The following is a 286,146-nucleotide window of genomic DNA, read 5'->3' as shown; positions in this document are numbered from 1 at the left end:
AGGGTACTCGATTTTCTTGACGAGATCGTCCACCGCTACGGATTCCCAAACCGGATCCTCACAGATTTAGGCTCCAATTTCAACAACCATAAATTTTGGGAGTACTGTGAAAATAGCGGAATCGACGTTCGTTATGTCTCCGTCGCCCACCCAAGAGCCAACAGCCAAGTTGAGCGCGCCAACGGGATGCTATTGGAAGCTCTGAAGAAAAGGCTGCATGACATTGGCAACACCAAAGGAGGCAAGTGGCTCAAAGAACTACCCAATGTACTCTGGGAGCTACGTACTCAACCGTGCAAGCCTATGGGGCAGTCACCCTACTTTCTGATCTATGGATCAAAAGCCATACTCTCTGCCGACATCATGTGGAAATCTCCCACAGTCGAACAATACGATGAAGGCGTGGCAGAGGAAACAAGGTGTCTATACATAGGTAGTCTAGAAGAAGCCCGTTGTGCGGCACTCATCCAGTCAGCAAGGTACCCTGAAGGACTCCGCCGTTACCATGATTGCAACGTCAAAGAACGTTCCTTCAACGTCAGTGACATGGTCCTCAAGTACATCCAGGACACCACAGGGCTGCACAAACTCAATTCACCATGGGAAGGGCCTTACATCGTATCCAAGGTCACAGGCTCAGGATCCTACAGGCTACAACTTCTCTCCAGCGAAGACGTCGAGAACTCGTGGAACATTGGGCATCTCTGTCATTTCTACCCCTAGTCAGTAGACTACGGGACATTGTACACAGGCCACTGACCTCAACCTTTGTTATGCAATTATTTTTTGGCGGCAGCCAACTATACGTCCTCGCCTCAAATAGCGGTCCGCAAAGCGGGTCAGCTGCAACCATGAGCTATTCAGCTCTTTGGGGCTTAGCGCCCCAGTATGACTTGTAGTCACAAGTCTACTTGAGTTATTCAACTCACCAAGCGACTCGCAAAGGCGGGTCAGCTGCAACCATGAGCTATTCAATTCTTTGGGCATTAGTGCCCTAGTACGACTTGTAGTCACAAGTCTACTTGAGTTATTCAACTCACCAAGCAGCTCACAAAGGTGGGTCAGCTGCAACCATGAGCTAGTAAGCTCTTTGGGCCAGAATGCCCCAACTTGGCTTGTATTCACAAGTCTAAGCGAGTTATTCAACTCATCCAAACGGTCTGTAAATACGGACTAGCAGGACAACAAGCCATCAAGTTGACAAAAATAGTACACAAAACTACACATTTCGACTACTTATCTCATATATGCATTCTTTGTATTAACGAATCTTGCAGGATACATCAAATGCTTCCGCCTAAAGCAATCGAAAGGACAAGAATACAACAAAAGTGCACCACAATGACTGCAAGCAACTGCCTACTGGCAGTTACATCAGAAGTCCCAAGCTTTCACTATATCACACCAAGCATGCGCGGATGAGCCTGGAAACTACTCCAACACCAGGAGCAAGAAGCGTCAAGAAGTAGGAAGTGCACGCAAGAAAGCGGTGCTCTAAGCAGCTGTGCCCTACTCCTCCCCTCCCCTCCATAGGCCTTTCTCCGCCTGCGAGCTGTAGCGTCGATTCATCCAAAGAGTAGGGGAAAAGCCGGGGCGCATAGTGATTCCTCGTACGAGGATTCTTATAGCATCGTAGCCACTGAACTCAGCTCAAGCATCTGTGGAGGGAATGTGGAACCTCAATACGAGGAATCTTCTAGCACCAAGGCACTCATTGGAAGCTCACCACCAACAAAGAGAAGAAGCCTAAGGGCAACCACTGCTATAACCCGAGCCATGCTTTTCACAGAGGTAGATGGAGTTCTATTTATAGCCAGGAAGCCAAGCTACCATCCAAGAATCACCACCAGTCACTTGTGACTACACAGTGCAAAGATTGCCCCACCACCTGGCACAAGTACAGTACCCACATGTAGAGCCAACCGACCAGAGTAAACGCTCGCATGTGATCCGCCCGGATTGCAAAACGACAAGGTACGCACAGTACTCTGGTGCATCCTCCCGGATATGATCGCAATAATACAGACACAAAGGACAAAGGCACAATATTCTTGTGCGTCCTTTCGGGTACACTCGCAATAATGCAGAGAAAAAGGGATGACTACTTCACTGCAAGACTACGAGTAGTAAACTGCTACAGACTACTCATCAGCCGAGATCACAACTCAAGTCAACAATAAATAAATGCTCAACAAAGTACTAAGGATCATCACGACTGCACTAGTCGGAAACTGCAATACAATATTTCAGTTCCTCCAAAAGATCATTGTTCAAAGATACAAAGTTCAGGAATAGTTACAACCAAATATGAACCCAGAAGACTACTGCAGATTGATGAATTTGGCTACTTCCTCAGCTATAGGGTCCAATTCTTCCAAGTATTGCTAATAAGTTTCATCCGAGCAATCCGCAGCAACACCCTCCGCTACTAGAGACAGGTCAGCCTTGGGATAGAATGACTTGACAAATCCCAGCAACTGCTTGGACATCAACTTGGCCATGCCTTGGACTAGGCTATTAATCTTTGTCGGCGCATCCTTGACCCTCTCGAGCAAGGGATGAGGCTCTACTCCTTCTTCAGGGTGCTCTACCATGTTAGCCAGAGGTCGCGCTGCATCAGACCACCCCTGGAGAAGCTCTTGTTGCACCTTGAGAGTAGTCATAGCCCCAACCAGGCCAACATCACCGTCTTGGCGCATCTTATACTCCTTCTCCAGAGCGTGCTCTGTTTTCTCCAATCGGCTTTTGAGCTCTTCATGCTCATCCGTCAACCTACTAAAGGCATTCTTCTAGTCAGTGATTGTGTTCTTCAACAATATCTCCTAGCTTCCCAACTCTACAAAATAGCAACGGGTAGTCAGAAGACAAACTACATACAACAGACAACTCAAAGACTGCATGCATGAGTACTCACCCTCAATTTTATGGTGCAAGGGCTTGTTGCGCGCAACAATGCAGCTCTTTTCACCTTCAAATTCCCGCCGTTCCACCTGGAATGACGCAACAGCGCTATCATATTGCTCTAGAAACTGGGCAGTCCGCCGACGCTCCATGCTAATTTCCTTCTCCAAGAGCTCAACACGACGCGCAACCTCACTTTGCTCCCGCAGAAGTTGGACATTTTGGAGAGACTTCTCAAACAGATCTTGATTATAGAAACATCAGCACTCCCAATGAAAAACTAGTCACTCAAATCGAGCAAGAAGATTACAAGAGCTAAACTCACCTTAGTATACGCCACGACATGCTGGTTCATCTCCAAGATGGAGGATATGGCATGCGGCTCCAACAGGAGGCTCTCAAAAGCCTCGATTTACCTCCGCGGCAACAAATGCTCAGCCGTTGAACTAGTCTTTGCGCCGGCCACCAAGTCTAGTTCCTGACTAAATGATGGCCCTGCCACTGAGGACATCCGTGCAGCCGCCGCAACAGATCCAAGGGCACGCCCGGCCTCGAGCTTGGGGGTTTCGGTATCCACAGAGTTGAGAGGAACGGCGCCCAAGACATCCGTCGCAGATGGATCTTCAACTAATACAGCCTCAGGTAGCGGTCCGGGGGCAGTTGTCTGGGAGCTGCTGGTGCTACATCCTGGAGAGAACCAATCACGTCTTGCAGCAACGCCGCCGCCAATGATGTAGCATCTTCCCCCACCACCAGAGCTAAGTTCTCCTCTAATTTGATGATAGGCACGGGGGCTGGGTTCGCAGTTGAGTAGAGCAACTACTTGATACTGTTGGTGCTGAAAATCGACCGATGACCCTCAGCGTCGGACACACGAGCCGGGAGAATCTGCTTAGCTCCTATTTGGGTTATCACCCTGGAGCGGTTCGCGCGGTGAGCCAGTCAATCTGACCTGTTGATTAATAAGAAAAGAAGAATATTAAATTTTAGGGGTTTTGATCGGCTAAAGTTCCGATCTATCTTGAAAAGCGTATCAGCGAATCGGCCCATTTACTGTAGAGATGACCGGCTATAAAACAACCGACTCTCACGTAGCAATTGTAAGGAAAACTACTAGAGCAACCTAAACAACACTACAAAAGCAACACTTGGTGTAGATCTAATTGGCTATGTGATAATGAAGGATAAAAATAATAAGAGCCGACAGTTCGTACTTCAAGCTAGATACCTGGTGATAAGAACTAAAATAACAGGTAAAACCTATGATTCTAGTTGATATCGATATCTGGTGAATAACTCTAAATGAAACAACAGCGATGCGCCTGAAGTTAAAGCTTAGATATTACTCGATAGGCGGAACTTATAGAATCGGCCGGAGATCATGTCGATGCAGCCCTACCAATCCGTACAAACTCGTGAAAGAAAAAGGTTTTGACGAAGTCGTCAACTTGAAAGTAAAGTACGAGAAAAAAGTAGATTTGTTGTATTGATTGATGTTGTTGTTTACAAGCCTCACGAGGCAGCTATTTATACCCTGCCAAACCTGATTTCCTAACCGACTAGGATCTATCTTAAATTTAAAACGATAATAAATATTTACAAACACAACTCGTATCCGAGTTGGTTATTATTTTCCCATGGACCAATCTCCATCTTCAGCTAATCTTCATCTTGGCCCACCTTAGGCCCATACCGGCCAAACCATCCCGACTCCCAATCGGCCAGCCTTTATCAACTCCCTCTGCCAGTCGGCCGAAACACTGTAGCTTAATCGGCCGATTCCCAACTGTAGCTTCTAGCCGCCGCACTGGCCACCTTTCTCCTTCTTTGACGCTGATTTTATACACGTGTCAAAATCTGACGTCAACAGATACACTTTCAGTACTCAATCATAGTGCAGGGTACTCACCTGGTCGACCAACGAGGCACTAGAGGAGTTTTCCTCACCAAGCGCATTGGCAAGGTACTCGGAATTGGCATACTTGATGGGGCAGGCCGTGGAGCTCCAGGGTTGTCGCCAATACCCGTAGCAAGTACTTGGGCAGCGGCAGCCACGCGATTGCCACTGGTGTCCATGCATTCTCTGTCGCTGGAAATTTCGGATAGAGTAGCATCAAACACAGCCTCCGGCGTCTTGACCGCTTCACTCTTGTCCGTCTCCGTTGATCCGGCTACACCGCCAGCAGTCACTGCCGCCTCCAAGGTCACGTGTGGAGTAGTTACCTCCGGAGCCATGGTCATATCACTGGCGGCCGTATCCACCGCATCAGTCCTAATGTCGGCAGCTGTCTCTGCAACTTCGCCGGCATTATTGGTAGCCGTCTCCGCGGCATCAACAACCTCATCAGGAGCTACCTCTACGGTTTCTTCTACTTCGCTAGTAGTTTGCAGAAGAAAGAACTTAAAGATAAGTAGTCAAAACTACATACAACAAGTACAAGAGTACTCGCACCTCAAGGCCTTGCCCTTCCGCAAAAGTTATTACTGGCGGGGGTGCATCATGAATGCAAAGATCGCACCTAGTACCCCTCTTGAGCACAGCAGTTCGCTGCTTCTTTGGAGGCAGCGCCAAATCAACATCCACGTCGTCATCGGCATGATGTCTCGACATGATAGATGTCGACTTATTTTGTTTCGAGACGCGTGGCTGCAATAAAAAGAAACCCTCACCGTCAGAATCAGAGCTGTCAATGGGATCGGTCTCTTCATCCTCCCCCTCCTCCTCTTCCTCTTCTGAGTAAACCCCAGGCAATTGCAGTGAATACACTTGCATTGTGTTCTTTGCGACATCCGCACCAGGGGGGGAGGAGGTGAATAATACATGAGTACATCTGCCTGCACAAGAAGAAACAAGTCGGAAAACAACAGATCAAAACAATACAAGAACTCGAAGCACAACAACGATAAATCCTTACTTCATTCGGCTTGTTCCGGCTGTCGAACTCTTCAACCGCTCCAGGTTCACCCTCAAGTTCCTTGGACATCCGACGCAGTTGGGATTCAACCTCTTCATCGGAGATATCATCAGGCGACATCCACAAGGGACCGTCAAGCCCAGAGTACTTGTATGCAGGAGTTTGCCGAAACTGCAATGGTTGCAGCCGTCTTTTTAGAAAGCTAGCAGCTACAACTACTCTTGTCAAACCCTGCTTCTTTAATGCAGCAATCTTGGTCAACAGATTGGGTACTTGAATACTTTCATCAGTTGTTGGTTCATCAAGCCATCGGCTGCTGTACTTTGGACGATGTCCCATAATCTTGGGCAGAGACGGCCTGTGATCTTCAATATAAAACCACTTCTCCTTTCAACTGCCATGAGATTCCACCAGCTCATACTCCAAATACAGATCCGAGTACTGCTTACGGATCTAGAAGTTGGCACCTCCAATAACCTGCATATTCTCCCGACAAGGCTACGGCTTTAGAGGGAAAATCTTATGGAAAAGACTGAAATGAGGCAAAATCCCCAAAAATGATTCGCACAAGTGAACAAAGATGGAGATATGCAAGATGCTATTGGGATTGAGATGGACGAGTTGCAATGAATAGTACTCCAAGATGCCCGGGAAGAAGTCAGAAGTCGGAAGAGCAAGCCCACGCTCCACAAACCGAGCAAATATTACCGTCTCATTGGGGCGCACTTCAAACATCCAAGCATTGCCATCAGAGGATCTCCAGCCCACGACCGCCCGCTCCTGTAGCAGCTCGGTGTCCACCAGCTCTTGGATCTCTGCATCCTTCATGGTGGATCGCTTCCAGGCCATCGCCTGATTGGGCGGCGCAGTCTAGTTGGTCTCCCTACACTTCGGCGCCGGTAGTTCGGGCTCCTTCCCCTTCCTGGAAGTTCCCCTCTGGGAACCCTCCTTGGGCGCCTTCTTAGCATCTTCCTTAGACCCCTTCTTCGGACCTTCAACCTTCCTCCCCATCCTGATTGTTGCCTTGGTCTTCACTCGCATGCACTCGAGCGCTTCGAGGAGGCATCGCAGGTGACGGAATGTGCGGCGGCACTAGCGGTTTAAGAAGAGATCACGGCGACGCTAACAGCTAGGGTTTTTTCAGCCAAATGACAGATGCAAAATGGTAGCGTAAAGGGTAGGGGTAACTCCCTCGTAACTTTTATAACCGCGGTAGAATCTCCAGGATAACAGCCTGATTTTTTCACTAATCAGCGGCAATTACGGCGTTATCCACGCAAGACAAGTTTTTTCCAAACTAGCAAAATTTGAAAGGTCACAGTAACAAATTAAAAGACCCTTATACCTCCCGAAACTAGTCGGATAACGGCTCAGGGGCTGCGTATACCATGCCCGTTGGATAAAAATTTCTTTTTCTCTAAAGATCAAGATGAAGATGGAACAAATGATGATTGACCCTCAGCCTGATTCTTTGATTCAACCTAAGGCTCGGGAGCTACTCCATATGGAGTGCGATTTTTATCGCACTCCCATATAAAGGTTTGAAGACAGAAACAATGTCAAATGAGGCTAGAGTACCTTCCAGCCGCATGATAGCACTCAAGTACTCGAAGACTTGGCCACAACCAAAGTACTCAAAGAGCAGTAGAAACTAAGTCGAGCGACGTCTGCAGAAGTACCCGAGGCTGTTACATTTGACTACAAAGTACTCGGGAGCTTGTCGGGCATACATGCATGAACCCACCAGAAGGTTTGTACAGATTCGTACGAGGAGAAGTACACCGAGATATATCAGGATATGGAGACTACGGTATCGGGTGACCTGGTCCACATGAACTACCAGGAGACTAGTCATAGACAAGAAAACTACTCTTCCGAATTAGAGTAGAACTCTGTACTCGTATCCGACTAGTACTCTTATAAAACAACTACCCTGTAACCCTACTCCCCCAAAATATAAGGGTCGACAGGGACCCCCTCCAAATAAGTTCAATCCAATACAAGCAAACAACATATAGGACGTAGGGTATTACGCAATCTAGCGGCCCGAACCTATCTAAATCGCGTGCCTACATACGCCATCGAGCTCCTGATTTCGGCGACACGCACCAACCAAAACTCTACCTTGGGTACTCCCTTGGTAGGTTGCCGGGTATAAAACACCGACAGTAACTCTGCTCCCCCAGCATATAAGGGTGGGCAGGGACCCCCTCAAAACAAGTTCAATCCAATACAAGCAAACACACACAGGCTGTAGGCTATTACGCGATCTAGCGGCCCGAACCTTTCTAAATCGCGTGCCTACGTACACCATCGAGCTCCTGATTTCGGCAACACCCACTAACCAAAACTCTACCTCGGGTACTGCCTTCGTATGTTACCGGGTTAAAACACCGACAGGTGGCTTCATGTTGGGCCCGTAGACGAATCTGTCTTGGAGGGTTGATGTGATTACCAGGCCCTGCTGTGGACCTGATAAAGGAGTTTCCTCGTCTGGGTCCGAGTAGTAGTCGAGGTCCTCGATTGCATCTGTATCGATTGTGATCTAGATAGTGGTTGCATTGCAGAGTTCGAACAGGAATCAACTCTGGTGGCAATCCGATTTGCACGATGGCTTATGTGCCAGCTCGTGCAGGTTAATCCATTTGGTGGAAAAAGTCGAGTTGTACTCGGACTCATCCCCCTAGCCTCTAACTAGGTCAGAAATAGAAAATTCGCCAAAATTATCGACGAGATCGTTGAGAGCTTGGCGCTGGAGCTTCATGATTTGTTGCTTCTTCTCCGTGTTTGACGCAATGTGGCGATGGAAGTTTCCAATGCCGTCTGTGATGCAAACCTAGGAGCCGAAGATGAACATTGCGCTTCCTTTGAACGTGATGATTGGCTTGATGATGACTTGTTCCATCGATTTCGCTAGCAGATTCTCGACGAGTCCCCCTACCTGGCGCGCCAGTTGTCGGTGTTTAGACCCGGCAACCTACCGAGGGGGGTGCTCGAGGTAGTGTTTTGGTTAGTGTGGCTTGTCAAGATCAGAAACTCAAAGGTAAACGCAGACACACGATTTAAATAGGTTTGGGCCGCTGAATAGCGTAATACCCTACGTCCTATGTGTTGGTTGGATTGAATTGCTTTGGAGGGGCTCCATGCCTCTCTTTATATTGCCAGGAGTAGGGTTACAGGTCGGTTGGTTACAAGAATCCTAGTCGGATTCGACTAGATGAGTTCTACTCTTATTTTTATAAGTACTTTTCCTAATCCTCGACTAGTTCCTATCTTGCCATATAGACTATGCTGTCCAGCACCATGGTCTCCATATCACATACGTCTCGATGTCCAGCCCCATATTTAGGATTGTCCAAACCTTTTGGTGGGCTCATAGATGTATGTACGACACTTGCGGAGCTACTTATGTTGCTTTTTCGACAAGAAGGACACAATCATGGATATCACAAAGCGCGACGTCATTGACTGCTTCTAGAACGACCTCCGCAACTGCCGGATGTTTGAAGACTTCAGCAGAAGATGCCTCACTGATGTCAAATCTCTCAAGATTATGGCACAAGCATGGGTAGATGAACAAGATAAGGAGATTGAAAGGTTTGAGTCCAATCGCAAAAAGGGCCAGAACAACAGCAATTAGAACAATGGCCAACGCAATGACAAGAATCGCAACGATCGCTCCAACAATGACAACCGAAATAACTACTCAAGAAGTCAGCACTGCAAGCGCAAGCCAGACAACACTGTCGCGGCAATCTCGCAGTCGTACAAGAAAGGTGGCGGCGAGAACCAAGACAGGCCCTCGATCAATGAGCTCCTGAAGAAACAGTGCCCATGGCACTCATACCACAAGCACTTTGCGATAGATAGTTTCAATCTACGCAGAGTCATGAAGGACCTATTTCTTGCTGTTCAGGTTCTATTTCTGCTGGAGGAGATGGAATTCTAGGAGTTTTGCTCACAGGAGGTTTTAATGGCTTGTGCTTCACATCCCTAGGAAATTTTGCCTTTGTCACTTTCTCAATCATATACATAATGTAGGGACTATAGCTGCAAATCTTCTGAGGATTTTCTGATAAAGTCTTGATTTCTTGCCAAATAAACTCACGCACACTAAATTGAGGCTCACCCGATTTCAAAGCTGCCATCAAGTTCCTTTGGAAGACAATCACATCGGAGGGATTTCCATCTCTAAGAGTGAGGGTCTTTCTAAACAGTCAGTTTAGGATAGCATAATAGGTGTAGATGCTCTTTGTCTTCCCCCAATGTCCTCTTTTGTTCTTGGGATACATAAAGTGCATCTTTGATGTCTCAAGAACACCTTCATCATGGATCTTAGGATGAGCATCATCATCTCCAACTCTGAACAATGATGCAAAAGTGGGATAAGTGATATGGTGCTTCTCATCCTCTGTCATCCAAAACATAGCCCTCTCATTTGCAACATATCCAAAGTAAACAGTGGCATAAAACAGTGCAATGATCTCCTTGTTCCAACTATGCTTAAAACCCATGAGATGTTTGATTCTTTTGTTTGCACAAGCTTCTAAGATTTCATTGAAGATTGGATCATTTTTCTTGCTCATATAATCCCAATCCACCTATTGTGCCTCATGTGTGATTTTGGACTTTTTTAGAATGATAGTGGTATAGAAATCCTGCTGAAAAGTAGTTCAAAATCTGTATTCTTGAGCGCTCTTAGGACCACTGTATGGATCCTCACTCCTCAACTTCTTCACTGTCTCAGTCATCCCATCCCCAAAGTAATTCATAGGTCCTCTATGAATGGGATATGTTGGTCTACGAATAGTGGGCATAGCTATGTCACCCACATCCTTATCATCGCTTCCCTCATCATCATCATCCTCTCCATCATCATCATCATCATTCCCATTATCACCATCATCACCATCACCATCTCCCTCATCACCGCTAGCTAGCTCCCTGCCATTGCGGTGCTTGACAATATATTCATCTTCCTCACTATCATCACTGCTGGTTTCTCTCTCACTTTCCTCAACTTCCTCAATCTCATCATCAAAAGGAGCCCTTTTCTATCCTCTCGTTCTTAAGGATCTGCTATAAACCTTGGTAGGTTTGCTAGAACTGCTTCCTTGGATGACCGACTCCTCTTCTCTTCTCTTTTTGACCCTTTCGGCATGAGGTCCCTTAGGCATAGCTGCTGATCCTAGGTCACTAATATATGACAAAGAGTGCATAAGACACCTATATAAAAATTGGATGGATAAAGAGATGAAAGAAACATGAATTAGAACAATTAGGGCATTTTTGGGCCAAACCGGTCAGACCGGCTTGAGCAACCGGTCTGACTGGTTGCACCCAGAAATGGACCAATAGTTCTAGACACCAATCCTAGCAGCCAGATCAAATAGGATATATAAATTTAGATTCTAGAGGTATTCCTATGTAGATAAGTTGTACGTACACAAGAAAAACACAGTTTAGGGTTTGACCGTGCAAACCGGTCAAACCGGTCCAGGCAGTCCAACCCTAAATAGTGAATCCCAATAATGTAGCCAATGGAATTGAGTGATACTCTAGGAATAGCTTCTAAGGGTTGCCAGGGAATGATTCACCAAAGGAATTTCAAATCTACTCATGGATTTGATAGATCAGAAAAGAACAAGATTTGAATACCTTTGGAGAGAAGAAATCAAGAGAAATCCAAATAACCAGTTGGGGAACCGGTTAGGCCACCATAGGAGGCTTGAATCTTTCAAAGGGGCAAGCAATTCCTTGGTTGAATCTTCAAACCACCAAGGGGAGAGTGAGGCCGATGTAGGGGCGCACGGGACAGATGGCACGGGTGAAAGGAGAAGGTGTCGGTGGTGAAAGGGTATGGGAGGATAAGGTTATGTAGTTAAAACTCTGGAGAGATAAAAGTGGTAACTCCTGGGGTCAACCGGTCAGGGGAACCGGTCAGATCGATTTCCAGCAGGAAACTAGAGAAAGGTTGAATTTGAGAGATTTGGTCCCACACTTTCTCACAAGACTGGATATAAGATTTTAGATAGATATTGATCCAAAGTAAACATGTCTTAGAAGAATTTTAAATAATCCAAATAAACCATTACTTCTTGATTCTTCCAAGAGAGATGTGAGAGATAGACAAGGATTTATGGACTTGATAAAATTTCACCTCTTATGACTAGCCATCAATCAATCAATCAAAGTGAACAATAGTCACAAGTGGGTCAATTAGGTCACAAAGAACAAAAGCCAAATATTTTCAAATAAGCACACTTATTTTCAAATAAGCACACTTCCTATACATGCTAGTTAAGTTTTTCAAAATTCTCTCCTATGCTAGAAAGAGCATGCAATCAATTCAAGTCAACGATCAATTTAGTATATTTAGCTCATACCATATACAAGATGAGAACACATGACACAGGGTCCATTTTAAGGAAGGTATCAACTAAATATCTAAAAGAGGTACGTCAACGATAACTTGAAGTGATTACATGCAAGTGCACACAATAGCATGAGAATAACGCCTACATACGTAAAGGTAGAAATAAGAGTACATGAGAGCATACCTTTTGCTTGAGCCATCCATTCTTGTGCATATTTTATTTTAACCATGATACTAGCTCTTATTGGATTTTTCATAGCCATAGCATGAAAATGTGAGATAGCATAAAGTGCACAAGTATACGAGACTACAAGATCACTAGAAGAAATTGTTAGTCTCACAAGTGACACAAGAATTGGAATAAGCTCCCCCTCAATTAGTGCAAGAGATATTTGAATTTATTAATTATTGCACATTATCTATTGACGGACATAGAGGAGATTATTCACAATCTTGGTCAAGGCACATAGGTAATTTTGTCAATTGAAAGTGTGCCAAAGATCTTATTACCATCGATGCAAGGTCATCATAACCAAAGATGGGGTTTGAGCAGTCTGTTGGAAGATCCTATAGCGAGTCGAAAGTTCCTATGAAAATAAATCCAACCTCCTGAGCACCCTCTGTCGGAAGTTTGCTGAAACTTCCGGTGGTCATCTAACATTCTGATGGAGTGTCGGAAGTTTCGTCGAAAATAAATCCAATCTCCTGAGCGTCCTCTGTCGGAAGTTTGTTGAAACTTCTAGTGGTTATCGAAAGTTCCGGCCTTGTGTCAGAAATTCCAGTAGCTTAGTTTTCTCTGCTCAAGGCTGACCAGTCAGACCAGTTAGGCAAACCAGTCAGGCCAGCCTAGCCAGGGGCTGGCCAGTCTGATGACCTTGATTATGTCTTGCTCCAAGAATTAATGAACCTGTCATTGTATAGATTTCTACATGAGAACAAGATATATGCTCTCCCAAAGAGCCATTAAAAGCATCATATGGTATGAGAGAATAAATTTTAAAAATGTTTCAAAGTCACTTTCATGAATTTCACAAGCTCAATGCTTGTAAGTTGTAACACACAAATGTTCACAAGAAGTTGAGAGTGATTAAGACATGACATTAAGTACTAGTTACCAAGATGACATTGGTTATGTGAATTTAACATCATAGCTTTTCACTTGGCTATTAGATCCATTTTTATTTCTTTTATTTTAGCCAAGTGTCTAATGTATCCTGACGATCCTGCAAGCTTAGCAAGCATTCTTTGGTATCCAAACTTTATTAGGTCCATGAAGGTTAGCCACAAGATGCTTAGGAACCCAAATGGCCCTTATGCTAGTTCAAGGTGAACCAATCACTCTTATAGCACAAGTACCAACTTTGTCATTCCTAAGTTTACTGAAATCATAATGGACAAGCTTTGACTTGAGAGTGTTACCATTTGGACAATCCTTACCCATGTGACCCTTTTGTCAGCAAGTGTAGCAAATACGGTTTTTGTTTTTGCTTGACACTTTATCTTCTTGCTTTTCTTGCCTATGCTTGCTTCTGGGCATGTTGGTTGAAGAGGTGACTTCATTCTTCTTGCTGCAGTGAGGAGAGACTGTCTTGGCCAGAACCAGTCTGACCGGTCTAGGTTAGAGCCACCCTCACCTATAGCCCTAGGACATATAGCACCAATATGTCCCCTCTCATTGCACCCATAGCATACCCTCTTCGTGGCAAGACTTCTTTGCCTCTTGAGTGATATTGGACCAATTAATATGGTCAAAGTCAAAATTCGGAGGAAGAATGCTAGCAACTAAAATTTGCTCAACAGATGGACCCATGGTCCCAAATGCATCGTAAGCGAGTGGTTCACATGATATCTCACATGTTGTCGACATATTTTCTCACGGCAGTTAAACTTGAATGTGAGTCCAAGATCTGATACCAATTGAAAGGACTGAGATGTCGCCTAGAGGGTGGGTGAATAGGCAAGGTGATCAATTTATAAAACTTCAACCCACTCAGCAACACTGCCTAGGTCAAACCGGTCAGACCAACTCACCAGACCAGTCAAACCAGTCCAGGTAGAGTGACACACAAGTGCTGCTCGAGTTCCTCCTTAACTTCTAGCACCAACTAAACTTGGAGATTGGCTTCCGTAGATTATTTCCAATAGGAAAAAATAGTCCCTGGACACAAGATAAGCACACTCAAATAGATTGAAGCGGAAGCACAAATAAGTTGCTAGAATTCAATCAAATGAGGCAAACTAAAATGAAGACTTGAGGAATTGTTTATCTGAAGTTCAGGTTCACCACAATGAATCATATGTCTTCGTTGAGGAGCCTATTGGAATATGAGTCTATTTCAACTTCCTTCCAACAAGCTGGATCTCTTTCAACCACTTTTTTCATCTCCACTAGTTGATCTTTTTCCTTGCGGAGGCAAGATCGCAGCTCTCACAAACTTGACGCTGCTCACCACACCTTGGGAGCTAACTGGCGACACCTAGCTGTCTAGGAGACACACCACCAAGAGTAACAAATGCTTCAAAGGCTTTCTCAACGTGAACCACAAGTGCTCAAGCGATGGATTGCTCTTTTCAACTCACTAATGCTCACAAACAAGAAACTAGCCGTTGGAGCTGCTCAAACCGGTCAGACCGGTTGCTAGACCGGTCTAGTTTGAAAAACTAGTCGTTGCCCTCAGATCGGTCAGACCGGTCTGCCAAACAGGTCAGTCTGACCGGTTTGGCTGAGTTAGTTGTTTGCTCACTGAACCTCAGACCGATCTACCAAACCAATTAGACCGGTTTGGCTGAGTTAGCCCCAAAACTCTCAAACACTCACTTACGGTTCACCTACTGGTTGAAACAGCCATTGTTAGTTGAGCTGGGACAATTAGCTCACTCAAGAGTTTTTCAAGGTCAATCTCACATCGGTCAACTAGGAGCATTTTTGGTGTTGTCAATTAGCTAAGGTTGCATCCCTCTCGATAGTACGGCATACTAATACTTAAGAATAAATATAAACATTATATCATCCACTTGAGCTTGTAAGTCTTCATCCATGCCATATTTTGATCAATGGTCATTTGAGGGCTCTCAACATAGCTATCATCTTGAGCTAGTGACTGAAGATTCTCTCTTGTTCATGATAAGATATACTTAAATCCTTAAGTCACTCATTTTATCAATCACACTAGATTGAATGCATTGCATTGCTTCCCTCGGTAAGGCTTAGATATGATACTTCGAAACCCCCGGATACTAGCCACTTCACCTTAGCAAAACGCACATGGTCCAAGCCATCACTTGTCCAAAGTTTGCTTAGTCCCTCACTCTAGTATCTCGCTTGATTTCTTCACCTATTCTTGCCACTTTGAGTTTAGCTTTGCTTTGACATCAACAATGAAATCCCATTTGAAATCCTCTTCGAATGCTTGTTCCTGATTGATAAAGAATATCTCATGAATTTCAAGCTTCCACTAACAAGACCAATATGTAGCACATAAGCTCATGTCTTTTTATCATATACACATGAAGTCTTGCAACATCCATTTGTGAATATCGCTATTCTTTTCTTAATGATCCCTTTACTTGTTAATCAAGCTATCATATGATTTGGAGACTTATAGATCAACCATCAAGTATATCCCCAAGTTTTACTTCACCCTTGCTTGTCATTGATCATACAATTTTATCACGAGATCATACACTTGCTTGCTATTCTTTATTGTGAGCCATATAATACACATTTAACTTAAGAGACAATATCATATCATAAATATGAGAATAAAACCCTGCTTACAATCTTAAGCAAACAAGTTAGTCGTTTAATCGTTTTGTCATCAATTCACCAAAACCCACTTAGGGACCTAGATGCACTATCAGGGAGGAGGAGGAGCAGAGAAATACAAATCAATATATTCCTGCAAAGAAAGACAAGTTAGCAAACCCAACAGTTTCAAATAAGTACTCGGGGACTACGGCCATGGGTACTTACAGGCTTTGGCAGATTGGCGACACTGAATTCCCGCACAATAGTGGGGATCTTGCTCACATTCTTGAACATTTGTTTGGACCTCGCCATGACTTCATCAGTGCTAATCTCTTCCGGAGGGAATCTGGAGGGATCGTCCAGACCAGTACATTGGTAGTCACAGTGGCACCTCTGCTGCAGGGGCTTGATGCATCGCTTCATAAAGCTGAACACTACTCCGATTCGCCCTCTTGTTTCAACTGGGCTATTCTACCCATCAGCTCAGGTAGTTGGAGGCAATCTCCATGTTTTGGTTCATCTAGCCAACGGTTGTTCCATGAGGGGCGATGTCCTAACAGCTTGAGTAGTTTCGGATCGTGTTTGCCAATGTAGCACCACTTTTCCTTCCATCTGGCATTAGAGCTATTAAATCCTAATCCAAGTACTAGGTGTCGGCTCTCTTCCGCATCTGAATCCCAGCGCCTCCAACCAGGAGTGTGTGATCTTTCGACGGCTACGGCTTGACATGGAAGAACTTCCGAAACAATTGGAAATGCAGCCTGATCCCTAGAAATACTTCACAAAAATGAATAGAGATTGCAGTATGGAGGATCCCATTGGGGTTTAGATGCACCAACTCCATTTTATAGTAATCCAATAAACTTGGAAGAAATCTGATGCCGGCAATGCAAGACCTCGCTCAATGAAGTGGGCAAAAATTACCGTTTCATTGGGATAAGTGTCCAACAGGCAGGCGTTGCCGTAAGCAGATCTCCAGTTGAGGAAGCTCTGATCTTGGAGTAACTTGGCAGCTACGAGCGCCTTGATTTCCTCCTCTTTCAAAGTTGGTCGTTTCTAGGCACAAACGGGATTTAGCGGCGCGGTCTGACTAGTTGTCCCATATTTGGGCACCGGCAACTGTGGCTCTTTCATCTTGTCATACCTCTTCTTCTTCTCGCCTTCGCCCGCTTTAGACGCAGCACCTCTATTTTAGGAGGAGATAAGATCTCTTCCTAGAGATGGCCACGTTAACCAAATATTGACCCATATAATCACCAAACTAGTCGGCTAAAGGCTCGCGGGCTGTGTGCCACGTGTCCATTGATAAAAAAGTTTTTTCTCTAGGTCTTAAGGGGAAAGTGATGCAAATTACAGATTGACCCTCAGCTCGATTCTTCGATTCAACCTAAGGCTTAGAAGGTAGTCCATATTGAGTGCGACTTTCGTCACACTTCCATATAAAATTCAAGGACGAAGGATGCGAGACTAAGTTAAATGAGACTTGAGTACATTCTAACCGCATGGCAGTTTTCAGGTACCTTTGAAGATTCAACCAGATCAAGTACTTGAAGAGCACCAAAACTAGTCGGTGAAGTCTACAAAAGTACTCGGAACTGCTGCATTTGATTAAAAAGTACTTGAGAGCTTGTCGTACATACATCTATGGACCCACCAGAAGGTTTGGACAGTCCTAAATATCAGGCTGGACACCGAGACATATCTGACATGAAGACCATGACGCAGGACGGCGTAGTCTACATGAAAAGACAAGAACTAGTCGAGAATTAGTCGAGAATTAAGAAAGTACACGTTATATAGTAAGAGTAGAACTCCTCTAGTCGTATCTGACTAGTATTGTTGTGACCTACCGACCTGTAACCTTGCCCCCAGCAATATAAGGTGAGGCAGGACCCCTCCAAAGCAATTCAATCCAACCAACACACGGGACGTAGGGTATTATGCAATCTAGCAGCCCGAACCTGTTTAAATCGTGTGTCTGCGTTTACCTTCAAGTTCTTGCTCTTGATGAACCCCACTAACTAAAACACTACCTTGAGCACCCCCTTAATAGGCTGCCGGGTTTAAACACCAATAAAGAAAGGGAGGGAGGGAGAGATGAAGTGGTGTTGCCGTGCTTGTTGCTGCACACACGCTAAAGAGCCAACGTGGGAAATGGTAGTGAGCGAGCGAGCGCGCCGGCAAGCAAGAACAAATCAGAGAGAGTTTCACATCTTCAGGTAAGCAACTAGGCGGCGACCAGATTAGTGGTATAAAATCGCGGCGGAGATAGGATGCGGCCGGCCCGTCGTCGACGCACATGCGACCTTCCAAGTTTGGAGCGGCGTATACTACCGCCGAGGGAAGGAAATCTCCCCCGCCGCCGTACGAGATTTGCTCTGCGGCCGCTCGTGGCGCAGGCGCGCGGCAGGGTCCGTCCGGGCAAGTGGGCACGGCAGATTCCCTCGGATTCGGGGTCCCTCCCCGGCTCCCCGCCCGACCCGAACGAGGAAGGAAACGAAGCCGCCTGCGTGCTCGCTGGCGCCGGGTTGGCCTGGAACCGGACTCTGGTGGGCTGGTGGCTGGAGCCCGGACGCAGCAGACAGCCAAGCCAGCTGCTACTGCTAGTAGTCGGCACGGCAGTCGACGGGCCTTTTTGTAGTCAGCCTGCCTGCCGAAGCGCTGATGCACGCGGGGCACGCCCCGCCGGAGCTGTCAGGGTCAGCCGGCCAGGGCTTACGACGGAACCGAACCGGTGACGCATGCGCCAGTGTCGGGTCCGTATGCCGTACGGATAAGATATGGCTCGGGAGTACTACCGTACCGTCTGGGGCCCAAGTTGGCAAGTTGCGCTTGCGCCGGTGGGGTTGTCACTTGTCAGTTGTGGGGGATTGAGATTCTCTCTTTCGAAAGGAGGGGGGGGGGGGGGGGGGGGGGGGGGGGGGGGGGGGGGGAGGACAGTGGACAGCTTGATTTGCGTACGGCGGCGGGTCATGGCGTGAGTCCAAAGTCTACACTCTACAGTGAGTTCGTAAACGAGCGTACCCGTTTCAATCAAGGGGACAACTCGACCATGATCGGAGAAGACACGCTCGAGTGAGCCGCTGTCGAAGTGTTCGGAAACGCCGATGGAATAGACCAACTGACCAAAGCACAGTGGGGCGTGGGCAGCAGCCAGCAGCTATAGCAGTGAAGTGCCGAGCCGGAGCGGTCGCAAATGGGAAATGGCCCGAGCCCAATCAACTCTCGCCAACTCGGAGCCTTGGCAGATCGCACCCGAATTGAAGCAGGCTTGACCGCTTGAGGCTTCTCACCACGGTGCAAGATAAGCACACCGCCCTGCCCCAAGCCCCCAACCAACTTGCGCGCCGAGTTGCACACGCGATGGCGCAATGCAACCAACCTGCTTTGAAATGATAAGGAAAAAGAAACGAATCGAATCGGGGTCGGGGGAAAAGGGCCGCAGCTGCAGCAGCTCTCCTTGACCGTGCTGGATGGGCGCGGCAGGCAAATGATGGCTCTGGTTGCGCCAACTTGGCCAAGTAGCCGCTTACATGTATTCGTTCGCGCCATGTCGCGGAGCTTTCGGTTTGTTTATTTATGCCAAGTGTGCTTCAGCTCGCTCCTTTGTTTGTGTAAAAAAAAACCGAACTTGGCAGACCAGACCGCCCTGCAAGCTGCGGGTTTTAGTAGGTCATACATAGTACCAGCATGGCATTATACAATCATTGCCCTTGCCCCATTGCTCCAGAAGAGCCCAGAATATCTACTCTCTCAATTCTAAAGGAGAATATGGGGTTGTTTGGTTTTTAGGATCTCCTAAAATTACTGTTGCATCGAATGTTTGGATACTGATTAGAAGTATTAAACATAGACTAATTATAAAATCAATTGCACAGATGGAGACTAATTTGCGAGACGAATTTATTAAGTCTAATTAGTCCATGATTTGATAATATGGTGCTACAGTAAACATGTGCTAATGATGGATTAATTAGGCTTAATAGATTCATCTCGTGAATTAGCCTCCATCTATGTAATTAGTTTTATAATTAGAGCATGTTTAATCCTCCTAATTAACGTCCGAATATTCGATGTGACATAAATTTTAATCCGGACTAAAAAAGCAAACACCCCTTGTATCATCTTTTGAAACGCTCAATTCCAGCTGCAAATCTGCAATAGTACTTATGTCAATTACCAACAGCAGACCGTAGAGAGAAGCATTTACACGATGCATGTAGCTAACACATCAAAATGCCATTTGTGCAGTAAAAAATAGGCAAGAGAAACCGGTTGACCGTCTGTAGCAGCGCAGCCTAGCAGGAGCTACGCACGGGAGACAGTAGACCGGGGAAGCAAGGACCAAGAATATCAATGCAACGTGATCGAGTAGCTAGGTTTGTGAATGTGCAGTTTCTCCTACAGCAACACCACCATGAATGCCTCCAGAACAACTCTAGCTTGTGGGCTTGTGGCCAACTAGCTGCTGCAGGAAACACAGGCGAGCGGGGGCGTTGTACGCCCGCACGTACGTGCGCGTGTAGATTCCCATATCGGCCAGGGTGTTCGCCTAAATTTTTAATGGCGGGCTCAGATCCACGGCTGGCACCAGGTCAAGCTCCACCTGCACTGTACTCTGCTCGGTTGCTCCTCCAAGCTTTGGGGCGCGCCGGGGTGGTGTCACCGTGTCAGGCTATCGCCAGTGAAATCCTCCTGCAGGGAATCCTAGGGCACGGGCACGCCTCCCGAATTCCTCGTACGGGACTGCAATTACAATCCCATTGACACACTGCGCGGGCCTTTGGCTCCGGCCAACGTTGCTGTCTGCGTACGTGAATCGATGAAGGAACGAGGAAGCCTCCGTTTACTGTTAGTATATGTGTCTGCCATGCAGTTCGCTTCGACCGTTGAGAGTCAGGCCAGTTCTCTTGAATTAGCAGCTCATCAGGGGTCGGGGGCATGTTGAAAATGATGCTGGAGAAGGAGCTGAGCCAATGGTAGGGCTAGGGCATCGATAGATCTGCAAACACATGCTAGTACCGTGGAGTCAGCGAATAGAGAGCAGCAGCACTGCGCATCTGCACACAGAGATGTGCATCTTTAAAGATTGTTTGACGTGCACGCACACGGCTGGCATGGCACCTGAGATCTCTCAGAAGTCAGAACAATGGACAAAAAATTATGTCTTGTGGGGAAGAAATGCAAAGTCAGAGGATTAGAGAACAGCAGTGGCAAGGCCAACATTTTGAGCTGATAGATATTTTTCTTGAGAGGTGGGCCTGGAATTCAAGTTGTGCCGGGAGTGTGAGGCTCTGGCAACACACTTCTAAACTTTACTATCTGTCACATCGGATGTTTAGATACTAATTAGAAGTATTAAATATAGTCTAATTACAAAACTAATTGCACAGATAGAGTCTAATTCGCGAGACGAATCTATTAAGCCTAATTAGTCCATGATTTGACAATGTGGTGCTACAGTAACCATTTGCTAATGATGGATTAATTAGGCTTAATAGATTCGTCTCGTGAATTAGTATAGGGGTTCTGCAATTAGTTTTATAATTAGCTCATGTTTAGTCCTCCTAATTAGCGTTCGAACATCCGATGTGACCCTCCTAATACCTCGTATCCAAACACCCCCTGAGTCGTAGAATGTATATAATGGGACACCATTGATGGGTTTTAACCATTCATGATTCGTTCAGTGTGTGGTGTAACTTTGTACACAACATGGAGTAGATATGTTAACAAGCAGTTCATGATGAATTCTAGCTAGTACTTCCCCAACACATAAACCGAGATTAGGATGCTTGATCAAGCCCCATGAGGTACTCCATCACGGCTCTAGTCCATGTGCCGCTGTGTGTTGTGCAACTGCATCTAATTCATCCCATGAATGAACACTTATGAACCACCTACCGGATTTCCCCCTCAGATTTCAATAGCTTTCTCTGCAGAAATTTGGCATTCAACTGCAGGAACTAGTAATAGCTAACAGCTACACATATGCAACTAAGGACAATGCTCACCAAGCAGTGATTTTACTTTATAGAACGGGGTAAATTAAGAGTACGATGATTTGATTTACCTAGGTCAAGAAGTTTTTTTGAACATTAAGGTCAAGAAGTAGCTAGACAACTAAAAGTTGTACATGTATGTGGGTAGGTGTCAAATATCAGGCAACAGCCACACAAATGATTTTTTTACTATGTGTCGCCCAAAAAGAAAAAAAAATCAAATCACGAGCTAAATCAATCTAACTGGTGAACAACGAATCCATGGATCCATCTCCCCCAACCCAATAGGGCAAAAGAGCAGGAAGAAGTCAAGAAACAACGTCCCGCAAAAAGGCCGGACCCCGGCCGGCGGCCGTTGACACGGGCATCGCTACGCCAGGGCGGCAGCGAGCTGCTCGGCGGTGCGCGCCAGCGACTGGAGGTTGCAGCGCACGATGGTGTCCACGAACGTGCGCGTCTCGTCCGCGGTGTTCCCGGGCGGCACGTCGACGACGTACGACTCGACCACCACGGTGTGGCCGGCGGCGGCCTCGTGCACGGTGGTGACCGACCGGTAGTTGGCGAGTCGGTGCTCCCCGCCGACGACCCGGAAGCTGAGCACGCGGCGCTCGTCGTCGAGGATCTCGAGCCGCTCGCGGCTGCTGGTGGCGGGGAGGCCTGACACGACGCGCACCTCCCGCACGGAGCCCACGGCGCCGCCGTCGCCGTCCACGAGACGGCAGCTCCGGATGAAGTGCTTGTACGCCTGCGGCCGGTCGAAGCGCCGCACCACCGACCAGACCGCCCCCACGGGCGCCGCGATCGCCTGCACCACCGCCGAGCAGCACTGCCCGGCGCGCGCCGCGTGCTCGTGGTGCCGCGCCACCTCCCCCGGAACCGCCGCGCACGACGGCCCGTGCGACGCCGCCTTCCCCACTCCTCCTCCGCCGCAGCCAGTGATCCGGCTGTGCTGCTGCGGCGACGGCCTCGGAGCCGTGTACGGCATTGCTGCTGCTTGCTTGCCTGCTCCTCTATGTACCCCTACTCCACCTCAAGGTTCTTGATTTTTCCTCACGGGAGATTCGCAAGAGGGGAGCCGAGACCGGGAGAGAGAGAGAGCTGGTAGAGCCGGAGGAGAGAGGCGGGCGGTTATATACCTGGGACGAACAAGTGGGTGGTGGCGGTCATGGTCACTCCTCCTCGCAACTTGCCACGGCACACGCACAAGCAGGCGGCACTAGTTGCCATTCCTTACTGTGGCCTCAGCAAGTTGCGGGGACTAGTTTTAGGGTCAGTTGGGGGGAGTTGTTGCCTCGCCGATAGTTTTCTCGGGAGAAAGATGGCGGTTTGGCTTCCCGGGCTCGAGCCTTCCAATGGGTGGTGGGCGTGGAGGGAAAGCTGGCCGGGTTGGGGTGGTTGGTTGGGGCAAGGCCGCAAGGGGGGCAGCGCGGGGGGGCCAATTGGGAGGGTCAAATTAGAATTGGGGGAGAGGAAAGCGACGCGCATGCCCATTGGCGAGCGAATAAAGAAGATCGCGGGGGGATCGATTTATTCGTTGTTAAGGTTGGTTGATCTTGTTTATGAGCCAACTTGTGGGAGTAGATGTAACAATCAATCGATCTAATTGCCATTCGCCAAGGAATTCGAGTATATACTTACATATTATATTTATATATAACGTGCCAAAAGGCTCTGTGAAATTGTGAAAAGAACTATGACAAGAGGGGGATAAAAGTTAGTTGGCGCCTTGGCGGGTTATCTAGAATGACGGACCGGGTCGAGCTCGGCGTGTCGATCGATCAGTCAGTCCGGCTCCGGCCACTTGTTGCGCGGCGGGAGGAGGCGACGGTAATGCTCGTCGTTTTTTTGCGCTGGTGGTGATGGCTTCTTCGTTGGTTGGTGTGGCATGGAGTATGGTGCGGCCGGCACCGAGAGCGAGTGATCCATGATACCCATCCGTGCGGTTGTACTCGTCGCGTCCCGTGTCCCGCACCGGCACTCACTACTGGCGCCTCGCTGGGCAAATACCTCGCCCTGTCTCCGCGATCGACCTGTCTCGACGAACTCGCACGATCGAAGTGGTCGAATGGGAGAGCGGGTAGCGAGGAAGAACGTCGAAGCCCTGTCCTGGCTGGACAGCAACCGACCACCGCCTGTTCCATCGTGTTGTCGCCGTAGCTTCTTCTTCGGTTTCGGTGGTGGTGATTGGTGAGAAGAAGGCTTCGGCCACGGGCCCCCCGAGAACGCCAGGACGTTCCATCTGACTGAACGGGGCCGGGCGTGTATCTGATCCGATCTGGTCTGGTGAAACCGAGCCAGATACTGCTACGATTTGTCCGTTTCACAGACGTCAGAATGCACTCGGGGCCCCGGGGGTTTTGCTTCGCCTACCGTCTGCCCGTGCGGTCGTGCCTCTGGCCCACTGGCCTATGGGACTCTGGGCCTCGATGTGCTTCAGCTCATGACTCGGCACGTGAGGATCCCAACTCTGCTATCGTGCGTTCATGGCTTCGTGCCATCGTTCGGATATCTGAACTAGTGGTTGGGGCGCGCACTTGCGCGCCGCTGTCATTTGATGAATACATCTTATCTTTATGTGTGTCGTGGTATAATATCCTAAATGATTAAAGCTTTTCAGTGTCGTTGTTGTTAGTACACTCTTTAGTTCCTTTACGCCATCGTCTCCCCTTTCCCTCTATCGTCGTACGCCTCACTTGATAGAAAGTGTTCGCCTATCCTACTACCTAGATGTTCGGGGCAATTTCATGTTCCGTCTGAAAGATTAGTGGTAGGTTGGTAAACGTGGCTGCCTTACCCGGCTTGCCATCGGTTCCGTGTTTATATAAAGGGAATCCCTCATCAAGAGTACATGTTGGTTACATCGTGTATAGCAAAGACACTCGGTTTCTAATACATGTTTATCTCTATCTCTAAGCCGAGTCCAAGTCTATCATGAACACCTATTCCAGGTGCACATATGCACGTTATATAATCCGTGCACATTACATTACATGATCCGAAACTATCTGCTATTCTAACAGCCTCCCGCAATCTCATCTGATCTTGCTTCTAAGGTTGAGATTGTTTCGAAACTCTTATGAACTTCTGAGTTGCCAATGGTTTTGTAAACCCATCTGCCAATTGATCCCTAGAGGGAATAAACCAAATTTGCAATTGTTTCCTGGTAACCCTTTCTCTCACAAAATGAAAGTCAATCTTAATGTGCTTTGTCCTTGCATGAAACACTGGATTAGCTGAGAGATAAGTAGCACCAAGATTATCACACCATAAGCACGGAATTTGATCTTTTTGCACACCAAGTTCTTGTAATAACGCTTCAACCCATATCATTTCGGCAATAGCATTTGCCAATGATTTATATTCAGCTTATGTACTCGACCTTGAAACAGTAGATTGCTTTCTAGCACTCCACGATATCAAGTTAGGCCCAACAAATATTGCAAAACCACCTGTAGATCTCCTGTCATCAATCGAGCCCGCCCAATCTGCATATGAAAATGCACTAAGCAAGGTTGAACTGGACGACCTGATAATTAAACCAATATCTATGGTTCCTATGATATACCACAAGATCCTTTTTACTGCACTCCAATGAGCTGTTGTTGGAGCATGTAGATACTGATAGACTTTATTCACTGAATATGCAAGATCAGGCTAGGTAAGAGTTAGATACTGCAAAGCTCCTACTATGCTCCTGTATCTCTTCCTATCCTCTGGTGACAATAACACGCCATCTTCTCCTTATAATCTCTCTGTTGCCAATAATGGAGTAGGCGAACTTTTGCACTTCAGCATGCCAATCCTTGTTAAGATATCAGACGCATACTTTCCCTGCGAAAGCTCCAAGCCGCCATTCACCTTCTTCACTTCTATGCCAAGGAAATAGTTCAGATCTCCTAGATCTTTTAAGGCAAACTCTTCTTGAAGTTTGTTAAGCAAAATAGTCACGGCTTGAGTGGAGGAACTTGTAACAATTATATCATCTACATAAATGATCATGAATATAGTGATATCTCCATTGGAATATATGAAGAGATACGTATCTAACTTTGACGGTTGAAAACTGAGAGCACACAATTTTGTGCTCAGCCATGAGTACCAAGCTCTTGGAGCTTGTTTCAATCCATACAATGCCTTGTCCAGTTTACAAATATAATTTGGATTTGATTGATCCACAAATCCTAGTGTTGCTTCATATAAACATCTTCTTCCAGAACACCGTGTAGAAATGTGTTCTGCACATCTAATTGCCGCAAGCACCAACCCTTGGATACTGCAATAGACAATACCAATCTTATTGTAGCAATCTTAACCACAGGGATAAAGGTGTTTTCATAGTCAATCCTATATCGTTGCTTAAAGCCTTTTGTGACCAATCGAGCCTTGTATCGATCAATGCTTCCGTCAGACTTCCTCTTTAATTTGTACACCCATTTGCAATCAATTAAATTTATTCCTTGCCTTGGAGGAACAAGATGCCAGGTGCTGTTTTTGTGTAACGCCATTATTTCTTCTTCCATTGCACGAGTCCACTTTGGATTAGATAGAGTTTCAGTTAGATCATCAGGCTCTCCTGTAGAGCAGTAGCTAGAGTACCGAATTGTTCCATCAGTGAACACCTTTGGTTTGAAGACCCCAGATTGTGACCTTCTGTTTGGGCGAGCAGCTTCTGGGGGTGCAGACTCAGTCACAGAATTTCCGCTCGCATTCGATCCAGATTCTACCGCAGGCGATCGTACGGAGTTGGAGCCTCCCACGCTTGGACCAGCCAGTTCCGACCCGGCACGTGTACATCACGACGGAGGGGAGTCCCGCGCAGTCTCGCCTAGCGCTGGCGCTGGCACGCTACTCCCTGTCGCCACTGAATCCTCATGGGAGTCAGCGCCAGATACGACTAGGCGATCCACCTCACTTTCAGCAGCCGTGTCGTTAGCCAAAAATGGCATATTTTGCTGCTGCCGGCCGCTATGAGCTGTTAATTCATCTAGGAGTTCTCCATCTAACTCCTGCACACCGAACACATGACTGGGAGAAACAACAAGGTTATGGTCATTAGTAATAATCGGTACATCACTATTCCCCCCCCCCTTGATTGGTGTTGTGAAGATGGTCAGGAAGGAGTAAGATTTCGTGACAAAGACGAGCTCCCGCATTTTCATGTAACATCTCAAAGGGAAAGATGGCCTCATCAAACACAACATCGCGTGAGATATACACACGCCCTGATGGGATATCTAAGCACTTAAAGCCTTTATGAAGAGAGCTGTAACCAAGGAAAGCATAATGCTTGGATCGGAAAGCGAGCTTCTTATTGTTGAAGGGCTGCAGATTAGGCCAATAGGCGCAACCAAAAACGCGAAGGGACATATAGTCGGGTTTTTCTTGAAAGAGAAGCTCGGTTGGGGTATGGAAATTAAGAACCTTGCTTGGTATAAGATTGATAAGGCGTGTGGCTGTGAGGAAAGCCTCATCCCAAAATTTTAAAGGCATAGAGGCTTTAGCAAGGAGAGCAAGGCCAACCTCTACTATGTGTCAATGTTTTCTTTCCGCGAAGCCGTTTTGTTGATGAGCATAAGGACAGGAAAATCAGTGGGTAATTCCTATCTGCTTGAAAAAGAAATTTAGTTTCTCATACTCTCCCCCCAGTCAATTTGCACAGATAGAATTTTTCGATTAAATTTCCTTTCTACAAGTTTCTAGAATTCATGAAAGACAGCAAAGACATTAGACTTCTGGCGAAGAAGATATATCCAGGTATACTTGCTGTAGTCATCAATAAAGCTGACATAGTAATTATATCTTCCTACTGATGTTGGTGCTGGGCCCCAGACATCCGAATGTATGAGAGCAAGTGGATTAGTGGAGATATTGTGCGACTTGGAGTAGGGGAGCTGATGGCTTTTAGCACATTGACAAGGATCACAAATAGATTCAACAAAATCATCATTAATAAAGGGGAGATCATTATTTTTGAGAACATGAGACACAATGGAAAAAGTAGGATGTCCTAGACGGCTATGCCATCGCTCAGTGGATGGCTTAGTGATTACAAAAGATTGTTTATGCCAACTATGATCTAGGGAGCTCGGCACCAAGGGATAAAAGCCACCTTCACATCTTCCTCGATGTAGAATTCTCTTCGTTGCCCGATCCTTAATACGGAAAAAAGTAGGATGAAATTCAAAATAAGCATCATTATCACGGGCTAAGCGGTGAACAGAGGCAAGATGTTTGTTTGCTGAAGGAACATGCAGGACATCCTTTAAATAAAGATCTCAGATGGGAGAGGGGAAAATAGAATGACCAATATTATTAATGCTCATACCTGTGCCGCTAGCAGTATAGACTTGATCGCGCCCCCCATACTTCTCTCGAACTGTCATCTTGTCAAGATCAGAGGTAATATGATCAGACGATCCACTATCAACATACCAATTTGTATCAACTCCATAGTATGCGGTTGTGGCATTGGCTACTGTTTTATTGTTGATGTTTGGCTGAAAATCCTCCTCAAACCTATACCAAGACTCAAGGGTTGAGTGATTTGGTTTATCGCAGATCTGACATCTTGTTTTGGAGGTGCCTTGTCCGCCAGTCCTCATGCTAGCAGATTGATTTTGCTGCCGGCTGCCAGTACCTCAGCCTCCACGACCTCCTCGACTGCGGAAACCTCCTGATCGCCCACGGTTAAAACTGCTATTGCCGCCACGACCGCGAGATGAAGAAAAATTTGCCGACGATTGGTACTGTTCTCCTTGACCATGTAGCATCTCAAGTCTTGTTTCATATGACATAACTTGTGCATACAGTTCAGACAGAGGGATCAAATCCAATCTGCCCATAACCGAGGTCACTATTGGGTTGTAATCTGCATCTAGACAAGTGAGTATGAAGGACACCATCTCATCATCTTCTATTTTCTTCCCGACCGCTGCTAACTCATCACCCAAAGCCTTCATATTGTTGAACTACTCTGACGTGGTCATGCTCCCCTTCTTTGAAGTCGAGAGCTGCATGCGTAGGTTTGTTACCCTTGCACCCGACTGCGCTGAAAACATTACTTCTAGCGTGGTCCATACTTCGACTGCAAATTCCAAGGTTGCAACTTGTCCCAACACATCTTTAGAGATAGAGTTAAAAAGGAACGCAAGAACTTGTTGATCTTGTGCGAGCCATGCAGAATAAGCCGGGTTGACGTGGACCTCCTTTGTCTTGTCGTCCTTCACGACTTCTATGGTCATTGACGGCGACTTGGATGATCCATCAATAATCCCCATGAGCTGAGCGCCTCTAATGGGGGGAAGAACCTGCGCCTTCCAAAGGACGTAATTATCCTGAGTAAGCTTCTCGGTGACCTGGGGTCCTAGAGGCGCAACAGAGTCGGTGCTAGAAGATGATGCCATGACCGAAGCAGGCAATCAAATGTACTGGAAGAAGATAGCTCTGATTACCATGAAAGATTTGTGGTAGGTTGGTAAACGTGGCTGCCTTACCCGGCTCGCCATCGGTTCCGTGTTTATATAGAGGGAATCCCTCATCAAGAGTACATGTTGGTTACATCGTGTATAGCAAGGACACATGGTTTCTAATACATGTTTATCTCTATCTCTAAGCCGAGTCCAAGTCTATCACGAACACCTATTCCAGGCGCACATATGCATGTTATACAATTCGTGCACATTACATTACATGATCCGAAACTATCTGCTATTCTAACACCGTCGTTACAAGATACATCGATAGAGAGTGGATGTTACCCATGGAGGGCAACCCGAACGTGAGCCTTACACGTACCCCCGACGATCGGGTGGCTATAATGAGCCAAACAATTAACTTATGGAGATTATATGAAGGGTTTTGGAAACTGTCATGGTGCTTTGGTGATGAAGATTATCGGCGTAACTATGGAAGGATTACGTGGTAATCTCTGACTCCTTCCAACTCAATCAATATCAAGAACATGTCGTTAGCATGGGGTTTGGTTTTGGCTTGGTTGAGTTTGTACACCATTTCAGAAACCTTTGTTTGTTTTCTATCTGCTTGCATATATATTTTTTTATCTATAGCTGGAGTTAAAGAAGCTATCGGGCCTTAATTTTGTTGTGCTCTCCTAGATGCGGTCTAAATAGACTTGCCAATTTGGGCCCACGTGCTACATTGTTCGGATATAACCATTGCTCTGGGACGTGCATATATAGAGGATACCTTTATATATCCTAAATAGTTATGTGCGCATTCGAATAGGAAGATGGAATTTTTGAGTTTTTTCTGGAATTCTTTACTGGTGGGGAGTGGTCATTTCAAAGTCGAAATGTTTCCTAGTAATCTGTTGTTGACATTTTTATTTTAAGGTACGAAATTAGATTCAGTCCTAAAAATGAATAAATTGAGTTTGCTGGGCGTTTAACTCATCACATCGGGCCTCTCATTGCTGGCCCAGTTGCCACTGTTGCTTAGCTGTCTGATATTATATTTAGGCCAGCACTTTGTTTTGTAGTTGTGTATGGGTCACCATGTAATGTAATCTTTCATCTTTTCTTATTAGTAACTTACTGCTTCTTCCTCGCCATGTAGTTCTTTTTATACAGAACAGACCGGGGCACTGTTATCTTATGAAATTCACAATGGACCAGGCATCCTAATATGTTACGAAATACATTTTGTGGAAAAAAGATGCAATAGGTTCAGTATTTGAGTTTGCTAAGATTATCTAAGAAACCTAAATGTCACAAACTGCATAAGAAATAAATAGAATTCAGTCAGGATTTCTTGAGTACACTTTCCCCTATAAGTAGAGCTTCTTCTCAGCTTTATTTCTCATTCCCATAGCTACCTTTTGAGTCATCATTACTACTGAAAATTGTAATGCTTGGCATTCTGATCCACATGCATTCTTTAGCCTTCTGTTCCACCTTTTCTTCTGTAGATCAGCTTCGGTCTGTGGTCTCGAAATGAGATTATCCAAGGGCCATCTTATATGGGGATAAAAGCCAATACTGCATAACATCAGTACACATATAGTTGTTGGGAAAGGAAAAGAAAAATGCGTATATCATAAGCACATCCAATCCAAGCACTGGATCATGCATCGATTTTGCTGGGCAGCTAGTGTAAAAAATAAATGAAGCAACTGCTTTGAAAATTACAGACTAAATTTTTTATAACAATTCTCCTCTAGTGCACTACAGCTAGGAATAAACATATCAACATTGACTGCAAGGTGGTTTATATACTGGACTATAAGAGTCCTTATGGTTAATCAAAACATCATACATAAGAATCACAAAATTATAAAAGATAAACAGCCCATTTACATACACATTGTACAACTGATGTATCTCTTCACACAGCTTCAGTTCAGATAGTGGTAGGAACCATCTGACAAACCTTGTGGTCACTGTTAGAAAGAAGTAATACATGGGTAAGTTTGTCAGCAGAAATCCAATGGTATAGGAGGTGAATGTATGGAAATTGCAAACCATACAAAGAAATGTGGAAAGAAATATCGTCTGAAGCAATATAAAGGAGCATTCACTCAATTTAGCAAACATATGAGGGAAAAAGAGAGACTGACTTGTGTCAAAAATTTTCATCTCTCCAGCACTATTCCTTGAAACAATTATTCTCTTAAATGATTTCAGGGAAAGCACACTTGCTGAGCAATGATATTTTCATCAAACATAGGAAGAAATTTTTAATAGTACTACAATATTTCTCCATTATGAACAGAAACATACATATTTCAGTCAGATATAGTATTTCTGTGTTATGAGCTTCTTGGAAGAAAAAGCTATGCCTACAATGGAAGAATAGAACATTAAATTTTTAGCATGGTGATTTCAATTTGGTAAAGAAACATTAACTCTTGTTATCTCGACCACCTTCTATAACAATGTTTTGGCTTTCCTTGCATCAAAGCATATTTTCCATCTTCAAATCGTAACTGTACCCTTAGGATAGCAAAAGTGTTTAGTTTTGAGTAACACTATTATTAATGTTTGTGTATGTTTAGGGCCTAGCTTTATTGAATCGCTTTAAGTGAATTTTAAAAGATCGCTTCCAGGCCTTGGTTGATTTGCTAGGTGTGATGACCATCGAGCAATGCCAGCAGATTGGTAGATCCATTTATTTGCTTGAAGTTACCTACACTTGCATGGCACCTTTATACCAATTATTTTTATATAAGCCTTTGTATTTTCTTCAAGCTAAGAAAAAGCAAGAATAGTAGCCATGTTCAGTAAAAAAGGTCAGCCATGATTAAACCACCCATTGCTTTCTAAACTGAATATGGTGCATTTGACTCTCCCACAACCTTTCCAGTGTTTCAAGATACATGAAAAGAGCAGTTGTACGATAGATATATAGTAAATAGATACTATGTTTGTCCACGTTAGAATTTATTGTTGGACACCCTAAAAATTGATGTCATATGTTCAGAGGCAGCTCAAAATCCAACTAAAATAAATTATCAAGCTCTACAAACTCTTTTTCAGGGGAGCAATGTAAATATTATTCTAGACATATTATGTTAAAAGTAAATCAAAACATACTCTACTAAAAAGGTGATGATAAAAGATGCCGCAGACACAAACTAACAAACAATATGGATCAAATATTATTAATATTTAGAACCAAGGTATCATGGCTTCATACGATTTCATTCCATACCAAACAGAAAGTCTTTTGTTTAATCATCATAGCTCTTTGCTAAAGGCAAAATCAATGAACATCTTAGATGCAAGAGATAAATAAACCAATAGTGGAACAAATATCAAATTACTTCACGTTAGTCACTACCCTGAATTTAACATGCTCACTTGTGTTTTTAATTTGTAAATAAGCAGCAAGAGCAATTTTCTTCTGAATGTGCACTCTAAGTTTATGCACATCATATCTAGCATCCCTAACACTGGGAATTGAAAACCTAATATAGTTACACATTTTATCAAATTAGCAGAGAAGATGCTATGACTTAAAAGTCTTGAGCTATTGGCTACTCATGGGGGCAGCGTGTAAACAGAACGGTTATTGATGTGGGAACTAATTTCATCGCAAGTGTGGTCCCCTTCTCCATAAACTCCATAGTAGTACGGTACTGTAAAGCTTAATGAAAGATAGGGTTGTCCTTGTTAGAATAGGCTACAAATCAACCGAGCATTTGACCTACTACTGCAAGTCACATATTGATAGGTATGCATATCTACAACTATAGTTCATATCTTTGCAAGAATACTAAGGACCATAAAAGTTTAGTATAGAACATTTTCTTAAAGATTCTAGATCATTTTGCGCCATCCAAATTTCAATACCACAACGAAAAACAAAAAGGTAAGCACCCTTTTCTTTATTACTGCAGAAGCCAAACCATACAGAAATTGTGCTCGTCTGTTGGGTAATGCCTCAAGATATAAATTAGCAGAAAGACTTGAATTGGGAAACAAATCATACGCACGCCATTTTGCATGTGAATCAATGGTTTGAAGGCCCAGGGAACCCAAATCAAAAGGGAAAAATAAAATTAGTGGAAACCTTAGTATCAAAAGGATTTGATTCCACTTACCGGAGATGTTCTAACCTAAATCCATGGCACCTTGCACCACCAAGAAGGGAGAATCCATGAGTAGCCTTCGGGAGCAGCAGAAAGTGAATGAAAGGAATGTTGTACCTGCTACTGCAGCAATAGCACAAACAAATGGTCTTTGTAGCCATGGCACAACACATCCTCGCCTGGTGTTGCTCCTTGGTGAGTCACAAATCCATGGCAACTTGTAACCCCAAGAATAGGGCATGAATAATCTTTGGTGTGAATAGAAAATGGATAGAGCTGACTGATACGAGATGTCCCTACACAGTTGGTACTTGCTAAAACTGAAAATACAAACTATTCAGTGACCAGCTTACCTTGGAGGCATTTCCTCAAGCACCTTCTAGGCGTCATCCATAAATGTCACAAACTGCATAAGAAATAAATAGAATTCAGTCAGGATTTCTTGAGTACACTTTCCCCTATAAGTAGAGCTTCTTCTCAGCTTTATTTCTCATTCCCATAGCTACCTTTTGAGTCATCATTACTACTGAAAATTGTAATGCTTGGCATTCTGATCCACATGCATTCTTTAGCCTTCTGTTCCACCTTTTCTTCTGTAGATCAGCTTCGGTCTGTGGTCTCGAAATGAGATTATCCAAGGGCCATCTTATATGGGGATAAAAGCCAATACTGCATAACATCAGTACACATATAGTTGTTGGGAAAGGAAAAGAAAAATGCGTATATCATAAGCACATCCAATCCAAGCACTGGATCATGCATCGATTTTGCTGGGCAGCTAGTGTAAAAAATAAATGAAGCAACTGCTTTGAAAATTACAGACTAAATTTTTTATAACAATTCTCCTCTAGTGCACTACAGCTAGGAATAAACATATCAACATTGACTGCAAGGTGGTTTATATACTGGACTATAAGAGTCCTTATGGTTAATCAAAACATCATACATAAGAATCACAAAATTATAAAAGATAAACAGCCCATTTACATACACATTGTACAACTGATGTATCTCTTCACACAGCTTCAGTTCAGATAGTGGTAGGAACCATCTGACAAACCTTGTGGTCACTGTTAGAAAGAAGTAATACATGGGTAAGTTTGTCAGCAGAAATCCAATGGTATAGGAGGTGAATGTATGGAAATTGCAAACCATACAAAGAAATGTGGAAAGAAATATCGTCTGAAGCAATATAAAGGAGCATTCACTCAATTTAGCAAACATATGAGGGAAAAAGAGAGACTGACTTGTGTCAAAAATTTTCATCTCTCCAGCACTATTCCTTGAAACAATTATTCTCTTAAATGATTTCAGGGAAAGCACACTTGCTGAGCAATGATATTTTCATCAAACATAGGAAGAAATTTTTAATAGTACTACAATATTTCTCCATTATGAACAGAAACATACATATTTCAGTCAGATATAGTATTTCTGTGTTATGAGCTTCTTGGAAGAAAAAGCTATGCCTACAATGGAAGAATAGAACATTAAATTTTTAGCATGGTGATTTCAATTTGGTAAAGAAACATTAACTCTTGTTATCTCGACCACCTTCTATAACAATGTTTTGGCTTTCCTTGCATCAAAGCATATTTTCCATCTTCAAATCGTAACTGTACCCTTAGGATAGCAAAAGTGTTTAGTTTTGAGTAACACTATTATTAATGTTTGTGTATGTTTAGGGCCTAGCTTTATTGAATCGCTTTAAGTGAATTTTAAAAGATCGCTTCCAGGCCTTGGTTGATTTGCTAGGTGTGATGACCATCGAGCAATGCCAGCAGATTGGTAGATCCATTTATTTGCTTGAAGTTACCTACACTTGCATGGCACCTTTATACCAATTATTTTTATATAAGCCTTTGTATTTTCTTCAAGCTAAGAAAAAGCAAGAATAGCAGCCATGTTCAGTAAAAAAGGTCAGCCATGATTAAACCACCCATTGCTTTCTAAACTGAATATGGTGCATTTGACTCTCCCACAACCTTTCCAGTGTTTCAAGATACATGAAAAGAGCAGTTGTACGATAGATATATAGTAAATAGATACTATGTTTGTCCACGTTAGAATTTATTGTTGGACACCCTAAAAATTGATGTCATATGTTCAGAGGCAGCTCAAAATCCAACTAAAATAAATTATCAAGCTCTACAAACTCTTTTTCAGGGGAGCAATGTAAATATTATTCTAGACATATTATGTTAAAAGTAAATCAAAACATACTCTACTAAAAAGGTGATGATAAAAGATGCCGCAGACACAAACTAACAAACAATATGGATCAAATATTATTAATATTTAGAACCAAGGTATCATGGCTTCATACGATTTCATTCCATACCAAACAGAAAGTCTTTTGTTTAATCATCATAGCTCTTTGCTAAAGGCAAAATCAATGAACATCTTAGATGCAAGAGATAAATAAACCAATAGTGGAACAAATATCAAATTACTTCACGTTAGTCACTACCCTGAATTTAACATGCTCACTTGTGTTTTTAATTTGTAAATAAGCAGCAAGAGCAATTTTCTTCTGAATGTGCACTCTAAGTTTATGCACATCATATCTAGCATCCCTAACACTGGGAATTGAAAACCTAATATAGTTACACATTTTATCAAATTAGCAGAGAAGATGCTATGACTTAAAAGTCTTGAGCTATTGGCTACTCATGGGGGCAGCGTGTAAACAGAACGGTTATTGATGTGGGAACTAATTTCATCGCAAGTGTGGTCCCCTTCTCCATAAACTCCATAGTAGTACGGTACTGTAAAGCTTAATGAAAGATAGGGTTGTCCTTGTTAGAATAGGCTACAAATCAACCGAGCATTTGACCTACTACTGCAAGTCACATATTGATAGGTATGCATATCTACAACTATAGTTCATATCTTTGCAAGAATACTAAGGACCATAAAAGTTTAGTATAGAACATTTTCTTAAAGATTCTAGATCATTTTGCGCCATCCAAATTTCAATACCACAACGAAAAACAAAAAGGTAAGCACCCTTTTCTTTATTACTGCAGAAGCCAAACCATACAGAAATTGTGCTCGTCTGTTGGGTAATGCCTCAAGATATAAATTAGCAGAAAGACTTGAATTGGGAAACAAATCATACGCACGCCATTTTGCATGTGAATCAATGGTTTGAAGGCCCAGGGAACCCAAATCAAAAGGGAAAAATAAAATTAGTGGAAACCTTAGTATCAAAAGGATTTGATTCCACTTACCGGAGATGTTCTAACCTAAATCCATGGCACCTTGCACCACCAAGAAGGGAGAATCCATGAGTAGCCTTCGGGAGCAGCAGAAAGTGAATGAAAGGAATGTTGTACCTGCTACTGCAGCAATAGCACAAACAAATGGTCTTTGTAGCCATGGCACAACACATCCTCGCCTGGTGTTGCTCCTTGGTGAGTCACAAATCCATGGCAACTTGTAACCCCAAGAATAGGGCATGAATAATCTTTGGTGTGAATAGAAAATGGATAGAGCTGACTGATACGAGATGTCCCTACACAGTTGGTACTTGCTAAAACTGAAAATACAAACTATTCAGTGACCAGCTTACCTTGGAGGCATTTCCTCAAGCACCTTCTAGGCGTCATCCATATTCAGCCACTCTAGCTGCTGGGGTCTGGCCGGCGAGCTCTACGCCATGGGAGGTCGCACGGGGGTGTGAGGGAGTTGACCACGCTTGCACGTCCCATGTCTTCATTGCACCCGCGCACACCTTGCGCAGTGCCTACGGGAACACTGAGTTGGTTCCTCGGGGACCGGTGGACAGCAAGCATCGGGGATGGATGAAGGCTGAAGGGAGGTGTAGAAGGAGGTGCTATGCGCTGTCGGCACCTCGGGATGACTGTGTGCTGCCGCTGCCGTCGGATCGGAGACCTAGCAAGAGGGAAGAAAAGAGGAGAGACTAAGGTCTCCAATGGATGAAATGAGCAAATGTGAGACAGGCGTCCTCGATGGACTGCAAGAGCACGTAGCCCTCACCTAAAAGTGAGGCGCCCATGCCGCGGAATGCTGGCGACACAAGCAACTAGGCCGTCGCCGTCTGCCCGGACTGCAGGAGAAGGCGAGAGGGCGAGTCGGAGCTCACAGGCCAACCAGTGGAGCCGAGGCGACGTGCACTGCAGAACATCGGCGATGCAAGCAAATGGGAGAGACGTCATCCCGTCGGTAAATCACACACGTACGGTGCAGGGACCAGCTGGGGGAAGCCACACCCTATCTGCAGAGTGCGCCATCGCGGGCCATCCACATGTGATCGAGCGGTGCAGCCATGGGGCGACGTGGCCAGGCCCTGGCGTGCCTCCGCTCCAACCTTGGTGGTTTCTAATTCTAATTATGATAAGATGAAAATTGCTTGTGACAAAAAAAAATCAATCTGTTTGGTCCTAATTATTTTAAATATAAAACATGCAGCTCTCCGCCAGTTTGTTTTTAAAAAATTGCTTGCGATATGACGCCGGCCTCGCACGGAGGTATAGCTGCTTTCCTTCAGAATTAAATTGCAGGTAAGGCATAAAAGAGCCTAACCAATAGAGTGACAAGGTCATGTTAGAATTGGGTCAAAAGAAGTGAGAATGGAGCTACGCGATGAGAAATAACGGAATCATACCGACTCTTTGCTCGGCGAATTAAGAAAAAGGATCAGCTGACCCTTTTGCCTTTCCGCTCTTTTCTTTCTAAAAAGGTTGCGTCAGATAAAAACATCCGAGGCAGATACAGTGCATGCATGCTTGCAACTAAAAGCGCACATCAGCCGGAACACATTTTGCTGCAAAATACAATGCTCGCAGCTAAAACAATGATATCCTGGTCGATGCTACATTATTGCCCGCAGACGCTAATAATGGGTTGCGAAAATTCCTAAACAATTCGGCGATTCCGTTCTTTATCTTCTTTTCAGGTCGCATCCAAATTGAATCGATTTTCTTTCTCCTTGTTTCCTCCCGAAAAGTCAGAAAGCGTTGTGCAAATGGGTTATTATACTGGTGCTGATAGCACAGGCCAGTGTTCTTTTATTTGGGACGGTGATATCACAGGGATTGTATGTATTAATTAATTTGTTGGTCGCGCCTAGTTGAAAGTTTCAGACATGATCTTCGCCACGATATTTCCTAGCTAGAGATCGCCATGATGCAATACAACCCTTTAGCTGCCGGTTGATGGAGTCGTCGCCTTCGTGCGTGATGCAATCAGACATCAGGTCCTGTTCCATTGGAAGAGCTCGGTAAGCAGGATCTCGCAGCCTGTAGAGTGTAGATAAGCACAGGGATATCAACGTGCATGCTGCGAGTTAGATGCCGTCATGTAATCGCAGAAAAGAAAAGTAGCCAGAGCCCAGAGGGATGTGGTTTATTGTTTAGAACGGGCTGATGAGGTGACAATTTTTTTAGATTACATGATGGTCACTATACTGTATCCAAAGAATCACACCGTGACGTAATCCTCCTCCTAATTGCACGACCATTTTTTGCCCAAAAAAAATTGCACGACCATTTTGTATAGGCACTAATCAAAATGGCTGAGATGGGCCGCGTCAATTGGGCTCTGGTTTAGCATAAAGAGGCCGGCCGGAGTGAACATTGCGTGGTCAACTCAACAAACCCACAAGAGGTTAGGCCCAAACAGTTTCGGGGCAGAAAAAGAAAAATAAAACCAGCTTAGGCCCAAACATAGATTTTGTGAATTTTTGCCCCCAAACAGTCAGAGTTCATCCGGAGGGGATGAGATTGAAGAAATTTCCGTGTTCTCCACGGATCGACGATCCACAGGTCAGACAGCTCTCGATGCGAAGAGGATAGTCGAAGGTGTGCACTGCAAATGCGACGAAACTGGAGATGCTCCTTAGAAGGCTCACCCAAGTCCCAACCAACTCTCCATGCCTATGTCTGGAAGGCTGGAACTGGAATGGAACGGAACGGAAACCCTCGCATTCCCGTCACGCCGCACCGCGATCGGCACGCAGCCAAGACCAAAGCGACGGCACGGTCAATCCGGGCCCGGGGCCCCGCGCGCCTGCGCTCCGTCATCCATCACGCGACCGATGATGCTTGGTGCCGAAGAAAGCGATGCCTCGCGGCGCCGGGCCCACCTCTCCTAGCGCGTGGGCCCCACGGACACCCTAGTGCCATGCCACGTCATCCCGCAAGTACGGACACGCCTTTCCATCCGCAACCAGGCGAGCACGCCGCCATCGCCTGCCTCGGCCTCGCTGCCAGCTGCCTTGCGCGCCAAGTTCCAAGCGCCCCCCGCGTCTCATTGATTGGTACCGTGTCCTGCAAAGCGTGCGTGGTACTTTGAATCCACCTGCGGTCCCCCTGGTCGACTCAGATTCTCCATCTTCCAGCGCAAGACACCGAGAGCACACAACAAACAACAAAGGGGAGGCGGAGAGGGACTGAGCCGCCGAGGGAGGGGAGCGGCCGATCGGTCGAGGATCTGAGGGTTGTTCTCTCGCGGGAGGAAGGGGCCATGGGAGTGGGGTTGGGGAGCAAGGAAATGGGGCGGGCGCCGGCGGCGGTACCGACGTCGAGGTAACCCTTGTCGCTTTTCTCTGGTTGCTGCTCTCCGCTGTGCTGCTCGCTTCGCTTGCGCGTCGTTGCTCCGGGGTTTCGGGGTCGGTCGGGCGTGATCTGTGGAGGATGAGGATCGGTGCTTCTTGACTGCTTGCGGTGCGCATTCTGCCGCTCTGTTCTGCTCCGGGGTGTTCATCTCTGATGGGCGGATGGATCGATCTTAGCATAGTCTAATGTGTTTATATTTGCAATGTGATGCGTATCTGTAGAACTGTGAAATGTTGATGTGGGGCTTTTTGGACCGAATTTGATGTGGGAAAATCGCGAGTTTTGGTAGTGTTCTTTTTTAAATCGATATGGAAGGGGTAATATTCAGCCTAATATGCGAAGTTTCCCTGTGAAATTTCTGTAAATCAAGTGGGGGAAATCGTACCTTAACTTACTAGTGCAGATTGGGTGTTATTGGAACAATGTCTGAAGGACTGAAACGAAATTGGAACAATATTTATGTTGCTAGACATGATATCAAAACCATTGAATTTGAATGCTTGATTCGCTAGGCACTATGCACTTGTGTTTCTGGAGGTTGCACTCAGGAAAATATTTCTTCAGAAGTTTAACATGTAACCGCATTGTGTTATATACTCTCAAAGAAAATTGCACCGTGTTATTAACTCTCTAAAAAAATTTGCATTCTGTTATGTCATTATCTGTGCTAGACATTAAACCAAAACCACATCATTTTTCTCCTTAAATTTGAATGCTTGATTCGCTAGGCACTATGCAATTATGTTTCTAGAGGCTACACTCTGTGGAAAATATTTCTGCAGAAGCTGAACATGTAACTGCATTGTGTTATATACTCTGTTATGTCATTGTCTGTTAGCATTATCATCAACCAGGATTGATAATTGCATTGAAATAAGAAGGGTGAACAAATAAATGATAGGACCTTCAAACTAAACTCAAAATTAAGAACTCTGCTTCCCTGCAATCCTTCTGATCCCTGATGGTTACAGAGCAAAACAGAGCAGATGGTAAATTCTTCTCCATCTGCATGCATTTCATATAGTACTAAGAACTAATTTGTAGCTGCAACGACCAAGCACTCCCGGTTCATCTCGATTGCTATTGGTTCTTATTGTTTATATTCCTGCTGATTACTTTGTGCTTCTTCAACCAATCTTGTAACATTGACACTGACAAGTTATCTTGGTTTCGATGGTATTCAGAGATATGCTTTGTGTTGTGCACGTGCAGTGGGACAGGAACGCAGCAAGCCCGCGCCAATGGCGGTGCTAATGGCACGCCCGGCGCTGGAAGGTCTCGGTCCGTGTCCGCCCAGCGAGGGGTGGGTGGCCCTGACAACACGCGCCACAACTACCGCGGCGTGCGGCAGCGCCGGTGGGGCAAGTGGGTCGCCGAGATCCGCGAGCCCAACTGCGGCAGGCGCCACTGGCTGGGCACCTTCGACACCCCTGTCGACGCGGCCCTCGCCTACGACCGGGCGGCCGTGGCCTACCACGGCAACCTCGCGCGCCTCAACTTCCCCGCTGACAATGCCGCCGCCGTCACCATCGCCACCGCCGCACCGGCGCAGCGGCAGCCTTCGTCCTGCGCTCCCGCCACAACCGCCGACGTCTTCGAGGAACATGAGGTGAAGCCGCTGGTTGCTGTTTCGCAGGGTGGGGGCGGAGCGGAGACCGTCAGCCAGCAGCAGCAGCAGCAGGGCGCTTCTTGGCTTTCGCCTGAGCTTCTGTTCGACGACGACCCGAATGACATTGCCATGTACATCGATTTCGATGCTGTTGCCCACATGGTGCCCTGTTATCCTGGCATCAAGATAGAGGATTGCCAGCCCGACGGGTTCGACGGCGACGCCATCCACTCTCCGCTGTGGCCGCTGGGTGACTGAGATGTTATCTGCTGAGACAGGTCGAGATGATCATTTCGCTGACAACTTCTGATGGTTTTCTGGCAGGATTAGGAATGGAACTTGGCTTTGTTGGTAGTCTCGTCAGGTTGTTCTAGTTAGCTGAACTTCGTTGCGTGTAGGACAGTAGTCAGTGGTGTCTTTGTCTGCATATTCTTTTGTCAGGTACTCGACTGTAGTGATCTGCAGATGGTCATCCTGTATAGGATTAGAGACCCATGGTGACTGTTTTGTTCATTAATATCCTGATCCTGGTTATTGTAGAATGCAGAAATGCCCCTGATGTCATGAAATGCTTATTTGATACAGACTTGTCGATTTGCCATGCTCCCAGGTTGTTCTCAGCAGACTGGATTGAACAGCAGCACAATAGAGTCAGCAGGCCTTTGAAACGCTAGTACTGGTCTTCGTACAAAGCACTCCTTTCTAACTTGAAAGAGTCCGTTTACCGTAGGTCTAAAATTTGTACAGTTTGCTCCGAACAATGTCATATTTTCTACGCAAAGAACACAGTACACAATGCACCAATCATACCCTCAACAAATTCACCGGTCCAATTTTAGATTTACTATTCCTGAACAAGTGGTTTCCAGCCACGGAAATTCTACTGAAGAATCAGAGCTCAATAAAATCTCGAGGCTATGAAGTTTTAAAACTTTTTTGGCATGTCACTGATTCCTCTCCTCTTCTCCATCTCTCGCCCCTTCTCCACTCCACCGTGCAAACCTCCATGGAAGACACGGCCTGACAAGAGGTGCGCAGGGCGAAAAGCACGGCGACAGGCGACCGCGGCATTGTCACCGACGCCGGCAGAGACGCAGGGGCAATGGACGACGGCATCAACTGCTACGTGGTCCCACAGACCACGGGCACCGGGCGGAACATCTTCCAGGGCGGCAGCCCGCTGCAGGAGTCGCTGCCGCTGCTCGGCGTGCAGCTCGTCCTCATCGTCGCCGTCACCCGCGTCCTCTACTTTCTCCTCAAGCCGTTCAAGCAGCCCCGCGTCGTGTCCGAGATCATGGCACGTCCACAGATTTAAATTCTTCATACGCATCATTTCGAAGCTTTTTGGAGCAAACCAATCGAAACTTGACGTTGGATCTGATGTTCCAGGGCGGCATCATACTTGGCCCCTCCGTGCTGTCACGCTGTTCAGCGTTCAAGGAGACGGTGTTCCCGGCGAGGGGCGACCCGGTTCTGCACACCGTGGCGACGTTCGGCCTCATGTACGTCATCTTCCTCATCGGCGTGCGGATGGACCCGATGCTCGTCGTCCGGTCCGGCAAGAAGGGCGTCATCATTGGCCTCTCTGGCTTCGTCCTGCCGCTGGCCATGACCGCCGTGGGCTTCTCCGGCGCCGCCATGGCCGCGGAGGCCGACGTGACGAGGCGGTCCACGTTCCTATTCGCGCTGTCGACCTCGATCTCGGTCACGTCCTTCGCCGTGCTCTCGCCGATCATGTCGGAGCTCAGCCTCCTCAACTCCGACCTCGGCCGCACAGCCATGTCGGCGTCGATGACCACCGACGGCATCGCGTGGCTCATCATGGTAGGGTACACCCTGGCCGAGGCGTTCCTCGTGTCGCCCGCGACGTCGCTCTGGGCGTTCCTCTCGGTGGCCGCGCTCGCCGCGGTCATACTGTTCGCGGTGCGGCCCGTCGCGCTCAAGGTGATCGAGCGCACGCCGCCGGGCAAGCCGGTGGACGAAAACTACGTCTTTTTCTTCCTCCTCATCGTGCTCCTCGTTGGGTTCTACAGCGACATCATCGGGACCAACTCGTTCCACGGCGCGCTCATGCTGGGGCTGGCGATCCCCGACGGGCCGCCGCTCGGCACCGCGCTGGGGGAGAAGATCGACGCCATGGTGTCCGGGCTGATCCTGCCGCTGTACTACGCCATGACCGGCCTCAGCACCGACGTGTGGTGCCTGCACTGGGGCAGGCTGCAGCTCGTCATATTCCTCGGGTGGTTTGGCAAGCTGGTCGGCGTCATGGTGCCGTCGCTGTACCTTGAGATCCCCCTCCGGGACGCCGTGTCTCTCAGCCTGTTCATGAACTCCAAGGGGATTGTTGAGGTCATCACCTTCACCTTCTTCCTCACCAACGAGGTGATCGTTGATCCATCAGCTCCGCAAGCATCAAATGCAACCATCAACATCCTATGCGTAGAATCTTAAAATATCTGTTTCGGTTTGGTTTGCAGTTGATCGGCAAGGGCACGTTCAGCGTGTTGATGTGCTCGTCGGTGGCGATCACGGCGGTATCGGTGCCGGTGGCGGCATGGCTATACGACCCGGCGCGGCGCTACGCCGTGTACAAGCGGCGCACGTTGCAACACCTCAAGGCGGACGCCGACCTGCGCATCCTGGCGTGCGTCCACGACCAGTCCCACGTCCCGGGGACGCTGGCGCTGCTGGAGGCGTCGCACGCCACGCCGCAGACGCCCATCGGCCTCTACCTCCTCCAGCTAGTCGAGATCGCCGGCCGGTCCGCGCCAGTGTTCATCCCGCACAACCCGCGCCGCAACGCATCCCGGATCGGCGCGCCCGGCGCGCCGTCCTCCGACTCGGACCGCGTCATCAACGCCTTCTTCCGGCACGAGCTCCGGCACCCGGAGGGCGCCGTCTCGGTGCACCCGTTCACCACCATCTCCCCCTACTCCTCCATGCACGACGAGGTGTGCCGCCTCGCCGTCGACAAGCGCACGTCGCTGATCCTCCTCCACCACCACAAGCGCCACATGCTCGCCGGCGGCGCGCACGCCGCCGCCGGGCTCCGCGTCGTCAACCGCAAGGTGCTGGAGGTCGCGCCGTGCTCGGTCGCAGTGTTCGTCGACCGCAACGCCGGCTGCGTGGGGCTGTCCAGTTTCATCCCGGGGCCGCTGCAAGACTACTCGGGCTCTTCCGCGGGCAGCGGTGGCGGGCGCTCGACGGGCGCGCCCCAGTTCCACGCGGCCGTGGCGGCGCTCTTCTTCGGCGGAGGCGACGACCGCGAGGCCATGTCCTACGTGGCGCGCATGGCGCGGCACCCGGGCGTGACGGTTGCCGTCGTGCGGTTCCTGCCGGCGCGAGGGATCAAGGACGACCCGGCGGACCGGCGGGTGGACAACCGCGCCATCGAGGAGGTGAAGGCGCTCGCGGCGAGGAGCAGGAACATGAAGGTCCGGGAGGAGCTCGTCGGCGACATGGAGAGGATCGTCGAGGTGCTGAGGGGCCTCGACAAGGCCGGCTACGACCTCGTCGTCGTCGGCATGAGGCACAGGTGGTACCCGGTGATGCCGGCCAACGGGCTGTCGGACTGGAGCGAGTGCCCCGAGCTCGGGGTCATCGGCGACCTCCTCGCGTCCTCCGACTTCGACACGCCCTACTCGGTGCTCATCATGAAGCAGCAGGACCAGGCCGGCCTGAATGCCGCTGTGCCGGGAGCCCAGGACCTGTGGCGCAGCGGCAGCGTCAGCGGCCCGCCACCGCGGACGATGTCGACCAGCGGATCTAGCTAGCAAGCATCGGCAGTAGGACCCCGAGTGAAAGCTGCTGCATGTTATCTTGACCTGTGCATCGTAGAATGTATTCAGGGATTGACCTATCTAGGACCTAGTTCGACAGGATTTTCAGGTTGTCCTTTGCAATATAAATTTTGTGTACAGTTCTCAGGATCAGCAATAGCAAGATTGCTGTCATTCCAGCGAAGATTTTTTACTGCACGCTGCGCAGAGACAGAGCCATCAAAGAGCATATGGAGCCAATTCAATAATGCCATATGCTCCCCTGCATCAGGGTAATATACTCTATACTCCCACCGTCCAAAAATAAATGCACTTCCTGAGTTTGGGTGATTTTAAATGTTAGTGAAAAATTACATATATACCATTATAAAAATGTAATCATTGCACTTTGGAATGAGAGAAAGTAGAAAAAGGCAACTAGAGTTAGGTAGTCCAATTCCTAAATGTGCACTTATTTGGGGATAATTTTGAACTCTAGAAATGCACTTATTATGGGACGGAGGGAGTAGTTCATATGGACCCAATTCATATGGACCCAATTCATGCTTCACAAAAAGAACCAACATCAGCAATGCCATGCTACCGTGGCGGACTTGGCTTGGCGACCTTGTAATTTCGATGCCGGAGGATGCGGCAGTCTCAGCGATGCTTCCATTACGGCTGCAGTGTACGTCTTGGTTTGTTGACGCAGCCTTGTGCATAGCCTTCTACACGCTTGGGCGCCTGGAGCAATCCTCCATGGAAGTAACATCGAAGGCTTTGGAGGCGCTGGATAGCGCACATGGCGACGGCGTCATCCTTCTAGGCTGGTTGGGATGCCAATGCCCATCCTCGGCCACGACCAGCAACATAGGAAGTGCTGGCGACACTCACGTCGTGGAGACCGGTGCGCGGACGGCCAGACAGGCTGACTGGCGAGTAGCGGCGAGGACACGGCGGCACTCTGGCGTGACGACTGTCGAGGCACGGAGCAGAGGCGGTGCCCGGGCAGGGGTCAGGGGTGGATGGTATTTCAACTACCCTCCATCCCTTGGATCTATCCAAACCGCCCGATCGGACGCGTGTGGCCTTGATTTCGCAAAGGGTACCACCTTGACCCGATTGTTTTCTGCCTCGATGGCATAATGGATCACGTGACGCTGCCGCGAGCATGGCGCAGCGAGCCACAACGTCGGTGCCGGAGGGCAGCGGCGGCAGAATCGCCGCTTTGTTTTCTAGTACTTTTGTAGCGTGATGGAACGTGTGTTGCTTCAAGCACTCATGCTCTCGCGCGTCATTGCTCAAGAACGCTGCCAATCACGCAGCTACTACACACAAGTTCAGCTCACGGCAGTCGGCGTATACCAAATCGCTAAGACGGCCATGGCAAAGCCATGTGTCGCCAGGAGCGCAGCCCGTGTCGCATTTGCAGCTAGGTGAGGCGCAACACTGTATCGCGTGCATCTGATGACACCGTCGTGCTGCACCTGCATGAGGTCTTGTTCGGTTAATACCATTCTCAAGTGGATTGAGATCATTTTGACTTGTTGGGGATTTAATACATTCCAATGTAACAATCTAGGTAGGGGAAGGTTTGCCGGTAAATGGCGCGCGGCGGTGAGGTCGGCGGCACCACCTCGAGCAGGTAGAAGGAGGAAGGGGATGATTTTTAGGGTTTTTCTTCTTTGTTTCCTCTCCTCTCAGTTCTGAGGTTCATACATAGTGTTTTACGGCCCACCGACCTAATGGCGCTTACACAAGCTCTTGGCCCAAACCACGGCTCGTAGGCCTGCTACCCTATTACATAGGCTCAGCCCAGGTTGTGACATCCCCCCCCCCCAACAAGATGCAACTTGTCCTCAAGTGCTTGAGCCATCAAAACATGATATGCAATCACACTATAGCTTTGTGTGTAGCAGAATGCCAGGTATTGAGCATAAATAAGTTCTCCCATGTCACCCAAGAAGATGGCTAAGAATCTCATACCACCAAATCGTGAGGTATCATCAAGTTACCCTTCTTCTGAAGTCCGAAGTCGATGACTTGCACCGGAGATGATTGTAGGTCCATTGTTAAACACTGGAGTTGTTCATCAGTAGTGCCTTCTTCAACTGAGATACATGCACCACTGGATGTATGTGTGCTGTGGGTGGTAATTGGAGCTTGTAGGCGACTTTGCCTATTCTTTGCATGATGAGATATGGCCCAAAATACTTGAAACTAAATTTGTGATTAGATCTTCTATGTACTGATTGCTAGATATATGGTTGCAGTTTCAGGTATACCCAATCGCCCACATTGAATTCCCTTTCCTGTCTTCCTTTGTCAGCCTGTGTCTTCATTTGCTATTGTGCTCTGAGAAGATTCTGCTGAATTGCCTTAGTCATAGCATCACGTTCATTAAGGCATTCATTCAAGTCAGGGACTGTTGCGGCATCAGAAGGTACAATACCGAAGTGGCGTGGCTGGTGACCATATAGAACCTCAAATGGTGTTTTCCCATGTGCTGAATGGTACGTTGTATTGTACCAGTACTCAGCTAAGGATAACCATTGTGATCATTTGGCTGGGCAAGCTTTCACAAGGCATCTCATATATGTTTCTAAGTATTGGTTGAGTCTCTCAGTTTGTCCATCGGTTTGAGGGTGGTAAGCTGAGCTCATGTTTAGTATGGTTTCCGCTAGCATGAACAACTTTTGCCACAAGGTGCTAGTGAATACTTTGTCTCCATTAGATATGATGACATTATGCATGCCATGTAGTTTGTAAACATTGTTCAAATATAGCTGGGCTACAGATAATGCTGTGTATGGATGATATAGGGGAATGAAGTTTCCATACTTTGAGAATTTGTCAATGGCTACAAGAATCGTGTCAAATGTTTTTGACTTGGGTAAGCCTTCAGTGAAATATAGACTCATAGTATGCCAAGATTGAGGTGGCTAACCCAAGTAGTCTACAGTGCTCAGGTCTGGCTTGGCTACATACCTTGCAAGCAGTAATGTACTTCTAAATGTCCTGCTTCATATTAGGCCATGAGAATAATGACTTGATCTTGTTGTAGGTTGCTATTATACCACTGTGACCACCCAAACCACTAGCATGTAAAGCCTGCTTGATGAGCTTCAACATGTGATCCCAACCATATTATTCCTTTGTTCTTAATAACACCATCTACCAATGAGAAGCCCTTGTCATTTGAGCCTGAGATGCTCAATTCTGTTAATAACTGCTTGGTTGCTAGTAGCCCTCAATCACAGTTTCCAACCATTTAGGTGTACTGGTTGATATGGCATTGAGTTCAGAGTCTTGGTGTTGCTGTCTAGATAATGCATCTGCTGCCTTGTTTTCCATTCTCTTCTTGTAAATGATCTTGTACTATAAACCCAAAAGTTTGATGAAGGCTTTCTGCTGCATTGCTTGATGAATTTTCTGTTCCCCTAAGTGGACTAAGATCTTTTGATCTATCAAGATGGAAAACTCTATGCTGCAAGTATGGTTTCCATTTATTGACAGCCATTATCAATGCAAGGCACTCTTTTTCATAGGTTGACAATGCTTGTGCTCTTGGCCTCAATGCCTTGCTGAGGTAAGCAATTGGGTGTTTGTATTGCATGCCCCTATGCCTATTCCTGAGGCATCAGTTTCCACTGAGAAGCTTTTGGTGAAGTCTGGAAGTGCTAGCACTGGAGCTATCATTAGAGCTTTCTTGAGTGAATCAAAGCATTTTTGATGCTCCGGTGTCCATGCAAATATAGTATCCTTTCTAAGAAGGTCAGTGAGTGGTCTGCTAATCACCCCATAGTGTTGAATGAATTTTCTGTAATATCCAGATAAACCTAGAAATCCCCTTAATTCCTTGATGCCTGTTGGAACCAGCCACTCCGCTACTGCTTGTATCTTTGCAGGATCTGTTTACACCCCTTGTGCACTGATTATGTGGCCCAAATACTCTAATGATTGTTGTGCATATGAACACTTGGATAACTTCAGCAGAAATTGTTGCTGCTTGAGGATGCTAAACACTTCCCTCAGATGCTGCAGGTGATCTTTTGACCTCCAATGATCTGCTGTAGATGAGAATGTTGTCCACGAAGACTACAACATGCTTCCTCAATATGTGTGCAAAGATAGTGTTCATTGTTTCTTGAAATGTTGCTGGTGCATTTGTGAGTCCAAAGGGCATCACCTTGAATTCCCAATGGCCATGATGTGTCTTGAATGCTGTTTTCTGTACATCTTCTGGTAGGACTCGTATTTGATGGTATCCTAACCTCATGTCTAGTTTTGTGAACCAACTTGCTCCCCTTAATTCATCCAACAGCTCATCGACTACTGGCAAGGGATACTTGTTCTTCATAGTTATAAAATTGAGCTTTCTATAATCAATGCAGAATCTCCATGATCCATCCTTTTTCTTCACTAGCAACACAGGAGATGAGAATGGGCTTGTGCTTGGCTGGATTACCCCATTGATCAACATCTCATTAACTTGTCTTTCAATTTCATCCTTCTGTGTGATTGAGTATCTATAAGGCGTCATTTTGACTGGTATGACACCCAGTATTAGTGTGATTTGATGATCCAGTGCTCTGTTGGGTGGTAATTCAGTTGATTCTTTGAAGTGTTCTTGGTGTTCTTGTACTAACTGCTATACCGCTTCAAGGATGTTGGATTCTTCGTATTCAGGTTGAGCAGCTTTTAAGTGCACCAATTGAGCCACACCACCTTTTCTTATGAGTCCTTTTAATTTTCTGACTAGCAATTTATGGCATTTAGTTGTGCAGTCTTTGATTCTAGTCAATCTTATCCTTTTCCCTTTATGTGTGAATCTCATTTTCTTCTTCTTCCAGTGTATCCACATGGGACTATACTGTTCTAACCAGTCCATGCCCAACACAATGTCATAGAATTTGAGGTCTAACACCCTGGTTTGTGGAGAAGGTATGGCCCTATGTCCACCATGTCACTATAGGCACAATCTTGTTGCTAGTTAACTTGTCACCATTAGCCACTGTCACCAGTGCTTCAGGTGCTACTTGTTGCTTGTATTTCAATCTTTACACTATTACTAAGCTAATGAAGGTGCTAGAACTGCCTAAATCAATCAGTATTAGGACCTCTTGATTGTTGATGAGCCCTTGAAGTTTTATTGTTTTCATGCCCTGGACTCCTTCTATGGCAGATAAAGAGAGTGATAATATCTATTCATCACTAGAATCACTGTCCTTGTCTTCCTCAACAACTTGTTCTACTTCCACATTCATGACATCCAAGACTTCTTCCAGTATATGTAATGGAACCTGCTTCGGGCATCTGTGTGCTTGGCTCCACTTGTCACCACACTTCAGGCAGAGACCTTGGGCTCTCCGTTGTTCTCTCAATGTGGTGAGTTTGTCTTCCCATTTGGATCTTGACTCAGGCTACACTTGGGGTTTGGAATCAGTTGGAGTTGAGCCCAACACCCTTGGAATCACTTTGGAAACTCCTTGCTGCTTCTGTTATGATACCTCTTTGTAGAGGCTTCCAATAGCTCCTCCTGCATATGTGCCAAGGATAGCACAACATCAATGGTTCTCGGTTTGTGTAAAGTAATAGCACTACTGATACTATATTTTAACTCATCCAAAAACTTTTGCACAAGGAATACATCATGTAAAATTCTATTGTGGAGCAAGACCCTATGTTTGTCTTGATCAAAATGAGTAGCATACTCTAGCACATCACTAGTTTGCCGTATAGACAAAGATCTCTCATGTAATTTTGATACAGGTCCTTCCCAAACTTTTGGTTTACTGCTACACATAATTCTGGCCAACTATCTATTGTGTGTTGTGCTTCATAAGCTTCAAAGTTAATTGTGGAATATGGTGCCCAAAGGTGTATAGGGACTCTAAACAGGGTGAAAAATTTCTAACACTTCTTCTTCCATATCTTAGGATGCTCACCATCAAATCTAGAGCAATCAAGCTTGGGTAATTTGGGTTCGCTAAACTCATGGTTGTGTGGTGTAACAGCTCATTTACTACTGGTGCGACGGGGTCGGTGGCGAAGTAGCAGATGTTTCCCTCTCTAACGACTTGATGCGCAATGTGAGATCATGTATTTCCTTGCACAGCTCCACGGAGAACTTGTCAGCATTGACGGACCGGGTGTTGAGTCCATCTAGGGAGGTGAAGATCTTGAGCTGGCCTTGTTGTAGTGCCTTCACCTCCATGACCAGGAGCTCCAACTTCTCCTCTGCCATCATCATCCTTGATCTGAGCATCAGTGTTGGTAGCTTCTTCCCTCGTTGTCAAGGTTTGGGTGGTGGTGGCGGCGGCGGTGGTGGTGGTGAGCCTGAGATGGGTGGAATTGGGGTGGTGATGGTAGAATTGGCTGACGATTGTGGTGGCTGGTGGTTGGTGGTGGTGGTGGAAGTCGCCAGATCGACTGCACCGGCAGTACGAGGTCGTCCACGTCTGGGATCTTATGGAATTCGATGGTGAACTTGGAGAAAAAATTTCCCCTTATTCACCCCCAAATTGCCTACCACTCCGGTGGGACTCAGGTCCTACGCGATGGAGAATGGCTCTAGTATCAAATGTAATGATCTAGGTAGCTGGAAGGTTTTGCCCGCCAATGGCACGCGGCGGTGAGGTTGGCGGCGGCGCCTCGAGCAGGTAGAAGGAGGAAAGGGATGATGTTTAGGGTTTTTCTTCTTTCTTGCCTCCAGAATGCATGCGGTTCGCCAGTCACGATGTTGTCAAACATTGCGCCTCTAGGTCACACACACTGACTAGCGACTAGTACCACACACAATTGTCGAATTTAGTAGCCCGGCAGTCCACCAGAGGGTTACCCAAGTGGTTGATTTGTAGGCAGAGAGGATCATGAAACCAAGAACTCGAAGGTGATCGAGAGAACACGGGGGTTTTAGACAGGTTCAGGCCTCCGAAGAGTAATACCCTACATCCTGTATGCTGGTGGCCTGTATTGCTTTCCGCTGGTGCGTGGTTTGCAGATTGGATTGGATTCGATGCCCTCGGGAGGCGCCCTTGGTCGCCTTATATAGGCTGATGACCTAGGGTTACAAGTCGGTTTGAATATAATCTACTCGGTTATTACATGGAAGGTAATCTGAGTCGGATTACAATACGTATCCCGCAATATCCGAGCTGATTTGAATCGCGCAGTCTCCTTGACGTGCAGTCCAAGTATCTTCATGTCCTTAGCCCGCACACCCTAGTCAGGCGGGTCCACTTGTCAAGACCGTGCAGTATCCTGGTTGGTGGGGACCCATAGGGTACCCATATCCCTCAACAACGTCGGTGTTTCATACCCGGCAACCTACCGAGGGGTATCCTGAGGTAATAGATTGGTTGGTGGGGGATCGTTGGACATGGAACTCAAAGGTAAAAGTGAGGACACAAGACATAGATTTATACAGGTTCAGGCCACCAAAGTAGCGTACCCTACGTCCTGTTCAGGGTGTTGAATATTGCGTCCTGTGCTTAGGTGTTGTTTGGTATTGAGGATTTGGTCCTCTGTTGTAGTTTTATGAGGTCTTCGCCTACCAATCTAGGAACCCCTACCCTCCTTTATATACTCTAGGGGACGGGATTACTAGTTGATTACAAGGAGGAGTCCTAGTAGGATTACATGGTATGAGTCCTAGTAGGATTATAGAGGAATCAATGCAGGAGTCTGTCTTCTTCCTTCCTTGCAGGTAGTGGGGATCTATCCCCGACAAGCTCCCAAGCGCTTCATAGTCAAATGTAGCAATCTTCGAGTACTTTTCAGATCCTCGCCGAGTAGTTTTTGTGCTCCTCAAGTACTCTGTCTAGCTGAATCTTCAAAGTTCTTCAAAATGCCATGAGGCTATGGTGTGTTCAAGCCCTTGATCATCTTGATTTTGTAATCTTCATCTTTGTAATGTGATATGGAGGGCGGCGGAAGTCACACTCCATATGGAGTAGCCCCCGAGCCTTAGGTTGAATCGAAGAATCCGGCTGATGGTCGATAAAATGTTGAATCTTCTTTCTTCATCTTGAAAAAAATCAACTATTGGGTGTAGCTTATCAGTCCCCGAGCCTTGGAATGACTAGATAATCAATCCGAGAGTCTTAGTCTTCACGCAAGTCTTCTTTCAAGTAGTCATTTGGCGTCCAGCCCCCGAGCTTATGCGCCAGGTGAGCCGTAGAAGCCACATTGAGTAGTTATTTGGCCCTTAGCCCCCGAGCTTGGAAGCTAGTTGAGTCATTGGAGATGTTCCGAGTAGTAATTGGCGAGTAGCTCCCGAGCCTGGGAGCTAGCGGAGCCATTGAAGGTACGTTGAGCGTCCTGGAGAATCATCGCCAAAGCTTGACTTAAAAAAAATATGCATACATTATGTAGCATATTGTAGAATATTGAAATTACTAAAATTTATTCAGTGATGAATGTAATGTAAATGTTGTGTGTCATGCTCTTATTTCAGCCATATTTCTCCCGAGTAGTTAGCCTATTACATTTAGACTCTCAGTCCCTATTTAGCTATTGCCACTGTGTGTGAGATCTTTATCTCGTGTACGCGTACTGGCACTACTGCTACGCGTCTGAGATCTTTGTCTCGTGTACGCATCCTAGCGTTTAGTCATGATAGAAGATCCGAAGCTTTCACGGATTGAGGTGTGTTCTGCTCGAGGAGATTAGCGACCACTAAGAAGAGACATTGAAAATAAGTAGTCAGCACTACAACAATAAAAAGAGAGCGTGATTGCGCTTAAAGTAGTCATTGAGACTTTTTCTACCTTTTGGTGAGAAGAGCGTGTTTTTTCATGCATAGGATTTGTGCCTCACTAGGGTGTAGCCGTTATGAGCCTCCAGCACTCAGTGCACCAAACTTCATTGTATGGACTCCTAAGTTGGTGTACCAAGCCTGTGGTGAAGCTTCCGGAACTCAGTGCACAAAACTCGTGGCTATAGCCTCCGTAATTCGGTGTACCAAGCCCATGGTTGTCGGTTAACATGCCCTAGGAATAATTAGCAAAGTGTAGCTCTGGAGGGTAATTTCCATCGAGAGGCATACATAAAAATGTACTCAGCGCGTTGCCTTGCATGCAGAAAATAAGCTAGAAAAATTATATAAAATAACTAAAAAAGTGACTTAGCTTGATTCGTGGACGATTGTCGATGAAGCCGTGGCGGTTGTTGTGAAGCCGCGATGGTTGTTGATGAAGCCGATTAGTCAGAGTCGATTCCGACTAGATGTCGACGGTATGAGGCCCGCCCTCGACTAGTTTTCTAGTCAAGACGCATAGTTGAAGTAGACTGTCCTCGACTAGTTTTCTAGTCGAGATGAGTAGTCGAAGTAGTCGTCGGTGACTTGATGCAGCCACAGGTCGGGTAGCAGTGCTCGCATACATCTTCTATGTATGTTAGGCTATGATTTTGAGGTCTGGTGGTAACCTTACATGTGCGTGTAGCACAAATCCCACAAAATTGCTTCTCACAGAGAGTAGTCGGAGCTGATTATTTGCCTCAATCCCCACGCGTCTATAACATATCTTTGTCATCTTGGGAATTATGGCGTGGATCCCTCGGTCTGCCTGATCTCCCAACTTGAATCGGATTTGCCTCTGCCTTGATCGACGAGCCACATCAGCAACCTTGATCGATGAGCTGCATGCAACCTGCGGCGGAAACCAACTTGGTTTTCGACTGGAACACAGAGCGCATCGATTTTATCTCGGCGTAGATTTGTCTGCTCGGAACTTCGACTTAGTGACTTGCTTCTTGTCGAGCAGATTGATCTTGATGATGAGGTTCTTCAAGCTCGCTCAATGATCTCGACGATCATCCCTACCTGGCGCACCAGATGTCGGTGTTTTATACTTGGCAACCTCCCGAGGATATCCCAAGGTAGTGATTGGTTTGTGGGGATCACTGGACTTGGAACTCGAAGGTAAAAGTGAGGACACAAGACACGGATTTAGACAAGTTCGGGCCGCTAGCATAATACCCTACGTCCTGTTTGAGGTGTTGTATATTGTGCCCTGCGCTTGGTTGTTGTTTGGTGTTGAGGATTTGGTCCTCTGTTATCGTTCTCTATCTGCCGATCTAGGTACCCCTGCCCTCCTTTATATACTCTAGGGGGTGGGATTACTAGTCGGTTACAAGGTAGGAGCCCTATTAGAATTACAAGGTATAAGTCCAAGTAGGATTATAGGGGAATCTTGTAGAAGTCTGTCTTCTTCATTCCATACGAGCACTAGCGCCACCTCCGCGATCCCCACAAACCAGTCTGTCATCACAGCACGTCGCCTCCTTGTGGCGGAACCGCCCAACTTAAACTGGTTTAAATGCGCCTAATCGCTGTCGATACAGCAATTATCCGAAACGCACTTAAAACAGTATAAGTCCGGTCGTCCGTCGAGTGTCCCTAGGACTCTTCGAATGATCCACGTCACGTGTCATAGCCATACACCAGGATTGTTTCCGCGATGGGAAAGCATCAATAAATATTACATTTTTACATACATACACGAGGTACGAGTTATTACAAGACATAGTTTGAAATAAACTTAACAGTGCAGGTTAGACAGAGGTTCTAGGAACTAAACATAAATGGGTTCAGGTGGGAGATGAGCATTCAAGATTTCTTCTAAGGGTATTGCAAGACTCGTAACAATACCCTAGTTTTTCGGGGCTTCCTTCTCGGTGGATTCCTGCGGTGCCTCTGAAAACAGCCACAAGGGATAACCCTGAGTACGGGGTACTCAGCAAGGCCTACCCAACTAACCAATATAATAGTTTTTCCTGGAACTATATGATAGCTTTTTCGGTGTACTGGCTGACACACTTTTGCCCAAAGAGCTTACTAAAAGTGAGACCTTAGCTTTATCTTTTATTTCGATTAAGTTATTACCTAACCATTCTAAATGATGATAAAAAGATTATTTGCAAACAACAAGGTATTAAGTCATACATCAAAACATTAGTGGAAAGATATAGCATTCATGAATTCATACTACGATGCTCAACAATGATCAAGTGCATTCATAACCGAGAATTGCGGCGATCCGGATCAAATTACATCCTGCAGGAGAGTACCCTGATCACCAGTTATATACGACTGTCCAGGTCGTACGTAACGACCTTTCGATTAGCAAATCCAATGATTGGGAATAAGACTACCCGGACCCAAGGACGCACCCCCACATGGGACCCCACGTCTGGCTTGATCTCCATGTGAGTTCAGGCTACGCCCCTGCCAATCTCCAGCACGTCAAGCACGGGTACGAAGTATTCCTGATCAGAGGGTTTACTAACCTATCGGGCTTTACTAGTCCCATACCCAGTAAGTAATCAGGTGTCATTCACTTGATCAAAGGTTAAGATAATGATCAGGCCTTAACCAAATTAATCTAGCAGACAAAACTACATCCTTAGCTTCTGTCTGCCTTTTAACCTTCAAGCTACCTTTCCATACTTAGCATGTATGACCCAACATTTCACCTTAAGGTTCGGTAAACCAATTACTTAGGCAACTAAGCATTTCTAGACTTGGGTTACTTACTAAATGTTTGAACAAGTGGCAAAGATGTCCTTAAAACAAGGTATGATAATGCACAAGAATGGGTTTCAATCAACTCCTAGACTTAGTGCATTCATATAGAAAATAATCAATAATTGGACACATGAAATAATACTATCAAAATAAGTAGGAATAATGCACCGGGGCTTGCCTTGTTCTAATAAAAAGTTAGCATTGTCTGAAGGATTGGCCTCGCAGGGGACCAACTCAATGATCTCTTTGAACTCCGGAGATTCTTCTGAAAATTCCAAGAAATCCCCTTCCGGTGCTTCGGTGTCTATGATAAAGCATATGCAGGGGTTAGCGATGCAACTTTTGAATACAAGACTATACAACTTTCCTTCATGATAAAGTTGCAAGCCAACAAGGGACTATACAATTTATCATGATAAAGTTGCAAGCCAACACACAAAAACCCGAAAAGATTAACCCATCATTTTTATTTCCTTTACTAACCTTACCTAAGGCTCTTTCTTTTATTTTTAGAAAACATTCTAATTATTTTCTAGTCTTGAAACCTAATTTCCTATGAGTTAACAATAATTTGTGATTATGAAAATGTTATTCCATATTTTATGAATTTAATAAAGATTAGGTATTTCTTTAAATACCTTAAAGAAAAGGCATTAAACAAATACCTAAATTTTTATTATTTTCCTAGGGTATTAAAATTTTAATGCATAAAGGAAAATAAAACAATCCTAACAAAATTGGTTTCACTAATTTTGGACACCCCTAAAAATTTATGTGATTTAAATGGTGATATTCAGATTTAATCTATTACTCTATAAAGAAAAATCTAAATTTTTCCCGGAAAAAACCCCCGGCCTACTTTTCTCACGCGCCCTCTTCCTACCCCCTCTCTCTTACGCTGGGCCCGCAGCTCGGACCCACCTCTTCTCCTATTCTTTCTACCCGCCGGCCCTTTTCCTCCTCTACTGGGCTCTCTAGGCCCAATTCTCTTTTCTCTTCTTCCTTTCCATCCGGTTCCGGCCCAACAGCCCAGCCACCTTTCTTCTTTTTTTCTTCCACGGCATCGGCCTTTCAAGACGGCCTAACGGCCTCTGTTGGGGGGAAATATTAACGATCTCCTAAATACCGCTTAAAAAAGCAAACGCGAAGGCCCGGGCCCACCTAGCATAATCAAAACTCCGCCTCGCCTGACCGCGGTCCCAGGGTCGGGAGCGCCCGACCTCCCTCCACGAGGCTTCCGTCTCGTCCGACTGCGGCCCCGGGGTCGGGGGCACCCGACCCCTCGCCACAAGGTTCCGCCTCGTCCGACCCCGAGCACAGGGGTCGGGCTCGCTGGGGCCCCCAGGGCGGACATCCCCCTCGGATGCAGACCAGGTGGACAAGGTAAACAATCCTGTGGGTCTCCCCCGTCGGCCTCGCCGTAAATGCGCCGCAGGCCTGGCAGGGGGAAGGATGATCGTGCTCCTCACGCAACCCGCCGCAAGTACCCATGCACGACCATACTGTACAAGCTACAATGCTGGCGGCTCACTTCCATTCGCCGCAGGGTACTCATGGCCTGCGCCGACCGGAGCGGAGGAGAGACTCGCCTGTCCTCGGGCCCCGCGCGCCCTCGGGTCCTGCGCGCCCGGCAGCAAGGATGTGACGCCCTCTCTCAAGAAGCCATCATCAGAACAGTAGCATCCACCGTCCTCCCCAACGGACACCGAGATAACGACGAAACGCCTTCATCATAACCCGACGCCTACGAATGCCGAAGGAGCTATCTGTAGGGCGCGACGACAGTTGGCACACGGCCCCCCCCTCCGGCATGCGCGCCGGCACTCGTTAGGGGCCGACGAAGGCGTCGGGCGTCTAGGAACTTGTTCCTCCCTTCCTGCCGTATTCTTTACCGCACTACGTTTACACTTTTACTGTCCTCTTCGCCCGATCCCAGCTGTAACTCCGACCACCCCCCTTACGATATAAAAGGAGGCACCAAGGGCCAGAGGAGGGGATCAGCTTCTTCTCCCACAAGCCACATCACACTAGTACGCTCCCTGAGAGCACAAGCACAAAGAGACTTGGGACCAGTCCCTCTCTCATCGATCTGTAACCCCTACTACAGAACCCGCGTGGGCTAGACGAGCATCCTCGATACTGGACGTATGGCTTCCCTTGCCCAAACCAGTCTAAACCCGTGCCTCCCACGCCACCACCTGAGGCCTCACGCGCATAAAAGAAATTTACTAGTCTAAGTCTTGATCCGCCAATCTTGACAACGACAGTTGGCGCGCCAGGTAGGGGATCTTTGCGCGTACATTCCCAGCCTCAGATGGCCAATTACGATAGTAACTTTGCTCCGGGCTCCCTGATCTGATTCGGGAGCCTGGACTTCCTCGCCACTGGGGAAGGGATCGAGCTGATCCCTGTCCTCGTCCTGCCCGCTCGCCCGGCTGCCCCCGGCCCCGCCGCCGGGACAGCGGCGAGCGGCCGCTCGCGTACCAGAAGAACCTCACCAGGGGGACGGCCCTTCGGGCTACACAACACCACGGGGGCTTACGGACGCCTCCTAGCGCGGTCCATGACCGCGTCGCCCGCGAGCAACGAGCTCATAGGCGCGACGAGGACGATCTCCGACACCGGCTCCAGCAGCGGGAGCCCCCACCCCTCGCGTGAGTGCCTCGTGGCCGACGCGCACTCCGAGGGATCCAACAGCAATGACGCCGAGGGGAGACAAAGGGCTCCCCCCTCGCGCGCCGCGGCTACGACCGGAGCCTTACCAAGGGCGCCGGAGTGCTCTCAGCAACCGGAGGCGCGTGCAGGCGCCCGCCAAGAAGTCGAGCACCCCCACAACGAGGGTGGAGCACGACAACGGGCGCATGATGTCCAACAACGCATCTGCGTGGACGAAGAGTGTCCGCAGCTCTTCGCCCGCGCCAGCCAAAACGTCGCAGCCGCGGCGGTGTTGCTCCGACAGCTCCCCGAACCAGCGACGCCCGAGGAGCGACGGGCACGCCAAGAGATGTGCAACCTGCTCGAATGCGCCGCCGTCCAGCAGGCGGAAAGTTCCACGTCCCGGCGACGCGGGCAGAACGCCAGCAGGGCGATGCCCGACGTACCCCTGGAAAGGCGGGGGGAATCTGTCCATCAACCCCCTCCTAGGGCAAATCAGGCCACGTCCGCCCGACGGACACCACCACCCACGGGAGGCGAGGCTTGATCCGTCCACCAGCGCGTCGGCCTCGTCCGCGACGCTCGCGACACCCTGAACGCGCGGAGACGCTCCCGCGCGGACAGGGAGGACGAGGTAGATCGAGGCTACCACGTCCACCGTGGCGGGCGCTACGACAGCGGGGAAGACCGCAGCCCGAGCCCCGGTCCGGCTGGGCCCTGGGCCTTCTCTGCGCGCATCCTGAACGCACCTTTTCCGCCACGCTTCAGGCAACCCACAAGTATAGCCAAATACTCAGGGGAGACGAATCCTGGGGTATGGCTCAGCGATTACTGGCTTGCATGTCAAGCCGGCGGGGCGGATGATGACCTGTTTATCATCCGACTCAACGCGAGCTTGGCTAGAACATATCCCTTTGGGACGAGTTCGCAGCTGGAACGACCTGAAGGAGGTTTTCATAGGCAACTTCCAAGGCACGTACACGCGCCCCGGCAACTCCTGGGACCTCCGGAGCTGTCGCCAGGGGGCGGACGAGTCCCTCCGGGATTATATCCGGCGCTTCTCCAGGAAGCGCACCGAGCTCTCCAACGTCACGGACGCCGACGTCATAGGGGCTTTCCTAGCGGGAACCTCCTGCCGGCCCCTCGTCCACGAGCTGGGGCGCCGAGGCCCGCGAACCACGGAGGAGCTCCTCAATATCGCCACTAGCTATGCCTCGGGCGAAGAGGCTGTTGGAGCGATCTTCGACCGCTCCAAAGGCAAGGCGAAACGGGAGGAAGATGCCGACAAAGGCACCTCCAACCGCCAGTAGAAGAAGAAGGGCAAACAGCGGCGCGAGGCCCCCCTCATGGCCGCAGTCGAGCGCAAGCGAGGGCAGCCGCCCCCCGAGGGCACTCCCGGCTTCTTCGACAAATTGCTCGAGGGACCGTGCCCGAACCACGAGTTCCACGTGAAGCATGCCTACAAAGACTGCAACCTCATGAAGAGATACTTCGTGGGCAATCCGGTGAAAGGCGACCGGAAGCGGAAGCCCGATGAGGAAAAGAAGGGCGACGAAGAGAAGGAAGACGGCTTCCCCAAGGTGGACGGCTGCTTCATGATCTTCGGCGGCTCCGCGGCATACGACACCAAGCGCCAGCAGAAGCTGGAGCGCCGGGAGGTCTACGCGGCCGAGCCAGCGACTCCGGCCTTCCTAGACTGGTCGGGGCCGGCCATCACCTTCGACAGGTCCGACCACCCTGGACGCGTCCGGCACCCGGGGCGTTACCCTCTCGTCGTCGACCCCATCATCGGCACGACGCGCCTCACCAAGGTGCTCATGGATGGGGGCAGCGGCCTCAACATCCTCTACGCCGAGACCCTCGACGCTATGGGGATCGACCGTTCCCGCCTCCGTCCCAGCAAGGCGCCCTTCCATGGCGTCGTACCAGGGAAGCAGGCAATGCCCCTCGGGCAAATCGACCTACCCGTTACGTTCAGGACCCCTTCCAACTACAGGAAGGAGGTCCTCACCTTCGAGGTGGTGGGGTTCCGTGGAACCTACCATGCCATCTTGGGACGGCCATGCTACGCAAAGTTCATGGCTATCCCCAACTACACCTACCTCAAGCTCAAGCTGCCGGGGCCCAACGGGGTCATCACCGTCGGCACGACCTTTCAGAAGGCATACGAGTGCGACGTAGAGTGCTGCGAGTACGCCGCGGCCATCATCGTCACGAGCGACCTGGCGGTCCAGCTTACGGAGGCCATCGAGGACCGGCCCGACTCCAAGCAGCCGAACATCTCCTTCGAGCCCGCCGAAGGCATCAAGGAGGTCCCCCTCGATCCCGGCTGTTCCAACGGAGGAGTCGTGCGGATCAGCGCGGCCTTATCCCCCAAATAGGAAAGCGCGCTCGTCGACTTCCTCCGCACGAACAACGACGTCTTCGCATGGAAGCCCTCGGACATGCCCGGCATTCCGAGAGAAGTCGCCGAGCACTCCTTCAACATCAAGGCCGGCTCCAAGCCAGTGAAGCAAGGATTGTGCCATTTCGACGAGGAAAGGTGCAAGGCCATCGGCGAAGAGCTCCAGAAGCTTCTGACGGCTGGGTTCATCAAGAAAGTGCACCACCCCGAGTGGCTGGCTAATCCTGTCCTTGTACCAAAAAAGAATGGGAAATGGAGGATGTGTGTCGATTATACCGGTCTCAGCAAAGCGTGTCCAAAGGACCCGTTTCCTTTGCCACGCATAGATCAAATAGTCGACTCAACCGCCGGGTGCGAGACCCTCAGCTTCCTCGACGCATATTCCGGCTACCATCAGATCGCGATGAAAGAGGCCGACCAGCTCGCTACCTCCTTCATCACCCCCTTTGGCCCCTACTGCTACGTTAAGATGCCATTCGGCCTCGAAATCGTGTCGTGATACGAGGTAGGCTACACTAGCGCAAATCAAAAATTCTACCGCGTATAACCAGGAAGAACTGCTGTATAAGGATCACGGGATTACCACTCGACGCACTACTGGTGCGGAAGATGTAGATATGCGTCGATGCAGTGAAGACGATCACGTAGTCGTACGTAGTCGATCACGTCCAGCAGCTCCTAAGCAGCTCGTCCACGTGCAGCAAGATCGCCTCCGGTGCCGGGGCTCGTCGTTGGCTCGTCGTGGCTCGGCGGCGGCTCGTCGGCGGCTCGTCCAAGTGCTGAAGGCGCAACACCTCCAAGGTATCCACACGTGCAGGGAGGAAGCGTCACAAGCCGGACTGCTAGATCCGCGAGTTGCAACACGCGAGGGCGTGGGAGACGCGGCAGGTGTGTTTCGCCAAAAAGGTGTAAACCCTAGGGCGCCTCCACCCCTCTATTTATAGAGGTTCCTGACGGGCCTCTGGATCCGAGGCCCATTAGTACTTCTAAACCTAATCCAACTCGGATCAGATCCGAATTGGGCTTCCAGCCCCTTAAGTGTGTGACCCTATGGGTTCGGATACGTATAGACATGGCCCGAGTACTCCTACTCGGCCCAATAGTCGGTAGCGGCCTCTAGCAAGACGTGCCAACTCCTATACGCACACGAAGATCATATCAGACGAACCATCACAACATAATATACATGCTATTCCCTTTGCCTCACGATATTTGGTCTAGCTTCAAGCCGACCGCTCTTTCTCGATCCTGTGATTCGGAATCCCTTTGTAGGTTAACTCTTAACCGTACGTAGCATGGCCATGCATTTTCGGATCCGATCACTCGAGGGGCCCAGAGATATCACTCTCAATCAGAGAGGGGCAAATCCCATCTTGATTGACCATGTCTCATAGCATGCTTCTTGACAAACCCGAAAGCTACCATTATAACTACCCTGTTACGGCGTAGCGTTTGATAGCCCCTAAGTAGGTCGATCCACATCTAGAATACATGCGACAATCTTAGGTCTAAGGACAAAGCGTATATGTTGTTTAAAGAGAGAACTACTTCTCGTGTTGGGTCAGTCCTAGCACATGTCTCCACATGTGTCCACATTATTAGTTCAACATCTCCATGTCCATGACTTGTGAAACATAGTCATCAACTAATACATGTGCTAGTCTAATATTCATGTGTGTCCTCACATGAACTCCGACTAGGGACAACTTTAGAATAACCATACAAGTAAAGAGTTTCACATACAATTCACATAATTGCAAATCAATTCAAGTAGCCTTCAATGGATATTCAATGAACACAACATACAAATCATGGATACAAATGGAATATCATCATCTCTATGATTGCCTCTAGGGCATACCTCCAACAGTCTCCCACTTGCACTAGAGTTAATCTAGAAGGTACCTAATACCCATAGCTCTTACATGCGCATCATGCTTAGCCTGCGGGAGTGGTTTTGTCAACGGATCAGAAATGTTCAGATCCGTGTGTATTTTGCATATCTTGATCTCACCCCGGTTAACGAAGTCTTGAATGAGATGAAATCGCCGCATTACGTGTTTGTTCTTCTGGTGGTTCCTTGGCTCCTTTGCTTGCGCAATTGCCCCATTGTTATCACAGTAGAGATTCAATGGGCTGGACGCATTCGGGAACACACCAAGCTCAATGAGGAAATTCCTTATCCAAACACCTTCCTTCGCGGCTTCCGAAGCCGTGATGTACTCGGCTTCTGTCGTAGAATCGGCCACCGTCTCTTGCTTGGAACTCTTCCAACTAACAGCACCACCATTTAGCGTGAACACAAATCCTGATTGTGACTTTGAATCATCTCTGTCGGTTTGGAAACTAGCATCGGTGTAACCTGTTACAACGAGCTCCTCCTCACCTCCATAGACGAGGAACATATCTTTAGTCCTTCTCAAGTACTTAAGAATGTTTTTCACCGCTGTCCAGTGACTCTCACCTGGATCAGATTGGTGTCTGCTTGTCATACTTAGCGCATACGAAACATCTGGGCGAGTACTTATCATTGCATACATGATAGATCCAATAGCCGAGGCATATGGCACTCTACTCATGCGATCCCGCTCATCAGCAGTCGAAGGACACTGAGTCTTGCTGAGATGTATGCCATGTGACATAGGCAAGAACCCTTTCTTTGCCTCTTCCATGCTGAACCGCTTCAACACTTTGTCAATGTAAGTATCTTGGCTTAAACCTATAAGCCTTCTCGATCTATCTCTATAGATCTAAATGCCCAGAATATATGCCGCTTCCCCTAAGTCCTTCATCGAAAAACTATTTTTCAGTGAAGTCTTTACGGACTCAAGCATAGGAATGTTATTTCCAATCAGTAATATGTCATCCACATATAAGATTAGAAATACTACAGAGCTCCCACTAACCTTCTTGTAAACACAAGACTCTTCTTCGTTCTTGGTGAAGTCAAACCCTTTGACCACTTCATCAAAACGAATGTTCCAACTCCTAGATGCTTGCTTCAATCCATAAATGGATCTCTGAAGCTTGCATACCTTTCCAGCATTTTTCGGATCGACAAAACCCTCGGACTGTATCATATACACGTCCTCAGCTAGGTTTCCATTCAGGAAAGCTGTCTTGACATCCATCTGCCATATCTCATAATCGAAATATGCAGCTATAGCTAGAATAATCCGAATGGACTTAAGCATCACTACGGGCGAGAAGGTCTCATCGTAGTCAACTCCTTGAACTTGTCGAAAACCTTTTGCGACAAGTCGTGCTTTATAGATGTGAACATTTCCATCCACGTCCTTTTTCTTCTTATAGATCTACTTGCACTCTATGGCTTTAACACCATCAGGCGGGTCAACCAAGTTTCAAACTTGATTGTCTCCCATGGACTCTATTTCGGATTGCATGGCACTCTACCATTTTTCAGAGTCTGGGTCCATCATTGCTTCTGCATATGTCGCAGGCTCATCATTGTCCAACAATAATATTTCCCGCATTTCGCGGAGCCTTGCTGACCTTCGTGGTTGTGGCGGTGCTTCTCTTGCCATGGGTATCTCAACTTGTTCTGCTACATTAGCATCACTCATTGATTCTTGCCCGATCGGCTCATCTTGAACTTTTTCAAGATGCACTGTCTTTCCACTCTTTTCTCCTTTGAGAAACTCTTTCTCTAGGAAAATCCCGTTCCGAGCGACAAACACTTTGCCTTCTGATCGGTTGTAGAAATAATATCCCAAAGTTTTCTTTGGATATCCCACGAAAATGCACTTATCTGACTTGGGTGTGATCTTGTCCGACTGAAGTCGCTTGACAAACACTTCACATCCCCAAATCTTTAGAAAAGACAAACTAGGAACCTTTCCAGTCCATATCTCATATGGTGTCTTAACTACGGATTTAGATGGTACCCTATTAAGTGTGAAAGCTGCTGTTTCTAGAGCGTATCCCCACAATGACAACGGTAGGTCCGACTGGCTCATCATTGATCGAACCATGTCTAACAAAGTTCGATTACCTCGCTCGGACACACCGTTTCTCTGAGGTGTTCCAAGCGGCGTGAGTTGTGGAACAATTCCGCAACTCTTTAGATGATTGCTAAACTCGTGGCTCAAATACTCGCCTCCACGATCAGATCGTAAGGCCTTAATTTTCTTGCCACGCTGATTTTCAACTTCATTCTGAAATTCCTTGAACTTTTCAAAGGTTTCAGACTTGTGCCTCATCAAGTAGACATAGCCATATCTACTAAAATCATCAGTGAAAGTTATGAAGTATTGGAATCCTCCTCTAGCCGTCGTGCTCATTGGTCCGCATACATCACTATGTACAAGTTCCAACAAGTCTACTGCTCTCTCAGGAAATCCTGTGAAAAGGCGTCTTGGTCATCTTGCCTAGCAAGCAAGCCTCACATGTCTCGTATGATTCAAAATCAAATGAAGTTAGAAGTCCATCAGAATGGAGCTTCTTCATGCGCTTTTCACTTATATGACCCAAACGACAATGCCACAAGTAGGTAGGACTCAAATCATTAGGCCGAGGCCTTTTAGCACTTACATTACAGACAGGTGAACCATCAAGATTTAAAACAAATAATCCATTCACAATGGGTGCAAAAGCCATAAACATATTATTCTTAGAGATCACACAACCATTGTTTTCACTCGCAAATGAATAACCATACTTCATCAAGCATGAAGGAGACAAAATGTTTCGACTTAAACTAGGAACAAAATAACAATTATTCAACTCCATAATAAATCCTGACGGGAGGTGGAGTTGCATCGTCCCGATGGTCAACGCAGCAACTCTTGCATTATTGCCCTCGCGGAAGTCAACTTCTCCTCTTTCCACGCTTCTACTTCTTATCATTCCCTGCATCGAATTGCAAATATGAGCAACCGATCCGGTATCAAATACCCAAGAATTAATAATTGTATCAGCGAGAAATATGTTGTCTATAACATTAACAACAAGCGTACCTGAGGTAGAAGTACTCTTACTTCCGCCATTCTTCAACGAAGCTAGGTACTGCTTGCAGATTCTCTTCCAGTGACCAAGTTCATGACAGTAAAAGCACTCTTTGTCTGAAGCAGGTCCAGGTCCAGCTTTAACCTTGGGCGCTGGGTTTGGCTTGGACGTTCCAGCCTTGCCCTTCTTCTTCCAAGAATTGCCCTTCTTCTTAAAGCTAGGCTTGTTCTGTATAGCCATCACATGGCTGGTACTAACGCTTTTCTTGATGTCTACCTCTGCTGTCTTGAGCATACCACACAGTTCATTCAAACCCTTCTCCGTCCCATGCATATGGTAGTTCGAGATGAAGTTCCCATAGCTAGGCGGAAGAGATGAAAGAATGAAGTCAGTGGCCAACTCTTTGCCCATTGGGAAGCCCAGCTTCTCCAATCGCTGAGTGTAACCAACCATCTTGATTACATGTGGTCCTACTGCTGCGCCTTCTGCTAACTTGCACTCCAGAAAGGCTTTGGACACATTGAACCTTTCGGTCCTAGCCTGTGTCTGGAACATGTCCTTGAGCGCCACGATCATATCGTGTGCCTCATGATTTGTTTCGAATTGCATCTGCAGGTCGGGTTCCATGCAAGCAAGCATAAGGCAGCTTACCTCAAGATTAGCATCAAATGCCTTCTTGTAAGCAGCCTTAACGGCAGCAGATGCATCATCAGCAGGTACTGGTGGTAGTGGGGTGTCTAGAACATCTTCCTTTTTATCGGCCCTGAGAACAATTCTCAGGTTACGGATCCAATCCGAGTAGTTTGTTCCATTCAACTTGTCCTTCTCAAGGACCGAACGCAAAGCAAACGATGTGGTGGTGTTGCTAGGTGCCATTTAATCTACAACAAAAGTAATGCAAAATACACTAAGACAAACGTATCCATGATAGAGCAAATTACATTAAACTATTTTAACAGAATCTACTCCCACTAAAATCAATATCCCTCTATTGAAACTTAGTGATTCAGGATCCACAACTAACAAGTCCACTAGTGAGCTTTAGCATCACCGCTAGCAAACGAAGTAGATCGGTAAGCAACTTTTGCTAATCATATCACATATGACTCCTGTTGTTGGGTGACATCTCTATGTCTCGGCGCCCAACCTTTATGCCCCAAGGTCCTTAACCGTTAAGATAACCTTGTTAAGCAAACCAACCCTTATGCGTGTAAGTGTCCGACACAAACCCGTCTAGTCAAGGAAAACTAGTGGCACCCTAATTTCATAGACCTACCACTAATTGTACAAGACATGGGACGGTGCAAGTTATAGTTGGGAGGGCATACTAACTTAAACTTTGTGAGGGATCGTTCTACTTCTAACATCACAACATGCAGAAAGTAAAACATAAACAGAATAGCATTCACACAGCTGTGACACAGTATGACCCGTTTTTATATGGTGATCTCCATCTCCATAGAACCTGTTCACCATGGTGATCTCCATCTCCATGTTCCATGTGCGCCATCCTCCTGGTGATGAGTCCTCCAAGAACTAGAACATGCTATTACACCTAATAGCTAGTAAAGAATCTAGTAATGAAGATTACATAGTTGCTTGGATCATCACAGATTGGTACGCAGACCATTAAATACAATAAAGTGACAACACATATGGCTCCTGCCGTGTTGCCGTACGCGCGACACGCAGGTCACGAATGAGTTACACACATGCATCACATACACAAGGGGGCCATACTGATCACAAGATACATACATACATCCTGCAAAACAGAGTTAGGCGTCCTAACGTTCCAAACTTCGGAGGCCCGAAACTCCATCTTCCAAGCCAAATTTGGGAAATCTAATTTCGCCGAAAATGGCGAAGCGGTTGAATTTGATGTGTAACTTTTTCTGTAGATCAATTTTCATACAAAATTCGCCCCGATCCGAGATCGTACCGAAGAGTTACAGCTGATTTACCGAAGCATACGCATACGGCAAAAATCCTGACCCCGGCAGTAGATCCCATCTACTATTGCACATCTAATGCGCCTGGCGTATGACCCTGGATTTCGATTCGACCAATCATATTGATCTTCACTCACTGCAACTAGATTTACGTGTATCACTTAACTCCGATGGCGGAAACCGACCGGTAGGAGTATGTCATTACACTACCATTGCAGCAAGGGCACGAAAACAGGACATAGATCAAACGGAAAACTCGCATATCTCCATATGCACACATCCCGAATCCAAAACTAAGCAGCTACGGCTCTTGATACCACTGTCGTGATACGAGGTAGGCTACACTAGCGCAAATCAAAAATTCTACCGCGTATAACCAGGAAGAACTGCCGTATAAGGATCACGGGATTACCACTCGACGCACTACTAGTGCGGAAGATGTAGATATGCGTCGATGCAGTAAAGACGATCACGTAGTCGTACGTAGTCGATCAATGTAGTCGTACGTAGTCGATCACGTCCAGCAGCTCCTAAGCAGCTCATCCACGTGCAGCAAGATCGCCTCCGGTGCCGCGGCTCGTCGTTGGCTCGTCGTGGCTCGTCGGCGGCTCGTCCAAGTGCTGCAGGCGCAACACCTCCAAGGTATCCACACGTGCAGGGAGGAAGCGTCGCAAGCCGGACTGCTAGATCCGCGAGTTGCAACACGCGAGGGCGTGGGAGGCGCGGCAGGTGTGTTTCGCCAAAAAGGTGTAAACCCTAGGGCGCCTCCACCCCTCTATTTATAGAGGTTCCTGATGGGCCTCTGGATCCGAGGCCCATTAGTACTTCTAAACCTAATCCAACTCGGATCAGATCCGAATTGGGCTTCCAGCCCCTTAAGTGTGTGACCCTATGGGTTCGGATACGTATAGACATGGCCCGAGTACTCCTACTCGGCCCAATAGTCGGTAGCGGCCCCTAGCAAGACGTGCCAACTCCTATACGCACACGAAGATCATATTAGACGAACCATCACAACATAATATACATGATATTCCCTTTGCCTCACGATATTTGGTCTAGCTTCAAGCCGACCGCTCTTTCTCGATCCTGTGATTCGGAATCCCTTTGTAGGTTAACTCTTAACCGTACGTAGCATGGCCTACGTTGACGACATCGTAGTTAAATCCAGGAGGGGCGACCAGCTCGTTCCCGACCTTGAACTAGCCTTCGAAAGGCTGAGGGATAAGCGTATTAAGCTCAATCCCAAAAAATGTGTGTTCGGAGTCCCAAGGGGCATGCTATTAGGCTTCATCATCTCCGTACGCGGCATCGAAGCAAACTCAGAAAAGATAGCGGCCATCGGCGACATGGCGCCAATCTGGAACATAAAGGGAGTTCAGCGCGTCATGGGATGCTTGGCGGCTCTAAGTCGATTCATCTCGTGCCTCGGCGAGCGAGGGCTTCCTCTCTATCGGCTCCTGAAGAAGACCGACCGCTTCGAATGGACCAGCGAGGCCCAGGAGGCGCTTGACCGACTCAAGGACCTCCTGACAAAGGCCCCGATCCTAGTCCCGCCTACCGACAGCGAATCCCTCCAGCTCTACATCGCGGCGACCACCCAGGTGGTTAGCGCGGCCCTGGTGGTGGAACGAGAAGAGGAGGGACACGCTCTCAAGGTGCAACGCCCGGTGTATTTCATCAGTGAAGTCTTGTCCGAATCCAAGACACGTTACCCACAGATCTAGAAGCTCGTCTACGCCATCCTTATCACGAAGAGGAAGCTGCGCCACTACTTCACCTCCCACCCGGTAACGGTCGTTTCATCATTCCCGTTAGGCGAAGTAATCCAGAACCCAAACGCTACGGGGAGGATCGCGAAGTGGGTGCTTGAGCTCATGGACCAAGGTATCACCTACGTCCCCCGCACCGCCATCAAGTCCCAGGCACTCGCCGACTTCGTGGCAGAGTGGACGGAGATTCAAATGCCATCGGCGCCAGAGAAGCAGGAGTATTGGACAATGTACTTCGACGGGTCACTGATGAGGGCCCGCACCGGAGCGGGTCTCGTCTTCGTCTCTCCCTTGGGCGTGCGCATCAGGTACATGACCCGCCTCCATTTTCCTGCATCCAATAATGTCGCCGAGTACGAAGCCCTCCTCAACGGACTCTGCATCGCCATCGAGCTGGGTATCCATCGGCTGGACATCCGGGGTGATTCCCAGTTAGTCGTCAAACAAGTCATGAAGGAGTGGAGCTGCCACGACCCCAAAATGGCAGCCTACTGCAAAGAGGTCCGTAAGCTCAAAGACAAGTTCGACGGGCTAGAGCTCAACCACGTCGCAAGGCGCTTCAACGAAGCTGTCGACGAGCTGGCGAAGGCGGCATCCGGCCGAATGCCCGTCCCCGACGGCGTCTTCGTTAGCGACCAATTGAAGCCTTCAATCCGTTACCCAGAACTGGCAGGGGTCGGCGAAGCACCCCCGGCCCTGGGATCGGGACCCGAGTCAGGGGAGGTCGGCAATGCGCCACCTGTCCCAGACCCGAGCACCAGTCCCGAGGGGGTCGACACCGCTTTGCCCGACTCGGCCCCGGGAGCCGATCCGTCCGACCCCGTGGTCATGGAAATCACGGCAGACCCCGCGGTGGGGGCCGACCCCCCAATCGACTGGAGAGCCCCATACCTCGACTACCTCGTCCGCGACACGCTCCCGGCAGACAAAACGGAGGCCCGTAGGATCGCGCGCCGCGCCAAATCCTTCGCCATCATCGACCAAGAGCTCTACAAGAAAAGCCACACCGGGATCCTCCAGCGCTGCATCCCGGTCGAACAGGGAAAGGTGCTGATCCAGGATATCCACGCCGGAGCCTGTGGTCACCACGCCGCGCCAAGGACCCTCGTTGGCAACGCCTTTCGACAAGGTTTTTACTGGCCGACCGCGGTCGCTGACGCTACCCAGGTAGTCCGCACCTGTGAAGGGTGGCAATTCTTTGCCCGCCAGACTCACCTGCCCGCGTAGGCGTTGCAGACCATCCCCATCACGTGGCCGTTCGCGGTCTGGGGGCTGGATCTCGTCGGACCCTTCAAGAAGGCGCCCGGGGGCTTCACCCACCTGCTTGTCGCCATCGACAAGTTCTCCAAATGGATCGAGGCGAGACCGGTGGCGCAAATTAGGTCCGAGCAGGTGGTACAGTTCTTCACCGACATCATCCACCGCTTCGGGATCCCAAATTCCATCATCACCGACAACGGCACGCAGTTCACTGGGAAGAGATTCCTCCAGTTCTGCGACGACCACCACATCCGAGTGGATTGGGCGGCCATAGCACACCCTCGCACGAACGGGCAAGTCGAGCGAGCCAATGGCATGATACTCCAGGGTCTCAAGCCACGGATCTTCGACTGTCTTAAGAAATTCGGCGGACGGTGGGTTGCGGAGCTTCCCGCAGTCCTTTGGAGCCTGAGGACGACCCCCAGCCGGGCGATGGGCTTCACCCCATTCTTCATGATCTACGGGTCAGAGGCCATTTTTCCCACCAATCTAGAGTACGGATCGCCGAGGGTCAAGGCATACGACGAACAGGGAAACTAGGCATCACTCGAGGACGCACAAGATCAACTCGATGAGGCGCGAGACGTAGCCCTACTACACTCGGCTAAGTACCAGCAGGCCCTACGGCGTTACCACAGCCGCAAGGTACAAGGCCGAGCCTTCAACGTCGGCGACTTGGTGCTCTGCCTCGTCCAGGACAATAGGGGTCAGCACAAGTTGACACCCCCATGGGAAGGCCCGTTCATCGTCGTACAAGTACTACGGCCAGGCACCTACAAGCTGGCGAATCCCGACGGGTAGATCTTCAGCAACGCCTGGAACATAGAACAGCTAAGGCGCTTTTACCCATAGCTCTTATTTCCAAGTTCTGCACAACTTGTCTTCAATTCCGATAATCCCGTTAAGCTCAGGGGTATCCGACCCTGGCCTCGTTCCAGGGCCGCATACCCCTCGGGGGCTACCAGTTTTGCTCTTCTGCGAAAAAAGAAACCCCGAGCCGTCTCGGTTCAGGCTTTTTCCTTTAAGCTCAGGGGTATCCGACCCTGGCCTTGTTCCAGGACCGCATACCCCTCGGGGGCTATCAGGGGTTCCGACCCCAGCCGCTTGGCACCATCTAAAAGAAACGTTTTTTTCTTTTCAAACCAAACACTCCCTTTCTAGACTTTTGGACGCAAAAAGAGAAGAATGCGCGAACGGTGCTCAGGCAAGATTGATCGGACTGTGAAAAAACCGACGCCCCAGTGGCTACGGCACCTTCGCTCATCAAAGCTTACTGACGCACCCGACAACATATTCTAAACTTTCAAGCCCAAAGGAACAGTAAAGGGGATCGGAAACTTTCGCACGGCAAAGTTATGAACAAGCCCGTATGGCCATCACGAAACAAGTTCGAAACTGACATAATTACAATTTGGGCGCAAGCCTGGTACAGTTAACTTGACGAGGGGTCGGCAGGAGGGACGGCCTCATCCTCCAGGAGCTTCGCGAGGGCCTCCGTCGGTGCGAACACCGCTGCATCAATCTCGTCCAGCTCGGCTTCGGAGTAATCGGCGGCGTACCCTTCGCTCATCCCGGCAAAGTTGATGCCGGAATAATGGGAGCTGAAGACCCCGAAGGCTCGCCGCACGCCGACGTGAAGCGCGTCCACGGCGATCTCGCTACGCCGACGGCGTACCCCGAGGACACGAGCCGGCAGAGAGCTCGACCCCTCCTCCGGAACCACGCCGAAGTCGTCGCAGACAACGCGGACCGCATCCTGCAGGGCGCTGAGCTCACCGCGCTCCGCGTCGAGCAAACCCTTTAGCTTGGCGATTTCGCCTGCAGGAATCATCCGGAAAAGCCCACCGTGTTAAAGAACAAACCGCAACACCACGAGAACGCGGGAACGGAAAAGAGACTCACCGTCAGCCCAGGCCTTTAGCTCGCACTCCCGGTCGGCTCCTCGAGACATGGCGGTCTGGAGTCCCTGCTCGGCCTCCTCTTTCTTGGCCTTCTCGGCGTCCCGGTCTTGCAAAGCCTGGTGCCGCTCACGCCGGACGCGCTCGACGGTCTTCTGGAGGGTTTCATACTCCCCCCTCAGCCGGGCAAGCTCCTCAGCGTCGCGGCGGGCCCTCTCAGCAGCTGCTCGAAACTCCTCATGGTCAAGACGGGCCTTGTCAATGATGGCTTGGAGCTTGGCCTCCGATCGCCGTGCCTCCTCCAGCGCCACCCCCTCACGCCTTTGCAGGTCGCGGATGACCCCCTGGGCGGCAGTGACCTGCAGGGACAGCTCCCTGGTGCGCTCCCTCTCCGCGTTGAAGCGCTCCCAAAGCCCCCGCTCCAGCCGGAGGAAACCAGATTTCCCCCGACTGCACTCTTGGAGGGCCTGCAAAGCAACGTGCCATCAGGGATAAAGCAAAGGGAGATGCTGATCACCAACAGTAGGGGCAACATACCTGGCTGCTAGGGAGAATGGTGTTGCCCAGAACCCCCAACGCCGAGGACAGAGCCGCCTGGGCGTGGGCAAGGCCACCCTGCACCGGCTGCCACTTGTGCCACTCCGTGGCGTCGTCCAGCATGAAAAGATGCCTCGGCGGGTCCTCGCGGGATGACCAGCGAAGGATGGACCCTCTCCACGCCTTGGGAATGGTGGGAGCCAAGGCCGAGGTAGGAGCTGATCCTAACGCTGCCGTCAAGGTCGGCACCATCGCACTAGAAGCCGCCGGGTTCACCGACGGCCCCGGTACCTGCACACCCGTCGCCGCCGAGGCCGCCGCAGGGTCGCCCCGTGGCGGCGCCACCTCCGGCGCAAGTGGCGGTATCCCCGCGGCTACCTCGCCCCTCGCCGCAACCACCTGGGGAGGCTCCTCCATTCCTGCCGGAGTCCCCCCAGCGGACCTCTCCGCCTCCGCCACCGGGGCCACTTCCGCGGGGGTAATCGGGGTGGAGGTCCCCGCCTCCGTCGCCGTTGCCTCCGCCGCCGCGCTTTCGGGGGCAGGCGCTCCCTCCGCCGCAGATCCCGCCATGGCTGCGGGGGCATCCGCCCCACCTCCCGTCGCCGCCGTCTCCTCCGCCTCGTCGGCATCAAGGTCGATCACCTCCCCGGCCTGAGAACCCAGGGGGATCGTGCCCTGAGCTGTAGGGGCGACCGGGGGAACCGAAGGCGGAGTGGGGTCCGCTCCCCCTCCCGCGACCGACGCCGCCGTCGCTCCGCCAGCCGCCAACACAGGGGCCGCCTCCGCGGAGGGGTCCGCGGCCTCACCAGGGACCCCGCCGCTCGCCGCGGGCGGGACCGCGGTCCGCCCCCCGGAGGAGGACGACAACCGCAACACCTTCTTAGGCGCCAGCTGCAGGGCATGGCCACGAGGAGCGGCGCTGCCCATCGACGAACAAACGTCAGCAGGAACGAACGCGAAAAGGGGAGAGGAACGAAATGCAAGGAAGGCCAACTTACGTTCTTGAAGCACAAGGACGGCACGCGCGCTTCGCCTCGGAGCTTGACGCCGATCCCGGGACATCCGGCAGCGGCTGCTTGTCGCCGCTTCGCTGCCCTCCAGTCGCGGGCGCGGCGGTAGAGGTGGTCTCCGTGGACCCCCGAGGAACGCCCTGGGCGGACTCCTGGGGGGCGCCCCGCGCTGGCTCCAGAGCGGCGACGGGGGCAGGCTCCGAAGACCCCCGAGGGGCGCCCCGCGCCAGCTCCGGGAAGGAGCCCCGTGTCGACCCCTAGGGGGCATCCCTCGCCGACCCCTGAGGAGTGTCCCGCGCCCGCTCCTGGGGGGCGCCCCGCACCGGCTCCAAAGCGGTGGTGGGGGCAGGCTCCGAAGACCCCCGAGGGGCGCTCCGCGCCGACTCCAGGAAGGGGCCCCGCGTCGATCCCTGGGGGGCACCCCTCGCCGACCCCTGGGGAGCGTCTCGCGCTCGCTCCTGGGAGACGCCCCGCACCGGCCCCTGGGGGGCGTCCCGCGTCGACTCCTGGGGGACGCTCTGTACTGGCCCCTGGGGCGCAGCCCCAGGGCCTTGCGGAGCCGAGGCCCAGGTGGACGCCTCCTCCGCTTCACCACCCGCGGCCGTCCGCGGGCGCGCCTCCCGAATTGCGAGTGCGCCCGATCGGAAGGAGGAAATCAGTTCATCCTCTTCATCATCTTCCTCATCTTCATCCTCTTCATCATCATCATCGTCGTCGTCGTCTGACACGACCGGCCCCCTCCGCCGCCGTTGGAACTCCTTGGCGGCCTTCTTCCTCTTCTTCACCATCTCCTTGTCCTTACGGCGCTTCTGCGCCTCGGCAAGGAGACGGTTGTGCGTCCGCCGCTCAGCATCTTCCGGCACCGGCGGGAGCGAGTCCACGACCCGGGTTAGCGGGCCCTACGAACGCAAAACAGCTCCACGTCAGAGTGACAATCGCAAGACACAAAGAAAGGAGGACGACGCCCCAACCCCTTACCAGGTCTATGAAGCCCGCGTCCGGGCGCATCGGCGGGTGCCCGGGAATCGGGTACTCGACGTCCTTGTCCTCCAGCGCCTCCCGAATCCGTTGCCGGATCTCGGAAGCGGCGAACGCACCCGTCGCGAAGACGGTGCCCTCGGTCGGCGCGTCGGGGGTTATGGCGGCAAGCGGCCGGATCCGAAGCATCAGCGGCACCACCCGCCGGGCGTGGTACGCTCCGATGACCCCGGCGCTGGTGAGCCCGCTCCTTTTTCAGCCGCTCGATGGCTTGCAGCAGGTCGAAGAACCGTTTCTTCTCCTTCTCCACCGGCCCGTACGCCCACACCTCTGGCACCACGTAAATGGTGCGGCCGGTGAAAGCCGGCAGGGGGGAGTTCGGGTAGTTCTTCACATAGAACTACTGATTGTGCCACCCCTTGTGGGACGCCGAGGTCTTCATCACCATATACTCCTTGGAGCGGGTATGGCGAAGGTGGATCCCGGCGCACCCGATCGGCACCGGAGGCGACCGCTGCTAACTCCCCTTCTTCTCCGACTTCTGGTACAAACTCACTATGAAAAAGTATTTCCACAGCGAGAAGTTGGGCTCGATGCCCAGGAATCCCTCGCACAGTGCGACGAACGCCGCAATATGCTGGATCCCGTTGGGATTAAGGTGCTGGAGCTCGAGCCCATAGTAGTGGAGGAGCCCCCGGAAGAAGCGGCTCGGGGGAGAAGCGAACCCCCGCTCATGGAATTGAGCGAAGGAGACGACGTAGCCGGAGGGAGGCGTCGGCACTTGCTCCGTCCCCGGCAGTTCCCACTCGCCCGCCGCCGTCCTCTCGCAGAGGAGGCCTTTTCGCACCAGGCCCTCGGCGCACGAGGAGGTGAAATGGGAGATCCCCCAGGAACCCATCGCTGGAGGAGGAGGAAGATCGACGGAGGAAGGAAGAAAGGGCGCGGCTTGGAGCGGAGGAAAGCGAAGCGGGCGCGGATGAACTAAGCGCAAGGCTGAAGGGCGAAAAGGCTCGAATGCAGAAGGCGGGCGGAACCAGCGCGGCGGGCTCCCGTTTTTATAGGAAAGGTGCGGGGGAAGCCAAATCGACGCCCCTACCGCCATAAATGCGGCGCCAGGTACGCCCCTGCCACGCCCACTTCCCTTTTGAAAACCGCGCGCACGATCGGCCGCGAAAACATCCTATCCTCCTTGATTTGCGGGACGGCGCTCCCCATAACTCCGCCTCCCGAATGGCACGCCCACGACGTCCCCCACGTACGGCCCAGACACAAACGACCGCTCCGTTCCGGCCCGAGGCCCACCGAGAGGTAAGAAAGGGATACGGGGCTGAAAATGCCCCTACGGCCCATTACGGTCCAGAGGTTTGAAGGCTGGCCCGCCATGGGTTTGACAGCTGCCTCAGGACACCCCCCGAGCAAGGGGTGAGAAGGGACGGGTCCGCTAGTGGCCAACACCCAGGCGAGCGAAAGCCAAAGGCGTCCCGACCTCATGTTCGAGTCCTGTCCGGCATAAAGTTCATGGTTTTTCCATGGGGAAAGGCAACGAGCCCCCGGATCCGGCCGAACGGACCCGGGAACTATATGAACTGGCCGGTAGGAGATTGGAGTACGCCACCAGCTTGGCCCGAGCCGGACCCCCCCAAACGGGGACCGGGACTCCACTCGAACCTACCCGTTCGCAGCTCAAAACGAGCACCACGGTTCGTCCAACGAGGATAACGTGGCACGGCTCAACCCCTCCGTCCTAGTGAATGGACGCTTGAGGAGCAACGATCAAAAGTCGACCTAGCCTCCCGACCGGTCTCCTGCAACGCGCGGGGGCTCGGGGGCTAGCCTCGCAACCAACGGCCACACGTGTGGTCATGATTCGCAGGTTCCCCGGCCAAGCTGGGATAAAGCAAGTGCACCATAAACAAAATCTGCGGCGAAACGGCGAAAGAAGCCTCCGGAGGAGCACTTTTGCTCCACCACAGGCTCGGGGGCTACTGTTGGGGGGAAATATTAACGATCTCCTAAATACCGCTTAAAAAAGCAAACGCGAAGGCCCAGGCCCACCTAGCATAATCAAAACTCTGCCTCGCCCGACCGCGGTCCCAGGGTCGGGAGCGCCCGACCTCCCTCCACGAGGCTTCCGCCTCGTCCGACTGCGGCCCCGGGGTCGGGGGCACCCGACCCTCGCCACAAGGTTCTGCCTCGTCCGACCCCGAGCACAGGGGTCGGGCTCGCTGGGGCCCCCAAGGCGGACATCCCCCTCGGATGCGGACCAGGTGGACAAGGTAATCAATCCCGTGGGTCTCCCCCGTCGGCCTCACCATAAATGCGCCGCAGGCCTGGCAGGGGGAAGGATGAACGCGCTCCTCACGCAACCCGCCGCAAGTACCTATGCACGACCATACTGTACAAGCTACAGTGCTAGCGGCTCACTTCCATTCGCCGCAGGGTACTCATGGCCTGCGCCGACCGGAGCAGAGGAGAGACTCGCCTGTCCTCGGGCCCTGCGCGCCCTCGGGTCCCGCGCGCCCGGCAGCAATGATGTGATGCCCTCTCTCCAGAAGCCATCATCAGAACGGTAGCATCCACCGTCCTCCCCAACGGACACTGGGATAACGACGAAACGCCTTCATCATAACCCGACGCCTACAAATGCTGAAGGAGCTATCTGTAGGGCGCGACGACAGTTGGCACATGCCCCCCCCTTCGGCATGCGCGCCGGCGCTCGTCAGGGGCTGGCGAAGGCGTCGGGCGTCTAGGAACTTGTTCCTCCCTTCCTGTCGTATTCTTTACCGCACTACGTTTACACTTTTATGGTCCTCTTCGCCCGATCCCAGATGTAACTCCGGCCACCCCCCTTATGATATAAAAGGAGGCACCAAGGGCTGGAGGAGGGGATCAGCTTCTTCTCCCACAAGCCACAGCACACTAGTACGCTCCCTGAGAGCACAAGCACAAAGAGACTTGGGACCTCGTCGATCTGTAACCCCTACTACAGAACCCCGCGTGGGCTATACGAGCATCCTCGATACTGGATGTAGGGCTTCCCTTGCCCGAACCAGTCTAAACCCGTGTCTCCTACGCCACCACCTGAGGCCTCACGCGCATAAAAGAAATTTACTAGTCTAAGTCTTGATCCGCCAATCTTGACAACGACAGCCTCGCACCGGCACCTGGGCCTATTAGATCCCGGCCCACCTAACTCTATCGCCCGGCCGGCCCTCTTCTTTCCCCTGCTTCTTCTGACGCGCGGGCCCGCCGACGCCAGACCCTTCTTCTATCTCGCGCCAAAACCGAGCGCGGCAGGGGGCGGCGCGGCTCGCCGGCCGGCGCCTCACCAGCGACAGGGCTAGGCCGGGGAAGCATCCCCATGCCCTAGCGCACCTATGCGCGGCGGTAGCTCCCCGGGAGGTGGTCGGAGCCATTCTCTCCATGGCGGCGGGCGGCGGCGCTAACGGCCGGCCATGACTAAGCACGACGACGGCGCGGCCTACCTTATTGACTACCCCTACAGCTTCCTAGTACCCCAAGGACTCACCTACGACTGTCCACACGAAAAGAGAACAACGGCAAGGAGGTGCTCACCATGAGCAAGAGATGCGGCGGTGGCGGATGAGAACGGCGACGGTTACGGGTACTCCGGCGGAGAGGCTGGACAACGAGTTAACCGGGATGTAGTTGGGGTATCCGCGGAGGAGTGGGCGAGAGGAATCGACAGGAGATGAGTTGTGGCAGTGGAATTTTGGTCGGCGGTGGTAAAAAGTAACACAGTGAACACGGCGGCGGGAGCGGTAGTTATTCAAGAGACTTACCGCGCGCATGGGCGACACCGTGGCCTAGTCGTAGGCTTGCATGGTGAGGAGGTGGCGTAGCTTCTGTGCTGGCAGAGGGTCGATGACGCCTGCGGTGACACGTTGTGCCCTGCTCTGTCGCCTCCCCCCCTTCTTTGTTTTTCTAACGCCCGAAATTCAGATCCAAATCACGGTCGATTTTGAATCCGACGGCCCCACGGTCCTTTAAGCAATGTTGCAGATCAACTTGAACTCTCCAAGTTTTATTTTTGCTCTGACCCAAGATAAGCATCCCAACATAGTTGAATTTGAATTTTCTTTCTCAGCTTAACTGAAACACCCTGAAACTTTAAGTTCAGTTGGTCAGTCACCCTATATGGCCATGTACCTATCTGTTGATTCACTTTCAGTGCCCCAAACTCATTCTTTTCAGTCCAACTTCCATCCATTCATGTTCTACAACTTTCAAAGATTCCATTTTGCCCATAAACACCTATACCCTTTACACTACATTTTTCTAAAATTTGCTCCAAATTCAGCCATTTCTCACTGTTTTCAGACTTAGGAAAATTGTTGATTCAGTGACTTGGCCGAAAATGGCAGAGTGCCAATTTTAGGCCTCAAATTAAATTTGTTCCCTTTATGGTTCTTGATCAACAACACCCTGGTATTCTTGTTCAAAGTCTATACTTCACTATTGTATAGTTGTCTTGATCCATTTATTTGAAAAATTTGGCAGAAATCAAATTCCAAAATGGACACTTGTGCTGTTTTTCTGAAATCCTATTGTTGGACGGTGAATAGTACATTTCAGTTTTAAATTTTCCTTTGGTTTTCTTGAGATGTTTAAGACCAGGTTTTTGTCTCCAATCTTGATCTCCAAGTTTTAAACATTCTTATCCTTCCATTCCATATTTTTGCCTAATTTTTCTGAATTTCGAATTCAAAATTCAAATTTCGATCAAATTTGACTCGAATTTGAATTTTAGCCAATTTCTTCTTCTTTTCTCCATGATTTTGCCTTTGATTTTTCTTAACTACCTTTGATGATTTAAAACACCAGGTGTTACACTCCTCCTATGCCGAGAAATCCTAAAGCACTGATGACCGTCCCTGCGGTAGGTCCCTGCGCCGACTTCTGCTTGCACGCATTCGTGTCAGGTTCGACGCCTGCAGATGTCCTCCAGCCACCACCATGAGAAGCATGGTGAGGTTGGCCACTACAACGTAAGCTCCACACTTAGCACCACTAGCTAGCACCAGCTTCCCCTACTTCTCTGTGGCATGACACGGTTTATCGCGCTTTCGTGCTGGCATCCCCAGTGGCAGATGCTCGATATTCCTCCTCGCCTGCCGTGCCCCCTCCTCCGACGCCATCCACACAAATCAGTCTATTGTCACAGCACGCCCCCTCCTCCTACGCTGGTAAATCCTTAAGCGTTGACGACCGTCCCTATAGCAAGTTCGTGCGCCGATTTCCGCTCGTACACGTCCGCGTCAGGTTTGACACCAGCATGTGTCCTCCAGCCACCACCATAAGAATCACTAGCACCAGCACTTCACCACTAGCACCAGCCTCCCCTCCTCCTCCATGGCATCACATGATTTATCATGCTTTGCACCACACGTGGCAGATGCTCGATGGATGAAGCTGTTAGGTTAGAATATAGAACTTCTAGATACACATCTAGCCATGATTCATGGGATTGACAAAAGTTCATGACATTCTAGTGTTAACCAAGAGGGAGAGAGAGAGGTAGGGGTACCTTCACCCCTAGGGGTGGTAGCAGCAGAGCTGCTGGCCATCTCACGTTCGCGTGGGGAAGTCTGCGCAAGGCAGCGATGCGCAGTGCCGTGTCGAGTTGCCGGCTAGGTGGCGGTGGTGCTTCCCGCCGCTACTGCGCAAGACCTAGATCGGTAGGTGTGTCGGTGGGACGGCTGGCTGCGGCGAACCTTGTGAGCCAAGCCGTGGCCCCCACCCTGTTTATATAGCGGCAGCGCGACAGGAGCCCACCACCCAATGCTAGGGTGGGCGCCCCCGATTAGGGCGCGGATCAGGGTCCCGATGGGCCTTTGGGTCCATTGGGGAGGAGATCAATCTAACATTCTCCCCCTTGATCTCATCATTTACTTTTAACTTTACACTTTTCGCTTTTATTCATTTCATCATAGATTAATGTGTAGAGCATGCCTCATCGTCACAGCTCAATCGCCGATAGAATCAACAGCTACAACACACCTCTCTATTTTGAAACAATTCTGTTTCTTTTGGGCCTTTTACAATCCAGAAATCATAGGCTTTCCCTTAAACCCATGCCGGCTAAGTGTTCTCTGAACATATTGGGTGGTAAGCCTTTCGTGAGCGGATCCGCAAGCAAATCTTTTGTTCTTATATGCTCGAGACTTATAGTGCGATCCTGGATTTTGTCTTTCACAACATCAAACTTTATCTCAATGGTTTTGGAAGCATTGCTTGATTTGTTCTTGTGAACATAGAATACTGCTGGCTCATTATCACGGTACATCTTTAGTGGTTTGTGAATACAGTCAACCACTCTCAATCCGGGTATAAATTTCTTTAACCACATCGCCTGCCCCGTGGCCTCATGACATGCTATGAATTCTGCATGCATCGTTGATGACGCAGTTACTTTCTGTTTTGAGCTTCTCCACGAGATAGCTCCTCCTGCGAGAGTGAACACGTAACCAGATGTGGATTTTCTATCATATTTGTCTCCCGCAAAATCTGCATCTGAATACCCTTTTATCTCTAGGGAATCAGATCTCTTATATGTAAGCATGAGTTCTTTTGTGCCTTGCGCGTAACGCAATGCTTTCTTTACCATCTTCCAGTGTTCTACACCTGGATTACTTTGATATCTACCAAGAACCCCGGTGACAAAAGCTAAGTCAGGGCGAGTGCATACTTGAGCATAATGTAAGCTTCCGACAGCTGAAGCATATGGAACCGCTTTCATTTGATCGATCTCGTACTAGTTCCTGGGACATTGAAAATTCCCAAAACTGTCACCCTTGACTATGGGAGCAGGTGTGGCCTTACTCGCATGCATATTATACTTCTTTAGAATCTTTTCTAAATATGCCCTTTGCGATAATCCAAGAACCCCATTCTTTCTATCTCGGTGAATTTCTATGCCCAAAACATATGATGCTTCACCGAGATCCTTCATATCGAAGTTTGAGGACAAAAACTTTTTTGTCTCTTGCAGTAGACTGATGTCACTGCTCGCAAGTAAGATATCATCCACATACAGAATTAGGAAAACATATTTCCCATTTTTGAACTTTGCATAGACACAATTGTCCTCTATATTCTCTTGAAACCCAAATTTCTTAATTATATCATTAAACTTTAGATACCACTGTCTAGAGGCTTGCTTTAATCCATAAATAGATTTCTTTAGACGACATCCCATATTCTCTTTGCCTTCCATGATAAAACCCTTGGGTTGTTTCATATAGACATTTTCTTCTAAATCCCCATTTAGAAATGTCGTCTTTACATCCATCTGATGTAACTCTAAGTCAAAATGTGCAACCAATGCCATTATGATTCTGAAGGAGTCTTTACATGAGACAGGAGAAAAAGTCTCATTGTAATATATTCCTTCTCTTTGTGTAAAGCCTTTTACCACAAGTCTCGCCTTATACCTTTCTATATTCCCTTTGGAGTCACGTTTAGTCTTGTAGACCCATTTACAGCCTACTGTTTTGGCTCCTTTAGGAATTTCTTCAAGTTCCCAAACTTTGTTGAAACTCATCGATTTCATCTCATCTTCCATGGCCTCTAGCCACTTTGATGAGTGAACACTTTTTATGGCTTCCTCATATGAAGTGGGATCACATTCTATATGAACTTCTTCTATATTATAAACTTTATAGTCATCAGAAATAGCTGATCTTCTGACTCTTTGAGACCTTCTAGGCCCCTCACTTTCGGGCACATTCTGTGCCTCTGCTTGTGGCACATAATCCAGAGGTGGCTGCTGCAACTCTTCCTCGTGTGTAATGATGGGTTCAATTGGCTCCTGAAGGACAGGTTCCAAAACTTCACTCATCGTTTCCACGGGTGGAATCACAGCAGGTTCCTGCACCACAATATCAGGGACTGTAGCGGGTGCTTGCACCACGACCTTAGTAACTATCGGTGCGGGAACAACAGGTAGTAAGAAGAATGGTTCCTGAATCATCGGATTAGGTGCACACACCCGCTTCTCCTCAAGATCAATCTCTCGAGCCACCATGCTCCCCCTCACCATTTCATCCTCTAAGAAAATGGCGTGTCTCGTTTCTACAAACTTTGTATATCTATCTGGACAGTAGAAACTAAAACCTTTTGATTTTTCCGGGTAGCCAATGAAGTGGCAGCTTACTGTTTTGGGATCTAGCTTCCCAATGTTTGGGTTAAATACTTTGGCCTCAGTTGGGCTCCCCCACACACGCAGGTGGTTTAGTGAGGGTACTCTTCCTGTCCATAGTTCATACGGTGTTTTGGGCACCGACTTACTTGGCACTCTATTTAGAATGTGAATGGCGGTCTTCAACGCCTCCATCCACAGTCCCAATGGTAAGGTGGAATAACTCATCATGTTGCGCACCATATCCATTAGTGTACGGTTACGCCTTTCAGCTACTCCATTTTGCTGAGGCTCGCCCGGCATCGAATACTGGGCTACTATGCCATTTTCCTGCAAAAACCTCGCAAAAGGTCCAAGAACTTGGCCAAATGGGGTATGTCGACCATAGTACTCCCCCCACGGTCAGATCTTACTATTTTAATTCTTTTGTTATGCTGATTTTCAACTTCAGCTTTAAATATCTTAAATTTATCCAGCGCTTCTGATCTTTCTTTAATTGGATAAATATAACCATAACGGGAGTAATCGTCTGTGAATGTTATGAACGAGTCATAGCCATCCACGCTTTTCACAGGAAATGGTCCACAAATATCAGTGTGGATTATCTCTAAAACTCCTGTGCTACGTTTAGCGCCTTTTTTAATTTGCTTTACAAACTTTCCTTTAATGCAATCTACGCATTGTTCTAAGTCTAAGAACTCTAATTGAGGAAGAATTTCATTCTTAACTAGTCTTTCTATTCTCCCCCTCGAAATATGGCCTAAACGACAGTGCCATAATTTCGACGATGTTTCATGAGTTCTCTTTCTTTTATTTGTTTCTTGCTCTAACGAGGATACATTCATATTCACATCACACACAGAATTTACTTTTTCACGCAGTGATAATAAATACAACTCATTGTGCAGGATGGCAACACCAGCACATGCATTATCAAACCAAATGGCACACTTTCCATTTCCAAAATGACATTCATATCCATCATGGTCCATACGTGAAATGCTAATCAAGTTTCTGTGTAACGAAGGAACATAAAGTACATCTCTAAGTACAAGCATGAAACCATCAACTAGCTCTTGAGAGACATTGCCAACAGCTTCAACATCTGTTTGGACTCCATTTGCGTCTTCAACGTATCTTTCGCTTCTTTGCGTAGTCCTCATCAAACGGAATCCCTTTAAAGAATTTGCAACATGAACAGTTGCACCTGAGTCAATCCACCAAGTAGATTTCGAATACTATGTATACAAGGATTCATTTACAAAGGAGATAGTGTTCTCACCTCTTTTTGCCATTATCGACTTTAACCAGTCAGGGCATTCTTTCTTGTAATGCCCCTTTTTCTTGCAGTGTAGACACTGATCTTTGTCTACTGTGAGAGGCTTTTGGTGATGCTACTGCATGGGAGCCTTTCCTCATGCCTTGAAAGAGGAGTTAGCATTCTTTTTCCTGTTGTCCTTCACATAGTGCAATGAACTACCATATGAGGATCTAATTCTATCCTCTTCCTGCACGCACATGGCTATCATTTTTTCCATGTCCCACTGTTCTGGCTGCATGTTATAGTTGACAACAAATGTGTCAAACTCTTTTGGCAGGGATGCGAAAACCAAATGAATAATGTGCCCAGGCTTGAGCTCAAGATCCATTGGCTTCAACTGTGATGCCAAGTTATACATCCTCAAGATGTGATCTCTTATGCCAGTTCCTCCTCCAGTGTACCTCTCTGTGGCCAGCTGCTTGAACAGCTGGGTAGCATATATCTTTGAGGAACCAGTGAACTGATTCCTTATCTTCTCTAGGTACTCTGCGACGGAGTCGCACTCTGTGATCGAGCCCAAAATTGCAGGCTCAATCGTATTCTTTACCAAAGCCATACATTTCTTGTTGGCAGTGGTCCACTGTTTGTTTTCAAGGGTATATGCCAACTCTAGTGGAGCATAATCCCTTTCCTTTTGCTGCCATACAGCATCATCATCACCTTCAGCCCTCACTAGCTTCTCTGGAGCTTTTGGCCGCGGTGTAGTCACCACCCAGTCAACTTCTCCATAAATGAAGGAGAAATCAATCTTCTTCCTCCACTCTACATGGTTGTTTCCTTTCAGAATGGGTATCTCTTTGAGACAAGCCATTAAGTTGAATGATCCTGAAATTTGCAATTCAAGGTGAGATCATAACAACAATTGCATGAATTATTTCCAACGTTAGTCAAAAAATAAAACATACAACTGTTTATGCAATTTAAAACTATATCACCGTTCGGCAGAAATAGAAATAAAAGCATCAAAACTTTTTAAATCATGATACAGTTATGAACGACGTTGGTCAGAAAATAACAGCACCATAATCTAACTTTTGAAGAAGGAATTAACTTTATCCTGCTCTCAAGAAATTTAATTGTCTCGTTGGTTCAAATTAAATTTAAATAGAGCAATAAATTTGACTTTTGCAGCTGAAACTGTGAAATAAATCTATTTTCAGAAGCAAAATCACTGTATAAACTTTATTAATCTCTAATACAAATTATCCCGTTGGTTCAAATTAGATTAGAGACCAAAACTATGCAAAAGACATCAATAAATGCTTCTGGAAATAGAAAAACTAATTTACGAAAATATATTGTGCAAAACTCTCTTTTTGGCCCAGCAGCGAAAACAGCCCACAGTCCGTTCCCGCGCTCGGCCCGCTCGCGCAACACGACCGGCCCGCTAAGGCAGCCCACCAAAACGACTGGCCCGGCGGCTTGGCGCAGGCGCTCACACGCGGCTGCGGTCACAGGCCGCAGCGTGGGCGTGGGCCGTGAATGCGGCCTGCTGTCGCCTCCCACCTGGGCTGTTTCCAGCCCAATCGATCGTGGCCGTCCATCTGATCGGACGGTCCGGCGGCAGTTTCGGCCGAACAAAAATTGCCCGACGGCCGGCTCCCGAAAACCCTAGCTCATTTCTTCTTTCTCTTCCCCGCGAGCTCCCGCCATGGCGGCGGCGGTGGGGCTGTCTCTCCCGCGCCCGACGATGGCCGGCGGCGGCGGTTGAGGGATTGCCCCGCCGGCGCACGGCCGCGGCAGCCCCCCTTCTCTTTTTTGCTTTTCTCCTCCCCCTCTCCCTTCGAGCTTTAGTGAGATCCAGAGGAAGATGGCCACGGTGGTTGTGGATGAGGAGTGGCACCGTGGCGGGTCCCCTCGCCGGCGCGCGCGTTCACCCGAGGGTGGGCGCGCCGCCGTCGAGCGGACCTCGCTATGGTGCCTTGAGCCCCCCGAGCCCCGAGCGGTCGCTCCGGCGGCTCGGGTGGAGCTGTTTTCCCGGCGAGCCCGTGGCTCGGGCACCTTTGTCGCTCGCCGTCGGTGGATGTGCGGCGGTGAGGACGGCGGCAAGTAAGCCGCTCCGCATCCCTCTTTACTTTAGATCTAGGGTTAGGGTTAGGGTTTTACTTTTTCTTTTCTTTTTCAATCTTCATCGATTCTCTTTCTATTCTTCTTCCCGGTCTAGATCTACTCCTAGACGAACATGTGATACCATTGTTAGGTTAGAATCTAGAACTTCTAGATACACATCTAGCCAGGATTCATGGGATTGACAAAAGTTCATGACGTTGAGAGGGAGAGAGAGAGGTAGGGGTACCTTCACCCCTAGGAGTGATAGCAGCAGAGCTGCTGGCCATCTCACGTTCGCGTGGGGAAGTCTGCGCATGGCAACGACGCGCAGTGCCGTGTCGAGTTGCTGGCTAGGTGGCGGTGGTGCTTCCCGCTGCTACTGCGCAAGACCTAGATCGGTAGGTGTGTCGGTGGGGTGGCTGGCTGCGGCGAACCTCGTGAGCCGAGCCGTGGCCCCACCCTGTTTATATAGCGCAGCGCGATAGGGGCCCACCACCCAATGCTAGGGTGAGCGCCCCCGATCAGGGCGCGGATCAGGATCCGATGGGTCTTTGGGCTCATTGGGGAGGAGATCAATCTAACAGAAGAAGCTAGCAGGCGGCGGAGGGAAGTAGAGGCGCCACGGATCCAAGCCAAGCGCACGCGAACAGAGAAATATGAACGAGCGGTGAAAGGATAAGACTGGGCTGATGCGCGATGTATGCAGCGCTACGACAACGGTATTTACTTCTCCTCATGTCGCTGGTGGTGGCCTGCCAGTACTGCTAAGCCCCGCTAGGCTGACCGCATGTGCTGGCCAGCGTAGAGCAGTACATGTATGCGCAGCAACCAGCATAGACTCGTACGAGACTGGCTCGATGTGGGGGTCACGGGCTTTTACATGGCCATTGCGTACTACGTACAACGTACGTGCCCATGTTGCTACGAAACTAGGGATGCAAAAATGTTTTGCTTGTTTTTTCTTGGGACTCCGAAAAAGCTTATGGGCATGCACTAATATAATCCAAGGAAGGTCTTAAATCATCTTGATGAGCTTTTCAACAGAGTATAATTCAATTTGTACTTTGAAAATATATCTAATGTTATCTTATTAAGTTCCTCTTTTATGTCTATTATTACCAAAATTGCATTTGGCAGCCTATTTTAATAAGATATCTAGGGTCGAACAATACATGATAGAAATGTAGAAAGAGATAGATGAAATTTAAGAAACTTAAATGAACACGAACTCTAGAAAGCAAAATAGTGGTACTTATATGTTTCTCAATTAAATGTCACCACTCCAACAGAGTATGGACCTCTTGCCATACCACGTGCTTCACCATTGTGGTTGCTTCGCCGCTCTTGCATCCCGTTACAATGCACGGGCAAATTTGCTAATTTATAATATATCATTAATATGTGGATTGAACAATTTCTTGCCCTGTTAATTTTTTTTTGTTTTTATAAATTGATAAATTTTCCGATCCAAATTAAGACTTGTTAGAATAATAGACTATTCTAATTAGTTCAAATCTAAGCTTACACACACAGTCCACACCACCGCCCTAAATCTACCCTCTCCTCCACACACTCCACACCGCCGCCGCCAGCCTCCTTCTCGATGCCCGAGCCCCTCCACCATGGCACCACCAGCCGAAGAAGCGGCTGCCGTGGCTGCGGCTGTAGAGGCCTCAGCGACAGCTGTCGTAGCGGCTGTTGCGCGCACCTTGTGGCCTCCGCAACAAGGGAAGCAGCTCTTTGATTCATGGCAGGGTTGCCTTATGCGCCTCCACCACATCAGTTGTTCTCTCGGTCGAGGCGCGAAAGGCAGTTCTGGCCTCCACCTTTGCCGCCACCGATGCGGCCGCGCGGCCAGATCCACCACCATTGTTGCCTCCCCTTCAACCATGACCTCCGTCGCCGTGGTAGGGACAGTGGAGGTTCTACCGATATGGTGGCAACGATGTAAGCGTCGCTGCCTAGTTGTGTACTCTAGCGATGTAAGCGTCGGAGAATTCTAAACGAATTGTGTCTCTTTTGCCCAGTTAGGTTTTTTCGTTCTTCTAGTTATGTTAGGGTGTGTTTGGATGGAGGGACAGGATGGGACGGTCCCAGTTTTGCATGTGTTTGGTTGGAGGGATGGTGGGACGAGGACGGCATCAAAGTAGAATATTCCTAAAAAAGTGGGATGGATCCGTCCCTAGAAAATGGCCGGACCGATCTGTCCCAGTTCAACGGCGCAAACGCCGTGACGCGAGTGCTTCGTGCTCGAGCGCACGTAGGGATGGTGGGGAGGGTGGAGCCCGGTGGCGCAGGGAGGCGCAAGCGCACGTTGGGGTGGTGGCGGCGGTGGAGCCCGGCGGTGTAGGGAGGAGACAGGGACGGCGAAGCTCGGTGGCGCAGGGGATGTGGCGGTGGCAGGAGGAGCATGGCCGCGGCGGCGCGCAGGCGAGCAGGTGCGGAGCAACAACGGCGGCGACGCAACGCGGCTGGGCAGTGCACAGGCGTGGGACTTGGCAGTGGCTTAGGCGGCGGCACGCAGCATAGGCGAGCGGGGGCGAGCGTGGCGCAGGGGACGCTGGGCAAGGACGGGCGCAGCACAGGTGGTGGCGGCGCAGCAGAGCACAAGGGCTCGGACGCTCGCCGGCTGTGCAAAGCACTAGGGTGACGCGCACGCCGAGGGAGAGGCCGGCTGCGGCCATGGCCGAGGTCGGCCCAGGGTGGCGTCGGGCCACAGCGGGATGAGGAAGGGGATGAGGCTTTGAGGCTGACAGTGGGTTCCGCGACTAACGGAATACAAACACCGTTTATTTTATCTGTCCTCATCCATCCAATCAAAGAACGAAACTGGGACGTCCCCATCCCTCCAACCAAACACCAAATAGGATCATGTCATCCCTTAAAAAAATACGATGATCTTGTTCCGTCCCACTTGTCCCTCCATCCAAACACACCCTTAGTTATGATGACGAACTTCTCAGTTATGGGGCCTGTTCGCTTCAGCTTATAAGCCGGTTGAAAAGCTGAAATGGCTGATTTGTTGTGAGAGGAAAATACTGTTTGGTGGCTGATAAGCCGGCTGAATAAGCTGAAGCGAACAGGCCGATGATGTGTTAGGTGTTGAATTTCCTAGTTATGTTTATATTCATGTTCTGTTATATTGATGTTCATGTCCTGTTTTGTTGATGTTGATGTTCTCAGCTCCGTTCTGTTGATGTTAATGTATGTGTTGACTATGAACTATGCAGTTATGTTGTTATTTAAATTAAGTCCAGTTCACTTGATATGGAGTTGATTTTGACATATCCAAATGATGATGAGAGTAATATTTTGTTGTTATGAACGTCTAGCATGTAGACTACATATTCCTTTGAATGTGCATCAGTTGTTTGTGCAATTCGTTTATAACAATGCAGTACTACAACTGGCAATCATTTTTTTTAATACCTTGACAATATTCTACACCGGTAGTTATAGGTTAACAAACATGGTGGCCTAATTAAACACCGCTAGAACTAGTATCACATACGCATCAACGCTTAACAAACACCAGTAGAATTAGGTACTCAATCGTACCAAAGCCCAGGGAAAGCCGATTGGAATAATAAACTATTCTAACCGGTGCAGAATTTCACTGGCACGTTTAGCAAATTATTCATGCCGATTTTGACACCGACACGTAAAACATACCCTCATTTGTATCAAGCAGCCCCGTGGTAACAGACCCATTACCGGCACAAATGGGGATTTCACGCTGGCACGTATTAGGATCGCTACAATAGTGATGTCACACGAAGGTGAGTGAACATACGAGTGATCGATCAGCTAGAGAATAGTTGAGGCTGGCCTGTACGTACGCGTCAGCACGTGCACATGTGTAACAAACATGACCTCATTAGCCATGTAATTGTGATTTTGGTGCTTGAATGACACCATAGTCTTGGGAATAATGGTTTGTTAAGCATATATTTTATAGATTTTTAGGTCCCAGGAATGGAACCCAAGTCACGATATTCATGTCCAAATCCCAACTAAAATCCAGAGATTGGCGGTATTCAAGTAAAAGCAAAGAAATCGGCGAATGACTCAAAGGAGTTAATTTGAATTGGATGGATTGCAGCTGGAAGAAGGCGACCGGATCATCCGATCGGGGTAGTTTAACATGGAGCAGATGAATGGAATTCATCCGATCGGGCTTTGGACAGCTAGAGCCTTGGCGATCGGATCATCCGATGGATGCTCTTTTGAGTAGAGCGGATGAATGGATCGTGCTGTTCCAAGGGAGCAAACCCTAGGCGACCGGATCATCCGATCACCTGGATGGCTAGACGATCGTACTATGCGACAGATCATGAAGTTTTATGCAGAGCCTCCAGAGACGCTGCAAGCCGTGATGCGTGGAAGTCTGCTGGACCGGATCATCTGGTGGGCAATCGGACGAACGACCGGAGCATTCTGGCTCAAGTCGAACAAGGCGATCGGATGATCCGCTCATGGCCTGGTTATTACAAGGATCGGATGGATAAACGATGAAGCCAAGTAGCCGTTACAATGAGTTGGGGTTTCGTTCAAATACCTCAGAGAGACCGGATCATCCGATCTCCCTTGGACAAGCGATCGGATGAATTATGTAGCAGCAGATGCCAACGGCTAGTTTGCCTTTTGGCTCAGAGAGACCGGATTATCCGGTGCCCCCCAATACATGCGAGCTGATCATCCGGCCAGGGCAAGTTTCTGTGTGCTTCTTTTCCAGCAGCTCGTGAGCTCTAGCCTATATAAACCTCATGCCGGCCTTACCTATTTGGAGTTGCTGGATGAAGCTGGAGTGTGCAAGAGTTCATTGAAGAGCAAAACACATCAAGAACATATCCAAGCCACCAAATTGCTAAAGAGATCATCCAACAGCTTTTAGCACAAGCTTAGAAGAGTGTTAGTGCTAGGATAGGCCTAGATTGAGAGAGAGCAAAGTGTTGCTGCCTTGTGCTTGGTTCTTGGAGTGAACCACCCTATACAAGAGGTGTGGCCGGCACCTTGGGGTCTTAGTGACTCGCCGGCAAATCTTTGCCCCTCTGACTTGATGTTGAGCGGCGACGACGATCATGTACGGGGGATGTGGAGACCCCCTTCCTTCATGGAGAAGCTCCTTAGTGGAGACGGCATCAAGGTGATTGGAAGAGTTGAGAAAGGTGAGGCTTGCTGGCGAGTGACTCATCCGGCTTGGCGGGAGTCTTAGTGGCGAGCCCAAGACCTTAACAGGGGGATCTCACCTTGGTGACCGGGAGCATATCCTTAGTGGAGCTCTAACATGGACTAAGGGTGGCATTTTCCTACTGATACTATGGGATAAATCGTCGTGCTAAGTTTGCATCTTTTAACCCTCTCCTTTACTTTTCCGTATAACGTGTGTGCCTTTACTTTCTAGAGTAGTATCTTGGGGCCTGTTTTCTTCCACCTTGCTAAACTTTAGATGCTAAAGTTTAGCAACTTTAAGCTGCTAAACTGCAAAACACTTTTGCTAAAACTTGCTAAAGTTGAGTTGCTAAAGTTTAGCACTTTAGCAAGTTTTTGGTTGCTAAAACTTGCTAAAAGGTGAGCTGGACAACATATACCCATCATTTATTGCTTGTCTCCCCCCTCCTGCGCACCTTTAATAAGGGTAGATAGGTCCTTTTACAGCTCATTAAATGCCTTTTAGCAAGAGTATCCAAACAGCTTTGCTAAAGTTTAGCAACTTTTAGCAACTAAAGTTTAGCAAGGTGGAAGAAAACAGGCCCTTGATATGTTTAGCTCTAGATTGCAAAACTGTTTAGGTTAGGGTGTAAACACTAGAAAAATCATAGTTGCACATCTAGATAGAATGATTTAGTTTATGTTTTATGCAAAGTAGATGAAGTCGTAGACCTTAAGTTTTTAAATTTGCCTAATTCACCCCTCCCCCTCCTAAGCTACGAGCACAAGTTCTTTTCAACATGGAGCACACACTACTAGAAAACGGACCTTTAGTCCCGATTGGATGGGCCATAGATCCTGAAAAATCCAACCAGGACTAACTATTCGAGACTAACCGGTGTCCTTTAGTCCCGGGTCATTCATCCGGAACCAAAGACCCCCTTTAGTCCCGGTTGGTGTTACCAACCGGAACTAAAAAGTTTCCCAAAAAAATAAAAAAAGGGCCAGCCGCCCGCCGCTTGCCTACACCACCCGCCCACGCCGGCTCACCCGCGCCGAAGCCGCCCGCCTGGAAGAAAGGGAAAGGAGGAGGAGGGAAAGGAGGAGAAGGAGGGAGAAGAGATAAGGTGGAGAGGCGTCGGAGCTGCCTGTGTGCGAGATAAGAAAGGGAGGGGAGGAGATAAGGTGGAGAGAGTGGGGCGTGAAAAGGCCTAGTTGGGCATTTAGTCCTGGTTGGTAACACCAACCTAAAGGCCTCCCTTTAGTCCTGGTTGGAATTAACAACCGGGACTAAATCTTTTGTACCGGACAAAAGGTGGAATTTTGTCTCGGTTGGTGTTTCCAACCGGGACAAAAGTGAGGGGCGTCGCTGTCAGATTTTTTAGCCGTTACAATCAGGACTAAAGGGGGCTTGTAGTCCCGGTTGGTCTTTCTAACCAGGACAAAAGCTCCTCCGTGGGTAGCTTTCAATAGCTCATTTTTGACCCGAAATTAAAAGCACTTTAGTTCCGAGTCCGGAACAAAAGCTTCTGAATGAGAGGTTAGTTCTCTAGTGACAGGTGGGGGAGCATTGGAGCGAGCATGGATGAGCACCGGAGGAGGGTCGCCGCCGTGCGCCCATCCTCGCCGGGAGTCCACGTCGCCACAGCCTAGCTGATCGAATAGTGCACGCGTACGTACGTGGCGGCGCATGCAAAGCAGGGACGCGCCACGTCCGCGCGAGACGTGGCCCCGGCCGGCCCTGCTGGGCACCCGAGAAACTCTGCTGGGAACACATGCAGCGTACGTATCTAGACGACGTATTATGTTTGCATGCGATGATATGTCTACACGCACCTGCATGTACGTGCTCTGCCGATTGCATGCCGTGGATGGTACTGCAGGTCGTAGGCGAATGTACTAGCTAGTATCTAGACGACGTATTATGTTTGCATGCGATGATACATCTACATGCACCTCACTGGTAGAGAATTGGCCTTTAGTCCCGGTTGGTAGGGTGCATATCTCTCGAAAATCCATCCGGAATAAACCAACTGGGATAAAAGGGGGGTCTTTAGTCCCGGATCTTTTAACCGGGAGTAAAGGTCCCCCTTTAGTCCCGGTTGGTGTCACCAACCGGGACTAAAGGACCTATCCCGCGCCTGGCGTGGCAGGCCCTTTAGTCCCGGTTGGTAGAAGCGATCGGGACTAAAGGGTTCGTCCCGGTTGGATTTCCCAACCGGGACTAAAGGGTAACCCTTTAGTCCCGGCTGGATTCCAACCAGGACTAAATGGCGCCTGATTTTTTCATGCATGCATCACGTACGTAGTACCGCGGCCCTTTTAATTTGTTAACCCTTAGTAGTTGAGATTTTTTTAGAACGAAATCAACTAGTATTTAAACGAATGGGATTTGTAATTATATGATTACTATATATATACACAATTCTTATACACAATTCATATACACAATTCAACTAGCTTAGTACAAATCGATCATAATTAGCGCGTATTATATATACAAATAAATCAAAGTATCTGCCTACAATCTTCCCGTCGTGGTGTTGCTGATCGGAGTGTCTAATTGTCGTCCATCGTAATAAAATTCTCCTTTTGGATCTACCACCTCGTCCATTATGAATCCAATGAGACCTTCACATATTGCCACTACTCTTTCTTCCTTCAAGAGTCCTTGTTGAATATTTAACATCTATAATTTGGAAATTTGTGAATGTTACACGAACAAATACATATAAGGAGCTAGAAAATAATTAACTAGTAACAGTTTTATTTTACGTACTTTAAAGTTGTGCGGTGTCATCTTCGGTCCCTTGGGTCCCATAAAACTGTGCATGTGCTTACAGATGTAGTAGCCACATAGATTATTCCTGGGTTCTTGTCTTAAGCACTTCAGTGCGGAAAAAAATAAGTTATGAAATATTCGTGTTATACAATATAATAAATGTGCAGACTTCATACGTACCGGGAAATCTGTGTTCCATGTAAGTTTTTCTTTGAATGGACCTTTGTGTGTCCTTATGAATTGTTTCCATGCGCTGCGGATTAGAATAATGAATGATATAGTGTAACAGGGATAAAATTTAGCAAATAAACTTTTGCATAGAGATAAAGGTCCAGAATTATTACAAGCCTAGCATGTCTTGCACTTCTTGGTACTCCACCGGATCTTTCCTCAACGAATCGAAGACAGTGACATGGCTTCTTTCAGGCTCAATTATAATAAGGATCCAGTGGAAGCTTCGTGCGTAAAATGTTCATGCATATTAGAGCTAACTAACATGTAGAGATAAGGAAAAAGACATCGAAAGTAGACGGTATACACACACTTACTTGAAGTTGTATGGAAGTAGTATGAAATCCTTGAATGTTTGTTTGTCTAGGAAATTGTATACTTCCGCAAAGGTTTTTTCCGGCGCTAATTGTATCTGTTGTTGGTTAACTACAGATGGATCCATGAAGCCCACATGTAGGTACGCCTCTCGGCGGCATGTCTGAATTAGCATCCTACATGAAATGGAAGACAAAGTTAGTACGGTGACGCACGCCAAAATTTACATGTAGAGATAAACGAACACTTACAGAACCCAAGCGCTGATCAGAGAGACGTCCAGGGCATCATGATGGTACACTTCGTATATATCCTTGAAGTCTAGCCACAGCACTTTCTCCCCTTCACCGTGAAAATCTATCGGTTTTACCTTCAGGCCGATCATCTCCCTCGAGTCGGCGGATGCCATCATGTACCATTGATGGAATGCGTACATCTTTGTTGATAGCTTCCGTACCAATGAAGGCTTTACTAGAGGTTTGCCTAGCTCATAAGGCCATCTCGGCTCAGGGGGCGGTGCAGTTGGCGTCTCAACTTGCCCTATGCATTCATCAAGTCCCAGACCTGTTTCTTCCATGAACTTCAATACATTTGCCTGTTGATCCAAGGGCATTGCTTTTACCCGTTGAGCATCTTTTTTTTGATAAATGGCTGAGGTCGGGGACAAGACCGCTGGAAGATGACTTTCCTTTCCTTTTATCCTTTTCATCAGCCTTTACTAAAGCCTGTTCATAGTTTGATAAGAGTGGTATCCTTTTCTTGGCTCCTTCTTCCATCCTGATAAAAAAGTTTAAATCTCGCCGACTTACTGGCGGTGGCTCCATCTCCCTTGCTTTTTTTTCTTCGGCTTGTTTCTTGAACCACTCACTGGCCTCTCGTTGGATTTCTGCCCACTGTTCCGCATGAGACATTGCCTCCCAGCGTTCCTTATGAGTCACTTCAGGCTCCTTTGTTTTCTTCTTTCTCTGTCTTTGCTTGGGAGGCGGTGCTCATGACTTCTTTAGTGGTGGTGCAGGTTCCTTCAAGGGGGCCGCTCTTGGTGCCGGCGACGGTGATCGGGGAGGGGTGTTGTTATTGTCGTCATCGCTCCCAGCACCAGGATGTGGTGGAGATGGAGACCTTGATATAGATGGAAGGGACGGTCCTAGAGCAGGAGATGACGGTCTCGAGGTATGAGGAGAAGGTCGCTGCTGGGGATCTACGGGGAGCGGTCTTGAGCTCTGAGGAAATTGCCCCGTGCCGGGAATAATGATGTAGCGTTTTCGCCATACAATGATCCCATGAAGCGCATCTGCCAATGACTTTTCCCTGTCGCCTCCCGGGAGGTCGAGCTCTAGACCTTCATACTGGCTATCAACTATTTGCTCTACGCGGACGCTGGCGTAGCCTGGTGGAATTTCCATGCCATGACTGCTCTGCCCCACCAGGGTTGCTAACGCACTCCCGTACGCTACCTGTACATATAGCAGAAGTAAACAAGTTGAACTCCGATCTCGAGGCCTGGATCAATTGACAAGATTGCATAAATATTATGTATAAGTATACCTTAATAGTGAGGTTGCCGACCGGTGCATGCAGCTCACATGAGGTCCGTTGTGTGATGGCATCCACGGGGAACCGTTGCTCCTCCACGGGTAACCTGGGTGTCTGCGCATCGGGGACCCCTGTAGAAGCACAACTGCTCAAGAGGCGTTGAGAAGGGCTGGCGGTGTTAGGAATCGGCAATGCTCCAGATTGGGCCAACTCCGCAACCGCGTGGGCCACCCGCCGATTGATTTCATCCATCATTCTTTGTTCTTGTGCCTGCACTTTAGATTCTAGCATCTGCTGCCAGCTCTCCTCGATCTGTTCCTTTCTTCGCTTCCGGCTTCTGTACGAGGCGTTGTCGCCTCGGAAAGCAAACTTCCACGGAACCACCCCGAACCCTCGGCAACGTCCTGGGTGCTCCGAATTACCGAGGGCTAATGTGAGCTCATCATTTTCTCGGTCCACCTTCAACCTCCCAGCCTTAGAATCTTCAATATTCTTCACAAGATGTTCGGCCTTCTCACGTATTGTGTCATTAAAAATCAACGTCCCATCCTCTTGGCTTAGGGAGCCTCCATGAGCGTAGTACCAATTTTTTGATCGTTCGGGCCATTCAATAGTTGCAAAAACGATTCCCCGTTCGATCAGATCTTGTTCCATCTTCCTCCACTTGGAAATTGCTGAGCCATACCCACCTCGCCCCAGATGATGGTGGTAGCCCTTCTGACTAGCATTTGTTGTGTTGGTCGTGATCTTTTTCACACCGTCTTCACTCCTCTTATATTCAACAAATGCATCCCAGTGGTCCCTCAACTTTGGCCACGCATTGAAGTCTGGAGTTCAGCCCTTCTTAATGTAGTGGGTATCCAGCATCTTCTTGAATGTCTGGAATTGTGTAGCCATCTTCTTAAGCATCCACGCTTTGACATCCTTCTCACTATATCCTTCGGGGAATGTGAAATGTCTCTTCACGTCTTCCCACAGCATATTCTTTTCTGTCTCCGGGAGGGCGTACGGATTAGTGCTTCTGCCCTTCCATTCTCTGATGCTGATAGGCACGTTGTCCCGGACGATTGCCCCGATCTGACTCACGTACTTCTTTGCTACTTTCTCGGGAGAAACCGGCCTGCCCTCTTCTGTCACTTCCGTGATGACAAGCCTCCCTTCCATCACCTTTGTACGACCTCGGGTCTTCTGCCCTTGCGTCGATCCGGAGGGCTAACAGTTCAAGATTTGTTAATTAGTACGTAGTAGTAACGGTGGCGTGAAACAATACAAGAATCATTATATATACCTCGCCGGAACCTTCCGCCACGGCAAGGTGTTGCTGCGGCTGTTGCTCTTCATTCCCATCGGCGGACATGTTGAGGAACATGTCCGCCTGGGTGCCCTCTTCATCCGTGTACGATAGTGGAACGTTGTCGCCACTACCATCACCAGCGATTATCTGCTCCATGATATACCTTGCGGTCTCATCGTCTGCCATTTCAACTATTGATTGAAACATACATGGAATCATACATGACAGTCATAGAAATTGTCTTACTACAAATTTCTACAAAGTCCTACAAAGTCCGGAATCATACATGTATATAATGAAATCATAAAAAAACATGAATCCTACAAAGTCCGGAATATTTATACGAATTTCTACAAATTTCTACGAATTTCTAGCAATAACCACATGCGGTGCCTAGGTTGTGACGGCGGCGGTCAGGGCGGCGGTACGGCGGAGGCGGGGACAGTTCCCCGGAACCACGGGCGGTGCCTAGGTTGTGACGGCGGCGGTCAGGGCGGCGGTACGGCGGAGGCGGGGACGGTTCCCCGGAACCTCGGGCGGTGCCTACTAGGTTGTGACGGCGGCGGTCACAGTGGCGGGACGGCGGAGGGGACACATATACAAAAATCTAACTTAAAAAAAATCTAACTTAAAAAAAAATCTAACTTAAAAATCTAACTTAAAAATATAACTTAAAAATCTAACTTAACAATCTAACTAAAAAATCTAACTTAAAAATATAACTTAATTTTCTAACTTAACAATCATACTTAAAAATCTATCATAAAAATATAACTTAATTTTCTAACTTAAAAAAAAGGCCCTCCCGGCGCCAGTGCCGGCCGGCGCGGTGGACCTCTCGCGCGCGGTCGTCGACGGTGGCCGGGGCAACGAGGTGGCCGGGTCGGCGGGACGGCGGCAGCCGGGGCGGCGGGATGGCGGTGGCCAGGCGGCGGGACGGCGGCGGCCGGTGCGGCGAGGACGGCGGCCGAGGCGACAACGACAGAGCCACCAAGGCGCGCGGGACGGCGAGACAGCATAGGCGGGACGGCGACGAGGGGCGACGAGGGGCGACGAGGCGGCGACGAGGATGGAGGCGGTGACGAGGATGGAGCCGGTGGTCGGAGGCGACGAGGTGGGGGCCGGGCGCGACGGACGAGGAGGATCGAGGCAGGCAGGCCGGGGCGATGGAGGACGACGATGTCTGGGCGCGGTCGGCGGCGGGACGACGACAGCCGACGCAATGGGGGACGACGATGGCGGCGGCCAGCGAGGGAGGCGGACGAGCGGCGACGGCGGAGCAGAACGCGCGGGACTTGGCGAAAATTTTGCTAAGTGTAACTGGCGTGGGGGTAGAAGGGAGTACAGTGCCTTTTAACCCCCTCCCCTTTTATCCCAGTTCATAATGGCACCCGGGATAAAAGGGGGGGGGCTTTTATCCCGGTTGGTGACGGGTCCCGGGACAAAAGGGTGCGTCCGCCAGGTGGGGCTGGGAGCGTACCCTTTTATCCCGGGTGCCACCACCAACTGGGATAAAGGGGGGGCCTTTTATCCCGGTTGCAGTTGGCAACCGGGATAAAAGGGTACGTTCGGGCGGGAGACGAAAAGTACCCTTTTATCCCGGTTGCCGTTTTCAACCGGGATAAAAGGAGGGCCTCTTGTCCCGGTTGCTGTTAGCACCCGAGACAAAAGGCCTTTTTTCCTAGTTTTCTTCTCCCGCCTGTTTTTTGGAAATGGATTTTATTTTATCTTTTCACTGCATTTCAGGATGAAAAATAAAACCTTCACATATTTTGTACATGCAAAAATATATTTAATTAACGATTAAATTGACAATAAGTATGAATTAATCATTAATTGTATACCAGTTCATTTAGCCTCTAAAATATTTATTTTACTGCATCACTGTGATCAAGAAATTATTCAATTAAATAATTTTAATGCGCAGAAAAATCCATGTTTGTATGTGGTTAACATTGTTCATGTTTATCTAAAAATCTTCACCTAACAAATTTAAGAACACATGAAATCATGCATAGGGTAAATTAAAAATTGTAACAATTAATACACAAAGGTCATGTACATTTAACGCATTACAATACAACGTTGTAAAATGTCTTCTTCACGAAAGTTCCTTGATCATGATCGCGGCGTAAGTACGGAGCCTCTTCTTTGGATAGCAGGATGCTTGGATCAACTTCAACGGCGAATGGAGGCATGTCATCAAACTGATCATAATCATCTGATTGGTCTGTTTTATCCTCGACTCCCACGATTTTTCTTTTACCTGGAAGAACTATGTGGCACTTTGGCTCCCATGTCTCTTCTGGATTCCTCTTGGGTTTGCTACACATGTCCTTCACATAGAACACCTGATGCACATCATTGGCAAGTACAAATGGGTCATCACTGTATCCAGTCTTGCTCAGATCTACTATTGTCATTCCGTACTGATCTTTGGTTACGGCAGTTAGCTTCACCCAATTGCAAAGAAATAGAGGGATGTACAGCGGTCCGTATTCGAGTTCCCATATCTCCTGTATGAAACCATAATACAACTCCTTGCTATTATTTCTGTCCATGGCATCTATGCGGACACCACTATTCTGGTTCGTGCTTTTCTGGTCCTGGGCTCTCGTGTAAAATGTGTAACCATTTATCTCATAGCCTTGGAATTTGACTATTGTGCTAGCAGGTCCCCTGGTTAACCAGGCAAGCTGTGGGTGAATCTCAGAGTTACCCATAAGTTGTTGGCGCAACCAGGAGGGAAAAGTTTCCATGTGATGACGGGTAAGCCAAGCATCGGATTTGGTCGGGTTTTTGGAAGCTACCATCTGCCTGTGCTGCTCGATATACGGAGACACAAAGGATGACTGTTGTAGAACAGTGTAGTGTGCCTTGTCGAACAAATCAGTATCATTGCTCAAACTTGATTTCCTTCCAAGGGTGCCCATTCCTCGGAGCCTCCCCTCGTGGCGTGAAGTTGGAACCCCAATCGAGTCCATTGAATCAATAAAATCAACACAAAACTCGATCACCTCCTCTGTTCCATATCCCTTGGCGATGCTTCCTTCTGGACGGGCACGATTAAGAACATAGTTTTTTAGGATTGCCATGAACCTCTCGAAAGGCCACATATTGTGCAGGTATACAGGTCCGAGAATACAAATCTCTTTTACTAGGTGATCCAGTAAGTGCGTCATAATATTGAAGAAAGATGGTGGAAATAACAACTCAAAACTGACAAGACATTGCACCACATCGTTCTGTAGCTTTGATAGCTTGGATGGATCAATTGCCTTCTGCGAAATCGCATTGAGAAACGCGCATAGCTTTACGAGCCGCAACCGGACATTTTCTGGTAGAACACCCCTCAGTGCAACCGAAAGCAACTGGGTCATCAACATGTGGCAGTCATGAGCCTTGAGATTTGTAAACTTCCTTTGTTTCATATTTATTATTCCCTTTATATTCGAGGAGTACCCAGACAGGACCTTCATATTATTCAAGCATTCAAACATGCTATCCTTCTCTTCCTTGCTGAGAGTGTAACTGGCAGGACGTAAGTAGTGTTGTCCATTATCTCTCTTTTCCAGATGTAGGTCATCTCGTTGCCCCATGACTTTCAAGTCCTGTCGTACTTCCAATGTATCTTTTGAGGTTCCATAAACACCCATGAAGCCTAGCACGTTCACGCAAAGATTCTTCGTCAGGTGCATCACGTCTATTGCGTTGCGAACCTCTAGGATTTCCCAATAAGGTAGCTCCCAAAATATTGACTTTTTCTTCCACATAGGTGCATGTCCGTTATCGTCGTTCGGAACAGGTTGGCTACCAAGTCCCTTTCCAAAGACTACATTTACATCCTTCATCATCTCGAACACACGCTTTCCATTACGGTGTGCAGGTTTTTTATGATGGTCGGGCACCCCTTTGAAATGCATCCCGCTCTTTCTCAGCTGGTGGTGAGCAGGGAGAAATCGATGATGACCCATATAGACGACCTTCTTACAGTGCTTCAAGTACATGCTGTCTGTGTCGTCTAAACAGTGGGTGCATGCCCGATATCCCTTATTTGTCTGTCCTGAAAGGTTACTCAATGCAGGCCAATCGTTGATGGTTACGAACAACAATGCTCGTAGATTAAAGATCTCTTGTCTATCCTCATCCCACACACGTACACCTTCTTCCTTCCAGAGCTATAAAAAGTCATCAACCAACAGCCTTAGGTACACGTCAATATCGTTGCCGGGTTGTTTTGGGCCTTGGATAAGCGTCGGCATCATAATGAACTTCCGCTTCATGCACAGCCAAGGAGGAAGGTTGAACATACAAAGGGTCACAGGCCAAGTACTATGGCCACTACTTAACTCACCGAATGGATTGAATCCATCAGTGCTTAAACCAAACCTTATGTTCCTTGCTTCACTTTCAAAGTCTGGGAATGTTCTATCAATTGATCTCCACTGTGCCCCATCTGCAGGGTGTCTCAGCATCTCATCTTCCTTACGGTCTTCTTTGTGCTATTGCATCAACTTAGCATTCGCCTTGTTCCTGAACAAGCGCTTCAAGCGTGGTATTATAGGGAAATACCACATCACCTTCGCGGGAACTCTCTTCTTGGGCAAATCTTATACCGCAGGGCTTCGCAGACGGGACAAACATCCAATTTCTCGTATTCATCACCACGATAGAGGATACAGTCATTAGGGCATGCGTGTATCTTCTGAACATCCAATCCGAGAGGGCAAATAATCTGTTTAGCTTCATATGTTGTGGACGGTAATTCATTATTCTCGGGGAGAATCTTCTTGACAATGTTCAACATCCCCTAAAATGCCTTATCGGACACACCATTTTTTGCCTTCCATTGCACAAATTCTAGTGTCGTACCTAGTTTTTTATGGTCCTGCTGGCAACCTGGGTACAACAATTTTTGGTGATCATCTATCATGCGCTGCAACTTTGCTGCTTCCTTCTCAGTTTTGCAATCTCTGTATGCATCTCGTATCACCTGACCAAGGTCATCAGTAGGGCCATTTTCTGCAAACCCATCTTCATCAGCCTCGCCCATTGTAGTACCTGTAAAAGCTTGGCCTGCAACCCAGTCCGGAATGGTGTCATCTTCCTCCTCCTCGCCATATTTCATTACGACCCCTAGTTCACCGTGCTTGGTCCAAACCAAATAGTTAGGCATGAAACCGTATTTAAACAAGTGGCTGTGAATAGTCCCCCATGAATCCTTTGAATACTCCTTCTTGTTATTGCATTGGAAGCATGGACAACATACGAACCCATTCTCTGGCTTGTTCGCTTTGGCCACTTCGAGAAAATAATGCAAGCCATCAATAAACGTCTTGCTTCGCCTATCTGCATTATACATCCATTGCCGGTCCATCTGCATCGTATTACGCATGAAAATGGATTACACTTGACAATGGATTACGCGTGAAAATCGATTAAAGACATGGTACAATACAACAACATGAAGATCCAAATACACATATTTAAATTAAAGTCCCAAACAACATGATACAATACAACAAGCCATCCACTGGTTATTATCAAGGAGGACTTTAAGCATCCTTGGACGGTGAAGACGAAGGTTCCGCTGACCCAACCTCATCCTTAGGTATGTTTGTGCCGCCTGAAACGGTAGTACTATGTGGACGTGAATCCACTGGTTATAACGACCACCAAAAGGAGGTTCCTGACCCGCGGCAACAGCTTCTTCATGACGTTGCTGCAAATAACGAAGCATTGCTTTTTCCAGCGTGCTCTTTTTCTTCGGCTTATGCTGAGGGCCAACTATGATTTTCCCCTTGCCGAAATAGGAACCACGATCGCCCCCACCATCGCCACTTCCTCCAGTAGCAGAAGCCATCTATGTAAAAAAATTATTACCTTAACACTGCATAAGTTGTTAAACTTGAAGACCGTGATCATCTCGCGAGCATGTCCTCAACTGGGCGGCACCGCACTTCGTCATGAAAGAGGTTAGATGCTACGGAAAAGGGGACACGGTCACGATATCCGTATCCACTCTTTCTCGTAGAATCGACCCTCCTTCTTGACATACGTTGCTGCTCGGCGGAGAACATCCTATGCGAGATGACCACGGTATGCAAGTTCAACAAGTATGGATTTGAAAAACCTTATTGAATTTGATAAGTTCAACAAGTAGCAGAAGTCATCTATGTACAAAAATTCTTTCCTTACCACTACAGAAGTTGTTGAACTTGAAGACCGTAATCATTTCGCGAGCATGTCCTCAACTGGGCGGCACCGCACTTCGTCATGAAAGAGGTTAGATGCTACGGAAAAGAGGACATGGTCACGATGTCCGTTTCCACTCTTTCTCGTAGAATCGAACCTTTTTCTTGACATACGTTGCTGCTCGGCGAAGAACATCCTAGCAGAAATGAACACGGTATGCAAGTTCAACAAGTATGGATTTAAAAAACCATATTGAATTTGATAAGATAAACCGTCTAGACAAGGTAGCATCATTTTTAAACCACTGCAATAATGCATACTGTATATGACACATCAATCTCCCTCACATTCTAGCTCAAAATACCTCTCCATTTTTCTACTTCATCATCACATTCTAGCAAATAATCTTTCCATCTCCAAAGTATAAATCAAAGCATAACACGAGGATGAAGTAGCAAACCTTCACAACACTTGTGTTGGCCGAGTGAAATTCCCACGAAAATGAGGGAAAAAACTTCGGGCAGCACCTCCCTTGCTTCGGCACCACCGGAGAGTAGGTGAAGCTCAGCTCTCTCTGTCAATGTGCTGGACTGGCTCGGGCTAGAGGAGGAAGAAAGTCCTCTATCTTGACCGTATATAATGGGGATGAGTTTTTATCCCGGTTAAAAACTCCAACCGAGACAAAAAGGAACACCTTTTGTCCCGGTTGAGTGGTTAGTCCCGGTTGGAAGCTCCAACCGGGACAAAAGGGACATCCTTTTATCCCGGTTGGAGGCTCCAACCGGGACTACACCTTTTATCCCGGTTGGAGCCTCCAACCGGGATAAAAGGGTGCCGCCACCGACAGCCCTCCACTAGCCGTTGCAACCGGGACTAAAACCAACCGGGACTAACTCTCCCCTCCATTTTTGCCTACCGTGGTGCACCCCCTTTTGTCCCGGGTCAACTTTAAACCGGGACAAAAGGGGACGCATCGAAAGCCAATTCTCTACTAGTGCCTGCATGTACGTGCTCTGCCGATTGCATGCCGTGGACGGTACTGCAGGTCGTAGTCGAATGTACTAGCTAGTAGCAGAATGCACTTAAATACGCGTGCAAGTTCATTTTCTCGATGCTCAAGTGAATGATGCCGATAGCAGGAGGAAGAGAGGGATGCTGAAGTCAGTTCATACTAGCTTGTTTGCTCCTTGGGTTTTCATCCTCCTCCTGTCTCTGCATCATATATATCCTTTCAGTTTGGTAAGCTCGAATTCAACGGTTAGTCCATAAAGATTCAGAGAGGATGCTTCGGAGAGACTGCTATCTCTCCATCTGCACCATTCTGATCAGTGGGTTATCAATTCAGTTGTCTGATTTCTTGTTCCCTTTGGTGATTTGTAGTTTGGGTGCAGTCCGCTGGATGCTGCCAAGTATTGATGGGTTGACCATCGATCCAAGCAAACTGTTTCTTTCAAGAAATAATGATTACTACTGAATCTTGTTGCAAGTCATTTCCTCCTGCTGGAAGCTAGGTTTGTAAGGTAAGTCTTCCTATTAATGTTATTTCTGCATTGCATCCTCATTACCATAAGTTATTGTAATCTTTTATGACTTCGTCTATACTACCGTGTAGAAATCTGTTGCGTTAGTGTCCTGTTCTACAAGATCAAAATGTAACTAATGAGAGTAATAAGCCAAATATTGTCCCAATTTAAAACATCCAATCCAGGCCACGTTAGCTTACATCCATCAATTTAAAAGCACAAAATAAGAGGACAACACACTAACTCAAGAGTTTATACCTCATACCTCACCGTACTACTCATTTTTCGTTAAAGAACATCATGTACCTAGTTTATTAGTTTGTGATCTATATGGAGTGGCATTATTCATGATTTATTGAAGATGCAGAGGAAAAAAACATAACAGGGTGTCCCAGTCGCAGCGTCCTAGATATCGACTAACCTACATGCCATGTGAATCTTACAGTAGAATCAGTACTGTGGTATCTGTTAATCTCTTTCAAAACGCAATTCAATTTTTGAGCACTGTCAAATTTTGAGATCAAGTTAACACATTTGCACATTCATTGCCAGTCCGCAACTCCTTTGGTGGATCTCCCTCAACGTCTTTGCATTGTCTCATGGCAATCATACTAGAATCTTTCGTTGGATTATGTGCTAAGAAGTTGCAAGAGATGGTTACAGAGGAGGCCATACTAATTTTAGGTGTAAAAGATGAGCTCACAGAACTGCAGAGAAGGATGGACAGAATCCATCACTTTCTTAATGACGCAGAGCAAAGGAACTTAAAAGAATCAGGTGTTAACAGTTGGCTTGGTCAGCTAAGAGATGCTATGTATGACGCTGACGATATTATCGACTTGGCTAGATCTAAAGGAAGCAAGCTATTACCGGATCATTCTCTACCATCAACAAGCAAATCTGGCCTTTCCCCCTTCTCTTGCTTTTCTAATATCCAGACACGTCATGAGGTTGCTGTCAAGATTAGAAACTTAAACAAAAGAATAGACAATATTTTAAAGGATAAAATATTTTCATCAGTCCCAAATATACATCCTACTGGAAAAGGTTTAGCACCGAAGTTGAGAAAAAGTTCCAACCTTGTTGAACCCAACCTTGTGGGTAACGAGGTCACGCATGCTTGCAGAAAACTAGTAGATTTGCTACTTGAGCATAAGAGCAAGAGGTCTTACAAGCTTGCTATTGTTGGAACAGGAGGAGTTGGTAAGACAACACTAGCACAAAAAGTATATAATGATAGAAAAATAATAGGGTACTTCAACAAACAAGCATGGGTTTGTATCTCCAAAGATTACTCCGAAATTGCTATTCTAAAGGAGATTCTTCGAAAAATTGATGTGCAGTACACGCAAGATGAATTAATTGATGAGCTCCAAAGCAAACTACAATTAGCCATCAACAAGAAGACCTTCTTTCTTGTGTTGGATGATGTGTGGGAATCTCACACGTGGGCACATCTATTGAAGATCCCAATGCATACTGCGGCTAAAGGGATAATTCTATTGACGTCTCGACTTGACATTGTTGCTGCAGAAATTGGAGTGGACCATATACACCGAGTTGATTTAATGTCAGTCGATGTAGGATGGGAGTTACTTTGGAAGAGTATGGACATCAACGAAGAAAAGGAAGTAGAACATCTACGAGACTTAGGGATAGATATTGTTCGCAGATGTGGTTGTCTTCCTCTTGCAATTAAGGTTGTTGCTAGAGTTTTGGCAAGCAAAGATCAAACTGAGAATGAATGGAAGAATATTTTAAGAAAAGATAGTTGGTCCATGAGCAAACCTCATAGTGAAGTAACAAGTGCTTTATATCTAAGCTATGAAGAGCTACCACAATGTTTAAAGCAGTGTTTCATCTATTGTGCCATGTTTCCTGAAGATGCGATTATTTACCGTAATGATATTGTGAGGATGTGGGTAGCCGAAGGATTCATAGATGAGCAAGATGGCCAACTACTAGAAGATACAGCTGAGGAATATTATTATGAGTTGATATATCGAAATCTCCTCCAACCAGATTATTTGAGGTCTAATCTAAGTAAATGCACAATGCATGATCTACTAAGGCAGCTTGCTTGTCATTTATCTAGAGAAGAATGTTTTGTTGGCGACCCAGAATCAAGAGCAGTTAGTGAATTTAGACGTATTTCAGTTGTCACTGTGAAGGATATGGTGGTGTTACCTAGCATGGATAAGGAGCGGTGTAAAGTGAGAACTTTGAGAACTTCATACGAAAAGTCATTAAGAGTTGATAATACAATATTTAGAAAACTTCCATATATTCGTGTTTTGGATTTGACTCGCTCAGTTATACAAAGTATTCCGTATTGTATCGGAAAATTAATCCATCTACGCTTACTCGATCTTGATGGAACTGACATATCTTGTCTTCCTGAGTCCATTTGTTATCTCATAAACCTTCAGGTATTGAACTTGCAGCGATGTGATGCTTTGTATAGTCTCCCTTTAGGAATAACTCGGTTATGTAACTTGAGACGCCTTGGCCTTGCTGGAACACCAATAAACCAGGTTCCAAAAGGGATAAGTGAGCTGAAGTCTCTCAATGATTTAGAAGGATTTCCAATTGGCTGTGGCAGTGATAATAGTGCTAGAATGCAATATGGATGGAACCTACATGAGCTTGGTCCTCTTTGGCAGCTGAGGAAGCTTGATATGATTAAGTTGGAAAGAGCATGTACTTGTAGTATAGATTCATTGTTAGTAGATAAAAAGTTTCTCAAACAATTATGTTTATGTTGTACTCATGGTACGGATGAACCATATTATCATGAAGAGGATGTAATCAATATTGAGGGGATTTTTAAGAAGCTAATCCCTCCACGGAACTTGGAAGATATAGCTATTGAAGATTTCTTTGGTCGGAGGTTTCCCACCTGGCTAGATACTGGTACCCATTTTCCATCATTGATGTACTTGAAACTCCTAAATTGTAAATCATGTGTGCATCTTCCTCCAATTGGACAGCTCCCCAGCTTGAAGTTTCTGAGGATCAAGGGAGCAACTGCAGTCACTAAGATTGGATCGGAATTTCTTGGCTATGGGGTGTGTTATCTCGGATCTGCAGAGGCAGTTGCTTTCCCCAAGCTTGAAATGCTGGTCATCGAGGAAATGCCCAACTGGGAGGAGTGGACCTTTGTTGTTGAAGGAGACGAAGCAGATGTAGCGGGTAAGGAAGGGGGACAGGATGGAGCTGCTGCAAAGCAAAAGGACGAAGCTCCACCTCCAAGGATGCAGCTGCTGCCACGTTTGACGAAGTTGCACATTGAGCGCTGCCCCAAGCTGAGAGCTCTGCCACGGCAGCTTGGACAGGAGGCCACCAGCTTGAAGGAGCTCCATTTAAGACGTGTGGGCAGTCTTAAGGTGGTGGAAAACTTCCCGTTCCTCTCCGAGGTACTTTTAACTACGACATGTGAAGGCCTAGAGACGGTCTCAAATATTCCCCAAGTCAGACTGCTGCGTGCGCAGCTCTGTCGGAACTTGAGGCGTGTTGAGGGGTTGGACAGCTTGGACCAGCTATTTCTGACAGAGGATATGCAAGGTGTCTCCTCACAGTGGCTGCCTGGACTCCAAGAGCGGCACCGAGAGCTGCACGGAGAAGAACTGGAAGTCTACAGTTGGACATGACGTACCCATACACAGATGCCCAGTTAAACTGCTACCAAGATACAAGGTATGACCGTCGGCTGGGTTTAATTTTCTAATTTTGTTACGTATTTATCTGCCCTGCTTCCACTTATTCGTGCCCTATTTTCATTTCCCTTCATATAGGTTACTGGATCCTGAGGATGGAAGTGACCAGAGCTCGTGGAAGGGATGAGTGCTTCATGATACCAGGGTTGAGTGGAAGGGATGAGTGGCCCATGGCAACTGCAATACTAGTGTTGAGTTAGGAGGTGTTTGGATACCCCTACTAAACTTTAGCACCTGTCACATCGGATGTTTGATACTAATTAGGAGTATTAAACATAGTCTAATTACAAAACTAATTGCACAGATGGAGTCTAATTCACGAGACGAATCTATTAAACCTAATTAGTCCATGATTTGACAATGTGGTGCTACAATAACCATTTACTAATGATGGATTAATTAGCCTTAATATATTCATCTCGCGAATTAGACTCCATCTGTGTGATTAGCTCATGTTTAGTCCTCCTAATTAGCATCCGAACATCCGATGAGACCCAACTAAAGTTTAGCATCTCGTATCCAAATACCCCATGTATGTCTGAATAAAAGGTATGCTACGTGATTCTGTCGATTATGTGATGAGGTGGATGTGGTGAGATCGCCTTGCTTCTACTTTTGTGAAGTTGTAGTGTCAAGAACTACATTTGCTGTTGTTCCGAGTCCATGTATAAATGGTTGATGCTGCTATTTGTGAAGTGAACTTGTGTATTCGTACTTTAAACATGTATGCATAGCAGCAGCTGTGTTAAGCTCAATTTGTCGTGTTTTGTCGCATGCCCCTGTTATCTGGAAGAGAGGTGCATTTCATTTTCGAAATATGCTGCTTTCAATCAGTCTAGTTCTTAAATATGCTGCTTTCAATCAGTCTATTTCTATTTAATGAAACAAAATTATTGCGTTGGCTTTTTCATGAGGCATTTCCAGAGAAATTACTTATTCATGCTAAGACATGATAAAACAGAGTGGCCTAAGCAATGTCCAATGTGTGTGATCTGATGTTCGTCAACGTTATGAGTAAGAATAACTAGGAAGAACGGCCCGTATAGGTAAAGTCCCTGCGGAGACGCGCTGCTCTGTGTTTTGTAGTGTCAGAAATTTTATAAGCAATAGAGATCTAAATAAGTATGGAAACATTTCACTTTTATTAGAAAAAAATAACAAAACAATGGTGGCACATTCCATAAATTCATATAAGTTATAACCCTGTCAGTACAGTGTAAGAAATGAAAAAGGAAAAAAATTCAGTGCTAAAAAGGACCTAGACATTCCAGGCTAGTGTGAAAATAGCCGTTTGTTTTACAATCATACGCGTCAATACTAAATGCTAATGCTAAACACCGCCGTTGCGTAGTAGTTCAAATCATGGTTGACCAATGTAAATTGTACCTTTCCTGCAAGCAATCAAGCATAGCAAATCCAGAGAATGTAGATTTTGGCAACACCATCATCCATTAAACAACTAAAAATAGTGAGATTATCAAGTGATCTGGTTATGACGCTCAGGTCCGAAATGAACTGCTCTTGAGACGAAAAATAGAGAATAGTAAAGCAAAGTGTAACCCATTACACATTTTTTAAAGAGAATATATGCTTCATTTAATAATTATAATTTGCATGAGTACACGCTACAGGATGTAGGTTTTACAAAGAAATGTACCTAATGACCAATAGAACTAATTTGAGTAAGTGATGGCAAGCAAAATGAACCTCTACTAACTTCTTGATTGCTAATGCAAATTTTAATACAACAATAGAAGTGCCAATTTGGCACTTGTACATCACAAAAGGAGGCACATTTTGGCAAATCATACACTAATCACAATTCTTTCATTTCGTTAAGATATATGTTGCAAGTCATAAAATTACTAAATTAGATCCATCAAAAGGTTGAGCAAGGAGTATATAATGTGATAAGACATGCATATCCAAAATTATGTGTAGCTGAATTAGTCCTGACTTTAGAATATACATATCACCTGCATTGACATCGACAATGAGCATACAGAATGCAGTATGAAAAATGATGGAAATAAAAACTAAAGATAGCTGCAGGGGTGACCTCAATGGCAGATGACTAACTTGGAAGGAAAATTTGTAGAGCATTGGAAAACAACCTGCATATTCAAAATTATGTGTAGCTTGGTTTCAAAATAGACATGTCACCTAGATTGACACAGACAATGAGGATATCCAGTATGAAAATAAGGGGAATAAAAACTAAAGGCAGTTGCAGGTTTGACCTCAATTGGCGAATGACTGAACTGGAAGGAAAATTTGCAGAGCATCGAGAAACCTCTATAGCTGCATACATCAACCATCAACTGTTATGCTCGAAGCAAAAGATGGATTTATACCTTATGGACCAGCAATCTCAGGGGGGTTTGCCACAGCACGAGAATCACGGCTGTTCACTAACACGTGAAGTCAATCAAACTGGATTTTGTTTTCTAGTATCTTGACATTTGTAAATATACAGATTCACATTGCTCAGGGCCTATTCTCTGTAATGAAACGAAAATCGGAAGTTAGAAGCAGAACATCAGGTAATAAATCAGGCAAACCAATTAGCATGATGTAACAATCCTAGTTGATGCCAGCCACCTATCCAAATCATATATGCATTGGAGGCGCATGCAAACACATATAGCTGCATTTGAAATTGATGTTAAATCAGAACTCAAACTGCACTAATTTGTAATGGAAGAAGAAACTGTACATACGAATAAACACACATATAGTTTTAGTTCAGTTATATTAGATTGAGAAAAATGGAGCAGCAGAGGTTTATGCACATATACAGTAAACAGCTCGGGTTTAACACAAAGAGCCCTAATCTTTCGCAGCTGCAACCCCAAGCATGTTTGCAGATGATATATATGTTCATCATAATAAAGATCTGGGCACGTATGCATGTCGAAGACATACGGCATAATGGTATGTTCACTATCACTTATAACACTGATCATTCTTAATACATCAGCTTATCCTAGAACTGCAAATTCACATTTGTCTTTCTAGCTGTTACGCACCCTCTCATCTTTATATGAATCAAATTGGGCTTCATATCCACAGCAGTTTACATTCAGTAGCAATAAGTACAACCATATAATACAAACTCTAGTTTCAGTCTATTAGATATGAACCAAAGCCCTCTTGATTAGTATTGCTTCCAGTCTGACAAAATAGCTATTGTAGGTTTGGCATCTGTGACATATAGCAGCATGTGTACCTGCATACCCCTCGAATCCCAAGTTATGAACAGAGCATGGCAAAGGAAGCATGCAGGAGTAGATCCCTTTTACTTAAAATCTATCCTTGCAAAACCTGTCCGCCCTACTGTATTAGAGTACTCAGCACCTTATTGGTGATGTAGACCAAACATAATCAAAGCAGTGGTCTACCTATTAGAGCATGAGAGCAACTAAGGGGTTTACCTATTAGGTCTATTTTGACCCTGTTTAGTTAGAGATCCTGCATCTAAATTCACCTAATTCGGTACAACCTCGGCTAGTTGAATCAGTTAAGCATACAATGCAATTGAGCTCTCAGATCACTTACATCGCATCTCAGACAACCTTAGGACTGTATAAACAAATACAGATAATACAATAGTTAAGACTTAAGAGGAGGGCTAACTTGGGAGTGGCAGAGAGGCCATGTCTCATGGACCTAGAGGAGAAATCACCTGCAAGCTGGGAGACAATGGATGGTGCGGAGGATCCACGTGACGCCACCAAAGCCATAGCAATTAAACGAGGATTTTTCGTTTGATCTGAAATTCAACTCTATGACAGATTAATGGAGGATTTGTTTGCGGCCAAAGTTTTCTATGTTAACGAGCTTAAAGGGGTTGCATAGAATGATCATGGGAGGAGGTAGAAACATACAGTGTGTGCTACCGGGTATAAGTGGTGTAGGAATAGCGTGACAATGCTTGGCAGGAGCAAGTGAAAAAGGCAACTATGGTGGCTAGTGTGACAACATATGGTACGCCTTTTTGAGAGGAGGGTTTGGAAAATGAAACAAGAAAGGATCAAGGAGAAAAGAAGATAACTAACAGATGCACATAGGAGAAATGACGTCTCGTGAGAGGAGGAGGCGGGAAATAGAGCGGGAATCGATTAAAGAGAGAGGAAAATAACGAACATATACACACCAAAGAATCATAGCACGGCAACTATTTAGTTTTCAGGCCGTTAGGCGACATATGCACATAAGAAAATGCTCTTCATGTAATAGAAAATTAAATATTAGAGGTAGCGCATAATTTGTTCATAATGGGTTCTGATGACAGTTTAGTACCTTTGGCATAAGTTGCTCTCATTTGATCATCATGGGAAATAGAATAATATCCAAAGGTCAATTAACGAGCGTATACTTTTGGGGCTTGGCAGTGGAATGCACTAAGACCATTCTTAGCGGGGGTTTAATTTTCATTAAATGATGTGTCACATCAGCTGACATGGCAAGTTATTTATGAGGAGGAAGACTACGAAACATATTGAAGGTTTGAGAGCTTCATTTCATCTGATTTCATCCAATCCGGTGCATTAAAGATATGGTTTCATCCATTGATGTGGTATTATTGGAAACTGTCTATTTTCATTGAGAATAACCTAAAGGCGATGTTTGGATTTTGTGGAAACTAGGTGGGAGTGGCAAATGTGTGTTCGAACAAGCCTCCATTCTAAATCTACATCCAAACGTCGGTATAAGTTTTGTTTGTGTTTGGATTGCAGATAACGTTCGACGTATGTTAACCGTCAGTATAAGTTTTGTTCATTCGAAACACAAACAAAGCAATCTTTATGTATGCGTTTGTGCCAGTAAGAAAGCTACGTTTTATGTGTACAGAATTCTCATCACAAACAGGAACATAGCGTTAACCTTGTACTACTTAACACCAATTTCGCGGTTGACGTCGACAAGTACATTGGCAATGCCAACCATGATCAGTACAAAATTCATGAGACAATACATCTTTCATCTTTGTACTTCAACACAAAGAGAACTGAAACAAAGTTTCCAAAGCACAGCAGCATCGATCTTCGCGCACCGAGCCTTGCATGCCCGGCTTCTTCTTCCACGCTAGCTCCTTCGTCTTTGTTCTGAGTCCAACTGATCCATCTGCCGTGTCGCGCGCGTGGCGCTCAGATGATACCTTCTTGCACCGGACAGCCCCGCCGCCGTGTTCCGCGTCCATGCGTTCGCCTTCCTCGCCACCGGCTGAGTGCTGACCGTTGTTTCGCCCTTCTTGTCTTTGTCAGCTAGCTAGTCACTTGGTCTCCAACAAGCCGTGAAGAGGAGCTCATCGATCTCAACCTGCACGGAGCACCGTGCGCTCGTGCGCCACGCCACGCCTGTCTTCTTCGGCCTTCTCCCACACGGCGGGCGGCAGCCGGTTGCAGCCGCCTACCCACACCCCGGGGCCGTGGTACGCCTGCCGGCAGAGGGTGTGCGCCACCTGATTCCCTTCCCTGTAGATGTGCCGGACGTCGCGCCCGGGGAAGCACCGAAGTAGCCCGACGATCTCTTCTTGCATCGCCACCGGGATGCGCGTCTGCGTCTCCTCGCCGCGCAGCAGCTGCACCAGTACCAGGTCGTCGCCCTCGACCACCACCCGCTGCAGGCCCAGCGCGAGCGCCAGCCGCAGCCCGCGGATCATGGCACGCGCCTCGACGATGCCGACCGTCGAGTGCTCCGTCTGCTCGGCGTACGCCAGGACGACGCGGCCGGCGCCGTCGCGGATCGCGCCGCCGATGCTCGCCCGCCGCGAGCCGTCGTTGTAGACCGAGGCGTCGAAGCTTACCTTGTACCAGCCCGGAGGAGGCGGAGTCCACCGCACCAGCACGACGCGGGAGGGCGGCGGCGACGGCTGGAACGGCCGGGCGCACGGAGAAAGCGGCTGCACGCGGCGGCACGACGGGCTCGGGAAGAATGGCGCCGCCGAGGGGAGGAGCGAGCACGCCATCTCGACGCTGATCGAAGCCTTCGGGTGGAGTTATATTTATAGGGACGAGGAATGGAATTGCAACTCGGGACTTGGAGGGCTGTCGGATTGCGTCCCGATCGGACGTCCGAGGTAGGTTCAACCACCGTTACGCGTCTTTTTTTTCCCCTCTCCCATTCGGATTCGTTTGTTGCCGTGAAACCGCGCCGGCGGCATGGTTCCCTCCGCTTTACTCTCGTTCTGGAAGATGATCGCCGGATCAGTGACCTTGACCATGATCGTCTGAATGTGCGAAGCTATGGGAGCTCCTGCACACGACACTCAACTCGACGCATCATCGGAGAAGCCGGGTTTCGTCACCTGGATGCATATACGCAGCGCCAGTGACTTATCTGGTGCAGTTCGATCGTTCGAAGGAACGACGCGAGATCAGATATGGGGAACTGCATCTGCAGCGCAAAGTACCTCCGAAATGCAAAGTTCTTCATATGGCTAATGCTGCAGGACCGTTTGCGAGCTGCGGCGAGGATGGCCTAACTCAGAAATTCTGCCAGCCGTGTTTCAGGAACATGGAAGCTTTGCCTTGCCTGCGAGGCTGCGACCTTGCAATTGGAATTGCAATGTAAGTTGACCTTGCAATTATTGCAATGTAAGTTGTTTGCTAGCCGTGTTTCAGGATGGTTGCCTTGCCTGCGACCTTGCAATTCGGGGTTGGTAACCATTCTGAACTCTACATACAGACAACTAAATTGCAATTCGGGTTGGTAACTATTCTGAACTCTACATTCAGACAACTTATATTTTTCTTTCCGCACCCCTGGTACGCAAATGCAATCCTCTTCTTGGGGCCGTTGGCTGCTTGTTAGTACATGGGTAGAGGCGTAGAGCAGTGGTGCGTAATAGACGCAATCAAAGAAAAGCGAACTAATCCACAATCACAAACGGGCACATATTCGAAACTCGAAACGGCTTGAAGAAACTTGGGACCAAAAACATTAACCCAAGCGGCTACTGGTACAGCAGACTATTTATCTTACACTCAGATTGGCAGCTAGGACACCAGACTATATTTTACAGTCACAGTTAATGCAAGTATATCACCGTTTCAGCCAAATCCGGGCAGAACCAACCAATTACAATTAGAAGAGGTGAAGGGCCACCCAGTTTAGCCCCTCATGCTGTTAGTTTGCGCTTGAGAAGTGCCATAAAATGGTTGAGCAGCTACATTATGGCCTATCTTCAAGTCCCGTCCCTTGGGTTCCAAAAGAAACTGCTTCCTTCGGCTGAGTATCCACATGCAGTGCACACCGGACGCTACCTTGTGGCTAAGGGGGTGTTTGGATCCTGGAGCTAAAGTTTAGTCCGTGTCACATCGGATATTCGGATGCTAATTAGGAGGACTAAACATAAGCTAATTACAAAACTAATTGCAGAACCCCTAGGCTAAATCGCGAGACGAATCTATTAAGCCTAATTAATCCATCATTAGCGAATGTTTACTGTAGCACCATATTGTCAAATCATGGACTAATTAGGCTTAATAGATTCGTCTCGCGATTTAGCCTAGGGGTTGTGAAATTGGTTTTGTAATTAGTCTATGTTTAATACTCCTAATTAGTGTCCAAACATTCGATGTGACAGGGGCTAAAATTTAGCCCGGGGATCCAAACACCCCCTAAGAGGGTCACACCAGACAAGTCAGTGTGCCCGAAAATTTTTGTGCGTTTCTGGACAAGCAAAATTCGAACAAAAACATGACCAAATCAAGTTCAAAATGAACCAAACTATGTAAAGATCGTCCTTGCCATATTCCCCACCTTCTCCATGGAGAAACCAATTCGAAAAAGATCAAGTAATCATCGCAGAATCGCAGATCTAGCAAAAAGGGGAAGAACGGGAAGAACACCAGGCAAACTTCAAAATCCTTCGTGCTTAAGTGACTGTATCACTAGCAGATCATCCTAGGCATGTTCACAAGATCTTAGCACATCAACTCACCCAAAGAATCACTCCAAAAACGCAGCTACAAGTGACGAACGAAAATCACCCGAAAATAGCTCCGAAAAAGAGAAATTTGAAACAAATGAAACTAGGAGGAGATGAGCACGAATTCAAACAACCATCTCTTGATTTTTTTTTCCGAATCACACAGTACAGATGCAAACGCTCACATACACGCACGCACACTTGTTCCTACGAATACACACACGTAACCCTACCCCTATGAGCACCTCCGAAGACTAAGCCGGCAAATCCTCGAGATTAACGAAGTCACCACTGGCACCTTGCTATCGATTGTCACGTCGCCTACCACTCTCTTATTACTTCACGAGGAACTCATCTATACAAACTATGAATGATTGAGTTCAAGTTCTCATGCAAGCAAGAGGTGGGAGGAAGGAGAAAAACAAAACAGATAACTTGTGGTGGATGGGGACTAGATGGATGCCTGATGCCCCTCCCATCCCACCATGCCTGCTCATTTTCTTCTACCTAAATTACCCTTAAGATATTTCCCTACGATAACTACCCGCAAGGGGCAAGATCGTCCAAGTGTTGGTTTTGTCCATCGGACGGACCCGGCATCTTCACATTTCGCTTCACCTCGACGCAAGCTCCGTGATCTCGCCACACGTCCTTCGAGACACGCACGTCCCCTTTTTGAGGGTGCTCCCGGTTTTCCGGTGCAAACCGGGAAACCCACCTCCGCGCCTGGTGGCTTTGTGGACCAAACCACCGAACCATGTGGGCTGCCACACAACCGCTTGTGGTTTTGAGTCTCAAACCACCGAAACCCAATGGGTCGGTTTTGTGGACCAAACCACCAAACCATGTGGGCTGCCACACAACCGCTTGTGGTTTTGAGTCCCAAACCACCGAAACCCGATGGGCCGCCGCACGACTGCTTGTGGTTTTGAGGCCAAACCATTGAAACCGATGGTGATGTGTGTCCGGCCTCCCGCCAAGTGCCACGGCGCCTTCAAGTCTTTCACGCGCCTGCTCCCGGGGTTACTGGACTTGCCATCACCTTCCTCCCCGACTTGGTCGACGCTATCTCCATCTCATGTACCCTTGCTCTTCCGTGCACTATGAGAACCGCTCATGGCTCTGCATGGTATCTTCGGGTCAATCTTCACCTCGCACCATTGACTACCATGCCACATTCATCACCTGCACATCACAAGCTAAGAGATACATCACATGCCACACGGTTGTCGATCGCTCATCATCAAAGGGTGACCACCATTGGTCTCTCAATCCCCCCCTTGATGAGTGCATTGACAACACTCGCACAAATCATACGAGATTTTAAAGGATAAAAAGAAAAGAAAGAGAAAACGAAAGAAGCTCATTCAAATGACCAAAAACCAAGCAAAGGTGAAACACAAGGTCAATTTGACTGAAAAGTCTTGGTTCCTCGAGACAGAGGCAACTACTCGACACAACCGAGACAAACCAACAGACTCGAAGTCCAAAGAGTCCAAAGCACTGGGCAAATCTAACTGAAATATCCCAGTCCCTCAAAGACAGAGGCAACGGCTTGACAGAACTGAGATAGCAAAGATTCGAAGTCCAAAGAGTCCACAATGCCCATGCAAAAGTGCAACTCCCCCTCACAAAATGCATCTCTCGCAAGAACAAAAGCTCCCCCTTTCTAATGCAATTTGTGCAATCTCTCCCCCTTGTTGACAATGTACACATCAAGATCCAAATGAGAACACACAGAGAATGCATGATATGGGAAAAAATCTACCAAGCTTCTCAAATATATCACAAAATATTTAAATATGCTACAGGTGAGATAGAGCACTAGGGGTAAATCACATAGATCAGGTGCAACCACAGGCTAAAGATGATACCATGATATAACCTCAAGAGCAAGATATTAGATCAAATTTTACACTTTGTTCAGAAAACAAGTCACCACATGAGCAAGCATCAACTATAGATAGCTCGAGCATGAATAAACACTAGTTTGATGAAATGCTCACACAAGGTCACATGTTCTCAACAAAAGATCATTGAAAACGCCCTAAAGGTACCTTAGCCATGTTTTATCACAAATTTTCAGGTTGTTGAAATCACGTGTTCACTTCATTGGCGAACAGCGTGTGACAACATGAGCAACAGCAGTTTCAGCACCAGATATCATAGAAACTTGACAAAAACAAGATATTTCAAATTTCGTTACAATATCAAGTTCATAACTTCACATGTTGTGCCTTTGCGGCACAAATAAGCCATCACAGACCCGATTGAAAAGACCCATGATATCCAAGCAAGAGCTAAGCACAAAACTGGCATTCATAAAAGAGCTAGCCAAAACTTAACATTTGCTCATGGGTGAACATCAAATTACAGGAGTACATCATTAGATTCAGATTTTGAAAGCTAACTTAGGTGAGACAAGTGTTGGGATACGAGGTAGGCTACACTAGCGCAAATCAAAATTTCTACCGCGTAAAACCAGGAAGAACTGCCGTATAAGGATCACGGGATTACCACTCGATGCACTACTGGTGCGGAAGATGTAGATTTGCGTCGATGCAGTGAAGACGATCAACGTAGTCGTACGTAGTCGATCAACGTAGTCGTACGTAGTCGATCACGTCAACGTCCAGCAGCTCGTCCACGTGCAGCAAGATCGCCCCCGTGCCGCGGCTCGTCGGCGGCTCGTCGTGGCTCGTCGGCGGCTCGTCGTGGCTCATCGGCGGCTCGTCGTGGCTCGTCGGCGACTCGTCCGAGTGCTGCAGGCGCAACACCTCCAGGGTATCCACACGTGCAGGGAGGAAGCGTCGCAAGCCGGACTGCTAGATCCGCGAGTTGCAACAGGCGAGGGCGTGGGAGGCGCGGCAGATGTGTTTTGCTAAAAGGTGTAAACCCTAGGGCGCCCCCACCCCTCTATTTATAGAGGTTCCTGACGGGCTTCTGGGTCCGAGGCCCATTAGTACTTCTAAACCTAATCCAACTCGGATCAGATCCGAATTGGGCTTCCAGCCCCTATGGGTTCGGATACGTATAGACATGGCCCGATTACTCCTACTCGGCCCAATAGTCGGTAGCGGCCTCTAGCATGACGTGCCAACTCCTATACGCACACGAAGATCATATCAGACGAACCATCATAACATAATATACATGCTATTCCCTTTGCCTCACGATATTTGGTCTAGCTTCAAGCCGACCGCTCTTTCTCGATCCTGTGATTCGGAATCCCTTTGTAGGTTAACTCTTAACCGTACGTAGCATGACCATGCATTTTCGGATCCGATCACTCGAGGGGCCCAGAGATATCACTCTCAATCAGAGAGGGGCAAATCCCATCTTGATTGACCATGTCTCATAGCATGCTTCTTGACAAACCCGAAAACTACCTTTATAACTACCCTGTTACGGCGTAGCGTTTGATAGCCCCTAAGTAGGTCGATCCACATCTTGAATACATGCAACAATCTCAGGTCTAAGGACAAGGCGTATATGTTGTTTAAAGAGAGAACTACTTCTCGTGTTGGGTCAGTCCTAGCACATGTCTCCACATGTGTCCACATTATTAGTTCAACATCTCCATGTCCATGACTTGTGAAACATAGTCATCAACTAATACATGTGCTAGTCTAATATTCATGTGTGTCCTCACATGAACTCCGACTAGGGACAACTTTAGAATAACCATAAGTTTCACATACAATCCACATAATTGCAAATCAATTCAAGTAGCCTTTAATGGATATTCAATTAACATAATATACAAATCATGGATACAAATGGAATATCATCATCTCTATGATTGCCTCTATGGCATACCTCCAACAACAAGATCATATCACACTATCAGCACAAGCCTAAGTATCACATCTCCAAAAGATCACCAGTTCATGTGCTATCTTACAAGCAGCATATGGAAATGCTAAGCATATATCAACGCCTTCTTCCGGCACGAGCTCCGGCACCCGGAGGGCGCCATCTCAGTGCACCCGTTCACCACCATCTCCCCCTACTCCTCCATGCACGACGAGGTGTGCCGCCTCGCCGTCGAGAAGCACACGTCGCTGATCCTCCTCCACCACCACAAGCGCCACATGCTCGCCGGCGGCGCGCGCGCACGCCGCCGCCGGGATCCGCGTCGTCAACCGCAAGGTGCTGGAGGTCGCGCCGTGCTCGGTCGCAGTGTTCGTCGACCGCAACGCCGGCTGCGTGGGGCTGTCCAGTTTCATCCCGGGGCCGCTGCAAAGACTACTCTTCCGCGGGCAGCGGTGGCGGGCGCTCGACGGGCGCGGCCCAGTTCCACGCGGCCGTGGCGGCGCTCTTCTTCGGCGGAGGCGACGACCGCGAGGCCATGTCCTACGTGGCGCGCATGGCGCGGCACCCGGGCGTGACGGTCGCCGTCGTGCGGTTCCTGCCGGCACGAGGCATCAAGGACGACCCGGCGGACCGGCGGGTGGACAACCGCGCCATCGAGGAGGTGAAGGCGCTCGCGGCGAGGAGCAGGAACATGAAGGTACAGGAGGAGCTCGTCGGCGACATGGAGAGGATCGTCGAGGTGCTGAGGGGCATCGACAAGGCCGGCTACGACCTCATCGTCGTCGGCATGAGGCACAGGTGGTACCCGGTGATGCCGGCCAACGGGCTGTCGGACTGGAGCGAGTGCCCCAAGCTCGGGGTCATCGGCGTTCTCCTCACGTCGTCCTCCGACTTCGACACGCCCTACTCGGTGCTCATCATGAAGCAGCAGGACCAGGCCGGCCTGAATGCCGCTGTGCCGGGAGCCCGGGAGCACAGGACCTGTGCTGCAGCGGCAGTGTCAGCGGCCCGCCACCGCGGACCATGTCCACCAGCGGATCTAGCGAGCATCGGCAGTAGGACCCGAATGAAAGCTGCTGTATGTTATCTTGACCTGTGCATCGTAGAATGTATTCAGGGATTGACCTATCTAGTTTCTAGGATCTAGTTCGAATGGATTTTCAGATTGTCCTTTGCAATCTAAATGTTGTGTACAGTTCTCAGGATTAGCAAAGACTGGTCATTCCAGTGAAGATTTTTACTGTACAGAACGACTGGTTTATCAGCATGAGCTGCACAGAGACAGAGCCATCAAATAGCATTTCCAACAGGGAAAAAATTAGCTTCCCCTGCATCAGTGCAATCTACTCTATAGTCCATATGGACCCAATTCATGGTCCACAAAAAGCCCCAAACATCGGTAATGCATGCTGGAAGGACATACAAGGATAATGTAGCCACGGAGAATCCAAATGCATTCCAGTATAAAGTTTGACAGTCAAAACCACTAAAAATGTTATATCAACAAATTGTTAGCTACACAACCGATGTTCTGACCCTGAAAATGCTATACAACCAATGTTCTGACCCTGAAATGAACTGATGTTCTGAAGATCTTCAGTTCTTCACCCTCCCCTCCCCTGGGCTGAAAGGGAGGCAAAGTTTTGAAATGCCACTGTGGCAGTGTTCCCTAACCTTTAGTGTAGCAAAAGTGCAAAACCATCATCCCTATTACAGTGAGAACCTACTCGCAAAGTTTTTGCTTGATTATCTAGACCTCAAACAGTACATTAAGTCGAGTAGTACTCACCAGTCACCAGTGGACCTTTCGCCGGTACTTCCTTTGCCGTACATTCTCACCAAGTAGCGAGGTGACATCATGCCAGCAAGCATCAATTCTTGACGATGTATCTCCTGCTGCTCATCATCAAAGTACAACACAGTGGAAAATGATAAGCAGTAATGATAATGGATGGGCAGTGTCAAATAGATAAATAACAACAGCGTCTCAAGAATCCAGATTATGCATGCTATGGCAAGTTGATCTTCAATTTGCAGAAGCAGACAGTGTAAATAGAAAAGCAACCAGATTTAGGACTGCAATTCCAAGAAGGCGACATCATTTATCAGGTAATTGCTTCTGCAGCTAGTCCCTGGACAACCTCAACAAGATGGTAATAAAAAATTGGAGATCTAGGATATTGTTTACTTATGCATTAGGGGAATATAACTTGATTTCCACAAATTCAGTGTTCTGATAATTCTAATATAAACTAACAATTGTGTCGCGTATGAGAACATCATTAAACAAAGCAAAGACGTAACACTAAGCTAGTTTTATGTAGCAGCATAAAACTTTAGCTGAATTTCTAGGACTTAATATTCTTGGTTTAGTTCTAAGTTATTTGAAGACATAAAGACTGAAATGACATGATTGAATAATGGACAGCTTTATTAATTCATTGAGCACTTGGTTACTCCTAACTGTAGTAGGGTAGAAAAGTTGCATACCATTGAACACCAAAACATAAATGGCAAGTTTTCTCCTGCTTGTTCTGAGAGAAGGAAATAACAATGTCAACTAACAGTCAGTTGTGCAGGATATTCATTATTTGTAACAGCACCAGATACTTGTCTAAAAAAACCAACTTAGTGCAACCACAGTTGACAAAACCAAACATTTATGCGTAATGTATTCACAGTGAAGATTTTAATTCTCTTTCATACAAGCTAGCAATGATGAATTTGCAATCAAAAGGTATAATAGGCAATGAAGTTCCTCTTAACAGCCTCACCTGGTGACTTCATCACTTCTGCTGTTCGACGTAGCTAACTGTTGAAAATGTCGGAAGTAATAACACCATGCAGTGACCTGAGGGTTCTACTTCCATGGTTTGATGCCAATTTTGAGCTCCAGATACTCTGGGCGTCATAGAGTTGGATCATCCACAAAGTGGACTGGGAAAACTTAGAATTTCAAAACCTTGAGCACAAACTTATTGAATTAAATATTGAATTTCACACATAATACTTAATGGGGTTAAATTAAAATAGAGTTTGAAACAGAAATGGAACCCTAATATTGTTACAAAATAATAGCACTACTGATTGATACAGACACACCTACACACATATACAACATTTGTTGAACTCCACAACTTCCTCATGGAGGACAAAAGACAACGATGCACCGTTGCAAGTTGAGCCAACAGCATCATCATATGTGACTACAAGATATTAACCACGAATCCAAAACCCATGATAGCCTCTTCACAAATTCAAAAAAGCAGAAGCTGCAGCATAACAGGTTACCGACTAATTTATCACTTTGCTGCTCCTTCAAACAAGTGATGGATGCGGTCTACAACAACTTCTGGGGTGTATTTGATGTACAAATCACGCCCGGTTTCAGGAGAAGACTTCAACTTGGCAATTAAAGAGGCGTAAACTGGCATCACTGAATCCTCCACTGCAGCCCTGATGTCCACCCTTAGCTGGTCATCTGCTACCACCCATTCTGATTGTGCCGCAAAGATCTCATCAAAGTATGTGTTAAACATACGCAGTTTCTGTAGCATCGCCTTGGCTGGGAGTCCACCAATGCCTGGACTACCAGTCTGCAGCACAGTTGTAACCTTGCCCCATGTTGTCCGCTGATAATCCATGCTCCAGCGACGAACTCTAGTTGTCATCTGCTTGATCCACTCATCACCGAGTAAAACACCTAACTCACTGTCATTCACCTTCTGTATAATGTACTTGCCATTGTTCAACAAGAAGATAGAAGCAAGTGATGGATCACGGTAAACCTTAGACTTTGTATCCAAATTCTTATGAAGAACATCCATGATCCATGCGATGTGCACAGCAAGTGATGAGGTGGGGCGGTCAGGGTCAACGGCCACAGGTGCACCTCCATTAGCACCTAAGTCACCTTCCATCACCTCTTCCAATGTCTGCCGCGACCCACATGCAGCACGGAGATAGTTCATAACATACCGAGTGATAGGGTGTATGTGGCCACCAGGGGCAGCAACACGGGCAGGGTCACGGCGGATGAGATTTTCCAATTCCATAAATATACCTTTGATGGAGGACCCCAGTGTGTTGCACATCGCCGAGACTTCCGCACGGAGTGCTGCAGAGTAGGGGTCGGAGAACACAGGATCAAGGTCAGGGAGGATGTCACGCACAGCCTCGTACATGTCAACGACGCGGAAGAGGCGCTCCGGCGCGCGGCTTGAGGAACAGATAGCGTCGCCGAACGATATGAGCTGCAGCGCCTGGGTGCGCACGGCGGCGATGAAGGCAAGGTCGCCGAAAGGGGCGAGGCCGTCGAAAACGCGGTCACAGAGGCGGCGCTCGCTGGGAATCAGGATGCGGAACACCATGTTGAAGGCCGGGATCCAGCGGGCGATGTCGAACTCAAGCTCCTCCCATGGTGAGGCATGGACCTCCTCCGCGGTGCGGGGGCGGACGCCGAGGCGCGCGACGCTCTCGTCGACGAAGCTGCGGCGCGCCGCGGCGTATGCCTCGGCGCACTCGCGGCCGAAGCCAGCGTCCACCATCCTCTTGGCGATCTGGTGCACGTTGGCGATGGAGCCCGGCGAGAGAGCGTCGATGACGACGTCGTAGTCCGTGACCGGCTTGGCGATCGGGATCGGCTCGTCGCCGTAGCCGTCGCCGCCGCCGAAGTCGTCCTCGTCGTCGCTGCCGTCCGACCCGAACCCGCCCGGCGCGACGGGTGCCGCGTCGTCGGGGCGCTCTATGAGCGCCCGGAACTCGTCCTCCAGCCGCGCCATGCAGCGGCTGAGCAGCTCGTCCGCGCGGTCGAGCAGGGCGCGGTTGGTCCCCGCGGCATCCAGCTCCTGCACGGTGCCGATGAGGTCGTCGACCGCCTCCAGGAACGCGTCGGCGTCGCCCGAGTCCGCCCAGATCAGTCGGTCCATGGCCACGAACTGCGAGATCTGGCGGTCCAGCGTGCGCACGGTCCGCTCCATCGACGTCGGCCTCGCCCCCGCGGCCGACACCGCGGCGGCCGCCGCCACCGCGGGGGGAGGAGGCAGCGGCGGCGACGCGGGCATCGAGTGCTCCCCTCCGATTCCCCCCGCACCTCCGCCGCTGGACGCCGCGGCCGCCGCCGCGGCGCGCGCGGCGTAGAGCTTGTCGAGTGAGAAGCGGCCGTCGTAGTTGGAGAAGACCTTGAGGATGTCCTCCGTCATGGTGTCGCTGCTCCCCAGCGTCTGCACGATGTGCTGCACCGTGGCGAGCAGCTTCTCCTCGCCTTCCTCCGCCATCGGCTCCTGACTCGGTGGGGGCGCGAAAGAAGACGGCTACTCCCGCGGGAGGGACGGCATCACCCGGCGAGCTGGCTGGCTGGCTCCGATCTGGATGAGGGCTCCACGCGGCTTCGGGGCGGTGGTTGTGGGGGGAGAAGGGGGAGACGGGCGAGGAGGAGAGGTGGGAGGACTTCTCGCTCGGGGACGCGGTGGCGTCCAGCCGAGAGCGACCGCGCGTGGACCAGTGGCCGCTGGCTAGACTGGTCAGGCACGGGCAGCGCCGTAGCGGCCGCGCTCGTCGAGTAGCAAGCAGTGTCGGGCGGGCAGCGTAACTCGCGGCGGGCGTCGGATGCGCGCCGGTCACGGACGGCTCGGATGCACGGGGGCCTCGCCTGATGCTGGTGAAAACGGCGTGGCGTGACCTCGGGGGAAGCGAAAGGCAAAGGTCGTGTCGTGTCACGCGTGACAGCGTGGGGGACGCCGGGACGGGATGGCAGCGCACAGCTGCTCGGCTGACAGGTGGGCTTCCGGACGGAAAAGGCGGAAAGGGGTGAGTGCACGGCGCGGGTCGCGGGAAATGGCGGCGTGTGGCGTGGCCCGGTGGGGGGGGGCCGAGGGCGAGAGGGGCGTGATTGGCGCGGAGCGCGGATAAACCGGACGCCCAGCGCCGTGCTGTGGCCTGCTGGGTTCGTGAAGTTGACCGGGTGCTCTGTGTTGACTGCCTGTGTTGTTGGCGCACTAGGGGTTTCCATGTCAGAGAGCACTGCCACTTGATCGTGAAATTTTAGTCCAGTTAAGAAGGCAGTCGAAACCGTGGCTGTTGGATTATCTTACCGTTTGGAACGTGGAATGGCCAACGCGGTTCCGCTGTCGCTCGACAACCGCAACTGCCCGAAAAGATGATTCGTTGGCTCCCAATTGACAAATCTCCGTCTCCTCTTTCAAAAAAACAAATCTCCATCCGCTTGACGCTTGTTACCAAGTTCACGTCTTTTGGCTGACCTTGTCACCAGGTTCGAGCTTGGAGCGTGTCAAAAAAAAAAATCGAGCTTGCGGATGTGGAGTTTGACCGATGATCCCTGGAGATGGCATAGGACTATAGGAGACATTGGGGCAGTACATGCTGAACACTGCAAGGTTGAATTGAGTTACAACATATACACCGTAATTGGATCTGCATACTGTCTCTTAGATAGTATAAGCAGACTATGAATTGCCTCATTATATTGATGTCGAGATGGAGGAGAGAAAAAGAGAGAAGAGAAGTGGGCTGCAAATTTACAATAAGGAACCTTTTGTTAATGTTGTACATGGTATACATTAGTAGCTAACTATTATATAAGCAAGCTATTAGATCGACTATATTTGACATGGTATCGTAGATGTGACCTTGCTGTCATGCATCCAGTGTTTCATACTATGTGTCCTTTTCGTATAGCTCCTCACCACGTTTCTTTTTGTCTTGCTCGATTTGTCTTTCCAGGGGCAACGCTTCTACTTCTGTCTTCGGCAACGCTACACCATCTCCTTTTGGAGACCACCAGTCCACCAGTGAGCGTGCATTTCACCATCACCATAAGGCGGTAGTGGCGCAAGGTTGTTGTAGTCTCTAATGCTAGTTAGGAACGACCAATCGTGTCCTAAGTCATTATTCAACAAACTGACAACATAGTCAATGCATCAACATGCTTTCACGAGTGGTGTTTTCCAGTATCAGCCTTGCAGTGGCATGTATCGACTATCGAAGCTTGAACCTTCTCTCACCTGGTTCAAGCATCAACTCAGTACACGCTATGGATAGTCTAAAGGAGAGGGGCACTCCACACACACACACAAAAACAATGCTTTCATTTGATTACCATAATATACAGGCTAAGTGCACAAAGTACCTTTACTAACGTGGATGCCACCATAGCTTTCATATATACAAACAAATCTAGTATTCTAGTGCAATGTGATTTTTTTTTTATCGAAATGAACCTTACTCTCCGTGGCAGCCACATGTTTGACGTGACAACTGGCATGTGATGGCGAGGAACAAAAAGAAAAAAAACACCTGTGTATCCATTTTTAAAGATGGGATCTTTCTTCCTGTTCATAAACTCTAACAACTTCTTCAATCCCAACATATAAGTCCTAAAAAATGACTTCGGAGTTCAGACTATGGGGCGGTACATGAAACATGGCAACTACAAGCTTCAGACTATATGGACTGGGCCAACAACTGGGCCGATTCTACAATTAGCCCAGCTGAAACACTATCCAACCCATATAGACCAGGTCCACGCGGCTCACGCACCAGCAGAAAGAGGTCGCGTTGATACCAAGAAACTCGGGTCCAAGGTCCAACTCTTCCACCGACCCAAGACAATAACATACAGCTTCGGAAAAGTATTCTCTCCCTGACATGTGTACCCGTGTTTCATCTTGGCCCACTGTCATTGATAAGGAAGATCATACCAAGCAAGCGTATGGTGTGACAACCCAACCGCGGACGCAGGCAGCCAAACACCTTTTCCCCGAGGCAACAACACCGCAACAACAGCAACGATTCCCCAATTCCCCTCCTGTGGCACGCGCTTACCATCGGAATCCATCGCCATGGCCTCCGCACCGACGCCGCCGCCCCTCCTCCCGGTGACCAACCCCGCCCCCGGATCGTCCCCGGCCACAGCCGGCGGCTCCGACGCGCCGATCGCGCAGCCGGCCTTCCGGCTCTTCCTGAGCCGGCTCTCCGACTCGGCGCGGCGCTCGCTGTCCGACCGCCGGCCGTGGGGGGAGCTCCTCGACCGCTCGGCCTTCTCCAAACCGGACTCCGTCTCCGACGCCACCTCCCGCCTGCGCCGCAACCTCGCCTACTTCCGCGTCAACTACGCCGCCGTGGTCGCCTTCGCGCTGGGGGCCTCCCTCCTGGCGCACCCCTTCTCGCTCCTCATCCTCCTGGGCCTCCTCGCGGCCTGGTGCTTCCTCTACCTCTTCCGCGCCTCCGACCAGCCCGTCGTCCTCTTCGGCCGCACCTTCTCCGACCGCGAGACGCTGCTGGGGCTCGTCGGCGCGTCCTTCGTCCTGCTCTTCTTCACCTCCGTCGCGTCGCTCATCATCTCCGGGCTGCTCGTCGGCGGGGCCCTCGTCGCGGCGCACGGCGCGTTCCGCGTTCCCGAGGACCTCTTCCTCGACGAGCCCAACGCGGCCGCAGGCAACAGCGCGGCCCAAGGGCTGCTGTCCTTCCTCGGTGCACCCGGATCTGGGGTTTGAGGAGGCGGACGCAAGATCTGGTAGGGTTCTTCTGCTCGACAAGTTCGTCTTAAGCTGGAAATTGTGTGGATCTAGTCTTGTAGCTGTAGCTTATTGCTTCCCCTATTCGTCCTTGTGTACCTCCAGATCTACTGGCTTAGTGTTGGTTTCGATCAATACACGGCTTTTGCAAAGACCTGCAAATCTATCCTGAGATTTTACTTTATGGTTCGGTTTAGTGCTAAGTAATCAAGTAATGTGAGTTCATGACGTCGAATTATCAATGCAGATGGTGTCTTCATTCCTATGCAGTGATGAACTGATAATACCTTAATGTGTTTCGCTTGTTCTGTTATTATTATTCATTATGCTATACTCGATTTGCTTGTGGAAATTCATGATGATCCATTTGTGCTGACTGCCGAGTGCCTGAGTAGCATGTGGTGAATCTTGAATTCTTTACCTGATATTTTTTTGTTATATGCTGTATGTCCTCTGTGAAAATCATGCTGGAGTTGTGAAGCTAGTTGTTTGATCATCTACCATTTGCTTGTGTCTGAAATAAGATTAGAATGGGCAATTGGCTCCATAGTATTTTTGTGATAGTGTTTCAAACCAATCCTGGTGAATATCATTTTGAGAAATCCTTCAGGACAAATAAATCCTGGTGAGAATATCATCTTGAGATGCCCTTTTGTTGCTTTATTAGACTTTGATGGAAGTAGAAAATTTTAAATAAAAACGAGATTGGACCAATTACCTGTTTCTGGATAAATATCCAGGAAATTTTTGACAGATGGTTTTTGAAAGGTGGTAGCTGTATCCTTCACTAGGTTTGCCCTGTTTTTCAGGGCTCAGAGATGAGTGGTCATAGTTTGTTACCCTGTTTTTCTTTGATCAGTTGATCTTTTGCCCGTAGCAATTGAACAACAGTTTTTCTGGTTGATATAAACTAAGTTATCTTGGAGTAACAATGTTTCTGCTTAACCATGGCAGAGATTATTTATCATGCGCCAGCTTGAGTGATGCATCGTCATTACTCATTTAGTAGTGTCGTGTTTCTGTGTTTGTACTAAGTTCGCGTGTTGGCTTGAGTAGTGCATCATCATTACTCATTTAGGTGTGTGGTGTTTCTACTGAGTTTGGGTGACAAATCGTTTAATCACACAAATCGTTTAATCACCCATATCAAGGTGTATTTTTCGTATTGAACTATGCGCAATATGTGTCTGACTAGTGACAGCTGACAGCTTGCATATATGATATATGGGCTGGCGAGTGGTGACGCTGTTATGTTGTACTATGCGCAATATATGCTCAAGTTTACTTGCCGAAAAGTGAAAATCCTACCTCTGCTGCAAGAAATCTGGGTCAGATTGTTAGATGGTGATTTTTTTAAAAAATAATGTAATCTGGCACAGGTAACAGGTTGCATCAGCACTGTCTTGCCTGGCATTAGTCAATTCCTTTCCCTTGCGGACTGCAGAATGTGGCCTCTGGATTTTGACTCTTGAAACTATGCTTACTGCCCGTTGCACGAGTCATTCCAATTTGTCATTTCAATTTTCTTGGAGTGTTAAAGCATCTCAAATTTATATAATAAAGAACAAATATCAAATAAGTACCATTAGTTTCTTCATTAAATATATTTTTACAGTGTATCTATTAGGTGCTATGAACTTTTGTGATCCTTTTTATAATTTTAGTTAAATATAAATTATTTTGACTCTCCAAGAAAGTCAAAACGACTTATAATTATAATTAGGAACGAAAGGAACGGAGGGAGTACTTGTGGCCTAGATTGATCAGATTTCTTCGCGTCTAAAGTAGCCTGGCCTTAGCTGGGAAATGCCTATGGATGAATTTTGGAGGTTGTATCTCATTTCTTGCCCTGTCTAATAGCAGCTGGGTTGTGTTGGATTTAGGCTTACATGTGGCTCAATCTGAAAATTCCAAAGCATGCACAATCTTTAGTCCCATATTGCTAATTCAAGAAGAGGTTGCCTTGTTTAAATATGGGAGTCTCCTCTCTATGCAAAATAGGTGCAAATGAGAGAGAAGGAGACTGTTGCTACACGCACGCACAGCTCACGTGCATTTTCGCGTGAAAAATCGCGTGACTTATGGCTATTGTTTGTGCAATAACTATTTTTTTTATGAAACTGCCGTTTCACATAGCAATAAGGTGTGTCAGTTTCAACAATTTGATGGCAGCAATTTCTGTCATTCAAATTGGTAGTTTCTACTGCTTGATGAGGCTGTTTAATGGGAAAACGGATGCACTACGGAGGTCTATAACACCAGGATACGTCCTGGTTGAATGGACGCTATTACACGCTCGCCTCCCCACTCGCTGTACTGAATCTCTTGCTGCTGCACCTCGTCGACCTTCGAATTCGGCGAAAGCGGGATCTTTGAAACCACTATCGCGAGACTCCTGCACGGGGCGGCAATCAGGTTTTTGGGCAGCGTCTTCACGCGCCCGCTTGGTGATTCTGCAACATCTGCTTCAACACGTTCAACTACGTTCTACGTGGGATCATTGAGTAATTTTCTTGCGCAATCTTGTTCTAGACAGTATGTTGCTTGCTTATTTGTATTATTTGCTTGCATCATTTTTTATCAATGTGTTTTTCCTCCAAATAAAATCAGGAATGTTTTTTAGGCACAGGTCTTCCAACAGGTCGGAGCTCGAATCTAATTAGTGCATTGATGTTGACATTTGGACACCTGAGTTCGCCACGAATTTCAAATGTAGTTGGGAATTCAGGGGAAGTTATCAGCACTACTACCTGAATACTTGTGAAAAAGACGTCATATGCTTGCCATAGAGTGTCCAGTTTGGTTGACCTGAATATACTTGTGAAAAAAACGTCAAATTGCTCGAAACCTTTTCTTCTGTTGAACTACCGTTCTGTGATGCTGTATAAGTCGATGAAGTGTGAGTTCTGTGATGAACCGATGAACTGTGAGTTCGGTGATGAATCGATAAACTGTGACTTTTGTGCCTCTGTGGTACTCTGCGGTGGTTTGTGGAATCAGAACCTTTTTGTCTTCATCCTAACTTTCAAAGAAACAAGAAAGGAACTACGTTTCGTAACTCAAATCTGAACCGGAACAACGACTTCACATCCAAACTTGTCAATACCGTATCACACTGCAAACAGAGATAAAGATCGATTTGCTGAACAGTTCGTTAGTACTCGAGGCCCCACCTCTTCAAAACGAGCTGTCCCCCCTGCTTACGCATACCCGCGGCGGGGACACGCGACACCCACCCCGCCTCGGCGCCTCCTCCCTCCTCCGCCCATCGACCGATCGATTCTTCGCGGCCTCTCCCCCCGAGTCAGATCCTACTCAATCCCCGGCCCAAACCCTACTCGGCCCTCGCGAAGCAGCCATGATGGCAGCCGAGCCCTCGCCGTTGTCGGCCGCGGCTGGCGACCTCGAAACCCTCGCCCTCGACTCCTCGTCGTCCGCCGCCTCGGCCTCCACCGACCCCCTCCTCCGCCCGCCTTCCTCCCAGACCGCCGCCGCCGCGAACCACGACGCCTTCGTCATCGACGACTTCCTCGACGAGGAGGACGACTTCTCCCCCGCCCCGGCGCCCAGCATCGCCCGCCATCCCGCGCCGCGCCCCGACGCGGCGCCCCCCGTGTTCGCCAGAATCACCGTGTCCGATCCGAAGAAGCACGCGGAGCCCAGCGGCGGGGGTGCCGCCGCCGGCGTGATCCCGGGCTCCGGGAGCTACTTCACCTACCTCATCACCACCCGCCTCGCGGGCGGCGGCGGCGGCGGGGAGGTCTGCGTACGGCGGCGCTTCCGCGACGTGGTAGCCCTCGCGGACCGCCTCGCCGCGGCCCACCGGGGCCTGTTCGTCCCGGCCCGGCCCGACAAGAGCGTCCTCGAGGGACAGGTCATGCAGCGCCACGACTTCGTGAGCCAGCGGTGCGCCGCGCTCCAGCGCTACCTCTGCCGCCTCGCCGCGCACCCTGCCGTCGGACACAGCCCCGACCTCCGTACGTTCCTCACCGAGCCTGGTGCCATCCCCGCCTTCCAGGGCGAGGCGCCACGGTACTGGACTACCACGGTGAATGCTGCTGCTCCGCTAGTGCAGGCCAAAGCTGGGAGGGACTTATTTGGGATGTTCAAGGGTCTGAAGCAGACTGTGGTGAACGGGCTGGTCGCAACCAAGCCTCCACCTGTGGAGCAGGAGACAGACACAGAATTCCTGGCGCACAAGGCCAGGTTTGAGGATTTACAGCAGCAGCTCACCACAACATCACAGCAGGTATTTAGTTCAATCACATTATTATCATGTGGAACAATTTCAGAGTGTATTGGTGCCTAGGATGCCTTTCCGTTTGTAACACACCCACATGTTATGTGAAGCATACAAAACTGCTCCTGTAATCCACTAATTCTGTATTTTATGCAGGCTGAAACACTTGTCAAAGCCCAAGATGATCTTAGAGAAACTACAGGTCACTTGGGAATGACACTGATTAAGCTGGCAAAATTTGAAAGAGAGCAGGCTACATGTAATTCCCTAAGAAGAAGAGCCGGTGAAATCCATAATTTTGCAAATCATGTTTTGAAGATGAGCAGATCACAGATAAAATTAAACTCTGAAATTGTGAAACACCTGGTATGTTGATATATTGTGGACTCCAAATTGTTTGAGTATCTTTTATTGGAATTTTTGACTTGATATAACTGGATATTGTTTATGGCTTTGCAGGGTAGCATCCATGAATACTTGGAGGCCATGATATCAGTCAATCATGCATTTACAGATCGCTCCAATGCTTTACATCACGTGCAAAGTTTGTCAGCAGATTTATTTTCTTTGCACACAAGGGCAGGAAGACTTGAATCTTCATCAGCAAGAGATATGGGGCATGAGTGGTCGACATATCAGAAGGTGGAGGGATTGAAAGAAACAATAAGATCAGCAGAAGCAGCCAAAAGTGACGCACTTAGAGAATATGAAAGCATTAAGGTAAGTTGCCTGGAAAAAATTGTAAAATAAAAATGTTGCATCGGGGAAAAAAAATAAAGGAGCATGAGCTTATCCAGGAAAATAACCAAAAACCGCACCTAATGGTTTTTGGTTACGGAAAAAGAAGTGTGCACTTCTTAACTTTTAGTGTTGAAAGTTTGAGTTACGCTTTGCTCTTGACATTTTATTTCTCAAATTGTTTATAGGCATATGCTCAGCTAGTATTTTGATCAAATTAGCACATCTAGCAAAATCAGTACAATAAATTATGTTCTTATGATGGTTGCAGATGCATAGTTGTACACTCATCATATGTTTGAAGCCTATAAACTGTAAATAATGGTTGCGTATGGGTTCCCTGCTCGCCTTGTCTTTGATGGCTAACATCACTAGCAGAAATCTTCATTATAGTCATAGGATCTAGCTAGCATTCTGCAGCATACTAGGCATTGGTTTGATATATAAGTACCGACTTGAAATGCTGTTTCTGTACATCAATACTGAATGTGCACGTGGAAATCAGAATTAAACACTTGCTGTTACAATGGCGGAAGATCTAGTTAAAATACTAAGGTCCATTTCATATGTTTTGTCCATTTTTGCTGTCTAGTGCACTCTCTTCATTGAAGAAAGCATAACTGCAGCAAAAAAAAGTATACAAAATAGGAATAAAAAAGTATACAAAATAGGAAATATTTATGTTTGTAGAACTACTTGTGCTAATTCAGCTTAGAATGCTATTGGTTGAGATCTTAGGTATAGATGCAAAACTGTCTTTTCAATGTTTTCTAAAATTAAAATGTCTACATTACATAAGGTTTCCCAGTTTCCTTTTTAATCTGGCTGTTTTAATTTATGAAAGCCCAGAACTAGAAGGGTGCCTCCCATCTTTTTGAGATGCTGATTTCCTGACAATGGAGTGGTACTTGAGCTATTTTTGGAGCTTGAGCATGTATTGAGGGTATTCAACTGATTTTGAGAACAGTAGGATATTTTGTCAAGTCAGATTAGTTGTTATAGCCAACTCTGACATTTCATATCTTGTGGAATTATACCACAAAAAAATTATAGTAAGGGATGCTAGATGCCACTATGGCCGTTACTGAAATTTTAAACCATATTGCCTTTTAACAATGCAGGAAAACAACAAGATTGAAATAAAAAGATTTGACAAGGAAAGACGCCGCGATTTCATTGAGATGCTGAAAGGTTTTGTTGTAAATCAGGTATGAGTATTACATTGCACAAAAAAGACCCTATGAATATTCTCCTGTACATTTGCTCACAAAAGGGAACAAGACATATAGCTACATGGTTTAGCTGCATAATCTTTTTTCTGTTCAATTGTCTGACCTTGTGAATATTCTCTTTGTACATTTGCTTGCAAAAGGGAACGAGACATCTTACATGAGAGTATAGCTACATGGTTTAACTGTTCAATTGTTTTCTGCAGGTATCATATTCAGACAATTTTGCTAACATGTGGACGAAGGTAGCAGAGGAAACAGAAGTATATGCAAACAGGGGCAACTGATGTACAAGCCTGTATAGGGAGTATAGAGTAGTGGATTTTGATATATTTAATTTGCTCCGACGTCCAGCGACACAACCATTCTTGATTCCTCCCCAGTTTTGCCACCTTGGGTTGGTTGTAATGCCACATGAGTTACGTGCAGTCACGAGCTCATGATATTGGGTTGCGGCAGATAGCTTCTCGGCTCGGTGAGAACTGGCATGTATGAGAGCCACACGCACAATTTTTCTTGGTGATAACTGACAGGTCAATAAGCTCCGATTATCCTGTATTGGTACTGCTGTGTTCCTATCTTCCTATGCACTAATACTCGAGTATCTTGAAATTGTGCCATGGATGATACTCACTGTGGATATGACGAAACTCGAAGCCTCTTTTCACTTTTTCAGGTTTTAGTGTCTCACACGTTGCTGGATGCTGACAGGGCAGGCACGCGGAACCTGTGGCTGCCATCTTTTCTTATCCACACACATCCTTCACAATTTGCAATTGCATGGTACCACCAGTCAAGAATTAGCACTGTGTTGGTCCAGTCCAGTGGAAATCGATACCTTACGACGCTTCACGAGTCAAATAAAACCTTTGTGAATTTTGCTTCTTGTACTGCTTTGATTTGCCTGTGATTCGCGGTTCATCCTGCATCCTCTGAGAGACACCCTTGCGATCGGCAGGTCGGCACGCAGAGCTCCAGGCCTGCAGCAACTCCGCCGGCCGCGAGCAATGTTGTCCCGCGTGCCGGCTCAAAGCCCGGCCGCCTCCTTCAAACCGCGCCACTCCTCCCCCCGCTCCCGCCTCGGCCTCGGCGCCAGTTGCAAACCCCTCACGGCCACCACCACCGCCCCCTCCTCAACCCGACGCCGCGTGTCCACCTGCGCCGCCTCTCGCCGTGGTTTCCTCCTCCTCGCCCCCTCGCTCGCCGCGGCCTCCGCCGTCCTCCGCACTCTCCCCTCCGCCGCCGCCGAGTCCGATGACGCAGACACCCCGTCGTCCACGCCGGCGCCGCCCACCGAGGAGCTCCCCTCCCCTTCCCCGGAGACCGAGGCGGAGGTGGAGGCTCAGCCTGAGCCCGAGGAGTTGCCCATGTCGAGGGTGTACGACGCGACGGTCCTCGGGGAACCGGAGGCGTTGGCGGGGGACGCGCGGGGGCGGGTGTGGGAGAAGCTGGCGGCCGCGAGGGTGGTGTACCTCGGCGAGGCCGAGCTCGAGCCCGACCCCGACGACCGCGCGCTCGAGCTCGAGGTCGTCAGGGGCCTCGCGGGCCGCTGCGCCGACGCCGGCAGGGGCCTGGCGCTCGCGCTCGAGGCGTTCCCATGCGATCTACAGCAGCAGCTCGACCAGTTCATGGACGGCAGGTTCGGCGCTGTTCTCCCTCTGTATTTTACTTTGTAGCTTTAGTTGTTCTCATGCTGGTGAAACTGGGGGAAGTTTAGCTCTGCTGTTGTTGCTTTGGTTCGTAAACACCACGCCGCTCGTCTGCAAAAAAAAAAATGTTGTGGTTGGACAGTACATTGGTGTTTTGAAGAAGAATTGTGATATCTATTTCCCAGCGTCATTTGTGGACGCCTCAGATAGTTGAGTTATCGACTCTCAGTTATAATGTGTTAGCTTATCTGCGATTAACAAGGAACGCGAGTATTTCTAAAAGTACTTAGATGATGGTATCGTCAATTAAGAATGCAAGGATCATGACTATCAGCTTAAGCAACAACAGAGTACGCTCTGTGTACTTTATAACCTTGCAGTAATCTGACAGAATCGGTGATACTCCCATGCCGAGTCATAGCAGACAGAGTTTTTCCTGTCTCCTGATCCAATTCATTATGAAGTTATATACGATGATTACCGTTTAGCTGGATTACTCTTTGCGCATAGGTTGTTTTTGCTAACAATATATCTTTTGATGATTAAACTTTGTACTATCCATTTAATAAAGCCAAGAAGTTAGGTATCTTTCTTAGTTGACAGACTAACTATACTGTAACTAGGCTGGGGGTGCCAATTCAGGCCGGTAACCTATATCTTCCCAAAGGGTTTTATTTTCTGGATCACAATGCAAAATCATTTTACCAGTCCCTAATAGCTCCTCCTGGCATTACTGCCCAAGTGCCCATCAATTTGTTATCCAATGCCACTAGGCAAACCAGCTACCACTGCCCATAAGGATTTGAAAGTTGCAACCCTTAGTGTAACAAAAGCATAACTTTTATGTTTGCTGCTCATTAATAGTGTGGCATTTTCATCATAAAAAAGGATGGCATTCTTTGCAGATCAAGTTAGTTGAAGCCTGACATTAATTTGATGTTGGTGAACAGTTATAGTCTATAAGGGAAAATGTATTTTAAGTAAGAACCAGATTCCCTTTCAACAAATGTTGACAAGCTTGTGGTTTATTTAGGATTGATGGCAGAATCTTAAAGCTGTACACATCGCACTGGCCGCAGGAGCTCTGGCAGCAGTACGAACCTCTTCTGAATTACTGTCGTGATACTGGAATTAAGCTTATTGCTTGTGGAACGCCATTGGAGGTGATTGCTAGCTTTATACAATCGATAAGTTAGTATGCGGATAATGTGGACACCCTTTTTTATCACTACCATATAGCACCAGTGATTCAAGTCTTCAAATGCGTGATTCCTGGTAAAGTATTCCATTATATCTTGAAAGATGACGCTAGATATTTTGTTATACACTGTCATTCAACATAACATATTAACATGATACTGTCTCTCTGCAATTTTTTACTCAGTTGCTTATCAGGCATGGCATTAGCATGGTTTAGTGTTATTTTGCAAACTTACGATACAGTTTGCTGCTGTAGTGTTATGACTCATGATGTGTATTCTGCTGAAATTTGCATGTTACTCTTCTGTACTTTGTTTTATGCAATTATGAGCTTCAAGTTCCAACTTCCATCAGTCAACTTGATAGAATATAACGGTTCTGAGCAGGTGAAAAAAACTGTCCAAGCAGATGGGATTAGAGCTCTCACAAAAGCCGAAAGAGAAGCATATGCCCCTCCAGCGGGCTCAGGCTTCATCTCTGGTTTCATGTTTAGCTCGGGCCGGTCATTGATAGACAAGATCTCATCAATGGACGACTCTCTGTTTGGCACTACCTCATATTTATTAGAACAGGCAAGAGCAGTTGATGATTATACCATTTCCCAGATTATTACGAAAGAACTTAATGATGGAGATCTTTCACGGTTGCTAATTGTTGTCACGGGTGCAAGCCATGTTATGTACGGACCACGAGGAAGTGGTGTTCCTGGTAGAATATCCAAAAAGGTGCCAAAGAAAGACCAAGTTGTGGTACTGCTTGATCCTGAAAGTCAGGTTATAAGGAGGGAAGGTGAACTCCCTATTGCTGATTTCTTATGGTATTCAGCAGCTAAACCGTGCACTAGAAATTGCTTTGACCGTGCTGAAATTGCTCGAGTTATGAATGCTGCTGGTAGGAGGACCAAAGCTTTACCTCAGGTCTGCTGCTTGATCTTTACTTTCCATGATTTTGGCAGAAAAGCGATAGGTTGCATAGAGTATTTTTCTGTGATTCTTTTAGGTCTTTTATTGGTCAGTTGTATCCAGGATTAGGTCATTAAACTCATCTGGAGATCCAGTAGGAGGCAGGCCCTGAATATGCTTTGAGTCCATGCCATGAGAAAGAGTAGCTAATAAAATGTAGCTTATTAGTAATACAGTAAAATCTTTGTCCTGTGAGTACAAATATTTATTTATTCAATGTAATAAGATGTTTCTTTGGTTGGTAAATGTTTTTGTACTTGGTAGCAGCATATATTCTTTGATCTTGGCTAATTGAACTCTTGCATTGAACATTACAGGATCTTCAGAAAGGAATAGATCTTGGTGTAGTTTCTCCTGAGATATTGCAGAACTTTTTTGACCTTGAGAAATACCCTCTTATGGCAGAACTGATTCATCGATTTCAAGTAAGACTATTCTTCCATGTTCACTTCGCTCCTCAGTCCTTCCATCTCCTATCAGTTTGATTAGTTGATGTTTCTGAACACACCTCCTTAATGCATGCACTTCTCTTGATCCATAAACAGAATAATTATCGGAAGCTAGTGATGTCTAAATCATGGTTTAGGCTGAATTTTGTTTTTAAAAATCTCTACAGGGTTTCCGAGAAAGATTGCTGGCAGACCCTAAATTCCTTCAAAGATTAGCTATTGAAGAGGCTATATCAATAACAACCACTCTACTAGCGCAGTATGAAAGGCGGAAAGAAAGATTTTTTGAAGAAATTGACTATGTCCTCACAGATACTATTAGAGGGTCTGTTGTTGATTTCTTTACAGTGTGGCTTCCTGCTCCTACTATTTCAGTCCTTCAATTTGCTGATGATGGTTCTGGTCGGAGTTTGGAGTTTGTCAGAGGCCTTTTAGGATCATTGCCAGATAATGCATTCCAAAAGAATATCTTGGGTCAGGATTGGAGTATCAAGCAAAGAATTGCAGCAGTATTGGTTGGTGGTTTGAAACTTGCCAGTGTTGGTTTCATTTCTAGTGTTGGGGCTGGAGTTTCCTCAGATCTCGTTTATGCTGCTCGAGGAATAGTAAAACCTTCAGAAAAAGTGGAAGCAGGAAGGAAGAGATCTCCTATTTGGAAATCAGCAGCTGTTTATAGTTGCTTTCTTGGAACATCAGCAAATTTGCGGTATCAGGTAGTTTATGGAAATAACCTACTTACTTTTGATTTGATGACCTAGGTCCCATTTTTTATTTATACATTTTGGCTAATCTCTTTCTATCTGAATGCCATTAGCATTGTACTGGTTTTTCTTAAGATTTGCAATGATTTTGGGTACATCATACGAGTAATTTTACCACTTAACACCTTCAAAATTATTTCTTAGAAGCATGAAATGTTCTATATTTTCAAACAAGACCCAAGTTCTTGAGATCCCATCCCCTTTTGGTTCAATCATGCAATCTCTGCCCCCTCATTTTCCTTTTAACCAAATGGTACAGCTCAAAATTGTGCTGTTGAGGGCTTGAGGCCATGGTTCAAGGCCTTCTCTTCCATATTCTCAGTTCAACTATCGCATATATCTCGGAACAGATCAAAGGCCATGCCTTGAAAATTTGATCTGTTTCCAGATCATGGAAGTAACTTTTGCAATGCAGTTTGCGAGTGAACAAATTATTTTGGGAAACTATTTACTCTTTTCCTTTACTACATTTAGCTCAAAACTTATGTATTGCAATAGTTTTGTTTTAGCACAGTTTATATGAATTTCATTATTAATTGTGTTGTAGATTATTGCTGGTCTAGTGGAGTATCGGCTAGGAGAGAGCCTGGTGACATACTACAATCAACCACTTATTGCCGGTTTGTTGTCCTTCGTTGCGAGGACATTGAACTCATACTGGGGAACACAGGTTGGAAAAACTTTCCTATCTCTTTTGTTCTCTGAGCATATTTCAGTAGTTCTTTGAAGCTTTTTATAAGAAGCAATCATAATTTTTATAATACGAAAAAGTGGGTAAGATTATTGGATTTTCTGACCCATATTCTGGTTCACGTACTTTCTTCTGTTTGGATTGCTTATCATTTTAGCTTGATGCACTTAGAACATGTAGATGATCCTCTAATTTTATTCTTAATTCCCGTTAACTGTATGCTCATATTTCTAACACTTACCACTAAGAAATTAAGAGCTGCTATTGGTGGAAAATGAAACAAAATGACAAAATATTTGGCTATTTGCAAAAGAAAACCAACTTCCTAAACCCTTGGCTACTTTGGACTTAAGGTAGACCTGTAGCTCAATTCTCATTGGACTCTGTAACATTTTCTGATATTGTACGAGGCAATTGTCATCTGCTCATTATAACCAAGTTTCCACCCTTGAAGGAATTTCCCTCTTTTAGTTTATGCATTATGCCATTATCGTACTTCTTTAATATGCATAATGCTTCTATGCAACCTTAGGAGGAAATCCGCATAATTTTTAAGCAAGCTGAGAGCCTGATACTTTACACGAGATAGTAATTCTACCACATAACAGTGTTTTTTTCCATTCTACTCACTGCATATTCTTTTTGCTGCAGCAATGGGTTGATCTTGCACGGTACACTGGGCTACAGAAGAGTGAGGAAAAGCCTCCTGGTGAGGCCAGCACGCCACCTGAATCGTGGCTACAGAAGAGTGAGGAAAAGCCTCCTTCTGGTGAGGCCAGCACGCCACCTGAATTGGGGCTACAGAAGAGTGAGGAAAAGCCTCCTTCTGGTGAGGCCAGCACGCCACCTGAATTGGCAGACTTGGATGGTTGTACGATTGAAGGACATAATTTGGATGACAGTAGTAATAACACCAATGAATCAAGGGGTCCGAGCTAGTGATTTGGTTACTTTGCGGTGGCTGAAGATCACATAGCCTATACTTTCATAAACAGTGAAAGAGGCGGCCTTCTACGAGATTGAGCCTCACTCCTGGGATCACAAGGAGTGGAAATTTGAGGAAATATTAGCCACAATCATTTGTTCATTTTCCTTTTCAGTGCCCCCACCAGAGTGCAGACACTGTTTCTTGTTTCTATTTATAGAGTAAATATTGTTTGTACTCTGTCCATCTTTAAGAACTCTTGCAGTCCCTGGAGGATTTGCTCATTTGCAGCAACAAGGGCTGTAGCCTGTAGCATAGCATGTTGTTAATTCTGGTTTAGGTTGAATATTAGTGATGCTAGTGACTAGTGAGTCCTCTAAAAGAAGTTTGGCAGGTCCGGCTGTTGCAAACGTTTCTTTAGGCCTTCTGTAGAGCCAGATGTTTCAGAGTGTGCGCAAGTTCTCTTCGTTATCTTTCGGAGAAATATGGTAGGTAAGCTGGTTTCTTTCTCGAAGAACTTTTTTTTCCTTCGTATTTTATTGTGTCACTGGCCAGCTATGGGCTCTGGCATGTTCGTCCAGTGCAACCTGTGCTTTGTGCATGGGGAAGTGGTTGTCTTTAGATTCTGATGGCTAGCCATGTGTCCCTGGATACTTCTGTACGTGGCATCTCTTCCTGGAGCTCTCTCTGTGTGTATATATATACGTGCAGCAATCTCTATTCGCCAAAACAAGAAGACTTGGAGAAGTGAAGTTGGAAAGTTCTATACTGAGGTTTTAGAATGGCGAGTGCACAGGCGATGGGGCAAGGAGAGCAGGATCACTTCGTTCTGAAGAGCGGGCACACCATCCCGGCTGTTGGGCTAGGCACTTGGAGAGCCGCCTCAGATAGCGCTCACTCTGTTAAGACAGCCATCACCGAGGTATAGCCCTGCATGTCAACTTTCTTTATGACTTCCATATTCAGGAAAAGTAAAGCACGTGGATTCTAGTCGGCTGGAAACAGTGTAGCATATTAGCCCGCGGTCAAATTAAACATGATGAGCCGTAGATTTGTGGAATTCCAATTATTAGTTGCACGATTCGTGCTAATTATCGCTAAATCTATCTAAATCTTCTGTATTTGTGCATAGAATTACATCCTTTTTGCTCTGTGGCTGAGAATCAAGTAAACAAGGAAGCCTTTTCTTCCAGTCTTGGTTTGTGCTAGATACCAAGTAGTGATAATTTGATGAGACTTTGTCAGAAGCTCATGGCTGAAATTGAAACCTGAACTTATAAATGATATACCAGTATGAATCTATTTGTTTTAATGAAGGTGTACAGCTTAAAAGCCGTCCCTGTTGTAGGCTTGTAGTGCTAGCTTGTATCTGAAGAATTTTGCCATGCTCTGTTTGATTTATAACCTGAATTCTGCAGAGCCTGCTTCTAATTGAATTGAGTTCTGAATGTCTGGTTACCCTTGCAGGCTGGATATAGGCATGTAGACACAGCTGCTCAGTACGGAGTAGAAAAGGAGGTACACATCAAATTAAAATTGTGTTTCTGTATTAGCCTTGCTATTAGTAGGTGATAAGGATATCGTAAAATATCTTCTGCCAATCAGGTCGGTAAAGGACTTAAAGCTGCAATGGAAGCTGGGATCAGCAGGAAAGATTTGTTTGTAACATCAAAACTATGGTAATCATATGTACAATTTACATATTGTCCTCTGAATAACTAAATGTCAGCAACTGATAGTATATTCTGATATTTTAAATGTGATCAATATTTGACGGCTTCAGGTGCACAGACTTGGCTCCTAACAAGGTTCGGCCAGCGCTACAGAACACGCTCAAGGATTTGCAGTTGGATTATCTTGATCTCTACCTTGTAAGAAACCTAAAGCAGTGACTTTCTATTGTTTCAACTTTCTTACTGTTAGCTGAAATTTGTAGCTAAGGGACAATTAAGTTCTCATGGCTTCCCTGTTCTCTTACGGTTACTTTATATACTGGTTAAACTTAGCACTAGCCTGCTTACCCTGTTATCTATGTAGTGATTTGAAATTAAGCTCGTCTGGGTACCGAAATGTGATAAGTTCCTTCCGATAGAATAATTCTACTTGCACTAACAAATGAACACAGATCCATTGGCCATTCCGACTAAAAGATGGAGCGCATATGCCTCCAGAAGCTGGGGAAGTGCTTGAGTTCGATTTGGAAGGAGTGTGGAGGGAAATGGAAAGCCTTGTGAAAGATGGACTAGTTAAAGACATAGGTGTTTGCAATTACACAGTTACCAAGCTCAACCGTCTGATGCGTTCAGCAACTATTCCGCCAGCAGTATGCCAGGTTGTGAACTAATCAGAATTGATCCACAGCAACATACTGAAGTGACCAAATTGAACTCGAATTGACTCTTTGTTGGCTTTGTTGTATTCAGATGGAAATGCACCCTGGTTGGAAGAACGACAAGATTTTCGAGGCCTGCAAGAAGCATGGGATTCATGTTACTGTAAGATATTTTCTCCTTAAAAATCAGATATGGAAAAGTGATCTCACTATTTCACCAATGCTTTCAATCTTAGCATATTTTGATTTTCAGAACAAAAATACTTACGATTCTGTATATGTTTGCTACCTTGCACTCTGCAGGCTTACTCTCCACTGGGTTCTTCAGAGAAGAACCTAGCACATGACCCTGCTGTCGAAAAGGTTCTTTTGCTAATATGATGAACAACAAGCATATATGATTTCAGTGAAACTCACGCTCTTCAGTTACGTGCAGTTCTCACTCTAAACATTTACGATTTTAACCGCAGGTAGCCAACAAACTGAACAAGACCCCAGGTCAGGTGCTCATCAAGTGGGCCCTCCAAAGGGGAACAAGTGTTATTCCCAAATCAACCAAAGACGAAAGGATCAAGGAGAACATTCAGGTGTTTGGATGGGAGATCCCTGAGGAGGACTTCAAGGTCTTGTGCAGCATCAAAGATGAGGTGAGGGCCGCCATAACTTTTGGATTTAATAAGCATAATAACTTAGTGCTATATCAGTATGTCTCGTATATTACAAGCTAAGAGAAGATGGTCGTTGTCTCATTGAAACTACTGTGGTAAATCTGCTACTTGACTTGGACGATATGGTAGACTCCTCGGCATCAGCTGAGCTTTGGCCTTGTAATGCCACTTGAGCACTGGACGAATAGGTTCCCAAAAAAGTCTGCAGGCTAGCGAGATACTGGGATAATGCCATTTTTCACCCAAAAAATAATCAGAGTTTCAGATGGGAGGCACAGAGAATCATTGGATCTGTTTACTGCAGCAGATTGCAATTGCATAGTACACTAAAATAAAGTGAAAACTGTTTTTGCAGCAATAGTTAATCGTTTTCGCCTGATCTAACGTGTGCGGACCCCTACTGCAGAAGCGAGTCCTGACCGGGGAGGAGCTCTTCGTGAACAAGACCCACGGGCCGTACAAGAGCGCATCCGAGCTCTGGGACCACGAGGACTGAGCTGAGCTGCCGTGCCGCCGGATCCGATTCCGGAACCGAAAATAAAGGACGTTGCATGCTTTGTCAAAACCGGCTTCTGATGAGATGGAAAGAGTGTGTGCAAAAGCAAAACCCGTCATGCACTGTACCTAAACTGAATAAAGATGGCACCAGTGGTTCGCCTTCGCCTTTCGTACGTGCTTCCTCTGCTCGCATTATTTGCCTCACCAGCGACGAACACATCGCAGCATCCTCCTGCTGTTGGTGTGTCACTACGACGTGGGATCCAACACATGATCTCAAGCAGAATTTCGATCTGCAGGATGCGAACCAACTCGATCCAGTTTTCTGTTTTCTCTAGGATCGAAATGTGCGTGCTGTCCCGAGCTCACGCTTACCAACTACCGTATGGACCACCGATAAAACGTTTTGTCTAAGCTATATCTTAAGGTCCAGTTGGTACCAGCACCACCATTATCATCTGGGGAAATGGCAGTGCGTGGCCGGAACGACAGGGAGATTCCGGCGGCACGAACTGTACGGTACGGCGCCCCTGAAGGACGGGACCGTATGCACGGCCGTTTTCTACGCGAGTCCAAGTACGGCGCGAAATTTTGTATGGGCGGCGCTCACATGGGGCCTCCAGTGGGGCCCGGGAGCCAGTGGCACTGCGCTTGACTTGGCAGGGTTTTTTTTTTCAGTCAGAAGGGCCTGACATGCCAGGTAGCCAGCCCGGGCAGTCCGGCACGGCCCAGGTTGGCCGGGCCGTGTGGGCCCAGGAAGGGGTTCAGACGAGCGCGTGGGTACAATAGAATAATGCGAAGCTTGGCCGGCCCAAATGTTGGCGCAGTAGATTGGATCTGGTGAGCGGGCGAGCGGAGCGCATGCCGAGGTGGCCGGTGGCGCCGTGCCGCCGTGGTCGGCAGTGAGATGCTCCGACTCCGAGCCCAGGAAGCTTCGCGGAACATTCCCGTCGCTCGCTCCTTCCTTTCCGTGAGTCCTGAGTTCTGTCGCATGGCCGCACGGGAGAGCCGCTGAATCGATCTCGCGGTTTCACCAGCCGCCTATACGAGAGGAGGAATCGCATACGAGTTAGTCGTCTTATTGCATCCATCAAGTGAGATTGAAGATGGAACGATTCTTTCTTTTTCGTGCAACAATTTTTCTTTCCAACCAGAGCATTTTGCTCTAGTACCTTCTCTTTTTTTTTGCGAAAGCTCTCGTGCCTTCTTTTAAATTGAATCTTCCCTCTTATCCATGGTAGAATAATTTTTTTTGATATTCTAACTGGGAGTAAATGTTCTTTTTTGCTAGGAGTATAAAATGTTCTTGAGATATTCCAACCAAGTGGTCCTTGTCGGGTATTTTCTTCTTTACCTTTGTTTTCTTTTGACAAGGATAGGAAAAACCTCTTTCACAATGTTTTTTTTTTGGCTAAACCTTTTGAAAATATGATGTGAATTTTAATTTGAACTTTGCCTAGAAAGTATTTAGGGTTGAAATCCAAACATAAAACTTTAAAACCGGGACATTGAACAATTAATTGGAGTTTTTGTAATCTTTTAGGAATAACATCCAAAAAATAGATATGGAGCTTCTAATCCTAACAAAATTAAGCCATCCAGTTTTTAAATAAGTGAGCACGGGCACACGTACAACCATTGAGTAAAACTCGGATAATCACTTGCTTCCTCCGTGCTGGAGATGGTTCTGGTTTAAATGCATAGTTGCGCATGAGTTGTACTTAAGTGGGTGCACACAAAACATTTTTCCTAAATAAAAACCTTCAAGCTGAAAGCCTTCAAAATTTTGCATCAAATGGTCATCGCTACATGATCTTCTACAAATACAGTGCCGCTGACACAGGTTCCAACTGCATCTGAACGTGACATTGGCGCCGCCCTGTTTGACTGCAGAGCTGCTGACTCTGTAGATCACGAAGACAACAAAAAGGGAACTAAAAAAATAGCGCGTTTGTAAAGCAGGAACAAAATCCAACCTTGCATTTCGCTGCAAAACGAGATAGAAATCCAACTATATTAATGCAGCTACGAGGGCCATCCAATGGTCAGGCCGTCTTTGGTACGCAGCTTGGCTTTCTCAGTCAAGTATTTGTGACCGTATCATGGTGCACCAGGTCGGAAGGAATGCAATTCATGCTATAGGAGTAGCCTGCCTGAGCGGCGAGCCGGCGACACACCGGACGGATAGGACGGTTCATCCTGCCATCGAGCCGCAACGGCATGGCCCCGTCTGCCGTTTGGCACGCCGTTGCAAGCCTCACCTCTCCCGAGATAGGTGGCCAGCGCGGACGTCAGGACGTGTGATCCGCCCGGGGGCGCAAAGCCACCTTTTCCACCCGGCGACCAAGGCGGCCTGCGCCCAAAAGCGCCGAACGCCACAGCTCCCCACAGATCCCCTTGCCGCGCCACCCCAAAGCCGGTCGGCGTCAGGCGCCACCGCGCCAGCCACCCAGCCTAGCCTTCCCTCCACGTCCACGGTCCGCGACGCGCTACTACTACCTGCAACAGCCGTCAGGGGGCCTGTCAGCCTGTGGCTGTGGGCGGCTGCCGCCGGGCCGCCGGCGGCCGGGGGCCGGAGCCGGACGTGCCCAATTTGGCGGCCGGGGGCCTGGCTCTTGGCAGTGGCAGCCTTCTGGGTGTCGCGGTCGCCCCTCAGGCCGGCACCTTCCTGGCTCAACTTTACTGACGGGTCCCCGGATCGGGGAGCTGCCTTTTCAGTCCGGTCCGCTGCCGTCTGCGCCTCTGCGGGGTGCGGCGTGACACGACGGGTGACACGACATGATGGCGGCAGCTCCAGCACGTTTGTTCCAGGAACAATTCGGGTTTGCTGCCGCCGCCGTTTGCCGTGAGTTCCGAGTTCCTGAACGCGTACGCGTACGCCTTTGCCCTTTGGCTCTAGCGCACGTCCTGAAATACACGCGCGGCGGGAATTCCTGGCCGGTTTTCCAGCACCTGTCATAACGGTGGAATGGAATGTTGATCGAGAAATTCATGTGCTCTTTTTTTTTTCTCTTGGCATCTTGGGTGGTGGTACTACTACTACTACAAACATTACTAAGTTGTTAGGAATGTTCCCGTGATAATCGTAACGTGACCGGATATTGTGCCTGTTTCCTCATGATTGGAGGCGATGACAAGCTTCCCCGCAGCTTCCTGCTTGGAGTCGAGAGAGGGATCGGAGATGAGGGCCATGACCAGCCTATTACCATCGGGAATTCGCATTATTGACCCGCTAATCCAACGCCGTGCGGTCTTGGTTTTTGAATCGTTGGAGAGTTTTTCCCTGGAAAGAGCATCATTAACCGGCAGCCAGTGAAGAGGATGACTAAACGGAGGAGTTAACCGCAACCTGCAAGTCGTGGAGGAACATGCACTCATGGTGCCAGTCTTTTGTCTTATTTGTGCTGGATATGGTTGTGGACAAACTGGTTGGTTCCAGTCCACCAATAATGCTATGCTCACAACCTACGTGCAGGCTAATCTAAACATTTTCAAGTGAGTCCGGTCTTTTGTTCATTTGGTTTGAGTTCGGCTCGTTACACAAAAAAGGCACCATTTTTCTTCAAAACAAAATTAAAGGGAGCCAATCGGAAGATCCTTTCCAGCAACAAAAGCTCAAAGTGGCACAACGTAAGCCTGCCAAAATAGCAAAAGAACAATACGGTGACATCACAAGGCCTGGAAGTAATCTTCTTTCTAAATATCATACTCCCTCCGTTCTAAATTATAGGTCGTTTTGGCTTTTCTAGATTCACAGGTGTTTGTACGTATCTAAATATAGTGTATGTCTATATGCATACAAACACCTCTAAACCTAGAAAAGCTAAAACGACCTATAATTTGAAATGGAGGAAGTATTGAATAGACACAACATAACAAGAAGCATTGTAATACTGTCGGCATCCATCACCTGCATGGAGAAACTAGATATGCTTACACGCCATAAACTGCTAGGGCTAAAACCAAGCTAAAAGATGCAGATACTCTGTTCAAGTGTTACCCATTGCATAAAGATGGGCGTCCATGTACCCATTGCATTATTCAGTTGAGCATCATGCGCCATGATGGACGGGACGCCCGGCAAAACGGGTCTATATAAACACCGTAGCCTTTCCCCGTGCCACCCGCCTTCATCATACTCCCTCACAAAGCAGAAAGCCGGGGAGCGCCAAAGCCAGCCGGCGACCGGCATCTCCACGGCCTATCAACACGCCGCACGCGCTCGCACCAAGCAGTAGGGAGGAGGCGGAGGCATGGGGAACAGCCTGCGGTGCTGCCTGGCGTGCATGCTCCCCTGCGGCGCGCTGGACGTTGTCCGCGTGGTGCACCTCAGCGGGCACGTCGACGAGTTCACCTGCCCGCTCGCCGCGGCCGACGTCCTCGCCGCGCACCCCAACCACGCGCTCACCGACGCCTGGTCGGCCGGCGCGGCCAGGAAGATCGTCATCCTGTCGCCGGACTCCGAGCTCAAGCGCGGGCGCATCTACTTCCTCATCCCCTCCGCGTGCTCCGCGCCCGCCGCCGAGATGAAGAAGAAGCGCAGGAGCCGCGCCGCCGCCAGCAACAAGAAGAGGCATGGGCACCGCAAGGGCGGCGCTGCGGTCGCGGCGAGCAGCACGGCGGAGCAGGACAACTACCTGCGGGAGCTGCTGTCGGAGAAGCGCGTGGCGAGCCACCGGCGGCGGCGGAGCAGCGCCCGCCCCGGCGTGTGGCGGCCGCGGCTGGAGAGCATAGCGGAGGAGGAGCCGTCAGAGTAGCTCTGCTCCACGAGCTTTCTACTAGCTCGCCCATTTTTCTTTCTTTCTCTCCTTTCCGATCTTCCGATGTGAATACCAAGAATCATCGGCCGGCGAGGAAGCGTTTTGGGTCCTCCCTCCCGGCGCGTTCGATCGATGATCTCCCTGTCTGTGTGTAAGCATCTTCAGGGCTGCAGCTTGAGCGCTCTTTGCCTCGGAAGTTGAGTGAAAAACTGGAGAGGAAAAAAAAAGCCAGAGCGATTGTAAGATCCAAGCTAATCTGTACAAACCGAATTTAATTTGAATTCATTTGGTTCTTGTTTACTCCAAGTTGCTTGGCACTGTTGGGTGGTTGTGCAAGCTCTGTTTTCTGGGAGTGCCGGAGTACTGCACCACTCCTCGCCGTGGATGACGATTTCCAGTCAAACTCAAACCTCCTGCCATGCTGTCCTGCAGTTGCCTCTGCTTCTGCCCTGCACCGGACGACGTGTCGATGGCGGCAGCGACGGATCCGAAATTGGCGACCGGTCTGTCTCGCGGCTGCCCGACCGGGCTTATGCCCCGCCAGCTGTCAAGAATCACTTGCCTTCAGTGTTTCTGAGCATGTGCGAACTCAGCTATGGTCGCAAGGAAAATTTGACTCCTTTGTAGAACAACGCAGATACATGAACTGAATTACGGAGTAAAATTTACCTGTTAAGATCTGAGAGATTACAGCAGATTTTACATTGGGAAAAAAATTGCAGTCAAACTGCTGAAAAATCATATGCCATGGCCTTTGCTTCCTACGCCCATGTGTCCTACGTTTCTTGTACGTACATGTTACAGGAGGTTACCCTTTTCTGCAGATGCCTGCAGATTTTTTTTTTGAAACGTTAATGCCTGCAGATTTGGGGCCCTCCAAACAAATCAACAGACCACTACGATAGTGTACATAATTAATCTGCCGAGTCAAAAAGAACCACGATCATGACCATGTCTTGCCGATCGATTTGGCCGTGGTTCATCCGGTCAGAACAGCAATGGCTGCTCGAAAAACGACAGGTCGTCTCGTGGCTCGTCCTTGGCTAATGGCGCGTAGGTGTACATCGCGTCGCTCTGCTGCTGCTGCTGCTGCTGGCTCGCGTAAGAGTACGCCGTGCCCACCTGGTTGCCGAAGCCGGACAAGGCGAAGCCGCCACTGCTCTCCGCGGCCTGCGCCGGCGCGCCGGAGAACGCGCCGTGGCTGCTGCCGGCGCCGAAGCCGAACCGCCCGTCGGCCGGGACTGCGGCGCCGCCCTGCTGTTGGTAGCCCGCGGCGGATTGCTGCGCCGCCAGCGCGGCGCGGTAGAGCGAGGCGGTGCCGCGCGCGGGGGGCACGTCGTGGTTGTGCTTGCCCTCGTAGGTGGTGACCACGGCGCGCGTGTCGTGGCACGCGCGCTCCACGTGCCTCCGCACCGGGCACCCGGCCGTCGTGCACTTGTAGTAGCTCCGGGGGTTCGGGTTGCCCTTCACCACCTTCTGCCCGTACTTGCGCCACCGGTAGCCGTCGTCGAGGACGTCGACGTCGCTCATCGTCTGCACGACCACCCTCGGCTCCCGCACCGTCCGGTTGCCGGCCACCGGGACCCCCTCGCCGTCACCGCCGTCTCTCCTCCTGCAAGAAAACGTAGCACGTTAACACCCGTATACAAGCTCAGCTCTTCTGCTGTCTAAGCACATGACATCAATGGGCCAGGTGTTAATCTGAAAAAGATCAGTGGCGTGACTCACCATTTCTTGGAGTCGGGTTCATCGTCGTCGAGCTCCTCGGCGCCGAAGTTGCCGGCAAACCGCGAGCTCACGCCGTTGATCTCATCGTCCCCGAACGACCCCGACGAGTTCTCGGGCGTCGCCACGGGCGTGCCGGACAGCGCGCCGAAGGAGTGCTCGGCCGCCGCGTCGCTGGCGCTCTGCAGCACGTACGACGACGCGGCCGGCGCCGGGGCGGAGCTGGAGCTCCGGCGCGTGCTCTGCGGCTTGGGGTGGTTGTGCGCGCCCTTGTACACGATCTCCGTGACCTGCCCGTCCGGCGACCGCTCCACCTTCTTCTTGGTGGGGCAGCCGGGGAAGCTGCACTTGTAGTAGCTGCGCGGATTTTCGCTTCCCTTCATATTCTTCTGCCCGTACTTGCGCCAGTTGTAGCCGTCGTCCGACGACGGCCGGTTGCTCTGCTCGCGGAAGCTAGCCGGCGCGGGCACGGCGCTGTAGCCGCCGTTCCCGAGCATGTCAGGCTGCGTCGTGGCCGCCGACGGCGCCTCGTATTGGGTCGTCGGCTCCTGGTAGCTCCATGGCTGCTGCTGTTGCAGCTCGCCGTTGTACGAGTCTCCTAGTCCACCCTGCAACAGTACAACATTAGTATTATTAGACATCAAAACATGCATGATGCACGCGTATGATTGGTGCAGTAGCGATTTTCGAAATAAAATTGACTATGGCTCTTAGAGTATGAACATTGACTATCGTGATTTTTGAACAGTGGAGATCGAATGCGACACTTCAGTCTTTTTTGCCATAAAACCAACACCTGCCGTCATGATAGATCTCCAAATAGAGTAAGAAAACATGTCTGCATCTTGACACTGGCCACACGTTACTAGTACAAGAAACCACATGAGGAATGCGCGGACGTTCTCGATCGGCATTGCCTACCTATATGCAAACCTTTTCCCGGCCTGAAGATTGTGTGGATGCACCCATCTCAAAACAAAACTAAAAATTTGGTCCTTTCTCCTAGTTTTCTAGACCCTACGTAATCTACCTGCCATTAGTTTGTGAAGTAGCTTATGTTCATCGCTTACCAGTGGTGCCATCAGCATGGACGACGATTGCGGAAAGGACGCCGCCGGCAGCGCGGCTGTCACCGTCTCCGGCACGGGCGCCGCCGTCTGGAACGTGAAGTCGGTGTACTGCCGCTGCTCATCCTTCACGCTGGCCTGCAGGTTCTCCGCCGTCCCCATCCAGTTGAAGGGCTCCGACGGGATCGCGCCCGTCGTCGGCGACGGGAATAGCTGAAACAACGGGAACACACAATTACGTCAGCCCCTGTCATCACAGCAATTAACACGCTCCGTTCAAAGGGAGCTTCGTGCCCGCGAGGTCAAGAGTCGGTGCTTACGCTGGGCGTCAGGAGTATCGGCGAGTCGAGGAAGCCGGAGAACGCGTTGAGGAAAGCCGACGGCGACGCCGGCGGGTGCGACAGCGGCAGGGACGGCGGCGGCATGGCCTTGAACTTGGACAGCCCGCTATCCGCTCCGCCGCTAGAAGCCGGACCGCCTAGAAAGTTGGAGAAGGAGCTGGTCGCGAAAGAGAGCGCGACGGGTCCGGAGTTCGCCAGCGTTCGGAAGCTCCCCGGCGTCGAGGTCATCGGAGGGAGGGGCAGCGGATTTGCGAGGAGGCTCTGCGGGGAGAAGAGGCAGGGAAGGGAAGCAAAGAGCAGCCGGTGCAGGATGGCGATCACGAGACCGACCGGCTGCGGCTTATATAGATGGTTTGAAAGTTTGACCGTTGACCGGTCAGCGCCCGGGGGGTGCGTCTCTGACTGGCGGCTGCGGGGCGAGGCCGCGGCCACACTTTCCCAGCTCGCCGATCCAGCACCCACCAATAGGAGCGCGCAGGTCCGCCCACGTGGCGGCGCGGCGGGCCCGGCCGGTGGCCGGTGCCCGGAAAGCGGGTGCGGGTCCGGGTGGGTGCGGCCGCGCAGCGGCGCAGGGAGAGTTGGCGTCCGTGGATGGTTTTCTTTGACCTGTTCCGAGTATCCGACGGACGGGATTGCCCCGGCCTGATCACGTCCTGACGACTGGGATTACTGAATCCGAGCGAGATCAGAGCGTATCAGCACAGCGGGTAAGCGGCGAATTGGAGGACTGCCTTGCGTACAGGTTAGTGAGCTGGGGGATTATTTTTTGGATTAGCGGCATAAATTTCTACTGCTCGATCTCGACGATCTGTTGGAAAATTAAGCGCTCTATTATGGTGTTTGGAGACTTGGACTCGATTGACTAGTTCTGCAGGTGAATATTTTTGCTCCAATTATCTGGTCAGATCATAGCTTATTAAGCTCTCAGCACTTGGAGTCAGCACTCTGGAGCGGCGATTATTCTGCATGGTCGCTGGTAAAATGGAGGTGTCCACGATCGAATTGTCTGACCTCTTCTCCGATGACATTCAGCAGCTGCAAATAAACTTGTAGTGGCTCGTTTTATAGATGGCCAGATGGACCAGGCCCGCTGGCGGCCCGTAGCACGCCCCAAAAAAGCTCACCATGGCTCGTAGTGGATAGTGCCCGGGTCAGCCCGGCACGATGCGTCGGGCCGTGCCTGGGCCGCCTCCTCGGCACGCTGGGATAGCCCGAGTCCGGCACAGTTTTTAGGCTAGCCCGATAGCAGCCCGATACCCCAATGCCCCCTCCCCCAACTGTTGGATCAGCCGATCACCCCCTCCCCGACTATTGGATCTGACCATTGGGGAAGGGTGGTATATAAGCCAGCGTCGGCTGCATCCCTCGGCTAGAAACCCTAGCGGCTCATTCCTCTCCTCCGTTCTGCCGACACCCGACGTTCTGCCTCCCTCGACTCTCTCTCGCCCTCTCCGCCTCTCGTCTCCTCCCTCTCCAGCGACCGGAAGTTGGCGTCGGCTGCCACCCCGACCAGAAACCCTAGCCTCCCAGCTCCCCCGCCCACACCTATCTCCTGTTGCCGCCTCCCTCGACTCATGTTGCTCTCCGCCTCTCTCTCTCTCTCGTCCTCTGACCTCTCACACCTCTCTAGATCTAGATGACTAGATCCACTCTCCGGCGGCGACTCTCGTCATCTCCTTGCTAGATCCGTTGTTCATCAACCTCGTCGGTCACTTTGTTGCTCTGGAACTGTCGGTAAGAGCTCCGACCTCGCCTGTCGCTCTGGTGCTCCGGATCCGGAACCGTCGGTCTCGAAGCCGTTGAGGGACCAGAGCTCCGGTGAATCGATCGTTTGTCAACCTCGCTGGCCATTCTGGGCCTTCAGATTCGCTGGTAAGCTATCAATCTTGATCTTGCCATCTGTTTTCGTCGCTCTGCTTGATCTTGCCTTCTCTGCTTCTCTCTTATCTACTTCTTGTCTAGTTGTCTTCTTCGCTTGCCTTCTTTGCTTCTCTCTTCTCTAGTTCTTTGCTTCTTGTCTTTTATCTAGTTGTCTTCTCCGCTACTTGTCTAGTTGTCTTCTTCCCCACCCACTCCTCTCTCCTGTCGTTACCTCCCTCGACTCCCGTTGCTCTCCGCCTCTCTCTCTCATCCTCTTGCACCTCTTTGGCTCTGGTGCTCCGAATCCGTTGTTTGTCGACCTCGCCGGTTGCTCTGGTGCTTCGGATTCGCTGGTAAACCATCGATCTTGATCTTGCCATCTCTTTTTGCCGCTCTGCTTGATCTTTCCTTCTTTGCTTGAGTGCTTCTTTGATGTCTTGTCGTCTCTGTTTGCAGGGCAGTCCGTTGAGGGACCAGAGCACCGGCAATGGATGACGACGATGAGTTCCAGGGGCACACCTACAACGATGAGCTTTGGATGCTAGGCCAGCGTCCAGATGACGAGAGTGACGTAGGGGCAGAGTGGGAAGAGGTCTTCGGTGGCAGCGCTGCCGAACCAATCGACATCACTGAGGGTGGCAACGGCGGTGCTGGTGAAGTAGCAGCTGCTGCTGATCTAGACATGATGAGAAGTAGCACCAAGAGGAGCCGTTCCACCACCTCTGAATGTTGGAAGGACTTCGAAAATATATTCAAGAACATCAATGGTAAGAGGGTAAGGGTCTCTGCCAAGTGCATTCATTATGGCACTTTATACGCTGCTCGATTTTCTATTGGCACTGGCCATCTAAACTGGCATGTTGAGAAATGCCCAGCGAGAAAGTCAAAGCTTCATGTTTCCCAGTCTTTGACCCAATTCAATTTGGACGGAAGTGTCCGTCACTGGGATTACAGTTCTGAGGCAGCTTGTACTCAGCTATGTCGAATGGTTGCTAGACTTGATCTTCCTCTCAGCTTTGGTGAATCTGCTACATTTGAAGAGTACATTAAGCTTGCTCATAATTCTAGATTCTCTATTGTCTCTAGGCAAACGACCACTAGAGATTTTAGCAAGTACTTTAATGATTGTCGTGCTAAGTTTATTGAATCATCAACTAGTGTTTTATATGTGTCTATCACCTATGATATCTGATCTGGTAATGCTAAGGAAGATTACCTTAGTGTGATTGCTCATTATACTAATGTTAAATGACAATTAGAGAAGAGGATAATTGGTTTTAGGTTCATTGATGAATCTCACATTGGCCAGAACATTGCTGACCGTGTGATTGCTGTGCTTAAGGAGTATGGTTTGATTTCAAAGGTGTTTTTTATTACTTTGGATAATGCCTCTACTAATACCAATGCTATTGAGAAACTGAGTCCTAAATTATCTGCTTATGTTGGTAAAGTGTTCTTGCATCAGCGTTGTGCTTGTCATATCATTAATCTTATAGTTAAATACACTATGCATCATATTAAGCAATATCTTGAAGCATTTAGAACTGCAATTTCTTTCATCAATTCTTCTAACCAGCACATTACTATATTTAAGAGATTTTTCCTTGCTGTGAATGTTCATCCTAGAAAGTTTGGTTTGGACATGGATGTCAGGTGGAACTCCACATACCTCATGCTTAAGCATCTGATTCCTTACAGGCAGATATTTAATGTTTTCATTGAGACTAACTATCCCAGGGGTGAAAAAGATCATTTACTTTTGACTGCGGGTCACTGGATTGTTGCAGAGAGTATGTTATCATTCGTTGAACTGTTTTATGATTCTACTGTTGCACTTTCTGGTGTTTATTATTCTACATCTCCACTTATGTTGCATTAGTTTATTTTGATTGCTAAGCAGCTGAAACATTATGGAAATGTATCTTAAGTATTGGAGGGATATTTCAATGCTTTATTCTGTTGCATTCATCTTGGACCCTAAAGCTAAATTGAGAGGTTTTCAAAATGTGCTCAGGTTGTTTTCTAGTCTTATTAGTACCGATTATTCTGCTTACTTCCCTGATGTAAGAGCTGAACTTTCTACTGCATTTAAGCTATATGATAACAAGTTTGGTGCACTTAAACTGCAAAGGCCTCCACCACCATCTAGTTCTGGTAAGAAAAATAATGCTTGGGATGATATTTTTTCAAGTGGTGGTGATGCTGATGTATCTACTTTTGGACTTGGTGATGTCCCTAGTACTTCTTTCTCCACCCCTCCTCCCGCTTTGCCTCCTGCTTTATCTAGAAGATCACCTGCAAGTGCTTTGCTGCAAGCAGCAACCACTAGTGCAATAGTATGGGTATTGGCTCTGAACTCTCTATCTACTTGGACAGTGACACTGTCACCCAATTTGATGATAGCTTTAGCATCTTGAATTGGTGGCATGAGCATAAAAGAACTTATTCAGTTCTGTCAATCTTAGCTGAAGATGTTCTAACTGTGCCTGTCTCTATAGTATCATCAGAGTGTACATCTGGCAGGATCATCGAGGAGAGGCAGCGTCGATTGAGCCCTATGATGGTGGAGATGCTCTCTTGCGTCAAGGACTGGGAGGCTGCAGAAGTAAGAATTCAGAACCTGGTGGATCAGGAACTTGAAGATAATTTTGCTAATTTGTATCTAGATGTTCCTAGTGATTCAGATGTGTAACTCAAAGTCTCAAACTTGGCCTGTAATAACTTTGAATTACTTTAATGCTTATTTGATTGAGCTGGGATGCACTCATTTTTCCTATCTAGGATTTCTCACGAGGTGTGAGTTTTCCCTAGATAGATTTTTAATGAGGCAGCCATTGCATCAGCTCAAACTTTTCAAAATGTTTCTTCTGTCTCTAGTTGTGAATTCTGTGATTTTGATGAAAAATTTTGTATCTCCTTAACTTGGAGTTTTGGTTGAAGTGGTGCCTAGCCTATAGTGGCTGGCCTAGCACTAACACGGTAGTACCAGCCGTGCTAGCGAGCTAGCCCAGCATGATAAAAAGACCATCGTGCCGTACCTGGACCAGCAGTTTGGCACGCAGTGCCGGCCCGACAAGGCACGAAAAACCATCAGGCGTATTCGTGCCGGGCTAAATCGGACAGTGCCGAGCTAGTGCTGGGCGGTCCATCTGGCCACCTATCTTGTTTGACCTAGTTTAACCGAGCACTACTGTAACCCTGAGTGACTTACATGTTTAATATTGTCAGTTGTGCAGGATTATAAGCTTGATTGCAGACATATTCCACTTGAAACGGCTTTTAAAAGTAGTGCAAAAGATTTTCAGAACTTACAGACTGGCTAGATCGACAAATCGGCAACTTCCTGACAGATCAATCATCAATGGGAGCCGGGAGTACCGAAGGACGAGACCGAAGACCGAAGCAGGGACGACGACGCGAGGCTTCGCAGTCGCTCGAACGAAGCAACGTGAGAGTAGTGATGCAAGCGGGGCGGGTCGCGGGTTGCCCGCCCCACGTCCGCATCGCCGCAAAGCCACATGAGGGGTTCATGCGGCAGCCCGCGTGCCACCGCGAGTCATCTATGGGCTTTGCGGCAGCCCGCATCCCCGTGTGCCGTCGCGACCTGCCTGCCTGTTCTCATCAGCGCTAGCTGCAAAGCTGCACATCAGAACCACTGCTCCGCTCGCGCATTCGACGCGGCGCCCGACGGCAGAGAGCCAGTCAGGGAAGCCATCGAAGGTGTATCGGTACGTTGAGATGCTGGACATGGGCGTGCACGTCGCGGTGAGGTTCTCCACTCGCACTGCCCGCAGGCGTCGCGGATGTACTACAAGCCACCGCAGACCCAGGCGACGACGATGACCTCGGCAGAAGACACCAAGGCCAAGACCTCCAGTCTCCATGCGGCTTCCGTCCTGCGACCCTTCGCGGCAGCCGCGGATTCTGGCGCCGGCAAGGTCGAAGTTCCAGTTCATGTCCCTCCTGACGACCTGGTGACGGTCGTCCTGATGAGGCTCCCCGGCGGCTCCGGCTGCTTGTCCATGGTGGCGCGGCAAGGGCAGGACGAGACCTGCGAGCAAGCTCTACGTCGAGAAAGGCAGGCGCGCGGCGGGGACGAATGAGGCGACAGCTAGCGAAGGACTGAGCACTAGCGCTGGCGGGCGTTGCGGCGCCGCTGGGTCCCGCGGGCTGCCCACATAAACCCGCTGCAGCGATGCGGGTACAGACGCAGCGTTTTGTGGGTTAGCGGCGCGGCTTAGTCCAAGTGGGTTTGCGGCGTGGCCCGCGCCGCTTGCATCCCTACGTGGGAGGCGTGCCCGCAGCGTCTCCGATCAACTGATCGGTCTCTCACCGCGTACGTGTGTTCGTGTAAACTTTTCCGCTGGGCACGCGCGAGACCTGGCATCGTAGCGAGTCGCGCACGGACACACGGCTCCGTTTACACGCGCGAACCAATCGCCTCGGGCTCGAAACCTAGTTGGCCAGATGCATGTGTGATCCTTTGTGACTTGTGAGGTCGACGGCTCGACGCTCTCGTAGTCTCGCTCCCTGGGTTGATGATGATTCCGCGAAGGAAGCCGGTGGTACGGTCAAGGCGGCGGGCGTGGTAAGGGGGAGGGAGGTGCTGGCCGGAGTGTGCGTTCCGTTCGTGGCACCGCAAAACTTTCTGAGAAACTGCCGGGCCAAGTGGAAGCAGAGCCACGTGTGAGCTGTTCTCCATCTCCATTCATGGTTCCTTGCCGAGAAGGGGAAACGCGTGAGAGGAGAGGAGCACGCTGCGTTTTCTTGTCAGCGGCATGGTTGAACAGCGAACCGGTCGTCGGGGGTGCGTTTCCTTGTCTTGTAGCGGCAATGATGCCACTCTCTGCGAACAAAATGTTCTGCACAGACATACCTTTCGTTGACTTGGGAGGGTTGGAGGATGAGTTTTTTTTATACCAGTGTAACTCATCAAATGTTTCCCTCAAAAGAAAAAAAATTCAGAGCATCAGATGACGAAACGGACGCTGAAGTCGTCAAGCATATCCTGGCATCTCGATCCCGAGCACCCAAGATGCGGGGTTTGCTGTTGAACGAGGAATCGAGGCTGCCCATGCTCAGCTTTGTGATTGAAGAAGAAGAAATAGAGATACCACAAGGGGAGAGGTGACATGTCACATACCCCACTTCGTCATGATAAAAAGGTTAAAAGGAGATGGCCGCGACATGAGGGAAGAGGGCAGTGGAGATGAAGCTATCCCAGAATCTTTAAAGTTTCGTAATGGAAATAAGGAATGTGCATGTGGATAAAGGCCGAGACAATGAGAGGATGCTGTTACCAACATGCCATTGCAAGAAATGGGCAGTACAGCAGCAACTCATTATGCGAGCCGTGACTAAAATCAACCGATACTGAAGTAACTGCGACTGGAAAGGAGAGATCTCGACCACCGTTCAAGTTCAACTCAAAAGCACACGTAGTACGCTGATACATAACGTAGCTTGAGAGATGAGAATAACTGGACGCACTATACATTTCGTAAGAAGCAGTAACAGCATAACATTGAAGCCGTGGAAATTTAGGAACACGATATATTTCTTTACAAGACAAAAGAAAAATATACATCTCATCTCATCGGACTGGTAGCTGCTTCATTGGACGTCCCCGTGTCATGATCTGGTCCACCACCTCTGTGAAGAACGGATGGGATTGGCGCCTTCATCGCCCTATCGCCCATCGTCGGTGAACCAACCTGAGGCGTGGAACCAGATGACCTGCGTGGAGCTGACGGGCTCTCCAGAATAAAGATCGACGGGCTAGCATTGCCACTCCTGTATGGCGAACTCGGATTGGACTTGAACAAGGGCAAACCATCTTCACGTCGCAACGGGGACATGGACATTATGCGCTGGCTGTCCTCGGTTACTTGCCCTCTGTGTGACCTATCCTCTGTAATATCGTAGTAATCTGCAGTCCTGACCTCCTGGGCAAGGGAACATGAGCAGCAGAACAACCACTGGAAACAATCAGTCACGTCGGGGTTGCGGCAGCAGGTGGTATTTCCAGGCAGGTTGAATCTCTTCCTCATCTGTATTCTCCAAAAGCCACCATACAGTAAACCAAAGAAGCATAGGAAAAGACCAGTGAGCCCCAGTGCCTCTCTAAGGGATTCATTGTTAATGTTGACAGCTGCCAGGTTGAAGATAAAGAATGGTGCTATGCAAAAGAGCAGAAACGTTGCGATATGGACATACATGTTGCCAAATCCGAGCCTCTGCATGTTCCAGCCAAAGACACAGCAACTGCAGAAAATTGACAAGTACGCAAGAGATATCTGGTCCCAGAAATCCAGTAGTCCGCCAACCCACTCAGGCCTACTCTCCACGAAACGGCGTTCATCACTCTGAATGAAAGAGTACCTTCTCTCAAATGACTTAAACCGTGAAGCTGCCCTACCGCTCTCAGTTGAGGCGACTTCAATTTGTGCTTCTTGATCAATGTCTGCCTGTTCTGTATCATAATCCTTCCCAAGTGGGCTGATGATATTATACAGACCAGCGAATGCTGCAGCACCAATTGCAACAGATATAGTCAGCCCAACACCAATAGGAGGCCGTTCAGATCTGCGGTATCCCAGGTTTAGACCGCAAAGGGCATACTGAGCAAAGCAATTCAAATTAAGTAGGATTACAACAACCATCATGTGCATCCACTCATTAGGCTTATATGTTCCATTTTTGCAATATGTCTTCCTAAGCCTTAAGATGTCCTTCTGCTCCCATCGACACAGAAGCACAAAGTTGTAGATCCGCTGTGGGTGCTGATAAAGGCACATGAGCGTGAACAATGCATTCAGAATTTGGTTGTTCACCTCAAACCAGGTGTCTCTTTGTGATTTGCTTGGCAAAGCACGATTCAACATTCCAGTCATAACAAGGAAGAGAATTGCACCTGATACAGCAACAATAGCAATCCAAACAAAGAGGGCCATGTTCATAGGCTCCTTTATCCAATCCTTGGCCATCATCCAAAGATGGCCCCAATTAATCTTCCTGATGAATTGGAAATGGTCATGACTACCATGGTTGTCGGAATGGATAGAACGTGAGAACTCATCACGTTGAAGTGCAAGCTGTTGAAACTTGAATGAAGGGGAGGGACCTAACTTCTTTAACCTGGGGCCACTAGAAAGGCGATTCAAGAAGTTCCTAAATCCACTCCATCGCTTTCCCTGTTGTGAAACACCCTGAGTGGCCACGCCTGTTGTGCCAGGATTGTCCGAAGCTGTTGATTCGACTCGTTGAGTGTCAGCTTTAAGAATTCCATTACCATTTGAGGCCATTTTTTTTCAGGTGGAGTCTTGGATATATATACAATCCAGCCACTTTCCACTGGGTAAGGCACCCTAATTAACACTCAGACTTGTTGTGCTCTTTACCACAGGATTGACTGCTCCCTTATATGTATACAGAAAAGTTTGCACATACATACTGTTGGCTAACCATCCCTGCAAAAACAAGAACCAGTGCAAAATAAAGGAAACAGTTGTCACTAAATTTAGAGACAAAAAGGCACTGAACTCATATGCAAGAACACTTTAAAGTAAGACTTAATTTTGGTAAAATGACAGGTCTAAGGAACTAATGATGAAGTTTCTGAGGCAACAAAACAGGTATGCCATATCATGTACGAAACCTTGTGAAAAGAAATAAAGAGGCAATGTAAAACCTAAGACAAACTTAGATGAATTAAAGCACACCTCTAAAGTACAATCTAAAACAGTTCTCATTCAGGAGCTGCACCATTTATTTTTGTTGGCTGTTAACTTATTATTATCCTTTGCAAAGGTAGAAGCATGAATTAGTTTCACAGAATGCCCCACCATTCTGCGATTCCAATAGTACAGTTATCCCAGCAATTATGCTTTTGATAACTTTATTAACCCAAGCCTCTTAACCAAACATTATCAGACCACTTGTAAGAGGTTATATGACTAAAAATGCTTTCACAATCATGTAGAGAAAGAAATAGTCAAGTAGAGAATGCCCTACAGCCAACTATGTGTCACCCATTACATGTGGAGCACAATTAGGCAGCGCACAGACCTGCTCCACCGCTCATCGAACCAGGGCCGCCTTCTAACCTGCTGCGAAATGATCACCGCCCGTCTAAAAATCCACGCTGGCTTCCGAACAGATTTGTGTACTAGCCTGACGTAAAATGATGGGTGGAAACAGCAGCAAACGGCTAGACACATCCACTAAATTGACTGGTTGTTAACAACAGAGTGGTAGCCATGGAAATTGCTGCGGAGGAACGAGCAGAGAGGAGAGGCAGCCAAGTAAACAGCGCGCTAAATCATCCAGGGGCCGCAGGGGCGTACAAGAGATCCATCCATTATCCACCAGGAGCTAGCAGCGCGCGAGAGTTAGGAAAGTGGGACGGGGGAGCGCTCACCTGCAGGCCCGGCGGGAAGCGAAAGCAAAGGCCGGGATTCCTTCCTTGCCGCCGCCGCCGCCGCTGCTCCGGATTGCGAAGCCCAAGGGGCGGATTGTGGGAGGGAAAGAGAGGGGATGCAGCCGCCGCGGAGGCATGTGTTTGGGGGGGGGGGGGGGGGGGGGGGGGGGGGGACGGGACCGGTTGCGAGGAGGGTGGGAGCGCCAGTGGAGTCAACGTGGCCGCGGGGAAAGTCAGATTCCGCGTACTCCCCTCTCGGTTAACGGACACGCGGTTACGTTACCCCCGGTCGCCGGGCCAGCGGGGGGTAACGGTAACGGCGAAAGCAGAAAGCGCACGTGACGCCTGGCTGTCTCCGTGCCGTTGCCGTCGCCGTCCCCGAGTGGATGGGTGCCAAGATGGCAACGGGTACCCGCGACCCGATACCCGACGGGTATTTACTCTATTAGAGTCTAAATATGAACTAAAGACACTACCCACAGGAATGTAAATGGACCAAACCCTTCACCCATCGGGTACGCGGGTATGGGTATGTTTCAGCAATCCCCGTACCCGTTTACCCATGGGTGAAAAATACCCGACCCAAAACTAAATAAGCCCACCAGCCCATGTAAAACCCTAGGTTCCCAGTTTCCCACCCGCCTGGCGCCCTAGCCGCTGGAGCGCTCGACGCTTGGCCTCCCGCCGTCGAAAAAAACAGGCGCGTCATTTATCCTCTGCGCTGGCATCGCAATCGCCACTCGCCAACAAAAAAAGAACACCGCCGCCGCAAAAAAAACAACGTCGCCCGCTCGCCCCTCGTGACCTCGTCTCGGCGTCTCGCGTATTCACATCGGATCCAAGCGCCAGGAACTTGCCACGCCATGCCGGCGACGGAGCAACTCGAGTAAGAATGGTGATTGCCCAGTTCCTCTTCCCCTAATCCCGTTCATATCATATTCTTTGCACTTGCAAGCGCAGCACTGCATCAGTGCTCGGTGCTCCGCACCGCGCTCCTTAACGGCTTTGCCTCCTTCCCCCCGCACTAACCAACTCCTTCAGTCCGGCGTCAAGGGATTTCGGGGAGGTCCTGAAGGACAGTGACCGCCTGAAGCCAACGGATCCCGAGCCCGTCGACGCTGTGGACACTCTGAAGGTGCAAGATCCGGAGGTCCAAGTTGAAGTCGCCGGCGGCGCTCCTGTAGCGGATCCGAAGAACGGCGCCGACGTTGCCAGTACTCCTGCATCCAAGCCCAAGAATAGGAATGGTGCCGCTCATACACCCAAGCCCAAGAACACCACCACCAAGGAGAAGAAAAGGACCGGAGTTACTGTGGTCGTGGAAAAGACGAAGCAAAATAATGGCCGACCCCCTCTTTCTCCGACTTCATCTCGAGAAGGTGCTGCTACTACTCCTTCCGGCCGGCACCCCTCTTTTGCAGCCACAGCTTTAGGTGGTGCAGTAACTAATACTAGCCGCAAGTTGGTGCAGCCACTGATGTAAGTAAAGCCTCCACGGCTCCACCTTCTAGTATTTATGATTCATTTGGTATAGTATGTCTTGTTACCCAGGAGCTCGATCCGTAAAAGTTTTGATGTATAGTCCTATCCTGTTTCAGTACTGCAGCAATTTATCTCCATTGGTACTTGAAATCCTTCAGCATGCAATTCGTCTGCTTTGGTAATCAATTTCCATTACAAATTGGTGATGCTTGTTAGTTTGCTTGCAGAACTGAATTAAGGCAGGCATACATCAAAGTATTAAAGTTATCTGAAACTAAGATGATAAATTTATTTTGTTGGTGCTCATTTGCTTATCGAACAATAAAGATTAGCTATGGGATCCAATTCAATTGTTCAGTACTTGAAAGCTCTTTTAGTTCAGTTTAGTTGCCATCTGTCTTTGGTTCCTAAAAGTTCAATTGTTGCATGCCTACCGGTATTATACATGGCACAACAACAACTGGCGCTCAACGACTCAACTCCTTGTTCCCTGTGATGAAATCCAGTGAGAGTACAAGGAAATTAATAAGCTCCTTGTACACAAAATTCAGCTTGTTGCCTTGCAAGGTACTATTGCAGTTCTGATTTCTACATTAGTTTGCTCTTGTTATCAGTGTAGCTTATTCGCTTATTGCACATTAGAGTAGCAGAGTTATTATTTCTTCTATTGAATGTGCCTTATTATGTCATATAGATTGAAAAAAATGAGTACTAGCAGTGAAGGTGAATGCTCACAAACTGTAGATCAGATCTCAGAGCCTATTGAAATAGAAGATGATGAAGATCCTATTGAAGAAAATGAAGATGGTCCTGCTAGTGGTGCAAAGAGGAAGCTCACCTTAGTGGTTTGGAATGAGTTCAAGAGAGTTAAGTACATGGGCACAACAAAGGCAAAGTGCATATATTGTTTCAAGAAGCTATAAGGTGAAACAAACCATGGAACTAAGCACTTACATGATCATTTGAAGTTGTGTACACTTAGAAATATCAAGACAGCAGGGAACAAGACTTTGTCACAATCCTGTTTGAGGTTTAGTTCCACAGATTCAGGAGGTACCATTCAAGTCGAAAACTTTACATTTGACCAAGATGTAGGTAGAAAGGAACTTGCTGCAATGATAATTCTACATGAGTATCCTTTGAGCATGGTTGACCATGCTGGTTTCCGGAGGTTTGCAAGTGCACTTCAGCCACTATTCAAGATGGGTACTAGGAATACAGTAAGGTTTGTTCCTTACTGTTTGGTCTTGCTACCATTGTAATTTTTGTATTCATTTTTTAATATTCCTTCAAACTTTTCAGGAAGGATATTGTGATGCAATATGAGATGGAGAGGAAAAAAGCAATTGAATATATCGCTAGTATTGATTCAAGGGTGGCCATAACTTCTGACTTGTGGACATCTGACAACCAGAAAAGGGGCTATATGGCAGCCACAACCCATTTCATCGATGAATCTTGGACTTTGAGAAACATTATCATGAGGTACATATCCTGAAATCTATTTTTGCACATGTCCTACAATCTGAAATCTGATTACATACGTTGTTACATGTATAGGTTCATCTATGTACCAGCTCCTCACACATCTGAAGTGATTGCTGAAGAACTATATGAGTCCTTGGTTGATTGGAATCTTGATGAGAAAATATCCACAATTACCCTTGACAACTGCACAACTAACGATGCGGCAATCCCTTATCTGGTGAGGAAGATTGGAAAAAGTAAGCTTATAAATGAAGGAAAACTACTACATATGCGTTGTTGTGCTCATATTCTCAATTTGATTGTTAAGGATGGTCTAGAACATATTAAAACTGCTATTGAGAATATCCGTGAAAGTGTGGCTTATTGGACACCAACACCAAAAATGATAGAGAAGTTTGAGGAGATAGCTAAGTTTGTTAAGGTTAGTTTGGATCATAAGATAAACCTTGACTGCAAGACTAGATGGAATTCAACCTTTAAGATGCTTAGTATTGCAGTCCCCTATAAAGCTATTTTGATTAGAGCAAGTCGTGTTGATAAGCAATATACATGTTTGCCTAGTGAGGAGGAATGGAAATTTGCTGCTGATGTTGTAGAACGGCTTCGATTGTTCAATGACATAACTTTGTTATTTTCTAGAACTGAATATGTTACTGCCAACATATACTTCATAAAAATTTGTGAGATTAGGAAGAAAATCAGATAGTGGTCAACTTGTGGCAGTACAAAGATTGAAGAGATGTCGGTTAGCATGATAGCCAAATTTGACAAATATTGGTCAGACATCCAAGGACTGATGGGTATTGCAACCCTTCTAGATCCTCGTCTCAAAAAGTTGAGCTTGCTGATGTGTTTTGAGTGGCTAACTGGTACAACTGGTTACATTTGTGAGGATAAGGTTGCTGAAATCATAGATCTATTAACTGAATTGATGATTGAATACCATGTGAAAGAAGACTGTGACAATAGCGAATCAGTAGCAGTTGCAGCTCCAACTGAAGATATGGAGTTCTTATCTTCATTTAGTGCAAGAGTTGCAAGTACAAGGCCATCTGCTGTGCGATTCAAATCAGAACTAGATCGCTACTTAGAAGATGAACTGGTATCTCTGGAAACTAAGGGTTTCAAGGTGCTGGATTGGTGGAAGGTGGCTGGAGTACGTTATCCAACCTTGAGAAGGATAGCAAAGGATATTTATGCAATTCCTATCACTACAGTGGCATCTGAGTCTGCATTTAGCACCACTGGGAGAGTACTTAGCGAGCATCGCAGTAGGCTGACTTCAAAAACGATAGAGGCTCTTATGTGCTCACAAGATTGGTTGCGGAACAAGTACAAAAGTATATCCATTCTCTTGTTTTGTAGTTTGGTTCTCTTTACTTTGATTCTATCCTAATTGCTGGTTTTCCTTTTTAGTTGACAACAAGGAAAAAGGAGCAGCCACCTTCTGGTCTTGCCTCCAAGATATTCAAGAGGGTCTCCAGGTGTGCACATATTCAAATGAAACCACTATTGCAATCATGCTCTTATTCTGTTATTCTAGAGTCTAGACACATACTAACTCTTATTCTTGTTGTACTGCCTGCCATGCCATATAGGAACTTGAACTTTGAGCAAAGCAAGTTGTCTCCAACTCCAAGTGAAGGAAACCAACACATCAAGTCATCAACAAGATAACAAATGACCAGCATGTTTGTTGAATTGTTGTCCTATATTTATGTACCCCTTTTGGCTATGTAATGTAATGGCTTATGACAATGACTTTGTGTGATGGTATTTTGTGAGTATGTGACTGGTGGTTGCAGTGGATATTATTATATGCTATTATTTGTCTAATTTTATGCGCTCTGGTACTGGTGGTTGCTGTTGAATTGCTGATTTTCATGTGCGTAAATAAAGTATTGGCGGGTATTGGTGACCTGCCGGGTATGATTTACCCGGCCAGGTATGGGTCTGGGGAAAATTCCCCACCCATAGCGGGTATGGGGATTCTGGCGGTCTCAAATTTTTATGGCGGGGATGGGTCTGGGGTGGCCATACCCGATGGGGATTTACCCATTGCCATCTTGGGATGGGTGAAGCCGTGAAGGAGCAGGCGAACGTCACCGCTTCGGGGACAGGGATCCTCTGCATTGGGTCCCTCTGCAGTTGAGTCCCTATCATGTGGACCCAGCCCCACATGTCAGTGACTTAATGCAGAGGCACCAACTACAGGCGAGACTCGTCCCTGCTTCAGGCCCACGGGTCTTCTATCCCATGCAACGTGCATCATCTGGACCATCTTCTTCTTCCTCTCGTCTGACCAACAGCAACATTCCCGTTTGTGTTCTTTCCAGTGACTATTAAGTCGCATATGCATGACATATAGTCGCTATCAGTTGGGACCCACATGTTAGCACCTCCACCCCTTCTTCCTCTCGTGTTGTTGCGTCCCTGCCGTGCTTTGCTGTCGGAGGGTTTGGGTTTGGATTGCCGGTGGCGGGGGTGTTTCTGGTGTGGCTGGGATATAGAGGAGGTTGGTGGCGGCTAGGTAGTGAGTGGTGGTGGTAGGTTGTGGGTGGAGCGAAGAGGCGGCGAGACACCCGGGGCCACGGGCCGTAGAAGACAACCGGTGGCTTGTGGAGGTAGCAGAGGAGTCGTGGCGAGCTCCCTGGCGGAGCCGAGTCAGGGTGGCAGTGGATTCGGCAGTGCGAGCGGCTCGAGATGGTGGAGGACGGCAGCACGGGGGCAAGCAGAGGAGGGGGACGTGACGGTGATCGAGGGTTGCGACCGGTGGCTCCAGCCATCGGAGATGGAAGAGGAAGGCGACGCGGGGGCATAGACGCACGTGCTCCTAGGCCCCACGCGCTCCTAGGCTACCATCACTGAAGGTGACATTAGCGATTTTGTCGCCTTCGGTGACATAGACACGCCCTATGTTCTCGATACAGAAAACCTCCAGAACTCGCCAAGTCGCCACTTTGTCGTCTCCATTGTTTTCTTGCCACAACATAAACCCATATGTGGGTATGGCCAAACTTATGTGGCTGTACAAGCGTATCTGCCTTGCTCTTTGTCGTCTGCCCCCTGACCTGGACGTCCCCCCATACTCTTGACCACGCCCACACTAGGCATCAGCAACCACCCCTATCGTCATGCTGCACCGCGCACAAGAAGGCAGAAACGCTCAGTGCTCGTCAAGTTGTCGATGTCGCCTCATCGATGTAGACTTTGTTTGAGAACCTCGTACTCTAGCTTGATGAGCCGTGAGCCCACGACCGACACTTGTTTCCTAACCAGACTCGCGCTACAAAACTAGCGAGGAAAGGATGGTGTGCGCACTGTCGAAGCACACTTTAGAAATTGGAACTATTTACACGGTACGTGAGTGTTTTGGTTTTGGAACCTCCATACGCTCAAATTTTCCAGCCGTTCGATGAACATCTAGTGGCCACTCATCATCTTCAACTTCCAGCAAACCATCATCTTCAACCTCTAGCAGGTCGGACGGGCATCATCTTCAATTACTCATGCCACAACGTTTTCCATTGAGCTTCTCATCCGCACCTCCACCCCGCTGACCCTAGCCCGCTTGCAGTAGCCGCTCTCCTACCTTACCATTGTCGTTGTCATTGTCATCGTCGCCCCCCACCCCTGCCTAACCCAACCGGCCTCCTCCACCTCCGCCGCCAGCCTCACCACCCCCTGCGCCTACCACCTCCGTCGGGCCGGACTGCCACCCCCGATGTCTTGGAACCCCAAACCCAACACCCGAATTTAGGATTCTTGAACTGCTAACCTCAGTGGAGCTCACCGAAGGTGCCGGAGATGGAGATGATGGGTTGTAGAGGTGGAAGGGAAAATTTGAGTGTCGGTCTAGAAATCAGCAAAATGCTTGAGTATAGTTTAACTTTTCCCTGAAAATTAGCAAAATGCTTTAGTGTAGTTTAACTTTTCCCTAGAAATCAGCCTGGGTTCAACACATGCTTATGAACTTGCACTCAAGAATACCGTACGTGTTATCGTATAAAAAAAAGGGACGCGGTAATTATAGCCGCTCAACATTTTTCTACTCGTGAAGCAAATTTTACCTCATGTTCCAAGTTTGAGAAAAATAATGTTGTAAAAAAATGTCCCTAGGAGGGAAGGGAATCAATTAGGGAACGGAGGAGTAGAGATTGAAATTCATACAAAAAATGGGGAGAACCATGTTCCATTAAAAAAATAATATTCCACGAGTAAAAGAAAATATTTCATAGTATAAAGGATGTTCTGTTAGAATTAAGTGAGGGTCTATTTGGCTTCTAGCCCCTGTTACATCAGATGTTTGATACTAATTAGGAGTATTAAATATAAACTAACTACAAAACTAATTGCACCGATGGAGACTAATTCGCGAGACGAATCTATTAAGCCTAATTAGTCCATGCCAATTGCTAATGATGAATTAATTAGGTTTAATAGATTCGTCTTGTGAATGAGCTTAGGACTTCTGCAATTAGTTTTATAATTATGAATTAGCTCAGGACTTCTGCAATTAGTTTTATAATTAGCTAGTTTTCTAATTAGCATCCCAACGGCTCTCTTTTTCCTCGTAAAGAACAAGGATTCCAAAGGCTGATGATGAGTTTAATCAGTGCGTGACAAGATGGTCCAGCAAGGTCTTGTCCTCGGAGCAGTCCTGGCAAGTACGTTGGGCGGCCGGAGTGAGTGCTGCTGTGCACCAACTGTCGATGCATCCAACTCCAAGCATGTGTCGCAGCGTCATCCGCCCCGTGAGAAGAGGTGGAAAGGGAAAGAACCGCCTGATTGGGCCTCGCAAACACCTGGACCACCCGTGCCAGCTAATGGGCCCGTTATTTGATACTACATGTACTGTACGGCACACCAACTTGCCTTCAGATTCATTCTTTTTCCCGTACGGCCCAAGTTTTGACATCGGAACAGTCTTAGCAATAAGAGAACGTCCTCCTTATTATCGGTGCTACAAAACTTCTTTCTTAATGTGCTCTCGCCCTACTGATCATTCTAGAATGGTGCAAGTGATCATGGAGAAAATACTGACAATAACGTATCATACAGTCAAACTGCCAAACTCAAGTCCTTGAACTTCACAAGGAACACAACAAAGCTGACGGATAGGGAAATGACATGCATGTTTAGACGTGGAATTAATGCGGACATTGAAATAAAATGTAGATGTGAAAAAAAGAGAGGCACCAATTGTTGTTAATTCAGTTAAGAATAGTTGTTAAGTAAAAGTAGCAAGTTTTAAGTAAGTTTAACCGCTCAAGCTCCAAATACAAATACGTAATTTTTTAACCTAATTTAATTTGAACAAGCAAGATCATATCATATAATTTACTCCACTGTTACCCTCTTATACTTAAAAAAATAAACCACTGTCTTGGAAATTAAAGCAGATGGTATATCAAGAGAAATTGCGATATTGTGTTGCTTTCATATTCTTGTACTTTGCTTAACTTAAGACCTAAACAGGCATGATTGATCTTCTGATCTGTGCGTAGTACAACATGCATCATGTACTGTCTTTCTCACAAAACTGAGGACAGGAATCCATGAGAGGGATAAGTGGGGGGAAAACAGAACAATTAAATACAGAGACAAGGACCAAACCAAACCAAATTGTTGGTTGATCCTACGTAACTTGTAGGGTGGAAGCGGAACACGCCAGCTTTAGATAGCCTAGCCTCAGACGTTACTGCCAACATGTATTTCGGACATATATGATGGTGCGTACTGTACAGGTACACCATTCCTAGGTCTAGCTAGTGATGCCATCATTTCTCTGTTCACTCGTCTAGAAGACCATTTCGCTGTCCGACACGTGTGTTCGTTCATTGGGCAACGCTTGCAATCATGGAGGGAGAACACAATCATCAGTTCGCTCGCTAACTGGCCCAGCCAAGAGCCAACCACACGATGATAACTGGAACATACACGAGAGGGGAACAGAGCCTACCTACAGTCAGGATAACTGGATAAGGTGACCTAGCAACTAGCGAGTTGATGCATCTCGCGCTTTATCTTCTTGTTTGTATCTTCTTAGAGACCAGACCTCGCTGGAAAATCACCTCGATCCCAAGTTGATATTTGACGCGACATCACCCAGAGACTTTCTTTCAGGAAAAAACGAGACGCCGTCAAAATCTCGTGTCAATAGAAACAAGACATGTGTAACTATTCACTACATGATATCAAGGGTTTCCACTTCCCCGAGTGTTATTTTCAAATGGCCGATGGCTATTCTTCTTCTCAACAATTTGTATCAAGTGGACGAGTTATTTTTTCTTCTAATTTGGATATTTCCCTAGAGAAAAACAAGAGTCCCTGACCATGTTTTCTAACGAAAAAAGACCGTGTTGGCCACTTAATAAATAACCCCAGGAATTGCTTCAATTAGGCTAAAATGTCTTGGCGCTATTTGAGAAAAGTATAAGAAAATCAATAACCGCTAACCATTCGTAAAAAAAAAAGCACTCAGGGAATCATAGAATAAAGATCGTCGTGCTGATTGGGACATGGGGACATGACCTTAGCTTGACATTGTGTAAATCTACGTGCTAGACAGATAAGTAGGGGCGTCCACTTGCAACTAACGTACCGAATGTCACCACCTCTCTCATGGAGACTGATCTAGCAACGTATAATAATTGTGTACCAGTACGTCACGATAGGGTCATCATGTTGCAAGGCATCCATGTATAGCGTGGGCACATGCATTTCTTTATCAAACATGTACATAAACCACACATGTTGTGGTCAAAAGGATCTGTAGGCTTGTCTAGTTATCTTGACGGATGTTGATGACCGAGGAATAGACAAGAAGAAAATGAACCGATTTCCTATATACTCCCTTCATTCTCTCTTTTGATGTGTATATTTCGCCTCGATACAATGATCAATAAAAACAACTCTGATTATCCAGGTAATGCGTACAAAGCTCTCTTCATTAGTCCTCCACTATTTTGCGATGACTCCTCATGTATCATGGAATTTATTACTGCAGCTCATCATGTTGATAGCAAATTGGACTATCGGTTCGTGAAAATCTGATGTTATAAAATATGCCTATCAAAATATAATCGAGGAAGTACTGATTTAAAAGGATTAGAACCAGAACCACCCTGTCCAAACAAGCTTTGGCTGCTAGAGTGGAGGACTTCTGGTTGTACTCGTCACGGGATCACAACTAAAATCACACCAGATTCGCGTCCCCAGTCTCTTGCAACAGGAAAAAATATACATATCTATTTCCTCATCCTTATCATAAAGGGAGACACACTTGTAATTAATCACCCTCTTGTCTACGAAAAATGGCTAGATCAATTGATGTAACAAATTATGTACACCTACCAAGTACACCCATATCATGACACTGCAAAATAACGTTGCAAATATATCATGAAAAAATTGTCATGTTTGCTTCTACCAAACATATAAATCTTATTATTACTAATTGGAGGCTCCTTGAAGCCTTCAGGTGAAGCCACCTAGTATCCTAGATGGACACTCTAAAAAAGAGAGAAATCCTAGAAAATCTCACAAAAAAGCAAAAACATCTGATCATCGATCGGTAGATTCAAATCATCATAGCCATTGGATCTATTATGTTTTCTAAAATTTACCCACCTATACCATTATGAAAGTAGCCTAAAGTAACCCCCTAAATCTATATCCAAATTACCCACTCTGCCATTATATAAAGTAACTAAAGTAACCCCTAATCTGTTGGGCTACGAGGTAGGCTACGCTAGTGCAAATAAAAAATTTCTACCGCGTAAACTAGGAAAACTGCCGTATATGGATCATGGGATTACCACTCAACGCACTGGTGCGGAAGATGTAGAATCGCGTCGGGGCAGCGAAGACGATCAGCGTAGTCGAACGTAGTCGATCACGTCGACGTCGAGCGGCACCTCAGCAGCTCGTCCACGTGCAGCAAGGTCGTCATCGTGCCGCGGCTCGTCGTCGGCTCGTCGTGGCTCGTCGGCGGCTCGTCGTAGCTCGTCGGCGGCTCGTCCAAGTGCTGCAGGTGCAACACCTCCAAGGTATCCACACGTGCAGGGAGGAAGCACCGCAAGCCGGACTGCTAGATCCGTGAGTTGCAATAGGCGAGGGCGTGGGAGGCGCGGCAGATTTATTTCGCCAAAAGGTGCAAACCTTAGGGCGCTTCCACCCCTCTATTTATAGAGGTTCCTGACGGGCCTCTAGGTCCGAGACCTATTAGTACTTCTAAACCTAATCCAACTCGAATCACATCCGAATTGGGCTTCCAGCCCCTTAAGTGTGTGACCCTATGGGTTCAGATACGTATAGACATGGCCCGAGTACTCCTACTCGGCCCAATAGTCGGTAGCGGCCTCTATCAAGACGTGTCAACTCCTATACGCACACGAAGATCATATCAGACGAACCATCACAACATCATGTACATATTATCCCCTTTGCCTCACGATATTTGGTCTAGCTTCAAGCCGACCACTCTTTCTCGATCCTGTGATTCGGAATCCCTTTGTAGGTTAACTCTTAACCGTACGTAGCATGGCCATGCATTTTTCGGATCCGATCACTCGAGGGGCCCAGAGATATCACTCTCAGTCAGAGAGGGGCAAATCCCATCTTGATTGACCATGTCTCACAGCATGCTTCTTGACAAACCCGAAAGCTACCTTTTTAACTACCCTGTCACGGTGTAGCATTTGATAGCCCCTAAGTAAGTCGATCCACATCATGAGTACATGCGACAATCTTAGGTCTAAGGACAAAGCGTACATATTGTGTAAAGAGAGAACTACTTCTCGTGTTCGGTCAGTCCTAGCACATATCTCCATATGTGCCCACATTATTAGTTTAACATCTCCATGTCCATGACTCGTGAAACATAGTCGTCAACTAATACATGTGCTAGTCTAATATTCATATGTGTCCTCACATGAACTCCGACTAGGGACAACTTTAGAATAACCATACAAGTAAAGAGTTTCACATACAATTCACATAATTGCAAATCAATTCAAGTAGCATTTAATGGATATTCAAGGAACACAATATAAATCATGGATACAAATGGAATATCATCATCTCTATGATTGCCTCTAGAGCATACCGCCGACATAATCTTCATCAAAATGACCCACTTATACCATTATAAAAATAATTTCAAATAACCCCCTAAATTTGTAACTAAATTGCCCACCACTAATACTTAAAAATGCATCTATATTACCCATTTATGTCATTATTAAAAATAACATGAGGTAACACAAATTTGAATCCAAATCACCTTAATTAACAATATACACTAATATGTGATTCTGAATCGTCTATTTCTTACACTATTGGTATATGATATAATAATTAATGTATATACACATGATGTGTGTCACCATTTATAAAGATATAGAGGATGTGATGAGAATATAGATTTCTACGTTAAAATTATAGCTCAAACTTATGGTCTACTAAACAAATTCAAGCATATACCTGCAATGCAAAGTGAAAAGTTAGAGATTATAAATGTGGATGAAAATTTTATAGAGTAGTTATTAATAAATCCTATTACAATCGGATGAAAAATAAGTATATAATGTTGAAGTATCAGATGAAAAATAAGCATATAATCTATATGAGTATTATGTTGAAGTATTGAAAAAGAGAGAGAATAGTAGGTAAACAATTTTGATTATTAGCTAGGAGTTTAATTTCTAAATAATTTTTAATATAATAGTTTTTAAAAATATTAGTCTGTGCAGGAGCACGGGTTGATGGACTAGTAAACCCAAATGTTTGTTCAAAAGGATATAAACATACATATAAGGGATATGTAATCAAAAGGATATGAAGGCTTGTTCACACTTCAAACTTGGAAACCTAAAAAGGATCCCATCCAAACCCTGCCTGTCCAACCAGTCTCAGTCACTGCGGTTGCGACTCGGTCGTTGTTGCAACCGCATCGAATCCATGTCCCCACTCGCACAACTAAGGGGATGTTTGGATCCTTGGGCTAAAATTTAGCCTGGATCACATCGGATGTTTGAATGCTAATTAGAACTATTAAACATATGTTAATGATAAAAATAATTGCATAAATGAGGGCTAATTCGCGAGACGAATCCATTAAACCTAATTAGTCCATGATTAACACATGTGATGCTACATGTGCTAATCATAAACTAATTAGGCTTAATGGAATCGTCTCGCGAATTAGCCCTCATTTATATAATTATTTTTACCATTAGCCTCTATTTAATATTTTTAATTAGCATCCAAAATTCGATGTAGCCCGAGCTAAACTTTAGCCCATGACTTGAAACGAACCCACCCATCCCTTCATCCTTAGCATAGTGAGCTCGCCACCGATCGAGAAAGGGAAGTGGCGAACATGATTTGAAGGCACCAGTCATGGAGGGCCATCTACTCGTAGCTATCATCCTTCCATCCATCCCCGTTCCCACCCTACGATCGCCCGAAGGGGGCCGGCGCACCTCGACGCTGAACTGAACCGCTGCGACGAAAACCTCAGAAGCCTCGGAGAGTTCCGAGTGGTCCTGGCGCCCGTCGCGTCGCGGTCGCTATAAAAATGGAGCGGAAGGAGAGGCGCACATAAATGGTTAGGGGCGTGTCTGTTGCGTCTTTCCGGTGATCCATCAAGCTCTGTAGCGGATCTGAGTTGGCCTCCGCCATGTTCACTTCTCCTGTAGCCCACCGGTCACATGCGTTCACCTACAGTGCTCTTGGAGCCGGCCAGCCAATTGGCTTCTTCTCACCTCTTGTCACTGTACTTTGCTGTGACTTTTAGTTTCAGAATTTGGAGTAGAGGATTGATCAATTCTTGGTTGACAATTCTTACCACGGCCTTTGAAAACTAAACCGCGCATTGCTGTTGTTCCGTCACGCCTTTTTCTATCCTTTACAACTGTGTCGCCACATACGGAGTGCATCTCTGTCCTTGACTAGCAGCAGTACTCCACACCGAAGGAAAAAGCGTGCGCATGGGCGCTCGAAAGTGGCCGTAGCGATCGAACGCCGGGTAAACATGGGGTTGTCCGAACGTGAAAGTTGTGTGCAGCACATCCGGAAGGCTACCCACCACGCACGTCCCCTTGCGGAGAAAGCGGACATGGACGCCCCGTCCGTCCTGCCCCGGCAGACGCCCCGCACCGGCCGCCGGCCGGCCATCTGTCGGTGCGCGACCGGCACGTCCGGCCGCGCCGTACCGGCAGCGCGCCTGTTCCAGCGCTGGACCTGGACAGCCAACGGCAGAGGAGTTAATGGGCGTTTTGTGCCGGCCCGTACGTTACAGCCCGATCGATCGACCCAGTCGCGATAACTCGATAACCACAGGGCTAAAATTTAACCTTATCACATCGGATGTTAAGATACTAATTATGAGTATTAAACATAGTTTAATTACAAAACTAATTACACAGATGGAGTCTAATTCATGAGATGAATCTAGTAAGCCTAATTACTCCAAGATTTGACAATGTGGTGCTACCGTAACCATTTGCTAATGATGGATTAATTAGGCTTAATACATTCGTCTCGCGAATTAGCCTAGAAGTTCTGCAATTAGTTTTATAATTAGTTCATGTTTAGTCCTCCTAATTAAGCATCCGAACATCCGATGTGACCTGACTAAACTTTAGCGCTCGAAACATACTCTAATAACGACTTTTTTTATTTTTAGCCCTTTTTAAAAAGATTCTCACAAGTAGGCCCCTGACGGAACCAATTCTAAAAATGGATCCTTAGCTTGGTGCCATCCACGCTGGCGCCAAGCTACAACGTCTTGGCGCCAACCATCCTGGCGCAAGGTCTATGCGCAGCTGCTGACGCGGGTGCCGATGTAGCAGGGGCTTGGCGCCATGGATCTTGGCGCCATAGATCTTGGCGCCGAGCTATCTACCCCGTACCTCTTCGCGTTTCGAACTAAACAAGTATAATTATTCCGAGGAGTGTGCAACAAACTAAGCTGTGGTTCAACTGGTTAGGAGGTGGGCTTCTTATCCTGAAGACAACATAGGGGTTTGAACTCAGGTCTCCAGGATAAGAAGTCCATCTTCTAACCAGTTGAACCACACCTTAGTTTGTTGTACACTCCTCGAAATAATTGTACTTGTTTAGTTCGAAACGCGAAGAGGTACGGGGTAGATAGCTCGGCGCCAAGATCCATAGAGCCAAGGCTTGGTGCCAAGATCCATGACGCCAAGCCCCCGCCACATCGGCATCCGTGTCAGTAGCTGCGCATGGACCTTGGCGCCAGGGTGGCTGGCGCCGAGACGTTGTAGCTTGGTGCCAGCGGGGATGGCGCCAAGCTAAGGGTCTATTTTTGGAATTGGTTCCGCAATGGACGTATTTGTGAGAATCTTTAGAAAAAAACGCTAAAAACCAAAAAAAAAGTCGGTCTAATAACCTCAGCGAGCTAGGCATGGTGGTGAGATGTGTCCTGGTCTTCCTCCAGGTATGTATCAGCCCGGCCGGGGCGCGGCTGTAGACGCGCCCGTACAGGTCCTGTGCGGCCGGCCCCGCGCCCTGCGTGTTCACGCGCCGGTGTCGCACGTAACGGCGGCCGTGGCACTGCTGCCCCGCGCGCTGATTCGTCGTGTGCGTAGATCCGCGGCGCGTGCTCACCTGCCTGCCAGAGCCCGACACCTCGCACGGCGCGCACAGTGGTCGGGTCGTCGCCCGTGCACTCCCAGCGCCGCGGGCACCGGCGGCGGTAGCTAGCTGCACCCGGATCGTACGCGTTGCCGGGCAACACACGCAGCTCCGGGCTTCCGTTATCGTAGTCTTGTAGACCAGCCAGCAAGGGAGGTTTTGCTCGATCTGGAGACTGTAGCAAATGCTACCACCAGCCGGCACCGCGGCAGCAGTCCTCGTTTGGTTTTGCACGTACGATCGAGTACGAGCCCCGCTGCCTCCGTCCGCGGCATTGAATCGCTCCGTACGAGCCCCTGCCTGTGCCGCCGGCTCGTCAGCTCGCACGTACGGCTACGGTTTTCAATGGCCATCAACACGGCTGTACGTACGCTTTGTACTGTCGCGCCGTAGCCGCACAACATGAGATTGAGGTTTGAGGACATTCATATCGTGAGTTCGTGACACATGCACTGCATACACACACGGTGTAGGCCGAAAGCAGGGTGCAAGAACATGTTCCCCAATCAGTTTTGACCAAACGCGAGCCGCTCGCCGAGCGATGATCTCAACTTTTGCCCAAGTATTTAATGTTTTGACCGGTTCAAGTGGCGATCGCTGTCGAATAATCCCAGCTGCGATATACAGAAATTGTTGGACCTTTCGCTCGCTACATCATCGCACCCACGATTCGTGGTCACCGTCGTCGTCGTCCCGGCGCCGGCCAAAAGCAGTTCTCCTCGCGCCAATGGGAGCCGAAGGGAATGTCGTCGCCTCTCGCCCCGCTTTCGGGCCGGCGCCAAAGCCATATTCCTCCCTTCCTCGCTCGCTTCCTCCCGCGAGGCACGGCGGCCTATGCTCCCGCGACACATGGCCGGCACAGCCCCCGGCATGGCGGCACCCATGCTCTGAGACTGACGCAGCGCGCGACGCCTCGTGAGGTCACGGCGCGCGGGTACCAGGTATCGTGCCATCACCCGCGGCTCGCCCGTCGCCATTCCCCCGGCCGGTCAGTTCGCTCGCCACTTGTACTCCGCCATACCTTTGGGCGGGCTGGGGGCAAAAGCGAGAGACAGGGATCGAAAGGCCCGGGGCACTCCGATTCGATCGTGGTCGTCCCGTGTCACACGTACCACTCGCCTGTCAATTCTCAATCCACGGTCCCCCACGGGCTCAGCCCGTTCCTGCTGTCCTGGACCCTACCCCCGGGCAAGGTTGTTGGAGTATTAATCTGTCCTCCACACATGCATTGGCCCTACTGCTAGTACGTCCGGCTCCGATCGACCTCCGATCGAGCGAGGTCGCTGCACTGTTGGGGCATGCGTATTTTCTGCCGAGTGCGTGTGGTGGCACCAGTAAACTACCTCGCTCTACACCGTACGCGTGGTGGTGGTGGTGGTCTTTATTTAACTATAGTTTGCAAAAGCCTCAGCATATAACGAGGAGGAGGAGCTGAGGAACTGGGGAGGGAGCAGAGAGAGAGAGATACGGTCACCGTCGTCTCCGCCTTGATCTCCGGCTCCCGGCGGCATGGAAAAGCTCCACCGGCCGATGCGGGGGGTGGCGAGGTGCGCGAGGTGGAGAAGCAGGGCACGTGCATGCATTCTTTCCTCTCGCCGGCTTGGCATTCCGGCAGCGCCGCTGCGGGCCGGTTGCCGCTGGCCGGCCGGCTAGCCCAGCTTGCTAGCTAGCTCCTGAAGCGCTGATGCATGTGCCCTTCTCCTCCACCGTGCGCGCCTCGCCTGAGCAGCTTTTGTGTGTTTGTGAGTGCATGGAAGTAATTTGAGCAAGCAAGACAGCTTTTCACTTCCAACGGGGTGCATGCTGGATCCACAGGTTTTTTTTGAAGCGGCTGCAAAGTAAGTACGCGCGCATGTGAGTGCTATATTTAGCTTCATCATCTCATTGGTTTCTCTTTTGCTAAAGGTTGTCAATTTTGATGGTTTCATGGTTATAGATCTCGCGTAGGCTTAAAATTAAAGTATTCACGATTCTCGCTGCTACTTCAACCGTGCGTGCTTGTTTTTTCTGATATTTTAAACCTCTTGTCGGTCTAATTATATGAGTTTGATGCCTTTTTTTGAGACTACTTAAGTTCGATGGAATTCGATTCTTTCTCTGATTTGCTTTTGCTTGCGAGGTTTGGCAAACAACACATACTGTTCTTGACTAGCTAATAAGATAACAAATTGTGCAGTTCTTCTGTTGTCCTTCCGATCGATCCATTTCTGTGCATGCACCCTCTGTATTTTGCCGTCCGCTTCTGTGCTAATATAAATCAGTAATGCATGAGGTACGAGACATATGATTAGTGTAAGTACAGTAGCAGGATTTACTTATTGTAAGCATTGAGTACTATTGGAAACTGAAATTTCCCTACAGGTATATCTTTTGAAAAAAAAAATCCCTGCAGGTAATTTTTTTACAGTTACGACCAAATCGACATGGAAATTCTACATTAGCCTGTCAGTTATTGCAAAATGCACACTATACATCCCTGTAGAAATATATATCCATTTTATCTTTGAATATATATTTGTTGTTAAAAAATTGATATGGACTGCTGAAATTTCAAGATTATTATTGTTTCATCTTTTCTTAACATATTTTTTTGTGAAAAAATTGTCCGAGAAAATATTACACACATGCTAAAAGTGGCTTCCATGCATGTAGCGACTAATGGTAAAAAACGCTGTGTTTCACTGTCGGGGTTCTTTTACCTTCATCGGATTCTTCTATTCTTCTGCACCTAGCAACACATGAGAATTTCGCTAAATTGGTTATCAAGGCAAGCTAGACCTTCTCTGCACGTAAGATGAAAATGAGAAAAGATTTTTACTGGCTCACCAGCATACCCTACCATGCAATAATGCTTGAGCTAGCTTTATTTGCATTAAAAAATGCGTGAGCTATATGCAGCAAAGCCTTCTTTCAAATGCCTCACCCGAGCGAATGATCCAAGTGTTGAACACCGAAAGTGGTTGCACTATTGCCGAAACAAGAGAGTGATGAGCACGGAGCATAGGAAAGGTACCAAAACAGCAGAGAGGTAATCTATAATATAAGCACCGTATACATTATAAGTGTCTATTATTTGGTGTGGGTCAGTGCATCTGCATGCAGCTGGCTCCTACCTAAACTGCAGCATGCATGTGTGAAGCACCAGATCGACCAAAAGTTACCGCTGCACCATTTAATTTTCTGTGTTAACCGCCAATGATCTATCACGAGCAGTGTAAAATATCAGCCAAAGTTAATTTGTCAAATGTCACATTTGCTACAGTGTCCCTTTCGCCAAGTTTCTCTGAGCGTTGAAGTCCGAAAGTCGTTGAAACTTCTGCCCTGACCTGAGTTCGACACTTTTTTATAACAGAACCCAAGGGTAGTCTCCCATGAGGGCTATATGTCTTAATAGTTATATATCGTATAGTGTACGGTGTGGTTTCTATTACTGTATGGCCCAATATAGTTTAGTATATTTACAGCATGTTATTTGTTCAATTAGCAAGGCAACCTATGCAAATAGCGTGGCTAGATCTGTTGATTTGTCCTTTTAAATACCTTATCTCAGTCATTATATATTTATGATTGATTGAGACATAATTTTTAGATTTTCTTCATGAATTTACAGAACACGGTTGCATATGCCTTCGTGATTATGCTTGCACGTCCTCTCTATTGATCATTTCTCATTAGTTTTCTCAATTTGGCTAAACTATAAAAAAGAGCAAAACAAGGAAAATAGAAATTATGTTTTACTTCAATTTGTACTCTTGCAGATCCCTCCATCTGTTGCTAATATCCCTTTCTTTTTTCACACATTGTGCTTCTTGTCTATTTTTTTATCTAAAATTAGTTATCATAAATCATACTCCACTGTCCCAAAATATAGCTATGTGCCTATGTTTAGCCTTTTTGCCTATGTTTAGCCTCTTTCAGACAGTTTAAGAAGAGTGACTAAAGTTCTAGCATGCCCTTCATTAAACATATCCACTGTCTAGTGATATAAATGCGCGCGAGATTTTGCGCATGGCAGCATTTCTAATGCATTAGTAGTTTGACCATTTATTTATAGAGGAGGGGTATTCAGGACCGTTTGTTGATTAACTCAACTGTTGGAATTCAAAATGTAGTTATATTTTGGACAAATTTTGAATACTAAACGTAGCTATATTTTTGGACGGAGTTCATACAAAATATGATTTATGATTCACATTTGCTTTCACTGGTAAATGTGGTAATTTATAGTTCTTATAACTGAATATAGAGATTCATTTAACACAGGTATTAAAATAATTAATACATTTGCTTTTTTTGCCCAAGTCAACGCCGAATGTTGCTTTGTAATAACTTAACGTACTATGACCTATGTAACAATATCATATATTTTCTTTCCTTTTTTCAATTAAATTGTTGATCATATATTAGTATTGATGTTATTAATCTATTATAACTTAGGCCCAAGACAAATCAAACAATGTAGATCTTTCTTGTCTACCAATTAATAGGGGAATTTTTAACCCTTGAGGAAAAACATGATGGCTTATTTTAATTATTAATCTTGGTGGGGTCTGAATTTGCTTCCCAATATCAATAAAAATAAAAAAAAAACTATTTTTCAAATTTTTATTTTGAATTTTCATATTTATTAATTATATTTGCATATTTATTAATTGTATTTGCATGAACTCTTTATTTAGCTATGTTAATTTCCAATTTGATTTGAAATCACATGCTGATTTCCTTATTTTTTAAAAAATTCTTAATTCCTTATTTTTAAAAATTCTTAAAAAAATTAGAAATTAAGGTATTCCGTACACGAGCCCATATTTAGCATTGCTATAGTACACCTGGGTGCATCCTGTGCATAGAATGCACCCAGGCCGGTAGGCGCACCAGATTAAAGCAACCAGCGCACCCAACCAAACATGCGGTGCGTGCTTCCTAAGTTAATTTGTATCTTCCACATACCACGCCATACAAATCCCACAAGACTACATGCATGCATGCATGGAATCTTTTGTTGGTTCAAATCTTTGAAATAAATTTTCTCTTAAACCGTAACTCTGATTGATAAACCGTTTGTGCATCCGACTCAAAAAAATATTCTTAACAAAACTAGATCCACTATGGATATTTTTTTATCGTTTAAGCAAGTTGCATATCTATGTACTACCGATTGTAACTCTGTCTACCACCGAGTTGCAACTAGCTATAACTCTGTGTATTATCTGCATCTGATCACTATAATCACATCAAGTTGCAATTCTGAGTTGCAATCATATCTTGTTGCAACCAGAGTAGCAACTGTATTGCAACTGCGTAGTAACTAGTTGCATCAAGTAGTAACTGGGTTGCAATTGGGTAGTAGTAACTTGTTGCAACAAGTAGTGATTGTGTGGTAATGAGTTGCAACAAGTAGTAACTGGGTTTACAACCAGACAAAAACTTGTTGCAACTAGTAACAACGGGGAAACAATTAGGTTGTAACTGGTTGCAACCCATGATAATCGGTTGCAATTCTATTCAGTAGGAGTTGCAAGCATACCTAGTTACAATCAGAATGGTAACTGGGTTGCAATTGATTATTAACTAGTTGCAACTGGAAGTAGGTTATAACTGGTTACAACCCATGCTAAATAGGCTACAATCAAGTTGCAACTAAGTTGTAGACGTGCTTGCAACTCAAAGTACAACTTAGTTGCAATTACATACTTAAAAAAACCTTCATCAAATATAGCCTTCATAGATCTTGTTTTGTTAAGCACATTTTTTCCAACAACCTACTTCAAAGGGATCTAAAATCTTCCAACAACTTACTTCAAAGGGATCTAAAATCGGATCTGCAATTTAGAAGATATCGTATTTTTTCGAATCGAATCAGGAAAAGATTCCATCCATGTACGCTGACGAGCTAAGGTTAGAAGACAAGCTTCCTGGTGGGTGGGTTGACTTGTGAGGTGGTGTCACGTGGTTGGTTGTTTCCATTTAGTTTTGCATGCATGAGCGCAGGTTTGACAGGAAAATGTGGGGACACGTGCGGAGTTTGATAGGGTTTGTGCACCCGTTGCACAGAACTCCCACTTGTCCTCGGCCGCCCGATTCTTAGCGCACCAACACCGTCGGCGAGGCCGTCCACCGAATTGTGCTTCTAACCTCAGCTCGTCGGTAAGCTGTCCTCCAACCATTCTCCCAATTAGATACAGGTAATTGGATGATGAGGTTTCATATTTTTTTTGTTGAGGATTTGATCTTGCATTAGAAGGCTTATTTCTCATATCTTCTGATTTTTAATCGCAACACCCGCAGCTTGCAGGAGGGTAGCGACCGTAGGCTAGCAAGGATACGGCGTAGCAGCGGCTTGTGGGGGTGCTCAGCACCTGCATCGGCAGGTTTGGGAGGATGAGGTTCCTGATGGAAGAGGAACTGGAGAAGCTCAAAGGTCGTGGACAAGGTTCCTAATGGTGGGTTCGGCAGTGGCTTTGTGTCCTTTGCCTACCTCAAGACTCTCCATGTCCGCTGCAGGACCCTGCCTGCTTGAGCTCTTCAGCTCCATTCTCAGCTTTTCAGATCGTGTGATGGTTCTGACCATGATGGGCCCTCTAATGGATTCAGGTGAGTTTATCCATCCCCATCCATGTGTATTTAGGATTGCTAAATATAGAGTACATTCTCTAATTCTGAATTAGAAATGATAATTAGAATAAGCTGTGTGCTAGAGAAATCACAACAACGCCGAGATGAAGCACTGCAGGTTTTGTTTTTCCGTATCCTGATTTCCTTCTTTTACTCTGCAAGTGATTTTTCTATATATTCATAATTTTCCTAGTTTGTGCTGCTTGTTTCCTGTAGCCATGCAATTAATTATTTTAGGATTATCTCATAAGAATAGAATCGTACTTTTCATTTCCTGAACTAGCTCTAGAAATGTTGGAAATTATTCCTTTTTGACAATGTTATATGGAGTTTTGAGCTCCTTCATAACATTGGAGATTATTCCTGAACTTTGCACTGCTCTTTTATTTTTTAGCAACAACTGAGACGGAGGTGGGCTTAATTGCCTAGTAAAGCTAGCATGTTTTATAACTTTATGTCCATATGAATGCTACTGATTTCCATGAGCTATACGGCATGCTAGTGTATTATCAGCTCATCTTTAGCTAATGTTCCAAATCAATGCCATCACCGTTGTTTCTTAAATGTTGAAAATACTCATTAGTGATTTGCTTAAATAAAACTCATGGTATTCAACATGTTTACTTTTAGAGACGTAAACTATATCTGATAAGGTTTCTTTCTTGAAAAACTACTTTTATTTGAATTCTTCATATGCATAATGATACTATATTTTTAGATCAATTAGAATAATAATGATAACTTGCCAGAACTAGGGGTTGCTTATCTTTTGTTTCCCAGTACTTGAACGAATATTATCTTCATCTTAACATTAGCATGGTATCCTGAAAGAAAGATCAGAGCTAATACTATCACTCCAAAGACATATATAATGATTAGATTTGCCAATCCAAATCTGCTAGCCTGCTAGGTGCAGACCTGGTTGGTTTGATTGACTGATATTAAATAAGTTTGGATCAATATACTTTGCTAATCATTCCAAATGTTCTGAAGCTTTGGACTTCCAAACATTGTGAAATTTTTTTGTGGGAAATAAGCTTTGGACTTATTTTTTGGGGGGCATTGTTGTGGCAACTTCACCTACAACAAATCATGCCAGATTCATGGTGTAGTCTCCGAGGAATGTATTGTAGGATCTGGTCATGCTTACTCTATGAATTTTGTGTTCCTCATATAATTTTGTTTGTTAAATGTTACAATTTTACTGTTCCTCTTTTGAGTTTCTTAATGTGCAACAGCTGTGATTCTGGCCTCCATCGTGGTGGAAGTTGCTTCAGATTGACGGTATTCGGCCCCTCAAATCAACCTGTCATTTGAGTTTTGCTGTCAGTAAATCATGCAATGAATCCATAAAAATTCAAGGGTGGCTAATCCCCTCTTCCATTCATCTATGTTGATTTATATTTTGGTTAAGATTACAACAGCATGGTGGAAGGACTTTGCATTTGCTGGTACCGAAGCTATATTAATAAAGAAATTGTTCTGATGCTAGCTATTAGCCTTGCCAGTAGTTTTGGTGCAATATACTAATCCTATTTCCAATTCTAACTCTTACACCTGCATCAATTAGTCCTAAAATCTTCCCTTATTCAGAAAGTTCAGATAAAATACTTTTATTCAGAAAGTTCAGATGCAATGCAAAATGGTAATGTTAATTATTCTGAGAACTCTTTTTTGTTTTATTTTAGTTTGCACATGGGTGCCATGGTGGCTTCCCTTGCAACGTTACTGCCATCACCTGCGACCACCATGGTAGCCTGCAACTCGTACCTAAGAAGGTAGTAATTTCTGATCCATTCTGTTCAGAAGCCTAGAAAACTGGCAAAGACTTATTAATCTACATGGATTGAACCTACTGTTGTATGATCATATTGGGTGAGTGACCATTATGCCGAGTCATTAGCTATCTATTATATATGAGTGGTTCTGAACTATTTCCATCCTCCTGCAGCTCCAAGGTAATTCGAACAGATTGCTCAAAACAAACAAGCTTGAGTTTTGATTGCATTGTGAAAGACATCCAAAAAAGCTGTTAGATGATGGTGAAGGCTGAAATAGCTCAAGGGAGTGTAGAAAATTCATGTTAGTGTGATGGCTCATGTCCTTCTGAGACATCCATTTGTATGCCTGTAATATATCCCTGCTTCATATGACGCGATTATGGATCCCAAAGAAATCATATGCTCATGTGTCATGTAGGTGAAGGCCAGAGTATGCATGTAGCTTATTTGCTTTACTTGTATGCCAATCACTTGTTAGATTGTAGGTTTAAGATCTGTAAATTATTTCTATACTTAGTTCCATAGAATTTCTGGATCCTAATCTTTTTTATTTTATTCATATAATTAGCTCTATTGATTTTTGGAGGTTTGTAATTTTTTAGTTTTTATACCGTTCATTCATCTTTTCTAGATTTTCTGTGATTTTTATTCTGTATAAATATGTTACTACTTCGTGTTGAATGTATGCATCAGATCTGCACGCATGACAAATTGTGATAATATGCTGAGCAAGTTTAACGTGTATGTTTTTTCTAACATGTACTTACCTAGTAATATGTTGAATAAAGCACTTGCAAATGTCCTACAATTATAAAACCAGAACCTTCAAGACTTGAGTGAGAAAAGCAAAGTCCTGCAAGCATAAAAACTAGTCACCGCTAAAATTTACTAAAATTTATGAGAAAAATAATGAGAACCAAAGAGGTCACCACCGCTCACTTCACTCCAAATGAATCTTCTATCTAATTGATATTGTTGCCATTATAAATAGAAAGATTTCTCGTATATGGTGCATTGAGCACAAACAGTTTTATTAGGATCTGCGGTATCAAATGATGACACCGGTACTTCATTAGGTGTTGATTTTTTTATGGAGAAAAACTGGACATAGGGTGCACAGGTCCGGTGCCTAAAGAAAAGAAAAAAAATAGAGTTGGATGGAGAACGTAGCCACGTGAAGTGCTCAGGTGCACTGAAAAAACGGGTGTTGGTCAACCTATTGCGCGGTGCAAAAAAAATAAATCGGGGGTGGGCTCGCACTGAAAGCCTCGGGCACGTGGGTGGGGACACGGGTGCGAGGAAAACCGGACGTCCAGGTTCGGTGACGGGCAGGCACCCAGGCGCTCAGCACGTCTCGGAGAGGGACTCGGGTACGGAATAAGTTATTCCGTTCCCAGGATATTGAATAGCGGAAGCTATACTCTACGATCATCCATAGATTGGCCACCACCAGCGTCCACCTCCCTGCCGTTACGGCTTGAGCTCACCAGCGCGCGAGCCGAGCGTCAGGAACCGAATTGAAGGTCATTCATTACGGTAATCGATGCCATATTACGAGCGATGGTCATTAATCAACGCTGGAACAAAATTTCGGATCCGGTCGAGATTTCAACCAGATTTCTAACCGGTCTCCATCCAAAATACATGAGTTTAAAAACCAGTAATTTTTTTAATTAAGAAATATAGTCCGGCCTCGAACATCCTTAACTGGATGTCTACATCCCACACACTTAAAAAAGTCAAGAAGCGCATCTCTCAGTCTGCTCATGAAGCTTGAAGCTTCAAAAACTTAGTTCAAATAAAGATAAACATGGTTATTGCAAAACTAGATCAAACTCAACTCCCAAAAATACTGTTGGACGAGCTTGCCACCATCAAAACAGCCTCCCACGGTCAGATCTGGAGGTTGACACCTTATAACATCAATTTTATTCTAAAGTTCCAACTATATTTATTGAAGAATTCTAAAGTAGTAGTTTCAAGTGTATTGCAATTTTTCTTCAAAGCAGCTTTCTTTTCCTCCTTAGATAGCACCGCCCATATCCTTATTTAGTAAGTTCCTCGAAAATTACCAGAAAAAAGAGTTTGTGGCAGTTCCTTTGAACAACACATCATTTCTATTCAGCCAAATAGTCCAATATAAGGCAGAAGCTCCTACTATTATCTAGTTTCTATATTTCCAAGGGTAACCTCTAATCTCGAATCCAGCGTATTAGGAATACTAACGGACGGGCGGTTGAATTCCAGTAATTACGTTGTGATTTCACGAAAGCAAGTGGAGGGGTTACGAGAATACAAAGACGCTTTTTGTCTACACGTGTTTGCATGTGTACGTGTTTTTCTTTTCCGATCAGGCATGTGTACGTATTTTTGGTGTACACGTACTCACGTGCAAGTGTTACGAGAATAGAAGCTACCTAGAGCGAGAGTGCGCGTATACATGATGCATTATACATGTAGCCTAGACCACTAGTGCATGCAAACTATGGTAAATACTGAGAAGACTGACGACACAGGTTGCTGATTTATCGTGTTTGTGTTCCGATAGTTAAAATATACCGGGACGAATTTACCGCTTCAGTTGATAATTAAGGACAGCAACCCTTCGAGTTGTAAAGAAACAAATTTACCAAAAAAAATAGTTTCGATAATTTGAGTGGTTCGTGGTGATAATTGGGAGGCAGAGTTGTCACAACTTGGTGTCAAATGGTTCCAAGAAACCAGTTACTAAAATGACAAAGACCGATTCACTACATTTTGATTGGCTCGCGACAATAGTCATGGCGTACTCGTGTCAGAAAAACAAGGAAACTGGAACTGAATGGGCATGATAGCATGAAACCATGATCAGTGTGGAACTACACAGCAGGTACTTTAAATCACGACCAATGCAACAAAGCACTGATTAATCTCATTGACTAAATTTAGGCATACACGTATACTACACCACGCTATAGTACTGAGTATAATGGTGAAGCACATTTTGGAGGAAATACTTCCACAATCTGCTCAAGTGCTCATAAAATAATATGCTCATGTTGGGATTTGTTGGTATATTTAACGATCACGAATAAATCCGCAAACGCATGGATATACTGTTGTAGCATTTCACCCAAGAGTATTCCCAAGGGTATCGTATTTTCCAAAGGAAGGTGGGTAGGTCAAAAGAGTTTACTATGCATATGAGTATACTATAGATGGATAGAGACAATACTCAAGGCAGGGGTAAGATAGATAGATAGATAGTGTGACACACACATGATTCATCTCAAGATAACTAAGCTAGGGAGAAGGACTAAGAGTTAGCTCTAGGTTCATATGTATTTCCTATATACTGCACAGATCATACAAGCATAATATACATACACATTATATAGAACTCGGGCCTATGCAGCCAGGCACACACGGGGAGACACACGGAGAGACAGTACCCATACTGGTTCCATCTAGCAAAGTTGCTGCTAATTTACGAACTCCTAGAGCGTACCCGAACGTAGAGGATTACAAAAGACCAACAAGGTTGTCACCACTGTAGGGATATGAGGTAGGCTATGCTAACGCAAAATAAAAATTTTCTACCGCGTAAACCAGGAAAACTGCCATATATGGATCACGGGATTACCACTCGACGCACTGGTGCGGAAGATGTAGAATCGCGTCGGGGCAACAAAGTCGATCAGTATAGTTGAATATGTAGTTGATCACGTCGACGTCGAGCAGTTCCTCAGCAGCTCGTCCACGTACAATGAGGTCGTCCTCGTGCCGCGGCTCATCGTGGCTCATCGGCGGCTCGTCCAAGTGCTGCAGGTGCAACACCTCCAAGGTATCCGCACGTGCAGGGAGGAAGCGTCGCAAGCCGGACTGCTAGGTCCGTGAGTTGCAACAGGCGAGGGCGTGGGAGGCGCGGCAGCTGTGGTTCGGCCAAAAAGATTAAACCCTAGGGCGCCCCACCCCTCTATTTATAGAGGTTCCTGACGGGCCTCTGGGTTCGAGGTCCATTAGTACTCCTAAACCTGATCCAATTTAGATCATATCCGAATTGGGCTTCCAGCCCTTTAAGTGTGTGACCCTATAGGTTCGGATACGCATAGACATGGCTCGAGTACTTCTACTCGGCCTAATAGTCGGTAGCGGCGTCTAGCAAGATGTGCCAACTCCTATGCGCACACGAAGATCATATCAGACGAACCGTCACAACATCACGTACATGCTATTCCCTTTGCCTCACAATATTTGGTCTAGCTCCAAGCCGACCGCTCTTTCTCGATCCTATGATTCGGAATCCCTTTGTAGGTTAACTCTTAACTTACGTAGCGTGGCCATGCATTTTCGGATCCGATCACTCGAGGGACATAGAGATATCACTCTCAATCAGGAGGGGCAAATCCCATCTTGATTGATCATGCCTCACAGCATGCTTCTTGACAAACCCGAAAGCTACCTTTTTAACTACCCTGTTACGATGTAGCGTTTGATAGTCCCTAAGTAAGTCGATCCACATCTTGAGTACATGCGACAATCTCAGGTCTAAGGACAAAGCGTACTTGTTGTGTAAACAAAGAACTACTTCTCGCATTGGTTCAGTCCTGGCACATGTCTCTACATGTACCCACATTATTAGTTTGACATCTCCATGTCCATGACTCGTGAAACATAGGCTTCAACTAATACATGTGCTAGTCTAATATTCATATGTATCCTCACATGAACTCTGACTAGGGACAACTTTAGAATAACCATACAAGTAAAGAGTTTCACATACAATTCAAACAATTGCAAATCAATTCAAGTAGCCTTTGATGGATATTCAAGGAACACAATATAAATCATGGACACAATCAGATATCATCATCTCTATGATTGCCACTAGGGCATATCTCCAACAACCACCTGCGGCCTACCTCTGCGGCCCGTGGAGCAAACTCATATCCAATGAAGCTAAGCAATCCAAGCACCATGCTTGCATTGTTAACAACACTCCAGCCCTACCGAGCTATTGTATTAATGGCTGAAGCCACCATAAAATGGCCATTAAACCGATGACGTAGCATAGATCAACTAAGCTATACAAGGTATATATGCACACAGAGTATAACGTGTAGCAAGGTCTCAAGGCATACAAGAGAGTATATACGCCTATACTAGCATACGAGCGTATAAGTCTAGCACATCAACATAGCAAGGGTATATAACCAACTCATGAATATAAGATCAAGCACAACACTATATAAAGAAGATGTATACTTTGAATAGAATAAAGTTAACCTAGGAATAAAAGATACAAGAGTCATACCTTAGACTCCAAGAAGACCTGAAACCTGAAGTAGAGGTACTCTAGCCTAACTCCACTAACTTAGAAACTAAGAGGGAGAGAGTGAATCACTAGTTGTGTGTGTCTCCTAGAATGGAACCCCTCCCCTCATATTTATAGGCTCCAAGAGGCGGTTCTGCGAGGAAATCTTCGGAGAATATTCCTTAACCGACTTAAGGCATCGCCACGTGAAAGCTGGAGACGAGAGGGCTTGTGGGCTCCCTTGCAACTACCTTTCTCCGAGTGACTGCTTGGTGGGTCCCAATGGTGGTTGTGTGTTCTCCAGTGGATTGAGGCAGTTATGGTAGTTTGTGGGCCCTTCAATTTATGGTATGCACACGTGGCAACCTCCCAGTGGTCAGAAGCATGTTTCTTGGATCCATATAGGGTGCTCTCTCCATCATTTTGTGCTTATTCACTTGCAATCAAATATTCTCCAAGGATAAGTGGAACTACATTATTCGAAACCAAATATGCGTGTAAGAAATGTTTATTGATGAGATCATATTTGGTACTTAACGACCGTCAACAGGATTACAAGCTTATTTTCATAATAGAACTGCTGAACAAATCTATTTTCAATCTGCAAGGATGAAAGATCAAAAATGTTACTTTGAAAAAGTGAGGAGTTAGCAACAAAATAAGGCAACCATGCTTCTTTCAAAGTGCATACAGCAGATAAGATAGGGGATTAGTCACAACTTATGTAGTTGCAAGCTCGTTTGCAGACCAGGCTCTCAACGTAGGGCAGGTAGTGGGACAGTTTCAAGCTAATCTCTTATGAAGACAAGTTAATAATTTGTATGCACTATTGTCGCCGGATCCCACGAATGAAACAGGCTGAAATATGAAACTGAGCAGATTACCATAACAAATCTAGCAATTGCGATTTCCAAAAATCTGTTTACGAGAGTTTTTATAAATGAGTTACTAGAATCTAGCCCCTTATATGTGATTATGATAATCTTTTGTAAATGGTTACTAGAACCTTTGACCCTTATATGTGATTACAAAATAGCGGCGTCAAGTTACTACAGTAGCATTTAAAATAATATAATGCTGGCTCCCACGAATGAAACAGGATGAAATTAGGAAACTGAGCAGATTACTAGAAACAATGCCTCTTGTATGATGATGATAACTTTTGTAAACGATTACTAAGAATATGTGCCCCTTATGTGTGATTTTCGGTAATTACTGCAACAGCGTCATCAAGTTACTATAGTGGCATTTCCAATAATAGGGTGCAGCTCCTAGAATTTTCCTTGTGAATTCTAACACATTTTCTAGCACCTGCTGCAAAATTATTCTTGGTGTTGAATGTGTGGGAGATTTGGTGCGATGGTGCAAGGCATATCCCTTTTATTTCCCCAGCACCTGAAATCTGAATGAACTCTACAACAGCTATGTGGATGGTACATAATACTACAGGTTTTCTAAGCCTTTTTTGGATTTTAAGTTTGCTTGCCAACAGATATGCAAAATAAGAAAGCAAAATTCCCATCCTTGAAAAATGCAACTCACTGATATGGATCGGAATAAGAAATTTGACACGGATTAAACTAATGCCCGCATCAAGAAAAAATTGGGTGTAGTCCCAACTTGTTGGACTGTTACATGTTCATCACGTCACTGAGATAAAGACCAATCATATTGGGGCATTGCGGCAAATAAACGGGCGTCAAGATGGAAGAATACCTGTTTGCTGGAGAGGCCATGGAGCACTTCGGCTGATCATACTTTCACAGATCTAGGTAACCGGAGAATAAAAACAAACCTATGGTTAGAACGTGATTGATGCATAATCAAATTAATTGCTCATGGATCGAACTAAAACGGGCACGAACGCTAAAGATTAAGACCTAGAAACATGCAACTCACTGATATGGATCGGAATAAGAAAATTGACATCCCAATTGGAACTTTTATTTGGGAAAGAGCAGGGAAATCGGAGACGTAACCTGGAGGTGCTCCTCTTTGCGCAGATTGCAGTAGCTGTCTCTGACCTTAGTGCCGGCGAATCGACGAGTTTGCGTAGCGCCCGTCGCCGTCTAGGAAGGGAGTTGCTGTTAGTGGATCGGAGATCATGAACAAGTACGCCGCGGCGGCTCGATTTGACGCACAGATGTGATAACATGATAGGGGTCGTCCCCGGTGCAGGATTACAGCTTTTTCCGCGCGTAGGGGGTTAGCTGGGTCACATCGGATAACTAAATATGAGCTAATTATAAAACTAATTGCACAGATGGAGTCTAATTCACGAGACGAATCTATTAAGGCTAATTACTTCATCATTAGCAAATGGTTACTGTGGCACCGCATTGTCAAATCATGGACTAATTAGACTTAATAGATTCGTCTCGCGAATTAGACTCCATCTGTGCAATTAGTTTTGTAATTAGACTATGTTTAATACTTCTAATTAGTATCAAACATCCAATATGACAGGTGCTAAAATTTAGGAGGGGTATCCAAACACCCCCTAAAGCAGCAGGTTCTGCGGAGGGAAAAGAAGAAAAATCGCATAATCTGGACGGCGTTGCGAGTGGAGGCGAGCCGAGCCGAATGGGCCTCCGTGGGGACCGCGGCGGAGGAAGCGTGTGCAACCGGTTGGACCAGCCGAGGCGGAGCGCAGGTCGGGTCCGGCTACACATAAACACCTCCATATACTAATATACACAGGACGAGACTAAAATGCACCTAAAATTAAATGAAGACAACCAACCACGTGACACCACCTCACACCTCAAACCACCCACCAGGATGCATGCATGCATGTATGGAATCTTTTCTTGATTCGAAATGAAAAGTTGCGATATCTTCTAGACTACATATACGATTTTAGATCCGTCCGAAGAAGGTTGTTGGAATTGTTGGAAATAATGTGCTTAACAAAACGAGATCCATGAAGGCTATATTTGATGAAGTTTTTTTCAAGTACATAATTGCAAGATGTTGTACAGTAAGTTGCAAGCACTCGTACAACACAATTGCAACTTGGCTGTAGCCTAATTTAGCACTGGTCGCAACTAGTTATAACATACTGTAATCTTGTTACTCGTAGCTGCAATTAGTTATAATTCAGTTGCATTGCATTTACTACTCTGATTGCAACCAGGTATGCTTGCAACTTCTACTGAATAGAATTGTAACCGGTTATCATGGGTTGCAACCAATTACAACCTAATTGTTTCCCAGTTGTTACTAGTTGCAACAAGTCACTATCCGGTTGCAAGCCCAGTTAATACTGGTTCTAACTCATTACTACACAATCACTACTTGTTACAACTAGTTACTACTACCAAATTGCAACCCAATTACTATTTATTGCAACTAGTTACTACTCAGTTGTAACACAATTACTACTCTGGTTGCAACAAGATATGATTGCAACTCAGAATTGCAACTTGACGTGATTATAGTGACCAGATGCAAATAATACACATAGTTATAACTAGTTGCAATCGATAGTACATAGATATACAACTTGCTTAAACGATAAAAAATATATCTATATTAGATCTAGTTTTGTTAAGAATATTTTTTTTGAGACGGGTGCAACAAACGGTTTGTCAATCAGGGTTACGGTTTAGGAGAAAATTTGATTCAAAGCTACAAAAGATTCCATGCATGCATGCAGTCTGGTGGGATTTGTATGCTAGGTGGCTTTACGTGATGGGTGGAAGGTACAAATTAACTTAGGAAGTACGCACCGCATGTTTGGTTGGGTGCTCTGATTACTCCAACCTGATGCCCCCACTGGCTTGGGTGCATTCTACGTACAGGATGCACTCAGGTGTATTATAGCAAAACAGTATATATATATATATATATATATGTATATATATATATATGTTAGTTGTATTTAGCATGGGCTATTTGGATTAGTCTAGACGGTTAGATGTATATTCTTGGACTGTAAGTTTAGTCTCGATTAGTTTTCTATAGGACAACGGTAATTAATCTAGTGCACGAGGACTAAACTTGTCTTGTGCAAAATAAGCTTTTGTAAAACCCTCCTTCAGTAAAGTGCATATACTAGCATTAAGGCCCAGTTTGATACGGTTCTGGATTCATCTAGAAATACTTCAGATTCAGTTCTACCTTGAAATGTTTCTTCAGTGAATCACTGAAATCATTTGGCTCACTCGATAGATTCTGATAGAGGATGATAGTTGAAATGAGAAGGAAGTGAATCAGAAAAAGGTGAAACACCCTTTTGCCTATTTCTCCCTTGTATTGTAAAAAAGTGAAATGTTTCGCCCATTTCTAATTCGAAACGCTTCATAAAAACACCGTTTGGTAGGAATTCTTGTGTTTCTGGAAGAAACTGAAATGTTGTTGCAGCCAAACGGGCCTAATTATGTAGTTCCATTGGATTGGCACATCTCAGAGCCTATTAATTTCCCTCACTGTCAGCTTCATGATGTGCATAGTACTGATTCCATAGGCGTGTGGTGCCTTGCCTATTGGCAGCGCAAATAACATCCCTGCAGTAGTGCCATTTTGGCTCCCAAATTATAAGTCATTCCAAGAATCTTGGAGAGTCAAAGTATCTCAAGTTTGACCAAATTTATATGATAATATAATAATATTTATGGTGTCAACTAAGTGTCATTAGATTCTTCATCAATTATATTTTCATAGTATACCTATTTGATGTCATAAATCTTTATAATTTTCTCTATAATTTTGGTCAAACTTGAGATGCTTTGACTCTCCAAGATTCTTGGAATGACTTATAATTTGGAATGGAGGGAGTACCTTTTATTCAACCAAACGGTCAATGAAATGTTTCCGACCCTTGGAGATTTTTTTTCTTACGTGGCTCTGATTCTCTTTGCTGCTGCATGCAGAAGACCCTCCACCGATCGCACCACTTAATTCCTTCTACATCATTCTTCCTGCCACCACTTTGAATATTACATTCTCATCCACTGGATAACTGTCGGGTGCATTCACATTATTGGCCGCATCACATATTCACATGGTCCACTTTATTATCTGCACAGACCAAGGGCAACTAGAATGCATAGGGGGCAAGCAAAGAGGCATTAAAAAGCTTCCTCGGTTGCATAATAACATTAATAAAATTTTCAAACTATAGCTTTTGTAAGTTTTTGGAACTATGACTCTAAGATGACTCAAATATGTTTGCCTCATTATAGTGATTGTAAAGAAGAAATATGCACCACATAAAAGTGGGGGACTCAAGGAGTTGTAAGTTTTGCTGACACAAGCATACCACTTTGGATGGTACTATGGTAGAGGTGGTATTATGGTAGAAATCAGGATGGTACTATGGTAGAGCATAAGAGATCACTAGGTTATTGAGGGCTATAAGTCTTGGTGTTAGGATAAAAGGTAGTATATATGCATTATTTTTTTATAAAGAATAGGAAGTGAAAACCATCTAAATATTTAAATTAAATTACAGAAAGGAAAACATTCAAAACTATAAGAGCAAAGCTAAAAATAGAAAACAAAGAAGAGAGATAATGCAAACCAACTATAAGCTATCTCGCCAACTAACAATATCGAGGAATTACCTAGGTTTTGTCCTATGGATAACTATAGCAAACTATGTTTGAATTTTGCTCTGGCAGCATCAAAAGTTTGCATCACTTTATTAAAAAACCATTGTTCTTGGTTGCACAAATAATACTCCAACCAAGCAATATAATGGTCTCCATGAAAAGGACCATTAGTATTCTCTTGGAGTATAGAATATTCATAAGCAATGCACCAAGTAGCCATCATCCAACGATGAATCATAAGGATCACACACCACGGTTTTAAGTGGTGCTATTCGCTCAGGCTGCACAAGCTTCTCTAATGTCAATCGTTTATTCAAGCACTTAACCACGTGGTGCATAAGCAATGAATTTGTGGGTTATTTTTTTAATGGAAATTTGTGGGTTGTTTTCAATCAAGTTCCACTTGGAAGAAACTGAAAGTACCGAAAAGCGATATTCTTATTCGTACATGTATAAGTAAAAATAAGTATAGCCAATGCGTCACCCCTGCAATCTTCTTCAAAGAGGAAGCTGGCAATGGAAAAGAATGCCACTAGGTGAACAGCTAATGCACTGGTAATGGTTAAAAATCCCCAGTATATCTCTCTCCGTCCCTCACGGGTGTTATGCCAAGATTTCGCTGACATTCTCTTTGTTTTAGCTGAAGATGACGAGACGAAGGCACAACCCCGCTGGGAATCGGGGGCTCCTATATATCTTCCGGAAGGTAGATAAACAACTCATCTTTAAAGCTCATAAAATCCATGTATAATATTTCTTTAACATCCATCAACATTTGTTGACATTCATCAACATTTTTAAAAAAATCTGATTTCATTGTTGCCAACATTTCTTGACATTGAGTAACATTTTTTATATATACCAACATTTTTGTTTAACATTTTTACATTCACCAATATTATTGATCAATAATTTTTTATGTGCACCAGCTTTTTTTTCACTCGCCAACATTTTTTTAACATTCACCAACTTTTTTACGTAAAAAATGTTGAGATAGTTCATCTAAAATGTTGAGATAGCTTGTTGGACCGTTGTGGGCAAGTTATTGAGCTACTATTGGGTTGTAGATGTTTAGTTATCTATCTTTCGGAAGATGGATCCTATATGTCTTCCGGAAGGTAGATAAGCAACTCATTTTTAAAGCTCATGTACAACATTTTTTAACATCCACCAACATTTGTTGACATTGATCAATATTTTTTTTAAAAAAGTCTAACTTAATTGTTATCAATATTTTCTTGACATTGACCAACATTTTTTATATCTACCAATATTTTTCTCTAACTTTTTACATTCTGCTCAACAATTTTTACATGCACCAACATTTTTTGCACCCACCAACATTTTTTTTACATTCACCAACATTTTTTATGTAAAAAATATTGTGCATTTTTTGCAACCACCAATATTTTTTTTACATTCACCAATATTAATATAGTTCATATAAAATGTTAAGATAATTTGTTGGGTTGTTGTAGGCTAGTTATTGGGCTACCGCTGGTTATAGATGTTTAGCTATCGATAGGATTTCCCCTGGGAATCCCATCGCTGCTTGACAGCTTGAGCCGTTGAGCCTTGTTCTCTATGGCATTGTTGCGAGAATGTTGATGGGCCTGGGCCAGCACTTGCTGGGCCGGATCAAACCGCTAAAGCAGTTGAGTCATCATCAGTTAGGGGGAAAAAAAGTGTCGGACATATTTCATGCCCGAGTCCCTGTCCGTGACTGACCCACAAAGCAGCAGGAGACTCCCAGGCAAATTCGACGAGACAAGCACCAGCCGCACAAAGTCTTGACACATAATCGTGGCGATTGCGAGCCGCTGATGAGCGCAGGTGTGTGTGGATTCTTCATTTCTTCGGATGGCGCCGTGCGGCCGAAAGCAACCTCCTCCCATTAGTGATCCTCTCGTGTGATTGTGCTATAATGCTCCCGGCCAGCGAGGCCCGAGTCCTTGGCAAGCTGACAAAGTCAACGCTGTCCTCCTCCACCTCCTCGGCTCCTCCTGGCTGCTCCTGGCCTCCTGCCCTCGGAAGCAAGCTCCCGGTTCCTCCGATTAGTCAATCATTCTCTCGTTCAGCTCAGGCGGCTAGATAAGTAAACGACGGATTAAAGAAACGAGATGCGGGTGTAGCCACGCGACGGGGTGCAGCTGCTACCTACCTAACCGGTTTATGTCCGGCGTTATCCGGATTATTAAGCTTTTGCCGCGGGTTAGCGACAGGAGTCGGGGAATCTCATGGCTGGCTGGGCCGTGCTGGATGGAAGCTTGGAAGGGATGGTTGCGTGCCGCGTTGCTAGGATGGACCAGCCTGTGGCGAAGAGCCTAAACGGCTATAAACGCGTTATGCCTTCGGCACCTACAAAATTGACACCCCCGCCTTGGAACACAGGAATCTGATAGTGCGCAGTGTGGGAGTTAGGTGCCCTTGTTAACTTCTACAAAGTTCTTCTCATGGCATTTAGCGAAGTCCAGATTTAAACCATAGCCAATACCTTTTATGTGAAAAACTCAAGTAATAATATTAGTTTGGACTCAGTCACTTCATATAAGGGTATCATAATTTTGGCATTGCCGCACAACCAATAACGTTGCAGCATAATAAACATAGGCATATTACACGTATATCATATGCTTGTAGAAGTATAAGTCCATGTTAACACCCAACTGTTTGTCTATTTTCGACATTGAACTCTAAGACCGTACATATATTACCCGAATACCAATCCATTCCTTCTCATGCCCTAGATGGTAAAAAAAATCGTCAACTTGATGGAAAATTTGCTGCCACGTCACCTAAACACAAAAGGGGAGCTCTGTGATCAAAACCAAACCATACTTAGAGGTGCTAGATTTAGATGGTATTGGAGTTGAGGGGTTACAACTAGACAAATTGAGTTGAATGGATGAAAAATAGATTTGTTCAATACTTCTATATATTTGAGCTATACATTCACCTCGTTCATAGATAGTAGACACATTTGATTTTTCGTGAGTTTGCAGTAAGCAACTTAATACGTTCTCTAGCCCCAAAAAATACAAGGCTTCTGTTTTTTTTTAAAAAAACACTTCAACTTGTAGAAATTAAATGGTGATATACTTTTTTAGAGCGAACCGGTATGAGATTGTACCTATTTCATTGATATAGAAGAGAGGGTTATAACAATAAAGCTGTGACAATGATGATATAATTTATAGAGACATATTCTCAACAGACCTTCAGGTGAGTCCGTTAAAAACAAGTCGATAATATTTTACTCCTGAACGCGTGTTGTGTAACTTTAACCAAGGCCCCGTGTGTGGATGACAATTGACAAGGAAACAAGAGACAAATCTCTAGACCAAATGCCGACGCAAGTACTTACGGCCAGCCGTCAACGGATAAACCCCTGTACCAAAACCGCTTAAACCCAAACAGGAAAGACCCCATCATCCCCGGTCGTTCACCTTTTTTATAAATTCCTTTCCTTTCCGCGACCCAACACGGCCTCGTCACTGCCATGCGGGCCCGGGACCCATGCGTCATCCACGCGCGTCGACGAGCCCGAAGTCGACAAGCACCCGCCCACGGGCCTCCCCCTCGCTTTCTTTTGCTTCCTCCCTCCGGGTTCCCAAGTCCACCTGCCCTCTCCTCCTCTCGCTCCCGTTCCTCTTCGCGTGCGGATTGACGACGACGAATTTCTAGAGCGCCGTACCGGCGCACGACTCCCGAGCCCCCGCCCCGCCGCGCGGAATTGGGAGGCAGCCTCGCCTTGCCTTGCCTTGCCTTGCTCCGGTGCGGCGAGAGGCGGATAAGGAGGGAGGGGGTGATGTACCCGGTGGCCACGGGCCTGCCGCCGGCGCGGCTGCCGGCGGCGTCGCGGGTCGACAAGGCCACGAGCCACCTGCTGCAGGGCCCCGACTGGGCCGTCAACCTCGAAATCTGCGACACGCTCAACGCCGACCGCTGGTGAGCGATCGCCGTCCGCCCTCCCCTCCCTGTTGCTTGCTGTCCCGCTGCTGTGGGGAATTATAATTACGAAGGGGGCTGAGGTTTTTCTTGCGCGGTGGAAAAACTGCGGCGCAGTTTTGCAAATTGGGTTGCTTTGCTCTACTCTGCAGCTTTGGGGTCTTTGTTTGGGGCCGTTGACCCCATCGCTTGAGCAGGTTTTTGGTTGAAAATTTGAAGGAAAATTGGGGAATTGATACTGCCTAGTTAAAGTCTCAGTAAGATTATTTCTAGGAAATCGCCGGTCTGTAGCTTTTGGTTGCGTTTTTCTTTCTTTCTGTTGCATGTGAAGTTGTCAACTTTATCATAGGTAGCATGATACATTGAAAAGCTTTAAGCTGATGGTGAGCTGAGAGCTATAACTTAAGCTCAGGTGGAGTCCTGTCTACATCCACCGTTATGTACCTATCAATCGTCACGGAATTTCTGTAAATGATGATCCGTGTTGCTATGCCGCGAATCACAGAGGGGTCTCGTGATGATGCACAGTAGTTTTAGTGGGTAGTGCAAGTGCTTTCTTTCCTTTACAGCAAACGGGAAAGATGAAGCCTGGTGGTAGTTCTGATTAGCGATCAAGAAATATGATGGCTTTTCCTTAGAAACTCTGCACTGATTTTGGTACCTTGGCAGTTAACAGCAGTGCTCTTTGCAACTTTTGGTTGCAATTTCATGTAGTTGGTGTTCATGATTACAAATGCATTTTTAATTATGTTAAGTTGGATATTGGCTAACCATTATGTATAAGACATTTATTTGCAATGGTATATTGCAAGAGGTTGCATTGTTTCACTGAGCATGATTTACCTTTTATTTTAACAGAAAGGCTACAAATCTGAACTGTAAGCTATACTATTTTATTTATAGGTTACAGTTTGGAGACATACACAGATTAACGCACGTAAATGTATCTATTATGATTTTCCTTGCTTGGCACTAATATATTATCACTCTGAATCAGGCAAACAAAAGATGTGGTAAAAGCAGTGAAGAAGCGGTTGCAGCATAAGGACCCAAGAGTTCAATTCCTAACTTTGACGGTGCGCGCACACTATAATCAATGTCATGATCAAAATTCTTTCTATAATATTTTGCTGCGCTTTAACTACTTTACCGCTTGCTGGTCTTTGCAGTTGTTGGAGACAATGATGAAGAACTGCGGTGAATACGTTCATTTTGAAGTTGTTGATCAACATGTTTTACAAGAGATGGTTAAAATTGTTCAAAAGAGGGTATTTTCCTCATCCCCTCTCCGATTATTACTATTATTATGTCTTTTAAGTTTGCGAAGGGTAGTAAGGATAGTTGGATGATGAAGATAATTTTTCAGTGTTGATAAGTTTCAGAAAAAAAAACTTCTATTTCTAATGGTATGTAATATAGACAAACATTTTCAGGATATATTTAGAACTTTATGAAGGTATGACCATTATAATTATAAAGATCATTAGTTAGGCAAGCTTTAACCGTAATGGGTATAGGTAGCAGTTTTTTTCCTTGGTTTCTACCATCATATTTGTTTTGATAGTTTTGCAAATTTTGTTTGAGCATGGAAGCACACATCTGAATTTTGTTTTGTACTCGAAACAATCATCGATGTTCAAATTGGCCTCAAATGTTACCCATTGCCTGCTTCTGTTTGCTAATAGTATAATAATGAACAGCAGGGCTACTCAAGTTTTGGTTAATCAGTCTTTACAGTCACAAAAATCAGTTTGGATATTTCAAGTCACTGTTTCCTTAATTTCTAATGGGTTTGGTAAGGGTATCTGTTTCCTTTTTCACTAGTGACTCATCCAACTTATTCAATTTGTGTTTCAGTCGAACCATAATTCTTCTTTCAAGTAACCTTTTAACTGATGCTATTCAAGCTGCTAGAAATTGCAGTTTGTGTTTGTTCAGATCATAGTATTGACACTAAGCCCCCTTGTACTTAGTGGATCTGTTGTAGTCTTTGATTTATTATTCATTTACATTTTCTTCTACTAACAATGGGGAAAAATGATGCTAATATTCTGAGGACTTTTTTCCTACAATCATTTCAGCAAGATATGCAAGTGAGGGATAAGGCATTGTTACTTCTGGATTCATGGCAAGAGGCATTTGGTGGACCTGGAGGCAAATATCCACAGTATTATTGGTCATACATTGAACTAAAGGTATGCATCTAACCCCCCTCTGGTCTCTGTGCAGATAGTTTTTGTATTAAACCCTGCATTATACCATGGTGATGGAGTGTTTCTTCTCCTAAATTAATTTCTTTTTAAAACATGCCTTCGAAGAAATATTCATCAAAGCACAAGTGCACCAGTGGTAGACAGTTCTTTAGTTTTTAACATTTTAGGAAACTATAGTATCAGAACATATCGTATTTTCTTGTGGTGAAATACAGAGGTCAGGAGTAATGTTCCCACGACGTCCTGTCGATGCGCCTCCAATATTTACTCCTCCCGCAACACATCAGGCATATGGTTCGCCTAGATATCCTTCTGGAAGTCTAAACGAGAGAACTACATCTGATGTTGAAACATTGAGGTAACAATCTTCTGTAGCATTGGCTTATTTGAAGTGTAGCCCTTTCTTTTATTGCTACTTTTTATGGCTATAACCTTTTTTCTATTTTGTTGTTCAGTTTCGAGGGCTTGAATAATATTAGAAATGCAACAGAACTGCTACGTGATATGGTGAATGCTTTGAATCCTGCTGATCGCATGGCAGTTAAAGATGAGATTATTACAGATCTTGTAAATCAATGTCGTTCAAATCAACAAAAGCTCATGCGATTTGTCAGTTCCACAGGGTACGTCTTTCACTCTCATATTAATACATTGGATAATCTAGATTATGAATAAGCATGATTCTCATTTTTGCAATTGATAATGTCTACTGCTGCATGGTGGTGTAAACATGTAGTGTATCATAAAAATAATATGTGAAATTTTTGTGGTTCCAATTCAGGGATGAGGAGCTGCTAAAGCAAGGGCTGGAAATAAATGATGCCTTACAGAGTGTACTTGCAAAACATGATGCTATTGCTTCTGGTTCGCCATTACCTGTTGAAACACCAAGTAGAGAAGAGTTACACAGAGAGGATCCAAACCCACAGCCATCTACCCCACCAATTCCACATGATAATAAGACTCAAGTTGAAGAGGACGAAGATGATGAGTTTGCTCGGATTGCAAGAAGGTTCTTAGTGGCCTGTAAAGGGCTTCATGCAATCTGTACTTTCCTGATTATTTTTTTTTTGGCAAGGGGACTAGCTATTAATTTCCATTTTTATGTATGTGCAGAAAAAACAAATCTGTGATAAGCAGTGATGAAGCATCATCCATCGCTGGTGATCAGGCCCTTATAGCTGTTGATCCAGCACTTTCTGAAGTCTCTTCAGTCGCAAGCAATGCACTGGTTCCTGTTGATTCAACTTCTGTCAGTGGCACAAGGACGAAAGAGCAGGATATGATTGACCTTCTCAGCCTCACCTTGTACAGCCCTCCTGAATCATCTGCAGATTCTTCAACACAGAGCCAAAATGGGACTCAGCCAAGTGTCACATCAAATGGACCAGAAGTACAGCCTAACTATCAGCCTGCTGCGGCGAATGGGGCAAATTACCCTGTCAATAACCAGGCTTATCCAACAAATCAGGGATATGCTCCATGCAACAACTATGTTGCACCTTGGGCCCAAACTGGACCGGTCGCACAGCCTGCAGCGTATCCGACTCAGCCCCAGCAATATGTGTCCAGCTATCCTGCACCGCCATGGGCTATGACTCCAAGTGTCAACTCAACTAATCCTTTCCAGCCGGCGACATACCAAATGCCAAACCCTCCCGTTGCTTCTGTTGCACCTGCAGCTACCTATCCAGCTCCATCGAAGCCGTATGCTGCTGCACCAATGCAACACGTTCCATCTCCAAACCCCAAGCCGATGCAAAGTTACAACTCTTTTGTTTCTCAAACAAACAATGGTCCAAGCATGGCTTCAGATGCCCGGATGAACGGGAATCAACGGCCAAAAGAGACTCCAGCAACAGCAGCCAGACCGTATTACATGCCAGACAATTTGTTTGGCGATCTGATCGACGTGAAGAGTTTTGGCGCTGGAAGCAAGATCAATAGGTCGACCAGCATGCCAAGTCCAAAGGGTGGTGGCCAGCCTATGATCGGTAGAAACAAATAGCCAATAGGCCTCTCTAGTTCAAATTTGAGATGATCATATTGATTAGTCGCGAGTATGGTTTGGGTTGGTGTAAATTTGATGTATATCTGGTCGGTTCGCGTATCGGTTACTTTGGTTAATTTCGCGGTTGGGGCGTGCGTATTTTTACTAGAGATGGTGGAGCGTCATTGCTGCAGATGATCAATGACATTCTCGTGATGGCTTGTTGATATCCATAACCGTTGCCTGTCTCCCGTATGAGTCTTCTCCATTCCCATGTGGGTACTGCATGTATCAAGCTGTATCTCCGTTTCTAGATAACAGAAATGCAGGGCTTACATAAGTACATAACATCTGAAAAGAACTAAATTATTGGTCTCAAACAAGGGAGTTGCTATTCAGAACTACAAGCTAGATAAAAAGGAACAGCAGGCGGGGCGAAACCCCCACACGAGACAGATTACGAGACAACGAGGTGCTGTCTCACAAATCGTCTCTTATTTATGCAATGGTATATCTTCGCGCTGTCTGCCTCACAGCTTCGAGAGTGCAACGTCCATCACGTCAATGAAGAAGTCTGCAACACGAAATCACGAAATCATTCGTCATTCTGTGGCACAATCACGGACCACAGGTTCATCCATGATGGATTCTTCAGTAGAGATGCAGATCTTACCGGAGTCCTCTTTGGTGAAACACAACGGCGGTGTTATCCTGAACACGTTGCCGTAGAAACCACCCTTCCCGACGAGCACCCCCATATCTGTCCAAGAACAGAGCTCAGATCAGAGACAGCTCTGCATCTAGCTGCAAACCTGGAAAAGTAGTCGAAGCTCAACACACGTACCTTTCATATGGTTCATGACATGTGAGATCTCAGCTTTGGCTGGGGTTTTCTTTTCACGGTCTGTCACCAGCTCAGCTCCAAGTAGGAAGCCTTTCCCCCTAACATCACCAATAACTGCAGAACAGACCGGTAAAATGTAAGCAGCAGGTGATAATGGCCTGATTTATTGGTTCTCGTTATTTGCCTTGCTGACTTACTGTCATGCTTCTCTTTCAGCTTGTTAAGCCGCTCCTTCAGATAGGAGCCTACAACAAACGCGTTCTCCTGGAGCTTCTCCTTCTCCAGCACTTTGAGAACAGCGTGCCCACCCGCAGTGCTGACAGGGTTACCGCCGAAGGTATTGAAGTAGCTTCTACGGGTCAACACCTGAGCAATCTCCGGCGTTGTCACAACAGCTCCTATCGGTATGCCATTTCCGATACCCTGAAGATCAACAGCAGGAAAATTCAGCCAATGGCTCGATACACTGGAGGTGCATTTTGACAACATGATCACATATGCATGGAGCCTCAACATCATGGAGGGTATTCAGGCTTACCTTGGCCATGGTAACTATGTCTGGGATGACACCGTGGCCTTCAAATCCCCAGAAGTGGCTTCCAGTTCGTGCAACACCTGCCTGAACTTCGTCAGCAATGCAGAGACCACCCGCTTTCCTTACGATATTGTATGCCGCTGGCAAGTATCCTGGTGCCAGTTCCACTATTCCACCAACTCCCTTGGGGAAAAACATATTGTGTTCAGGGAACAAAATAACTTTTCATTGGAATGCCTTAGAATAGTGAAGATGCTTAGATGATGTTTTGATATTGGCATACCTGTATGGCTTCTGAAATGAAACCAGCGACTCTCCCTGAAGTCCCAAATTCAATGATTTCCTGAACATCTCTGGCATATTTCTCCCCATCAGAGCCAAAAGCGCCCCTGTAGGGGTCTGGGTTAAGCGCATGGTGTACTCCCGTCTGGACACATTGTGATCTAGCGATCATCATGGTGTTTTGCCACAAAACAAGACACTAAATGGATATTTAAAGTACAGTGGCGCAAATAACAAGGGACCAATGCACATATAGCTACGGAACTTCATTGGTTTGATATGGTGTTCCAATTAAAAATTATGTGGGTTTCACGTTAATGCAGTACTGAAAATGGAAGGGGCACCTACCTGAACAACATTGAATTTCCAATTGGATTGAGCGGTAGCACCCATTGTTCCAGCAGCATTCCCGTGGTATCCATTCCTAAGCGAGATAATGTCATTGGAACCAGTGTAAAGCCGTGCAATCATCAATGCAAGCTCATTAGCCTCTGTTCCTGAATTTGTGAAGAAAACTACCTGAAAAGAACAACAGCAATTTCCGTGAGGCTCGATCATCCAAAAGAACATGTCAGTCCTGAACAAACTTTATATACAGAAATATTTGAAGTTTTTTCTTATGGAATACCTTCAGATCACCGGGCATTTTGGATGCCAGTGCCTCTGCAAAATCTGCAATGGCATGATTGAGATACAGAACTGTGGAGTGTTGGATCCTCTTTGCCTGGTTTACTATGGCTTCAACCACATCAGGATGGCAGTGCCCACAACAAACTGTTGCAATGCCACCAAAAGCATCCAGGTAACGACGGCCATCCTCGTCAAATAGGTACTGCATCTTTCCATCAACTATGTTCAACTGCAACAATTATTGCATAATAAAATGATCATCTGTCAGTATAGGATCTTTAAAAAAAAGCAATAATGATGTGGCACTGACAGACTTTAGCATGCATTGCTTGATTGGAAAAACTAACATACTTGATCGGGTTTTATATAAAATCCTACAAGGGCACTGAGTCTGCCAGCCTCAGGTATTAAGTAATGGCACAATGACAACATGCAGTGGTTAACTTTGCTGTTTCCTTCTTTTTGGAGACGCAAGTGACCTCAAAGTGCATTCTGATTGTTTTCTCTTCCTTTGTGCCAACTTTATCAAATAGATATGTATCCCTTTTAAAATTACTCAATGTGTGACACACGTGCTTCTCTGAATGCTGCACATGAGTTCCAATGGAACCGGAGTCAGCAAGTTAGGTACACAGTTTGGTACTATCTACAAGAATCCAATCTTTACCTTGTCTATGTAATTCGGCATATGTGTGCTCAGCTAAATGTTGTGATGTCAGTAACCATGTTTTTGAGAAACAAGTGGCGCAGCTGCATATGTTTGAGATCTAAGAAATCCAAAACATAGTTACGTAAATTAGTCACTAGAAGCACATAAAACCCTGATTTGCTTCATTACAAGTTTGCAGGCAAAACTGCGCGGCCCTCTATTTTCACAAACCATCGGGACGCCTATCTACGCCATTGCAACAATCCAGGAAAAGCCCATCTCCAAAGGTCATCTATCACTTCTCAACCCATCTGTCATTCTGCACATGGCAAAAGGATCTAGTGGTACGACTGAAAAGAAAAACATTGTCCTCTAGAGACAGTGAGTATCAACTACAAGTTTCCAAGTTTCTTTTCTTGATTCACTTAAGACTCCGATTCGAGTGGTCCTGCCAGCAATGCAGAATTTGTGGCTACTAGCATCTTTGGGAATTCTGAAGGACACCTAGCGACAGAACTCGCTAAGTTATTATCAGATCGCACCTTACTTGAGATAAGATTGGAGCACATGGGATATGGCATTCCTACCAAACCTATCGGAAACCGACAAAGATCACTACTCTGCAAAAGGACTACCAAGAAGACGACATTTCCCCTATAAAAAATAAACAAACAAATAAAAAACAAAAGCCATCAGCAAGAGATAATCATTCAGAAAGGTAGAACACTTAGGAAATTACAGTTCATGCGCCTGGTGCAGAACTTTAATGGTTGTTGCAGAATTGGAACTAAACTGCAGTAGTTCCAGAAAAATGTTGCAGTTGGACAGTTCATTTTAAACTGAGGTACTTCATCTGATCGATGCCGGTTTCCCGGAAAATGATTGGAATCGAGAGGCGGAACGATCTGGTTCCTTCCCACAAAACTGGAGCGGTGATTGAGGGGGGAACGGCGAACGTACAGGGCGGTCGTAGAAGTGGAAGAGGGACGGGCTGAGGAACTGGGCCCGCTTCCGGAAGATCTCCTCGGCCCGCGGCCCGTCGTAGGGCGGCGGTGTGTAGTCGAAGGCCGGCATCCTCGGCAAGGCGGCGCCATTCTCCGGCGCGGGAGCGGCGACGGCGGCCGCGGAGAGGCTGGAGTTGGCCCGGGCGGCGGGGGCGAGCGCGGCCCGGAGGAGCCTCCGGGAGGAGGCGAGGCGCTGCATGTCCGGCGTGCGGCTCTCTCACTCCGCGCGGGTGCGTGGGGACCTCCCGGAGCGGCCGCGGCGCGTGTGTGTGAGCTGCTGGTTAATGCTGGCGGTGGCGGAGGAGGCCATTGGCAATGCCTATAAATAGATGGCCAGATGGGTTTTTTGCAGGTGGGACGTGGGTCAGTGGGTGGGAGGACGACGACGACGGTGGGTGAATGACCAGTCTACCCTTCCCCGCTATCGGCGAGCGGCGGCGGCGGAGGTCTTTGCTTGGTGCGAGAACGAGACGTGCCGGGGTGGTGCGGTGACAGGAACGCCAAGAATTTGTATACATTTTATGCATCGTCCATGTCATGATCTTGTGTTCAGTTTGTTATTTATGTTATGTTTGATTTGGACTGGTTTCTATTAAATTGCAATGAAATCACACCACCGTTTAGCTCACACACACGTTCGGCGCTAAAAGAAAGCAAGAGGAACACGGCACGCAGGGACAACAGATGGCGCAACTCTCGCCCAGCACCAGCTGCACACCAAACCGATCGGAACCAGCAACGTGACGCTATCCTCTAGAGTAAGCTGTTTGGGCATGCATATCCAAATAATGTTGTTGGTTCCGATCCATGTCGAACTTCACTTCATCCACGCATGCAGAATAGAATTCAGAGGCTAGCCGCTGCTCTGCCGGCATACAGGCGACTTGTCATTTGTGAATCCAAGGTTGCCCTGGCTGCTACTAGGTGCGTTTCACCATCGACTAACTGCCAGCTAGCGTCGCTGTCCCAACCGATAGAACAAACCACATGTGTAGGCGCCGTGGCATGGTCGAGGCAAGCTGTTCACGGGTCTGCTGCGTGAACGATCGGCAAAACTGGAGAAGTAGCTGCTGCAACCCCCGTCCGAGCTCCCGGTTCCGGTCTCTCCAGGCCGGCAGGCCCTCACCATCGTCTTCCTCTTCCATGTTTGCTCGGGTTTCAGTTCCAGATTTCTGCAAATACAAAGCTAATGCATGCACACTCAGTTCGCAGTTAGGAAGCAGTGGCCAACCTACATGGTACCTTTTGCTCCTAGTGTGTTTCTCACTTTTAAAAAAAATATAAGTCTGATAAGATGATTGTCCTTTCTAGAATCATCTATTGGTCGCTTATCTTTATTGTCCTATCATGCCCCAGTTGAGGTCCCCGGTGACACCTAGCGTACGTGTGGGACAAATCTGACCTGATTTCGACGGCCCGGGATGGGCGCCACCGCGCCATCTGTTTGCGGTTGTTGCCGCGAGCTTCGCAGGAAAACGATAAACTGAACGCTTCAATCATCACTTGATGTCCACCTAGCTTGAAACTCTGCAGAACAATGACTGCTGACTTGTTCCTCTGATGGTTTTTACCGTGGGTTTCTAGTTTTCTACGGCGTCCAGATGTTGACGTGATCGTCAGCTAGCTGAACTATGCTGTCCTGTCTTGCATCTCTCTCCTCACTTCCTTCTCGGTTCTCTACGGACTCACTGACTCAGCACGAGCACTCTGTGAACAGCATTTTTTTCTTAAGGGACATGGAGTGTAGCAGTGACACCTCGACTCGGACGTGCAAGCCTGCGTTGTGAGACGACCTCGATAAGGTTTCCTGCGTTCGTGTTCTCGATCAGCTGCTGGTACTAATCCTGCTATCATCAATGTCTTCGATCGATCATCATCTCTTTGGCTAGGCTCGGATGCATTGGCCAAGTGGTGCCGAGTCACTCTCCTGATCCAACACAGCTGACGATGCGCTCGGCTTGCTTGTCCCGGCAGGCAGTCAGTGACAGCCGTATGCAAGTTGGGCGTCGTGAAACGTAAGTGATGACTCAGGACTCAGGAGGTTCATTATATTATGCAGCGCATGCAGAATGTGGGCTCACCGCACAATCAGTGGCAGGAAAGTGAACTGCTCGTCAGATAGCATTTCAGCAACCCGCAGCATCCATCATCCTTATAAGATGAGCATGTAATCGCAGAGATCATTTTTAGTTGATAAGTTGATGTAATCAGAATCATCTATGATATTTCTGCCAGAGAATAATTATGTCAAGAGGGAAAGAGGCATGGCAGGAGCCTTGGCATGATCGGCGTCGATTCGGCGATCCATACCCTGGCAGCCTGGCCGCACACGTGCACCATGTTAGCTCTAGAGTCTATGGCACTGATGGATCAGTGCAGTAGGACGAGCGGCGCAAGGGGTTAGATTACCTGATGTCATGCATGACTCATGCAAGGAATCTGCGGGGTCAGGATGGGCACTCCTGAACTGACTATTCTGTACTCCTTCCGTTCGCAAATCATAAATCATTCAAAGAGTCAAATTATTTTATATTTGATTAAAATTATAGAAAGGATCATAAACTACGAATAGGTATACTATAAAAATATATTTAATAAAGAAACTAATGATACTAATTTGGTATAATGAATATTAGTATTTATTGTATAAATTTGATCAAATTTGAGATGCTTTGGTTCTTTTAATGACTTAAAATTTGGAGGAACGGACTCCCTCGATGGCTACGATATTACCTCCACTTGCACGTGCTACTTGGTAGTTGTTGATCCCAGCAGTCTTTTTTTGTTGGTTTCGGATCAATGATTTGACACGTTACGATGTTCATGCTTTTAATAGTTCTAGAGGACTTTGACCTAATTTTATGTAAATCGCTACTTGATTGAGTTTTTTTAGATGATGTAATTTGGCTTAGATGAGGTGACAAACTGGCTAGGTTGGCTAGATGAGGTGACGTACTGGTAGCGGTTGTAAAAGCATTTCCAATAAATATTCCTTAATAATTAGTTAATAGGGATATCCTAATATTACATTCACTGTTATCAGAAGAGTTGCTTGCAGTCTCCCAATAATCTCATCCCAATTCAACTGCCGTATTGGGAGAGTCACAGCTCCTCCTTTATTTAGGGAGAGTTGAGGTGAATTATTGGGTTGTTCCAATAATTATTGAAAAAGTAAAGATATAGGGAGATTGCTGGAGCACTATGTTATTATCAACTGTTTAAAAAAGGAGATTGTTGGAGATGCTCTACCAAATCTGTTAGCTTTGCTACTTCCCGGGAAACTAATCGGGCGTACTGGCCTGCAGCCAGGACCTCCAACGGGGGCCTTTCGGGCTGCATCCCCACCTCGTCTTTTAGCCTTTCCAGGACCTGATCCACCCAGTGGGGGCGCGGCCGCGCGGGCCGTCGTATCATCTCCTCGCCCGTAGCTGGGCCGCCATCGCGCCTCCTCTCAACGACGCCTCTCGTACGTAACTAACACTGCTGGGCCGTTGCGCCTTCCGGATGCGTCTACACAGCAGCCTGGCCCGCCTGCATCCCACGCGGGCTGCTCTGTCCAACCGGCCGCCGCCGTTTACTGGACCGAGGGGAGGGAATCCAATATTTCCAATCCCACCACCACCTGCGCCGTGTACAAGCACAAACGGCACCGCCCGCGTTGTCCCGGCGAGCGGGCCGGCACCGCCGCACCCGACTACCCGAGCCGAGCGCACCAGCGCGTCAGCCAGAAAGCGCGCCTTCCCGGCCGGCCGGCCGCGGCCGGTGCACATATCTTTCGCTCCGGGGGATGATGGGCGCAATGATTTTCTCCCCGCGGTCCCGGGCGCAATGAGTATGCGCCCCGGCCGCGACCACGAACCCGAGCCCCGTAACCGTACGTACACTACATCCCCGTCCTGGCCGGGCACGCACGCTCGATCGCGCACCGGCCGCTGGGCGGCACTAGCGAAGACACGCGCGCGCAGCTACGCCGACGCGGACGACGCGAAAGCGGAGCACTCACCGCCTGCTGCTGGCTGCAGACCTTCTAGAGTTCTAGCTGGCCAGGCTCGCGGACGTGATCCTGGCCGTGGCCGGGCCGACATGGATGTTTGGGAGACGAAGGGGCAGCGAGCGCAGTCTCCGATGCTCCCCACGGCGGAGCTGCAATGCTCTCTTTCGGGGGTTGTTCGGGGTGTTTGTTTTCGTGGTCTAAAGTCTAAATTTGTGTCACATTGAATAAGCTAATTATAAAACTAATTATACAGATAGAAACTAATTCACGAGACGAATCTATTGAGCCTAATTAATCAATCATTAACAAATAGTTACTGTAGCATCACATTGTCAAATTATGAACTAATTAAGCTTAATAAATTCGTCTCGCAAATTAATCTCTATCTGTGCAATTAATTTTGTAATTAATTTATATTTAATACTCCTAATTAGTATCTACATATTCGATATAACAGGAATTTTAGTACCTCCTACGGAACCAAACACTCGCTTCAGGCTCTAGCCTCTGCCCGGCACTGCACGATTCGCTGCATCCCTTGCACCCGGCCGGCAAAAACTGCAGAAACCAGTGATCATGAGGCGACCCGTGCTTGTTGGAGCCAAGTAATTTCACTGCGACTAGCACAGCGTACCGTCTCCTCTCCTCGTCTTGCTCCACGCCGGCATTAGACGTGATGATGCAAGTGTGACGTGGCCTGGCGCGATGGATCGAGCGGATGATGGGCAGAACAGATCAGCAGCGCGCCCTGGACCTTTTTGCCGGCAGAGTCCACTGCTCTCTGTTTCTCGGCATGGGCAGATAAATGTAACCCCACCACAAAGATACGGGCGGCGCTGTGCACTCTCCCTAGGCCTCAAATTTTTCTTCTGAAGAACGCATGGGGGAATGGCGAGTGCAGGACCCGCATGTGTTTATCCAATCCACCTGACGACCTGGTTAATCAGGTACGTGCGCGCAAAGTGACTGGAAGTGGACGGAGTTGGTGATTGGGCCGTGGTGGTGCGTGGCGCATTCGCCCGTGCGTTCCTACTGGTCTTGGAGATCCTGCTGCAAGTCATCCGTGCGCCTGCTGATATCATCGCTACTGCTTGTGATGCTATGTTTTTTCAGTCAGTCTATTGCATGAGGATTCATAAATGCACGCATGCCACGAGACGTGTTTTTTTAGAAAATATAATTTTTAAAACTTCTTATAAAAATCATAAACATCTTACCGTCGATCCGGTAGAGACTAAAAATATAGTCATGGGTATTTCCTAGAAAATTACTTATTTTTGTCATTGTGAAAATAGTCTAAGGTACCCCTAATCTATATCTAAACTACATATCTCTGCCACATAAAAAATAACATTCTAATCTTCATATAAATTAACCACCTATACTATTATAAAAAAATAAATTAAGCAGCCCTAAATTTGCATCTAAATAACCACATATCCCATTCTTAAAAATCAAAACTAACCCTAATGTTGAATCTAAATTACCAATACATGCTATTATTTGCACAACAACGTATTGCTCTATACTACCTATTCTGGTGTTTTAATGCAGAAAATAAACTTTAGGTTTATATGCATGATTTGTGTCACCATATAGACTATGTATATACGGAAGATATTAGGACATCGATTTTCATGTTAAATATGTAGCTCACAACTAAATGTTCAATTACGCAGGTGCGATGAAAAGAAAAAATATAAATATGGATTAAAAGGTATATAGATTTAAAAAGATTAAATGTAAATATTTATTTGTATGAGTATTGTATTAGAATATTTAACAAATAACAAATGAAGTAAAGCTAAGTGAAATGTAAACCATTTTGATCATTAGATATGTGCCTTCATTTTTTTCATAATTTCTAATACGTGGACAAAAATTAGCCGTGCGGGAGCACAGCTAGAGATGGACTAGTTGAGCTAGTCAGCTCGCTGTTTGTGCGTCCAACATCTGATCTGTTGGCATACGAGTAGAAGGTAAGTAGAGTTTTTTTTTCCCTTCAAGAGACTATTCTCGAGTCTAGCTATACATTTCCTACTCTTCATCAGTTCTAGTTGTTAGCTGTGCTTGCAGGCCTGGGGCCTGGGGCATGCACGTCATGTGACGAACAAGAGGGTTCGAGAAGTGAGATGCATCATGCAGGGGTCCGTGAAAAGCAGATACCCTGCTCTAGTGCGTTTGTAAGGTGACCATGCTTTAATGATTTACTCTTCGGTCTTGTTTTTCAGGCTTTCAGATGCAAGATCGTCGCAAATATTCTTTGAAGTCTTAATTCGTGATTCAAGTCTTACGTTTCGGCCTGGTCATCATCATTTGATTTTGTCATGCTGATCAGCATTACGAACTTCTCTCCACGGTAAAATAATGTCAAGCTACTCAGGCTGAAACGACGGGAGGGTTAGCAGATGGGTACATGAACACATAGAGTCTCTGCAATTGATCTAGCTACCTACCTCATTAGTTGTACAGGTTCGAGGTTCGTATATAAAATATGAATGATTGTACAGACACTTGCCTAATCCTCTCTGTCTAGTATCTGTGTGTGTACGGAGGTGACTAGTAACCTGGCAGGCATCGAAACGCTGTGTAACTCATCGGAACGCCATCTTTTGGGTGCAACAATCCAAGTCGGAAGTCTTTCTTGAACCAACTGAATATGACCACCCGACCGCTAGATTACATGAACCATGCATGGACGACGTCCTAAATCAACTAATCCAAGGTACCCGCACACGGAACTGAACCCGTACCCAACCACATCAGATCGACATCTGATTTGGTTTTACGAAACGTGGAGATCGAGGACCGGATGACTACGTTCGATATATGTGCACGTGTAGCGTACACATACTGATACGAAATCTGTACCTGCTGGTACGCCGGCCGGCCTGTGTGCTAGTGTGTGAAACGATTCGCGCCAGAAGCATCAAACCGTACCGCATGTCGTTAGCTGTGGCTGACTGGCTGAGCTCTCCAGCTGCAAAATACAAACGTCAGGAGCTGCGAATTCTGGAACCACACAGGCTTCGCTACCTCAGCCAACCCGGGTAGCTGGCTGGCTCCTGCGCCCTGCAGTTACGAACCTCGCCGTCTCTCGCTACCCTCTTAACCTCTGCTTTGACAGCATGATATGATACCTCCTCGCCTTGCAACCAAACACGTTCCCCAGCACGGATGAACACGTCGTGGAACGCGGGTCGTCTCTGCTGACGAGATCGACCAGGCCGTCCGCGCTGCCGTCGTGGCCGGCGGCTGACCACTCGGCCACCGAACTTCCATTCCGAGGCGTTCCGAGCCGTGAACCGCGCGCCGGCGCGGCTACGCAGCCCACGCTTCACGTTCCGCGCCGCGGCACCAGAAGTTCTTAGCGGCTCCCAATGTTGACGAACGATGGCAGGAGTCCCCAGCTTCCAACTGACGACGGACGGACCGACGGTTTGAACGGTGCACTACTGTGGTCTCGCACCTGCGGACCTGATGGAGCCGTGTCCCATGATCTTCAGTGCTAGCGTTGTTACTGCCATCTCGTGTACGTACGTTGTTGTTGCCAACCTTGGCCCGTTGGCCGGCCATCTCCGTCACGTCAGGTGCGTGCATGTCCACGCCACCACTACCAGTCGTTCCTCCTGGCCCAGGCCCCGGAGCGCTATATAAGCAGCGGCTTGAGCAGCGCACTATGGACAACAGGAAAACACATAGCCACATCGGAGCCACAGCCATCGCCATCGCCGCTGGTGGTTTGCTGATCGCCGTCGACGGCCGGCGCCCCCCACTCGCCGAGATCGCATAAGTACCACACCTCGATCGGTGCGGCGAGCGCGTGCAAATCGGGAAAAATCCTCCCCACTGACCACTATGTCTTCATCGGCCCACTGGCTGAGCCTGGTCGGGAGCGTCTGGCTGCAGACCGTGAACGGCCCCAACGCCGACTTTCCCGTCTACTCGTCGCAGCTCAAGGAGATCAAGGGCATCTCCCAGGTGCGGCTCAACTTCCTCGCCGCCGCCTCCGACGCCGGGAAGCTCTTCGGCTGGTTCGCCGGGGTGGCCGCGCTGCACCTCCCGCTCTGGGCGGTGGCGCTCACCGGCGCCGCGTTCGGCCTCGTCGGCTACGGCGTCCAGTTCCTCTTCCTCGAGAGGCCCGGGCTCGCGTACTGGCACCTCTTCGTGCTCACCTCCCTCGCCGGCAACGGCATCTGCTGGATCAACACCGTGTGCTACCTCCTCTGCATCAAGAACTTCCCCTCCGACAGCCGCGTCGCCGTCAGCCTCGCCACGAGCTACCTCGGGCTCAGCGCCAAGTTCTACACCACCATGGCCAAGACCCTCCCCAGGGCGGCGAGGGCGAGATACTCCACCACCAAGGTGTACCTCCTCCTCAATGCCGTCGTCCCTATGGCGGTCACGCTCGTGGCGGCGCCGTCGCTCCGGGTGGTCGAGCTCCGCAAGGACACCAAGAGGACCCAGGCGCCGTTCCTCGCCATGTTCGCGATCACCCTGGCCACCGGAGCCTGCGCCATCATCGGCAGCGTAGGCGCCAAGTCCATCGGCCTCTCGACCAGAGAACACATGGTCAGCTTCTTCGTGCTGCTCGCCCTGCCTCTGCTGATCCCTGTGGTGCTCAGGGTCAGGGAGAGCATGGCCAAGATACGGGAGACCAAGTGGGAGAACCGGATCCACGACCACGACTCCGACGGGGCCGAGACGGCGGTGTCGGTGTCGGTGGTCGAGCTTGAGGCGGAGGACAAGCAAGAGGAGCAGGGGCAGGAGGCCGAACCACAGAGGAGTAGTCAAGAGGAGGTCGGCGGGCTCCGACTGCTGAGGAAACTTGACTTCTGGCTCTACTTTTTCAGCTACATGTTCAGCGGCACGCTGGGGCTGGTCTTCCTCAACAATCTGGGCCAGATCGCCGAGTCGCGAGGACTCGCCGACGCGTCCACTCTGGTCTCCCTGTCCTCCTCGTTCGGCTTCTTCGGTCGCCTCCTTCCTGCCTTCTTGGACTACTACACCGCCAAGTAAGCGCCGCTACCTCTGTTCATTATGCCATCATCTCCTCACTAGATCATCTTGCACGCAACAACGTCGCATGCATCAGATTGTACTAGTTCTGACAAAAAAAAATGGAAATGTGCATGAGCAGGAGCGGCTACTCCCTCTCAAGGACGGCGTCCATGGCGTCGCTGATGGCGCCCATGTCCGGCGCGTTCTTCCTCCTTCTGCACCCGAAGAACATGTCCCTGTACGCCAGCACGGCCGTGGTCGGAACGTGCACGGGCGCCATCACCTCGGTGGCCGCGTCGGCGACCAACGAGCTGTTCGGCACCAAGAACTTCGGCGTCAACCACAACGTGGTGGTCGCCAACATCCCCCTGGGCTCGCTCTGCTTCGGCTACCTGGCCGCGTACCTGTACCAGAGGGGCGCTCACGGCGGCAACCGCTGCATGGGCGCCGCCTGCTACCGGGACACCTTCCTCCTCTGGGGCGCGACCTGCGCCCTGGGCACGGCGCTGTGCATGGTGCTGTACGCGCGGTCGCGCGGCTCCGCCGGGAGGCGGCTACCACGCTAGGGCGCCAGGCGTGTGCGGCGCTGGTTGGCTAACGTAGATGATGATCATAAAGAAGGGACCAGAAGTTTCTCTGGTGAGTGAGTTTAGCTGTTTAGGTGCCACATAATTAAGAGGGGGAATAAAATATCTAGAGAGTACTGCTAGGTGATGTAGTGCAGCATTTTTTTTTCTTTCTTTGTAAGAATCTTTTGTTTTATTAGTTTGTTGATGACTCAACTTACAAAACAGTCCCTTGGAGACTCTGAAAAGCAATGTGTATGCTTACGGATGAAAAGAAACAGAGAGCATGTAAACGATGCTGGGAATCGCAAGTTTTTTTTGCGATATCAGCACGGTATGTTCCAACACAGTTTCTAACATGTTTGAGGTCATCCAGCGAATTTCTTGTTGGTTCTACTGCATCTCTCAAAAAAGGCAGCAAATTTTTTTATACATGACCATTTCGGACAAAAGTTGCCAAGGGAAAGCAACTCCACTCGGTGCATCAACCAAATACTTTCAACACCATCATGTTTATTACACCGCCCCATTTCATGTATAGGCGCCGCCGCCAGACCAAACCTATATGTCCAGTGCTTCCTCCATCCATAATCGGGGCTATATTTTTGCTGCAATACACCGGCCACAAAGCAAAAAACTTGACATACTGTAATCTGGAGCGCCTTTGGCTACTATTAATGGAAATCCGGTGGGAACACTCTCCCCTCCTGTTCATTATAAAAAAATACAAAGATGTGATAATGTATTGATGAGAGATGCAACTTATTTCATTCAATTGGTTGTGAGCAACATCGTAGTTCAAGCAGTTTGGGGAAAAAAAGACATGTTGTTTGAAAGATAGATGCATTTGAACTTTGTAAAACAAAATAAACATAATTCTACCCTAGCACTTCATACCTCAATAATTAAGAGAATCATGATGTTTTGCTACTTAGTAAAAGGTTTATGTGCTTCCTCTGCTCTCAAATATATATAATAAGTATATTTAGTTCTGTGACTGTCCATGCAAACTAAGGCGGACAATGCGAATAACTTAGGCAACGCTTTAGTCTAATCCTAAGTCAATCTTATTTGGAAACTTTTGACCATATAGAAAAATATGCGATACGAAATAAATGCACCATCAAGACATGTTATGGCGGATTTAATGAAACTAACTTGATGTTGTAGGTGCTGTACATTTTTTATAAAGTTGGTCAAAGTTAGAAGAATTTCACATAGGGCAAAACTGAGACATCTTACATTTCTAGGGAGTATATTGGTTAGGTGCATTTATGTAGGGGTAAATTCGAAAAGTAGAGGTCAAAACGTGCTTCGGAGTCATTGATGGTCCTTTTTCTTTGGTGCATTGTATGAGCATAGTTGGCTTATATTTGGGATTAGAGTAATAGGATACACAAATAACTTTGTACCCTAATCTATTAGAGGAGTGTAACGTAGTACAAAAGCATGGTCAATATATGCACCTCAATTCCCTCTAAATCCTATATCACTGATATTCCAGTATTCTATTAATCATGTGTTTTATAAGTTAAAACATTTTCAAAATTAACCACACTTGCGTTCCATGTATTTTCTAAAAACATTGTTGGCCTATGCAGATGCAAAGTTGGTGGACTATTAGCTCTAATAATAGCTAGGTATGAAGTAAGAATATCTGAAACATTTTTTGCTATATGAAACATAATAACTAAAAAGTATGGTTTATTTTATAACATCTTTTGACTTTTTAATATATAACTAAGAGGAGCTTGTCCCTCCTATTTCTAAAAATAAAGAAAAAAGCACAAAAGGACGGTGTTAAATTTCAAAGCGTGTCTTCTTCTTCGCCTATCAAGACTTTTTCCTTAGGCCTGCTGATCGCGGTCTGAAAATACTCCTTAGTCCTTAGTGTTGCAACAGATCTCTATGCCATGGCATGTACGTCATGTCCTAAGACTCAGAGGTGAACGTCCCTTCAGCACGCGACGACACTGTCACATTGAAGCTGATCAAGCTTACATGAGTCTCTTCTGGTGGTCTCTCCGTCAACATTTTGTTTCTTCCAGGTGCATCACGGTCACGTCAATGTTTTCACAGCGATTACTTCTGGTCTTCCATCGGTTGCTGTGGCGTGGCCTCACTTGCCATCTCTACAGCTAAAAAAACCAAGAATGAGACACAACATCGTACGTCATACGTTTCGGTCCGCCTGTGCACCCCCTCCTCCATTTTTTTCCTCCTCTCCGTCCGATTTCCTTTCTCCCTCTCTTCTTCATCCACTTCCAGCTTCCCCGTCCAACGCCCCCAACCCGCCCTATCCGCTCCTCTCCATCCACCCGCCGTGCCTCCTCTGCTACAAGCCCACCGCCGCCAAATGGAAGGGTAGATTGATCAACTTGAAAATAAATTCATTCACCAATACAAGATCAAATACATAAGTAAATATATGTGTGTATGTGTGCGTCTACCTGACTACACTATATTGCTATTCGAAAAAAAAACTATGAGCTAGCCCAGTTGGACCTAACAATTGAAAGGGTTGGGTGTACTCCTCCGAAAAATGGACTACACATAAAAACTACTAACTCACCCATATCTCGTGAACAATTTTTTTATGATATCCCTTTCATCACGAATATATATTTTGCGCTAAAAAATATGAAGATAAAAGAAGTTGATACCTTGGTATGAACAATGTAGACAAAATAATGAGAATTTTAAAAAAAAATTGAATAAGGGGGTGTTTGGTTCCACCTTGCTAAACTTTAGACTAAAGTTTAGCAACTTTTAGCTGCTAAACTGCCAAACAACCTATACCCCTCATTTATTGCTCGTCTCCCCCCTCCTGCGCACCTTTAATAAGGGTAGATAGGTCTTTTTATAGCTCATTAAATGCCTTTTAGCAAAGGGAACCAAACAGCCTTGGCTACTAAAGTTTAGCAACTTTTAGCACCTAAAGTTTAGCAGGAGGAACCAAACAGGCCCTAAATTCACTTCAAGTAAAGCAAAAGCAAAATTTAGTATGAAAAAAACTAGTTACCTTCGCTATTTGCGCGGGACACCTAGTTGTGATGCAGTGGAATGGCACTGCATGCATGCAAATTCAATGCATATCTGTTACAGGGATGTGCTGACAGATCGCTCCTTTCCATCAGCAAACTCGTTTGTGTGCAGTAGTGTCTTTCAGGTGAGCTGATTTAATTTGCGTGTGGTTGGTTAGTTGGCCAGATCAGTGAACCGGTAGTATGTTGCGTTTGTGGATAATGTTCAGCATATGCATGATCGATAGACACGTCTCGCCTAATCGGCTAAAGCCTAAGCTGATTCCATAACGCTCCGAATGCCATCGCCCGGAATGTGTGACAAAAAATCATCACGCATGTAGTGCATGCCACTTATAGCAAGTGGTACATGGAATGTTTCACGAGACACGTAGTCAGAACGCATGGCAACATCATCCGAGCCAGAGATCGACGCGTGAGAAACGGACGAGACGACGAGATGGGGGCCCGGCCGCGGACGCTGCCCTGCCTGGCCAGGCACGTCTGCCGCCACTAGCTAGCCACACACAACACACACCACCGTTGTTACAGCAAACAACATGGCCGGTGCAAGCGAGCAGAAAGCGAGAGACCGTGACCTACCGTCCCTCCCCTCTACCGATCCTCGCAAGATTCCTTGCCGCCTTCCCCTCGATCGCATGCGATCGCACGCCCCATGTCCATCCGACGCTGTGGTCCATGCATGCATATGCTCCGATTCGGAGCACAGAGAGAGCGAGAGAGACGCGAACAGGTGATCGACGACGTCGGCAGCGACGACGACGAGACCTGCAGTAAATACCGGTCTCACCCCCCAAAAGAAGCCCCCCGGCAGTATGCGGCCGAGAGAGACGGCACTGCGCGAGTTAGTGCCTGGCGACACGGGACGGGACCTCGTCTTCTTTTCTTTTCTCTTCTCCTTTCCCCCATGTTCCACTGCGCAGCGTGCGTTCATGCTGCCAGTAGTAAGAAAGGGTCAAGGAAAGGAGAAAGTAAAGCGCCCGTTACGTTGACAGTCCACTTATTACTATAAACGTGTTCTTTACTGCATGCACGGCGCTTTTAGCCATTTGAATCCGGTGTGGTCTCTCTAACCAGTAGGCCAGTATGTGCGCCGGCCGCTCCACTGATGTTGATTTCATCAGGAACATTGTGGCATCGATCGGTCGACGCGGACGCCGGTCGAGCTAGCTAGCCGGCGTCGCACGCCTCCGCGCGTGGGCCGGAGCGCGTGCCGTGGCTGCTAGCCAGCAGCCGCGGGTGGTGGAGGAGCTAGAGAGACGACGAGCGAGGCCGGAAGCGACCGCGCGACGACCCTTCTGTGGACGCCGTTGAACGGGCGCGGCGTACGACCGGTTATTTTCCACCGTGTACGACGCTCCGAAGGTCTGGGTCTCGTCTCGATCGTCCGGCCGGGCCAACGGATATACTACGCGCGATCCAAATCTAAATCTTTTTACTCGCGCTGCTGACGAAGCGAGCACGAAATAGAAAGGTATCGGATTCTTTTTTCTTTTTATGTTTTGAGATATATAGATTCTACCCCCCAGTTTATTAGAGAGCGCATCAGAAACAAGTAAACAACTACAGGCACTAGCGGAGCACAATCATGTTGGTTACCCCGGAAAGGCGTGACCGTGACGGGCCATTGTGCGGCTAACACCACCGGCAACGAGAGGGGATTATCCGCGAGATGCTGAGCACACTGAGACACCGGTGGACGGCGACGTGCCCGGCCGGGCAGTTCCCCGGAGCGTCACGGTGACGCGGCCGTGATGCCATAAACCACGGGCTCCTTTTTTCTCTCCTGCTGAAAACACCGAATAGAAATAAGCCATGAGATCGACGCTTCGCTAGGTAGCTAGATATGGCTCGACGGTTTGCCGTCTTAATTCTGGCTGTCCATGTGGCCTTGCCGTGGTCCAAGCGTGCGGCCGGCGGCCGCATGCCAATGGCAGGGCCGGAACAAAACGCGCCTGAGCCATCAGAGCATCCCCTGACCGGAACGTCTCTGGATGTATCCGTACGAGCGTGCAAGGATAATCCGATCCGCCGCATTCGATATTTCCGGCCCGGGGTGCCGGTGCTGTGTTGCGCGCGTGCATCACGCTGATGCAGGCCCTGATGCATGCAACGCCCGGAATTCCCAGACGAACAGTGCCTGTCAATTACAGTGTACCTTTTCTTTTCACTTTATCTATATTTATGCATGTGTTCGAGATACCTTTCCTCAGCAACTGCGTCTCGCTGCGTGCTTTTTGTTTGCTTCTGGTGATGCTTGGTGTGCAGTTGTGCACACAGGTACAGGTTTAACGACAGCTTTTCATCATCCTGCTTGTCTTGTCAGCACTGCACATAGTATCGGTTATAGACCCTTCTATTCCATGGCGCAACAGCAAGCGCAGACGGCAGATCTAATGATCGGTACACAGACTATCTAATTGATGCCTGGGCATCAGCTTTAGCTGACAAAAGTGGTTGCTGCGGCGAAGGGGGGCAGGAGGATATATGCAGCAGATGATGTGACGCGACCCGCCTCCAATCAGGCCGAGACGTGTCCGAGATCCTCGGCTAGCTCTCGTTAGGTCAGGGGTGATCGTCAGCTCAGCTGCGGCTTCGCTCTGACGAAAATAGCTGCCGAACATGCGTGCACGATGATGGCCGGCACATGCATGCGTGCCTCCTGGAGGGTGCGCCGTCACTAGATTTTTTTCCCCTCACCCGAAGCATTGCTGCTTTTGCATGAGACAGAGGAGTTTGTGACTTGTGCTATAGTTTGGTTGGTCGGGAACGAGATATTTGGGGTGTGCAATCTTGCAAAGGATGTGGCATCATGCTGCGTGCGTCCGTGGATGGACACGTCAAGGGGAACATGGGAGCCCGGACCGTAGCTTGGGGCCTGCGTGACATGTACCCTTCCATCATGGTGGGTGGCTATGGCTATGCGCCTATGATTTACGCTCGTCCGGGCTATATACTGGGAAAGATTTTTGAAACAATATGCTGAGCAAGATGTGAAAACAGTGTAGTGGCGAATTCAATCAGGAGCTATACTACGCTTCAAATTCTCTGAGAGAGATGTGTCGTAGTGAAAAGGGACTAAAGTGAAGGAACCCATTTTTAATAAAATTTATTTTTTAAAAAAATAAATAAAATGAAGAGTGTCGATGTTTCGGACCGCCAACCAGTGATTGTATGCCGTGCTCTCCTCACTTTCGATGGTTAGCACAAGAAGTTATACTGGTTCGGAAAAATCCCTACGTCCAGTTTCGGCAGGAGTCGTGTTCCTTGGATCAAGTACACCGGGCTTACAATGGGGTGCTTGCAAGCGTTCGTACGATGTGTGGGTGTATACGTTGAATGCGTATCAGAGAGAAAGGAGGCTCGGTTCCCTTATATAGGCCAGGGAGCGTCCAACAATGTTGAGAAATGGAGAGGGTCCCCGACCTCGAAGGTCGAGGGTCGTGGCGTGGTGGGGTAGCCTTGCACCAAGGGGCCTCCTTGTCCTATCCTCTTGGCCGGTCGTGAGCTTCGCACGCCATGTACAGCGGCTCCTGTGTGGCGTGGACCGCTTACACACGGCCTGGCCTGCTTCCGCGGCATGCCCCATCCCGTCCACCAACCCTATGGCTTTGAATGGGATGGAAGCAGCTGCTAAAGTCCGCACCGGAGATGAGTGGGTGAGCCCCGGTCAGCGGCCTAGGCGGGGCGTGCCGCTCCCCTCGGCTTTCCCCCGACCTGCCCACGGCCAATCCGTGTCGTTACGACCGACGCTGGGTCCCACCTCGCCGGTGGGCCCGTACCGGGTCTGGCGTAGTGGCATGACCTTGAGCTTGACGGGTCGTCCTGGCGATGAGGGTGATGATGACATCGGGGCACGTGGGCGCGTACGGCCAAGTGTGGCCTTATCCTGCAAGTCATCCTGAGCAGTTCAAGGGGTGTAGCCTCACTTTTGGACCCCCTAGTTAAAGGTCGGCTTCCTCCACGTGGTCATGTCCACACGCTGGGACGGTCAGAAAGGTCATGCCCCGCATTTAATGCCTCCAGTACGACGCAGGTCTTTCTAAGTCAAGGAGTGGAACTGGTGGTTTTCGGCCCTCAACCCCCGATCAGGGGAGGTCGGGAGGTAGGCCGCGGTGTCTCCTTGGCCGCCTCCAGCATACTTCTAGGTGTTGAGCCCTTTGGCATTTTGGTACTTAGTTGCTTTATCCCCTTTCCTAAGGTATCCTGGTACAGTACCCGTCAAGGAGGAACTTCAAAATATGAAAGAAGCAAGGTACGAGAAAGAATTCAAGTTTTAAAAATATAAAAAAGACAGCTTTTAAAGAAAATAAAAAAGACAGCCGAAATTAAAAAAATAGCATCTGTTTGGGCCTACTGAAGAGACCTTCACTCGTCGTTTGGGCCTACTGCTCAAAAGTGACCCGCAACGTTCCTGGGCTTTGGCTGAAAGAAATTGTCACTATTTTATGAGCCCACGCCTAATCACGGAGCGGTGTTTTTTTTTGGCACGACCCACAAGGCCACAACCACCAAATCGTGGGCCAACCACAACGTGTGGGCGTCTATGGGATGGACAGTAACAGTACTACACCGTAGATTCGGTCTGAACCCAGCCCAATCATCACCGCCACAACTTTTGCTTCATCAAAAATGAAAAAGAAAAAAAAAGGGGCTCTCCTTCTCAAAGAAACAGACGCCAGTCGACCGGTAAGCTACTCCACCGGTGGATAAGCCAAAACACGCAGCATCACGGTCACAGTGTGGCTCACGTTTTCGCAGCGTAACCTGCATTGCCATCAGCAGAGGACCGACCACATAGCTTCGATCATGTCTTGATTATTTGTCTTGGAGCTGGAACGCTCCACACCAAACATGAAGCCTGCCCGTCTGCACGTGTGGTCACCACGCACGGCGGACGCACTGTAGGATCACAGGCGTAACGCATGCAGCGTGTAGCAGTCGAAGTTATGGTGGCCGCTGGTCGACTCGCGACCTACTACCAGCCCTTCTTGGCTTCAAGCATCTAGTATCTCTGTACCTGCGTAAACAAACGCTGAAAACCTCGCGAGCAGCGGCGGTGGTTTTTTTGCAATCTGACTTCCGTGCTGCGTCGTGAGTACGTAAATGCTCCGTTGTTCTTTTGTACATGTATCCACCGGGACCTGACACCAATCGTATAACGCCTTTTCCATATTACATTTTTTTTTCCTTTGTGCAAATGCGACAGCACGCCGGGATCGAATTGGAATTGTAGTACTCTGCCGAAGGAACCTGATGATGACCTGCAGCCAGTACTGTGTAATCCGTGGTGTAGGCGACTAGGCGTACGTGCTTGATGCATCATCCCCCGTCGTCGGTTCGTGTTTGCCGGATGCTGCTTGGAGATCGACCGATCGATTAGCTCGCCAATCTTGAAGCTTACGCCCGCGCAACAATGTCATATCATCCGGGTCCACACTCTTTGCCTCGTCGTACCAGCAAACAGGATACCTGTACAAAACGGGAGAGCAGAACTGGATCCGGCCAGCATGCAGCATGTGCTCAAGTCGCAGCCCCTCTTAACTGCAGCGCTAGCGCCCAGTACACCACCAATCGGCGAATGCCGATCCCGATATATGCATCCCTGCTCGATGGGCTCGCTGGATCCGAGATGCCCACGCATCATCGGTAGTAGGATTGCGTACCGGCCAAGGGACTGACCGTGCCCGCCCTCAAAAAGGGCGGGGAGTAATGGCCCTATGCAGTATGCACACTCTATACGCGCGCCGGCGCACCAGCTCCCACCGGCAACCGCTGCTCTGCTCCGATGTGTCCTGCTGGTGGGATGCCGCGGCCGGCCGCTGCTGGGTCGCCAAGACGCGCCAGCAGGACGACTACTGTCGATGGGACATGAGTAGGTGCGTACGTAACACTGCAACAGGGCCGCGGACCCGCGGTCCCCGTGCTGCAGGCCGCGAAGTCTACGCGCTGGGAGGGGAGGGGAAAACGACGCCGGACGTCGCCGCCCTTAGGGCGAGATGCCAACGAGAGTTGGTGCACCGCCGGAGGGACGTGCGGCGCAGCGCCGACAGGCGATAATGCTCGTTTGATGCGGCGATAGACATGAGCAATGTACGCAGACGCAGAGTAGTGGCGCTGCAGCTGGCTGCTGGCGTGTGTAATCTATGTAGACTGGTACCGGCAGGGCCGTAAAATTGGCAGATTGTGTATTGATGGCATGTGGCTCGGTGATGAAGGCGCGACACGTACGACCGCAGGTAGTACACTTAACCGCGTGAAAAAAAAAGATTCGATCTGCATGGTGCTGTGCTGCAAGACGAGCACAGCACGATAAAAATGGTGATCATGTTTATCAAGGACTAGCATCATACGCGTTGGACGGATCGGAGATTGCCAAGATTAACACGGAGCGAAGCATTCATGGTTATGAAATGCGTTTTTGTTTGTGGGGCGGAGGCGGCCGGGGGTCTTTGATTTGCCCTACATCAACATGTACAAAAATGCTAGAGTAATTAATCACTACTCACGAGCCAAGTAGCCGTTTCACCTAAGCTTGAGTATGCAACTAGGCATCGTTGTTTGTATTTTTCTAGATTTTTTTAGGAATTATTTTGGTACGTGACGTCTATGGTGGCTTGGTCAATCTGAGACCTGCTAGTCCAATCTCTTGAAGGTACTGTGTTTTGCAAACAAAAATGTTGTAAAATTGCAAACCATATGACCTGTCAAATTAGAGCTAAAATCATCAAATAGGCTTGATTGAGGACAAAGTACCATTTGATTAAATTACAGTATAGCATGTAGGCCTACAGATTAGTCATCAACAATTTGAAAAGTGGAAGGAAACATGGAAAGACGATCGAACATAGATCAGAACGGCTTGGTGGCTGACTGGCTGGTGCCCACTTTAGTCGAGTTGTACCTCCACCAATGTATGTGGAAGCCAAAAGTGTCCTTGTAGCGATCGTATAACCTTGACGTGATTTTCTGATGCCAATAAATTTACCTTATCCAAAATATATGTTCAAAAAGGGAGGATACAGCACAGTGAAAAGCATCAGCGTGTTCCGATTTTCTTTGATGCATTATTGATTGTGTTATGTAGATGGGCAACTGAATCACTATTGCGCGTCTCTGCATTCAAGTTCGATACTGCAGACGTAAAGTCATACAAATGCAGCACTCCGGACATGCAGCAGCTACAACGCTTGATCACGTGTACTGCTCGAGCTAAAAGCCACGGTACATTAACACAGCATATAGTTATTAGGAGAAAAACCTATAATCTTCACATTTCCTATTTATTCGTCGCTTGAAATAAATCCATTGATCTTATAACACTGATACATTAATTAAATGTCACATACGTCATTTTTTTTGTTTCCACGTAATTATGCCTTGCCATGTCAGTACTTGTTAAATAGTGTTACCCTGAAAAGACTATGCAGTCGGATCTTATTGTACTTCTACAGAATCATATACCATATAAATTTACTCTATGCAGTCGGATTATCTTACTCTATCCGTCTCAAAACATAAGAAGTATAATTAGGTGGCAATAATTGACATTTAAAGTCTTTTGAATCTTGAATCACAACCTCACGTAATGTAAATTTTGTTTTATAGAAATAGCAATGGCCATTTAAAGTCCTTTTCTGTGGCTGTGATTTTTTTGGCTCCAAACATAGTAGCATACGAAGAATTATTGACAATTGAGAGTGAAAGACAGTTTCTGAGACTTTACTAAGTCGCACCACGTTTTATATTTCAAGGATGGAAGAAGCACTTGCTAATTGCTGTGCCTAGACATTCTACTGATCCAGTAAGACCGTGCAAGCTTGCTATACAGTTTTATTAAATACTACTCATGATATTTTGCATTACGAAAGGGGATGGAAGATGGTCCCGGTCGGATCAACTAATCAATCTCAGGCTCTCACTTCTCAGCACTTGCAGCTAGTGAGAAACGGCCGGCCACTTTGAGACAGTGCTCTGAGTTCTGAACTAGCTCCATCAGAGCTACATACCCCTCCCAAATGCAGATGGAAGAACTCCTGACACCGAGAGTTTCGGAACACGTGAACTGTCAGCTCCCGTCACGATCGACAAAATGCATTGCATACACCACTAGCTAGACAACACCAGCAAACGTCCCGGAGGTGTTAGTTACAAGATGCATGTATACAATATATCCGGCCATGGCAACACGACGGCACTAAACGACCGAAACGAACAGCTTTCACCTTATCTTGTTTCCAAGCACAATGACGGACACCGGATCGAACAGGGAACACCCATATGCACGAACAATTAGCTCCTATAGATCACTTAAATTAGGGCGGCCCGATGTGCCCCGATCAACCACTTAGCATGGACATGGACACGGACCGGACGGTGGACATATGCTTCGCTCGACAGCGACCGGCGGCCGGCCGACTAGGGGCGCCAGCCGTACACCCAGCCGGGCTCCTTGCGGTCGCCGCCGCAGAACTGCACGAGCCATGGGCTGGGACGGATGCCGAGGCAGAGCACCCTCTTCGTCGGCGGCGCCGGCTCGTAGCCGCAGCCATACTCCTGGTCGCGGGCTTCGGTGGCGCTGGAGCCGGAGAAGAGCCAGCGGGTGGACGACGAGGACTTGACCGACGCCGCCGCCGCCGCCGAGGACCTGCAGGACTTACCGAAGGCGAGGCGGCGGAAGACGGTGGCGATGAAGCCGACCTTGACCCACCTGAGCTTGTACCCGCAGTACTTGCCGCGGGCCCTGCCGTGGCGCCGGGAGCCGTGGCCCGGCGCCGCGCCGCCACGGAGGTGGTAGGAGGGCGGCGGGGTGATGGCCGGCGCGGCGGCGCCCGCGGCCAGCATCCGGGAGGAGGAGTAGGCGTCCTTGGGAGTGCCCGGCTGCGACTCCCACACGAAGGGCACGGCGCCGGGCCCCGCGCCGTAGTAGCGGAAGGACGGGTTGCCGAGGGAGGACTCCTTGGTGAGCAGGCGCGCGTAGAACCCGCCGTCGTGCGTGATGCGGAGCGGGCTCTGCGGCTTGCTGGGCGGCGTCGCCGCGCCGCCGCGGGCGCCGGGGCTGGGACGGGGAGCTGGCGGCATCTTCTTCTTCCTGGCCGTGCCTCGATCTCGATCGAGCGGGGTGCGCGGCCAGTGGGCAGTGGTGGTGGTTGGTAGTAGTCGTTGCGGCGTGGGGGTGTGTGTGGAGCGGCGCGATCCAAGAAGAGAACTCGGTGAGCGATCCGATGGCGCGGTTTTATACGCGGGACGGGGACGGGAGATCGTGCCCGCTCGGTGGGTCACTTGCTGATTACGATACAGTGCCGCACCTTTCTGAGTTCCTCGCCACGGCACTGGATTAGTGCCGCAATGTCACTGGATTATTGTGACCAGCGGCACCCGTGAGACTGTGTCAGCTACCTAGCTGCAAGTCTGCACCATCTTCCGTGAGTTACAGTGACATGTGGTCGAGAAGTCCTCGGCGTCATATTTCGGAGGGAGAAGAGAGAGTGAGGTCCTGGACATCTTCAAGCAATCCCCATCATCGTGCTGGTCCTGCCTTGCACCGCCGGAAGCACTGTAGCTGTAGCTCGGCACCGTGCTGAAAATAAAGCTCAACAACAACGCCCGTCTCGTTCTGCATGCCCTGATTTTTCAAAGGAGCAATAATCCATGCGAAAGCAAGGACGACAGGGAAAACAAAACTGCAGAGGGGCCCGTACAGCGAATACTGAATAGCAGTTGAATTGAAGAGCGAGGGGGTTGGCTCTATGCCTCTATCCCGTTTCCGGCGAGGATTGTGCCTCCTGCTGATCGAATTCCTCGGAAAAGATACTCACGCGCATAGCATATGGGTCACATTTGCAATTTTGGAAAGGTGCTTGCTTCACTGTCTGGTGGTTGCGGTCAGAGTAAGGCAGCAAGCTGCACAGCCCGTATATACAACGATGAAAAGAGAAGCTCCTTGGTCTGACCATGATCAGTCACATGAATGGCTCGATCTTTTATTCTGGAAGAAGAATGCTTTGCGTTTAAAACGGATAAACAGAATTTCAGCTAGTGTCAGTCTTGCTGAGTGTTGAACGGATCTCGGATCTTGCATGTGCAGACAGCCACATACTAGACAGAATGACAGATAGGCACTCTCGTTGACTTGACAAAACACAAAAGCATGTATGATTGCCAAAATTTTTTTGAGACGAAGGTAAAATAGATAGCCCCGCAACTGAACCTGAAGAGACAAAACACGGGCCACGTAATTTCCCAACTGAAGAACTTGCTTGAGAGAAACTCTGGCCCAGAAAAAGGACCCCTCCCTGTCTACTAAAACGGGCTGACGACCTACACAAAAATTAGGCCCATCATAATTGAGTTACCTAATGGGCCGATAAGCTATACAGTTCTAGGTGCCTATTCCATCTTCCGCAAGAACTTAGCTTACACCTTCATTGTTTGTCTATTTGAAATCCGTGTTAGTGTTATAATAGATAGATGGTTACAATGAGATGGCGAGCAAGCCAGACATGACTACTATATGATCCTTGTAAAATGTTGAATTAACTTAACTTAAATGTTGAGTCAGGATTCGATTTTTTTTTAACGGTCGCAAGAAAATATTGAATAGAAAGTGAATTATATTTGGATATGGAGTGGTCGTAGTTAGACTATGATGTGTGTGAAAAATGTATTCCTCGTAGGAATTCATATGTATCAGCTTAAAGATTTGCATGTGCTCGTGAGTCATGTCTCTAGTCTCATCTGGTTGCCACATTTGTTCATCTCAATTTTCTTCTTCCCTTCAACCCTACTACATTGTCGCGCCTCTAGGCACCGCTTGCACCAATGGTCTCTACTCGCTCCGACGCCTGCAGCGACTTGCCCCACCTTTGTTGTTTAGATTTCAACTCCAAAGTTCCATTTCAGGAGTTGTTGTGGTACTATTTAGACGGATTCAGTGGGACTGCGGGAGGACCGAGGTGGAAGAGTGGTCAAACGAGGTGAGCGCTGGGTGGGCAATGGAGAGCAACAAGATGTCACTAGCCATGGTGGTAGTAGAGAATGTACATCGAGTGTTGGCGACGGTGAAGCAAGGCAGCACCGATTTCGATTGATGATGGAGGAAGAAGAGCCATGGTCTATCATTGGTTTTCGGTGGGGTTGATAGCTTAGAGAGTGATGATGGAAGTGAGGAATCACAAGGAAGAAGATGATGGCGCTCATGTGGAATTGGGCCATCACATTTATGTCCCTTTCCAGAAGTTTCATGAACATTAAATTTTATACCATATTAGTAAATTTGCTGATTTGGCAAGATCATTATGAGGAGAGAGGAGAGGGAGTTTGATTAGAAGAGAGGGAAGTTTCATCCCATGACACTCATACCAAGTTCTTAGTCTTATTAACTGTAAAATAAAACCGTGTACTGAGACTGACGTTAGGCTACAAACTTTCATTTATATTGGTTCTAACCAACAGTGTTGATGACATACATAGTCATGAGTACTCGTGCCGACTTGATGCAATTATCCGTGATGAAAGTGAGGAATCACGAGGAAGAATATGATCTCACTTGTGTGGAATTGGGCCATCACATCACATTCATGGTCCCTCGTTACTATAGAAACCTTCATGTGTGAGGTTCCAAACTTCCATTTATACTGGTTCGAACAAACAATACAATGATGACCCGGATTTTTTGTTGAGCCTGGGTAGACGATGCAGTGTGCAGACATGGTGTGATGTCTGCTCTTGCTATGTGCCTTTGGCAAGTTTATGATGCAATGCACTTCCGCTCATTGGAGGCCAAGCAGGTGCCCAGGGTCGCCGGGCCCTGGGTCCACCCCTGATGACACACATACTCATGAGCATTCGTACCCCCGCGTGGTAATAGAAGCTAGAATGGATAGTTGGATCGAAATCAGCCAAAAAAATTCTAGATATAAAGGCTGGACGAAATCAGTCAAAAAAATTCTAAATATAAAAGTCCACCTCAGAGCTACCACACACAGCCACTCGTCGCAACACGTCACAGTCACGTATTTTGCACGCAAAACACGTGCACTTGTAGTTTTTAGGCTTCAATCCCATGGCCTCAACCATCGTGCTATCTCTCCTAACCATGTCACTTCATTGCTGTGCAATGTGTAGTTTTATTTCTTTTGACTCTTTTATCTAAAATTTTAGCCATCTATTTGGATGTTTACATTAATTTAAATAAAAATCAATTGAAAATTGTTGATCTCATTAAAACTTACAATTTTCATATAAAGTTTGTCAAGGGCCATCACGAATAACTCGTAAATTATCTTAGCAATCTTTTGTTAGGAGCAGGCAAAGATACTTATAACTTATTCTCCATGCAGGAATAATTTTCGAGATATCCTTGCCAATGAATAACGCTTGGGGAAATTATCACTACCGCTTTATATCATGAGCTGGCACAAATGACTTATTCATACCGGCTCAGATTTACTAGCACAAATAAACCGACATGTGGTGTGTGGATCTTATTGGGCTGACCTAGGTGGAGGTTGCTCGGTGGACTGTTCTATGGGTCCTTTCCTCTCTCATTTCTCATGGGTCGCCAGTTATTTATTGGTGTATGCATGCAAAAAGCATGCATTTATATTAGCTCTCCAGTCAGTTTCAAATCATCTTACTACTTGGCATGCCAATTTCATTATTGCATCTGATTACAGCTCAAATTAGCAAATAATATATACTTGGATGACTTAAATTAAGTCATTACAGTTTCATTATTGGCAAACCACTAACATAGTAAGATGTTGTTATTGCTCAGATTAGTAACAAATCAAACCATAAACTCCCTCCGTCCTAAAATATAGCTATTCTAGAGTTTTTTTGACAGATTAAGGATGTAGATTAAAAGTCTATATTACCCTTCATTAGTTTTCATGTGCTAATTAAGAGGTTAATTATACATTTCCTATTTATTTGGTGGCAACCTTGCATGCACATATGCATGGCATAATTAATTTGCATGCATGAAGGGTATTTTAGACCTCTCCGGCCACATATATCACTTGGGAACTTAAAAGTAACTATATTATGGGACCAAATTTGAATGATAGAAGTAGCTATATTCTGGGACGGAAGCAGTACTTGGATGACTTAAATTAAGTCTCTCGTGGTACTTTCAGAAGAGACTACCGTACATTTTAATCTGGATATTTTCTAATGGTAAAAATAAATTACTCTCTTCCTTTCAAATTATAAGTCATTTTAGTTTGTCATAAATAAAACTTCTTTAGTTTTGACCAAGTTTATAAAAAAAATAAATACCTACAACACCATATATTTCCGTTGTACATTTATTTGATATTCTAGATGCTAATATATTTTTCTATAACCTTGATCAAAGTTATCCAAATTTAACTTAGGACAAAATTAAAATGACCTATAATTTGAAACGAACAGAGTGGTAACAAATAATCACCGACAATATGCTGTTACTTGCTGCCGCTGCGGAATCTAGCCGACAGGTAAATATACGTAGTTTGCCGCGCGTTAGATTGAATATGGCCTAACACACAATGACTCAGGATTTATACTGGTTCGGGCAACTGGCCCTACGTCCAGTCGGGGATTGGTCGGTCGATTGTATTCCTGAGCCCAGGTGCTCGAAGTTTGCAGTGGGGGTACAAACTAGCGAGGAGTGGAGAAGGGGGTGTTCGAGGCCCAGTCGTGCTCTGGTCCGAGTGGAAAAGATTGACGGGGGTTCAAACGTGCGCTAAGTGTTGGAGAGAGTGTTCGAGTGCGTATGATCGTCGGAGTGTCTTGAGAGAGCTAGAGAGTCTTCGATAGATAGAGAGAGAGCGCCCTCCTTTATAGTTCAAGGGGATGGCCTTACAGGTCAGAGAGAGGGAGAGAAAAGGTGCACGGGCGCTGTACCCACATCGTCGGGTACGGGATGGCCAACACCCTCCATCCTTGTTCATCTTGTCCGGTCGCTCCGTCGTGACGGGCAGGTAGCATAGTGTTCGCCTTACCTGGCAGGGTGGCACTATGCGTTGCGTGCGCAGGACGTGGCGAGGTACGATCCTCTGTACGGTGGTTGACTTGAGCGTCTTCCCTTATCTGCTCCACCAGCTCCCGGGCCGATACCGAGCGGGCGTCCCCGGTCGGCCATCCCAGTCGGTCCCGACCGTGTCGGTCGGTCAGAAGCGATGTGCGTCGGTCCGATCAAAGGCATATCCCCGGTCGGGGGAACTTGGTCGGAGTCGGACTGTGGTCCCGGCCCCGACTAGGCCTTCTGGTCGGAGGCGCCGGTCGGTGGCTGGATCGTGGTCACGGCCTGGCGTCGCGTATCTGGGCTGGTCCAGGCGCGCATTGTCGCTGCGCCACCTGTTGGGCCGAGCGTTGCGGAAAAGGAGGCCCATTGGGGACCCGGGTCTATGGACCTGTCACTTGCTGCCACCAATAATTTTTTTAAAAGATTATGAAATCTAGTTAGAACATGGTTGTGTGCGCATTAACGATGTGTTTGTGTTTCTTAAAAAATATATATCATAGTAGCACCATTTTTTTCAGAAATGGTTAATTAGGTTAATTGATGATAAAAATAACTTTTAAGCCAGACTACATGCATCTCTAACATGATGCATGCATGGATGATCCTGTATGGGGTGGTTCAATCAATTTGCTTGTACCATATGGTTCACTCTAATTAGTAGAATAATATATTAAGTGGGATGGTCTCATCCTGGATGAGTTGGTCCAATTCACCCAACCAAACAAAAAGATCATTATTATTTTGAATCATTTCATACATGAATCAAATGATACAACCAACAAACACACCCTAAATTTAAATGGAGGTGGTTGCCTAGCATATGTACTGTAGTTGTCCTATCGGTTTCACGGAGTCCTGACTTTCCAAGCCACTTGCATATAATTATCTTTGAGATTAACCGATCAGGTCATATTCTGTACCGGTTAGACTCTTATGTTAGTTCTTATATTGTGCATGCTATAGATAGAGTATGTGGATAATGATCTGAAGGATCTGATTATTATTATTATAGTAGGATAGAATGTTTCTAATTTTTATCTATCACTGGTATCCAAGTCGCTATGTACTCCATATAATATAACCATGCTCCAAGGCTCAATACAATCCAATCATAATTCACAGCATATTCAGATTACACGGTTTGGCGCTAAAAGCACTAACTGAGATTAACTTTTTAAGAAACCAAAATCAAGCAATAACGCAATTTAATTAATACTCTCCTTTAAATTGTACATGCCAATTATTGCAAAAATCACAACAAATTAACAAGTGCCATAAGTTCCTCCTAAACGAAGTTGTTTTTTGCAGCATCTACGTATATAAATGTGGTGGTACGAGCGCATCTGCATACTGCATATGTAGCTCGATCGCGTTGTGATTTGTGAAATGCATGAGCTCAGAAACTCAGCATGGAAGGCAGCTTTCTACATGTCATCTCACCCCTCGTTCTTTCTGTTGCCACCCTGATAATCGCGGTGCTTTGCAATCTCCTCAGGCATCTCAACGCAAGCAAGTGGCCGGTGATTAACAAGGAGTCCATCCTCCGCTTGCTTGGCATCCGCCTAGGCGACATACCGACGACCGTCATCCTGGACAGCGCCGTCGCGGTGGACGCGCTCGTCCGCCGCGCCGACGCCTTCTCCGACCGCCCCGCCGGCGGCGGCGCCACCACCATCATCTCCAACGGCCGGCTGCAGATCATCACCACCGTGCCGTACGGCCCGCACTGGGTCGCGCTCCGCCGGAACCTCACCTCCGAGGCGTTCCACCCCGTCCGCGGACTCGCGCGCGCCGCGCCCCACCGCGCACGGGCGCTCGCCGCCCTCGTCGCTGGCATCGCAGCGCGCTCCGCAGGCGGCGGCGGCGCCGTGCCCGTTCGCGAGTGCCTGTACGCCGCGCTGTTCGCGCTGAACGCGGCCACGTGCTTCGGCGACGGCGTGGATGGCGCGCTGGTCGAGGCCATGCGCGCCGCGCAGCAGGAGTTCCTACGAATCCTCCCCAGCTTCCGAGTGTTCGCCACGTTCGAGAAGGTTCGTCCAGTCCATTATTGCACGCGCACGTGTGGTTACATTTTGCTCGTCTGAATCCATGCTGTGATTCGCTCAGGTCGCGAGGCTGCTGTACCGTGATAGATGGAAACAGCTGGTCCACTCCCGCCGGAGGCAAGAAGAGCTGTATCTCCCGTTGATCAGAGCACGCCAGGAGTGGCGATGTACCGGCGGCACGACTACGGCGGCGGCGGCGGCGTCGTACGTGGACACTCTCCTGAACCTCGAGGTCCCGGACGAAGGAAACCCACACGGGCGGCGGAAGCTCTCCGACGGTGAGATGGTGGGCCTCGTTTCAGAGTACCTAGGCGCGTCGACGGGGACGGTCCTCGCCGTGCTGGAGTGGACGCTGGCGAACCTTGTGCTGCGGCCGGACATTCAGAGCCGGCTGCGCGGCGAGGTCGAGGCGGCCGGCGGCGAGGCGTGCGCGTACCTGCGGGCGGTGGTGATGGAGTCGCTGCGGCGGCACCCGCCGGTCCCTTCGGTGCAGCGGCACATGAGCCGCGACGTGGTGGTCGGTAGCACGACGGTCGCGCGGGGCACCTTGGTCAACTTCTCTCTGGAAGAAATCGGCAGAGATAGCAAGGTACAAGTAAAACTATTTAATTTGTTTGTAAAAAAACTGGTATTTCGTTTGAGTTCATGGAATCTAATAATTAAATTTGCTGACCTGAGCATTTCTACGCAGTCACATTTTTAATGTGCCTACCGAACACTAAAAGATTCTGGTTTATTAGTCCAAAGACGCCACATTCGTTGATTTTGTGAGACAGACACCGATAAATATTGTTTCATTTCAGTTCATAAAATCCAATCTAATTTGTTGACCTGAGCATCTCTACGCAGTCGCATTTTTAATGTGCCTAGAGAACAATAAAAGTTTTTGGCTTTTAGGCCAAAGACACTGCATTCGTTGATTTTGTGAGATGGATCGATAATACGTGGTTTCATCTCTAGGACACAGCGTAGTGATAGTCATTCAGACAAAATCACACATTTGCAGTGTCCATCAGAAATATCAGATAAAATCAGGAGCACGGTGTCCTAGACATCAAACCACAATCTTTTGTAGACAATTTTACATAGCATGACGCAACTATACTTTTTTCCTAACATGGGATGCTAGTTCTGACATGACATAATAATAAATCAACTGAAACTCTATGGCATCTCTTGCATATTTCCTCTGTACTAAAAACGATATACCGTATATCTTGGTGGAGAGGCTCATTTAACTAGCTATATATAGTTTGAAGGACTTGACAAGGACTTTCCAGAAACTGAATAGTTTGCTGGCTCCAACAAACCCAAATCGAACTTGAGAACAGAAAGTGAAACATTTTACAACCGTATGGGTTTATATTGAGCTTTTATCTAATTAAACAACATTTTCTTCTAAAAAACAATAGATATGGACATCCCCAGAAGAGTTCATTCCGGACCGGTTCATGCCTGGCGGGGAAGGAGAAGGCGTACGGTTGACCATTGGAACCAAGGAGGCAGCAAAGGTGATGATGATGCCGTTTGGGGCCGGACGAAGGATATGCCCGGGAATGGGATACGCGACACTTCACATGGAGTACTTCCTCGCTAATCTGGTCACGGCCTTCGAGTGGCATCCGGTCGAAGGGGAAGCGGTCGATTTGAAAGCAGACCATGGCTTTTTCACCACCATGTGTAATCCGCTCCACGCACGGGTTGTACCGAGGGTTAAACTAGCATGATGTTGGGTATTGTATTTTATGTGTCTTCCATAAGACTGAAGATATTACGTCTTTGTGTTATTTTTTAATTGCTGGTACTAGTTAATTTGCCACAATCACAAAGTATATGAAATATAATGAAGAGGTCTACTCCAACCTCCTTGTATAGGTTATGGCACGGTGAAACTCAATGGCCGAACCCCCCACCCCACGCACCCCAGCCTCCCCATCGCCAGGAAGCCACTCCGGCCGCCGGCAGCCCCTATTCCCACCCAACCCAACCTCGCCGCCCCCGAGCTGGTTGACTTCTCCTACTCCCCTAGCCCGGAGCCCCTCTCCGGGGTTCTGGATGCGTCAGGGGAACCACCACCGTCGTTCAAGGAGCTGAGGTGCTCCTGTCCACGCCGAAGACCTGGAGTGTGCAAGATGAAGAAGGTAATACTTCCAACCACCAGCCGGGGTGCCGCAGCTCCCACAGTACCGCGGCGATGTTTCCCTCCGCTGCGTCGCCTGCACAGATGGGAGGGCCGAGAGCATCTGTGCAGATGGAAATGAGGCCAAAGTTGAGGTCCATCATCGTCGGTCCTAATGGAGGTAAACCCCGACTCCACTTTCCAGCCGCGGCCAGACCCCCCTTGCCTCCTGCCTCACCTTCCCGGCAACTGCCGCCCTGCCTTATCAGTGGGAGGATGGCCATGGGTGGGAGACGGCCAAATCCAAGCGAACGCGCAAGGAGGAGGCCAAACAATGGCTTTCCTCTTAGCGTATCTCTATGTTCCACCATCTTAGACCCCTGTCAGCAACCAACAAACCCATCCGAGAGCTCTTCCATGAGCGAGCCGCCGACCGCTGTTTTAGGTGTCTAGTGCCGGGTCACAAGGTCCACCAATGCCGTGAACCACCCCGATGCATCCTCTACTTCAACTTTGGTCACCGTGCTCGCCAGTGTAGAGCTCATTCACCGCCAGCAAAACCACCAACCCAGCCACCGCCTCCACCTCCACCTTCCCCAACCATTGCCCAATTCCCGCCGTTGCCCACTACTGCACCCCACCTCCTCGAACGCAGCTCAGTACGCGCCGTTGTCCACCATTGCACGCCAGTAGAAATCACCTGACATGGATCGCGTGTTGGGCGACCCCAGTGAGCGCCCATCCGCGGTCCTTGGCTACGCGCCCTTCACCCCTGAGATGTTCGTCCGCGCTCATGATCTCCAGGCGTGGGCTGTCATGGCAGTGGCCATGGGCAACGGTGACCGACCGTCTAGCGCCACGATCGCCTGAAACCTTTGGCCGGGCGCTTGGGCTCGACCACCACCTCGTCGTTGTTGTGCTGTACACTCCGGAGTCCTCCATCGTCGAGCTGCCAACTCCAGAGCACCGATCGGTGGCTCCTGGTAGGGAGGTTTGCGCATTGGAAACCTCCGCCACCACCTCATGCCACGAATGCTAGCTACACAAGCGACTGCAACAATTGTTTTCTACAAGGTGCGTCTTTGCCTCGAGGGCGTTCCCCCGCACGCGCGGCATCTCTGGACGGTCGCAAGACTGCTGCCACCTGAGACGTTGCTGGAGCGCGGGGACAACACCGTCCGAGCTGCTCGTGAGGATGGTTGCTTCAGCATCTGCATCTGGAACCACGATCAGTCCAATGTCATCATGTTTGGTCTCCTCCAGCTAGAGAACACCCCTCCCCCCTGGCTGTCCGGAGACCTACCAGCATAAAGATGGACAGGGACACTTCCATGCTCGTCGTGTGCGCTGGGCCCAATTGGCCTCCCCTCCTACCCGGTGCTCCTCCACATCGACCAGGTGGTCGATTTTCGGCCGCCGGCATCCCCGGGCCCCTCCTCCGGCAATACCTGGCCCATGTCGTATCAGCATGACTGGGCGGCAGGTGTCCGGGATGGAGACGAGGCGCCTGTGCGGGCACCGGTTCATGACCGGCTCGTGTTCCGCAAGAGGGACTACTCATCGCCCGACGACGCCGGCTCTAGCAGCGAGTCCAACACCAACACATCCGCCCTTCGTCGGGTCGGCGCCGACGGCAGCGGGAGAGGCGGCCCACTACCCAACGGTTCCTCGAGGCTTGTTGAATAATTTTTATGGATTCCCTCATTGCCTGTGCATGGCGGCGGCTCACGTGGCCAGGCGAGCCATGGAGCGAGCAGCCGTGGGTATAGATTTCCAAATGGGCTAGGCCCGTTGGGTAGCCCGAGGCCCGACACTAAAAAAACACGGCACGAGCACGGACCCGGCACGAAGTGAATAGTGCTAGGGCTGGCATGGCACGATGATAGTGCCGGGCCTGGGCCGCCTCTCTAATACGCTGGGCTAGCACGAGCCCGGCATGATTTTTGGGCCGGCCCGATGCAGCCCGATCTAACTACCATATAAATGCAGAACCCTAACTTATCCTTTCAATTCTCTCCATTCGGCCATCCCTACCTCCCAGTCGTCGGCCCGTCCCCAAACTCCCAGCCTCCTACAGTCCTCCCACCTCCCTCCCGACCTTCTTTTGATGAGGGGGGCCAGCCGCCAGGGGCCGCCGCCGCCCGGCCGCCACGGGGGGCCAGCTGCGCCGCCGCCCGCTAGGGGCCGTCGCTGGGGCCGGCTGCCGCCGCCATCGGGGGCCGACGCGGGGTCCGGCTGCCGCTGCCATCGGGGGTCGACGCGGGGGGCTGGCTGCCGCCGCCACCCTCCGGGGGCAACTCGAGCTGGCCGCCGCTGCTAGTGCCGGACCGGGCACTAGCACGGCATGGCCTGTCGTGTTAGCGGGCTGGCCCAATCCGATAAAAAGGTCATCGGCTGGGCCTGAGCCGCCTCCTGGGCACGTAGTGCCAGCCCGGCCCGGCACGAATACCCTTCGGGCCTAATAGTGTTTGGCCAGGACGGGTTAGTGTCGGGCTAGGACCAGGCGGCCCATTTGCAAAACTATAGCCGTGGGCCACGGGGACAAGATTCCAAGCTGCCCAACCAGGAGGAGGCCCTCGACATGACAAGAAAGAAGATGCAGGGACAGAGTCAGGACGCACGCCTATCAGGGAGCATAGCCTCTGTAGGGCCCAGCACCCCTGCAACGCGTGCTCCGGCTGACAGTGGAGCGTTGACGGAAGAACTCCACTGTTTGAAGATTGGTGGTGCGCCCGAGGGTGGGTCTGACCCGCCGCGCCGCATCCTGAGCCCAGTGGGCTCCCGCTGGTATGACCCCAACAGCATTTGGGCCGTCCAGCAGGCCCAAATGGTAACTAACGATGCTACTCCAACCTTCCACTCCTCCGATTCCTAACTGGGCCAGAGAAAGCTGTATGGGCTGCCAAGCAGCAAGAGAAGGGAAAAGGTGTTCTGTTGACAGATGCTATGTTGGATCCGATGGCTGAGTTCCAGCACCTGCATTCGGGGCTCCTAGACTCGCCGCCGGAAACACCACTCTCGGTTGAAGACATTCTACACAGTCGGCCGGTGCTAGTAACCAGTGGAGCCGTGCCGGATCAGGAACAGGAGCCTGCGGTGGCTGTATTGATTCAGGGCCAGGATGAAGTGGTGTTGCTGGATCAGCAACAGTTGGACATGGCAATCTTCCTGCAGGAACACATCACTACGCCGGCGCCGCCGCTGTTTACACATCTACCAGCAATAACCCTGCAGCTGGACATTGAGGGACAGATGGAGCAAGCACAAGAGGAGCAGGATGAAGAGGTCACTGAGGAGCAGATGGAAGAAGCCCAGGATGAACAGAATGAGGAAGAGTCCATGCAGGCGGAACAGGAACAGGATGAGGCGGGCGTCAAGGTTGGGCGCCGTTCAAGCAGGCGTCTTGCTGACAAACCAATTGCCAAGCTCAACTCAGTGGTTCGCTGTCAGGTGGTGCTTATGAAGAAATTGGACATCCTCCCTGAGAACTAGACACTACAGGAGGTTCACAAGAAACGCCTCGTCAGCATGTTCAAGGATCCATTGCCGCCACATGCCGTGGCTATCGTGGATGACCTCCTCTCTGATAGCACAACGGTGGGCGCGGCAACCGCTTAGGTTCCAGCCACGGAGATCGTCAACAACTAGTTTATCTATGTATTTTCCAAATTCAAATAACAGTGATGTAGCTGGATGGAATAGTGGTAGGAGGCAAGGCAGGATGGTGTGGAAGAAAATCACCTCATCTAGTCTACGGTGGTCGAGGCATATCACTGCATCTACGATGCACATCTGCTATTACATTCGAAGGGCTAGGCTGGGAACTTATTTCCATCATGGTGTAATCCCTGTGCTCAATGAATGATAGCAGTTGTGTTATTTTCAACTGGAATCTGAGGGGCCTAAATGGAGTGGTGAGACGTCAGGTGGTTAGGGACATGATCGCTGACCATCACGCCACGGTGGTGTGCATCCAAGAAACAAAATTATCCGCAGTAACTGACCAAACAATCACTGAAACATTGGGTCCTCAGTTTGTTGGGGCTTATGCAGTTCTGCCAGCAGTAGGCATAAGTGGGGGAGTGATCATCGCATGTTCTTTACATCAGTATATAATGCAGGACATTCTCGTGGGTAAATACATGGTGTCAGCTACAATAAAGAACATGGCAAATGGCAATACATTTAGCCTCACAGGAGTGTATGGACCGCAGGAGGACAATGACAAGCAGGAATTCATGGCAGATCTAACATCCACGCGTGCTGAAATGCTGCCGCAATGGACTGTCATGGGAGATTCCAACCTAATATACCGAGAAACCAAGAAGAGCAACAGCCGTATTAACTTCAGATTGATGAACATATTTAGGACAGTACTCAATAATCTGGAGCTCAGAGAACTGCACCTACACGGCCGGCATTTCTCTTGGTCCAGTGGCACTGACACCCCGACTTTCACCAAAATCGACCATCTGTTCTACACTGAACAATGGGAAATGGGCCACCCGAACTGCTTTCTGCAAGCTCTCTCATCCTCAATGTCAGATCACTCTCCTCTCCAACTCTCGTATATGCTGCAACGGCAAAGAAGGAACACCTTTTGTTTTGAATCATACTTGGGAGAATTGCCAAACTTTCTTACCGTGGTCCAGCAATCATGGGAGAAGCCGATCCACTCGGTAGATAAAATTCGAGTACTGCACATCAAACTAGCAAGATTAGCGAAGGCATTGAAGCAATGGAGCAAACAACAAATAATGCCATTGAAACTCCAAGCCGATGTTGCAACAGAAATTATACGGCTATTGGATCAGGCACAGGAACAACGAGCTCTCACAGATACTGAACTATAACACTACATAAGAAAGCAAAGGCGCGCGTACTGGGCTTCACAGCCCTTCGGTGAATTAAAATCAGACAGCGATCTCGGCTAACCTAGATTAAACTGGGAGATGCCAACACTCGCCTGTTCCACCTCCGAGCAAATGGCCGCCGGTGGAAAAACTATATCGCCTCACTGCGGCCGCAAGATACTCCAGATAGAACACTGACGGGACATGATGACAAAGCTGGAGAGTTGTTCAAGCACTACACATCGTTGTTTGGGGAATACACAACAAGAAATGCTGCCATAAACTGGGATCAACTACAAATACAGCAGCACAACTTGAGCCACCTAGATGCGCATTTCTCGGAGGAAGAAGTTCGGGCCGCTATGTTTCGAACGCCTTCAGAAAAAGCACCGGGGCCTGATGGGTACACTAGACTCTTCTACAAACTGGGCTGGCCAATCATCAAGAAGGATTTGCTAGAAACATTGCACCAGATTTACAACCTCATAGGGGATCGGTGGTCACTGCTTAACTCGGCCAACGTTGTAATGCTCGCTAAAGAGGAGGAAGCAACACAGGCAGGTGATTTTCGCCCGATCAGTCTGATGCACAGTGTTGCCAAAATCCTGGCAAAAGTCCTTGCCAATAGACTTGCACCGCACCTGCCGGCAATAGTATCTCCAAGCCAAAGCGCATTCATTAAAGGAAGAAGCATCCAAGACAATTATCAGTACGTTCAAGGGGCTGTCAACCACTTCCATCGTTCAAAGACACCAATGTGCTTTCTCAAGCTTGACATAGCTAAGGCCTTCGACAGCGTAATATGGGACTATATGCTCGAGGTGATGCAGCGGTTGGGATTTGGCCAAAGATGGCGTGATCTCATCTGCATCCTGTGGGCGCACACCACGTCCAGAATCCTGCTCAATGGGGTACCAGGAAGGCCAATCCGGCACCGTCGAGGATTGCGGCAAGGGGACCCTCTTTCGCCGATGCTCTTCATATTGGCAATGGATCCCTTGCAGCGCATAATGGACAAGACAACTCAGCAAGGTATCTTGACCCCAATTGGGGCTGACCCTATTCGCATGAGAACCAGGGGGTGTTTGTTTCTTTACTACCTCCTAAAATTCATGTCGCATCGAATGTTTAGATACTAATTAGGAGTATTAAATATAGGTTAATTACAAAACCAATTGCACAGATGGAGACTAATTTGCGAGATGAATCTATTAAGCCTAATTAGTTCATGATTTGACAATGTGATGCTAAAGTAAACATGTGCTAATGATGGATTAATTAGGCTTAATAGATTCGTCTCGTGAATTAGCCTCCATCTGTGTAATTAGTTTTATAATTAGCTCATGTTTAGTCCTCTTAATTAGCCTCCGAATATTCGATGTGACATGAATTATAGTTTGGATTAAAGATTCAAACACCCCCTAGTCTCTATGCTGATGATGCAGCTCTATTTGTCAGACCAACAGTGCAGGATGTAAAGCACAGGAGTTTGGGAACTGCCCAACACCCTAATACGGGTGTGGCTATCTCATATATATAGGGATACAGAACGTGTACAATACAAGTTACAAAGGTATATACAGCTACTACGTATAATACAGTCTAACACCCTCCCTCAATCTTAACTGTGACCTGAAGTACATAGCAAGTTAAGATTGCGTCTACAACCTTCAAAAAGAGGCTGCGACAGTGGCTTCGTGAAGATGTCAGCAAGTTGTTCTTTTGAAGAGATAAACTTGATGTGGAGTAGCTTCTGTGCAACGCGTTCCCTCACAAAATGATAGTCAACTTCGATGTGTTTCGTTCGCGCATGGAATACCGGATTAGAAGAGAGGTATGTCACGTCGATGTTGTCACACCAAAGGACCGGTGGCTGATCTTGAGAGACTCCCAACTCTCTCAGCAAAGACTGCACCCATATGAGCTCAGCTGTGGCATTGGCAACCGCCTTGTACTCAGCTTCAGTACTGCTGCGAGAAACTGTAGCTTGCTTGCGAGCACTCCAGGCGATCAAGTTAGGACCGAAAAATACTGCATAGCCCCCCGTGGATCGCCTGTCATCCGGACTGCCAGCCCAATCCGCATCTGAAAACGTCGAGAGGACACAGGATGGTGCAGGGCGGAGGTGCAGACCATATGAGGCAGTGAAACGGATATAGCGCAGGATGCGCTTCACAGCTGACCAATGAGAAGTCCTAGGAGCATGAAGATACTGACATACACGATTAACTGCATAGGAGATATCAGGCCTGGTGATAGTCAAGTACTGCAGACCACCAACAATACTGCGGTACTCAGTGGCATCATCAGGAGCGAGTGGATCACCATCAAGAGCAGATAATCGATCCGTGGCAGACATAGGAGTGGCAACATCTTTGCACTTTAGCATACCTGCACGGCGCAACAAGTCCAAGGAATACTTGTGCTGAGTGAGAGTGAGCCCGGCAGCAGACCGAGAGACCTCCAGACCAAGGAAGTAATGCAACGTACCCAGATCCTTCACAGCAAGAACCCCACTCAAGGCAGCCAAGAGACGATCAGCAGCAGCAACGGAGGAACTAATAAGAATAATGTCATCGACATATACCAGCAGGTACATAGTTACCTCAGAACGCTGATAAAGGAACAATGATGTATCAGCAGTGGATGGAACAAATCCATGAGCCCGAAGAACAGAACCAAGGCGTGCATGCCATGCACGAGGAGCCTGCTTCAGGCCATAGAGAGCCTTAACAAGACGACATAGATGATGAGGACGAGCAGGATCAACAAACCCCGGAGGCTGACGCATATATACCTCTTCCTCCAAGACTCCATGGAGAAAAGCATTCTGAACATCCAGCTGGCGTAGAGACCACCCTCTTGTAACAGCCAATGAGAGCAGCAAACGAATGGTAGTAGGCTTGACAACTAGGCTGAAAGTATCCTCATAATCAAGACCATACCTCTGTTTGAATACTTTGGCCACTAAGCGTGCCTTATAGCGTTCAATAGAGCCATCAGCATGTTTCTTGACCTTGAACACCCACCTGGAATCAATAATGTTAACGCCAGAGATAGGAGGAACCAATTGCCAAGTATCATTCTTCAAAAGTGCATGAAACTCCTGCTCCATTGCACAACGCCAGTGTGGAATGCCAAGAGCAGCCTGAAAATGCCGAGGTTCAGCAGTGGGATCAGCCTCAGCTTGTGCCGTGCATGCCGCAATCCATGCAACCGTGCCATCGGTGCGTTCTCGCGGGCGAAAGATGCCATTCTGGCTGCGTGTACGAGGACGCAGAACAGCAGGTGCAGGGGGTGGCGACAACGAAGTTGCAGCAGGTGTCGGTGGCGATGCAGGGCCATCGCTGGGCGCAGAGGAGGCCACAGGCGATGGAGGTACAGATGCGTGACGCGACATGGAAGCGGGCGTCACTCCTGATGGAGAGGCAGGCACGGTACGAGGCGCAGACGCTGGCGTTGCTCGCAAGGCAGGGCCTGGTGACGAAGGCCCATGCTGGTCCTCAGCGGAGGAGGCCAGCTCAGGTGCTGGGCCGGGTGACGAAGGCCCACCCAGGGAGGCGACGTGGTCCAGGGCCTCGACGTGGCCAGGAATGCATGGCACATGCACCCGATCGTCGTTCGGCACGTGATCGACGTCCGGTGCCTGGGCGACAGGAGGCACCTGATCATCAAGGAGCTGAAGACGCGCTCCTCTGCCAGTACCTGCGGAATAATGAGGCAGCAAAGCAGGGGTATACGCAACATCTACAAATTGATCAGGCGAAGGTAAAAAAGAATGCACAAGTGGCATGGGAGTAGTGGTAGTGGTCGGAAGTGCAGAAAAGGGGAACACATTCTCATCAAACACAACATCACGAGAAATGTAGACACGGTTAGATGGAACATGAAGGCATTTGTACCCTTTATGGAGAGAACTATACCCAAGGAAGACGCACTTCTTAGACCGAAACTCTAGCTTACGTTTATTATATGGACGAAGGTGAGGCCAACACGCACATCCAAAAACTTTGAAAAATGTATAATCTGGAATTTCATTGAGTAAGAGTTCAAGTGGTGTTTTCATGTTGAGGAGCCGTGTAGGAAGCCTATTAATGAGGAAACATGCTGTGGAAAAAGCGTCACTCCAAAACCGAAAAGGAATGGAGGCATGAGCTAGTAGAGTTAAGCCAGTTTCTACAAGGTGGCGATGCTTACGTTCAGCTGCGCCGTTCTGCTGATGTGTATGAGGACAAGACACACGGTGCGAGATCCCAAGCTTATTAAAAAAGGCATTGAGGTTGTGGTACTCACCCCCCAATCAGATTGAACATGAATAATCTTGTGCTTAAGGAGACGCTCAACATGCGCTTGAAATTGAATAAAGACATCGAACACATCAGATTTGCGCTTGATAAGATAAAGCCAAGTAAATCGACTATAAGCATCAATAAAATTGACATAGTAATTATGGCCACTAACAGATGTTTGGGCAGGACACCAGACATCAGAAAACACAAGCTCAAGTGGAGTTTGGACTACACGACTTGACTCAGAAAAAGCAAGCTGGTGACTCTTTCCCTGCTGACAGGCATCACAAACTGTTTCAGCATTTTTATTGGACACAACTGGAAGCTCATGGCGGTGAAGAACATGACGAACTATGGGGATAGCAGGATGACCAAGACGCGCGTGCCAATGAGAGGACGACACACGAACACCGCTGAAAACTTGAGAGACAGGCGGCTCATCAAGCACATAAAGACCATGGCGCAGTCGACCTCTAAGGAGTACGTCCCTCGTGTCCCGGTCCTTAATAAAAAAATGGAAATGATGAAATTCAGCAAAGACATTATTGTCACGAGTAAGTTGAGGAACTGACAACAAACTACGTGCAACTGAAGGAACTCGAAGGACATTGAGGAGATGCAACTTTTGTGAAATTATGAGTAAGAAGGGATGCCTGACCAATATGTGAGATGTGCATACCTGCGCCATTGGCAGTGCGAACCTGATCATGACCACGATATGGCTCCTGAGTAGAGAGCTTGCCCATCTCACTTGTCAGGTGATTGGTAGCTCCCGTATCCATGTACCATGAAGCATCAATGGGATATGAAGGAGTGTGTCCATGCTCGTGACTCGCCAAAGCAGCCTGTTTCTCATTGCCCTTTCCATTGTTGCCAATGCCCAAAAAATCATGCTTGAAACGGCGATGGCAGCGTGAGGCAATATGACCTGCAAGGCCGCACAGCTGGCAGGGCACCTGGGCGCCACATGAGGGGCAGCAGGCACGCGGGCGACCGCCCGTAGGGGCGTTGGTGGGATGCGATGGCTGGGGCGGGGTGCCGGTTTGGTACCCCCGTTCGTTAACTTGTAGGGCGCCGATTTGCCGCGTGAGGCGACGTTGGCTGAAGAGAAGCTGGGGGTCGCACGGCGAGCCTTAACGCGCTGTTCCGTCGCGAGAAGACGTGAGTACAGCTCACGTGGCTGAATAGGAGTGTCGCGGCCATTGATGTTCTCCACGAGATTGTCGTAGTCGTCATCCAGCCCATTGAGGATGTAGGAGGTGAAGTCCTCGGGGCGAAGCGGTTGGCCAATAGAGGCGAGAGTATCCACCAGGCCCGTGACCATGTTGAAGTAGTCGGTGATGGTGCGGTCGAGCAGCTTCACCTCGCCAAGCTGTGTGCGAATAGCATGGGCTCGCGCTTGCGACTGAGATGTAAAGCTGGTGTGGAGAGCAGCCCACGCATCCCGAGACGTAGCAGCGAAGATGACCAGCGACGCCACGCCCTCCGTGAGCGAGGACTGAATAGCGGAGAGGATGGCCTGATCCTGAGCCACCCATGCATGATACGCCGGATGATACGACGAAGGGCACGACAGTGTACCGTCGACATAGCCCTCCAAGTAGCGGCTGCGAAGAAGAGGCAGCACTTGTGCGCGCCACGACAGATAATTATCCGGTGTGAGCTTCACCGGTATAAGGTGCGCAAAGTAGAAGGGCTGAGGGGCACCGCCGAGGACGGCCGCAGCATGCTCCACGTGGGCAGCCGGAGGTGGTACAGGTGCAGCGGAGGGCGACGCGTAGTAGCCAGATGGCGGCGCACTAGTGAGGGCTGGCGAGGGGCCAACCAACGCGGTCGATGTTGAGGACGCGCCGTAGGGCACGCCGTACGGCTGCGGCTGATACGCGCCATGGGTCAGCGGCGCGTGGACTCCGTAGGTCATCGGCGACGGCCCACCATAGGACGGGGGTGCAGGTGCGCCATAGGACGACGGCACAGGCAGTCCGTAGGACGGCGTCGGCGCACCATACGGCGTCAGCGGGGGCCCACCATAGGAGCCGCCGTTTGACGGCGGTGCGATGGAATCAGATGCGGATGGGGGCGGCCAGTGGACCATCGTCGAGGCACCGTGGGGCGCGGACGTCGTAGTAGGGGCACCGATCGTGGGCGCCGCAGGCGGAGGTTCGGCAGTTGCGACGAGGGGCGCAGCCATGGGCAGCTGCCGGGGATGCGCCCACGCGAGGGGCTGGGACTCCATGAACAGAGAGGCAGCAGCTAAGGAGAACGGCGTGGCAGCGGAGATCGCGCCGTCGGCAGGGGCTGACACGGTGGCAGCGGCGGCGGAAAGCATGGGTCGAACGACCTAGCCTGATACCATGTAAAGCACAGGAGTTTGGGTACTGCCCAACACCCTAATACGGGTGTGGCTATCTCATATATATAGGGATACAGAACGTGTACAATACAAGTTACAAAGGTATATACAGCTACTACGTATAATACAGTCTAACACAGGATATTACAAATGTGCAACAGATTCTGCAATCCTTTGGAGCAGCCACCGGCCTGAAAATAAACATGCAGAAATCCGAGATCTGATTCAAACACAGGCATTGACAGTGAGCAAATGCTACAAAACTTCCAAGGGAAAACTGGCCTGTTCCCGGCAAAATATTTGGGCTTACCGCTGCACATTGGACGCACTAGAAGAGTGGATGAGCAAGTACTAATCGATAAGATCGCTGCAAGGCTGCCGGGATGGAAGGGTAGGTTGCTCAACCGAGCGGGAAGGCTCGCCTTGGTACATTCGGTCCTCACATCCATTCCGGTTTACCATATGACCTCCTTCCCTCTATCTAAATGGGCCATCAAGAGAATTGACCGCGTCAGGAGAAACTTCCTGTGGAAAGGGCACAGCGATCCAAGGAAAGGGCACTGTCCGGTTAATTGGATCAGGGCTTGCCGGGGCAAAATACTGGGAGGATTGGGTGTAAAGGACCTGGCATGCTTCAACAGGGCGCTCCGGCTACGATGGCCTTGGTTCCAGTGGACAGACCAATCTAAGCCGTGGATTGGAATGCATATTAAACTGAATACGGCAAAGCAAGAACTATTCAGATTGTGCACCACTACCACCGTCGGAGACGGACAACGGACAAGCTTCTTGAAGGACCGATGGCTCAGTGGCAGGGCACCCCAGGAAATCGCGCCTGAATGCTATGCACTGGCTTGGAGAAAGAATCAAACGGTGGTAGTGGCTCTGCCAACTAGAAGATGGATGAGGGGCCTGCGTCGTATTTCTTCGGAAACGTCACTGCGTCAGTTTGTTGATTTGTGGACGCAGCTCTCGCAAGTACAACTGACTGAATAGCCGGACTCCATTGCTTGGCGCTTCACAGCTGACGGAAAGTACACAGCCAACTTGGCATACAAGGTGCAGATCACTGGAGCAATCATCGATAACAATTGGCAGGCTATATGGAAGGCAAAGGTTGAAAACAAGTGTCGTTTCTTCATCTAGCTCCTATTGCAGCTGAAATTGCCAACATCGGATCGCATCATCAGGCGTGGAGGACAGGCCAATCCCATCTGCTCACTCTGTCACACGACGGCAGAGTCGCCTGTCCACATCATGGCAGCTTGTGTATATGCTCAGGGCATATGGCAAAGGATCGCACCATGGGGTCAGTTCCAGATACCGGCTCAAAGGGCGCGATCAGTCCGTAAATGGTGGCGGTTGCTCACAAAAGCAGGTTCGGCAGATAACGGAAACCTCCTACAAGTGATTATATACACAGCCTGGAACCTCTGGAAGGGGAGATACAGGAGGGTATTCCAAAATAAGGCCATGACCCTCGACCAACTAACCAGTATCATCAAGCAGGACATAATGGCGTACAGGGAGGCTACTAATGTAGTTCAGTAAACCATGTAATATACACGCACAACTGTTGTTGTTGCTATTGTTTTCTTCTTCTTTAAGCTCTTTTACGGTACACGATACTAACTTATACTACTGTTCCAAAGGGACTCGTATGTAAGGATCCGACGGCTGAGATTAATTGTATACTACTAAAACCATAAACTGTAATATATGTAGTATGCATGAGTAGTATAGGGGTATGATTGGAAATATGTAAAATGGCATTGTTGGGAGATCGACGAGCGCCGCGGCGTGCCGGCAGTGACGGCGGCCAAGCGTTGTCAGATCGACAGGCGCCTCGTGCGGGCGGTGGCGACGGCCGCGCGGGAAAATACCGTGCGGAAAAAAAAATCCCCGAATAATATATGTTGTGCTAATTATAATTTTACCCATACTCTATACTACCACCTGGTAGTATTGTGCATCGTAAAAGAGCTCTCTTTGAGCTCTTTTACTGTTGGGAGAACAGACTGTGAATACCCACACATGCTTCCTACTACAACGAAAAGGTAGAGCACCTACCATGTTTCCTCAAAAAAAATATAGGTTATGGCTTGTTTGGGTGTTTATGTAGTAACCCCACAGGAATTTTTCAGATGGCGACTTAGAATACCCCGTATTAGGACATAATTTTATTCTGCATACGGGACGGCTGGACACCCAAACTAGAGAAATGAAAACTATTTGGGCCGAAATTAACTCACAGGTGTTCATGCAGTGGTTCTCGTTCTTTTTCTGCCTGAATGATGAGAAGCATCGGCACACCCTCGCCAAATTGGCACTACAGAGAACGGCGACCAAATTTGAAGCAATGAGATTTGGCTCCAGCAAATTGCCAAGTTTTCTCTAATACCATTTTTTTTGCAACCACCAAAAACTCAACTCCTCAACCGACAGTTGGTGTTAGCGCGCAAAAATTTCTGCTTCGCACGGCGACGACGCTTGGCGCTGCCGCTGTCGAGGCCGAGAGAGGGAGATGGGGGGATCTGCGAGCTACCTACCTCCGCCGCCGGCACGCCATGCGTCCGGTGGTTCTAGGAGGGAGGAAAGGGCCGCCTCACCATGTCCACAGGCCGGAGCTCGCCGTCCATGGATCCGCGCGCCGTAGCTCGGGACGGCAGCCGCTAGGAGCAGAGAAGGGGAACGTCCGGCTGCAAAAAGGTCTGAAGCCATGAGGGTGGGAATGGCGGGCAGTGCCTACGAGGCCATGGAACAGGGGGCGGATGGAGGCGGGAGGTGTGAGGATGGGGGCACGTGCGAGGCCGATGGCAGCCTTTGGAGTAGAGGAGAAGAACGGCCAGCGGCGGCGAGGCGTTCGGGTAGGGCAGCGCATGCAAGGCCGGCGGCGGGAAGAGAGAGAGAGTGGAGGAAGAGGAGGGACCAAGGGAGAGGAGGTGGGGACTGACCACTTGATGGATAGAAACACTGACAGGCGGGGTCCATGTGTAAGAAGGGATTTTGAAGATGAATTTTTTGTAGTCCGTTGTAGCAATGGTCTCCAAAAACCCAGCTCCTATTGAAGAGGAAAAGAGAAAATATTTTGACAATAAAGTTTTGGTAAGGTGCTGGAGATGCTGTTAAGTCATCCTCCTCCTCAGGATGCTCTATTCAACCGAACGTGCTCACTCGTGTCGTCCAGCTTAGCCGTTCGTGACCCCCACTTCCGTTAACGTTGTTGCATTGCATTGCATGCCCTGCTTCCAGGCCCCGTCGGCATCCGTGCTCCTGCATGCACAGCAGTACAGAAATTAACCTCGGCTGGATTCTTTTCATCCAAAAACTGCGGATCGGATTCCAAACAGGTTGCAGGGCTGATGGGTCGTCGGTTTTCGCCATCTCTGACTGAAGAACAGACTGCACATAGTCATGGCCCAGCCCGGTTCCAAGCACCGTTTTGGGGAAAAGGTCCTTTCAACGTCCCTTAACTATTGGAGTAGTGTGGGCTATACATATATGAGCTCACTGGAAGGTTTGGACAGTCCTACATACGGGACTGTACACCAAGATGTGTCACACATGGAGACTACGGTATAGGACGGTGTGGTCTACGTGGAGGATAAGGACTAGTCGATGATTAGGAAACTACTCGTACCAATTAGAGTAGGATTCTCTGGTCGAATCCGACTAGTACTCTTGTAAAATAACCGACCTGTAACCCTATCCCCAGCTATATAAGGCGAGGCAGGACCCCCTCCAAACATCTTCAATCAATACAATCCAACCAATACACAGGACGTATGGTATTATGCGACATAAGTAGGCCGAACCTATCTAAATCGTGTGTTTGAGTTCACCTTCGAGTTCCTGGTCTTTGGCGAGCCCCACGCATAAAACACTACCTCGGGTACCCCTCGGTTGGTTGCTGGGTCTAAACACCGACAGCTGGCGTGCCAGGTAGAGGATCTCGCCAAATATCCACCGGCGAACTCGAGGCTCAAGTCATCATCAAGCCAATCGTCGCGTTTGAAGAAGGCGCGACATTCGTCTTTAGCTCCTGGGTATGCATCACGGACGGTGCTGAAAACTTCCACCGCCATATCTCACCCGCTCCGGAGGAGAAGCACTACGACATCAACCTCCATCGCCAAGCTTTAGAGGATTTCGTTGAAAAATTCAACAAAATTTTTGACCTCTTCTGAGGCCCAAGGGACGAGTCCAAGTACAACTCGACTTCTCCCACCAGTCGGACTAGTTCCCACGAGTTAGTGCTCAAGCCATCGGGCGAGTTGGTCTACAATACAACTCGATTCCCATTCGGACTTCGAAACGCGGGCATTGTGTACCAAGCTTCCCGGTCCAGATCCCAATCCAACTCAGATTTGATCGAGGACCTCGACTACTACTCAGATCCAGATGAGGAAACCCCTTTATCAGGTCTGCAACAACAGGGCTTGGTAATCACATCTACTCCACAAGGCAGATTCGTTTACTGGCCCAACATGAAGCCATCTGCTCTCGACAAGGACGACGAGTCACACCTTGTTGCATACCTCAATACTCTCCCAAACCAGAAGGGAACACCTCTGTCGCCTATCTACGAAGAAGACGACCCTACAGAGATTATCACATCCAGCTCGGGTAGTTTTTCTCTAGAGTGAGAACTACTCGCCATCATCGCTCCTCAAGAGGGCGACGGCGAACAACCACCAGAAAGACATCCACGACGCGAGCGACATCCAAACGACATGTCGGCGGATGAGCTCTCCGCTAATTTGCAAGGAAAAGAGACCGAAAGTCAAAGAACACGTCGGCGAGCAAGAAACATGGCACGAGCAGATCGTCACCGCCTCCTTGCATCTGATCTACCCATCATGAACTTGGACCACGCGTTTGAAGCGGTTCAATCGCGTCACCATCACACACCTTTTGCCACCATCGCATCCATCAACTTGCTTAATCGGACGATGACACAAGACAAGTATACTAGGAATTTGGCTCTGCTGGCAGAGCATGTGTACGAGCAACTTGATCGACAAAACCTGATTAGCTCGGTCCAACGCACCTCCTCCTATCACGGCAGTAGCACCAAACCTAGTCAAAACGAGGTTCTCAGAATTGAGAACCCCAGGAGAAGCCAGCACAGGGCAGAAGGTAGTCGTACAAGACCCTTGGACGGCCGTGACCACTATGGGCCCAATCCAGACCCTGAGCAACCCCACGACCTCTGCCAGAAGCTCAATAAGAATCGTGACACTTGTGACATCATCGAAGGGCACCGCCGCGATCGTGAGCAGGAAGTCAACTACTCGGGTGAAGACTCTGACGAGTTTCCCACCTTCTCAAAACAAGTACGCAAAATAGTTCTACTCAATAAGTTTAAACCTTCGGGTATTACCAAGTACGACGGGAAGCAAGATCCAGTCCAATGGCTAAGGTGCTACTCGTTGTCAGTCCAGGTGGCAGGAGGAAATGACAACACAAAAGTCATCTACTTTCCCATTAATTGGAAGCAGGGCCACTCACATAGCTTGAATCCTTAGAAGGGGGCTCCATTGACACGTGGAGTCAACTGAAGGTGGCGTGCACAAACAACTTCGCTGGAACAATGCAACGTCCTGAAAATAGGATCAACTTGTCGCAAATCAAACAACAACAAGGCGAGACCCTGCGCAGATATCTACATCATTTCTTCAACAAGAAAGCTACTATCGTGGACATCATGGAACAAGACGCCATAGAGTGCTTTCAGAACAGTCTCTATCACCGCTAGATGTTCCAAGACTTTAGCAGAAGACGCTTGGAAGATATCAAGTCTCTCAAGACCATGATACAAGCCTGGCTAACGAAGAAGACAAAGAGATCGAGCGGTTCGAGTCTAGTCGCAATAGAGGTCAGAACAACAACAACCAGAATAACGGCCAACGCAACGATGAGAACTACAACAATCGCTCCAACGACAACTGAGGCAACTACTCGGGTGGTCAAAATCGCAAGAGGAAGCTTGACAATACTGTCATGGCGATATCCTAGTCCTCCAAGAAAGGTGGCGAAAATCAAGAGAGGACTCCGTTCAAGGAGCTCCTGAAGAAGCAGTACCCATGGCACCCACACTCCAAACACTCTGCGATGGATTGCTATAGCCTTCACAGAGTCATGAAAGATCTGCCAGAACCTTCTGGAGCCAAGGACAAGGGAAAGGCCAAAGAAGACAAGGACGAGGACGACAATGAAAAATTCCAGAACCCATCCAACACCGTCAACGTCATCTTCGGCGGCACACCGTGTACTGCCACAAAGCGGTCCTAGAAGCTATCCCTCTGAGAGATCATGTCCATTGAGCCTTTTCAAGAAAGGATCAGTGGACTAGTTTCTCAGACCCAGGACGCTATCCTCTCATCCTGGATCCAGTAGTCGTAGGCTCCAAACTCACATAAGTACTCATCGATGGCGGCAGCAGCCCCAATGTGTTCTTGGCCAAGACTTTGAGGAAGATGGGCCTCGACGTAACGGATATGCTCACCCCGACAAACTCCCCGTTCTACGGGATCGTCCCAGGCAACGCGGCTGTACCTCTTGATCAGGTGGTTTTGCCAGTTACCTTCGGGACAAAGGATCACTACCGAACCCAGTACATCCGATTTGAGGTGGCTGATTTCAAAATATCATATCACGCCATCCTCGGAAGACCAGCACTGGCCAAGTTCATGGCTAACCCGCATTACGTGTACCTAGTACTCAAAATGCCAGGACCCAAGGGAGTACTCTCCCTACGCGGAGACTTGAAAAGATCATATGATTGCGACACAGAAGCCTTGGAGTTGGCAGCAACTACTCAGGTGCCAAACTCGATGATGCAATTCTTCACCGCATCCAAGAAACTGTCCCCAACAGAACTCGAGATCCCAGAGAAGAAATCGGGGGCAACCAAGGTCAAGCCGACAGGTGAAGTCGACATCACAGCCATTAACATTGAGACTGGCGATAGCTGCAAAACAGCCCTAATTGGCTCCGGGCTGGGCCCCAAATAGGAAGACGCGCTTGTCAGCTTCCTCCGGACCAACCGAGACATTTTCACATGGAAGCCATCTGATATGCCGGGGGTGCCCATGGAGTTGATCAAGCACTCACTATATGTGGATCCCAAAGCTACACCCAAGTGACAACGACTACGTCGATTCGCCCAACATAGGAGAGAAGCCATCAAAAAAGAGTTGGCCAAACTACTCATGGCTAGCTTCATAAAAGAAGTCTATCATCCAGAGTGGTTGGCCAACCCCGTCTTGGTGCGAAAGAAGAACAACAACGAGGGGAGGATGCGTGTCGACTACACGGATCTCTATAAACACTGTTCAAAGGACCCCTTCGAGCTCCCTAGGATTGATCAAGTCATCGACTCGACGGCTGGATGCGCTCTGCTCTATTTTCTTGACTGCTACTTGGGGTATCACCAGATAGCTCTCAAAGAAGAAGATCAGATCAAGACCGTGTTCATCACTCCATATGGAGCTTTCTGCTACACTACAATGTCCTTCAAATTGAAGAACGCAGGCGCCACATATCAACGAGCCATCCAGGAGTGCTTCAAAAAGCAACTACATCGCAACATAGAGGCATACGTGGATGATGTGGTCACAAAGACTAGAAAAATCCCGACGACTTGATAACAAATTTGGAAGAAACCTTTGCAAGCTTGCGAGCATAACGGTGGAAACTGAACCTAAGAAAATGCATGTTCGGTGTACCCTCCGAAAAACTTCTCAGGTTTATCATAATTCATCGATGAATCGAGACTAACCTCGAGAAGATTACTACCATCACCTACTTGCACGCTCCATCGTGCATCAAGGACATCCAGAAGCTGACTGGATGCATGGCGGCCCTCAACAGATTCATCTCAAGACTTGGGGAACGGGGAATAGCCTTCTTCAGACTACTCAAGCGGCAAGATAAATTCCAGTGGACCAAGGAGGCAGATCAAGCCCTTCAACAATTGAAGGACTTCTTGTCAAAGCTACTGGTCCTCACGGCACCTACTCCCAATGAAGACTTGCTGCTTTACATCGCCGCGACTACTAATATCATCAGCACGACGATTATGGTCGAAATACTAGAATAAGGCCATGTGTACAAAGTATATAGGCCCGTCTACTTCGTCAGCAAGGTGTTGTCAGACTCTAAAACTAGGTACCCGCCAATTCAAAAGTTGCTATACGCAATATTACTCACCTCGTGGAAACTATGACACTACTTCCAGGAACACAACGTCTCCGTCATCATAGACTTCCAATAGGAAGACATCCTCCACAATAGAGATTCAACAGGAAGAATCTCCAAGTGGGCAGTAGAACTCAGAGCCTTGTCCCTAGAATTCAAGTCAAGGACTGCCATCAAGTCGCAAGCACTAGTTGATTTCATGGCAGGGTGGCGGGAAAAGCAAGTATCCAAACCAGCAGAACGGACCGAGCATTCGGTCATGTACTTTGATGAATCACTCAAGCTCGAGGGCACCGACGCAGGAGTGCTCTTAATCTCTCCCAAAGGCAATCAACTCAAATAGGTGTTACAAATCTTCTGGGAGGTATCCAACAATGAAGCTGAACACGAAGCGTTTATGCACGGGCTCCGCCTGGCAGTCTCGCTGGGAATCAAGCGGTTGTTGGTCTACGACGACTCTCTAGTGGTCATCAATCAAGTCAATGACGAGTGGGATCGCCACAAGGACAACATGGATGCGTACTACCCTAAAGTATGCAAACTCGAGAATAAGTTCTCTAGTCTAGAGTTCCATCACGTGGCTTGTGATAACAACGTAGCCACAGATGTCTTGTCCAAGCTCGGATCTACTCGTGCCCAAGTCCTAGCTGGGGTCTTCCTCCTTGAACTACACAAGCATCTATAGCGGAGCCGACACCTTCAAAAATCACCGATCAGGGCAACGATGAGCCAGACCGGGAGGTTATGATGATTGACATAGACTGGAGATCCCCTTCATCAACTACATCAAGTAGCACAAGTTGCCTCCCGACAAGACAGAAGCAGAACAAGTCTCACGGCGTGGCAAGAACTACGTTCTAGTCGGGGACAAACTCTACAGATGAGGCGCATCATCAGGAGTACTCATGAAGTGCGTCTCACGTCAAGATGGCAAGGACATATCGAAGGAGATCCACAAGGGCATCTGTGGCAACCACGCATCATCCAGTACGATCGTGACCAAAGCCTTTAGAGCAGGATTCTATTAGCCTACAGTTGTTGCTGACGCCGAAGAACTAGTCCATCGGTGCCAAGGTTGGTAATTCTTTGCTAAGCAGCAGCACGTCCCTGCCTACAAGCTGATCACCATGCCACCCTTCTGGCCCTTCGCATTCTAGGGACTACACATGATTGGCCCTTTACCTACAGCGCCTGGGGGCTTCAACCAAGTACTCGTGGCGATTATAAGTTCACTAAGTGGATCGAGGTGAAACCAGTGACATGTCCCAAGGCAAACAAAGTACTTGACTTTCTCGATGAGATTGTCCATCGCTACGGCTTCCCCAATCGCATTATCATAGACCTGGACTCAAATTTCAACAATCATGAGTTCTGGGAGTATTGCGAGAATAGCGGGATCGATGTCTGGTATGTCTCTGTCGCTCATCCATGGGCCAACAGCCAGGTTGGGCACGCCAACGGGATGGTATTGGCAGCTCTCAAGAAATGACTACACGACCTTAGAAACAACAAAGGTGGCAAGTGGCTCAAGGAGCTACCAAATGTCCTCTGGGAGCTTCGCACACAGCCCTGCAAGCCTATAGGGTACTCACCCTACTTACTGGTCTATAGATCAGAAACCGTCCTCCCCGCCGATGTCATGTGGAAATCTCCAGTAGTCGAGCAATACGAGGAAGGTGCGGCTGAAGAAACAAGGTGTCTAGACTTAGATAGCCTCGAAGAAGCTCGTTGTGCAGCACTCGTCCAGTCAGCAAGATACCTTGAAGGTATTCGCTGCTATCATGATCACAACATCAAGGAATGTTCATTCAATATAGGCGACATGATCCTCAAGTGTATTCAAGACACCAAGGGGTTGCACAAGCTAAACTCACCTTGGGCGGGTCCTTTCATCATCTCCAAGGTCACTGGACATGGGTCGTATAGGCTCAAAACCCTCTCTGGTGAAGAAGTTGACAACTCGTGAAACATTGAACACTCGTGTTGCTTCTACACATAGTTTACATACTCATGTAAATTGGCTATCGGCCTTAGTTGTATAGTTACAGTTTAATAAAGCAGAGTTATTTTTATCACAAAAGACTAGTCTCTGCCTACTTGCAACTTGTATTCACAAGTCTGCACACATATCTTTTGGGTTATTCAACTCGTTTTGATAGCAGCAACTTGCAAAAGGCAAGCCTATGCACACAATCAAGAGCTTGTCAGCTCCTTGGACAAATCTGTCCATCTACGACCTTCGCAAAAAGAAGTCGGGAGTTATCTATACTACCTGAGTTCAATTCTCTCTAGTTGCAACTTGTAATAACAAATATGCAGTTCCAAGCCTTCGGAGCACAACACCCGAGCAACCTAGAGAGGTTGCAAAGGTAGGCTCCTGTTTGTGAAGTCTTGAAGAGTCTACTCACCTGAAGAGTTTGACTACCCAGATATACGAGTACTGGCACTCCGCAAAAAGGAGTTACATCCTAAAGGTACTCTACGTAATGTATCTGAAGAGGCTCACAAAAGTAGCCTTGTGCGCAGACACTCACGACTACCACACAAACAAACATCAGGGTAGTTCGTTAGATGCACTAAACCGAAAAGATTCAAACAAGTTCATAAGCAAACAAGAATTATGACAAGACTTCAAAATAACTTACATTTCATGAGCTGTTTATATTACAATAACTTAATGTTTTTTTACAGCTACTCAAGCTCTATTTGACCGGCTACTTCCTTGGCAACAGGAGCCATCTCCTGCAGATACTGTTGGAACCGCTCATCAGAGCAGTCCTCTGTGATGCCTTCTGTCACGGGAGCCAAATTAGCTTGTGGGTAGAATGACTTCACCATTGCCAGCAGCTGCTTGGAGACGGACTCTGCCGTCTTCTTGACGTAGCCGGTGATCTTATCGTGTACTTCCCTGAGTATTACTGCTAAGGGCGGGGGCTACACACCTTCTTCTGGGGGCTCCACCATGTCGACAACAGGCTGAGCGGCTTCTGTTACCTCTTTGAGAGCAAGATCTTTCACCTCCAACTCAGCCTGCTGCGCCCAGAGTTTCTCCATCAAATCTACCAATTGGAACTCCCCATCGACGCACAGCTTTTTCTCCATGGTCTTATACTTCACGGTCAACTTGTCGTACTCATCTGTATAGTACGAGTTCTGCCAGCCAATGGCACGACCCTGGAGATCTTTATTCTCCTTCGTGAGCTCTGCAAGAAAAAAGGCAAAGAACAAGTCAGGGCCGCCAATGCCAAACAAGTAATCGGAGACAACGGAGGATAACAGCCTACCTTCATTTTGGTTCCTCAGGCCTCTGTTGAGTTTCCGCAGCCAGTCCTTTTCTTCATCAGCTTTCTGCACAAGGTTTTGGTACTCGGCGACCTGGCCGTCATACTTCATCAGTAGCCTAGAGGAATATTGCTGCTCCTCGGCTAGTTTCTGCTTCAGCGCCTCAGCCCACAGGATGGTGTCCCCGTACCTTTGGATCATGTGTGATTTTTTGCGGGAGCGCTTGATCAGTTTCTGCAAACTAGAGCAAGTACTCATGTCAATATTGAGTACCAATTTTCAACTCAAAAACCAAGGCAGAAGCAAACCTTACCTCTGTGAATTTGCCTACACAACAATGCATCTTCATCACCATGGCCTCCATCTCCACGATGGACAGAGGGTCCGCTAGTAGCTGGATCTTCTCCAGGTTCACCACCGGAGGAACCAGAGTATCATCATACTCCACGTGCTCCCCGGCATCCAGTGCACCAAGAGAGACCAGTGCCTGGCTAGTCAATGGACCAAACTTTTAAAGCAGGGAGGAAACCACCTCATGACTAGTCGACAGCCCACCTCGGATGGCGGGACAACTGCTAACACTTGTAGCACCCCACCAGCCTCGACATCAGCTTCCAGCTCGGGGGATACAAGTGCAGCCTTGACTTATTTAGTAGCCGCCTCCTCCACCTCGACCTCTGGCTCCGCCTTGGCCTCCGGATGCAGCATCAGGGCCACCAACTCAATCCTCACCGTGAAAGTACACTCCGCGATGGGCTCGGCCACTAGCAGCTCGGGGTTGGCATTGCAGGTACGTTAAGTGACACCAAGACGTCGTGCATAAGAGCCGCGACAAGGGATACCGCACCTGGAACAATCTCCGGCGCGGGCTACTCCTCCAGCGGCGGAACTTCGAACTCTGGGATGACTTCCTGGGCCAAGCGACTACTGCCATCGGCTTCAGACTTTGAACTCGGGCTCTCAGCTTCCACGCTGGTGGATTTCCTAGAACAAGATAAGTGTTACAACACACTACTCGGCAACATCAAGTTAAAATCAGTACACGGATACTTACTTGGTGGACCTCTTTATTTTGATGGAGGGTCTGGTTCCCAGGCACAATACCTTAACAGTAGGCGACAACTTCTTTGGCGTGGCTCGCCGGAGCACAGTTGGATCCTTGCCAGCCTTAACTACCATCTCCTCTCTTTGAGTACTCGGCGCCGGGACTTCCCCTATAGTCGGCAACCTCTCTTGCATGACTACTATAGTCAGTTATTCTACCTTTGTCTCCACCTCAACTATCTGCAAATCAGCCATGTCAGAGTCAAAGTTAAAAGTAAAGCAAACAATTTAGGAGCGCTCGATCCTTAGGATCTTTTCTTCCTTCAAACAAACTTACCGGAGGCGGGACTTCATCGGCCAACAACTTCTTTACCGCCCATTCGACGGTGACAATGCACGTCTTCTTCAGGGGTGGTGCCAATTTGACCTCCAGAACGTCCTTCACTGCATGCTTGGACATCTCAGAAGATGACCTTGCCTTGTCGGAAAGATGGGGCTGGACTACATACTTTTCAACAGCCTCTGATTCAGAGCTACTGAAAGAGGACCAATTTGGCGAGTCCTCCTACTCCTTCTCTGTCTCCTCCTCCTCCTTGATCACCCTCTGTGTAGCCGCAAGGGACTGTATACGGGGCGTGACGTCAGGACCAGGTGGAGGAGGGTTGGAGACATACAAATTCAGTTCATCCTACAAACAGAAGATTAGTCAGCAAACTGACAGACACTAAAATCAGTACTCGGTGGCTACAGGCCACGGATAGTTACTTGGTTTGGCGGGTTAGCGGTGCAGTGCTCTCGCACGATCGCCGAGATGCCCTTGACGTGTTTGAAGAAGTGCTTCAGACATGCCATCACTTTGTCAAGAGACAACTCCTCCGACGTCATCCGCAACGGGTCATTGGGACCCAAGTAGTCGTACCCTAGTATGCAACACAGCTATAGGGGCTGGCACGCCTCTTCATGAAGCTGAAGACCACACCGATGCCAGTCAGGCCTTCTCTCTTGAGGGCGTCGATCTTCTTAATTAAATCCGGTAGCTGAAAGTTGTCGGCAGTACTCGGCTCGTCCAGCCAGTGACCTTAGGAAGATGGGGTTCGTGATTTTTGATGTAGAACCACCATTACTTCCAACCAGAATAGGAGTCTATGAGTTTATACTCATTGTATTCGCCCTTGAACTGCTCCCGAAGCTGGATCCACCCCTCCCCCGGACTACTTCCGTATGGTCCATTCGGGGCTGGGGCTTCACTCTGAAGAACTTCTTGAACAACTGGAAGTGGGGCTGAATGCCTAGGAATGCCTCGCAGAGGTGCACAAAGATCGCAATGTGCAAAATAGAATTGGGGTTGAGGTGGATTAACTTCAAGTTGTAGTACCTCAAAAGACCCCGGAAGAAGTTGGATGATGGCAGAGCCAGCCCGTGCTCAACGAAATGCGCGAAGATGACTGTCTCGTCAGGGTAGCTCTCCAGAGGCCAGGGATTGTCGTCTGCTTCCCTCCAATCGATGAACTCTTTCTCCTGGAGAAGATTAGCATCCACCAGTACTTGGATGTAATGCCCGTAAAATTCACCAACTGAAAGCACTTGCTAAAATCATTTTCAAAATCTTTCACCGTTTGAGCTCTCAAAAAACTTTCCTTTCCTGGCGAATTCACCGTCCCGGCATCGAAGCCGGCCACCGTCCATTCTTTTCCCCTTTTTCCTCTCCACGTGTCATGCCGCGTGCCGGACAGAAGACCGCCACGCGTGCCCATGACCGTTCCCGCAATCGCCGCCATCTCTCTCTTTTCTTCTTTTTCTCCTTTTCCTTCCCTTTTTTTTCTTCCATTTCTTCCTTCTTTTCCTGGCCACTCCCTGGCCCCCTGGTGCCTAGCGCCTGGCCCTTCCTATCTCCCCAGCACCCCTTCCTATGCCTAGCGCTGCTCCCTAGCTCCCTGGTGCCGTTTTTCCCCTGGCCCCACCAGCACACGCGCCAGCGCCCCGCACACGCCTGCTCCTGCGCGCCAGCGTCAACCTCTCCCCCTCGTGCACGACGCGTGTCCACTCCGCCTAGCCCTAGCACCAGCCCCGCACCTGCACACCTCCCTGGCACGCACGCGCCCGCTCCGCGGCCTGGCGCTTGGCACACGCTGTGCCCTCCTGCCCAGGCCGCGCTCACCTCCCTGCCTCGTGCCACGCCACTGCCCGCTCACCCCACTCACCCCGACGCCTTGACCCCGCGCCGGGCCGCGCCAGCACCCCACGTGACGTCGGGCTCGTCCCGCACACCACACCAAGTGCCGCGCCACTGCCGCGCCGCTTGCCTCCCAGCTCACCGCGCTCCCCGCTCCAGCACCACGCCGCACCCCAGGCCGCACCAATGGGCGCCCCAGCTCCCACCCTCGCCACGCCCCACCACAACATGCCACTCACCATGCCACTACCGCATCCTGCCGCCTCTCCGTGCGCGCCCGGCCCTAGCCATGCCATCCATGCACACCGCCGCTTGAGCACGCCACCGCATCCCTGTTCGCCTCGCCGCGCGAGCCCAGCCCCGCCACGTCGCGCAACTAGCTTGTGCGCCTCCTGTGCCCGAGCATCTCGGCCGCCATTAACTCCATCCTTGTGCGCCGCATGTTGGCAGCCCCCTCCCCCTCGCCTCCAGCCTATAAAAGGGCCTCCACTCCGATCTCCACTCCACCACCGAGCTTCCTGGCCAACTCCCCCTCACTCCCATGATTCCAGTGCTGCTCCCGCCGTCTCCCGCCCGGCGTCGCGGAGCTGCCTCCTCGAGCCGCCCCAGCCCAAGGTAAGGAGAGGAATGGAACCCCCTTGGCCTCCTCTCCAGTTCCTCCCTCTTCGCAGCTGTCACTGTGCCCCGGCACCGCCTCTCCCCAACCGGCCATCTCCTTCTCTTCTTCCTGTGATGTCTCGAGGAAGAAGAAAGGGTTGTTTTGCATTTTTACCCATCTGCTTATTCCTATTCGCATCCAGATCCGTGCACCTCTCTCTTTGCCATTTTCATCAGAGACCCTTCCACTTCCAAAAATAATTACAAACAAGTCACTGACCCCTTACAAATAAGCCCCCCATCCTTTGTTTAGCCCCTAAAACCACCTTTACCTCGTCATTTTATGCGCCAAATCCACTCCACTGAACCCCAACTTTGACCATGTCATTCTCAAATATATTTCCCCCGAGTCATCTACAAAACCCCTGAAAATACTCATCCTTTTCTATTTTAGTTCACTCCCTGTCTTCGATCTCAATGAGTAAAATTTTATTTTCTTTTATTTATTGTGTGCTTGCTTGTGTGTGCGTCGTAGATCGTGCAGTGACCATGGAGGAGCCCGAAGAGGAGCTTGAAGCCCAGTACCGCGAGCCGGAGCTGAAGACCAGTACTGCGAGCAAGAACTCCCGGCCAACTTTGAGGACGGCAAGTCCAATCTCATCCTTTGATGCATATTTATCCCAGTTTTTCAAACACAACCTATTGACCTGTTTTACAAAAATTGCATATTGATTTATTGCTAAAACACGGTTGGATAGCCACCCCTTGATTGTTATGATTATTCCTTGATGTCCTGTAATTATCTCTAAATATGATGTGCTCTGTTTGGATGATAATTACTGCTAGAATGCTTAGTACCTTGTTACTTATTTTAATTCAATCATGACTACAATGTGTTTTTATCAAAGAATAAAGGTGTGAGTGTTTTAAATGAGAAAAATGGGTTTTCGGGAAATAAAGGAAAAAAATACTTGGATGAGATGGATGGGTGTTTCTTGTGTGAAATGCCAAGTTGGGCTCGTACCTTTGTGGTTGAGCAGGTTGGCACACGGTTAAGGACTGAGTTGAGGTGCTATCTTGCCTAACCCAATTTATCGTGCAACCACTCGACTGTTGTATGTGGCAACGGCTTAGCATAAATCCCACTAGCTAGTCTGTTAGCCATCAGGAGAGTTGGTGAGCAACGGGAGACCATGGAGAAGGAGTAAGAACTGTGTGACTTAGATTCCAGTTGAGACCTCGTTGGTAGGTCATTAACCCCTTCGTTGCTTCTGTGTTGGCTAGTCATGCTTAGCTAAGGTGGGTAATGGCTTTGATAGGATCTACACCGACACTAAGGTGATCGTGCTGCGGTACCCTACTTGTGGGTAAATTGTACACTTCTGCAGAGTTAAAACCTATTCGGGTAGCCGTGTCCACGGTATTGGACGAGTTACGGCTTGGACACATGACTAGTGTTGGGAGATGGATGGTTTTCATGGTGTGTGTTGGATTTTGGAAGTGTCTGGCAGTTGTGCCGTGAGCTACTGCGGATGAGGAGTCCAGTACCATTAAAATATGGATCCTTCATGTAGGATCAACCCCACTTATTGATTCGGTTACTAAAACAAATGTTTTGTGAAAATCCTTTTTAAAATGAACCCTTGCATGAGGTTAAATTTAGCTTTATTGCAAATAAACCTTAGCCTTATCCTTGATATATCCTGTGCACATTCTTGATTGTATTCCCCTCCGTGGATGGGGTTGGACTCATTGAGTACTTTTGTACTCACCCTTGTTTTGTTGCTTCAGAGGAAGACTCGGACTTCATCGCCGAGGATTTCGAGTAGGAGGTCGCTTCCACACCCAGCGCTGCCTGTGGTGTTGGCCTTTGCAGAATGGTTCCGCTGTCGTGTAGTTCTGAGTGTTGTCTCTTGACGGTGGCCTGGCTCGCTGTTGTTGTTTATTTACTTATCATTTCGGCGTTGCTTTCGCGCCCACTCCCTCAGGAGTTGTACAAATTATGAACCATCTGTTGAATAAATGTGTTATCAGCCCTCTGGGACTGATATTTGTATCACATTTAGTCTCTGCTTAGGTGGGGACACGTCATTGGATGTCCACCTCTTTTAGGATGGATTTTTTCTAGGCGCAGGCCTGATTCTACGACATCGTCTGATCGGTCTTTCGATACTTTAGCGCCGGCAGTTGGATCTTCTTTTCCTTCTTGGTGGCCTTGCACTTCTTGGTCTCCGCCCCCTTGCTTGAGGATACCTTCTTCAATGCCATTGCTCTTATGGTCTTTTGGCGCATGAGCTAGAGGGCTAAACAGTGGGGGATGGTGGCGCTCGAGCTCGGGAATAGCAAGCGGCGGCGCTAGGGCAGCAGTGCAGAAGATGAACGGGCGCAATGGCTCGGGTGAAATGGAAGGGATAAGTCCCTCCGATATTTATAACCGTAGCATAGTTAACTGAGCGGCAAAAATTACGGGGATTATTCCATTTTTAAAGCCCTCAGTTATCACTGGAACGGTTTCCAATTTTCGGAAGAGATAAGATTTCTGAAGCCGAATGGTCACATTGACCAATGGTTGACCCTTATACTCAAACTAGTCATGTAACGGCGCGGGGCTTGTGTGCCACGTGCCCATTGGACAAAAAGTTTTTTCTTCGGGTTTGAAGGGAAAAAAGATGTGAAATTACAAGATTGACTCTCAGCCCGATTCTTTGATTCAACCTAAGGCTCGGGGGCTACTCCATTTAGACTGCAATTTTCATCCCACTTCCATATGAATTTCACGCTTGAGCACCTTCTAGCCGCATGGCAGTACTCGAGCACATTCGAAAACTCAATCCGATGGAGTACTCAAAGGAGCACCACAAAACTAGTCGAAGATGTTTACAAAAGTACTCGGGACTTTTGCATTTGACTAAAAAGTACTCGGGGCCTTGTCGATCGTACATCTATGGGCCTACCGGGAGGCTTGGACAGTCCTACATATGGGCTATACACCGAGACGTGTCACACATGGAGACTACGATGCAGGACGGAGTGGTCTACGTGGAGGACAAGGACTAGTTGAGGATTAACAAACTACTTGTAGCAATTAGAGTAGGACTCTCTAGTCGAATCCGACAAGTAATCTTGTAAAACAATCGACTTCTAACCCTGCCCCGGCAATATAAGGCGAGGCAGGGACCCCCTCCAAACATCTTCAATCAATACAATCTAACCAACACACAGGACGTAGGGTATTACGCAACATAAGCGATCCGAACCTATCTAAATCGTGTGTTCAAGTTCAGCTTCGAGTTCTTGGTCTTCGGCGAGCCCCACGCATAAAACACTACCTCGTGTACCCCCTCGGTAGGTTGTCGGGTCTACGCACCGACATGTAGTCTGACTTTGGTCCCTCAATCGCAAATCTGGATGTTTGACACCTCGAACTATACAATACCGTGCAAATCACATCCCTCGCTAGTTTTGACGGTGGTTTTGCACAACATGGTGTGGACCCCATATGTCACGCATCAGATGGTAGTGGCCCCCACATGCCAGGTAAGTTTCTTCTCCTCTCCTTACTCAAAAAAAAGTTTCTTCTCCCCTCTCTCTTCTTCCTCCTTTCTCTCTCTCTTCCTCCTCCCTCACTCTCCCCATGAGTAGCCCTTGACAGAGGTGCCTGAGCTCCCCCTACGGCGACACCTAGGGGCTCCCCACAGCCACGCGCTTGGCATTCCACAGTGAGGGATGAGGCCGTCCATGGCCGGCGTCACACTCCTCCACTTCTGCTTCCACGCCTCGCGCCTCTACCTCTCCCCATCCGTGGCTAGCGTCACGCTCCTCGTGCTCACTGACGGCCGATGCGTTCACCTCCGCCATCATGCAACCGGCGACGCACGGCCGTGGTGCGCAAGCCTGGAAGCGACGGCGAGGACGCGAGGTCGAGGGGTGGCACGGGCTACGACAACGAGCGGAAGGGTGAGGGTCAAGGGACCGGATGCTTCGCACGGGCATCGAGGCACGACGGTGGCCTGTGCATCTTGGAGCACGATGACGTCGTGCTGCTCCGGTATCTCTCCCTTCTCTGCTTCCAAATCTGAACAACAACGTCAGGTCTCTCTTACAGTGTACGTCATTCCTTCTCTGCTCATCCATTACAGAGCAAGCAAGTCACCAACTATTCCCTTCCTCATCTGCTCTCTCTTCCCCACAAACCTGTAGCTCTCTCTTTCTCTGGTCAAATTAATCTCCCCTTTGTTACTTCCACCAAATCTAGCAGCTGCAGCCTACAGGACAGGAAGGAAGCAAAGCCCTCAATTAGCATTCTAGCAACTCGAGCATGTGAGGAGGGTAGCAGACAGGTCCACGCGGGCGGCTCCAAGGAGAGGGAAATCAGCACGACCGTCGGCTGCAAGCTTCACGCGCGGGAGGCGGCAAGAAGCTGGAGCATGCCACAGAGGGCCAACTTAGGCCATGCGCGGCCACCGGCGGTTGTGAGCTCATGGCTCGGGTGGCCTAGGCGCTGTCACTCGGGGGCTGAGGAAAAGAAAGAAGGAAGAGGGATAGAGAGAAAAGAGAAGGGGATGAGAGAGAGGGGAGAGGGAGAAGAGAGCCACATGGCATGTGGGCCCTTACCACATATTATCTGACATGTGGGGCTCATGCCACGTCATGCAAAAGAACCATCAAAACCAGCGAGAGACATGATTTGCACGGTATTGCAAAGTTCGGGGTGTCAAACATCTAGTTTTATGGTTGAAGGACCAAAGTCAAACTTCATCGATAGTTGAGGGACGTCAAAAGGACTTTCCTCCATTTTGGTAGTAGGTTTCAGCCATTTAGGCCATTGTCCACGAGGCCCATTCGTTACGCCAAAACACAAAGCCACGGCGTGCGTGACCGTGGAATTTTTTTATTTTTTCTTTTACGAATTTGCAGAAATAAATAGTCGATCCAAATATTTGCAGAAATAGACCTCTACCACCGGATGAAATGGTGGTAGGTAAAAAAATTAAAAGAGCGCTACCACCAGTTGAAATGACGGTTGGAGCGGAGGGGCTAAACGGCGGTAGCTAGCCCCTACGCTCTAACCGCCAGTTGCATTGTGTGGAGACAGCTATAGCCGGTTGAAACGGTTGTAGCCATTTCAACTGGTTGTAAGCTGTAGTATTTTTTAATTATTTTGTTTTCGTGTAATTTTTTCTCCAAGTTAAAAAAATATAAAGTTACATTGGAAGCACTAAATATTCGAATATGTCACTATTGGTTGGAACATGAAACTTCCTAATTTGAGAGAGGTAGAGCGCTTTGAGGAAATAATTGAAACTGAATTAACTCCCGGCCATTGAATACATAGCTGTTTCCAACAAAATTACAACAGATAGAAACAAAATTCGTGCACAACATACGAACACCAACGACTATAGAGTGAACAATTAATTATAGATTGAAGTGGCATATGCGGCACGGATGCTATCCTAAACGTGTGCTGTTGCTAAACCTAACATGCCTTAGGTAATTGAAATAGCCGGGATAGAGCCATCTCTACTTTCTAGTAGAACTGGCTTTGTGAAGCGTCCCCACATAAGTAGAGACTAAATGTGATACAAATATCAGTCCCAGGAGGCTGATAACACATTTATTCGACAGATAATTCAGTTACCGTACAACTCCCGAGGGAGTGGGCGTGAAAGCCACGCAGCGATAAACAGTAAATAAATAACGGCGGCTAACCAAGCAACTGCCAAAAGACAGCACTTGGGACTACACGGCAGCAGCAGCATCTTGGGCAGGACAACACCACAGGCAGCGTCGGGTGCGGACACAACCTCTACTCGAGGTCCTCTGCGACGAAGTCAGGGTCTTCCTCTGTAGCAATGAAGCAAGGGTGAGTACTAACGTACTCAACAAGTCCAACCCCATCCATGGAGGGGATACAAGCAAGTTTATGCACAAGTATAACAAGGATAGGCTAGAGTTTATTGGCGGAAAAGCTAAATTTTAACACATGCAGGAGATCGTTTTCGAAAGGGTTTTCGTAAAGTTTTCCTTTAATACCCGAAACACTGAGTGGGGTTGATCCTACACAAAGGATCCAATGTTTTATTGCTATCGGACTCCCCATCCGTCATAGCGCACGGCACAACTGCCGGACTCTTCCGAAATTCCACTCACACACACACACACACACACACATGACATTCTTGCCCAAACACTAGTTATGTGACCAAGCCGTAACTCGTCCAATACCGTGGACACGGCTACCCGGATAGGTTTTAACTCTGCAGAGGGTGTACACTTTTCCCACAAGTAGGGTACCGTAGCACGATCACCTTGGTGATGGTACGGATCCTAACAAAGCCATTACCCACCCTAGCTAAGACTGGCCAGTTCTCGCGGAAACACCCAAGGGGTTCACGGCTCGTCCATGAGGCCGTAACCGGGACCTAAGTCACCAAGATCTTACTCCTTTTCCATGGGTTCCGTTGCTCACCAGCACCCCTGAGGACTAACAGTCCAGCTAGTGGGATTTATGCTAAGCCGTTGCCCATACAACGGTCGAGTGGTTGCACGATAGTGGAATTAGGCAAGATGACACATCAACTCGGTCCTTAATCACGACAGGATGGATATCTCCCGACATTGCTCAACCACCAAGGTACGAGCACAACAACATGGCATCCCACACTAGGAACACCCATCCATCCCGTCTACACATCCTTTTTCCCAAGCCCAAAAGCCATTCCTCTTGCGTGGACACACACACACACACTTATCTCCCGAACACACCTTTTGTAATAATGATTGCAGTCGAGTAACAAATTCCTAAGCGTTCTAGCAGTGGTTATCATCTAAACAGAGCGAGTCGTATTTAGAGATAAGCATAGGACACCAAGGAATGTTCATAACAATCAAGGGGTGGCTATCCAACCATGTCTTGCGATAAAATCATATGCATTTTGTAAAACAGGCCAATAGGTTGTGTTTGAAAAACTCGGTATTAAATATGCATCAAAGGGTGAGATTGGACTTGCCGTCTTCAAAGCCTTCCGGGAGTTCCGGCTCGCGGTACTGGTCCTTGGGCTCGGGCTCGCGGTCAAACTCCTCCTCGGGCTCCTCCTCGGGCAATCCGCGATCTACGGCACACACAAACAGGCACACAAATAAATAAAAGAGAAAACGATTTCTAACCGTGAGCTCCGAACAGGAAACGCGAACAGAAAATAGATAGAGGGATTATTTTTGGGAAATTTGGATATGGGTCGGCGAAAGTATTCTGGAGGATGACGTGGTAAAGTTTGGGGTTAATTGGAGAAATTTTGGCGCATGAAATGACGGGTTAAACATGGATTAAGGGCTTAAACGGAGGCTTAAGGGCTGATTTACAGTAACCAGGGACCTATTTATAATTTCTTTCGGAAGTGGAGGGGCTTATGTGTAATTTGGGGAAACTTGGGGGTCGGATCTAAAACCAAAGGTAATCTTCTCCTTCTTCTCCAGGAACTTGGAGAGAGAGAGGGAGAGAGAGAGTGGGCCGGCGGCCGGCCGGCCGGGCGTCGCCGGCGGCGAGCCGGGGGCGGCGGGCGGTGGAGGAAGAGGAGGGGGCCCGGTTTTGCCCCTCACCTTGGGGGGAAATGGAGAGGAGTGGCCGGGTGGCGTCGGCCTTCGGGCGGAGAGGAGCCGGCGGCTTGCGGCGGCGGCGGCGGCTTGCGGCGGGGCACGGGCGGCGATTCCGGCGGTGGTGGCGAGCTGGGCGATGGGGTGCGGCGGTTGGAGTCCGGCGGGGTGGCCTTTTATAGCCCGGCGGTGGGTGGGGGTCCGGCCAAGGGGCGCCGGCGGTATGGCGCGGTTTCGTGCCGCTTGGGGCCGGCGGCGGCAGCTTGCCGGCACGGCACGGTGGCGTGCCGGGGCGGGGAGGTAGGGGCCGGAGGCGTGGCGTGGGATGGTGGCGCGCGGGGCTGGGGCGGCCGGTCGCCGGGGCGGCGGCGCAGGCGGCCCGGGGCCGGGTCGGGCGCACGGCCCGAGGGGGCGGCGGCGTGGGCGGCGGGCCCCTCCCCCTAGCGTGCGGCGGCCGAGCGGAGTGGCGCCAGTAGGGGGTGGCGTCGGGGTGAGTTAAGGAGCTGGGGACGGTCCGGGTGCCAGGAAGAAGAAGGAGGAAGAGAGAGAAGGAGGGAGGAAGAAGAAAGGAGAAGGAGGAAGAAAGAAGAAGGAAAAAGAAAACGGAAAAAGGGGAGGAAAAAGAGAAAGAAAAGGGAGAGACCGGCGGCACTCGCGGCACGCGGTCGGGGCACGCGCACGGCGTCTGACAACGGCACGCGGCGAGATTCAGGGGTACAGATAAAAAGATAGGTGGGGGTCAGCATGGGTACCGGGACGGCGAAATCGCCGAGGAGGTTTCCGATTTTCGGGAGCTCAGCGGTAAAAAGGTTTTAAAGACAGTTTTTACCGGGTGAATTTAATTAGTGATTTCTGCGGGCGTTACACTTTGCGAGAGCTAGGATGATGTAGCCCTGGCCCGATCTTCCGATGGGTATAGATACACTCGATTTTTTGGAGACTCGACGTTGACGATCCGGCTTCAAATCAAACATGATTCGAACCCTGCAACCACTACACCACTGCTCCGTTGGTTATCAACCAAGCACAACTTGATTGACCTCGCCAAAAATGCTTCCCCTACAAGAGAATTGAAGAACACAAGCAAGAGAACGATAAAACAGGCAATCTGAAATTGCAAATATGGATGAAGCAACGATCAATATGGGGTTCAAGATCTCGATTCAAACGGACTAATCATCACAGGCGAGGAGAACAAGAACAGGGGCTTTGGATCACTATAAACGGATTTGTCACCACAGTTACAATGAATCAACTCAATTTCTCGAGGGAAAACTTGAACAAAACAAAACCCAAGTTCTAAAGGTGGTGGCTACTGAGTTTTATCCCCAAAGGGGCATCCTAGGGTTGGGAGCGACTAGGGGGAAGGCGCCCACAACATGGGCTTAAGGCCAGACACGATACAAGGCCAAGTTGGCCCAAACAGATGCTTGTCATGATCACACACAATGATCCACGAATCTTCTGGATCTAGGACTAGAACCAAAAGAATGGCATCATCATCCCCTTTCCAACGCATCAAAGAATGCCTCATTTTGATGTCGTATCAGGGAGTTATGGCTAAAACTGTGCAGGGGTGTCAGCTAAATCCGAACCGAACGCGACAACCAAGTTGGTAACGACTTGTGACTTGGGGAAGACCATGACTCGTGTGTGTCCAGCAAGGTAATGTCCTCATCATGGGAGGGCCCAGCTTCATAGTAGCCAGCACCCTCGGAGGATGGTGGAGACGGGGGCGATCCTTGTTGCGGTGGTAGAGGCACTTGCATCGTAGATCGGTACGAATCAAGTCACCTGCAATGTTAACCGTCCAAGGATTTGCATCAACTTTGGATTGAGGATCCTCAACCTTACGCTCGAGGTCAAAGATCTTGCACTTGAGGTAGTGGATGTACTCTTGGGTTTGGCTTAGGAAGTGGAGGATCGACCAACTTCGCATAGCGGCAATTTCTTTCATCGAGATAAGACTGAACGTGATGTTAGTTTATAGCATGAAAAGTTTCGCAAGAGTAAGGAAGTAATAACTTGACTCACCAAGCCATACGGGCATCGAAAGAAACGCCAGCTTCCATCACCGTAGCCATCAAACAGCTGCATGACACAAGCCACGCCATGGTGACACATTGGCCATGCATCATGGCGGTCGTCACAAGGCCTAAGGCAATTTGGAGGGGCATAGTTAGCCCTGTCATACAGAGTGAAGTCGTCAAGGGGTGCCTCATACTCGGTTGGGCTAAAAGAACCTAGCCAAGTGATGGTGGGAATAGGAGCATCCCCTCCTCTTCCCCTCCTCCCACAACCTCTCCCTCTTGCGGATGCCATTGTTCTTCCTCCTACTTAGTGGTGTGGAAGATACAGGAGAGGGAGGTCCAATATAAGGAGTGTTGAGATGGAGATGCACTATGCCCCCATGTGTTCAGTACCCCATCATGTTCAATCATCCTGAAAAAGGTTTGATATAGGCTTTGTAGGTGCAGGGGCGTAGGGCTCAGTGTCGAGTCCCATCTGCCTGAGAAGGCTCACGTTTAGGGTCCTTGCAGTCTATAGAGTAGGCTTTTCAGTGACGGTTCACATCAATAGTGGATTAGCACTATTTATGTATTGTACTGACAGCAGAGCAGTATAATGGGAATAGTGTGGAATCTAAGAACTTGAAGCATGGAGACAAAATGTTATCACAGTACAAACAATAGTACAATGGCATCTGAGGCGCCCAACATGACAAATCTAAAGAGCATCTTCCCTAGGATAAAATGCTTTTGGTAATGTAAATTGGTGGATCACAACTAATGTTCTACTGGGTGAACTGGGGAAGTTTCCCCTTCCTTGCTGTTTTAGAGGAACATTCTACCTCCTAGTTCTTCATCTTCTTCTGTCGTTCGTCATCCTGGAGGAGTTGCACCTGACGAGCATCGAATTCTTCCTCCTACCATTTCAGTGCTGCCTCTCAATCACCTAACAGGTTGCGCTGCCTCTGCAATTCATCCTCCTTGCCCTTCAAACAGATCTGTTGTTGCCGGATGCATCGCTCTTGCTCGAGCCGAGCAAGACGTGCCGCGTCTCGAGCCGCTTCCAGCCTACCCTAGTATTGGGCTTTAGTCTGTAGGACCACTGGGATTATGCCTACCTCCCCTAAAGGCCTCGTGTCGATCCATCCCATAAATGTGCAAGCCTGCATGTTCATTCATGATTAGTTCTAGGTACCGGTATGTAGAAAACATATTTAAAATGTTTATGAACGGACTAACCTTGAAATCGTCATCAATGTCGGGACACTTGAAGTATCTACACCCCTTCTTCCCCTTAGGTACTCGATCCTCCCATACTTGCAACCACGCACGGAAGACGCAGTGGCATTTGAGGTGCTCATTCCATGGTGGAATCCCATTTTGCTCATCCCTCCACGACGATATTTCTTAGACGGAGACGCAACCTCACTACAAGCGTGGCATTCGGGTTGGAAAGTGGTAGTAGTGCGTTTGAACGTTGCCTAAAGTCTGATATATAGAACGCTAGCGACATGATCTATGAACCATGTCCATCATGGCAAAAGGAAAAGGACATGCATGGACATCATAGTCTGCACCAGCCTACCTATCAAAGTCTCTGCACTGGCCTACATAATATAGTCAGCAAAGGAGCACACATCACAGTCTAGGGCATCCTACACATCATAGCCTGCACCGGCCTACAAAAGATAAAGGAGGCCCTATGGACTAAATGTGTCCTCGCTTGTGATGCACAGCACCAGGACCACGTCTCGCGGACCGCTGCGCTGCTCTAGTCTGTAGCTGGTCGTACCTAAAGGGCTCCAGAGGGACAACCTTGCGAGCCGGATGTCCTGGTGTGTCTGCAGTTGGTGCCACGAACTCTTGCGTGTAGCCCTGTGTTGGTGGCACTAGCGCGTCACCCAACTGCGAAGAACCTATCTCCTCAGTGTCGTAGCTGAAAAAGGAGTCCACCCATGTGGAACTCGTCCTCTGGATCTCATCCTCTACGGACTCGTCATTGGTCCCTCCACGACCTGTGTATGCTGTTATCAAACCAGGAAGTGTTATTGTCAATTTCCATCCTTATTTATAATGGAATAGAATCAATGTATTGATGACGCACCTAAGTCGTCCACACGGAGTCCACGTGAAGACGGTCCTGCTGCACTAAATCCTCTAAACTGCCGTGGAACTGTGTCATGAAATTATAAGTTAGTACGACCAATTAGAGAACAATTGGTGAATACAAAATGAGAAAGTAATGAACACATACTTGTGGGGGTCAAATACTGCAGACCCGACGCATAAGTGAAAGGACCTGCTGCAGCAGCTGCCAAAGACGGTGCACGTGGAGGAGTCCACGCCCTAGGGGGCTGCATGTGCCTGTGGTGCACAAGACGCTGCTTGGTACGCCAGACGTGTGGGTGCAGTAGAAGACGAACCGGGGTGATGCGTAGGTGGTGCTGAAGATGAACCGGGGTGCTGTGTAGGTGGTGCTGAAAATGACGTGGGGTAGGAAGCTCGTGGTGGAAGTAGAACGTCGGCGTCACCACCACGGTAGCTAACGGCCCGCAGGAACCTCGTACAGAGGGCCTTGATCCTCTTGTACGTCGACTCGTGCTCGTGCGGGCTCATGTGCCAGCATTGCTCCACGCCGATCCTCGCCGTCACGTGCACCACTGCAATACCGTCGTACTAATGCCAATTACATAATTCAAGTTAGTCACACCATATTCCATACAAAGTGTAGCATAAGCCAAAGCAATTTGAGTAGCAAATGATGCAGAAGTGCACCACGATGTCGAAGTTCACGTCCCTAGAACATGGGTACGTCTGCGTCAGTGGTGCGGTCTCCGTCGGTGCCTGCCTGGGAACATACATGACGCGTGTCCATGTGCTCGGGAAGTAGCACTACATGTACACTGCAAAAGCGTTGTCGGAGTATGGATGGTCCTCCTGCACTAAATCCTCCAAAGCATCCGCCCACATCTCCACATACGGAACCAGCCTCGCACCCCACTACGTCGCTAGCCCAGCATCACCCTGACATGTCCACCTAACATATCCATTGTGCAATGGGTTAGACTAACGCAAAATCTTTATTAGACGGAAAATGATTAGATGGGGCTTACTTGTGAACGTTGGCCGAGACGATGTGACACACTGGAAGTGGGGAGTCCTGGTACCGGTGGAACTGCCTCATCACACGGTGTACCGCGTACTCCTCGACATGGATGTTGTACACCAGTGGCTTCTTCATCATCCAATACTCCCAGTCTCGCAGGCACAACGAATACAGCTTGTGTGGGGCACGAGCGTGGATGTCCGCTGCGGTGCAAGCTGTCCACCTGACATCAGTGTCGACAAGAGTTGAACTACCCGACAAAGTTTGGGTATGATTTCTTTGTCTGAACTCCAACCCACGATCCCTACAGAAAAAGAATTTCACAAACAGGTTCAGTACTCGAAATGTGAATGCATGCAACATATGAATTGAGTATGAAATGTAATTGTAGGTTTAGTATTGTACCTTTCTCAAGCACCACATCGACCCCATCTCATGGGTCTATTGACGTCATTGTGGACGAAAGGAAATTTTGGGTAGGGTGCTACGTTAATGAGTGGCCGACCTATCGGGAAGCGCTCGTACGACCAAAACTGAAGAAGCAATGGGCAACCAACAAAGATGGGCTCCATCGAGTTTACCTTACAGCAGCCCGTGCAAAGCCCCCTATAGGTCGCCGCCAATATAGCCGAACCCCAGCTGTACTGTGGAACCTCGTCAAGCAGGGCCTCCTCTATAGCTCTCGCATAAGGAAGGAGGTGCTTAGGCACCAAGTTCCCCTGGGACGTGCAAAACATGATCCACCCAAAGAGCCACAATAAGTACGCCTCCAAGTGCCTCGCAACTATGGCGTCAGCGGCGTCAACTCTCATGTAATCGGCCTGCACAACCATACAAGTTACTTCACACATTCACAAACCGTAGCGATAATGAAATGAAAAGATAGGTAAATAAGTACTCACACTGAACTACATGAGCCACTCCTTCGTGGGTTCGTGTGTGCAGCTGAAGGTGCGGTACGGGTCGGCTCGATCATTCCGCAGAATATGGGCAAACAGGTCCAGAAGCTCCTCACGACAGCTAACTGGCACGTCCTCTGTGCCAACGGCCCTGCCGGCACAAGGAAGTCCAAGCAGGAGAGACATGTCCTGAAGTGTCGAGGCCATCTCGCACAAGGAAGTCCAAGCAGGAGCGACACGTCCTGAAGTGTCGAGGCCATCTCACCCACTATGAGGTGGAACATGTGAGTCTCTGGCCGCCAACGGTAAAGAAGAGCTGCTAGGAGTGACATGTCGAAGTGGAAACGTGTCGCCCTATCCTCGCGCTTCACTCCTGCGTCCATCATGTCTCCCTCAACTAACCTCGTTAGCGGGAGGAGCCCCGCAGCGTGTAACCTGTACCATGGATAGCATTTATTATTTAAAAGAACACAATATTTTAGGCCTTGAAATTGAGTAAACTAAGTAAAATGTACCTCAAAATCCACCGAGTGCCGATCAGCACGTCAGCAAGACACATGCGCGAAGCATGCCGAGGTTAGCACCCCGTACAGCTGACATGAACGACCTGTGACGGTATCCACGCAAGGGTCGAGCAACTCAGGGGTCTCATACCTCTCTCCAGGCTTCTCCACCATACCTACAACACGCATAATATTAGTACATGACGAATGAAATATATACGGCTGACATGGAGATGAAATAATAAAATTTACAACACATATCAGTTATTTGAAATACTACATAAATGAAATACAATTTACAAGACATGAGATAATTGAAATACAACATAAATGAAATATTACAGGATATAGAATTATTAAAATGTCTTACTATTACAACTTAGATTTCATTCCACAATCTAAGAATTATAAGAGTCTCTCGACATAGAACAAACATGATGAATTACATTACATATGACTACGTTGATGAAACGTAGGAGTTCATAAATATACAACACACATTACTACTGTTGCATACATTAATCACAGAAGCCCGTCATTGTTTCTACATGCATGACGACCCCGACCATGTGCTGGAGCATTTGCGTCACCTGTTGATGGTCCAGCTTGGTTACTCCCACCTCCATATGTCATTACAAGGTAGTTCTTGTACATGTGACCTGTTTCATGGCACTACGAGCAAAGGCGGACATCAAGACCAGTTTCAGATTGATCCATGTCGTTCCGGATGCGTCTGCTCTTGCGTCGCCCAACCCCTTGGAATATTTCTGGATCAGGGTCAGGAATGTAACAGACTGCATTACCAGGATTATTTATGAAGTTTCCAAGTCAACGATATCCATAAACCTCGTTCCTCCAAGTGGCCCATATAATTTCCTTTAGGAAGTAATGTGGTATGAACCGACGAGGTTGAAGTCTTCCTACCTCAAGGCATGCAACAATGACATGGGTGCAAGGCCTGTGAAGCAGTCTTAGCTTCTGGCATGAGCAAACACATCCTTCATTGCTAGGGATGCACTCCTGTGTGTGCTTCTCGCGCCTCCCTCGTAATCGACCTTTGTCCATGCAAACAACCTCATACAACCGTTCAACGGCACCTACTTTAGTAACATGATGCTTACGAGCCTTTTTAATCACCTGCTCCATGTACTCTGTCATCTTGTATCCATAAATTTTGTTACTATCTATCATTGAGTTATTGGCCACCGCGTGCCGTTCCCTGAAGTACTTCATGGTGTGGTATAAAAAGAATTCCACGATACCAACTAGGGGCAGTCCCCTAACACCACGCAGGACCCAACTGTACACCTCAGCTAGGTTTGTAGTCATTATACCCCACCTAGCACCTGCCTCGACATACAGTAATGCCCACTTTTCCTTCGACTCATGCTCAATCCACTGTGAGAATGTCTTAATGGAACTACCCCGTCTTTGCCTGACATTTGGACCATCCAATCCGACGTCCTCTAGAGACACAGGGTGGTCGGCCTCGCTATTTACCGGCATCTTAGCTAGCTCTTCGGATTGTTTCTTTGTAAGCTCATCAAGTTTCTTCCAAAGTAGATTGAATTTCCTCTCCTGATTCTAGGTACATAGTTGTTTAAACATTTTCATAAAGGTCTTGTTTTTGAATTGGCTATGAAAGTTTGCCCCATATGCCTCATGCACCACCTACTCTTCAAGTCCGACTACTACGTCGTCCTGCGACGTTCCACACTGCCATTTTGTAGGTCTTAGATTGCTTGTAGAATGCCTTTATGCCAATCATGAATTATACAAGCGCCCTCCATGTCCTTGACAATCATCTGCTTAACCCTCTCCAGGAACCAATACCAACTATCTCCAGACTCTTTCTCCACAAAGGCGATTGCCAGCGGCAACACCTGGTTGTTACCGTCGGACCCAATAACTGTCAAGATTGTGCCTTTATACCTTCCAGTCAAAAACGTGTCATCAATGCAAATGACTGGGCGATATTGCTAAAAAGACTCAATGCAAGGACCCAAGGCCAAGAATGA

General features: G+C 47.9%; 19 protein-coding genes, 2 long non-coding RNA genes, 1 other non-coding gene and 1 pseudogene across 24 annotated transcripts; 13 read left to right on the top strand and 10 right to left on the bottom strand.

The window, feature by feature from the left end:
- Positions 1-21,938: 21,938 nt before the first annotated feature.
- Positions 21,939-23,323, bottom strand: LOC117847634 (abscisic acid receptor PYL4). The gene has a single exon (XM_034728874.2). It carries the CDS (start codon positions 22,925-22,927, stop codon positions 22,313-22,315), a length of 615 nt encoding a protein of 204 aa, XP_034584765.1. The 5' UTR covers positions 22,928-23,323; the 3' UTR covers positions 21,939-22,312.
- Positions 23,324-28,728: 5,405 nt separating this feature from the next.
- Positions 28,729-28,862, bottom strand: LOC117851137 (small nucleolar RNA Z247). The gene has a single exon (XR_004639495.1). It is a non-coding gene; the product is annotated as a small nucleolar RNA Z247 (small nucleolar RNA).
- Positions 28,863-39,663: 10,801 nt separating this feature from the next.
- LOC117847724 (dehydration-responsive element-binding protein 2D) lies at positions 39,664-42,281 on the top strand. The gene is made up of 2 exons (XM_034728996.2): positions 39,664-40,041; positions 41,284-42,281. Exons 1-2 carry the CDS (start codon positions 39,980-39,982, stop codon positions 41,936-41,938), a joined length of 717 nt encoding a protein of 238 aa, XP_034584887.1. The 5' UTR covers positions 39,664-39,979; the 3' UTR covers positions 41,939-42,281.
- A 441-nt stretch (positions 42,282-42,722) lies between these two features.
- Positions 42,723-45,599, top strand: LOC117849084 (cation/H(+) antiporter 15). The gene is made up of 3 exons (XM_072292300.1): positions 42,723-42,977; positions 43,070-44,062; positions 44,158-45,599. The coding sequence occupies exons 1-3, from the start codon at positions 42,783-42,785 to the stop codon at positions 45,451-45,453; spliced, it is 2,484 nt and encodes an 827-aa protein (XP_072148401.1). The 5' UTR covers positions 42,723-42,782; the 3' UTR covers positions 45,454-45,599.
- Positions 45,600-71,196: 25,597 nt separating this feature from the next.
- LOC140222169 (uncharacterized) lies at positions 71,197-72,697 on the top strand (annotated as a pseudogene).
- A 12,991-nt stretch (positions 72,698-85,688) lies between these two features.
- Positions 85,689-86,713, bottom strand: LOC140222168 (uncharacterized; the record flags this gene model as incomplete). Its single annotated transcript, XM_072292375.1, is given in 2 exon segments — positions 85,689-85,735; positions 85,843-86,713. Coding segments are annotated over 2 exon segments (918 nt in total), but the record flags the coding sequence as incomplete, so codon positions are not given.
- A 20,490-nt stretch (positions 86,714-107,203) lies between these two features.
- Positions 107,204-110,627, top strand: LOC117850583 (putative disease resistance protein RGA3). Its single transcript, XM_072292299.1, is given in 5 exon segments — positions 107,204-107,768; positions 107,814-108,157; positions 108,206-108,296; positions 108,347-108,372; positions 108,488-110,627. Coding segments are annotated over 5 exon segments (2,793 nt in total). The 5' UTR covers positions 107,204-107,553; the 3' UTR covers positions 110,605-110,627.
- Positions 110,628-115,536: 4,909 nt separating this feature from the next.
- Positions 115,537-116,641, bottom strand: LOC117849083 (uncharacterized). The gene has a single exon (XM_034730681.2). It carries the CDS (start codon positions 116,639-116,641, stop codon positions 115,988-115,990), a length of 654 nt encoding a protein of 217 aa, XP_034586572.1. The 3' UTR covers positions 115,537-115,987.
- A 6,316-nt stretch (positions 116,642-122,957) lies between these two features.
- LOC140222167 (cation/H(+) antiporter 15-like) lies at positions 122,958-123,546 on the top strand. Its single transcript, XM_072292374.1, has 2 exons — positions 122,958-123,421; positions 123,540-123,546. The coding sequence occupies exons 1-2, from the start codon at positions 122,958-122,960 to the stop codon at positions 123,544-123,546; spliced, it is 471 nt and encodes a 156-aa protein (XP_072148475.1).
- A 1,839-nt stretch (positions 123,547-125,385) lies between these two features.
- Positions 125,386-127,940, bottom strand: LOC117849559 (exocyst complex component EXO70B1). Its single transcript, XM_034731139.2, has one exon. It carries the CDS (start codon positions 127,696-127,698, stop codon positions 125,725-125,727), a length of 1,974 nt encoding a protein of 657 aa, XP_034587030.1. The 5' UTR covers positions 127,699-127,940; the 3' UTR covers positions 125,386-125,724.
- A 2,233-nt stretch (positions 127,941-130,173) lies between these two features.
- On the top strand, positions 130,174-131,248 carry LOC117846894 (PRA1 family protein B2). The gene has a single exon (XM_034728017.2). The coding sequence runs from the start codon at positions 130,282-130,284 to the stop codon at positions 130,933-130,935; it is 654 nt and encodes a 217-aa protein (XP_034583908.1). The 5' UTR covers positions 130,174-130,281; the 3' UTR covers positions 130,936-131,248.
- A 2,931-nt stretch (positions 131,249-134,179) lies between these two features.
- Positions 134,180-144,046, top strand: LOC117846895 (uncharacterized). Its single transcript, XM_034728018.2, has 12 exons — positions 134,180-135,205; positions 135,353-135,562; positions 135,656-135,916; positions 137,056-137,142; positions 137,370-137,426; positions 138,573-138,802; positions 139,846-139,975; positions 140,399-140,929; positions 141,292-141,399; positions 141,591-142,136; positions 142,732-142,854; positions 143,527-144,046. The coding sequence occupies exons 1-12, from the start codon at positions 134,315-134,317 to the stop codon at positions 143,812-143,814; spliced, it is 3,462 nt and encodes a 1,153-aa protein (XP_034583909.1). The 5' UTR covers positions 134,180-134,314; the 3' UTR covers positions 143,815-144,046.
- Positions 144,047-144,151: 105 nt separating this feature from the next.
- Positions 144,152-147,471, top strand: LOC117846893 (aldose reductase). 3 transcript variants are annotated; one of them, XM_034728013.1, is made up of 10 exons: positions 144,152-144,292; positions 144,482-144,722; positions 145,268-145,318; positions 145,406-145,479; positions 145,584-145,671; positions 145,926-146,132; positions 146,224-146,295; positions 146,436-146,495; positions 146,603-146,779; positions 147,207-147,471. In XM_034728013.1, exons 2-10 carry the CDS (start codon positions 144,582-144,584, stop codon positions 147,294-147,296), a joined length of 960 nt encoding a protein of 319 aa, XP_034583904.1. In that variant the 5' UTR covers positions 144,152-144,292; positions 144,482-144,581; the 3' UTR covers positions 147,297-147,471. The 3 variants fall into 3 exon arrangements, with proteins under 3 accessions (XP_034583904.1, XP_034583905.1, XP_034583903.1); XM_034728014.1 differs by having other exon boundaries at positions 144,153-144,292; positions 144,512-144,722; XM_034728012.2 differs by lacking the exon at positions 144,152-144,292 and having other exon boundaries at positions 144,357-144,722.
- Positions 147,472-151,259: 3,788 nt separating this feature from the next.
- On the top strand, positions 151,260-152,358 carry LOC117847285 (uncharacterized). Its single transcript, XM_034728464.2, has one exon. It carries the CDS (start codon positions 151,552-151,554, stop codon positions 152,053-152,055), a length of 504 nt encoding a protein of 167 aa, XP_034584355.1. The 5' UTR covers positions 151,260-151,551; the 3' UTR covers positions 152,056-152,358.
- A 342-nt stretch (positions 152,359-152,700) lies between these two features.
- On the bottom strand, positions 152,701-155,526 carry LOC117847284 (WRKY transcription factor WRKY24). The gene is made up of 4 exons (XM_034728463.2): positions 155,171-155,526; positions 154,854-155,063; positions 153,787-154,391; positions 152,701-153,670 (listed from the first exon to the last, which is right to left on the bottom strand). Exons 1-4 carry the CDS (start codon positions 155,417-155,419, stop codon positions 153,046-153,048), a joined length of 1,689 nt encoding a protein of 562 aa, XP_034584354.1. The 5' UTR covers positions 155,420-155,526; the 3' UTR covers positions 152,701-153,045.
- A 6,996-nt stretch (positions 155,527-162,522) lies between these two features.
- Positions 162,523-165,616, bottom strand: LOC117849737 (uncharacterized). Its single transcript, XM_034731400.2, has 2 exons — positions 165,471-165,616; positions 162,523-164,520 (listed from the first exon to the last, which is right to left on the bottom strand). The coding sequence occupies exon 2, from the start codon at positions 164,353-164,355 to the stop codon at positions 162,640-162,642; it is 1,716 nt and encodes a 571-aa protein (XP_034587291.1). The 5' UTR covers positions 164,356-164,520; positions 165,471-165,616; the 3' UTR covers positions 162,523-162,639.
- Positions 165,617-182,272: 16,656 nt separating this feature from the next.
- On the top strand, positions 182,273-190,129 carry LOC117847504 (uncharacterized). Its single transcript, XR_004638652.2, has 3 exons — positions 182,273-187,250; positions 187,392-189,593; positions 189,670-190,129. It is a non-coding gene; the product is annotated as an uncharacterized lncRNA (long non-coding RNA).
- A 13,821-nt stretch (positions 190,130-203,950) lies between these two features.
- LOC117848333 (TOM1-like protein 6) lies at positions 203,951-208,746 on the top strand. Its single transcript, XM_034729689.2, has 8 exons — positions 203,951-204,295; positions 205,293-205,371; positions 205,465-205,563; positions 206,377-206,490; positions 206,724-206,866; positions 206,964-207,131; positions 207,290-207,520; positions 207,625-208,746. The coding sequence occupies exons 1-8, from the start codon at positions 204,156-204,158 to the stop codon at positions 208,514-208,516; spliced, it is 1,866 nt and encodes a 621-aa protein (XP_034585580.1). The 5' UTR covers positions 203,951-204,155; the 3' UTR covers positions 208,517-208,746.
- A 41-nt stretch (positions 208,747-208,787) lies between these two features.
- LOC117848334 (alanine--glyoxylate aminotransferase 2 homolog 3, mitochondrial) lies at positions 208,788-212,726 on the bottom strand. The gene is made up of 9 exons (XM_034729690.2): positions 212,399-212,726; positions 210,788-211,018; positions 210,508-210,678; positions 210,161-210,304; positions 209,881-210,060; positions 209,540-209,765; positions 209,343-209,456; positions 209,172-209,258; positions 208,788-209,072 (listed from the first exon to the last, which is right to left on the bottom strand). Exons 1-9 carry the CDS (start codon positions 212,639-212,641, stop codon positions 209,029-209,031), a joined length of 1,440 nt encoding a protein of 479 aa, XP_034585581.1. The 5' UTR covers positions 212,642-212,726; the 3' UTR covers positions 208,788-209,028.
- LOC117848335 (uncharacterized) lies at positions 211,090-212,392 on the bottom strand. Its single transcript, XR_004638870.1, has 2 exons — positions 211,457-212,392; positions 211,090-211,376 (listed from the first exon to the last, which is right to left on the bottom strand). It is a non-coding gene; the product is annotated as an uncharacterized lncRNA (long non-coding RNA).
- A 7,384-nt stretch (positions 212,727-220,110) lies between the features above and the next one.
- On the top strand, positions 220,111-222,383 carry LOC117847329 (protein NUCLEAR FUSION DEFECTIVE 4). Its single transcript, XM_034728519.2, has 2 exons — positions 220,111-221,451; positions 221,577-222,383. The coding sequence occupies exons 1-2, from the start codon at positions 220,295-220,297 to the stop codon at positions 222,001-222,003; spliced, it is 1,584 nt and encodes a 527-aa protein (XP_034584410.1). The 5' UTR covers positions 220,111-220,294; the 3' UTR covers positions 222,004-222,383.
- A 10,639-nt stretch (positions 222,384-233,022) lies between these two features.
- Positions 233,023-234,667, bottom strand: LOC117847878 (uncharacterized). Its single transcript, XM_034729173.2, has one exon. It carries the CDS (start codon positions 234,126-234,128, stop codon positions 233,466-233,468), a length of 663 nt encoding a protein of 220 aa, XP_034585064.1. The 5' UTR covers positions 234,129-234,667; the 3' UTR covers positions 233,023-233,465.
- A 5,800-nt stretch (positions 234,668-240,467) lies between these two features.
- Positions 240,468-242,925, top strand: LOC117849082 (cytochrome P450 89A2). The gene is made up of 3 exons (XM_072292373.1): positions 240,468-241,088; positions 241,165-241,692; positions 242,516-242,925. The coding sequence occupies exons 1-3, from the start codon at positions 240,468-240,470 to the stop codon at positions 242,828-242,830; spliced, it is 1,464 nt and encodes a 487-aa protein (XP_072148474.1). The 3' UTR covers positions 242,831-242,925.
- The last annotated feature ends 43,221 nt before the right edge of the window (positions 242,926-286,146 follow it).

The sequence above is a fragment of the Setaria viridis genome, chromosome 3 (assembly GCF_005286985.2).
Source record: "Setaria viridis chromosome 3, Setaria_viridis_v4.0, whole genome shotgun sequence".
Taxonomy (NCBI): Eukaryota; Viridiplantae; Streptophyta; class Magnoliopsida; order Poales; family Poaceae; genus Setaria; species Setaria viridis.
The sequence above is the reverse complement of the archived record's forward strand: the minus strand, read 5'-3'. Positions and strand labels throughout refer to the sequence as shown.

What these genes read in the sequence shown, in the direction of transcription:
- LOC117847634 (XM_034728874.2), bottom strand. Translation starts at nt 22,927, where the DNA reads ATGCCGTACACGGCTCCGAGGCCGTCGCCGCAGCAGCACAGCCGGATC.
- LOC117847724 (XM_034728996.2), top strand. Translation starts at nt 39,980, where the DNA reads ATGGGAGTGGGGTTGGGGAGCAAGGAAATGGGGCGGGCGCCGGCGGCG. An exon ending in GCGGCGGTACCGACGTCGAG is followed by an intron (nt 40,042 to 41,283) that starts GTAACCCTTGTC and finishes GTGCACGTGCAG; the next exon opens with TGGGACAGGAACGCAGCAAG.
- LOC117849084 (XM_072292300.1), top strand. Translation starts at nt 42,783, where the DNA reads ATGGACGACGGCATCAACTGCTACGTGGTCCCACAGACCACGGGCACC. An exon ending in GCGTCGTGTCCGAGATCATG is followed by an intron (nt 42,978 to 43,069) that starts GCACGTCCACAG and finishes CTGATGTTCCAG; the next exon opens with GGCGGCATCATACTTGGCCC. An exon ending in CCTTCTTCCTCACCAACGAG is followed by an intron (nt 44,063 to 44,157) that starts GTGATCGTTGAT and finishes TTTGGTTTGCAG; the next exon opens with TTGATCGGCAAGGGCACGTT.
- LOC117849083 (XM_034730681.2), bottom strand. Translation starts at nt 116,641, where the DNA reads ATGGCGTGCTCGCTCCTCCCCTCGGCGGCGCCATTCTTCCCGAGCCCG.
- LOC140222167 (XM_072292374.1), top strand. Translation starts at nt 122,958, where the DNA reads ATGTCCTACGTGGCGCGCATGGCGCGGCACCCGGGCGTGACGGTCGCC.
- LOC117849559 (XM_034731139.2), bottom strand. Translation starts at nt 127,698, where the DNA reads ATGGCGGAGGAAGGCGAGGAGAAGCTGCTCGCCACGGTGCAGCACATC.
- LOC117846894 (XM_034728017.2), top strand. Translation starts at nt 130,282, where the DNA reads ATGGCCTCCGCACCGACGCCGCCGCCCCTCCTCCCGGTGACCAACCCC.
- LOC117846895 (XM_034728018.2), top strand. Translation starts at nt 134,315, where the DNA reads ATGATGGCAGCCGAGCCCTCGCCGTTGTCGGCCGCGGCTGGCGACCTC. An exon ending in AACTGATTCATCGATTTCAA is followed by an intron (nt 141,400 to 141,590) that starts GTAAGACTATTC and finishes AAATCTCTACAG; the next exon opens with GGTTTCCGAGAAAGATTGCT. An exon ending in CAGCAAATTTGCGGTATCAG is followed by an intron (nt 142,137 to 142,731) that starts GTAGTTTATGGA and finishes ATTGTGTTGTAG; the next exon opens with ATTATTGCTGGTCTAGTGGA.
- LOC117846893 (XM_034728013.1), top strand. Translation starts at nt 144,582, where the DNA reads ATGGCGAGTGCACAGGCGATGGGGCAAGGAGAGCAGGATCACTTCGTT. An exon ending in ATTATCTTGATCTCTACCTT is followed by an intron (nt 145,672 to 145,925) that starts GTAAGAAACCTA and finishes AAATGAACACAG; the next exon opens with ATCCATTGGCCATTCCGACT. An exon ending in AGCATGGGATTCATGTTACT is followed by an intron (nt 146,296 to 146,435) that starts GTAAGATATTTT and finishes TGCACTCTGCAG; the next exon opens with GCTTACTCTCCACTGGGTTC.
- LOC117847285 (XM_034728464.2), top strand. Translation starts at nt 151,552, where the DNA reads ATGGGGAACAGCCTGCGGTGCTGCCTGGCGTGCATGCTCCCCTGCGGC.
- LOC117847284 (XM_034728463.2), bottom strand. Translation starts at nt 155,419, where the DNA reads ATGACCTCGACGCCGGGGAGCTTCCGAACGCTGGCGAACTCCGGACCC. An exon ending in CCATGCTGATGGCACCACTG is followed by an intron (nt 154,392 to 154,853) that starts GTAAGCGATGAA and finishes GTACTGTTGCAG; the next exon opens with GGTGGACTAGGAGACTCGTA. An exon ending in GAACCCGACTCCAAGAAATG is followed by an intron (nt 153,671 to 153,786) that starts GTGAGTCACGCC and finishes GTTTTCTTGCAG; the next exon opens with GAGGAGAGACGGCGGTGACG.
- LOC117849737 (XM_034731400.2), bottom strand. Translation starts at nt 164,355, where the DNA reads ATGGCCTCAAATGGTAATGGAATTCTTAAAGCTGACACTCAACGAGTC.
- LOC117848333 (XM_034729689.2), top strand. Translation starts at nt 204,156, where the DNA reads ATGTACCCGGTGGCCACGGGCCTGCCGCCGGCGCGGCTGCCGGCGGCG. An exon ending in CGATTTGTCAGTTCCACAGG is followed by an intron (nt 207,132 to 207,289) that starts GTACGTCTTTCA and finishes GTTCCAATTCAG; the next exon opens with GGATGAGGAGCTGCTAAAGC. An exon ending in TTTGCTCGGATTGCAAGAAG is followed by an intron (nt 207,521 to 207,624) that starts GTTCTTAGTGGC and finishes ATGTATGTGCAG; the next exon opens with AAAAAACAAATCTGTGATAA.
- LOC117848334 (XM_034729690.2), bottom strand. Translation starts at nt 212,641, where the DNA reads ATGCAGCGCCTCGCCTCCTCCCGGAGGCTCCTCCGGGCCGCGCTCGCC. An exon ending in TCCACTTCTACGACCGCCCT is followed by an intron (nt 211,019 to 212,398) that starts GTACGTTCGCCG and finishes TAATTGTTGCAG; the next exon opens with TTGAACATAGTTGATGGAAA. An exon ending in ACATAGTTACCATGGCCAAG is followed by an intron (nt 209,766 to 209,880) that starts GTAAGCCTGAAT and finishes GTTGATCTTCAG; the next exon opens with GGTATCGGAAATGGCATACC.
- LOC117847329 (XM_034728519.2), top strand. Translation starts at nt 220,295, where the DNA reads ATGTCTTCATCGGCCCACTGGCTGAGCCTGGTCGGGAGCGTCTGGCTG. An exon ending in TTGGACTACTACACCGCCAA is followed by an intron (nt 221,452 to 221,576) that starts GTAAGCGCCGCT and finishes GTGCATGAGCAG; the next exon opens with GAGCGGCTACTCCCTCTCAA.
- LOC117847878 (XM_034729173.2), bottom strand. Translation starts at nt 234,128, where the DNA reads ATGCCGCCAGCTCCCCGTCCCAGCCCCGGCGCCCGCGGCGGCGCGGCG.
- LOC117849082 (XM_072292373.1), top strand. Translation starts at nt 240,468, where the DNA reads ATGGAAGGCAGCTTTCTACATGTCATCTCACCCCTCGTTCTTTCTGTT. An exon ending in TGTTCGCCACGTTCGAGAAG is followed by an intron (nt 241,089 to 241,164) that starts GTTCGTCCAGTC and finishes TGATTCGCTCAG; the next exon opens with GTCGCGAGGCTGCTGTACCG. An exon ending in AAATCGGCAGAGATAGCAAG is followed by an intron (nt 241,693 to 242,515) that starts GTACAAGTAAAA and finishes AAAAAACAATAG; the next exon opens with ATATGGACATCCCCAGAAGA.